General features: G+C 45.7%; 3 protein-coding genes, 2 long non-coding RNA genes and 1 pseudogene across 16 annotated transcripts; 3 read left to right on the forward strand and 3 right to left on the reverse strand.

Annotated features, from left to right (window-relative positions):
* The first annotated feature begins 53,417 nt into the window (after nucleotides 1-53,417).
* On the forward strand, nucleotides 53,418-107,072 carry TDRP (testis development related protein). The gene is made up of 3 exons (XM_061177463.1): nucleotides 53,418-53,694; nucleotides 102,533-102,636; nucleotides 104,352-107,072. Exons 1-3 carry the CDS (start codon nucleotides 53,572-53,574, stop codon nucleotides 104,695-104,697), a joined length of 573 nt encoding a protein of 190 aa, XP_061033446.1. The 5' UTR covers nucleotides 53,418-53,571; the 3' UTR covers nucleotides 104,698-107,072.
* A 10,930-nt stretch (nucleotides 107,073-118,002) lies between these two features.
* Nucleotides 118,003-168,010, reverse strand: FBXO25 (F-box protein 25). Of its 9 annotated transcripts, none has more exons than XM_061177460.1 (11): nucleotides 167,923-168,010; nucleotides 161,443-161,583; nucleotides 144,356-144,459; nucleotides 143,356-143,405; nucleotides 140,670-140,762; nucleotides 127,261-127,354; nucleotides 125,817-126,001; nucleotides 124,564-124,746; nucleotides 123,198-123,341; nucleotides 119,734-119,760; nucleotides 118,003-119,140 (listed from the first exon to the last, which is right to left on the reverse strand). In XM_061177460.1, the coding sequence occupies exons 2-11, from the start codon at nucleotides 161,574-161,576 to the stop codon at nucleotides 119,051-119,053; spliced, it is 1,104 nt and encodes a 367-aa protein (XP_061033443.1). In that variant the 5' UTR covers nucleotides 161,577-161,583; nucleotides 167,923-168,010; the 3' UTR covers nucleotides 118,003-119,050. The 9 variants fall into 9 exon arrangements, 6 of the variants coding, with proteins under 6 accessions (XP_061033443.1, XP_061033445.1, XP_061033444.1 ...); XR_009698796.1 differs by lacking the exon at nucleotides 119,734-119,760 and adding an exon at nucleotides 119,932-121,857 and having other exon boundaries at nucleotides 119,064-119,140; XR_009698797.1 differs by lacking the exon at nucleotides 119,734-119,760 and adding an exon at nucleotides 120,270-121,857 and having other exon boundaries at nucleotides 119,092-119,140.
* Nucleotides 168,011-169,712: 1,702 nt separating this feature from the next.
* Nucleotides 169,713-216,991, reverse strand: LOC133081356 (uncharacterized). Its single transcript, XR_009698788.1, has 3 exons — nucleotides 216,772-216,991; nucleotides 170,113-170,761; nucleotides 169,713-169,983 (listed from the first exon to the last, which is right to left on the reverse strand). It is a non-coding gene; the product is annotated as an uncharacterized LOC133081356 (long non-coding RNA).
* Nucleotides 216,992-221,760: 4,769 nt separating this feature from the next.
* LOC133081262 (ubiquitin carboxyl-terminal hydrolase 17-like protein 6) lies at nucleotides 221,761-222,706 on the forward strand (annotated as a pseudogene).
* A 12,440-nt stretch (nucleotides 222,707-235,146) lies between these two features.
* Nucleotides 235,147-258,242, forward strand: LOC133081355 (uncharacterized). 2 transcript variants are annotated; one of them, XR_009698786.1, is made up of 3 exons: nucleotides 235,147-235,343; nucleotides 256,911-257,042; nucleotides 258,013-258,242. It is a non-coding gene; the product is annotated as an uncharacterized LOC133081355 (long non-coding RNA). The 2 variants fall into 2 exon arrangements; XR_009698787.1 differs by having other exon boundaries at nucleotides 256,914-257,042.
* Nucleotides 258,243-261,991: 3,749 nt separating this feature from the next.
* On the reverse strand, nucleotides 261,992-276,211 carry ZNF596 (zinc finger protein 596). Of its 3 annotated transcripts, none has more exons than XM_061177301.1 (7): nucleotides 276,177-276,211; nucleotides 268,862-269,078; nucleotides 267,483-267,565; nucleotides 265,801-265,927; nucleotides 264,986-265,081; nucleotides 264,019-264,110; nucleotides 261,992-263,546 (listed from the first exon to the last, which is right to left on the reverse strand). In XM_061177301.1, exons 3-7 carry the CDS (start codon nucleotides 267,492-267,494, stop codon nucleotides 262,284-262,286), a joined length of 1,590 nt encoding a protein of 529 aa, XP_061033284.1. In that variant the 5' UTR covers nucleotides 267,495-267,565; nucleotides 268,862-269,078; nucleotides 276,177-276,211; the 3' UTR covers nucleotides 261,992-262,283. The 3 variants fall into 3 exon arrangements, with proteins under 3 accessions (XP_061033284.1, XP_061033282.1, XP_061033285.1); XM_061177299.1 differs by having other exon boundaries at nucleotides 261,992-263,549; XM_061177302.1 differs by lacking the exon at nucleotides 264,986-265,081 and having other exon boundaries at nucleotides 261,992-263,549.
* Nucleotides 276,212-288,358: the final 12,147 nt, after the last annotated feature.

The raw sequence follows: 288,358 nt of genomic DNA on the forward strand, positions 1-288,358 counted from the left end.
CCGCCGGTGTGACCCGGGCCGGCAGACGTGTCAAATCCACCTCGGAGATGAGAACGACCCAGGAGCAGAAACTAAAAGGAATCTGGGGCGTTTGTGGGGGGAGTGAGTGTTATTATTTCGGTTTTGTTTTTCTTTTCGAGGAGAAATACCAAATGAGAGTCCCTTTATTTCACATGCTGGCCTGATCCTGAACGGTATGAAAGGCGTGGGCGTTTCTGGTGCTTTTCCAGGCATTTCCCTCTCGCTGCACCGTCTTCCCACTTCTTCAGTGCATTTGTCACAAACGTAATTACCAGGGTGGAGATTTTGGAACTTTGAAAGAACTTCCAGAACTTTGGAACTGTAGACCTGCTCAAGCCATTTTGTGACACCCCCATGGCTGCAGAGTGGGAGTCGGCTCGGGGCGCTCGGCAAGTCTGCAGGGGGCAGGGGGAGGTGCCAGCTTTAACGCTCTGCCTGCCCCCCAAGTGACCGACCCTCAGCGCCCCAGAACCTGCCCTGGTGAAGCACGCTGTCTGCCCTGACCGGGGATGGATAAACAAGCTGTGCTCCATCCGTACCACGGAATGTCATTCAGCTTTAGAAAGAGAGGAAACTGGCACCTGCTACGACATGGATGAGCCCTGAGGACGGTCCACTTAGTGAAAGAAGCCAGAACGAAGGACAGACACTGTGTGATCCCACTTATGTGAGGCAACCAGGGGAATCAAACTGAGAGACACAAAGTGGATGGGGGGTCCAGGGACTGGGGTGGGGGTTGTGTTAAGTGGGGCAGAGTCAGTTTGGGAAGATGAGAAAGTTCTGGAGATGATGGTGGGGATGCCACCAAGCCGCACACCGAACAGTGGTTAAGGTGGTGGATTTTCTGTGATGCGTGTTTTCCCACAATTAAGAAACAGCCCCTTCCCAGATGTCTCCTCCACTGGCAGGCAACGTGTGCCTGGGTGTGTGTGTGTGCACGTCTGTGTAGTGTGTGCGTGTTGTATGTGGTGCGTGTTGTATGTGGTGTGTGTGGTATGTGTGTTGTGCGTGCTGTGTAGTGTGTGCGTTGTATGTGGTGTGTGGTATGTGGTGTGTGGTGCATGTGTGTGTATGTGGCATGTGTTATATGTGGTGTGTGTGTTGTGTGTGGTGTGTGTGTTGTGTGTGGTGTGTGTTGTATGTGGTGTATGTGGTGCGTGTTGTATGTGGTGTGTGTTGTATGTGGTGTGTGTGGTATGTGTGTTGTGCGTGCTGTGTAGTGTGTGTGTTGTATGTGGTGTGTGTGTTGTATGTGGTGTGTGTGTTGTATGTGGTGTGTGTGGTATGTGTGTTGTGCGTGCTGTGTAGTGTGTGTGTTGTATGTGGTGTGTGTGTTGTATGTGGTGTGTGGTGCATGTGTGTGTATGTGGCATGTGTTATATGTGGTGTGTGTGTTGTGTGTGGTGTGTGTGTTGTGTGTGGTGTGTGTGTTGTGTGTGGTGTGTGTTGTATGTGGTGTGTGTGGTGCGTGTGTTGTATGTGGTGCGTGTTGTATGTGGTATGTGTGGTATGTGTGTTGTGCGTGCTGTGTAGTGTGTGTGTTGTATGTGGTGTGTGTGTTGTATGTGGTGTGTGGTGCATGTGTGTGTATGTGGCATGTGTTATATGTGGTGTGTGTGGTGTGTGTGGTGTGTGTGGTGTGTGTTGTATGTGGTGTGTGTGGTGCGTGTGTTGTATGTGGTGTGTGTGTTGTATGTGGTGTGTGTGGTATGTGTGTTGTGCGTGCTGTGTAGTGTGTGTGTTGTATGTGGTGTGTGTGTTGTATGTGGTGTGTGGTGCATGTGTGTGTATGTGGCATGTGTTATATGTGGTGTGTGTGTTGTGTGTGGTGTGTGTGTTGTGTGTGGTGTGTGTGTGGTGTGTGGTGTGTGTTGTATGTGGTGTGTGTGGTGCGTGTGTTGTATGTGGTGCGTGTTGTATGTGGTGCGTGTTGTATGTGGTGTGTGTGGTATGTGTGTTGTGCGTGCTGTGTAGTGTGTGTGTTGTATGTGGTGTGTGTGTTGTCTGTGGTGTGTGGTGCGTGTGTTGTATGTGGTGCGTGTTGTATGTGGTGTGTGTGGTATGTGTGTTGTGCGTGCTGTGTAGTGTGTGTTGTATGTGGTGTGTGTGTTGTCTGTGGTGTGTGGTGCGTGTGTTGTATGTGGTGTGCGTGTGTTTTATGTAGTGTGTGTTGTATGTGGTGTGTGTGTTGTGCGTGCTGTGTAGTGTGTGTATTGTGTGCCATGTGGTATGTGATGAGGTCGGAGGGCTGGAATCATGAGTATAGGACCAGCCTTGGCGGCTGCTCCCCTGATCCCTCCCGGCTGTAGGAGGAGCTTGGACGGCTAAAGCCCCTGCACATCCCTCCCGGTCACGGTCAGGGTCAGTGTCTACCGTGCCCCCCACCCCGTCCCCTACCCCAGGCCAAGCCCAGCCGTCCAGGCTCTGGTCCCGTCCCCCGGCCTCTGTCTGCCCCCCCCGACCGCCTGAGTGGTCCCAACAACCCCGTGGGGTCCAGACATTTGGAGGTCACCGAGGACCCGCAGAGGCAGAGGTGACGGGGCGGCGGGGGAGGCACGGTCCGGCAGGGATCGGGTCCGTCTGTGTCCGTCAGCAGCAGGTCTGTGCGCAGCTCTGCTTCCGCCGCTGCTCCTGACCCCACGGGCTGTTCGCAGAGCAGTCGGTTGGCGTCCACACGCCTCCCTACCGCCCTGGCAAAGCCCGAGCGCAGCTGAGAGGACGGACCAGCGGGCATTACAGCCGCCATGCGGACAGAGACACGCTGGCTGGTGGAGGCTGGTCCGTGGCTCCGGGTGTCTTCCCGTCGTCCTGTCTGTCCCCGCCCACCTGTCTCTGCCCAGCGGGAGCGTGAGGCTCAGGAGTGCCCGGCCCACCTGGGCTGTCCCCTCAGTACTGCCCGACGGATTGTCACCTCGCCCGGCGGGCTCGCCGCTCGCTGACTGTCTCGGATGCAAATCTGGGCTTGGGGTCAAGTAACCCGAGTCTTGATCCCCACTTGCACGGACTTTGTGTGGCCTCGAGTCCTTGTGAGGGACGGGCAGCTGCCTGGGTGGAGCTCCGCGTCCACCTGGTCTGTCTCATTGGATCCTCCCATCCACCCTGCAGGGACGGGGCCTGGCTTTGTCCCCTGAGGCTCGGCCAAGGGCAGAACCAGGTCCTATCAGCACTAGGGAGTGTCCAGGGCGCCGTGGGGTCCCGGCCTGCCCTGCTGCACTGCCCACTGCCCCACCCCCAGCCGCTGGGACAGGGATGCTGGCCCTTCCTTTCTCCGATGAGGGGCCGGCAGTCGGCTGGTGTGGAGGCTGGCGTGGAGGCTGGCAGGGGTGAGGACCACGCTCCCAGGCCTGACGGGCAAGAGGGCTCCAGAAAGGCGGTGGAGGGTCTTTCGATCTGTGCTGAAATCCTCAGTATTTGGCTCTGGGGAGAATCTCAGAAAGTGGGCTTTTCTAAAATGTCACAATTTCTAAGCAGACTCAGACCTCCAGGTGTTTACACCTTGAACCCTGCAGACAACGCTGTGCAGGCCACCCTTATTCTTCATTAAAACAACTTTAAGACAGGCGGGCCACTCTCCTGGAGGACACTGCTGTCGGAACAGGGCCACAGTGGACGCAGGAACAACCACACATTTGACACGTGTGTGGAAGGGGCAATGAGGCAAGAGGTACGTCTCCATGTAGAAGGGACGCAAGTGGAATAAAAACAACTTTCCTCACTAGGTGGACGTGGACTTTTTTAAACCAACATGACTGTGATTTTATGGGACAGAAAAGTCTGGACCACTTTCTTGAAATGGCATTTGTGCCACAAACCTTGGAAGATCATGGCTTCGTAGCCCAAGTGAAAACGACATTTTGTAAGAGAAATCACACCTGGGGACACGTGCATCCCAAGGTGAAGAGAATACATAAGGCGCGGATCCTGGAGACCTTGGAAACAGGCTTAACGTCACGCGTCACACAGAAGTGGGCTGTACACACGCCTGCCAAGTGAGGGAGTCCCCATCTAAAGGCCTGGTCTGTATTACTTTTAACACGCCTGGTCTGTATTACTTTTAACACGTTTGTTGGAGACACAATTCAGAGGCTTTTTGTGCCGCTGTCACTATGGTGAACTTCAGAGCATTTTCACTTCCCCCAAGAGAAACCCCACACCTCTCAGCCCTCGCCGTCCACCACCCTGTGCTCTCAGCCCTGGCAACCCCTCATTCACTGTCGGTCTCTGGATACTTCACGTAAATGTGCTCACATATGTGTGGTCCTTTGTGACTGGCTGCTTTCACTCAGTGTGCTTTTGAGGTCCATCGTGCTGGGGCCTGTGTCAGTGCTTCATTCCTTCTATGGCTGAATCCTATTCCATTGTACGAATACCTGACGTTTTATTATCCATTCATCAGATGATAGCAATTTGGGTGTTTCCACTTTTGGCTGTTACGAATATTGCTGCCGTGAACATTCGTGCGCAAGTTGTGTGGTCATGTGCTTTCAGTTCTCTTGGGTGTACACCCAGGAGTAGAACGGCTGAGTCTAAAGTAACTTTATGTTTAACTTTTGGGGGACCTACTGCACTTTTCCAAAGTGGCTGCAGCATTTTATGTTCTCATCAGCAACATGTGTGATTTCTTTGAATTTCCGTCTCAGCGGCTTCTGCCAGCACTTGATGTTATGTCTCTTTGCTTATAACCACTTAGTGTATCTGAAGTGATACCTCATTGTGGTTTTGATTTGCATTTCCTGATGGCTAATGAAGTTGGTCATCTTTTCATGTGCTTATTGGCCCTTTGTGTGTCTTCTTTGGAGACTCATCCATTCAAATCCTTCCCTAATTTTTATTTGGGTTATTTGTCTTATTGTTGAGTTGTCAGAGTTCTTTATATATTTTGGATACCAGTCCCTTATCAGATACATGATTTGCAAAAATCTTCAATTCTGTAAGTCGTCTTCTTTCTTTGTTGATGGTGTCATTCACAGCAACAAAGGTTTTCATTTTAATGTCATCTAATTTATCTATTTTTTGGTTGCTTGTGCTTTTGGCGTCATATCTAAGAAACCATTGCCACATCCAAGGTCATGTGAATTTACTCCTATGTTTTCTTCTGAGAGTTTTGGCTCTTACAATTAGGTATGTGGTCCCTTTTTACTCGATTTTGGGTATAATGTGAGGAAGGGATCCAACTTTATTTTTTTATATGTGAATATCCGCTTGTGCTGGTACCATTTGTTTAAAAGACCATTCTTTCCCCTTTGAATTGTCTTGGCACCCTTGTCAAAAATCAATTGACCATAAATATAAGGGTCAGGCTGAGGAAGTCTTCTTCTACTCCTGGTTTGGTAAGTGTTTTCTAATTGTCAAAGGATGTTGGATTTTGTCAAATGTTTTTTCTGCATCTATTGAAATACTCACGTGGTTTTGTCCTTAGTCTATGAATTATATGGTGTATTATATTGATCGCTATTAAACCAATCTTGCATTCCTGGGGTAAATCCCATTTAGTCATGTTGCATAATCCTCTTTATATGTTGCTTTAATCTGTTAGCTAGTGTTTGGTTAAGGACTTTTGCATCTATACTAATAAGGGACATTAGTCTGTAGTTTTCTTTTCTTGTGGTGTCTTTGCCTGGGTTTGGTATCAGGATAATACTGTCCTATGGAATGAGTTGGGAAGTGTTCACTCCTCTCCTATTTTTTGGTAGAGTTTGTAAAGCATTGGTATTAATACTTCTTTAAATGATTGATAGAATTTTCCAGTGAAGCTCTCTGGTCTAGACTTTGGTAGAAAGTTTGTACATTGTTAATTTAATCATTTTACTTACTTTAAATCTATTCAGATTTTCTATTTCTACTTGAGTCAGTTTTTGTAGTTTGTGTTTTTCTAGGAATTTGACATTTTATTAAATTTTATTGACATATAATTGTTGATAATGTTCACTTATAATTCTTTTCTATTTTTATAGTATCATTATTTTTATAAGATGTTACCTCTTTCATTTCTGGTTTTGGTAATTTAGTCTTTCTTTTTTATTCCCTTAGTTAGGCTAGCTAAAGGATTGAATTTTTTTTTTATCTTTTCAAAGCAGCAACTTCTAGTTTTGTTGATTTCTCTAATGTTTTTCTACTCTCTATTTCATTTATTTCTGCTCTAATCTTACTTATTTCCTTCCTTCTGCTGTACCTGGGCTTAGTTTGCTCTTCTTTTTCTGTTTTTTTAAGGTGAAAATGTTAGGTTATTAATTTGAGATCTTTTTTAATATAGGCATTTATAGCTATAAATTTTCCCCTGGGCACTGCTTTAGCTGCATCCCATAAATTTTGTGTTTTCATTTTCATTCATTGCAAGACTTTTTAAATTTCCCTTGTGATTTATTCTTTGTCCCATTGGTTATTTTGGAGCATGTTGTTTAATTTCCACATGTTTATGAATTTCCCAAATTTCCTTCTATTATTGATATCTAATTTAATGCCATTGTGCTCAGACAACATATTATGTATTTCAATCCCTTCAAATGTACTGAAGTTTATTTTATGGTGCATCATATGGTCAATCCTGGAGAATGTTTCATGTATACTTGAGAAGAATGTATATTCTGCCATTTTGGGTGGAGTTCTGTAGGTATCAGTTAAGTCTAGTTGGTTTAAAGTGTTATTCAAGTCTTCCATTTCCTTCTTGAGCTTCTGCATATTTGTTCTATTATTGAATGTGGAGTTCCGGAGTCTCTAACAATTATTGTTGAATTGTCTGTTTCTCCCTTCAATTCTGTCAGTTTGTTTCATGTATTTTGAGGTTCCACTGTTAAGTGTATATAGGTTGATAATTGTTTTATCTTCCTTATGAATTGACCCTTTTATCATTACAAAATGTCCCTCCTTATCTCTAGTAACATTTCTGTTTTAAAGTCTATTTTTTCCCTGATGTTAATATAGTCTCTCCAGCTCTCTCATGGTTTGTTTGCATGGTACATCTTTTTCCACTCTTTTACTTTCAGGCAATTTGTACTTTTTAAATCTACACTGGCTCTCCTATAGATAGTATATATTTATGTAACAGCATACAGTGTAGATTCATATAAATATATGTAAATGTCTTTATCATATTTTTTCTATCTCCCATCTGATAATATCTGAAAATAAATCTTTTATTATTTTCCAATTGTATTGAGATATTATTGACACTCTGACTCTTGATTGAATTATTCAGTTGATTCACATTTAATGTTATTATTGGTATAAGTGGATTTACATCTGCCATTATGCTCACCATTTTCTATATGTCTTTTTTGTTCCTTCATTTCTCCTTTACTGCCTTCTTTTGTATTAAGTAGATACTTCATGGTACAACAGGTTTTTTGTCTGTTTGTTTTGTTTTGTTTTACTATATTTTCGAGTTATTTTCTTGGTGGTTGTTCTACAGCTTATAATACACATCTTAACGTCAAAATCTGCTTCATATTTATACTAACCTAATACCACTGAAATACAGAAATGTTACCCCAATAACATGATAGCTCCATTCCATAGACTTCTTTTTTGTGCTATTATTACCTCTGTCACAAGCCCAACAATATAGTATTAAAATTATTATCTTATATAAACTTAATTTCTTAAAGAAGCTGAGAGAAGAAAAGAAAGCATATGTAAATAAATGGAGTGTGTTATATTAAACTTCTTACCATTTCTGATTCTCTTCATTTCCTCCCGTGGATGTGGGCATGGGTTACCACCTCTGTCACGCCTTTTCTCTGATACAGCTTTGTCCCTACCCACCTGCTGTGTACTGCTATTTCCAAATATGTTACATTTCTATATGTTAAAATCCAAATAATACAATTCTTCACATATTGTTTTATGCAGTTATTTTCTAAATTAGTTACGAGACGAAAGGGGGAGAACTATGCCATTATACCATCCTTTACAGTTACCTCTACTGGCCTCTTTCTTTCATCGTGTGGATTGGAACTACTGTCTGGTGTCACCTGCTGTCAGCTTGAAGAACTTCCTAGTACACCTTGGAACCTGATTCTGCCAGCAACAAGTTCTCTTACTTTTGCTTATCACTTTTGTTTATCTGGGAATGTCTCCACTCCACCTTCATTTTGCTTGCCGCAAAATCCTTGACTGACAGCTTCTGCTCTCCGCATGTTTCATGGGTCATCCCACTGCCCCTGGCCTCCGTTGTTTTTGTAGCTCTGCCATTAATCTTACTGGGGCTCCCTTGTGCGTGATGTCATTGTTCCCTTGCTGCTTTCAGGAGTTTTCTCTTCTTTGGCTTTCAACATTTTAACTGTGATGTGTCTGCCTCTCAGTCTCTTTGCTTTTATCCTGCTTATTGTCCTGCTTAGCTTCTTGGGTGTGTAGATTAATCTTTTTAATAACATTTGGGAAGTTTTCAGCCATTATTTTTTAAAATGTTTTTTCTGCCCCCTTTTCTCTCTTCTATCCAGGTAGTACCATTACGTGTTTCTTGGTGGGCTTAAATGGTGTCCCACATTTCTCTGAGGCTCTGTTCATTTTCCTCTGTCTTTTCTCTCTGCTTCAGCTTGGATGATCTCTCTTGCTCTGCCTTCCACCATCCCACATCTACTGTTGAGCCCATCTAGTGAATTTCCACTTCAATTAATGTACCTTTTAACCCTATAATTTCCATTTTTATGATTTCTATCTCTTGATTGATATCCTCTATTTGATGAGATGCTTCCTTTAATTCTTTAGACATGGTCTCCTTCAGTTCATTGAACATACTTATGACAGCTTCTTTGAAGTCTTTGTGTGCAAAGTCCAACACCTCAGCCCCTTCCAAAGCTTTTTCTGTGGCCTGCTTTCCTGTGTATGGACCACACTTTTCTGCTTCATCAGATCTTGACATTTTCTTGTTGAAAGCTGGACATTTAAATACTATATTGTAGCAACTCTCAATAATAAACCCCGCCCCCTCACCTGCCCTAGTGGTTGTTGTTGGTGTGTTTGTTGATTTATTTGTCTAGTGACTTGGCTGGACTAACTCTATGAATTCTATTCCCCTGTGGTGAGCAGCCTCCGATGTCCCTGCTCAGTCTTCTTTTTCTTGTTTTCACCTTTTAGCCTGGCTACCTAGGGGTCACCCTGGGCCAGCATAAGTGACTTATCTGTCAAAGGTTGTGCTTAAGGCCCTGTGGCCAGTGAGATTTTCGGTCTTTACCTTTGGATGTCTGTGCGACGTGAAGGCTGCTGTCCCAGTTTACATTTTTTTGCCCCACATGAGGGAGACCAGTAATGTGAATTCCCTGTCGACCCCCTAGTCTGCACCTTTAGGAAAACAACCGTCAAGTCGTCTGGAAAACCTTAGCTTGGTCATTTGAGAGGATCATTTTCTTTACGTGAGACTGCAGCATATTCATTGAAGAGAAAAACTAAATATTGACAGAAAACAGGGATCGTTCTAGCAGAAGATGGGATGTTCTCTGTCTCGTGCAGGCTGTTAGCACAGCTCTGCGGGCGCCCCCGTCACTCGGGGCAGTGGGAGGTGTGATCCTTCCTAAGTGGCATCGCCGCGACAGGCTTCTAGCTGTTTCCGGCAGCCACGGTCGGTGGGACCCACGCGCCGCCTCTGGCCCCGTGGGGCGTGGCTCCCACGTGTGATAGCAGCTGGCCCGAGCCCTCACCTGAAAGCCACGGGGGCCGGGTGTGTGCACCGGCCTTTCCAGGAATAGCGCCATCTCGCCCCGCCCCTGCAGACAGCAGCCACTGATGCTATTGTGATCGCTGGTCTTGTCATTTTCCTCTTGTCTATGGGGGAGAAAGTGCCGCTGTGCGGGCTCGGGCTAGCTGTCACCTACCCCCGTGGCTGGCACCCGTCTGCGGGCCCATAAACATCAAGTTCCAGCCGAAGAGGCTGCTCTCCCTTCCCCCGCCGTTTCCAGGAGCCCGAGCAGACCCAAGAGAGGAAGGGTAAAGGTGCCCGTGCTGACTCATGGGCTGGCTTCGGCGCTTCAGGTCAAAAGTGACTTTGTCTTCCGTCGCCTTTCGCTTGGTATGAGGAAGCTAGGAAAGACGGGCCACAGGCTCCGTGAGGCCGCTGGTTCACCAGGTGCAGAAGGGCAGGATCTCCAGTGACCGGAACCCCGGAGGGCGGAATCCCTTACGTTTGTCCACCCCGGATGCGGGGCGACGGGCACTGCCCCTGCCCCTCTGGCTGGCGGTGCGGGCCCACAGCTCAGTCCCGCCCCCCTTGCCCAGTGGGGCCGGGCGCCTGGCCCAGCTTCAGGCCGCGGGTGACCTCCACAGCGCCGTCCGCCGTCCGAAGGACGCCCTGTTCAGGTGAACCCGCCTCAACGTCGGGCGCAGAGCCGGTCAGGAGCACGTGTCGGTTACTAACGCAAGCAGGCGTGGCCTGAACACCTGTCCACGCCTCCCGCTCAGTCCTACCTGAAACCCTAGGGGAAGCGAGTCGTGGTCTCTATCCACGAAGGGCGCGGACTCAGACGGGGACACACACCCGCACAACCGTCACTGCTGTGGACACTGCCCCTACCTGCCCCCCGGCGAATCCAGTAGAAGGCGCATGCGGAGCCCTGCACCTGCCCGCACGGATGCACACGGGTTGCAGTAAGTCTGCGGTCGCGAGAATGGGATGTGCATGTCAACGGGTCCCCGACTGAAGAGAGAAATACCCGCAAACAGGAAACCTCACCGGGCGGCGATGCTTAGGGAAGATGGGCGTCCGTGCTCCTCTTTTCACTTCTGAGAGGCCTGGGCCCGAGTCCCAGCGGACAGCGGATCCTTGAACAACACGGGTTTGAGCTGCCGGGTCCACTTAAACGCGGGTTTTCCTCCCGAGTAAATTCTGCAGGACTGCACGCTCTGCGGATGTGGAACCGCGGATACTGAGGGCCGACTGTAAAGTCACTCGTGGACTTCCGACTGCGCTGGGGAGGGGTGGTAGGTGCCCCAACCCCGCGTTGTCCAAGGGTCACTGGTACCCAGATCCCAGAGTCTGAGCCTCGGGCGTCCCCCCTCGTCCCTCGGGTCAGCCGGGAGGCCGTGTGCAGGTCAGGGCATCCGGTCACCACAGGGAAACACAAGATCCCGTCCTCGGGTTTCCAAGTAAACAGCCTATTGTTTTCAGGTGACTTGGATGCAGGGATGAACTGGTTTTCAAAATTGACTGAGCAGCCTGGAAAGGTTTCGGTGCTGTCACTTCAGTTACTGTTGTGCTCATTCGGTTCCCTGTGTTAGGGTAACACCAGTGCCGCCTGGAAACCCGCTTGAGTCTGTTGGGCTTGATGGTTCTGGAGGGATGCCCTTCCTCTGAGGATACACCTGCTACCCCCTCGTTAGCCTGAACTTCTGCCTTTGACTTAGGCCTGCAGCCCGCAGCTGAGTCAAAACTAACACCGCAGGGAACCAGGAGCCAGTGAAGGAGACCCAAAATTCTCCTCTGTGATGCGACCCAGAGTAAAAGTTCTAAGTTTAACACCTCTGGGTGTTTGCTTTGAGAACTTGGAGGAGAGATGGCCTCTCTGGGCCTTGTTTCCATCTGCAAATGGAAATGACAATTCAGTTGTTCTAAATTCCTGGCGAGCATAGGAGAAAAATAAACATGGTTTGGCTTGTAGGATCGGGCTTTAGTGCATTGGTCATTTAGCCCCCACCATGAGTAACAAGGCTTTGAAAGGGAGCCCTGATTGACTGTCTTATCATCAGAGGAAAAGAAATGAACAAGTAAGTGGATTTGGGCGTGGGAAAATCAAATACCATAAGCATCTTTATAACCAACATTGTGCATGCAGTAATGTACTTGATAACTATTTCCCAAAAGAACGAATAACGAATAAATCAACTCAATATACATTTAAAATTTTTTAAACCAGTTGGGGCTTTAGTCCACTTTGATGGCCTCTCACAGATAAAGAAACAAAGGCCCAGAGAAATGAAGGCATTGGAGGATTTTGGAGATATTATTGGCCAAATATTTTATGATCTTTTTATTCATCAGTTTTAACTAGGATTTTATCATTTAACTTTGTATATTTTTTTCCTTTTTATGCGTTTCCTAGATTGCGTCTCATGAATGTTTAATTTCTGTTTAAAAAATTTGTTGTAGCTACATATATAAAATTCAACAAATTAGGCATTCTTGCAACTTAAACAAATTTTCTCACATAAGACTAATACATTTAAAATATACCTTTGGTGCAACATTTTGCCTTTACCTAATGAAAAATGCTCTATTTCACATTTGGAGTATTTTCAGTTTCGTGGATATTTTATCTGTATAATGAAATTCATAATTCATTCTTTAAATAACAGTTTCATTTTGTGCATTCTATAGATTTTATGCAAGCATACATGCAAACCTTTATTGGTCCACAGATTCCATTCACTGTCATCTCATTTTAAATAAAAATTGGAAATTATATGAATATAAATCTTTTGACTTAGGTGAGTGAACATTAATAAAAGATACAACAAATTTGCAAAGATTTTAATCGTCCATGGAACTAGGCCCTGAATAGCTGGGTAACATCTTTCAAACTCTGCAGTTATTTTGTTAGACAAACAGCTGATTCAAATTCAAGTACCTTGTACTCTCAGTACCTCCACCCGCACGTCTTAGGGGTGAGCATTGGATTGTGCTGCTTTGTGTTGTTAAGTCTATATTAAAAGTAACTTTGAAAGTACCTTGGAGCCCTTTTGTTTAGAACAAAAAGCTTGTACTTAACACTGACTGGAAAGATCAAACCTGGCTTATCCACATGATCTCCATTGATTTTAATGTTTTCATTCTTCCCTCTTCTGATTGTAAGAAACTGAGTTGAAAGAGAAAAAATAATGATAAAACAGAAAGCATTTTCTTCTGTTTTTTGAGAGTGAATGTCTTTGTGCTGCAGATAAAATTATTCATTTTGTACACCTATTGGGATTAACTATTTAAATGGAGCACGAAAGTTTCATTCCCGTGACTTTCAGTCACAGAATGGAAGTTTGTGGGTGTAGACGGCCTTACTCCTGACCATCCCTGCGGTCAGCTGGAACCCTTCACGCCCTTAACAGCAAACTTCACCCAGGCTGCTTGGAGGAAAAATCTGCAGCAATAAAGACTTCCCCCAAATTCTCACCCAGCAAGTGAGTGCCTACTCATCACTCAGCCCCTCGGAGTTCTGTGGGACCACTTGGGTTGTACGGCTGTGTCTTAGTCCCTTCTGGCTGCTATGACGAGAATCCTGTGGCCTGGGTGCCTATAAACCAAAGGCATCTATGTCCCACAGCTCTGGAGGCTGGATGTCCAGGATCAAGGCACTGGCAGATTCAGTGTCGGGTGAGGCCCCTTCCTGGTTCACAGACGGCGTCTTCTCCCTGTGTCCTCACGTCGGGGAAGGGCTAGGGACTCTCTGGGTCTCTGTTTTAAGGGCACTAATTCCATCATGGGAGCCCCACACTCATGACCTACTCACCTCCCAAAGGCCATGGGGGTTAGGTTTTGTCAACTGAAAAAAAATTGCACAACCTAAAAGTTGAGAGTTATGTTTTATTTGGTGGACATACTGAGGACTTCAAGCCTAGAAGGCAGCATCTCAAGTGGCCCTGAGAAACTGCTCCAAGGCGGCCAGGGTATATAGGAGTTTTTGCAACAAAAGGCAGGTAGTCGGAAAGTCAACAGATTATTGTTAATTAAAGAAAACCAGATATTCAAGTTAAGGAATTTAGTGCTTTTCTATGTATGGGAAGAGGCAAGAGTCTGGCTGGGCTCACTGAAGTCATTCCTTTGATGTGCACCTCAGCTGTCTGGGGCCAGTGTCCTGTGCTTTCTCATCTGGAGTCTCCTCAGGGCTCACTGTCGGGGTGCCTGCAGTCTGATGGCTGCTAGATGGCTGGCATTCCTTGTTTCCATCCTGAGTTCCCTCAGGACTCACCGTCGGGGTGGGTGGGGCTGCATTCGCTGATGACTGCGACATCCTTCATTTTCTGAAAGGGCAGCAGCATTCTTAGTCCACAGTTTCAACATATGGATTTGGGGGGGACACACACATTCACTCCGTGGTCCTCACTGTCCAGGACTGTGGCATGAGGCGGCCGGATGGGGGTCTGTGGTATGGTGGCCTCGCGGTTACTCTGTCCGTTCAGGAGCAGCAGCGGCCGGGAGCCCCCAGTCTGTGGCTCCAGAGGTTGAGGTCAGTCAGGCAGGAGCTGGACTGCTGTCACCTTCAAAGTTGCCCTATGGGCTGTGGCTGATTTTCCACACTTTTCAGATGAGAAAATTTATCAGCTGATTTGAATCATCATCATCTTCTTTTCCTTCTTCCTTTTTAACAAACTGGAAGGAATAAGTAAAGAAGGAAGCTGGTGGGAAATGTGAAAATCTAGAGGCAAAACCACACATTTCCTGGTCTCCCCCTGGGTCATGACTCTTAGGTCATCCAGGGCTGGTGACAGGGTCTTGCTCAAGGCAGCCATTACTTGGGATCCTTGTGCTGAAAAAATAGAGTCCCTGGAATAACATTTGTGCAGAAAATCTGAGATTCTCCCCACAGGCTGTCTCCCTCGGGCCCTGCAGTAATTGCCTGTGTTTCTCTGGCAATGTGCTTGTCTACCAGAAACTGCATTTTAGAATAAAGGAGGTAGGGTAATTCGTAGCATTATTCTAGTCTCCAAATGGTCATTCTTAGGTCTGAGTTATATAAAAAGAAATTAAAATAAAATAAATAGCAATTGAAACGTAGTCTAGCTGGCCCACAGAAAACAAACAAATCGTTTGTCCCTCAGGTTAATGTAAGTCTGTGTCACCCTATCAGAGCTCTATTTTTCTCACTTTCTCTATGTCCCCAACTTAAGATTAATTTTCTTGTGACTTTTTGATTCAAACCAAAATGTCTTTTGTAACATTTGTAGACAATGTCTAGAATTTTGCCCTTAGCTGGTATGAATCTTCATAAATGAGAGAGTCAAACACAGAGACATCCCTAAGTCAGAAGAGAGAATGCCAGTGGCTTTTCAAATTAGGAACAAAAGGGCAGAAAAATAGTATCCAGAGGTTAATGTGTGGAATATAATGACACATTGTTCCGAGGTGAATTAGCATATTAACCTTCTTTTAAAAATTCATTTGAAGGTAAAATAAATGGAATTGGTTTTCACAACAGTTAATCGACTCCAATCTATTTGGTTCTGGACTCTCAACATGAAAATCTAATCGCAATAGTTGAATATATACTTAATTGCAAGGCCTTTTATTTTAGGAAGTGAAAGCCATGCTTAGCTCTTTTCTATTGGGGAAAAAAAGAGACATTATGATATTTTGGTAGTCGGATAATTTTTGGAGAAAGGTTTTACGTTATTTTTAAAGCATTTTCCAAAAAGATGCTAATTTTACCCAAACACAAATCAACCAGGAAGTTACATAAATTAGATGATCAACTTCTGTTTTGTTGACAGGAACTGACCTCTTAATTTGCCATCTGCAGACAGATGTGATTCTGAGTATTTGTTACATCCCATTAGATATCAAATCATTAGTTAAGCTAAGACAGCACAAATAAATTTTAATACGATTATCTCCTGGTGCAGCCTCTTTCACCTACTCATGGATTTACGTGTTCTGGAAACCAGGCCGCTCTACAGTCAAGGAATTCAAAAAACATAACTTGAAAGACGGGCCTTCCCCCTTGACCGCCCGCCACGCTGGACTCTCGGCTCTGTTTAAGGGGCTACAGTGAATCTCCACGAGCACCCGGTGGAGGAACAGCGCCGTCCCTGCCAGGCACGTGGGTGCTGAATGCACAGGTCCGCGTGACATCGAGGGCAGAGGGCGGGTGCACGGCCCAGCCTCTAACCACAGCTCAAGGCTCTGGCCAAACCCACCAGCCTTTGAAGCCAACCAGCTTTGGATGCTCAAGTCCCTCCCCTGAGACTCACCTGAACCACCAGTTTCCGTATCTCTAAGGACAGACAACGATGAATCTTCACACGAGCCATTCACACAGCCTCTCCGTGTGCCTTTGTGCTACAGGTTTTCCCCAGCGAGGTGACCCATGTTAATATTTTACTGACTTTACGAAGAACTTGGTTTCCTGATGCTGTTTCACTGGACAAGCAACAGAAGCCCCTTCTGGCTGATATAAGCGAAGAAAGGACTTAGTGGAAAGATACTGGGAGGGTGTGTGGAGCAGCCAGAACCCGAACCGCACCGAGGGGGCCACAGGAGGCATTGGTGAGCACTGGAGCCCTGGACGCTGGGCGACAGCCAGGGCAAGAGTGTCGCCGTGCCCTCTGCCGCACTGGCCAGGACCCCCCCAGGCCCTCCATGTCACTCACTGCAGATCAAGTCCCAGAGGGGCCCGGTCACGCCTAAGCCACCTGCACGCACCGCACTGGGGGTCAGCTCTGTCGCAGGTGCGGGTGTGCTGGATGTGGCGATTCTGCTGCTCTGAGTTAAAGCACAAGTGAGTGTCGGTGCTCCGTGCCCAAGAGAACTAAGCAACCAGGATGTCTGCAGTCAGTGATTATTTTTATATTGAAAGGCACCAGAAAAAGTGAAGGCTCTAGTACTTATTTTGTATTTGCCGTGTACCAGATGCGATAAACAAGCCACTTCAGAAAATCCTCAGAACAACCACGTAAACAGATCACAGGGCAAGTTGTACAGCCAGGTCTCTGGGCCCCCAGAACTTGTGTCCCCATCAGCAAATTTATGGGAATTTGCTCACGTGTGGGAGCTGGAACATGGGTGTTTACGTCCACATCTTCAGAAACTCCACTAAAACCAGTCACAGAATTGTCTGCACAGAGGTGTGGCGGGGGGAGGGGTGGGGGAGGACTTACAGTTTCTGGTCCAGCCCGTAAGGAGCTCAAAAGTCATTACTCCTGTCCTGAAAACAACACAAGAGCTGAGCAAGCTGAAAATCCACAGCTCTTCTGAGATCCATCAGAAAATTGAGGGCAAACTGCTGCCCCGAAATTGGAGAGACAGCAGCGGATAGACTTAAAACGTGATTGAGAACTGTTGGCAACTCAGCGTGGATAAGTTTGAGAGTTTAAAACTCCAGGGGGGGACCAGTCTAGGGTCCCCCATACTCTTTTTCATGAGCTCTACCACCAGGAACCCTACCAGGTTCTCACAGTAAAGATCAGAGAAAATTCCCCTCCTGCTTCCAGTAGGGGGAGGAGAAAGTAGCCCTGTTGAAATATACGCAGAACATTGTTTCATTTGGGTTTGTTTGTGTTTTGTTTTTAAAGAGAAATTATTTTACCAGAGCCTAACCAACCTAACCCACTCTAGCCGCTTCTAGCCTTCCACCAAATACCAACCCCTCTAGCCATTCTGTCTCACCTGAATTGGAGAGGGAACTGAACGCATTCGTCACAGCGCAGGGCACAGGCTCACTGAAAGACAGACCTAATCACAGGACTAGAGAAGATTCCCATCCCCCCACACACCTTACCTCCACATCAGCAGGGCTCCTGTGTAATAACAGGAATAAAACTGAAAGAATTAAATGTCTCAGCACTTACGTAAGAAGTGTCTAAGGAAACCCAAAGACAACGGGGAGATGAAAACAAGGACACACAGATGAAAACAGGACACAAGGACACAAACAGCTGCAGCAAATGGTAAACACAGCCCAGCCCCTGGCAGATAAAAAGAAAACCTCACATGAAAGAACTATTTACTTCAGTTCCTTTACCCAGTACATCATGTCTGATGTGCAACAAGAAATTACAAGGCATACTAAAAGTCAAAACAAAACACAGTTTGAAGAGACAGAGCCAGACTCAGATATGGCAGAGATGTTGGAATTATCAGACCAGGAATTTAAGACTATGATGAACATGCTCAGAGCCTGAATGAAGAAAGAGGACAACATGCACAAACAGATGGTAATGTAAGCAGAGCAGGAAACACTAAGAAAGAATGAAAAAGAAATGCTGAAATCAAAAACACCATAGCAAAAATGAAGAGTGCCTTTGATGGGCTCAGCAATAGACTGGACACAGCTGAGGAAAGAATCAGTGAGCTTGAAGAAATGTCAGTAGAAACTTCGAAAACCAAAGTGCAAAAAACTTACCAAGAAAAGCCCTGAAAACTGAAAATCAGTTAATGTAATCCATCACATCAACAGGCTAAAGAAGAAAAATCGTACGATCAATAGATGCAGAAAGAGCGTTAACAAAACCCAACATTCATGCTAAAACCCCTCAGCAAACTAGGAATAGATGGGAACTTTCTCTACCTACAAAATGTCTACAGCTGCCATCACACTTTTTTTTTTTTAATAAATTTATTTATTTTTTATTTATTCATTTTTGGCTGCATTGGGTCTTCGTTGCTGTGCGCGGGCTTTCTCTAGTTGCCGCAAGCTGGGGCTTCTCTTTGTTGCAGTGCGTGGGCTTCTCATTACAGTGGCTTCTCTTGTTGCAGAGCACAGACTCTAGGCGCGTGGGCTTCAATAGTTGTGGCATGCGGACTCAGTAGTTGTGGCTCGTGGGCTCTAGAGCACAGGCTCAGTAGTTGTGGCGCATGGGCTTGGTTGCTCTGCGGCATGTGGGATCTTCCCGGACCAGGGCTTGAACCCGTGTCCCCTGCATTGGCAGGTGGATTCTTAACCACTGCACCACCAGGGAAGTCCCTGCCATCACACTTAATGGTGAGAAACTGGATGTCTTTCAGCTAAGATCAGGAGCAAGACAAGGATGCCCCATCTTGCCACTGCTTTTCAACATCATACTGGAAGTCCTAGCCAATGCAATAAGAAAAGAAAAGGAAATAAGCCATATGCAGATAGGGAGGGAAGACATAACACTGTCTGTTCACAGATGAAATGATCGTCTATGTAGAAAATCCCAAAGAATAATTTTTAAAAACTCATGGAACTAATAAGTGATTATAGCAAGGTTGCAGGATGCAAAGTTAACATAAAAAACTAAATTGTTTTCCATATATCAGCAATGAACAAGTAGAATTTGAAATTAAATACACAATACGATTCATGTACATTTTCACCCCCAAAATGAAATACTTAAGGAATAAATCTAACTAAATATGTGCAAGATGTATATGAGGAAAAGTACAAAATTCTAATGAAAGAAATCAAGAAAAAATAAATGGAGAGATAATTTATGTACATGGATAGGAAGATTTAATAGTGTCAAGATGTCAATTCTTCAGAATTTGATCTATAGATTCAATGCAATCCCAATCAAAATCCTGTTATTTTGTGGATATTGATGGACTGGCTCTAAGGTTTATAGAGAGAAGCAAGCAAACAAACAAAAACCCAGCCAAACAAACAAAAAATAGCCAGAACCCAGAACAGCCAACACAACATTGAAGAACAAAATTAAACGACTAACACTCCCTGAATTCAAGACTTCCTATAGCACTACAGTAATCAAGACAGTGTGGTATTGACAAAAGAGTAGGCAAATAGATCAATGGGACAGAATAATATCCCAGAAATAGACCCACACAAATATAGTCAACAGATTTTTGACAAAGAAGAAAAACAATTCAATGGAGAAAGGATAGTCATTTCAACAAATGGTGCTGACACAACTGGACTTCCACATGCAATAAAAGTAATCTGGACACAGACTTTACACCCTTTACAAAAATTAACTCAAAATAGATCAGAGATCTAAATGTAAAGTGCAAAACTATAAAACTCCTAGAAGATAACATAGGAGATAATCCAGGCGACCTTGGGTTTGGTGGTGACTATTTAGATATACCAAAAGCATGATCCATGAAAGAAAAATTTGACAAGTTTAATTAAAAATTACTCTATGAAATATACTGTTAAGAGAATGAAAAGACAAGCCACAGACTGGAAGAATATCTTTGCAAAACATATATCTGATAAAGGGCTTGTATCTAAGATGTACAAAGAACTCTTAAAACTCCACAATAAGAAAACAAGCAACCCAATTAAAAAATGAACAAAAGATCTGAACAGACACCTCATCAAAGAAGATATTCAGATGGCAAATGAGCATATGAAAAGATGTTTACCCATCCTAAGTCATTAGGGAATGGCAAATTGAAAAAAAAAGAGCTACCACTACACACCTATCAGCCTGGCTAAAATTGAAAACACTGACAACACCAAATGCTGGTGAGGATGCGGAGCAACAGGAACTCTCTTCATTGCTGGTGGGAATGCAAATGGTGCATCCACTTTGGGAGATAGTTTGGTTTTTTATGAAACTAAACATACTCTTACCCTATCATTCAGTAATCACATTTCCTGGTTTTTACTCAAAAGAATTGAAAACTTATGCCCAACACAACACCGTGCACACAGATGTTTAAAGCAACTTTATCCATAATTGCCAAAACTTGGAAGCAACCAAAATGTCCTTCAGTAGATGAATGAATAAATAAACTGTGGTGCAGCCAGACAATGGACTATTATTCAGCTAAAAAGAAATGAGCCTTCAAGCCATGAAAAGACACGGAAGAACCTTAAATGCATATTACTAAGTGAAAGAAGCCAATCTGAAAAGGCTACAGACTGTGTGATTCCAACTATAAGACATTCTGGAAAACGCAAAAGTATGGAGACAGGAAAAAGATCAGTGGTTTCCAGGGCCTGGGGAGAAGGAGGGATGAATAAGTGGAGCACAGAAGATTCTTAGGGCAGTGAAACTACTCTGTATGATATTGTAATTATGGATACATGTTATTGTATGTTTGTCCAGACCCACATAATATACAACACCAAGAGGGAGCCCTAATGTAAACTATGCACTTTAGTTAATAATGATGCATCAGTATTGGTTCATCAATAGCAACAGATAACCAACCATACTAATAAAAGGTGTAAATAATAGGGAAAACTGCGGAGGGAGAGAGGGAGTATGTGGGAACTTTCTGGTCCATTTTTCTGCGAACCTGAAACTGGTCTATAAAATAAAATAGTCTATTAAAATTTAAACAAACTATTTAAAAAAAAACTATTGCATACCTACAGTATGACTCCAATTATATGTATAAACATTGGAAAAATATACCAAACTGTTAATTATGGTTGCCTCTGAATAGTGGATTATGGATTGTTTTGATTTTCTTCTTTATTTATACTTTATTGAATTTTCTTATTTTTATGCAATGAGAATATGACTCTTTAATCATTAAAAAAACAATAAAAGTGGTTCATTATGTTTTGTTTAAATAAGATACATAGTTTCACAAGTATAAGTGTACTTTGGGGACAATAGAAAAGAATGTTTGAAGTTGTTACTGTCCCAGAAAATCCAGGGACCGTGTTTCCTGTTATTACATAGAACACCAAGACACATGCCCCAAAGAGCTGACACTAAAATGAGAACAGATGTTGGACAGATTCATGTGTGTGTCTCTAGTTCAAGGGAGTCATTACACAGGTAACAGTGTGGTGTTACCTGAGAAAAGGACACAAGAAAACACCCCATTGTTTTGGCTCCACTGCTGTAGAATAAGCTCCAGGGAACCAGCCATGAGGACGTGCTTGGCTCTCTTGGATTCTGTGGACCGTGGGGTGTGTTTCCGGGGTAGAGAATCGATGCTGCTTGTCTGCCTGCAAGTTCACAGATTCTCTTGTCTGCATGGAGCGGTGTTCTGTACACTCACTTCTCCTCAGCATTTTGAGAGGGTTAAGTGGTTGTTGTTTTTCATTGTTTGGGGTGAGGTTGGAGGGTCTTAGGCAATAGTCATCTTTTGTTTTTTGCTTTGGGGCTTATTATGTCCTTTGTTTTCGCAAGTCCGTCACATCTGCTTCAGAAGCCTTGACATGAGGGCGAGAGGGGCTGCTGCTCTGAGCCCCCAGGGCTGTGTAATTGCGTGACTGTCACTGCCGGGTGACCATGCTGCGTGGGTGGGGAGCTCTTGTCTCAGGACGGTTGGAGTTCGGGATGACATCGGGTAGCAAGCAGGCCCTCACAGCGATCCAGGTGGACCGATTTTAGGCGTACACTGTGTTAGGCGGAGTGGGTGACGGTGGAGCTGGGGGGGGGGGAGTCCACATGGCATCTAAGGTCTAATCATAGCGGGGGCACCGGTACAGGGACAGCTGTGGCACGAGGTTAACCACTTCATCAACTAGTCCTGGCCCCACCAGACCCCTCCCTCTGCGACCTTGAGTAAACCACTTCCCCTTTTGCAGCCTCAAGCAAAAGGAGGGGTTGGATTAGCTCAGTGGTTTTCAAACTATTTTTGGCCCCAGACCCCTATGTTTAAATGAAACTTAATTATACAGAAACCAGCCTAGAAAGGAGATAAAGGAGGAACAGCTCTGTTCTAAGCAGGAGTGGTGACATGGGCACCCGCAGCCCCTCAAGGGCACATGGAGAGCAGAGGTTAAGCTCGTTGGGATCACACGATGTCTAATCTCCTTGAAGCCGTAACACACCGTGTGGGAGGATGTCTTGTCAGATGTCAGTCTGGGATCTCCTGAATCTAGCCGACCACACACTACTCTTTTCACACCCACCGGATACTAAGAGAAGCAGCTAGAACGGAGGTGAAATGGTACCTAGGGTCAAAGCAGGTGGGTTAGTCCTAACCCACCCTGACTCGGTCCTGACGTGGGACAGAGCCCCAGCTCTCTGGCTCTGTGAAGAGCACACGGTGTCTTGCTGACCTTACAGAGGGTGGAGGGGTGCAAATCAACGGCCAAATTGGTGGTGTTTGCAAATCAACTCAGCATCAGCGGGGCATTGGTTATGAGAGGTACAGAAGAGAATGCAGAGATAATTAAGAAATGGTCTGATCTGATGTCACCATTACAAAATCTATACAGATGTAAGGTACTGTCTTTATTTACAAATCAAAATGCACAATGAAAGAAACTTTTTTTTATTAACCACTCTTACCATGGTGTACATTACACCCCATGGTTTATTTATTTTACAACTGGAAGTTTGTACTTTTTGACCCCCTTCACCCATCCCCCCCAACCCCCCAACTCCCACCTCTGGCAACTGCCAATCTGTTCTCTGTATACATGAGCTCAGTTTTTTTTTTGTTTATTTGTTTTGTTTGTTTTGTTTTTAATTTCACATATGAAATCCTACAGTATTTGTCTTTCTCTGTCTGACTTATTTAATTTAGCATGACACCCTCAAGGTCATCCATGTTGTTGCAAATGGCAAGATTTCCCTCTTTTTTATGACTGAATAATATTCCATTGTGTATGTATACCACATCTTCTTTATCCATTCATCCTCAATGGACACTTTGGTTATTTCCATATCTTGGCTATTGTAAGAATGCTGCAATGAACATGGGGGTACAGATATCTGAGTTAGTGTTCTCATTTTCTTTGGATAAAGGCCCAGAAGTGGAATTGCTGGATTATATGATAGTTCTAGTTTTAATTTTTTGAGGATAAACTTCATTGCGTGAGTTTAAACTGAAATCTTACAGGACATAGAAGAAAAATTCAGGAACATTTGTAAAGCTGCTTCCTGGAAAGGATCTCGTCCAAGATAAAGATTATAATGCAAAAAAACCAAAAATGAAATATTTACCCTTCCTGAAAGATTTAACTGTCCTTTATCCTTATTTGTGAATAAGGGGACACAGCTCTAATTTCTTTCCTCAGAAATGAATTACTAGGATTCTGCTCATGGGAATATGTACTTTTCCCTATTCCTTGCGCTAAGTTCAACTAAAAACCCTACACTGTGTATAAAGGAAACAAAAGACAACTCTGAAAGATGGAGAGAAGAGATGGAATAAGGACTCCAGGAGCTGAGGAATGACAACTGGGTTGTCTCATAGGTCCCAGAAAAAGCCAGAGGCCTGGAGACACCAAGAGTGCAGACCGTCAATGCCCGACAAAGGCTGCTCTCCTAACCAAAGATCAGGGAGGGGGGCTAGAAAGACAGAGAACTTTAGACAGTGACTCTCAAACACCACAGAAAAAACTGTGGCCACAGCCCCACCCACGCCCACGCCCAGCAAGGCCTGGAAGAGCAGAGACGCCCACCCTTGGAAATCCGCTAGGTGGTGCCATAACCTCTCCTCAGATGTGATAAAGCTGGTGACCTCTACCGAGACTGACAAAGAACCAGAGAAAAGACACAAGTGATGAACATTAGGAAGAAACAGGGACATCACTACAGACCCCACAGACATCAAAAGGACAGTAAGGAAACACTGTGAACACTGCAGACACATGAATTTGACAACTTCGATGAAAGGGACAAATTCTTCTAAAAACGTAAACTACCACAATTCACCCAATATGAAATAAACCATTTGAGTAGCCCTATAACTATTAAGGAAATTGAATTCATAATTTTAAAGCTCCCCTAAAAGAAGTCTCCAGGCCAGATGGTTTCACTGGAGAATTCTACCAAATATTTATAAAAAAATTAACACAGATCCTACAAAATCTCTTTCAGAAAATAGAAGAGGGACTACTTCCTGATTCATTTTATGAAGCTAGTGTTACCAGGATGCAAAAATCAGGCAGACAGTACACAGAAAGAAAACTACAGGCCAACATCCCTCATGAATATAGATGAAAAATTCTTAACAAAATATTAGCAAATAGAAGTCAGCAATATAGTAAAAGAATTATAAACTAATGACCAAGTAAGGTTCATTTCAAGATAAACATACAAAAATCAATTGTAGGGAATTCCCTGGCAGTCCGGTGGTTAGGACTCAGTGCTTCCACTGCTGAGGGCCTGGGTTCGATCCCTGGTCGGGGAACTAAGATCCCGCAAGCCACACTGTGCAGGGAAAAAAAAAAAAAAATCAATTGTATTCCTGTATACTAGCAATGAACACCAAAATTAAAATACAATACCATTTATAATAATTTAAAAATTGTGTGTAAATGTAACACATCATCTATAGGACTTGTATGCTGAAAACTACACAACACTGATAAAAGAAATCAAAGAAGATCTAAATAAACCAAGATGTTATTAATGGATTGGAAAACTGAACATAGTTAAGATGTCAGTTCTCCCCAAATTGATATACAGTTTTAACAAAATTTCTATCAAAATCCCAACAAGATTTTTTTGAGATATAGACAAGATTATTCTCAAATTTATATGGAAAGGCAAACTAGAATAGCTAAGACAATTTTGAAAAAAAAAAAGAATAAAGTGGGAGGAATCATTCTATCCAGTCTCAAGAACTTATTTGGTGACTACAGTAATCAGGACTGTGTGATATTTGCTGAGAGACAGACCCACGGATCAAGGGACCAGGATGGAGAACCCAGAAATAAACCCACACAAATACACCCTATTGATTTTTTTTAAATTTATTTATTTTTGGCTGTGTTGGGTCTTCGTTTCTGTGCGAGGGCTTTCTCTAGTTGTGGCAAGCAGGGGCCACTCTTCACTGCGGTGCGCGGGCCTCTTACTATCGTGGCCTCTCTTGTTGTGGAGCACAGGCTCCAGACGCGCAGGCTCAGTAGTTGTGGCTCACGGGCTTAGTTGCTCCGCGGCATGTGGGATCTTCCCAGACCAGGGCTCGAACCCGTGTCCCCTGCACTGGCAGGCAGATTCTCAACCACTGCGCCACCAGGGAAGCCCCCACCCAATTGATTTTTGACAAGGATGCAAAGATGGCCTTTTCAGCAAAAGCTGCTGGAACAACTGGACATGAACAGGCAAGAAAATGAACTTCAACCCAAGTGTCCCACCTCATTCAACAATTAACTCAAAGTGGATCATGGACTAAAATGTAAAACATGAAACTATAAAAAATTTTGGAAAAAAATACAGGAAAAAATCTTTGGGATCTAGGGTTAGGCAAAGAGTTCTTACACTTGACACCAAAATATAGAGGAAAAAATTTACAAATTGGATTTCATCAACATTTTAAAACTTTTGCTCTGTGAAAGCTCTTGCTAAGAAGATGGAAAAACAAGTTACAGAATGAGAGAAAATATTCCCAAACCATAGATCCAACAGAAGACTGATACCTAGAATATATAAAAATGCTCAAAGTTCAACAGGAAAAAAAAAAAGTCCAATTAGAAAATGAGCAAAAGATCTGAAGAGACATTTCGCCACAGAGGATCTGCAGATGTCAGGTCAGCCTGTGGGAAAATGTTCACCCCTGTTAGCCAGGAGGGAAATGCAAGGTGGAACCAGAGCAAGAAATCGCTGCACACCCATCAGAGGAGCTAAGTGAGCAGCGACAGCCCTGCACACGTGGGCCTGGGGGCCCTGGCTCACACTCATGCTGGCGGGGGTGTGACATGCTGCAGCCACTGTGGAATCATCCTGGCAGGTCCTTTAAAATCTAAACTTGTGATTACACTGGATGCAGCGGCCACAGTCCTGGGCACTCATCCCAGAGAAATGGAGGCTGGCGACTTCACAGAGCCTGCACACAGCAGTTTATAGCGGCTTCACTCACAGGGGCCGGGCACTGGGGACAACCCAGGAGCCCTTCAGTGGCTGAAGGGCTAACCAGAGCGTGCCACATCCTTCCACGGATTCCACGGGCTTCCACGCACAGCAAAGGGGACAGGCGTGGTACCCACAACAACCTGGCACATCTCCAGGGAGTCCTGCTGCTGGAAAGCGTTAGCCCAAAGGTTAGAGACGCAGGACTCCACTACGTCATGTTCTTGAGGTGACGAAATTGTGGAAATGGACGCCGGGGCGGGGGTGAGGGCAGCGCGGAGGTCTGCCCCTCCCAGAGTGGCCGCTCCAGATCCATCATGGATGGAGGCCCACGTCTGGGTGGACGGTGGGCTGTGGTTTCATGATGCTCCCGCTGGAAGAAGCCAGGTAGAGCGTACCCGGCCTCCCTGCATTCTTACGACCACCTGTGAATGTACTATTACCTCCAAAATCAAAAATTTAATTAAAAAGATAAATTGCTAAGTTCCTATCTACATAGCCTTCTCTCATCTAATTTTGAAAGGTATTAGATACAATGAAAATATTACATATACTTCCTCTAAAGCACATTGTTTCTTTAATCTGGAGATTCTAAAGTGCTCTCAAGAGTCATCTCTGGAACATCCGCTGTGGTTGCACCAGAAAAAAAACAAATCTTTTGAGCTTCGTGGAGCCTCAGCTGTTTGTAGGAAGTCCTGTTCCCATTTCCACAGAAGCCAGGAGAGACTGGTTTGTTTTTTCTGTGGTGTCATTTTTGCTGCCGTGAATCATAATGCATTGAAGTCTCATTAAACCCATGATGCGTGATGGCCTGGAATTTGGTGGAAGGCAGATCCATCTCAGAAGGGACATGACTGTCGCGAGTTCCTGGGGGGCTGTCACGGGAAAGAGGGGTGCCTTCCCCTAGCCTCAGAGGGCAGAGCTGGCCTGGGGGTGGCTGTCTTCTTCCCCAAACAAGGAAATTTCCCGAGGCCAGAGCAGCAGGAAGGAGGTCAGCTCACAGGACGTTTGCGATGGGCCAGCCCTGGGGGTGGAAGCTGGGGGCTCTGCAGCCCTGACCTCCCTCCATCCTCTGACCTGCACTGAGCCATCGGGTCTGGAGGCTGGGCCGCGTGGCCACTGCCCGCCTGGAGCTGTCACCAGAGCCGTGAAGGGGACAAGGGCCCGGCCCCGCAGCCCCACTGACATCTGAGTCGAGTTTCTCAGCCTCAGGACCCAGGGGTTCATTCCTGGGGCAGAGCTGTCTGGCCGAGGCCCCTTCCCAGCCCTGTGCTGTGTGTCTGAGGCCTGGATACCTGCGTGCGCTGCTCTGGTCGGGGGGACAGCATGGCAGGGGAGAGGGGAGAGAGTCGGCTTAGGCCCAAGGCGGGCGTCCACGTGGTTGCCCTGGAAAGAGTTCTGGGAGCGGGACAGTGTCTGCGGTCAGTGTGGGAAGGCCCAGGACGTCCGATGATACTGGGGGGTTAGTGGCCATCAGAAACCCCATTGGGGCCAGACTTGGGAAACGTGGGGCCCCTGTGAGGGGCGACTTGGTGCCGGTTGATGCAGGCAGACCCTCCTCTCTGCCCAGCCCCCCTGCTCCTCCCCTGGCCCCCCCCCACCCGCCCCTGGAACTCCCTGAGTCCCCTCCCCTCCCCCTGTCCCCAGGGCCTCCCTGAGTCCCCTCCCCCTCTCCCTGTCCCCAGGGCCTCCCTGAGTCTGTCCATCCCTTCTGAGGCTTTGCGGGTCTTGTGCTGTGTGGCGACCTGTGTTCTGGGAAGAGTCTGGATCTGGCAGAGGAGAGTTCGGTGTGAGGACCCACCGTGACCACAGTTTGCTGGGGGCCCAGAATTAATCTTTTAGATGCCCTGAGATTCAGTCTGTTGACCCACAAAGTGGACAAATGCCCATCATGTCATCATGTGAAGATAATATTTATGACAGTACTTTGTGAACTGTGAAAAGTACAAGCTTTTAAAAATTAATGTTTAAAACCTTTTTACCCAATCCTCGTGAGTCTGTAGCGTCAACACACTTTTCTAAAACTCTTATGTATTTGGCATCTTTTATCACGTCTGTGTTTCCACAAGTTTCTCTGCACCACTAATATGGAAGCAGGAAGTACCAGGGTGAAGAGTGAGCTCCTGGGAATAACGGATTTCATGCCGTGTCCATCCGACTTCGGACGACACCCTGGCACCCTTTGTGCTGGGTTTTCTGGCCGACGCTGGTTGGACGAGATGGAGGTGGTGAGCAAGCTCCCGCCTGGCGGGTCCTGGGCTGGAACAGACACCGTAATGCTCATCTCATGAGCCGCTGCTTCACCTGAGCACCAGCGTCTCACTCTGGACACGGAGGCTTCACTCTGTTCCTGGAGGACGGCGCTCAGAGCGGGACACAAACCACCCCTCAGCCCCCACCGTCCCTCCTGCCGCCTGATGGCACCTGTGCCCCCGCTCCTTCCCCTCCTCCCCGCCCCCTCCCCCTCCTCCTCCCCATTTCCCTGGATGAACAATGGGGCCTCATTCCCCCTGCTCCCCACCCTCCTGGGGCAGCAGTCACCAGCTCAGGTTATGCCAGGTTGGGCGGTCCGTGTCCACCTGGCTGTGGTCGTGGCTGTGGTCCTGCGGTGCTGCATCCGCTGAGCCGCAGAGAGCACCGTGGTCGCCCCTTCATGTGCATCCTGTTGCCCTTTGGAGCTCGTAACTGTTGCATTTTTGTTGTTATTTGCTCAGATTTCTATGAAGCCACCACCACGTTAGCCACACGCTTTCTGACTTGCTGTCAAGTTGAGAGCATCGGGTGACCCAGCGGTTCTGGCCTGCCCCACCCCCGTCTCCGCTGCGTGGCTGTCACCACCCGGTTCCACCCTTCCTTCCTTCCTTCCTTCCTTCCTTCGTCTCCTCCTTCCCTGGTGGGTATCCTGGTGCCCCAGCACCATCTAATTACGACTCTTTCCCCATCGGATGTTCTGGCACCCTAACGAAAATCCAGATACACAATTTTAGAGTCTGCAGATAATTTTATCTCCTCCTTCCTAATTTTTATACTGTGTTTTCTTTCTTTTATATCCAATTGCATGGACTGGTACCTCCAGTATAATGTTATACAGTAGTGCTAGTACTGGGTATGTTTGCTTTTTCTTGATTTCAGTGGAAGTACTCTCCTATTAATCATGAGAATGTATTTTATACTTGATATATTTCTTAATAGTAAGGAAATATTCACCTATTTCATTTTATTTGGCGTTATATTTTTTTAATTTATTTATTTATTTATGGCTGTGTTGGGTCTTCGTTTCTGTACGAGGGCCCTCTCTAGTTGCGGCAAGTGGGGGCCACTCTTCATCGCGGTGCGCAGGCCTCTCACTATCGCGGCCTCTCCTGTTGCGGAGCACAGGCTCCAGACGCGCAGGCTCAGTAATTATGGTTCACGGGCCTAGTTGCTCCGCGGCATGTGGGATCTTCCCAGACCAGGGCTCGAACCCGTGTCCCCTGCATTGGCAGGCAGATTCTCAACCACTGCGCCACCAGGGAAGCCCTTGGTGTTATTTTAAAGAATGTTTTTAGAAATACTTTTTTAGCAATTCTGAAGATGATCATAGAATTTCTTCTTCTTAATTATTAATATGATGGATTATATGAATAGATAACTGTTATAGACCCATCCTAGCATTCCTTGATCACCTTGCGTTATTACTTATGTGCTATTGACTTTGTTTCTATATTTTATTTACATTTTTATATTGATATTTATAGGCAGGTTGTTGAAAACCTGTATTTTCATTTGGTGCAGTCTTTTTAGGTTTTCATCACTAATGTTATATGCACTTTGTAGAAAACGTTGGAAGTTTACTTCCCTTCCCAGTGCTCTGGAAATGACTTCAAGTTGTTGGAGACGGGTCTGTTCTGCCACAGGAACAGAGCCATGAAAAGACAGTTCGTCATCTGATTCCAGGATGAAACTTCTCTGTACATTTAAACTATAATCTAGGGGGAAATTTTAATGATAAGCCAAGGCTACACCAGGACAGGAATTTATGACTTTTTGATTCCCCAAAAAGATTGAAGTAAAAATGAAAATTCTTCCTGTCCAAACGGCAGTAAAGGTTAACGATACATGGGAAACACAACTTCAGACCCACAGTCATTAGAAATGTGGTTCATTCTCGTCCCTCTGTGGTCCCTGCGTCCTGCGTCCACCTGTGGCGGCTGCTTTTGTTTGGGCCACCGGCCAGTGGTGCCCGTGGACTTGATGGGCTTCAAGGACCACAGGCAAGTTGTGTGTGAGCTCAGGGCACACCCAGCGTGTACGGTTTACCCATCAGGTCAGTGGGTAACGTTGTGTGGACTCAGCCACCTGGGCTGCGCACACGGGTGTGTCCGCCCGAGGAGGGATTCGGGCTCCTGTGTCCTGAGATCCGGGAAGAGTGTGGTCATGGCTTGAAGCAGACACCAAGGCTGTTTGGTTGTCTGTGGGGACTGAGTCAGCCTGCAGGCAGCCGGTGCACATGCACGGTCTGCCGTCAGGCCCGGGAAGCGCCAGCAGTGCAGGGGCGGGAGCCCCTGCTCAGACACCACCGGAGGGTGGGGTTCCCTCGGGCTCCAGGCTGTGTATTTTCTACCCTCATTTGTTCGTCTAGTCTCCGGAGCAGAGGGCTGCGCGCGGCGTTTCTGCCGCGGTCCCGGCTTCTCCCTCCCATGTTTCTCGATTCGTCCCCTTCACTCGGGGCCCCTGTCCATCTCCACTCATCACAGCTCCGCCTGCTGTGAGCTTGAAATCCGCCCTCAAACGTGTGTGTGGAGTGTGAGCTCCCAGGGGTGGGGATTTCCATCTGCCCCGTCGCCGGCGTCCTGAACACACTGTGCACCCCAGGAAATGTTTGCCGAGTGGCTCCGGGGCGCTCCATGTGTGTGTGTTAATTTCATGGATGGCGGGAATGGTTGACACTGTTCTTCTTTGACTCCTTTTTTGTCTCCACGTTTTAAACATCTGTCCATGCGCTGTGTGAACACCTGGGTTCCCTCCAGTGCGTCCGACCTGCGGGTGATATGTGTCCTTGGATGCGTCCCCTCTTGCACCTGGGCCGGCTGCCCTTGAGTCACCGCTGATGGCTGTGCCAGAACTTCCTCCGCCCCTACTGTTGTCACCAGCAGCCGACGGGGTCCAACTTTCCAAGCTTTTCAGAACCGATGGGTGTCGCGTGGCGTCTGGTTGCTAGTTAGTGCTGCGTTTCTCTTACCTCCCGGGACTTAGAGGAATTCTGCCCACGGATCATCCGTGCTCCCTCTTCTGTGCACCGGGTAGCAGTTGCCTGTGGCCACCATGACAAGTTCCCACAGACACGACACTCTTGTTCTGCTGCAGGTCTGAGGGCGGAGCCTAAACATGGGTTTCCCCTGGGGGCTCCGGGGAGAATCGGCTTCTCTGGCTTTTCCAGCTTCTAGAGGCGCCCACATTCCTGGGCGGTGGCCCTGAGTCTCTCTGCCTGTTCCGTCCTCACGGCTCCTTTTTGACCCCCACCCCCCTGTTAGAAGGACCCTCATGATTACACTGGACCCACCCAGACAATCCAGGGTGAATAACATCTGCAGCGTCCCTGTCGCCGCATGTGGTGACATAATCGTAGATTCTGGGCATAAGGACCTGAACTCCTCTGAGGGGGAGCTGTCCTCATTATGCCCACCACAATTGCCATTCCAAATCACTTGCAAATTTTTCTGTTGAGTTTATTGTCTTTTTCTGGATGATTTGCGGGAGCTCCTTGTATATTTTAATATAATATTATCCTGGTTGTGTGAAATATGCATGGCATGAGTCTAGGGTAAACTTCACTGAATATAAGTTGCTGAGGTTGACATAAGTTCTATCTTTCTTTTAACTTTATGGATTGTGTTTTGGGATTCTTGTTTAAAAAGCTTTCCCCACCTGTAAAGATCCTTTCTATGATTGTCCTACTTTCACTTTTTACATTTGAGAATTAGTCTGTCTGGAGCCTACCTTTGCATCAAGGTTGTAATGAGACACTAGTTCTACTTTTACCCATGCAGTCATTTTCTCCTCACACGGACTAAATAACCCACTATTCCCCACTTGCTTTGTGATGTCTCCTGGATCGTTTATCTGGGTCACTGTTTAAACTCTCCTTGTTCCATTCGTCTGTGAAAATGTTCCTGTGTCAGTACGATACTGAATTTTAAAAAAAGAGTTTCATCGTTGAAAATTTAAAACAATTACTAGAGAAGAGAGCAGTACAAATACCCCCATAGTCCCTGCCCGGCTTCCACAATGATGGGTCCTTGCTATTTGTACTGTGACTTATCATCTTCCCTCCTTTGTCCCCTTTTAATAGAAATCACATCTACTAACAGGCATTTCTGCTTTCATATTAGTTTAGAATAAATTGTTGAGGTCAACAAAAAATCCAGCCAGAAGAGGAAAATTCATAGCTTCAAACACTTGTAATAATAAAAAAGAATGACTGAGAATAGATTAATTAAGCATGTGACTCAAAAAGCTGGGGAAAGAACAAAAAGTAATCTGAAGGGAAGCAGAGGGAAGGAATTACTAAAGATAAAAGCAGAGTTTAATGAGAGGGAAAGGGAGTGACAAACAGATTCTTTGGAAAATAGAGTAGATAAATCATTAGATGGCATCATCCAGGCAACGTGGGGAGGCACAAATACACAAATAGCAAAGGCTGAGGCGAGAGTGACAACAGAAACACGAAATTTAAAGCACCCTAAGGGGTCAGGTGCTCCGTGCGGCTCAGATCTGCTTGGAACCCTCTCGGCTGCTCAGGGACACAGAGGCGGGGGCTGAGATTCCGTTCCTGGTGAGGCCTCTTCCTGGCCCGAGGACAGCGCCTGACCTCCTCCTCTTCTTACAAGGGCACTGATCCCACCTCGGGCGCCCCCCTCCACACTCCCACCCGGGGGTGCACTTGGGAGACATTAGGTCCAGAGTACCAGGGTTCCTGCGTCCACCACCTCCTCTCTGGGGTCCTGTCTGTGGAGGGGACGTGAGGGGCCAGCACTGCAGCCGGCAGCCCACCTGGGGACCCCAGAGCTAGGGGACCTGCGAGGGTTTCTGAGCCGCCCGTGGCCTCGGGTCAGGATGCTCCTGCACTGTGTTCAGCGAACGCCCCGTCGGGACACAAGGCACTTCTGGTCTCATCTGTGGGCCAGGGGCTACAGCCCGTCCATCTCCCTGCTGGCCCCGTTTTGTGGGAAAACGGCTGAGCTTGGGCTGTCTGCCCACCAGGCTGGGCGCCGAGGCCCTGCAGGGGTGGCGGCTGTGGCCCCTCAGCCTCTGTCACGGCCGGAGCCTCGCAGGGCTGGGTCCCTGCCGAGGTCGCACGTGGAGAAATGCGCTGGCCTGAGGGAGGGCCCGCGTTCCAGCATTAAGGTTTGCACGACACAGCTTTCCCTCGAGAAGAGCGACAGGGAGGGGTGGGAGCTTAGTAACCACAACCCAGACAGTCGTGTTCATCAGCTCGCGGCCTGCGTGCCGCCGTCTTAGCTGCCTGGGGGACACAGGTCCCAACGGTGCCTGGAAAAGCCTCCCTCTGTGCCTGGACAAAGAAACACTGTTTGAGGAGCCCAGCAGGGACAGAGCATGGCGACAGCCACCTCCCTGTGCCCCAGCTCACTGTCTGTCCATCCGCGGGGTGTCCAGGATGGGCTGTGGGCTAGCTGGGCATTTTAGGTGACATTTGCTGCAGATTATTTTCTACAAACAAGTAAAAGGCTGTCTCTGGCTGGTCCTCAGGGGGAAGCAGGGACAGAATTAGGGCAGCGGTCAGTGACGGTGCAGTCCTGGCCGCTTGGTGAACTGTCGTGGGCTTGGTGTTGGGCTTCCTGGACTGTTTGCTGGAGACACAGCCTGACATCAGCAGGGCCCTGGGCTGGTGAGCGCAGAGGGCGGGCTGGGCCCTGGGCTGGTAAGCGCAGAGGGTGGGCTGGCCTCTGGGCTGGTGAGTGCAGAGGACGGGATGGGCCCTGGGCTGGTGAGTGCAGAGGACGGGATGGGCCCTGGGCTGGTGAGTGCAGAGGACGGGATGGGCCCTGGGCTGGTGAGTGCAGAGGACGGGATGGGCCCTGGGCAGGTGAGTGCAGAGGACGGGCTGGGCCCTGGGCTGGTGAGTGCAGAGGACGGGATGGGCCCTGGGCAGGTGAGTGCAGAGGATGGGCTGGGCCCTGGGCTGGTGAGTGCAGAGGACGGGCTGAGCCCTGGGCAGGTGAGTGCAGAGGACAGGCTGGGCCCTGGGCTGGTGAGTGCAGAGGGCGGGCTGGCCTTTGGGCTGGTGAGTGCAGAGGGCGGCTGGTCTCAGGGCAGGTGACCACAGGTGAGGGGCTGGTTTCTAAACTGGTGATTGCAAAGGGCAGACTGGTTCCATGGGCTGGTTGCTGCAGGCTGTGGGTCAGGGTTCCACTTTTGCACCTGGTCTGGCCGTGTCCATGCGCACGGTCAGTCTCTCGTTCTGAAGTGACGAGGGCTCCCTGTCTCAGGCTTGGCTGGAGCACAGACCCAGGGCCTGAGGCCGTGCAATGGTCTGCTGTCTCCTTACCACCCTCGGAGCCCAGCTTTTTTCCCGAGCGCCCTTCCTGGGTGATGCACAGGGATTAGCCCCGCCCAGGAGAGACCGCTGGCCATTCTGGCTGTTTTGTTCTCCTCTGAGTGATCACTTTATCCGAGGGCTCGGCCCCGCCCGGCCAGCACTCTGATGTGGTCTTCATGGGGGGGGCCTTCAAACCTGCCAAAGGAGGGCCGTGTGAGGAGAGGCCCTCTCATTTCTCCCGTGAGGTTGGCCTCCATCCTCTAACCGGGAGAACGGGCCTGAGAAGACGCCAGTGCCTTGGAGCTAAAACGCGGAAAGAGCAACAGTCTTCTTCCTTGAGAACACCGCCTCCAGACTTTGTGATAGGAGAGCAAAACCCCTGCTATTTGCGGCAAAGAGAGTCCGAAGGCTCCGCCTGATGGGGACCACATGCTCCTCTTCCCAGAAAGGCCGGACGCTGGGTATTTACTGATGGGAATTTGTACCGAGTCCATCTTGGGGAAATGTTCAAGCCCAGCGCTGGAACAGAAGATGTTCCAGGGAAGCTTGCTGTCACCTCGTGGCAGCGCATGGCATGTGACAGGTGCACAGCTGGGGGTGTGCGGGGGTATCACGGCCCCAGGCGAGGCCCTGACTTTTCAGCCTTTGACGTCAGAGAGCTGAACGCTGGCTGTCTTCCCACGTAACTACTGCACTTGGAGGAAAGTAAGAGCAAGTGGGTTTGCAGTTTACAGCTGGTATTCTGAACATTCCCTTTGTGAGTAAAAAATCCACCCATAGGTTTATAAAACAACCGCAGTCCTGTTACAGAGCAAACAGCCCTGCTTCCTGTAATCTGAAGGGAAGGCACGCTGGGAATTTTCCTTGAGGAGCCGACGGCGGGGAAGGGCCGGGTGGGACCAGAGGGAACTCAGGGTCCAGAGCCGCCTCCGTGCGGAGTGTTGCGCAGGAGTTGATGTGCTGTGTTCTCCGCCCAGAGAAATGTCTCATTCGTTTTGGTTGTAAAGCAGACCATTTGAAAACTTATAAAAAGCACTAATGTTTCACACTAAGTCAGCAATTCAGATAATTGTTTAAAACTCTTCAAAATTATGCCCATAGATTTCACACTCCCTCTGAGGATACAGAAATGTTTTCCAAAGGCTCAGAACTCACCGTGCTGTGGAAGCAGGTCACACAAGGCAACAAAAGGTCAGAGCAGCAGCAGTGGAGGGGGACGGGGCCTGGCCTGGAGGGGGTCGCACAGGCGCTGCCGGTGGCCATCCGCAACGGGTGGACCGTCCATGCGGGAGCCTGAGGGGAGGGACAGGCAGGGCAGGGCCTCTGCCACTCTGCCCAGTTCCCCCAGAGTGCAAGAGGCGTGGGTCCTCCAAGACCCCTCAGAGGCACGTCCTAGGGAAAAGGTGTCCAAGACACAAAATAAAGGGAAGCTTGTATGCTGCCATTACAAGGACCTTCTCACCTGCGGGCACTCACCCCTAAGAGACTCGGCCATTTTCTCAAGCTGTCACGTGTCACTGGGAGAGATGCATGAAAGCATCAAATGACAGCAAACCTGTGACAACGTTTGAAATCTCCTGCCCTCAGAGGACCGCAGGCAGCAGTTGGCAAGGTGATTTTGGCCCATCCATTCACAAAAGACCCCCTTCCTCATGTTTTGCTATGTAATGTATAAAATATTGATTATTGCCACAGACTATCTTTTTTAAAGGAAAAGATCGCCAGTGTGTTTGTATTTGCGTGTTTAGGATTTGCAGTCTAATTAACCGTAAAATGGATCTGTGAGTTCACACAATTAAAACAACACACAGCAAAACCAAGTGAAGCGAGCAGAGATTCCACCCCGGGGCACCTGCCACTGCGCACGATGGCCTCATTCTGAATTAGGTGTGGCTCTCCCCTTGGAAGCCTGGCAGGGACACCGAACGGCTGGCTTTTGGAACTAGGGCAAAGCACCTTAATTTCCGACTAAAATTATTAAAACCAAGTGTGTTTAGCTGTTTAGCTCATTTACGTGAGAGGAACTGAAAGAAGGAGTTCTCAGGAAAAGGTAGAAACTTTCCACATTCACGGGATGTGCCAGGAGCTGCAGGAAGGAAGACGCCTCAGGCGCCTCCGTGGGTGCCCATGACGGAGTCTGGGGCTGGAAACCACTCACGCTGCTCCCAAGCTGGCAACGTTAGAAGCCAAGTAGAAAAACAGAGGCATTCCGAGCATTTAGAGGCAAACTGGTAACTGGGGAGAGCGACAGGGACCCCAGGTGCTGGCCCTCCTGTGTCCGGGGGGTCCTGGGTCTTCCTTCTTCAGGGAATTGGGACGATTCCAACTGGGGAGGGGCCAGATGGCAAGTTTCCAGTTGAAGGAAATGCAGTTATTACTAAACTCTTTAATGCCTAGAATCCCCAGACAAAATGCTCTAGAAGAAGGAGACAGAGAAGGAGAAGGAGAAGGAGAAGAGGAGGGAGAAGGGGGTTCACTCTCTGCACACAGAGAATCTTTGCCTGGGAACAGCAACATTCCGAGAGTCGTTGTACTGAGAACCAGAGGGCAGGGGTCCTCTCAGGCCGTCTGTTTCCTCATCTGAGGGCAACTGGGTTCTCCTTACAGGGCTCCTTCAGCTCCCACTTCCTGAATAAACACTCCTCTCAGCCCAGGCTGGGGTCGCAGGGTCTGTGAAAAACAGCTGAACTCTAGCAACTTGTTTAAAGACAGGAGCAGAGATTTAGGGAAAATTCAGATACGGCTCAGTAGACTCAGTAACCTATTCTCTGAAGGAAAAGGGTACTTTCACAGGACGAGACAGCAAAGATGAATATGTTAAAGCTTGATAGTTCGTTGCCCACGTGGTATCCCTGCGAAGACTGGTTTCTTTTATTTTCAAATAGGAACGTCTTCTGCATCACCCCCAGATGTTTCTCTTTTACCTCAATAGGTAACTTTTACCTCCAAAAGGTCAAATATTGTTTCTACTTCCTGTCCTCATGTAAAAATCAAGAACTCTTTCTAACACGTGTTTCCAATTATACTTCATGCTCCTCTTCCTCTAATCACGTTCAGTATACAATTGTGACAAAAGTGACATTTTTTTCCCTTTCTCTTGGGCCAAGGATGCTGCCACAGAAAAATAATTCCTGCCTATTTTGAACTCTGTGGCACCAATTTGAAATAATGCCTAATCACTGAGCTCATCATTTGGAACCGCTGGTTAATCTACCCAGCAGTGTGGGAGCAGGGCTACGGCTGCCCCGCGGAAGGTCCTGCAGGACGACCCAGGAAAATGAGGGCAGAAATGAGAGAGAGGGGAGAGGGAGACAGACAGACAGAGCACAGGAGCTACTGCCTCTGATTAGAAATTGCTTTAAAATTGCATATAAACGGTGACAGCCAAGTGGTCTGCCTGTTCCGTGCTGTACTCTCTGTGAGTCAATTGACTCGTTTTCTCCCAGGACATTAATAAGACTTTCTCAAGGCTTTTTTTAAATCTAGGAAATACTAAGTACCTCTTAAAGCTCTTAGTAGAACAGAACCCTTTCTACCAACTTATGTCTCTATAGTAGGAAGGGAAAAGTTATGTTCTCATCTTACCCACTAGAGCTGCCTATAGGTAAAGAAATCTCAGAATCTTGTTCCACTGGGGAGATGAGTATGAATATTATTTTGAAAGAAATTGTACCCAAGTTAGACCCCGTGAATATGGGATTGAAAAGTGGGAATTCGTGTGGTCCCTACTGAAACATGAGGCATGCAGGTCTGCAGCGCCATCAATTCAAAAGCCAGTTTTTAAGAGTTAGGTTCTTAACACATATGATCGTCCCCCGGCTCCTCGGGGAAGTGTTCCAGGACCCCCAGTGGATGCCTGAGGCCGCAGATAGTACCGGACCCTCCATACACGATGTGTTTCCTGTCCACACACCCCAGTGACAGAGTTTAGTTTATAAGCTAGGCACAGTGTGCTGAATTCCCAGCATCACTCCTCCTGAGCTTTGGGGTCATTACTAAGTAAAGTAAGGGTCGCTTGAAAACAAGCTGTGACACCTCGGCAGTTGATCTGATAACCAGGACGGCTACTAAGTGACTGACGAGCAGGATGTACTGGGCGAAGGGATGCTTCATGCCCCGGGCAGGACGGAACAAGATTTCATCACAATGCTCAGACGGTGCACAATTTAAAATTTATCAAGTGTTTACTTCTGGAATTTTCCATTTAATATTTTCAGATCACAGTTGACCACAGGTAATTGAAATTGCGGAAAGAGAAACCATGGATGGGTGGGGGCTACCGTATTTCAACGAACAATGGCCAGAACATACAAAAAGTAGAGCCCTGGCCCACACCTGCAGCAGGCAGCCCAGGGCCCAGCCCGTCCTCTGCAGTCACGGCCCAGGGCCCAGCCTGCGGAGCTCACACATGGAGGGGGTCCTGCAGCCAGTCCAGGAAGCCCAACAACAACCCGGTGACAGTCGACCAAGCGGCCAGGACTGGATCGTCACTGACCGCTGCCCTGAGTCTGTCCCCGCTTCCCCCGAGGACCAGCCAGAGACGCCAATCCTGAGGAAGCCCTTCTAGTGGGCGCACTGCAGCTGCTCCACCTCACCCTCCGTCGGGGGCCCCCAAATACCCTCCCTTCTCCCCCTGGAGAGCTGCCCCACGGCCCTGCCTGCCTTTCAGCCTCTCCCAAAGGCTCCTGACCAAGGCCAGCCGCCCTCCCCAGCAGGCTCTGTGTGAACGGCCTCTGCCCGCTCTCATCTGGATGGTTTTCATTTATTTCCACAAGACTGAGAATATCCTGGCTTTTCTTGGTGTCCTGACATCTGCAGTCCTTAGGCACTGGTGTAGATCTGTTCGTTTTCCCTTCTCAAAGTATCATATATTCTTGGTATCAATAATCTGTAACATCTACAGATGAGCGGATTTGACTAGCATATACTACGTGCAGCTTTGAGGAAAGCCCCTTAATCCATCAACCCATGGAAACACTGGCTAGCTTGTAGCATTTCCATTATTTGAGCTGCAATTTCAAATCCTGCAGCAACATGCCATCAAATTACTCTGTGGGAAAGGATGGAAGGGGTACAATTCTGCCGGTGCGTTCTCCTTAACCTTCTCCCCATGTGCTGCATTTCAGATGGGACGTATTTTTCTCTGCTCCTAGACCCACTCATCTTCACCAAAGACGTTCATTCACTTTGCAGAATGAATACACGTCTTTAGGACCTATCTTCCCTAAAGCCCTTCTTATCAGCAAAATTACTGTCTATCTGTGTCAGCCATGCCTTCCTCCTGCAAGGGAATTCCACAGGTGTCACACCCGTGAATGCCACTTCCTTGATGAGTTCCAGACCCTGGATTTTCCAGGAGAATCTCATTTTTAATGAACAAGGATCCTTCAGAAAGACTCAGGGAAGTGACAGGCAGAATTGCTTTGTGGGTTGATTCATTTAAATTTATTCAATCAACCAATAGTGATTAAGTACCTATTCTGTGAGAGGTTCTGAACGCACATGAGTAAGACGGCGTGCACTGTCCCCAGGGGCTCTCAGTCCAGCTGGACACACGGTCACGAGGCCACAGCCGCGGTGAGAGGTGTGATCAGGCTCTCCCAGCACAGATAAGCACTTACCTCTCTGGACATTTTATTTCTCGTGGCTCATGTACCGTATTTCATTCTTATGAAGACAGTGGAAGCACTGCGCAAAGCTCACTCCCTCCTATTTCTCATTTCTCAGCATCTGGTACTTATGCCCAATACGTGCTTGTTGAATGAATGAAGGAAGGAATGAATGAAGGCTAGCTTGAGGAGCCCAGCTGTGCCTCCAAGTCCTTCTCTGTCCCTGTGGGGCCAGGACTCAGGCCAAACAGTGGGGCTGGGACTCCCCCCAGCAGCCGAGCAGACACGGAGGCAGACACCTCACCGCTTGGTGCCCCGGACGTTCCTGCTGCTGCATGTCTGCAAGATGTTATGTTTATGCCGAAGCTACCAGCGCCGACTGGCACCTTCAGTGGAGCTACTCCCGGTCCACGGGTAACCTGACCCCGCAGGATCCTATCTGGAGATTTTTATTGTGTTTAGAGATTTGGCTGGGAACATTCCCACAGATCAGATAGACAGATTTACATTCTTGAGAATTTTTAATGTCATTGGAAAATTCTTACTACATGACATTTAACGAAAAAGGATGGATGAAAAATTTGAATTGAGGGTATAATTTTTTTAAAAGGCAGAGAAAAGAGTGAACAGAAAAACGCTTACACACTTAAACAGAAATTCGAAATGAGGCTTCCCCAAATGCAGTGAATGTTTTGTGTGTGTGTCGGTTTCCTATCGCCTCTGTGACAAATTACCACAAACAGTGTCTTATGAGGACACAGTTATCTTACCGTCTGGAGTCAGGGGTCTGGAGTGGGTCTCCCTGGCCTAAAATCAAGGCGTTGGCAGGGCTGTGTTCCTTCAGGAGGCCAGGGTGGGGTCTGTTCCTGCCTTTCCCAGCTTCCAGAGCTGCTGCTCTGCCCGGCCCGGGCCCCTCTGTCTTCAGCCGGTGCTTCCCTCTCTCTGGTTTAAGGTCCCTTGTGATCACGCTGGGCCCACCCACATTATCTAGAATAATCTTCTCATTTTAAGGTCAGCTGTTAACAAATGAAGTTTCAGGGACTTCCCTCGTGGTCCAGTGGTAAAGAATCTGCCTTACAATGCAGGGGACGCGGGTTCGATCCCTCGTCAGGGAACGGCGATCCTTCATGCCGCGGGGCAACTAAGCCCCACACCATAACTACTGAGCTTGTGTGCACCCCAACTAGAGAGCCCACGTGCCGCAAACTACAGAGCCCACGTGCTCTGGAACCTGCGCGCCACAACTGCAGAGCCCACGCACCCTGGAGCCTGTGCACCACAACTAGAGAGAAGTCCGAGCGCTGCAATGAAAGATCCTGCATGCCTCAGCGAAGATCCTGCGTGCCGCAACTAAGAAGCAACACAGCCAAAAGTAAATAAATTAAATAATAAATAAATCTTAAAAAACAAACAAACAAAAAAACCCCCGCAATTTCAACTGCAACCTGAATTCTCCTTTGACCTAACATATTCGTAGGTTCTGGGGATCAGGATGTGGACATCTTTGGGGGCCATCATTCTGCCAACCACATGGCGAGTGTTGGGACTCAATATTAGTTTTACTTTATTTTGGTTTTTCCCAGTGTTGTTTAGATTCTTCTTTTTTTTAATGAACATATATAATTTTTAGAATAAAGATGTTTGTTTTACTTTTCTTATAATTTTTGGAAAAAAATCTTTGTATGAACTGGATTTAAATGTCTGCATCACATTTCAGTATACGGATGTCCATTTGAGGATTTTATGAATGGTATTCAGGTAGGAAGGTCTTCTCACGTGTGTAGTTCAGCCTTGTCCCTGCAGTGAAGTTCTGGAGAAGGACGTTGATGTCGCTACTCAGCTCTGCACTGTCACCACGAAGCAGCACGGTGGGTCACAGCCCCTTAGGGGCACCTTGTCACTTCCACACCTGCTGTTGTTAAGGGGGGGGCAGCGAGGAGGTCTCGCTAAGTCCCAACTCTCAACTTTCTCATTGAGACACTGAACTGGGTGCCGTGCACCCCGCCAACGTTTGGCCTCTGCCTTGGGTGGGCCCCAGGCTATGGCGCCCATCCTGGAGGGGGTCCCTGCTGGGGTTGTGACGTGGACTAGATTTAGGGGCTGGGGGTGAACACGAGCTCGCTCCCCCAGTTGTCTGGGCTCTGGACCGTCCTCCTCAGCCTCTTCAGACTGCCCTTCGGCCCTCAGTGAGCACGGGGCTGGGCCGCCATGTGACACACCCTGCTCCCCGCTCACGTGCTAGTCTCTGTGGTCCCTGGGTCTCCACGAAGGGTTCAGAACACGCTCCACCCCCCCACTCCCACCAAACACACCACGTTGGCATCTTGATTGCTCTGGGCCAAGGTACCTGAGAAGCAGCAGTTACAGAAGTGGCTCTCTGGCTTCTCTCTACCTGAAAGCAGGGCATGAACTTCCCCGTGGGGAAGGAGGCCCCCCCCCGCACCAGGGAGAGCAGAACGTTCTTATCACTGGAGAAGGGGGTCGACGCAGAAAGGGATCTGGGCGAGCCCAGTAACATGACCCTGATCTCCTGTTGGGGCCTGTATGTTTCCTAGTCTCTGTGCCACAGTTTACCTCGTCACAGCGCCAGGACTTATCATATCTTTGTTTAAGAAGTGTACAAGCTCTGGATCCTAACTGCTTCTTCAGTCTCCATTTTCCTTATGAAGACTCCTCTGTGTACACAAAAATACTAAATAAAATCTATATGTGCTTTTCTCCTGCTAATCTGTCTTATGTTGGTTTAATTCTCAGGCCCCATCACAGAACCTAAGAGGGTGGAGGGAAGTTTTTCCTCCCTACAAAACCTTGAAACCTAATTTGTGTAATGGAAACTGTGATTGGCTTAGTTAGGACGGGTTATCCACTTGTCCGCTGAGTAAAATCAGCCATGAGCAGGAGCCTGCGGTGTCAGGGACACCCTGTCATCAGCAATGGAGGTGATGGAGAGTTCTCGGGGAAGGGACTGACCCGAAGAGGCCTCCTTGAGGGTGTCTGCCTGGCCTTTGCTGGGAACCCATATACACCAGGCCCTAGGGGGCAGCTGAGTATAAGCTGGGCTGATCCAGTTCACTTCTTGGGAAGGAAGGACAGATCACAATTCATCGCACCACAGCACGCTGCCAGCTCTGCCATGGTTCCTCCTGGTCTGTGGAGGGACGAGAAAGAAGGGAGTGGAAGGAGGCCGACATTTGGGAGGTGAGAGAGTTCCAGGACTATGAGGGTCTCGTCAGCTCAGCCTGGTCCAAGACGACTCCTGTGGCTGGTGAGCTGTGTAGCTGGGGGTCGGCCCCAGAGTCACGTTACAGTTTTAAACCCTAAAGCCCTGCGTGAGGACAGCACTGCACGTTCCATGCATTTCGTGAAGGGCCAGGCTGCTTGGCTGGATGATGAAGTTATTGCAAATTGGATAATTCCTAGTTTCTTTGTGCTCTTCATTATTTACCAGGTGGCCTATTGTGAATGTGCATTATCCTTGTAGCAGAAAAAAACACAGTGAACATTTTAAAAGATATTGACTATTTTAACACCAGTATAAGAAATATGTTGCTATTAAACGGAATGAAAAGGGACAGGCATATTGCATAAGCAAAAGCCTTTACACATCCAATTATTGAAAAGAAAGGAGGAGGAGGAGGAAAGAAGAGGGAAAGATGGCTGCATCCTGACGGAGTGGAAGGTGCCAACACCGGGACCCCGTGCTGCCTAGGCACCGAGGCTCACTGGGCTCACTGGGCTCATTGGGTCGCGCTCCGCTCCTCCAGGTCCGCAGCCCCTGCGTGTGAATGCTGTGCAGTCGTTGACGTGCTGTGTTGCTTTTTTTCCATTTGACACCTTAAAAAAGGACTGATTCAATGGTGAGATGGAATTTACTGTGGCTCCGTGAAAGCCTGTGATTCTGCACAGCTGGCGGCCACTGAAGGTCACTGTGCTGGGCTCTGCCCTGCGGCGCTGGAGCCTGTGCCCGTGCATGTGTGTGTGTCGTGTGTATGTATGTGTGTATGTGTGTGTGGTGTGTGTGTATGGGGGTGTGTGTGTGTGGTGTGTGTGTATGTGTGTGTGGTGTCATGTGTATATGTGTGTGCTGTGTGTGTATCTGGTGTGGTGTGGGGGGGGTGAGGGGTATGTTGGGGTGTGTGTGTATGTGTGTGTGATGTGTGTCTGTGATGTGTGTGTGGTGTGTATGTGTGTGTGTGGTTTGTGTAGTGTGGTGTGTGTGGTGTGTGTGTGTGTGGTGTGTGTGGTTTGTGTAGTGTGTGGTGTGTGTATGTGTGTGGTGTGTATAGTGTGTGGTGTGTGGTGTGTGTGGTGTGTAGTGTGTGGTGTGTGTGTGTGGTGTGTGTGGTGTGTGTGGTTTGTGTAGTGTGTGGTGTGTGTGTGTGTGTGATGTGTATAGTGTGTGGTGTGTGTGGTTTGTGTAGTGTGTAGTGTGTGGTGTGTGTGTATGGTGTGTGTGGTGTGTGTGGTTTGTGTAGTGTGTGGTGTGTGTATGTGTGTGGTGTGTGTAGTGTGTGGTGTGTGTAGTGTGTGGTGTGTGTAGTGTGTGGTGTGTGTGGTGTGTAGTGTGTGGTGTGTGTGTGTGGTGTGTGTGGTTTGTGTAGTGTGTGGTGTGTGTGTGTATGTGTGTGTGGTGTGTAGTGTGGTGTGTGTAGTGTGTGGTGTGTGTGGTGTGTATAGTGTGTGGTGTGTGTGTGGTGTGTGTGGTTTGTGTAGTGTGTGGTGTGTGTGGTGTGTGTGGTGTGTGTAGTGTGTGGTGTGTGTGTGTGTATGTGTGTGTGGTGTGTATAGTGTGTGGTGTGTGTAGTGTGTGGTGTGTGTGGTGTGTAGTGTGTGGTGTGTATAGTGTGTGGTGTGTGTGTGGTGTGTGTGGTGTGTGTGGTTTGTGTAGTGTGTGGTGTGTGTGTGTGTATGTGTGTGTGGTGTGTATAGTGTGTGGTGTGTGTAGTGTGTGGTGTGTGTAGTGTGTGGTGTGTGTGGTGTGTGTGGTTTGTGTAGCGTGTGGTGTGTGTGTGTGTATGTGTGTGGTGTGTATAGTGTGTGGTGTGTGTAGTGTGGTGTGTGTAATGTGTGGTGTGTAGTGTGTGGTGTGTGTAGTGTGTGGTGTGTTTGTGTGGTGTGTGTAGTGTGGTGTGTGTGTATGTGTGTGGTGTGTGGTGTGTGTGTGTATGTGTGTGTGGTGTGTATAGTGTGTGGTGTGTATAGTGTGTGGTGTGTAGTGTGTGGTGTGTGTAGTGTGGTGTGTGGTGTGTGGTGTGTGTGTGTGTGTGGTGTATGTGGTGTGTATGTGTGTGTGTATGTGTGTGGTGTGTGTATGTGGTGTGTGGTGTGTGTATGTGGTGTGTGGTGTGTGTGTGTGTGTGTGTGTGGTGTGTGTATGTGGTGTATGTGGTGTGTATGTGTGTGTGTATGTGTGTGGTGTGTGTATGTGGTGTGTATGTGTGTGTGGTGTGTATGTGTGTGTGGTGTGTGTGGTTTGTGTACTGTGGTGTGTGTGTGTGTGGTGTATGCAGTGTGTATAGGCGGTACGTGTGTGGCGCGTGTGCTGAGTGCAGGGCGGGGGTGGGGGGTGTAGATGGACACGGGCAGACGGCTCCCCCCGTGGCCCCCCCCCCGTAACTGCCGAGGCGTCGCATCCCCGGGTGGGGGGCGCCCTGCAGGACCAAGGCCCACCAAGTCCCTGCCACACACCCCCCCTCAGCGCCTCCCACACATGACCCGGGGCTCGGCGGCTCCGCCGGTGTCCTGGAGGATGGACAGGCTCGCCCAGCGCCTGCCCCATGCACAGACCCCAGAGTTGGAAGCAAAGTCAAATGGGGAAGCCACGGGTCTCCCCTCCCTCTGGCGGACCCCCCAATCTCCACGCTCCTGGGAAGGAGGGGCCGCCCCCAGAGAAGGCCGGCGGCGCCGCTGTGAGGCTCCTGGTTGGGGGGAGGGTCAGATGCCGAGCGGGTTCTGGCTGGGCTGGGACACGGGGGCACCTCCGGCGCGCCGCCCGGCCCCATTTAGTCCGACCTGGCTGTCGGGTTGCCCAGCAGATCCCGTGGGCTCGGGTCCCCTGACCCTGGTCCCCTCGGGCAGCCACCGCAGGAGGGGAGGAGCGGGGGAGAAGTCACAGAGCTTGCAGCTGGTGGGGCCTGCGTCCCGGAGGGTGGGGGGCCTTAGGTCTGCTGGGTGGCCTATGATCACGGCTTACAGGTTTTAAAAATGCACGTTTATGACTTTCCGTTTCCACATTTTTTAAGCATGTAAAATAACTATTTAAATAGAGTACAACCTCTTAACATGATTATAATTTTAAAAAGAAATACACAAACTTGTATACAGAAAATAGATAAGCTACAAGGATTTACTGTAGAGCACAGGGAATTATACCCAATGTCTTGTAATAACCTCTAGTGGAACATAATCTGCAAAAAACCGAATCACTGTGATGTACACCTGCCTGAAACTAACACAGTGTTGTAAATCTGCTACACTTCAATAAAAAACAAAAAAAAGGGAATAAATATTACGCTTGTTAATTAAGACGTTGGGAATGATTCAAATGAGACAGCAGATATAAAAGTGCTTTAAAAATAAAGGTGCTGGGGGTGGGCAGCAAGTGTATTCATTGTTCCTCTCAGTATTTTATCGTATTACTTACCCTATTATCTCCTTGGAGAAAACAGGTTTAATTAAAAGGCACAGGCCTTTGGTTTGGTGACAAAGAGGATGGCTAGTAACTGGTGACCACCAGCCCTCAGAAACTGAGCGTCCTGGATGGAGATGGCTGAGGGGGGACTCGGGTGGGAGGGTTTTGATTCTTCTGTGCTTTCATCGTTTCAGAGTGTGAGGGGGACGAAGGCTGAGCCCTGATCCCTGGGCGGCCACAGCACCTCTAAGAAAGGTATCCGGACGGTCGCTAAAGATGGTCCGGCTTTACTCCAGCGGGGCTCTCCCTGGGGCGCTGCAGCTGGGCCTGGGCGGGCGGGGCTTCCAGCCCAGGAGTGGGGCGGGGTCATGATGGAAAACATCAGGGGCCAGGGGATTCTTTCTGGAGGCAGGCTAGGGGGTCAGGCTGCCCTGGGTGGTCAGCACGAGCTCCGGCTAAGCTGACCCAGCAGGGGTCTTGCTGAGACTGGGCGACGCAGGCCAGCTGGACCGACGCTGACGGTCAGACGCTGGAGGTCGAGCCTGGAGGGGCTGAGTGTGGGCCCGGAGGGTTTGTGCGCCTCACAGAGGGCTTGTTGTGGAAGGGGGAAGGGAGCTCGGACCCAGGTCACGGAAGCAGGTGCTTCACGCACCGCGTTTATCCAGAGATGCGGTCTGGCTGTGGTTAGAAGCCGTGCTGGTCGGGCTCTGCAAGTGGAAGAGGAATCCCGCTCAGGTTAAAGACCTGGAACACTGAGGCTCAGATAGGGCAAGGAACTCTTGCAAAGCTTCACAGTGAACGCACATTGCGTCTTTATGCTGAAGACGAGCCCTACCATCCTCACCTCATCTGTGAAGCCTTCCCATCACTAGCTGACCAGAGAATAATAGCTCAAGATGCTAAAATGACTTTCCAGAGTCACAGAGTTAGTAAGTCAAAGAGCTGAACTATTTATATTTCCCAAGGAACCTTTTAATTAGAAAAATACAGAAGAGTACAAAAACAGAAAACAAAGTTCCCAGAAACAGACATGTGATTGTTAGTAACATGCTGTATATTACGTTTAATTGCAGGAATGTGAGCTTTTATGTTTTCACCATCATTATGTATACATTTGGATATAGTCACTGAGGTTATCATAGGGTTTTAACATGCAAAATAAGATAAATTAGAACAAATCAATCATTTAAGTTTGTTGTAAATTCCCTATCTGTTGCAATGTGTAGATTGTTTATATTTTAGAGTAGCAAATTTCTTAAAAATTCAAAACAGCAAATACTTTTTGATCACCTTGCTTACATACTAGATACATAATATATATGACCTATACATAATTTGTTGTCTATATGTGTCAAAATTCATATATATAACTACATATACCAAAGTGGAATTTTCTTACTCTGATTCTCAAGCTTACTTCCCACAGGTAACCAGTACTGAAGTTTGGTGCAAATCCTTTCAGGCTCCATTTTTTTTAAAGTAGAGCTAAAATTGTAATCCAGGTCAATGTGCTCCAAATTCTGTGTTCTTTCCATTAAGTGAGATAATGTGTGTAAAGTACCAGCAAATGCCTGGTGTGTAGTAAGCACTCAGTAAGCTGTAGTTTTGTTTCACTTCTGTTAACACTGCTGAATGGAATTAGTGATCAGATCAGTGAATTCTTGGTGCAAGTTTTGTTCTCAGTACCACACTGGGTATAGGATGTACTTGAGAAGGTGTGAAGGGTACAGAATGTCATTTTAATAATACCTACAGGTAAGGGAGTCCAGACAGAAGCCTGGCCGGGAGGATACTAGGTAACCTGGTAACAGAGCAGGGCGTGAAGGCTGACCTTCAAGGCCACAGTGATCGTACCCCTTAATCCTCCAGGTGTTGTCAATGACCGTTCCCTCGCTTTTGATAAAAACGCATTGCAGGCGTATGGCAGTTTCCATGTGGGCCTTCGATGTGGCGAATGTAACTGTAAGCAGATAGGTTAGGGGGTCCCCAGAGAGAGAGAACTAGGAATGGCTTTCTTGACATAAGAGAACCCGTTTTGTGATCTAAGCTTGGCCACAGTGCTTGCCCTTGAACAGGTCTCAGTCATTAATCTTAAGGGAACAAAGGAATGCAGGAACAGAGAAGAGGCAGTCAAAAGTAGTGCAGTGATAAGCAGAGTCCTAGCTCCTCTTCAAGGGATAGGCCTAATAATACATCCTTGAGCTCTGAGGGCACTAAGGCCCCCTCCCCAGTGGAGGTTGGAACAATGACGGTGACCCTCCTGACTTCAATCAACTAGAGCTTGGACTCTGTCGACCTTTGCCCCAATTCTATGCTGAGTTCTCCTCTGCTCAAGCCCCTCATGAATATGCGTGTACCCTAGCTTAAAACTTCCTCAGTTTTGCTGTCGGGGAGACACTGCCTTGAGATCCCCGGTGTCCTCCTTACTTGCTGCAAGTAATAGTAAATCCCTCCTTCTCTCCATCTTCGGCTTGGTTGTTGACTTGCCAGCCACCAAGAGGCGAACCCAGGTTTTGGGTAACAAAACCACCAGCCTGTGGAGGCTCGAACTCCATCGGATATGCCTGGCTTCATGGCCCACGTAACTGGAATAACGACTTCAAATGCAGCTGCCTTTGCTGCTCAGATCCGCCTCTGCACCAACCCCTCCCGGGGTGCGGACCTGTCTCTGGAGGCCGCTTAGTTCACTCAAGTTCTGGTTGCTAGAAGCTTCTGTGTGGTGCCCCAGACAGCACTCTCCTTTAAAACTAATTTTGCCAGGGTAAAATCTCACTGAGTTGAGCCTTCAAACAGGGATGGCACACTTGATCTTTGTTAACAGAGTTCCTACACCAGTGAATTTTCAGGACTCTATTAGCCGGTAAGAGCAATTCAGGCTAAAATTAGTAGCTTCCTCCAAGGAGAGCTCAGTAAATGAAAGGTTCTGTAACCATGTCTTTCTAGATCTAGAAATGGATTCTTATGTGTAAGCGTTGTACTTTTTAAAAATTAATTAATTAATTAATTTTTGGCTGCGTTGGGTCTTTGTTGCTGCACGCGGGCTTTCTCTAGTTGTGGCGAGCGGGGGCTACTCTTCATTGCGGTGCACGGGCTTCTCATTGCAGTGGCTTCTCTTGTTGCGGAGCACGGGCTCTAGGCACGCGGGCTTCGGTAGTTGTGGCATGTGGGCTCAGTAGTTGTGGCGCACGGGCTTAGTTGCTCCGCGGCATGTGGGATCTTCCCGGACCAGGGCTTGAACCCGTGTCCCCTGCATTGGCAGGTGGATTCTCAACCACTGCGCCACCAGGGAAGCCCCATAAGCGCTGTATTTTTGTGACACTGGATTGTGTCAAGCACACCTCTTATGGAACTTTAACAATAGCATGACTTAATTTTATAAAACTCATAAATGAGTAAATGAATGACTAGGGCCAAATTCCAAGAACTCCCGAGAAGTGCTCAGAATTCCAGGATGCCTAAAGCTCAGTCACCAGCCCCCTCCTGCTCGCCTCAGGCGCTGTGCTTTGGGTTGCAGGTCTTCCCTCCTGAGCGCTCCTAGAAATAATGCAAAACGTTGTTTAAATATACTGGAATTTAGCTTTTTTATTTAGTTACCCTGGCCTTCTTATTCCAGATCGGCCTGGATTTGCAGGAGGTTACAGATTAATTTATAAAGAAAAATTTCAAAGCAGAGAAATGCAGATATGCCAGACAAAGGAAGCCAGTGGTCCGGCACAGGCACCGTGCTCTCTTGGTGAGAATAAAGGCATCCGTGTTATTTGTTTAAGTGTTCTGAGTTAGTGTTCTGTTTTGTTTGTAGTGACCTTGAAGGGGCTGTGTTTGGATCCTGACTTTGTTTTGTAACCTCTACTTTATTGTTTCTGATTTTTATCAATGTTTGTGCTTGCAGCATGTTTATTTTGACAGAACCCTGTGGGCCCCAGGTACAAATTCATCTTGTGTAGGTAGCACATCTTAGAACCATCACCATGTCTACGTTCAGTATTTCCATCCTGAAGTCTTTCCAGTCCAGAAGACCAAGATTATTTGACCTGGTTTGAAAAGGTGTGTAGATATATAATTTTATCATTCTTATATATTCCCATGAAGAAGGAGTTCTTTAATTTCTACTGGGTAGATTATTCTTCAGTGGGTGTGCTGGGGTTTCACATCAGTTTGTAATATTTGTGCCTGGTGGGCCCAGAGATATTTGTCTGCCTGTGTGTTTATCTCCTGACCCTCGCGACTCACTGAGAAGGGAACGTGGGGACCACTGGGCTTCTTGCCACGGCCTTGCTTTCCAGGTAGCTGGTTGGTATGTAAAATTCGGCTTTCCCCCTCCATGCCCTAACCATTAACCCTGACAGGGCCCCTGTGCCTGTCACCACTGGGTCTGTTCTCGGGGCTCCTGCAGGCCTCTTCCAAAGACAGACTCAGAGCCTCTTTTCATTTTAAAAATTTTGCTGCTAATCATTTCTGGAAAAACCCAACAGGTACAGTTGATTTTTTTTCTTTTTCAGAGTAGTAAAGATACAAAGCTTAAGAAAATGTTTATAGACGCCTACAGTTCTGGATTCTTTCTATAAAACGTACTTTTAAATCCCTCAAGTAATACACGTTTGGTGTGAAAACATAAGCAATACTGACGTATACCGAGTAAAAAGTTTCTCTATGGATGGTAATTTGCTGGGCAGAGCGTTTGCACATTAAAATTGTGATGGATACTAACAAATGGATGCCTTCCGAAAGCGTTGTACTGTTTACACGCCACAAGCAGCTTATTTCCCTGCACAGCTACCAGTTTCCCTAGGTGCTTCCCAACACTGGGTACAGCTTTGCAAATGTTTACCACTTTGATAGGCGGAAAAGGGCATTTCATGTTTATTTGCATTTCCCTCATTACAATGGAGTTGAATATCTTTTTATATTTTATTGTTTGGCTCTTTTGTGAGACATGAAATCAAAGTCATCTTGTACTTGGGAATGTGTGAGGTACCTCTCCTGCTTCTGAGTTTTGGTGAGAGGCCAGAGGACGCTTCGGGCCGGTCCTCCTCTGCCCCAGCCTGGGGTTAGGGCGGGGGCCCTGCCACGTTCGCCATGACTGTGGCGGTAACCTATCTTACCTACAAAAAGTAACAATTTTCGGCTGTCATAATTGGCCGTCAAAGTCCCTTCAACTGCCTGTGAACTACACCACGTGTGCCACATCTTACTTGCTCGTCAACGTGAGGCTCCCCGAATGCGAGGGACCAGCGAGCACCACGGCGGGTTCCAAGGTGGCCTGGCCAGCGCAGCTGCCCACTTTTCCCTCGGCCCCTGGGCTCCTGACGTGGAGACGTTGGAAGCTCGCGTCCCTCCCCCTGCCTATGGCTGAACACGGTCCCTGCACCCGCCCCGGCCGAGCCCACCGCCTGCTGCCCATCCCGGGGCTCGGCCGCACCCTCCCCCCGGCAGGTCCACGTGCCCAGCGCCTCCGCCCTCGGGGGTCCCTGCCACCATTCGCGAAGTTTCCCACCCGAACGGCGGGACTGGTCCGCAGCCCCGGCACCACCAGGCGCGGGGGCGGGGCGCCCTGGCGGGAACTGGAACCGCTTCCACTCCCGCCCACCGCGCCCTTGAGCCGCCGACCCAGGGGTGTGCGCATGCGCACTATGCCCGCTTCGCGTCCGGCGGCTGTCGCCATGGTGACCGGAGCCCCAGCCGCCCCGCCCCCCGCGCCGCTGCCCCGCAGACCTGGCCGCGCCCCCCCGCGGGGTGAGGGGTGAGGGGGTCAGCTCGGGGTGGGGGGGAATCCCGGGGTGAGGGGTGAGGAGGTCCGCCCGGGTTGCGGGGCCCTCGGCCTGAGGGGTGAGCGGGGGCGGTTCGAGATGAGTGGGGGCCAGGTGAAGGGGGCCCGGGTGAGAGGTGATCCCGGGTGGAGAGTGAGGGGGGGTCGGCCGGGGGTTTGGGAATCATCCCGGGGTGTTGGGGGGCCCGTGGTGGGGGTGAGGTGTGAGGGGGGGTCAGCTTGGGGTGGCGACCCGAGGTTACGACCTCGTGGAGTGATGTGGGGGGCGGGGACCTCGCTGAAAGGAGGAGGAGCCTCGTTGGAGGTGTGGGAGCGTCGGTCGGGGTCAGGGCCTGGCCGGAGGGGCGGTGACTTGGGTGGGGGGGACCGCAAGCAGGGGAAATGGGGGCCCGGGGGGTGTGGCCCGACCCGGAGGTGGGCCCGGTCCCGGGCGTACGGTGGGTCTCGTTCCGTGCGGGGACCGGGTCCGGTCCGGGAGGGGCTGGGGCGGGGCGGGGCGGGGGTGGGGAGGTCCCGGTCCTGGAGGTGGGCCCGCCCCACAGGCCGGCCCCGCCCGGCCCCACTGGCCGCGTCCGGTCCTGCAGGAGCCGCAGCCGGTGCGTCCGCGCTGCGGGCCGACCGAGGAGGGGCGCGCACGGACGCACGGACGCACGGACGCCGGCGCCCGCCCGGGAGCATGTGGAAGCTGGGCCGGAGCCGGGTGCTCCTGGACGAGCCCCCCGAGGAGGAGGATGGCCTGCGGGCGGGGCCGCCACCCTCCGTCGCCCCCGCCGCCGCCGCCGCCGCCGCCGCCGCGCAGGTGAGGGGGCGCGGGTGGGGGGGGGCGCGGGTGGGGGGGGGGCGCAGGTGAGGCCTGCGCTGCGAGGTTGGAGAGGCGCACAGGTGGGGTGCGCAGGTGAGGCCCGCGCCGCGCGGCCCGTTAGGATCCCGAGGCTGGTCTGGGGGCCACCGCATGGCTCGTGGTGACCCCCCACGTTAGGAGTGACTGAACCCCGCGCCCTGCCACCCCACTCGCGCGGGTTCGGGACCGCGGGCGCAGTCCCCGGAGGTGGGAGGGCGCAGGGCGCGCACCCAGAAACCTCGGGCCGTGGCCTTGCTGCGGACGGGGACCTGCCTGCCGGGTGGATGGTGCCCGGGCCGTCCTCTCCGCGGCGATTCCGGGACCGCGCCACGCCGGGGCGGACTCACGGGCAAGGCCTGGACCGGTGGGGGCCAAAGCACCGCGCTAAGTGTGCTAAATACTTGTTTCGATAACCAGCAGACCTTCACCTGTGTTTAAACCTTTGGCTGGAGGAAGAAGGCAGATGTCCTTTATACAGAAAGACTCTACTGGCCTTACAAGTTCAGAGATGTGCCTGGAATGTTTAGAATTTTTTAATTAAAAAGGATCCCAGGTGGATCCTGTCTGCGCTACAAATGCTTCCCTCCACCTCACCCCCAACGCAGCGTTCCTTTCCATGTGCAGTGAAATTCAGCTCTTTATTTTATTTTTAAAATGACGGTGGTCATACAGTTTCTTGTTTGTTAAATGTTTGGAAACTCTCCTGTTGCTTGTGGCCTATAACGGAAGTTAATGGGGATCTGTATCTTTCTTCTCAGGACTTGTAAATAGTTCACCAGATTGTTTCTTTCCCAGTTGGTTCTAAATAACTTCCCTTGGAACTGAAGTTGTCTCATCTTGATAAGACATTTTTTTATAGGAGTTAAATGCCCTTGATTAAGCATTTAAATATGGTCCCTATCTGAAGTGTCTTTCAGAAATCAAGTTTTGGTGGTATTAGTGCTCACCCTACTATTTATTTATTTATTTATTTATTTTTTATTTTTTTAAATGTATATGTACCCTTCTGTTGAGAGAGTTTTTTTTTTTAATTATTTATTTATTTATTTATTTATTTAATTTTTGACTGCGTTGGGTCTTTGTTTCTGTGCGAGGGCTTTCTCTAGTTGTGGCAAGTGGGGGGCCACTCTTCATCGCAGTGCGCGGGCCTCTCACCATCGCGGCCTCTCCTGTTGCGGAGCACAGGCTCCAGACGTGCAGGCTCAGTAGTTGTGGCTCACAGGCCCAGTTGCTCCACGGCATGTGGGATCTTCCCAGACCAGGGCTCGAACCCGTGTCCCCTGCATTGGCAGGCAGATTCTCAACCACTGCGCCACCAGGGAAGCCCCTATTTATTTTTTAAATCTCAAAATTTTATGGTTACTTTATAAATTTATTTATTTATTTATTTTTGGCTGCGTTGGGTCTTCATTGCTGCACGCAGGCTTTCTCTAGTTGCGGCGAGCGGGGGCTACTCATCGCGGTGGCTTCCCTTGTTGCGGAGCGCGGGCTCAGTAGTTGTGGCTCACAGGCTCTAGAGCGCAGGCTCAGTAGTTGTGGTGCACGGGCTTAGCTGCTCCGGGGCATGTGGGGTCTTCCCGGACCAGGGCTGCAACCCGAGTCCCCTGCATTGGCAGGTGGATTCTTAACCACTGTGCCATCAGGGAAGCCCTTTATGGTTACTTTAAACAGCAGCTCTCTCAAATATAATGTTGAGAATTTATATGCATTTTAAGTGTGGTTACAGGGTTACTTAATTTTGTAAATAACTATTATTGGTCAAAGATAAGCAATATTTGTTGTTTCTGAACAAACTCTTAAAATTTTTAAATTGATTCTTCCTATGTTCTGCTTCTATTTCTCCTAATGAATCCTAAAACACCTTTTTTCCTCTTAAGTTAAATTACTAACAGGGAATAGTTGGAAGGATAGGAGATTGAACACCCACATATATACTTCCTAGACTCAACCATTAGTGACACATTTATTAAAACTTTTTTCCCGATATTCAAGTTTACAGAATTACGATCTATACCTTTTTTTCTCACTGTGTATTTGTGTGTGTGTTTTAATAGACTTTATTTTTAGGTACCCAGCAATTGAGTGGAAAATGCAGAGTTCCCATATACCCCCTGTCCCCATACAGACACAGCCTTCCCCTGATACTAGCAAAATCCCATTTGTTACAACCAGTGAACCTCCACGGACACATCATTATCGCCCAGAGTTCACAATTTACATTAGGGTTCCCTCTTGGTGTTGTTCGTTCTGTGGGTCTGAACAAATGTGTAATGACATGAACTCACCATTATAGTGCCATACATAGGAGGTTCACTGCCCGAAAAACCCTCTGTGCTCTGCCCGTTCACCCCTTCCTACAGCCCCACAGCCACTGATCTTTTTAGTCTCCGTAGTTTTGTCTTCTCCAGAATGTCAGAGTTGAATCATAAAATGTGCAGCTTTTATGGATTGGTTTCTCTTACTCACTGAGCAGTATATTTAAGGGTCCTCCCTGTCTTTTCACGGCTTGGTAATTCATTTCTTTTTAACGCTGAGTAATATTCCATCGTCTGCAAGTACCAGTTTACCTGTTCACCTACAGAAGGGCATCTTGGTTGCTTCCAAGTTTTGGCAGTTGTATATAAAGCTGCTATAAAACATCATGTGCAGGGTTTTGTGTGGACATTAGTTGTTTTTGTTTTGTTTTTTTGTTTTTTAACAGTTTTTAAAAAATTTATTTATTTTTGGCTGTGTTGGGTCCTCGTTTCTGTGCGAGGGCTCTCTCCAGTTGCGGCGAGCGGGGGCCACTCTTCATCGCGGTGCGCGGGCCTCTCACTATCGTGGCCTCTCTTGTTGCGGAGCACAGGCTCCAGACGCGCAGGCTCAGTAGTTGTGGCTCACGGGCCCAGCTGCTCCGCGGCACGTGGGATCTTCCCAGACCAGGGCTCGAACCCGTGTCCCCTGCATCGGCAGGCAGATTCTCAACCACTGCGCCACCAGGGAAGCCATGGACATTAGTTTTTAACTCACTTGGATAAATACCAAGGAGTGTGATTCCTGGATCATAGGCTAAGAGTATGTTTTGTTTTGTAAGAAACCAGACTCTCCAAAGTGACTGTACCAATCTGCGTGCCAACCAGCAATAAACGAGAGTTCCTCTTGCTTCCTGTTCTTGCATTCCAGCATTCGATATCAGTGTTCTGGATTTTGGTCATTCTATAGGTGTGTAGTGGTATCTCATTTAATTTGCATTTCCCTGATGACATGTGATGTGGAGCATCTCTTTATATTGCTCATTTGCCATCTGTATGTCTTCTTTGGTGAGATGTCTGGTCAGATTTTTTTGCCCCATTTTTTAATTGAGTTGCTTTTTCTCCTTATTGTTGAGTTTTAAGAGTTCTTTGTGTATTTTGGATAACAGTCCTTTATCAGATGTGTCTTTTCCAAATATTTTCTCCCAGTCTGTGGCTTGTCTTTTCATTTTCTTAACATTATATTTCACAGAGCAGAAGTTTTTAATTTTAATGAAGTCCAGGTTATCAGTTATTTCTTTCATAGATCATGTCTTTGGTGGTGTTTCCCCAAAGCCATCAGCACACCCAAAGTCATCTGGATTTTATCCTGCGTTATCTTCTAGGAGTGAGATTTGACTGCAGCTTCTGTGTTACTTTATTAAGGGTATCTATAGTTTGATGTGTTGAAAACTTTGCTATAGAAAAGCAGACTTTTTGTGGCAAGTCAGTCATACTCTAAATTTAGTTCATTTCATCAGGTAGATTGATCTTTATCCCAAAGCCAGCTTCTCTTAGCATTAAACTTTAAAATTCACGACAAGTCTACCATAAAACTTCTGCTGGCAAAATTTTATTTTAAAGTTGAAAGAGGTAGGAATTAATACGAGAAGAATTTAATGGATCTGTTAAATTGTGTCTCATTAGAAAGATGGTCTCATTCTGTTTCATTTTCAGTCTCCAGCGGCCCGCCACCACCCCTCCACCCCTGTCAGCCCGTTCATATTAAACATGTAGGCTCAGAGTACACTTTGTCTTATTCTAGAAAGGCATTTAGTTTGTATTCAAATCTGGTCTGTTCGACCTACTTGAAAACCAGGTCACATGGCTGTAATCTGTGTTGTTTTTTAAAAAAGAAAAAAATAGCTTAGTGTTAGGTTCTAATAAGTTTGAAATGTGAGGCATTCAGTCATTACTTGGATTTAAGGAGCACTTGACTGTTACTAAAATAGCTTTAACATTATAGAAAATAAATTTCTCTGAGCATTTCTTTAGGCAGTTGGCCTTTTTTGTCATGAATACACATCTATTTTGTGTTAAAGTATAACAGTGGGGTTTTTAAGGTGAGTCATTTATTGTAATCATTTAAAAAAGAGAGACTTACAAGTTTTAATGAGTCTAATTTAAAAAAAAAAACAAATCTGCTGTGCATATGGTAAAAGATTTCTGGATATTAAATGCTGGGTCTTAACTTCTTCCTCTTTCCAGTGGGAAGTATTGTTACCTTTTTTTATATAGCTATCCATGAAACATTTATGCATATACATAAATGTATGTTTAAAATCATGCATTTGTTTTCCCACTACAAACATTTTTCTGCACTTTGAATTGTTCCCTCGATAAATAATATGTGTATCATGGAGCACTTCCTGTCTTAGCACTGCAGCTGAAAAAAAATCATCTTTAAGCCCGTGTATTATTAAATCTAACTGGGCTCCTTCCGGTGGATATGGAGTTGCTGAGTCTTCTTTAGGCCCTGCTCCGGGGTCTGTGAGCGGTGAGAAGGAAATGGGGGTCTGCGATGAGATCCGCATGCTGAGGTTTGGGCCGGCCTTCACTTGCTTTGAGCTGCACTGCACTGGGAGTTAGCTAGCTGTACTTTAATGTCCTTAAAAACAAAACTCACGGCATTTTTGGCATATTTTCATGTTAAAATTTTAAAAGGCTTAGACATATTCTGTAGGCATTCCAAAAAAAAATTCAGGGAACATTTCAGGTGCTTTTTACTCTGCTCTGAAGATAGGAAGAACCAAGGGGTAGTAAGTCTTAGTTGAGATGACACCAAATCTTTCTTGTGGGGTACTGTGAGAGCTCTGTTTAAGTTTGCTTTATGGTGATGGGAAGAAAGGAGTGAAGTAGATGCTTGAAGGTTTATGGGAGCGCTTTAGTTGAGAAAGTAAATGCTCTAAGGCCTCACACTCTTTCTTGGGGGTGATATACTGGGAGGAGCATGGGCTTTGAGGATAGACTGGACTTTAATTAACAACTTTAAGACACTTACCCCTTGCTTTTTCCACTTAGCAATACATTTTGGATCCGACTGTTATGTGAAGAGCTGCTTTATTCTTTCCAGTGTTTGTGTGTGTTTCAGTGTTGTATGGTATTTCCTGGTATGGATATATAGACTTTAAATGCCAGACCTCTATTGGTGACCTTTAGGAGGTTATTTCTAGTCTCTTTCTATTACAAACATGAGCATAAATCATTTCATATATCTGACGATAGATGTCTAGAAGTGGAGCTGCTGAGTCCAAGGGCACCTCCCTTTGTAATTTTTTTTTAATCAAACATTTATCATTTATTAGCTTTTCTTTTTTTTCTTATTAGTTATCTATTTTATACATATTAGTGTGTACATGTCAATCCCAATCTCCCAATTCATACACCCCCCGCCCTGGCTTTCCCCCCTTGGTGTCCATGCATTTGTTCTCTACATCTATGTCTCTATTTCTGCCTTGCAAACCAGTTCATCTGTACCATTTTTCTAGATTCCACATATATGTGTTAATATACGATATTTGTTTTTCTCTTTCTGACTTATTTCACTCTGTATGACAGCCTCTAAGTCCATCCATGTCTCTACAAATGACCCAATTTCATTCCTTTTTATGGCTGAGTAATATTCCATTGTATATATGTACCACATCTTTATCCATTCATCTGTCGATGGGCATTTAGGTTGCTTCCATGACCTGGCTATTGTAAATAGTGCTGCAGTGAACATTGGGGTACGTGTGTCTTTTTTTTCTTTTAAAGCTTTTTTTTAAAATTAATTAATTTTATTTTATTTATTTTTGGCTGTGTTGGGTCTTTGTTGCTGTGCGGGGGGCTTTCTCTAGTTGCAGCGAGTGGGGACTACTCTTCATTGTGGCGCACGGGCTTCAGTAGTTGTGGCTCACGGGCTTAGTTGCTCCGTGGCATGTGGGATCTTCCCAGACCAGGGCTCGAACCCATGTCCCCTGCATTGGCAGGCAGATTCTTAACCACTGTGCCACCAGGGAAGCCCCATGTGTCTTTTAGAATTATGGTTTTCTCTGGGTATATGCCCAGTAGTGGGATTGCTGGGTCATATGGTAATTCTACTTTAGTTTTTTAAGGAACCTCCATACTGTTCTCCATAGTGGCTGTATCAATTTACATTCCCACCAACAGTGCAAGAGGGTTCCCTTTTCTCCACACCCTCTCCAGCATTTGTATGGAGACACAAAAGACCCCGAATAGCCAAAGAAGTTTTGAGGAAAAAAAAAACGGAGCTGGAGGAATCAGACTCCCTGACTTCAGACTATACTACAAAGCTACAGTAATCAAGACAATATGGTACTGGCACAAAAACAGAAATGTAGATCAATGGAAGAGGATAGAAAGCCCAGAGATAAACCCACACACCTATGGTCAACTAATCTATGACAAAGGAGGCAAGGACATACAATGGAGAAAAGACAGTCTCTTCAATAAGTGATGCTGGGAAAACGGGACAGCTATGTGTAGAAGAATGAAATTAGAACGCTCCCCAACACCATAAACAAAAATAAACTCAAAATGGGTGAAAGAACTAAATGTAAGACCAATTATAAAACTCTTAGAGGAAAACATAGCAAAAACACTCTTTGACATAAATCACAGCAAGATCTTTTTTGACCTACCTCCTAGAGTAATGGAAATAAAAACAAAAATAAACAAATGGGACCTAATGAAACTTAAGAGCTTTTGTACAGCAAAGGAAACTATAAACAAGACAAAAAGACAACCCTCAGAATGGGAGAAAATATTTGCAAACAAATCAACGGACAAAGGATTAATCTCCAAAATATATAAACAGCTCATAGAGCTCAATATCAAAAACACAAACAACCCAATCAAAAAATGGGCAGAAGACCTAAATAGACATTTCTCCAAAGAAGACCTGCAGTTGGCCAAGAGGCACATGAAAAGCTACTCAACATCACTAATTATTAGAGAAATGCAAATCAAAACTACAATGAGGTATCACCTCACACTGGTTAGAATGGGCATCATCAGAAAATCTCCCTTTGTAATTTTGATAGATGTCTCGAAACTGCACTCCCAAAGAGGTTGCATGAATGTATGCATCAACCAGCCATGTATGCAACTGGCTTTCAGGATGGGCTGGCCAATATGATACGATGCAGTATGTCTGCAGAGTTTTAGATCTGATGGGTGAAAAGTACTACCTTAATGTGGTTTTAATTTGTGTTTCCCTCGTGGATGATATTAAATAGCTTTTCCTATGTTTATAAGCCTAAATGAAGACTTCTAAAATCTTCCCCATCAGTCCTGTTACCGTGTCACTAGATGGATTAAACTGGAGTCAAAATAACTGCATTTATGTGCAGATACAGCCTGGTGGTTCAGATATGGACTTTGTCACTGGTGTCCATATCCATATGCCTTGGTTGAGTCCCACCCCTGCTACTTGTTAGCCAGATGCCCTTGTGCAGGCCCCCTGATCCAGACAAGCTTCAGGTTTGTTTTTCATCTGTGAAATTGGGATAAGGTGAAGCTACTCTACCGTGTATTGTCTGTTGTCCTTAGACACTGTTACAAGCCCTTGACTGGGTTAGTGCCACCATGTGCCAGATGTGTAAACCAGTCACAAAGCAGGAGGGTGACAGCTACTGCTAGGTGGTGACAGAGACTCTCTACTTGACCAGAATGGAGTCAGGCTCCTTTGTGCCCTGTTTCTGATCAATGTCAATGAGTCTTGACCCTGAGAATCTTTGTCAGCAGCTCTGGAATCTTCTTGCTGCCCATGTGGCCCGGCCGGGGTGGGGGTGGGAGGCTGCAGATTGACAGGAGCTTTGAGGGTGGCGGTGACAGTGGTCCCAGCGTCAGCCCAGCTGCGGTCCTACCAGTGACACCGACCTCCTGCATCTTACTGATTTCATAGCATTTAGAGAGCACTTAACTCTCTTCCTGAGAGTCATCTAGATTCTAGTCCAGAGGCTCCACAGAGAAGGATTTTATGTCCACTGCTGTGACCCTCACGCTGAGAAAGGGCTGGAGGTGCTGTCCGTGCTTGTGGAGTGAAGGGACTGGGCGCAGGGTTGTCGGCACCACCAGGTGTGGGAACTGGGGTTGTGTGTAAAGTGCTGAGGGGGTCAGTGCAGGTCGTCAGGGAAGGAATTGCAGCGTCTGTTTTCTTTTCACCGGCCTGGAAGGATGAGTGGGAGTCATCTAGCCTAGAAGATCTGATTTCTTCCTGGATACAGGTTCATTTGGGACTAGGCAGATACTTCTTTGTGGGGTTAGTCTTATTGGACATTCCCATGATAAATCTGATGTTTAGTCCGCAGAACTCCTTTCATCAAATAAAAGCAGACAGTTAGTTGAGGGAAGGGGAGGAAGAGGAGGAGAAGATAAAAGATCAGAGGTAAAATACTCCTTCCCTCTAGATTCACTTAAGGCATCTCAAAGGAGGCCTGAAGTTTCTCCTGTTTATGAGACAGAGTAGCACAGTCCAATAGAAATACAGTGCAAAAATTTTCTGGTAGCCACATTAAAAATGTTTTTTAAAAAGGTGACATTAATTTCAATGCAATATTCTAAATTAAATATATCCAAAATATTAATTATATCAATATGTAGCGAATATAAAAATTTGTTAAGGAGTTACTTTACTTTCACTTTTTTTCATACTAAGTCTTTAAAATCTGGTGTGTATTTTACATTTACTAGCACATCTCAATTTGTATACTCACTTTTCCTCAGAAATACGTGGTCAGTATTTAGATTTTATAAAATTTGCAGTTGAAAAAGTAGATTGTTTTACCCAAGTTGTTCTGAACATACATAAAAGTTTTCTAATAACTGAATTGAGTGTCTTTTTTTTGAATTGATACATAAATAATTTAAAATGCATTTCCTCAGTCTTGCTAGCCCTGTTCCAGCTCCCTGGCAACTGTGTTTAGCTGCTGGTTAGTGAATTGGATGGCATAGTTCCGGACTTTTCCCCCAGATTCAGATCAGCTCATCTCAGGTTTGCGGATGCTTGTACGTGCCTGGGCCTGAACCTCTCTAGGCATGAGCTGGTCGAATTCCAAGGTCCCCCGCCCTGTCCTGTTAGCACAGTGGCCACTTGAGGATGGAAATGGTTAAGGCTTGGTGTCTGTCTCAGGCCCCAGGCCCCAGCACACTACTCTGTATAACGTTCACCCGTCAATGCTAATATTAAGCATTTAGATTGAAATTGTTATTCCTAAGAGTTTAAAATCCTAGTTCATAAGATTCGCTTTTACTGATTTTACTAGAGCTTAAGGTCGTACGACTTAGAATATTCTTTAAAAATTGCTACTCATTAAAAATTGCATCACAGAAGATTGTGATGTACCTTAAGGAGAAGATGCATGTTAGGTAAGCTTTGTTCAGGCGTGAGGTCAACGTTAATGATTATACAATACATATTAAATAAAGTGTCTTTATACAGAAACACACACAAAACAAGGTTATGTATTGAATGATTGATGAAAATGTGACAGAGGCTCACAGGAACCTGACCCAGTATTTCCTGTAAGAGCAGTGATTCAGTATTTGCTGATTCATTGTCCGTGGCAACTTTTACAGCCGCAGCTGCCTTGAGTGATGATAATCAACTGTATTTTACATATGACTTAAGGAAGCTAAAAAACTTGTGTAGAGTTATGTAGCCACTAATAGGAATTTGAATCCGGGTTTCTCTTGAGGTTTTTGTTTGTTTGTTTGTTTGTTTTGCTACCCTCTTTCTCTTACCTTACAGGTTATCATAAATTTGTGATATTTTTCTTCACTTTCCAAACATTCATATTTTACATTCAAAAAATTGTAGGGCTTCAACAATTAGTGCCTTAAAAAGCATTGATAAAATTGTGTCTTGGCTCAAATTTCAACAAAACAAACACCCTGGGGCTTCCCTGGTGGCGCAGTGGTTGAGAATCTGTCTGCCAATGCTGGGGACATGGGTTCGAGCCCTGGTCTGGGAAGATCCCACATGCCGCAGAGCGACTAGGCCCGTGAGCCACAGTTGCTGAGCCTGCGCGTCTGGAGCCTGTGCTCCGCAACAAGAGAGGCCGCGATAGTGAGAGGCCCGCGCACCGCGATGAAGAGTGGCCCCCAATTGCCACAACTAGAGAAAACCCTCGCACAGAAACGAAGACCCAACACAGCCATAAATAAATTTAAAAAAAACAAAAACAAAAACCAAACACCCTAGGATGCTTTTACTTTTTGCTATGCTTAAGTATTGTAATAATGAGTGTATTTATCGAAGTCTTACTATGGGAGGTAGATGGTTCTCTGGTGAATTAGCAAGTGAAAAGTACTAGAACACTGTGAGAAAAGCAGAGCTGTCACACATACACGCACCCTTTTCTTTATTCACCTCCTTTTCAACTTAATTATTGGAGGAGGAGCAGGTAGACTTTAAGCTGGTTCTTGAGGAAAGACAGTGAGAAAGGGGGGAAATGGCGTAGCTTTGGATCCAAAAGAGGTTTGGGAGACAGAGAACAAACGAATTTAACTGGCACGGGAGGTTGGGAAGCCCCATTAAGGGTTTCAGACTTCACCTTTTAGACAAATATTGAAGGCCTTTGAGTCAGGGCTTCATGCTACTTGACAGGGAATACTTGTCTGAGGAGGAGGAGGGGTTAGAGGCAAGGTGCATTGAAAACAGGATTCTGGTGTAGGAGTTCGGACATGAAATAAGAGCCTGAATTCTAGATGGATTAGTATCAGGACAAGCGGGAAGAAGTGAGCTTGCCAAAGCCGATGGAAGAGAGCTGTTGCCTTTCGAGGTGAAGGTCAAAGGCTGAAGGGCAGTCGGAGTGATCAGGACGAAGATGTCACCTCTGAGCAGCAGGGAAGCCCAGGGCGCTGTGGCTTTGGGAGCAGCTTAGCGAGTTGACTATGGACGTGTGACTTGGGGACGGCGTTGCACATCCTGATGGACGAGCCGCGCAAGTGCGCTGCTGGGGGAGGAGCTGAAGGGCTCATCATTTGTGAAAAACCACAAGGACCTGGCTCTCCATTTCAGAACTTACAGGGCAGCTGATGAATGAACTGGGACCAGGGGAAAGGGAGTAGGTAGCCCGGTGTCAGCAGGCAGACCTGGGCCCACCTGTCACTAATTGTGTGACTAGGGGCAGATGAGTCAGTTATTCCCTCTCCAGAATCCCTGTTCTCAGTGAGAGGTTTAGAGCAGGAATTGGGCTGTGCGGGCTATACAGTCTCCATCACAGCTGCCCAACTTTGCAGCTGTCCTGTGCAAACAGCTATGACGTGTGTAAGTGAACAAGTGTGGCTGCGTTCCAATAGAACTGTATTTACACAAACAGGGCTGGGCCATTCTTTGCTGACCCCTGGTTTAGACTAAAGGATCTTTGAAGTCTCTTCTAATTCTAAGGCAACTTGATTCATTAGAGGTTTGCAGTGTGGAATTTGTTGTGATTTCGGGTACAAGTAGGAAGTCTTAATTGCTAAACTTGGAAATAAATGGCAGGGTGCTAGAGCTCATTTATATTCTTCCTGGGCTTACATTTTATTAATTAACAAGTGTGCATTTGTATAGCTTTCCATGCTTTCACATAAATTAATTGTCTAGTTTGGTCCTTTATCTCATTCCATGATGAAATGAGTCATGCTTTAATGATCAAGGAGACGACATTAAGAACAGCATGTGATCGTCCGCATCATCTTAACCCAGATGGAGCGTGGAGGCCAAAGGAACCGGGAGGTGTTTTGTAGACAGTAAGAACTGTGTGTGTAATGGTGTTCATCTTAGTTCTGTGGAGCCTGGGGGCCAGCAGGTGCCCTTCTGGGGAGACTGCTGACTTTCCCCTAGTAGCACGTGTTCATTGGGTGTACAGCTCCCTAACCAGAGAGCATCGTTTGCACCAGCAGGGGCTCTTTGTCCAGGTTCTGGCCTGTCATTTGAGAGGAAGCCGTTTGTGCACCTACCTTGCTTCCTCTCTTTGCCTCGTCACATAGGTCAGTGGTGGCGGGCTGTCTTCCACCCCAGAGGTGGTGTTGTGTTGTGTTGTGTTGTGCTGTGTTACAGCAGCAAATTTTATTACAACCAAGAGGCTTTATTACACAATTCCCCCCCAGTGACCTACTGTAAGTCACGTACCAGTTACTTCATTCTCTCTCTTCTGTATCAGTTAAACTTTAAAATAATACCTGGTGTGATTTAGTGCTTCCTTGTAACTATTTATATCTCTTTTTAGATCTTCTTTGCCAGGTATTTGGCTATAGCTAAATACTAAGCTTGTTGACTGAAGACCAATAATACTTTTTAAAAACAAAGTTTTATAGTGATGGTGTTTTAAACAATAAATGGAGAAGTTTTGCCCCAAGATGTAATTATAGACATTGATCGATGTGGCAAGAAAGTGTGCTAAGAAATTTTAGAGAAAAGACAGTCTGTAACTATAATTAAGACTGATCATCTCCACACCTTTCCATTTTTATCATAAGGAATATATATATCTCCATGTTGTTTTTTCCTGATACCAAACAGTTCTCCAATTTTCTGACACCAAGTGGGTGTTCTGCGATTCATTTCAGTTCTGACACTACCTGAAGTTAGCACAGACCCCACAAGTGAAGGGGCTCAGTCCCACGGGACTGCCGCCATGTCAGAAGTCAATCACAAATTGGGTGCCCAGGCAAACATAAGATGAGTGATGCCAGCAAGATGGTGGAAAGGAAGCCCCAAACCTATTTCCCCTCGGAGACACTGCCTTAACCATATATGGTCCAAAAAAACCTTTATGACTCCAGAAACCAGTTAAGAAGTTGCAGTAAGCCAGGCAAGCACAAAGCTGAGAACAGCTGCATTGAAATGGGTAAGGAGGCTGCTTCATTTCACTCACAATAGCCATTCCCACAAGTGTACCTTAGCACAATTGGTAGTAAATGCCAAACTCATGACTTCTTCGTCAGGAAGGTAATAGAAGAGTGGAGCATGTGCCCTACGTTCTGGCTTTTTGAGAAGCTGCCCAAGGGACTAGTTTGTCTCACCTGACTGGCATACTTGGCACACCTGGGGCCACTGAGAACAGACAAGAGTTCAGCTACTTGTTGCAGTGCCAGAGAACCTACAGTCCCACAGACAGATGCCAGAGGGAAAAGGAGGTTACAAGCTCTGGAAAGAGAAACTGAGAAAATTCTCTAATTGGGAAATTACATGCACAACCTCAGAGGAGACACATCCCCAGAAAAGATTTAGAGGCTCCCAGAATCTCTAGCCAGCATGATTGGTGAAGGTCTTTCCCTGTATGAAGCCAGTCCATAAAGACTGGGAGAGGTGGCAGTTTTTTCAAATGCCCAAATCTCAGCAAAAAATAATGAGGCATATGAAGAAACAGGTAAATATGGCCTAGTCATAGGAACAAAATAAATATCCAGAAACTGACCCTAAATAAGTTGAGATCTGTGAATTACCTAAAAATTCAAATTAATTGTCTTAAACTCAGTATGCTACAAGAGAGCATAGAGAACTAACTGCAATTGTGAAAATGATGCATGAACAAAATGTAAATGTCAACAAAGAGGAAGTATAAAAAAGACCAAATTCTGGAGCTGAAGAATACAATAGCTAAATTGAAATTTTCTCTAGGGGGTTCAACAACAGAATCGACCAAGTAGAAGAAAGAATCAGTGAGTTTGAAGACAAGTCACTTGAAATTACCGAGTCAGGAACAAAAAGGAAAAAGAATGACAAAGAGTGTAGAAGGCCTAAGAGACTTATGGGACATGAATAAGTGGACCAATACATGCAGTGTCAGAGAACTAGGAGAAAAGGGCAGGAAGCTTCCCAAACCTGAGGAAGGAGATAAATATCCAAATTCAAGTTGCTCAAAAGAGGCCCAAACCAAGACATATTATAATAAAACTGTCACAAGGCAAAGCCAAAGAGAGAATCTTAAAAACAGCAAGAAAAAAGCGAGTTGTCACATACAAGGGAGCACCCATAAGATTCTCAGTGAATATCTTAGCAGTAACGTTACAGGCCAGGAGGAAGTGGGATGATACAGTCAAAGTGCTGAAAGAAAATAAAAATGCCAACCAGGAAAACTATCTGGCAAAACCGTCCTTCAAAAATGAAGGAGAAATAAGACCTTCCCAGAGAAATAAAAGCTGAGGGAGTAATTACATTGTCACTAGACTTGCTTTACCAGAAATACTAAAGGGAGTTCCTTCACGTTGAAATGAAAGGATGCTTGATGTAACATAAAAGCACATGAAAACAATGCTTTTTGTTAAAGGTGAATATATAGACAGGTGTAAAATCTGTAATACTGTGATGGTGGTACGTAAATCACTTTTAATTTGAGTATGGAACTTAAAAGATAAAAGCATAAATATAGTAACTATAAATAAATGTAAAAAGATGTAATTTGTGATATTGATAACAAGTGGAGGGGAGATGTAAAGAAGTAGAGTTTTTGTATGTGATTGAAGTTGTTATTAGTTTAAAAGATTGTTGTAACTATAAAATATATTATGTAACCCCCACAAAAAAATACCCATAGAATATACACAAAAGAAAATGAGAAAGGCATCAAAGCATGTCCCTACAGAAAACCAGTGAAACAAAGGAAGGAAGCAAGAACAGAAAAGAGGAAGAAATAAACTGTAAGACATACAAAAAACAATCAACAAAATGGAAATAGTAAGTGCTTCCCTATCAGTAATTACTTTCAATGTAAATGTATTAAACTCCCCAATCAAAAGATACAGAGTAGCTGAATAGATTTTTAAAAATAAGTATGCAAGTACATCAGATAAAAAATAAGTCAAAAATTTGTCACAAGAGACAAAGTGGGTCATCATATAATTATATATATTATATATTATATATGTAATACATATATCACAGCTCCCAAATATATGAAGCAAACATTGACAGAATTAAGAACAGAAATAGACAGCAACATAATAATAGTAGGAAACTTGAATACCCCACTTCCAGTAATGAGTAGAACAACATACAGAAGATCAGTAAGCAAACAGCAGATTTGAACAACACTATAGACCAAATGGACCTAACCAGACTATATAGAACATTCCCAACAACAGCGGAATACATGTTCTTCTCAGATTTACAAAGAACATTCTCCAAGGGAAATCATGTTAGGCCACAAAACAAGTCTTAATAAATTTAGTAAGATTGAAATCATACTGAGGATCTTTTGATCCACAATGGAATGAAACTAGAAATCAATAGCTAAAGGAAAACTGGAAATTCATAGGTATGTAGAAAGTAAGACATTCTTGAACAACCAGTGGGCTAAAATCACCAGAGAAATTAGAAAATATCTTGAGACAAATGAAAACAAAAACACAAGACACCCAAATTTATGGGATGTAGCAAAGCAGTACCAAGAAGGAGTTTATAGTGGCAGATGCTTACATTAAAAATTAGACCTCAAGTCAATATATTTACACTTTAAGGAACTAGAAAAAGAACAAACTAAACTCAAAGTTAGCAGAAAGAGGGAAATCATAAAGAATAGAGCAGAGAGAAATGATTAGATAGTAGAAAAACAATAGAAAAAAAGTCAGTGAAACTAAAAGTTGGTTTTTTGAAAAGATTAACAAAATTGACAAACTCTCAGAGGAAAAAAAAGAAAAATCAGTAATGAAAGGTGGTATTAAAACTGATGTCATAGAAATACAAAGGATTACAAGAGATTGCTATGAACAATTATACACTAACAAATTTGATAAACTGGAAGATATGAATAGATTTCTAGAAGCATACAACCAACCAAGACTGAACATGAAGAAATAAAAATCTGAACAGATATATAACTAGTAAGGAGTTTGAATCAGTAATCAAAAACCTCCCAACAAAGAAAAACCTAGGACCAGATGGCTTCACTGGAAAATTCTTTTGAACATTTAAAGAAAATTAACACCAGTCCTTCTTAAACTCTTCCCAAAAATTGAAGAGGAAGAAACATTTCCAAACTCATTTTATGAGGCCAGCATTACTCTAATAGCAAAACCAGAAAAAGATACTACAAGCAGACTTCCCTGGCGGTCCTGTGGTTAAGACTTCATGCTCCCACTGCAAGGGGCGTGGGTTCGATCCCTGGTTGGGCGACTAAGATCCCACATGCTGCGTGGCGTGGCCAAAAAAAAAGAAAAAGATGCTACAAGAAAAGTATAGAACAGTATCTTTGATGAATATTGATACAAAAATCCTCAACAAAATACTAGCAAACCAAATTCAGCAACACATTAAAAGGATAATACACTATGACCAAGTGGGATTTATTCCTGGAACCCAAGGATGGTTCAAGATTCGAAAATCTATGTGTAACATGCCACATTAACATATTGAAGGAGAAAAGCCACATAATTATCTCAATTGATATAGAAAAAGCATTTCATAAAATTCAGCACCTTATCATGACAAAGCATTTAACTAATTATTAACAGAGGGAAAATACCACAACATAATTAAGACCATATATGAAAAGCCCACAGCTAACATCCTACTCAGTGGTGAAAAATTGAAAGCTTTTTCTCGAAGATCAGTAATAATGCAAGGATGCCCATTCTTGCCACTTCTGTTCCATGTAGTACTGGAAGTCCTAGCCAGAGCAGATTAGGCAAGAAAAAGAAATAAAAGGCATCCAAATTGGAAAGAAAGAAGTAAAATTATCTCTTTTTGCAGATGACACGATCTTATACATAGAAAACTTAGAGATTCCACAAAAAAGCTTGTTATAACTAATGAGCAAATTTAGAAAAGTTGCTGGATACATAATCAGGTTTGTTTCTATACACTACAGTGAAAATTCCAAAAAGGAGATTAAGAAAAAAATCCCATTTACAGTAGCATCATAAAGAATAAAAAACTTGGAATAAATTTAACCACGGGGACAAAAATGCTATGCACTCAAACTAGAAAACATTGCTGAAAGAAATTAAAGAAGACACAAATAAGTAGAAAGACATCCTATGTTCATGGAGTGGAAGACTTGATATTGTTAAAATATCCACACTACCCAAAGTGATCTATGGATTTGCTGCAATCCCTACCAGATTCAGTGGCAGTTTTTGCAGAAATAGAAAAATCCATCTTAAAATTCATATGGAATCCTAAAGAACTATGAATAGCCAAAATACTTTCTGACTAGCCCCCAATTTCTTTCTGGAGAAAGAAAAGGCTGGAGACCTCACACTTTCTGACCTCAAAGCATATTACAGACTACAGTAATATAAACAGTATGGCACTAGCATAAAGACAGACATACAGACCTGTGAAACAGACTAGAGAGCCCAGAAATAAACTCTCACTTATATGGTCAAATGGTCTATGACAAGGGTGACAAGAACACATGATGGGGAAAGAACAGTCTGTTCAGCAAATGAAATGTAGAAAACTGGTTATCCACATGCAAAAAAATGAAGTTGAACCCTGACATTATACCATATACGAAAGATAACTTAAAATGAATTAAAGACCTAAACATAAGACCTGAAAGCATAAGACTCCTAGAAGAAAACAGGCAAAAATCTTCTTCATATTGGTCTTGGCAATGATTTCTTGGATATGCCACCAGAACACAGCCAATAAAAGCAAAAATTGACAAGTGAGGCTACATGAAACTTAAAAACTTCTGTGCAGCGAAGGAAACAACAGTAAAAAGGGCAGCCTATGGAATGTGCGAAAATATTTGCAAACCTCATACGTGAGGTTTGGGGTTAATATCCAGAATATAGAAATGAACTCCTACAGCTCAACACCAAAAACAAACAAGGAAACAAACCTGATTTTAAAAATGGGCAAAGAACTTGAGTATACATTTTTCCAAAGAACTGTGCAAATTTACTATATTCTGTTTGCATGGAAATGCAAATCAAAACCACAGTATCAGCTCACACATGTTAGGATGGCCACTATCAAAAAACCCCCAGAAAATAACAAGTGTTGGTAAAGATGAAATTGAAATTGAAGAAATTGAAACCCTGTGCACTGTTGGTGGGAATGTAAAATGGTGCAGCCACTATGGAAAACAGCCTGGAGTTTCCGAAAATGTTTTAAATATAGAGAAGTACCATATGATTCAGCAGTCCCACTCCTTCCTTCCATAAAGAAAATGTGGTCCATGCACAGAATGGAATAATGCTTAGCCTTTAAAAAGAGGGAAATCCTGTCATGCTCCAACATTGATGAACCTTGGGGATATTATGCTAAGTGAAACAAGCTAACCACAAAAAGATAAATATATATGAGTCCACTTATATGAGGTCTTGAAATAATCAAAGTCTCAGACACAGGACGTAGAATTGGAGTGCCCAGGGCTAGGGAAGGCAGAAAACAGGGAGCTACTGTTTGGTGGTTAGGAGTTACAGTTTTGCAGGATGAAAAAAATCCTAGAGCTCTCTTGCACAACAATGTGCATATAGTTAGTACTGTACTTGCTATAGACCGAATGTTTGTGTCTCCTCAGAAATTCATATGTTGAAACCTAATCCCCAAGGTGATGGTGTTAGGAGGTGGGGCCTTTGGGAGGTCATAGGTCATGAGGATGGAACCCTCATGAATGGGATTAGTGCCCTTAGAAAGGAAGCACCAGAGAGCTCCCTTCCCTCTGCTGCCATCTGAGGACATAGGGGAAAAAGTGCCATTGTGAACCAGGAAATGGGTCTCACCATACACTGAATCTGCAGGCCCCTTCATCTTATATTTCCAGCCTCCAGAACTATGAGAAATAAATTTCTGTTGTTTATAAGACACCTAGTCTGTTGTATTGTGTATGGTAATCCCAAACTGACTAGGACAGTACTATATACTTAGAAATGATTAAAATGGTAAATTTTGTGTTATGTGTTTTTTATCATAATAAAAAAGTGGGGTGCCCAGGCTACCCACACTTCTCTCTAGCTGACTACAAGTCAGGGGTTCCATGATCTCCCATTGGTTTCAGTAATTAACTAGGAAAGCTTACAGAAATTCAAGAAAGCACTTTACTTAGAATTACAGGTATATTGTAAAGGATAAAACTCAGGAACAACCAGATGGAAGAGATGCATGGAGCCAGGTGCGTGGGGAGGGGCCTCCTCGACCTCTGTGGACCTGCTGTCTTCCCCGCATGTGCCCTCACCAGCCTGGAGGCTCCTGAACCTGTTATCTGGAGGTTCTGTTTCCTCTTATCAGGCAGGATAGATTAAATCAGTGGCATTGGTCACTGAGTCAATTTTAGCCTTTCCCAGAGGTCAAGGGAGGGGGTGGTGGTAGGACGGACGGACGGACAGACGGACAGACGGACAGACGGAAAGTTCTAACTATAGGAGTTTGCTTTTCTGGTGACCAGCCCCCATCCTGAAGTTCTCTAGCCCCCGCCCCAAGACCCCCCGTGTGTCATCTTATTAGCATACAAAAGACTGTAAATTCCAAGGCTTTAGGGGGCTTTGTGCCAGGAAGCAGAGACAAAGACCAAATATTTATCTTTACCAAATCCCCAATATTTGATTTGTTGTAAATGTATATGGATTTCAAACTAGACTTTTTATTAAAATATGTAAATGTTTTCTTAAAAAACTTTAAAAAATGATAAAATCTCTCAGTTTTTCTCTGTGTTTTTCCTCTTGCTTTTATGCTGAGAAAGGCATTTCCTTCCTTGAGATCAGATTCTCCTTAGTTCCTTTATGGCTTCATTTAAAAGGAAAAACTCTTTCATCTGTGTGGAATTTATTTTGCTGTCTGTTGTGAAAATAAGAACTTAAGTTTTTTTCTCTCAAAGTAAATAACCAGTTGTTCTAAATCTTTTTTTTTTTTTTAATCATTGTTCTTTTACCCTCTTTGACACATCACTCTTATTAAAATTGCTGTGTGTTACGGTTTGTTGGGTTTTTCCATTCTGTTCTCTTGAATTCTGCCTATTCTTGTTACATTTTCACAGTTTACTTGCTGACGTTTTATAATATGTTTAATAACTGGTGGCACAAATTGCCTTTTAGTAGACTTTTTAAAATGTCTTCCTTTTTGTGAATGAAAAATGTTGCCTGCCACATCCTGAAAAAAGCATGTTGCAGCCATCAAACCACTACAGCCGCTCCTGATGGTGAGCCCTGAGGGGACTCAGGCTGGAGACAGATGGGCTGACTCAGCCACTGCAGCCCTTCCCCCCCCCACCCGCTCCCCCCAAACTGTGCACCCTGAGGGGACTCAGGGTGGGAAAGCACAGGATGCTGGCCCCGGAGAGCTGAGGTGCATAGCAAAGGAATGATTTCAGTGAGTTCAGACTCTTGCATCTTGCCATGCATAGAAAAGCACTAAATTCCTTAACTTGGTTTTCTTTAATTAACAGTACTCTTTGGATGTTCCCACTACCTGGTCTTTGTTGGAAAAACTTCTGTGTATCCTAGCTCCTCCCTTACCTCTTCAGAGCAGTCCCTCAGAGCCATCTAAGAGGCTGCATCCCAGGCTTGAAGTCCGCAGAAATAAAACAATTGTCAACTTTTAGGTTGTGGTTTTTTTTTTTTTTCAGTCGACACTTTCCTGTTTACTTTTTGTATGTATGTGTCTTATTGAGCTAGGTTATTATCTTCTTTTTTTGTTTTTAATACAACTTTATGTTTTAGAGCAGTTTTAGGGTCACAGCAAAATTGCGGGTGGGGCACAGAGATTTCCCATGTACCCCCTCCCCCCACCCCTCCTCCAGCCCACTGTCACCATCCTCACCAGATGGGACATTCGTTACAATCCATGAACCTGCACTGATACATCATGACCACCCAGAGTCCCTGGCTTACATCAGGGCTCACTCTTGGCGTTGAACATTCTGTGGGTTTGACAAATGTTTAATGACAGGCGTCCACCATTATAGAGTCATAGAGAGTAGTTTCACTGCCCTAAAAGACCTCGGTGATCCACCTGTTCCTCCCTTCCCCAAACCCTGATCTTTTTACTGTCCCCACAGTTTTGCCTTTTCCAGAATGTCATAGAGTTGAATCACACAGTCTGTAGCCTTCTCAGATGGGCTTCTTTCACTCAGTTAAATGCATTTAATGTTTTGTCATGTCTTTTCATGACTTGATAGCTCATTTCTTTTTAGCTGAATAATATCCCCATTGTCTGGATGGACCAAGTTTATTTATCCATTCAACTGCTGAAGGACATCTTGGTTGCTTCCAAGATTTGGATATTATGAATGAAGCTTCTGTATAAACATCCACATGCAGGTTTATGTGTGATCATAGCTTTTTGACTCCTTTGGGTAAATACTAAGGCGTGTGATTGCTGGACCTTATGGTTAGAGTATGTTTATTCGTATAAGAAACTGCCAACCTGTCCTCCAAAGTGATTTTTCCGTTTTGTATTCCTGCCGGTAGTGATGAGGGTTCTGTTGGTCCACATCCTCACTGGCACTTGGTGTTGTCAGTGTTTTGCATTTTGGCCATTTTCATAGTTGCATAGTGGTATCTAACTGTTGTTTTAATTTGCAATTTCCTGATGACATATGTTGTTTGTCACCTTTTCATATGCTTAGTCACTGTCTGTCTATACATGTTTTAGTTAATACGTAATTGTTTTCCGTGAAATAAATGTGCTGTGGACCCCCTGATATTTAATGAGTGTACACAGGTTCACTCTGGCTGGGACACCAGTTACAGCTGACATCTTTGATTATTCACTTTTGCATGTGAAAGTGGAAAACAGGTTTGTTTTTGTATGAGAAAATAGGAATTCACCTTTTTGGTTTCACCCTGTATATCTTCTTTGGTGAGGAGTATGTTCAGGTCTTTTGCCCATTTTTATATTGGGTTTTCATTTTCTTGTTGTTGAGATTTAAGAGTTCTTTTTATGTTTTGGACAATAGCCAAATACCTGATAGGTATGTCTTTTGCAAATATTTTCTTCAGGTCTATGGATTTTCTTCTCACTCTCTTGAACTTTCACCTTGTTGTATTCCACATTCCTAAGGACCATGATTTGATGCCGATGGGGGCAGCAGCTCACTGTTTGGAGGGACTTGGGGAGAAGCAAGGGGCTTAGACCTGCATCTTCTGAGGCCCATAGGACTTAGAGCTGCCACATATTCTACCCCCATCCCAGGTAGAAATCATACTACCAGACCAGTAATTTGAGAAGAAATTATATTTCCTAATATTTATTCTTGTCATTCAGGTAATGATTTTTTTATCTTCATTTATTCAAGTTATTTTTTAAATATAATTGTCAAGGTAACGTAACTTTTTTCTGGACATCTTAAATGTTCTTGTCTTGAGAATAGCATTTTTTCTATTGTCTTTAACTGCAATAAACCTATTTAGTTTTATACGTTTATTTTATATTTAGCCATTTCATTAGGTCTAATGGTTCTTCATTTGATGCTTTTCCATTTTCTAGTTATATGGTCTTTGCCTAAATCATAATAATTGTATTTTCCTTTCCAGTTGTTTTAACTCATTTCTGTTTTATGCCTTGTACTGATTAGAACTTACAGAATAATACTGAGTAATAATGTGGGAGGGCTGCCATATCTTTTTCCTGACTTTATTTTGGGCTGTGCCGGCTAGAATATCGTTTATTTTGATAGTACTTTAGGCATGCTCATGTACACAATATTTTGAATGCCTGTATTTGTAGTTTTAATCAGAGAGGGAGATTTCATAGTTTCATAGATATAGTTTTTTTGGCTGGCCAAGAGATTAGTGAGAATTTAAAAATCATAGAAAATGTAGAGCAGAAAATATATTTAAAGTGAGGGTGGAGGAGGAACCTGTCAGATTCAGTCCCACCGCTGTCTCAGTATGCAGAGTCCAGTGTTGTCCGAATTTAATGAAGTTCAGGCTGAGTAGGCACTAGGTCATTTCCACTAGGTTGCAGATGGTAAGTGGGGACCTGACCTGACCTGCATTCCCAGTATTTGTGGTATCTTTATTCAGAGATATTAGCTGAAGTGCAATAAAGTCTGAATTGTAAAACTTTTCCTTTTCTAGATTTTTCTTCAGGATAAATTCCATCAATATCCAGTTCATTCGACATACAAAATGAGAATCTTTATTTTAGGTAGCCCTTCAAGGCCAGAAGCAAATACTCTCAACCTGTTGGTGCCAGCCTCTGGGGGCGAGGGTAGGATGGCACGTGGGAGCTGCACATCGGCTCATTCAGCATGTGTCCCCACGGTCTTTGGGTGGGACTCCTTCCCCGGAGCTTCCCCAGTGTCAGTGGGGACTACCCTTCCCTGTAGCCACTTACAGAAAACAGTCCAGTGTGCCGATGTGGACCTTCTGGTCACCAAGGGGCTTTGTAACCAAAGGGTTCCTTGTATTTACACGTGTGAGCTAAGGAGTAGCAGGTCAGGCTGAGGCATCCTGGACCCTGGATTGTTGCAGAGAATGTTGATCCAGAGACGCGTGGAGGACGGCGGCCTCCCCACCCCCGTGTTGTGGTTGTGAATCCGTGGCTGTTCCCTGGCAGGTCAGCTCTGGTGCCGTTTTCTGGGGGTCATTCCTGCAGGCTCAGTGTGGAGCCCCATCCTTCAGTCTTTCAGCAGCTGTTATTTTTCTGTATTAAATCTCTGTATGTGTGTTAAATAGTGGCTGCTGTTAATTGTCTGTACCAAGCTCTGTAGGCCCTGGGTGGGCTGCTCCCAGGATTGGAACACGTGAAGATCAGTCATGGCAGTTGGCATCTGCGCTCAGGCATCTTTACACAGGAGTGAAAAGGGTAGTGCATACCATGCCTTTGCTATGAACTGTTTCAGCTGTAACACTACTATTAAGAGTCTACTTTTGTGATGTGACCAGATATTTCAGGCATTTTCCTCCATTGTTGGGCCAAGGCTGGTAAGAGGTGGTAGGAATAAGCTCTCTCTGGGCTTCTGAGTGTGATCTGCGCCCCTTCCACACTATTTTCAAATATAACCACCTACCTTTTTCTCTTTAAACAGCTTTATTGAGACGTCATTCATAAAACAGTGAATTCATTCACTTAAATGGTACAATTAAATGGTTTTTAGTGTATTCACAGATATGTGCAACTGCCAATTTTAGGACATTTTCAGGACCTCAGAAAGAAACCCTGTGCCCTGTAGCTCTCCACCCCCCCCATTTTCCCTCCCCAGCAACTGCTGATCTACTTTGTATTACTACAGATTTCACTATTTTGGACTTTCACAGATCATGTAATGTGTGGACTTTTGTGACTGGCCGCTTTCACTGAGCATAATATTTTAAAAGGTTCATCTATGTTATAGCATGTGTCACTATTTTGTTACTTTTTATGGCTGAATAATATTCCATTTTATCAATTTACCACAAACGTTTGGGTTGTTTCCACTTTTTGGCTATTATGAATGCTGCTATAAACAGTTGTGGAAAAGATTTTGTGTGGACCTATTTTTCATTTCCGATGGGTATATATCTAGGAGTGGAATTTCTAGGTGCCTCAGACTGAATGTTTATGCCCCCCAAATTCATATGTTAAATCCTAACCCCCAGTGTGAATTAGGTCAGGTGCCAGAAGCCTAATGAATGGGATTAGTGCTCCTATAAAAGGGACCCCCGAGAGTTCGCTGCCTCTTCCATCACGTGGGAGTGCGCTGAGCTTAGCCATCAGTGAGCCAAGAAGTGGGCCCTCATCAGACACCGACTCTGCTGGCACCTTGGTCTTGAACTTCCCACCCTCCAGACTGTGAGCAATAAATTTCCATTGTTTATAAGCCACCCCAGTCCATGGTGTTCTGTTACAGCAGCTCACATGGAGAAGACACTGGATCACATGGTTTCTCTGTGTGAAATCGTTTTACAGACCTGCTGACTGTTTCCTACAAGTGACATCATTTTTCATTCCCACCAGTAGTGTTTGAGGGTTTGATCTCTACAATTCCGCACATACACGTATTATTACCTGACTTTTTGATTCTAGCCATCCTTGTGGGAGTGAAGTAGTATTTCATTGTGGTTTTGATTTGTATCAGTATTTCTCTGATGACTGATGTATTGAGCATCTTTTCGTGCACTTATTGGCTATTTGTATCACTTTCTTGATAGTGTACTTTGAAGCACAAAAGTTTTAAATTTTGATGTTCAGTTGCTTCATGGTTTGATAACACATCAGCTTATCAATGTCTACAAAGAAGTCAGATAGGATTACATTGCATTGAATCTGTAACCATGTTATGTATTCTGATCCATGAACATTGTATGATTTTTCCATTTATCCAGATCTTTTAAAAGTTTATTTCAACAATATTTTGTGGTTTTCAGAGAAGAAATTTTGAACTTTTGTAAAATGTATCCCTAAGTATTCTTTTTGATGTGTTTGTATGTGGCATTGTTATTTTTTTGATTGCTCATTGCTGGTGTATAGGAACACAACTGATTTTTGTATACTGATCGTGTATTGTGTCACCACATTGAACTGGTTTATTCTAATAGGTTTTTAGGGGATTCCTTAGGATTTTCTATGTAAAATATGATGTCATCTGCAAATAGAAGTATTGTACTTTTTCCTTTCCAATCTGGATGCTTTTTATTTCTTCTTCTTGTCTAATTGCCTTGCTGGCACCTCAACACAGTGTTGAAAAGCGATAGGCATCCTTGACTCATTCCTGATCTTAGGGGGAAAGCTTTCAGTATTTTACCATTTAGTCTGATGTTAGCTGTGAGTTTTTCATAGATGCTCATTATCAGATTGAGGAAGTTCTCTTTTTATAAAAAAAAAATCATTGATTTTTTAAATAGCATAACAAGCAAAACAAACATTTAAAACTTATTGCTACCATGCTTAGAACATACAGTGACAGTTCTATTATAACTATACAATATATGTAAATTATACTTGAAACCTGAATGTTGTGTCTTGACTTTAATTCATTTCAAACTATTTCTCATTTCCCTTTTGAGTGCTTGTTTGATTCATTGGTTATTTAGGCATGTGTTGTTTAATTTCCACCTCGTTGTGAGTTTTTCCTGATATGGATTTTTAATTTCATTCCTCTGTTGTCAGAGGCTCTAATGTGAATAATTTTATCCTATTAAATGTACTGAGGTTTATTTTATGGCCTAGCATATGGTCTATGCTCCACGTGAACTTGAGAAGGATGTGTATTCTATTGTCGGACAGAGTGTTATATTGAGATCTATTAGGTCTAGTTAGTTTGTAGTGTTTTTCACGTGTTGTTTATTTTCTGTCTAGTTCTATCCATTATTGGTAGTGGCATACTGAAGTCTCTTTTATTGTTGGATTGTCTAGTTCTCTCTTTATTTCTCTACATTTTTGCTTCTTGTATTTTTTTCTGTTATTATGTGCCTATATGTTTTTAATTGTTATATCTTCCTGATGGTGAGCCATTTATCATTATGAAATAATCTCTTTATCTTTATTAACTTTAAATTTTTTAATGTTTATCTTATTCATTAATATAGCCACTCCAGCTTTTTTTGTGGTTGCTGTTTGCATGATTTATCTTTTCCTTTCCTTTTACTTTCAGTCTGTTTTTATCTTTGAATCTAAAGTATGTCTCCTGTAGGCAGCATTTAGTTGCATCACTTTTTAAAATCCAGTATGACAATCTCTGCCTTTGATTGGATTGTTTAATCAGTTTACATTTAATAGTATTATTGCTTAGTTGAATTTACATCTGCCATTTTTTGTTTTCTTCATGTCTTTTTTGTTCCACTGTTCCTCCTTTACTACTTTCTTTTGTGTTAAGTGTATACTTTCTAATGTAACATCTTAATATCTTATTATTTTACCATCTGTAGTCATCTTCACAGTCCAGTACAGTTTTACCCGCACCCGCCTTTTTTATGCTATTATTGGCAAATGTATTACACTTGTGTTACATAAGCCCAATATTACATTAGATACATGTTATTGTATACACTTTTTAAGTTAGTTATAAGAAGTAAAAAAATAAGCATTTATACTGTGTTTTATAATTACATAATTACTTTTACCAGTACTCTTTGTTTTTTCATGTGGATTTGAATTACCGTTTGGAGTTACTTTTAGTCCGAAGACCTTCCTTTAGTGTTTCTTGTAAGACACGTCTGCTAGCAACAAATTCTTTCAGATTTGCTTATCTGGGGAAGTCTTTATTTCCTCTTCATTTATGAGAGACAGCTTGTTGGATACAGGATTTGTGTTTGTCAGTTTTTTCATGGAGTACTTTGAGTATGTTATTCCACTGCCTCTGGCCTTCATTGTTTCTTCTGAGAGTCAGCTCCTAATCTTACTTGGGTGGGGAGGTCCCTTGGTAAGTGACTGGTTGTTTTTCCCTTCTAGTTTTCAAGACTTCCTCCTTGTCTTTGTGTGGTGTAATAAAGAAAATGTCTCATCTTTCCCATCCCCACCCCCCCATTCCTAGCACAGGGGTTCCAAACCCTTGGGATTCCTGAGGGTCAGGAGTCATTGTTACGCTAAGACATGAACTCACGGTGTGCCCCTCCACAGCATCAGGATGGGGCTTGGTTACCAGAAAGACCAGGCATAGGAATAGAGGTTTGGGATTTTCAGCCATGTCACCCCCAGGGAATGGAGAGGGCTAGAGACTGAGTTCTATCACATGGTCAGTGATTTAATCAATGAATCATGCCAACAGATTGAAATTCCAGTAAAGACTCAGTGGAGCTTCATGGTTGGTAAACACATTGGGGGTGTGTGTGTGTGTGTGTGTGTGTGTGTGTGTGTTTGAGAGAGAGAGAGAGAGAGAGAAGCTGGCTCTGAATCCACGGGCAGAGGGCAGGGAAGCTCTGCATTCCCCCCAGCCTCTGAATTTATACCTATTTGATTGCTTGGGGCCACTGAAATGAGGCTGGTGTCTTCAGTAAAGACAGTCTTGAGGAGGACTGAGCCTTGAACTTGTTGAGTCTGAGACTAACTCCAGGTAGTTAGCCTCAGAATTGTATTACAGTAAAACAGCTGATGTTGACTCTGACTTTGTTTAACTATGATGTATGTGTTTGTGGGTCTCTGTGTTCATCCTACTTGGAGTTTCTAGAGCTTCCTGAATGTATGGATTTTTGTTTTTCAGTGAATTTAGGAAATGTTCTGTTATTTCTTTGAATTTTTTTGGTTGTTGTTGTTGCTAATTTCTCTCTTCTTCTTGTACTCCATTTTGCATATGTTGATGTGCTTAATGGTATCACACATTTCTCTGAGGTTCTTCATTTTTTTTTCATCTTTTTTTCTCTCTGGTTTTTGGCTTCAAGTTCAATAATTCTTTATTCTCCAAATTAAGACCTACTGTTGAGCCCCTGTAGTGAATTTTTAATTTTGTTTATTGTACTTTCCAACTTTAGAATTCCACTTGGTTCTTTTTGGTCATTTCTGCCTCTTTACTCCTGTTTTCTCCTTGGTGCAGCAGTGCCAGCATGCCTTCATTTACTTCTTTAATGGTGTTTCCTTCAGTCCTGTGAACATGTTTATGATGGCTATTTTCTAGTGTTTTTCTGTTAAGTCAAACATCTGGTTTGCTCTCACAGTCAGTTTGTATTGCCCACTGTTTTTTGTGGGGAGGGTCTATGGGTCGTACTTTCCCCCTTTCTTGGCTGCTTCAGAATTTTTCGTTAGAAAATGGACATTTTATTTTATTTAAATTTTTAAAAATTGAGGTATAACTAAGATACAACATTACATTAGTTTCAGGTGTACAGCATAATGATTTGATATGTGTACTGCAGATGATCAGCACAGTAAGTCTAGTTAATACCCATCACCACACATAGTTAAAATTTTTTCTCTTGTGATGAGAACTAAGATCTACTCTCTTGGCAGCTTTCAAAAGTACAGCACAGTGTTATTAGCTATGGTCACCGTGCTGGACATCACACCCGCACAACTTATTATAACTGTGAGTTTGTACCTCTGACCCTGTTCACCCACTCCCTCCATCCCTCCTCTGCCTTGGGCAGCCACCAATCTGTCTCTGTCTCTCTGAACTGGGTTCTTTTTTGTTTTGCTTTGTTTTGTTCTTGATTCCAAATATAAGTGAGATCATACAGTATTTGTCTTTCTCTGTCTGACTTATTTCATTGAACATAATGTCCCCAAGGTCCATCCATGTTGTTGCAAACGGCAAGATTTCATTCTTTTTTATGGCTGAATAATAGTCCATTGTGTGTTTGTGTGTGTGTGTGTGTAGGTTGTTGCTATGTCTTAGCTATTGTGAATAGTGCTGCACTGAACATGGGGTACATATATCTTTTTGAGTTAGTGTTTTCACAGAAGTAGAATTGCTGGATCATACGGTAGTTCTATTTAATTTTTTTTGTGGAATCTCTATACTGTTTTCCATAGTGGCTGCACCAATTTACATTCCCACCAACCGTGCAACACTTGTTACTGATATTTTTTGTCTTTTGGTAATAGCCATTCTCATAGGTGTGAGGTGATATCTTACTGTGGTTTTAATTTGCATTTCCCTGATGATTAGTGATGTTGAGTATCTTTTCACATACCTGTTGGCCATCTGTATGTCTTCTTTGAAAAAGTGTTGGGATCCTCTGCCCATTTTTTAATTGGAATGTTTTTTTCTATTGAGCTATATGAGTTTTTCATGTATTTTGGATATTAACCCTTTATCAGATATATGATTTGCGAATATTTTCACCCATTCAGTAGATTACCTTTTTGTTTTGTTGATGGTTTCCTTTGCTGTGCAGAAGCTTTTTTGTCTGATTTAGTCTGGCTTGTTTATTTTTGCTTTTGTTGTCTGCGCTTTTGGTAGAAAATCCAATAAGTCATCACTAAGACTGATGTCAAGTGCTTACCCAGCTGTGTTTTCTTCTGTGGTTTCCAGTCTCACACTCAAGTCTTTAATCCATTTTTAGTTAATTTTTGTGTACAGTGTAAGGTAGTGGTCCAGTTTCATTCTTTTGCACGTATATGCTGTCCAGTTTTCCTAACACCATTTATGGAAGAGACTGTCCTATCCCCATTGTATATTCTTGGCTCTTTTGTTGTAAATTAACTGATCATGCGTGCATGGATTTATTTCTGGCTTCTCTATTCTGTTCCATTGACCCATGTGTCTGTTTTTATGTCAGTAACATGCTATTTTAATTACTGTAGCTTTATAATATAGTCTGAAATCAGGGAGCATGTTGCCTTCAGCTTTGTTCTTCTTCTCAAGATTGTTTTGGCTATTTGGGATCTTTTGTGGTTCCATACAAATTTTAGGATTGTTTGTTCTATATGTAAGTAAATCTGGGCACTACCCCCCCATTCCTGTTGCTTACTTCGTAACTTACTTACTTGTTGCCTCCTTGTTTCGTGTCCCGCTGGATTATCTTAGTGAGGTCTGCCCCATGCCCCCCAATGTTGAGTGTTGGGCGTTGCCCCTCAGGGAAACCCTCCTCTGGGCGCACCCACATCGCCTGGGCTGCGATGGGTTTGGCAGGCCTGCCTTCCTCTTGCCCTGACAGCATCCAGCTGTTAAACTCCACTGACTGCCAGCTGGTTACTCTATTATTTCCAGTAATACTCGGGGGCATAAATTGCTCTGCAGATGCATGCACTCTGACTGGCTCCTTTGAGGGAGGCATTTCTGAGGCCCCTGTTGATCATCGCTCTGACCTCAAGGGGCCCCTTCTGGCTTCTCCTCCCCGCTTCTCTCCTGCAAGTTCGCTGCTCAGCTTAGCTGCACCTCAAGTCTTCTCTTGACTACCTTTCTCCACCACCCCCTGCTCTTGAGAGCACCCTCCCCTGTGCTGTGTCACAAATGAAGTCGGTGCCTTTGGGAGGAGTCCTTCCATGGCTCCAAAGCTCTTGCTGGCTCACAGCATCTCGTGTCCTGCTTTCCTCTGGCAGGGTCTCTGAGCCAGGGCTCTGGAGCTGGGGTGGAGACCACGACAAGCTTCTCTCTGAGTGGCACCCCACTCTAGGAGCTGAGCGCTAGTGGGGGTGGGGAGCAGCCTGGGGTCTCCTGGTGTGTAGTAGCTGCCACTGCGTGAGCTGAACCAGGAGACCAGGGTCCAGGGTTTCCAGTGTTCCATACCCAGGGTGAGCCTCTGTCTGTTGAGTGGGGGCTGGATGGAAGGAGGGAGCCCTCACCTCTGGGGCCCACTCCTCGGGAGCCTCGGGATGAGAAATGCAGAAGCCCTGAACCCTGCCTGGGACCTGGGGGAGAGCAGGCTCAGTGTTGCCGGCTGCAGCTGGGGGGCCCAGGGCCGTGGTCAGGTTCAAATGCCACCGATGCTTGCTTGCCTTTTGTACATTTTCTTAATTTCTGGATTTTCAAATATTCGTCGATTTTCTTGAGTAGATATTTCTTCATTTACTCTTCACCCTAAGGAGCACTTCCAGAGGCTTTTAATGGTTGTGGTTTTGTTTGTTTACACATTTCAGTAGTTTCACTGGGGAGTGGGTCCTGGTATCTTCAGGCCGTCGTGGTGGAGGATGATACTTGCTTTAATTTTTAAAGCCCCACTTAAGGAGGTGTTGCGTTGTGCGGGGGCAGGGTCAGCATGACCCACCCACCCCCGGTGCTGTCTCCGTTTCTCGTTTTGCTCATTTCTTGGCGGAAGTCAAATCCTCCACCTCCTCTTCCTTCTAATAGGAAGTATTTGGTACAGAAGTGAATGGAGGGTAGGAGTGCACGAGGTAAAAGTCCTGTGTTACCTTTGCTGTTTCTGGCGTTCTCCAGGCCTGTGTAGAGAGGACACAGCAGCCGCCACGCTACAGCAACGTGGTGATTGCGGGCGCAGCTCTGCTCCGAGGCTGGACCCGTCGTTTACCATCAGTTCAGGAGCCACTGTTTAAAATCAGTGTTTAGGATCAGTGCCATTTAGTGAGTTATATGTCTCAAATAATTTTCAAAAGGAATGAGGGATTGAGTTAAGATGAGAGTTTTTTTCTTTTATCTATTGATTCTTATATCTGGTTCTTACATATACGTGTCTACCTTTAAGTTTATTTTTGCAGTAGTAACTTAGAATACTGCCGTGACTTATAAACACTAGCTACCTTTGGTCTGATTTTTACATGTGTTTATTGGCATCTTTATGCAATTTGTAATTGCTCTGTTTTGACACTTAGAACAAGTTAGGTTCTTACTACTATTTTTAGTAGTATGATTGTAAATACCTAAAATTTTAGAATAGCTGATGATTATGTGATTGTTATACAGTTAACGATGGTTAGCTTCTCATCCCGCTGTGGGAGTGGAGAACTGAATCTAAATTTCTGGTAGGATTATGGGCTGTTCTGTCACTTCTGCCCTGGAAACCACGCATATCACCCACACGGGAGCCTGGGAGGAAGAGGGGAACCGGGCCCTCCATCAGCCTTCCCTTCCTGCTCTGCCCGCTGCTGGTGGCTCACTGGCACCCCTCTCTGGCGGTGAGAGCTGAACGGCCTCGAGGAGGTGGCCAAGCTCGCCTTTCCTAGGACAGAGGCCCACGGCGGCAGAGCAGGAAGGGCCGGGACAGCAGTGGTGGTGATGCTATCAGGGGCTGGAGGGAAGTGCAAATAGCCTGGTGCCCGCGTGTGAAGGGGGGGCAGCGGCCTCGCCACACGAGGGTGAAGCGTGGGAACGGCTACCCTCTGGGCCAAGGAGACCTGGAGCTGAGACCACGTGCATTGGAGCCTGCCCCTCCTCCTGGGACCGTGGGCAGGGGGAGCGGGGCTGGCAGGAAGGCCAGCTGCAGAGGGAGCAGGAGGGCAGCATCCCCACTTGGGGCCTGGTTTCAGGTTTCTAGCTCTCCTGGCCCCGCTGCTCCCTGGCGAGGCCTTCTCCTTCCAGGCCTCTTCACTGGAGGGTGTGCACACTTCCTTGCATGATTTCTGTGCTGCTATGCAGAAAGCTGGGCTTTGTGAATAATGATTTTTATTTTTTCTCAACCTAAGCCTCGTTGATGTATTGGTTATCTGATGATACTGGATTTGGCAGCTTTTTTATTCCCATTGCTGTGATTGAAGAGGATATTCAAAGGTTGTTGGAAGTGGGTGGGAGTAGATGGAATTTTCCTTTGGCTTCTGGCAACAGGTTAAGTTCATCCGTCTGAAATATTTCTAGCAAAAAAAATCCCCGTATTTTGGATCTTGGTTGGCAAAGTGATGGATTATGTTTCTTCACTGGGATTGCTTTTTCCAGTTTCTTTTAAGCGTCTTTGTCTTAGTGTGATCAGGCTGCTATAACTAAACACCACAGACTGGGTGGCTTAAACAACAGAAATTCGTTTCTCACAGCTCTGGTGAGGACCCCTTCCTGGCTATAGGCTTCTTGCTGTGGAGGAAGGGCTGAGGAAGCTCTCGGGGTCTCTTTTCTAAGGGCACTAATCCCATCACGAGGGCTCCACCCTCAGGACCTGGTCACCTCCCAAAGACCCCCCTCCTAATACTATCACGTCAGGGTTTAGGATTACAACATGTGAATTTTGGGGGGAAACATACATTTAGACCATGGCCTTCCATGTGCTGACAAACAGCATTTCTCCCTCCTGAAGGCCCTTCGGCCCCGGAGTCTTACCAGAAGAGGGTCTGCATAATGAGCCTGTTATTAAAGCCGATTAGCACTTAGCGCCTGGGGTGCGTGGATTTGTATGGAACAGTTAACGCTCCTACTGGATTAGTCCTTTTCAGCACTTGGCAAACCTGTTGCACAGTTTGTACCAAGGAAGGTTGTAGTGGGCAGTGTGTATGGGTTTTGATTTTCCAGTTACATAAGTACTCCACATGTATTAATTAAAGTTTGTTTTCATCAGGCCTACAAGATTATATGAAGGTTATAATTTATATTGGTTACATAAATTGAGTATTTAAGTCATCATTTAAGGTTAATTTTTATTTTGGGTAAATACTTTGTTAAAAAATTTGGTGTGGCAAGGAAAAATTCCCTTTTCCCCACTCTCTAAATCCTGCTCCAAATAAGTAATTAGCACTATTAACATACAATTAGCCAGTTAGTTTTCAAATAGCTCTTTTTAAAAGGACATAAGGTAGAAGTTTTTCAGAATGGGAAATGATTAAAGATGCAGCTTAAAAGCTCTGAATGAATTTATTACATTTGGTTCCGAAACGTGCAAAAGCCAAGAGCAGAGTTCTTTTGTCTTAACCATTGTCTGTGTTTGAATAGTTTTTGGTGTGTTAGAACTTAAACATTCCAAGATCTCTGTGTTCACTTCCTGAGATAGTAGAGCACAAAGTCAGTGAACCGGGAGTGTGAACGGGTAGTGTTTGCAGGAGGGCCGAGTGCTGAGCTTCTCCTCCTGAGACGCTTTGGGTGATAATAAGGTGGTGGCCAAGCGTGTGCAGATCCAGGGCAGGCGCAGAGACCCGGGCCGCCTCTGTGGGGACAGCGTCCACGGTCCTGTGCCTCCTGAAGAGATCTCATTTCGCACCTCATTTGGGGACTTGTTTCTAGCTTCAGGACTTTTAATAACACTTCATGGCTGCACCCCAAGGCTAAACGAGCGAAAGAAAACCGAAGGAAAAGAAGGGCATGTTACGCAGAAGACAGCGTCTCGGGCGTCAGGAAAGGCCGAGGGCTGCCGGCGGCGGGGGGCACAGAGCTGCTGGGAGCTGTTTAATGACAGAAGATCGGAGTCCTTTCAGGCCACGAGTCCTCCCCTTCTCTCTGGCTGTAGAACAGAAGGCTCGCCTGACCGGGTCCTGTGTCTCCTGAGCTGAAGACCTGGTCACGTGACCAAGCTTCTCCCATATACTCGGCCTTCCCTAGTCAGAGAAGATCCTGTTTTCTTTTCGTTTTGCCCATTTTCCTACTAGGTTGTTTTGATTTTTTTTTTTTTATTGTTTTATAAAACTCTTTATATTGAGGACTTTGGATTTTTATCATTAAAAATCCAAAAACTTTTGCAATCTTTCCTAGAAAAATAGCTTGTTTTTTTGTTTCTCAAATTCAGAAAAAACTGTAAAGTTTATAATTAAATAAAAGAAGCAGTACTCATTTCTCCCCTCCCCACCATGAGTTCTGGTCTCAGAAGTTACCTCTTTTAATGTTGAAGCTCTCTCTCAAGATACCTGCCTGCAGGTTACCAAGCTCAGTGCTTATCTTACGTTGCAGAGAGATTCTGTAGAAAGCGGCCTCTGTAGAGACGGGCCCCTGTGTGTATAAACTGTTTGCTCTTTGCTTCTGGGTTTCAGAGGGAAGCACTTTTCAGAGCAGCCTTTTCTGCAGCATTAGGGAGACGTGTCCCACGGGCACGGGGTTGAGATGTGTTTTATTTGACCTGTTACCTACGGGGCAGAATCCCACATGCCCTCAGTGGCCTCTGTTGCGGATCAGACGTTTTCCGACACCTGGGAATGCACTGCTGCACATGTTCCTATCCACAGCGTCTGGGAGGCGTGGTCCCCCCAGCAGGGAGCTCTGTTCTAACTGGGGGCTGCTGCTGTGGCCACTGCATGTCTGTCTTTGATTCTGGAAAACCCTCAGCCGTGCTCTTGCTTTTCCTCATGAAACCCATCTTAGCTGCGTAGCACCCTGACTCTGGCTGAGCTCTGCCCTGCGTCAGTTTCTATCTGGCGACTTGCCCTGTCGCACTGAGGTCTCCTCCTCCCAGAAGACTCAGTAGCTGCTCGGTAACACCTCGCACCCTTTCTGTCCACCGTCTGCCTTTTAGTTTCCTGGGGCCTCCTCCCGCCTTGGCCCCCGCCAGCCAGCCCTTCAGGGATGCCCTGTTCCCTGCTCTCTCCGACTAGGACACATGGTCTGCAACTGTAGCTGTACTAAAGGGGACACGTTGCGTCTCATGTCTACCTGCCACCCAGTTCTCCAGTTCACAGTTTTTGCTCTTCCCTCTAGAGATCCTGTCTGCATGTAACACATATAAACACAGAAGGACATGTCAGTACACACATGCATGCCCAGATGTCCTAAGTACACAGAGTGTGTGTGTCCCCAGATCTGTACGGGCAGCTGGTAGCACCGCTGGCGTCTTGCTGGGGGGTTGGTGTTATTCCCTGCAGCCCCTTCTTCCCCCAGGTGTGGATGCACCGTGTCTGCCTAAGGAGGCCTCAGCAGACAGGCGTTCGGGTCGCCCCCCTCGGGACTCTGCAGTGTATTTTCCTGCTCATGCTTTCGGCACAAAGATGCACTTTGCTTTGAATCACGAACCTCTCTCTTTTCTTCCATGAGCATGAATAATTTAGTTGACTGTCAAATGATTAGGGTATTTAAAAGATTTAAACATTGTTGAACAAGTGACCAAACAAACCAAGTAACCAAAGTTTATTGGTGGTTGATCAGGAACATTTTTCATATTTTAGAAACTACTACATGTGTTTGTTACTATCGGCGAACGCAGTGTAACATTGCACACTCCAGAACGAGTGCATGTCCCCACCAAGGAGCATTTCCACAGCAGACCAATGTACAGAATGTAGTTTTCAGAGCAAGCCACGTGAAGCCTTAGCTGTTTCTCCACTTAGTCCAAGGAGTTTGTGTAGAGTTCTTTGGTGAGTGCCATCCCGACAGATTAAGACTGTCAGCCGGATGGATACAGAGCCTCCGGCTGCGGAGTGGCTGCCTCTGGTCGGGTTCAGTCCAGGGAACGGAAGGTCCTCGGCTCACCCCAGCCGTCCCTAAAGCTCAGTGCACTAGTGGGGGAACCGCTGTGTCCCTGCGTTGGGCAGAGGGAAAGCACAGGGACACGGTCAAGCCAGCACGCCTGCCTCACTCTACCAGGGACGGGGACGGGGACGGGGAGGGCACAGGTGCCTCTGTTACCCCCAGGTCCTCAGCAGGTGTCGTCCTGCCTCAGGTCTGAAGAGTGTGCCTGAAGTGTGTGTGTGTGTCATCTGAAGGGTTTTCTAAATTGAGATACAGGTGATGTACGATATTATATGCGTTACAGGTGTGCAACACAGTGACCCAGTTTTTAAAGGTTATACTCCAGGTATAGTCATCATAAAATGCTGGCTGCATTCCCTGTGCTGCACAGTGCCTGATGGGCAGGGCTGAGGGCCGGGCGCCCCCTCGGCCTCACGCCGGCCCCGGTCCCCCTGGTCCCCCTTCACACCAGTGGCCGCTCCCATGCCCTCCCTCCCGTTTCTGTCTCTGCCAGCAGCGGCGGGACCGCCTTCCTCTCAGACCTCTTCACCTCGTGCGTCTGTGAGCCTGTGAAGGCCCCGTAGCAGTTTTCCCGGAGCCGGAGAGCTCTAGTCTGGCGACGGGGCCTGGGATTTGGTTTCACAGCTTGACCTAGAGGCCTGGACTGGGTTGTGAAATCAGTTTCCTCCAGGATTACCAGTTTCTCAATAAATTCAGTGTTTAAACAGAAAGTGGTTGTGAGTTCTAAAATTTAGAAGGGTTAGGAAATTAGGCTTTTTTAATTACATTTTAATCGGAACCTTGGCCGTCGCTGTCCTTTGGGACACACCAGACTGAGCCCCTTCCCGTGCGGGGTACTGAGGGCAGGGCCTCGGCCCCGGTTTGTGGCTTGGAAGTCATGCCCACAGCACCCACTGCCTCCAGAGTCCCCGGGCAGAGTTGGGGTGCTGAGGGGGGGCTCTGAGGAGGCTCCCGCCCGGCCCCAAGCCACCCCACACTGCCCAACCTGAGTACTTTTCACTCCGAAACAGCTTCCCGACACGGATCCGAGCCCTTCCTGGGGCAGTGATGGCCCTCAGCCCGCCGACAGCATGACTCTGGAGTTGGGCTCTGCCCTGACACCGCGCGTGGCCTCTGGCTTCAGGCGGCCGGCCCTATGCGTTCACCTCTTTGATCCACGCAAGGAAACGCACTCCCGGGCAGATGACTGTGGGGTGACAGCACTGCAGTAACGTCACCTGGTGCAGACGACCATGACACCGAAGCTGAACTCCACCCCTGCGGGGTGTCAGCAGTGTTTTCCTGCTAAAAGATTGGGATGCCTGACCTAAGGAAGAGTAACAATTTTTTCCTGATGTTTGACCTTAAATACCTTTAAAAAATAATTGCTTTTATTAAAGCATTCACATGCCATGGGATCTGGACTGGACCAGTACCCTCAGGTTACGTGGCATCCACAGAACCCACCAGAGCACTGTGTTGTATTCTTCCTCATCGTCCCTTGCATTAGTTTCTGATTTTCAGAGATATTTTGGCATAATGTTTCCTTCGCCCCCATCATTGAAATGGCGCATCTCATTTATCACCATGCAGTTTTCATGTAATTTTTCTTGCTCGGGTAAAATTTGTGTTTTGATCCTCTTTTGGACCAAGAGTTGCCCTGGCAGCCTGGGGGCAGATAGCTCCTGCTTTCTCACAGTGCACGTATAATCAGACACTTCTAATAACTCGGTTACACACTTTGCCAGAAAAATTTGAGATGAGAAACCTGCATCTGTCGCATTTGGATAATTAAAGCACTTAAAGCTAGAGCTTTATATTTGAGGAAAAACAAGAGTAAATGCAAATGATACTATATTTTGGTCTTTAACTTTGGGACACTTTGTTCAATATTTTAAGATTACAAACTGTGAGACCGAGTTGGAGGGATGGCAGCTTAGAGTGTTTAACTTGGTCAGATAAGGCTCTATTTTCCAGATCCAAAGAGATGAAGTTCACAGGTCTAGTTAGTTCGCTTTTTTCCAGTTTTAGGAGATATAACTGACACACAGTGCTGAATAACTTTCAGATGTACAGCACAGTGACGACTTATATATATTTCGAAATGAGGACAACAATAAATTTAGTTTGAGGACAACAATAAATTTAGTTAACATCCATGGTCTCATAGATACAGAAAAAGGGAACATTATTTTCCTTGTGATGAGCTCTTAACAGCTTTCTCTTGACAGCTTTCGAATGCACATTACAGCATTGCCGACCGTGTCATCACGCTGCACATGGCCAGTACTTGTTTATCTTATAACTGGAAGTTTGTGCCATTTGACCACCTTCCCCCAATTCCACCCACTCTCCTTTGGTAACCACAAATTAATTTTTTTTCAAGATTCCATTGATAGCTGAGATCATATGGCATTTGTCTTTCTCTGTCTCACTTATTTTCCATAGCGTAATGTCCTCAGGTCCATCCATGTTGTCACAAAAGGCAGGATTTTATTTTATTTTTTTATGGCTGAGTAATGTTCCATTGTATATATGCCACATTTTATCCATTCATCTGCCAACGGACACTTAGGTTGTTTCCATATCTTGGCTGTTGTAAATAGTGCTGCTGTGAACATGGGGGTACATATATCTTTTTGAGTTAGTATTTTTGTTTCCTTTAGATCAATACCCAGAAGTGGAACCTGCTGGGTCATATGGTAGTTTTTATTTTTAATATTTTTGAGGAACCTCCACACTGTTCTCCACAGTGGCTGCACCAGTCTACATTCCCACCAACAGTGCACGAGGGCTCCCTTTTCTCCACACCCTCTCCAGCATTTGTTACTTCTTGTCTGTCTGATGATGGCCATTATGACAGGTGTGAGGTGGTATCTCCTTATGGTTCTGATTTGCATTTCCCTGATGATTAGAGATGTTGAGGACCTTTTCATGTTCCTGTTGGCTACCTGTATGTCTTCTTTTGAAAATTTTCTAGTCAGATCCTCTGCCCATTTCTATACCATATTGTTTGCTTTTTGTTGTTGTTGTTGTTGTTATTGAGTCGTATGAGTTCTTCAGATATTTTGGATATTATCAGGTATATAGTTTGCAAATATTTTTTCTCATTCTGTAGGTTGTCTTTTCACTTCGTTGATGGTTTCTTTTGCTGTGCAGAAGCTTATTTGTCTGATGTCATCCCACTTATTTTTTATTTTGTTGCTTGTGCTTTAGTGGCGATTTCCCCAAAAAATCATTGCCAAGACCTATGCCAAAGAGCTTTATTTTCTTATGTTTTCTTTTAGGAGTTTTATAGTTTCCAGTCTTACATTTAAGTCTTTAATCTATTTCAAGTTAATTTCTGTGAATGGTGTAAGATAGGGGTCCAATTTCATTCTTCTGCATGTATTTGGCTGTGTGGCTTTCCCATGACCATTTATTGAAGAGACTGTCTTTTCTCCATTGAACATTCTTGGCTCCCTTGTCAAGTATTAGTTAACTGTATATGCATGGGTATACTTCTGGGCTCTCAGTTCTGTTCCATTGATCTATGTGTCGGTTTTTATGCCAGTACCATACTGTTTTGATGACTATAGCTTTATAGTATAGCTTGAAATCAGGACGTGTGATGCCTTTTGCTTTGTTCTTCTTTCTCAGATTACTTTAGCTATTCAGGGTCTTTTATGGTTCCATACACATTTTAGGATTGTTTCTGTTTTTACCACTTCTGTAAAAAATGCCATTAGAATCTCAATAGGGATTGCACTGAATCTAGAGATGGCTTTGGGTAGTATGGACATTTTAACAATATTAATTCTTCCAACCCATGAACATGGGATAACTTTCCATTTATTTGTATCTTTTTCAGTTTCTTTCATCAACGTCTTATAGTTTTCAGTGATCTTTGACTTCCTTGGTTAAATTTGTTCCTAAGTATTTTATGTTTTAGATGCCGTTGTAAATGGTATCATTTTATTTCTTTTTCACATAATTTATTGTTAGCTTGTAGAAATGGTACCTATTTTTGAATATTAATGTTTTAAATTTATTTATTTATTTATTTCTATTTTTGGCTGCTTTGGGTCTTTGTTGCTGTGCGCAGGCATTCTCTAGTTGAGGTGAGCGGGGGCTACTCTTCGCTGCGGTGTGTGGGCTTCTCATTGCAGTGGCTTCTCTTGTTGCAGAGCACGGGCTCTAGGCATGCAGCTTTGGTAGTTGTGGCATGAGAGCTCAGTAGTTATAGCTCACAGGCTCTAGAGCACAGGCTCAGTAGTTGTGGCTTATGGGCTTAGTTGCTCCGTGGCATGTGGGATCTTCCCGGACCAGGGCTCAAACCCGTGTCCCCTGCATTGGCAGGCAGATTATTAACCACTGCGCCATGAGGGAAGTCCTGAACGTTAATTTTGTAACCTGCAGCTTTATTGAATTTATTGATTAGTTTTAACAGGTTTTTTTTGGTGGAGTCATTAGGATTTTCTGTATATAAAATCATGGATTCTGCAAATAGAAACAGTTTTCCTTCTTCCTTTCCAATTCTGATACCCTCTATTTATTTCTCTGGCCTGACCGCTCTGGCTAGGACTTCCAGTAAGTACTGTGTTGAATAGGAGTGGTGAGAGTGGACATCCTTGTCTTGTTCCTGATCTTAGGGGAAAAGTTTTTGACCTTTCATCATTGAGTATGATGTTAGCTGTGGGCTTTTCATCTGTAGTCTTTATTATGCTGAGGTATGTTCCTTCCATACTTAAGAGTTTTTATCATGAATGTTGAAAATTTTGTCAAGTGCCTTTTCTGCATCTACTGAGATGATATTTCTTTTCTTTCGTTCTATTAATGTGCTGTATCACATTTATTTGATTTGTGTGTTTCAACCATCTTTGCATCCCAGGGAAATCCCACTTGATCATGGTGAATGATCCTTTTAATGTGCTGCTGAATTTGGTTTGCTAGTATTGAGAATTTTTGCATCTGTGTTCATCAGGAAAATTGGCCTGCCTATAATTTTTCTTTTCTTGCACTGTTCTTTTCTGACGTTGGTATCAGGGTAATTCTGGCCTTGAAAAATGAGTTTACAAGCGTTCCTTCCTCTCCGATTTTCTGTTAGAGTTTGAGAAGAATTAATGTTAATTCTTCTTTAAATGTTTGATAAAATTCACCAGTGAAGCTATCTGGTCCTGGACTTCTCTTCATTGGGAGATTTTTTTAAATTACTGATTCAATTTCCTTACTAGTGAATGGTCTGTTCAGATTTTATATTCCTAATCAGTCTCAGTAGGTTATATGTTTCTGAGAATCTTTCCATTTCATCTTGGTAGTCCAGTTTGTTGGCATGTAACTGTTCATAGTATTCTCTTATGGTTGTTTGTTTTTCTGTGATATGAGTTGTAATTTCGTAGTAGCTTCTTATGATCCTTATATTTACATGGTATCAGTTGTAATGTTTCTTTCATTTAGAATTTTGATTTTGGTTGTTTTCCTTGTTGAGTCTAGCTAAAGGTTTGTCAATTTTGTTTATGTTTTCAAAGAACCAACTCTTAGTTTTGTAAATCTTTCTATCATTTTCTTGTTCTCTATTTCATTTATTTCTTCTCTTTATCATTTTCTTTCTACTAACTTTGGGCTCAGTTCATTCTTTTTTTTCTACTTCCCTGAAGCACAGAGTTATGTTATTTGGGATCTTCCTTGTTTCTGTGTGAACTTGTCTCTTAGAACTGCTTTCATTGCATCTGTAAGTTTTAGTATGCTGTGTTTCCATTTTTGTTTGTCTCAAGACAAGTTTTATTTCCCCTTTAATATCTTCTTTGACCTGTGGGTTGTTCAGGAGAGCCTTGTTTAGTCTTCATGTATTCATGCAGTTTCCAGTTTTCCTCCTCTTACTGATGGTATATGTTGTGGTCAGAGAAGATACTTACCATGCTTTCAGCCTTCTTGAATTTGCTCAGACTTGTTTTGTGGCCTAACATATGGTCTGTCATAGAAAACGTTCCATGTGTGCTTGAAAGAACGTGTATTTTGCTGTCATGCTATAGAATGTTCTGCATGTGTCTGTTAGGTTCATTTCATCTATAGTGTTGTTCAGACTCACTGTTTCCATATTGATTCTCTGTCTGATCTATATCCATTGTTGAGAGTGGGGTATTAAATTCCCCAGCTATTACTGTATTGCAGTTTATTTCTCTTTTTAGCTCTGTTAGTTTTGTTTTGCTTTTTTGGTCACACTGCGTGACTTGTGGGGTCTTAGTTCCCCAACCAGGGATCAAACCCAGGCCCTTAGCAGTGAAAGAGCTGAGTCCTAACCACTGGACCGCCAGGGAATTCCCTTAGGTCTGTTAGTTTTTACTTTATACATTTATGTGCTCCAATGTTGGGTGCATAAATATTAATTGTATCTTCTTGATGGATTGACCCCTTTATCATTATATAATGGCTTTCTTTGTCTCTCTTTACCATTTGTAAAGTCTATTTTGTCTTGAAGTATCTTTTTCCATCCATTCACTCTCAGCCTTTGTGTGTCTTTAAGGCTAAAGTGAGTCTCTTTGTAGGAAGCACATTGTTGGGTCTTGTTTTTTTAATCCATTCAGTCATTTTGTGTCTTTTGATTGGAAACTTTAGTGCATTTATATTTAATTATTGATAGGCAAGACACTTTGTTAATTTATTTCTGGCTATGTGATAGATCCATTGTTCCTTGCTTTTTATCCTGCTCTCTTTTATTGTGGTTTTTGTTTGTTTTTTGGCTGCTTTGGGTCTTCGTTGCTGCGTGCGGGCTTTCTCTAGTTGCGGCGAGTGGGGACTACTCTTCATTGCAGTGCGCGGGCTTCTCATTGCGGTGGCTTCTCGTTGCGGAGCATGGGCCCTAGGCGCATGGGCTTCAGTAGTTGTGGCATGCAGGCCCTAAAGCGTGCAGCGTTCAGTAGTTGTGGCACACGGGCTTCAGCAGTTGTGGCTCGTGTGCTCTAGAGCACAGTAGTTGTGGTGCACGGGTTTAGTTGCTCCGTGGCATGTGGGATCTTCCTGGACCAGGGATCGAACCTGTGTCCCCTGCATTGGCAGGCGGTATTTAACTTCTGTTTCTTCTCCCCCTCACATTTTAGGTTACTGATATTATAGTTTACGTATTTTTTACGTTGTATGTCCAAGGACAGATTATTGTAGTTATGATTATTTTTAGTACTTTTTTTCTACTTTTAAACTAGAGTTGTGATTTATGCACCACCATTATTACCATATTACAGACTCTAACTCTGACTATAAATTTACCTGTACTAGTGAGTTTTACACTCCCTTCATATGTCTTTATGATGTTAATTAGAGTCCTTATATTTTGCTGATGAGCTCCCTCAGCTTTTGTTTGTTTGGCAGAGTCTTTATCTCTCCTTATTTCTGAAGGACAGTTTTGCTGGTATAGAAATCTTGGTTGACAGTTTTTTCTTTTAATATTTTATAACATTTTATAATATTGTATGTTAATTATAATTCAATAAAGTAAAAATTTTAATAATTAAAAAAATATTTTGAATATCATCCCATCCTCTCCTGGCCTGAAAAGTTTCTCTTAGAAATCTCTCCATAGTTTTATTGGGGGAGGGTAGCGGGTTCCCTTGTATGTAACTTGTCTCTTTTCTCTTGCTGCTCTCAAAATTGTTTGTCTTTGACTTTTAACAATTTAATTGTGTGTCTCAATGTAGATGTATTTGGGTTCAACCTATTTGGGGCCTTTTGGGTTTCATGGATCTGGATATCCATTTCTCTCCCCAGGCTTGAGACATTTTCAGCCATTATTGCTTTAAATATACTTTCTGTCCCTTTATCTTCTCCTGGAATTCCTGTAATGTAGATACTGTTGCTTCTGACTGTGTTCCACAAGTCCCTCTGGCTTTCTTCATTCTTTCTTTTTTTTTTGCTCCTCTGACTGGATAATTTCAGCTGTCTTCCAGGTCACTGATCGTTTCAATTGTTTCTCTGTATTGTGAAGGCTAGTTTTGAAGCTCTCTATTGAAATTTTTCAGTTCAGTGACTGTGTTTTTCAATTCCAAGATTTCTGGTGTGTGGTTTTCTGTGTTTTTGTTTTTGATGGTGTCTACTTCTTTGTTGAACTTCCTGTTTTGTTCATGTGTTGTTTCCCTAATTTCATTTAGTTGTCTTTGTGTTATTGTGGTTCACTAAACTTCTTTAATAGGGTGATTCTGAATTCTTTGATAGTTCATAGATATCACATTTCTTTAGGGTCAGTTATTGGAGCTTTATTAGTTCCCTTTGGTGGTGTGACATTTACCTGCTGTTGTGATGCTTGATTCCTTACGTTGTTTTCTGCACTTTTGAGTGAGTGGGTTCCTCTTCCAGACCTTATAGATTCTTTGCTAGAGACAGTTCTTGACCAGCTTAGTTTGCGTTTCTGGACCTGTCAGCTGCTAACGTGCTTGGGCCGATGGGGCTATGTGTGTTTACTTTGGGGCAAGGCCACTGTCTGAGCCCTGGGCCCTGAGGTCGTGTTGGGTGGGGGGGTTGCTGCTGGCTGACAGTGTTCAGACAGGTTGGCTGGCTTGGTTCTCTGCCCAAGTGAGACTGTAAGAGGGACTGCAGGGGCCTGGGTTCTCTGGTTAGGCTTCACAAACAGCCAGGATGGGACGCTATCCTCAGCAGTAGAGGGGGCTGTGCATTAGCTTCCGTGCCCTGGTGAGGCAGCAGGGTGGGCCTCAGGGTCTGCCCGGCTCAATGTTTGGGATCCCAAATCAGACTGGACTGTGCCTGAATTCCCTGGCTAGACGGGGCCACCGGTTTTGCTCTGCAGAAGGGAAAAACCTCAGGCTGTGCCCTCCACTCAGCTGCCACTGTACGCAGGGCTGCTGGATAGACAGCACGGCCTCCTGTGTGCTCTGCTCAGGGCCCCTGGTCAGGTGGGCTGAAGGCTGTACTCAGCTGTGGGCAGGCCGTGGATTAGTTTCCCCTCCCAGGAGCAGCAGATGGTAAGGCTCTTTGTGGTCTTGACTCAAGCTGACCCACGCCCCAAGTTCCCTTGTCAGATGGTGCTGCTGGCTTTGCTTTGTGGGTGATCAGCTCTGCCTGTTGGACTCTGGTTGGCAAGGCTGGGAGCTTTACTCAGCCGTGGGCAGTGCTGTGAATTCACTTTCTGCCCAGGCAGAGCGGGAGGCCCGGAGATCCCACTTGGGCTTTGTGCTCACGTGGGGCAGTAGACGAGGTGTGACAAAACCCTCCCGCTAAATTGCTCCAACAGAACGAGTTTTGGTAAGTTATGGATGATAACTTTCTTTCTAGGATTTCATAGATTTTCTTCCCATGGGGCATGAAGTACTTTTTTCAACTGAGTTATGGGCACAGGGAAAAGTAATTCTTCCTTGTTCGGAGCTGAAATTCACCTTCTCATCTCTTTTGGACAGCTTCTTGGGTACCGCTCAGAGTTTCATAGCGTATCATGTTTGTTTTCATTTTGGGGCCGTCCCTTTCTCCCTGGCTCTCATCTCACTTATAAAGAATTTTTTACCCCTGGCCCTTCTGACTGCAGGAAGCATTTGAGTTTGTCACCTCTGCCCTCTGAGGATGGAAACTTCCTCACCCCACACTGCGAACGGCACTTGCACTCCACACAGCCCACGGTTCCAGTTGAGCTCAGGCGTGCTTCCGTGTCCATGGGCACCCTTCATGTGGCGCTTGTGGAGGGCAGCCTCCCTGAGATCAGGGGCAGAGCCCTTGGGCTGGGACCTGCTGGGTGGCTGCAGTCATGTCTGTGGGTGACATCCCCGTGTCCCTCTCGGGGTACAGTTCAGGTGTAAACATGGGCACTGCAGGCAGAGCAGGTTTGTCAGTGAAGGAGCGGTCTGGCTTTGACACATTCTTTTGGGATCGTTAAGCCTAGTGTGACGGCCACGCTCCTGTAGGATGTGCCTGGCCCAGGGTGGGTCTCCCTCAGGCTGCCAGCCGGCCGTTTGCCCCACGCTGTACGTGAGCACTCACCACTCAGAACGCCTACTGCTCTGTCTGTAGATGTGCCATCACTTGTCACTTCGTAGTTATCTGCCAGCAGAGAGAGGTTTTCGCACCTGGTCTCTCTGATTTCTTCCGGGTGCTGTGTCAGCTGTGACCTGGGACGTCTGCTCATTGGGGACGTGGAGCCTCGCTCTTACGTCACCTGGAAGGTATTGCCAGCCCTTGAGTGACGTGTGGCAGTGGGACAGGTGTCCTGAGTCCCCACAACCAGAGGCCTGGATTCACACGCCGGGGACAGATGTGGCATCCGAGGGGGTGGGGTCACCTACAGGTTCTGAGCCCGGCCGGACTAGGGGCACCAAGGCCAGCCCGTGGAAGGAGAGGTGGGAAGAAGGCTGCCCTTCTTGAGGGGCAGCGAGGTGGAGGCAAGCCTGGTGGGCAGTGTCCAGTGGGAGGTGTGGGTCTGAGGTTTGTTAGAGCTCAGGGTCTGGCATGGGCCCTTATGCTCTCCACGGAAAGGTGGTGGGTGACACCCAGAGAGCTCTTCGCCTCACGTGCATCCCTGCACCTGCCCAGAGGGCGAGCGCATCTGTGTTTCCCAATTCAGGTGAGAAGAAGCTGGGAAGGGAGGGTTTAGAGGCAAAGGAGAGGGGAGAAGGGGGAGAATGCCCTAAGCCGGTGACACGTTCCTGCAGTGTGGGCCTCCCGGACTGAAGGGCACAGGTGGTTTGTGTTGAGGTTTTTATTATTTTAAACGTTTTTAGATGCTCCTTTTGGTGGTGGTTTTATCTCTAGTTTCCCCCAAGCTCTGGGGCCCACATCTAAGACTTACCATTTCATTTAGATCATCTCAACGATTTGTAGTACCATCTCATTTAGATCATCTCAGTGATTTGTAGTAAGTTTCTCCTGTAGGCTACAGAGTGGTTGCCCTAGAACTCTTTTTCTTCCCCCAGTTTTATTGAGAAGTAACTGACACGCCTCACTGTATAAATTCCACACGTGTAGTACGATGCTGTGACTGACGTACGTCAGGAAGTGATGACCACGCTAGGGTTAGTTACCACCCATCATCTCGTGTAGATACAGGAAAAAGAAGGAAATAGGTTTTTCTCCTTGTGATGACAACGTAGGATGTACTCTCTTAACAACCTTGCTGCACAGGCAGAGAGTGGGTTCCGTCCAGATCACTGCAATAAAGCAAGTCATGCCAAGTTTTTGATTTCCCAGCGTGTATTAAAGTTGTGTTTACACTAGATTGTAGTCTGTTAAATGTGCAGTAGTATTATGTCTTTAAAAACGTAGACACCTTAATTAAAAAATGCTTAATTGCTAAAAAACATGCCAACCATCATCTGAGCCCTCAGCGAGACATAATCAGCCCTAGAGGGGCGAGCACGGCAGGGTCGCAAGCTGTTTGTTTCCTGTTCTGTGGATGGTCTCACACCAGTGCTCGCTTGTGGTCTCCTGGTTCAGGTTTCAGTGCTGCTGCATTTTTAACATTTCAAAGCATTTAAAGCCAGGTCTGCCCTATGGGAGATGCCCTCCTCCATCCCCTTCAAAGAAAACCAGCTGCAGTTGGTGTGATTTTGGGCTCCAGGGACATCAGAGTGGCTCACGGTAAAGGCACTTGACACGAGACTTCTGGAGATGTACTTCCTTTTCTCCATTCCTCCCTTATTACTGTATCTCTTTGAATCTAAGATGCCAGGCGTTAATTACATCCTGATTTCAGAAATGAAAAAGTACAAAATCATTTGTCTTAGAATAAACAAAAACGCGTGGTTTCTTCTCAAAGTCCACCTGGAGGTTGGTGCAGCCCCCCACTTCGTGTCAGGAGCCCCACCATCCCGACCTGGTTTGGCTGAAGTGTGGTCACTGATCGTCCGTTATTAAACGTGGGTGGGTTTACCTACTGTCCTCACTGGGTAACGGAGATTACCTGCAACTGATGGGAGAACTTACCTGCAACTGATGGGAAAAGTCGGTGTGCGGACACGGCAGGTAAGGGAATCGGTGCCAGCTTCTGTGCTGAATGTCAGCCCCGCAGTTACTGCAGAATACAGCTCTGATCTGTTTATTTACTATGTCAGATGTGATCTTTTCTTAACCTTTTATTAGGTTCAGGGAGCGAGTTTCCGAGGCTGGAAAGAAGTGACTTCGCTGTTTAACAAGGATGACGAGCAGCACCTGCTGGAAAGATGTAAATCCCCCAAGTCCAGAGGGTGAGTAGCTGCTGTCTGGACGGCGGCCGTTCCAGAGGCGGCGGAGAGCAGGGCCGTGTGCGGGGACGCTGAGGGCTTCCTTCCCCGTGTGAGGAGACAGAAATGAGTTGTACTGATTTTGACAGTAAGCGCTTAGAAAGATTATGGAAAAGTGGAAAAAAAGCTTCTCTGACCAGCTCTCAAACTTAACAGTAAATAGAACTTATGAGTCTTAAAGCAGCTTGTAGTCATGCTTAAGGTGTGTAGTAGTTTCAGAAAATCAAGTAAAAAAACCAGTTAAAAATGCAAAGATTGATTGTAAACTGTAAAAGATTTTAGAAAATTGGGGCTTCCCTGGTGGCGCAGTGGTTGAGAATCTGCCTGCCAATGCAGGGGACATGGGTTCGAGCCCTGGTCCGGGAAGATCCCACATGCCGCGGAGCAACTAAGCCCGTGCGCCACAACTACTGAGCCTGTGCTCTAGAGCCTGCAAGCCACAACTACTGAGCCCGTGAGCCACAACTACTGAAGCCCACGCACCTAGAGCCCATGCTCTGCAACAAGAGAAGCCACCGTAATGAGAAGCCTGCGTGCCACAACGAGAGAAAGCCTGCACACAGCAACAAAAACCCAACACAGCCAAAAATAAATAAATTTTTTAAAAAAAGATTTTAGAAAATTGAATATATTTAAGCTGACAGTGCTGCTAGTTTATTATAAATATTTTGAAAGTTTAAAAAATGTATTTAGGGAGTTCCCTGGCGGTCCACTGGTTAGGACTCTGCACTTTCACTGCCGTGGGCCCGGGTTTGATCCCTGGTTGGGAAACTAAGACCCCACAAGCTGTGCGGCATGGCCAACAACAACAAAAAAATGTTTTTAAAGATGAAAATATAAATTCAGTGATGACCTAGTGGAATTGCCAGCGGCAGGTGACTCCTGGTTGAGTCTGACTGTAGAGAGGCTTCTCCTCCGAGGACCGGGTGCCTCGGCAGCACTCATGACCCGCCAACGCTGTCTGGCCCTCCCCTGCCTCTGACCCTGTGGTCGTGACCTCATGTGCCCTCTCTGCAGGGACTGTTTAAGTCGGTCCTCTTGGATGTCAGGGTGGCAGCTCACGGGGGGCCTGAAAACACGCCTGTGTCCTGGCCCCTCAGTCCAATTAAATGAGACTCTGAAGGGGTCGGGCCTGGACGCCGGCGTTTTTACCCGTGTCCTGGGGATGCTCCCGGCAGCCAGGCTAGGGGACTGCGGCCAGAGCCCTGAGTCGTGCGTGAGCATCTGCCTCCACAGTCGGCCGTGTTTTCCTCAGAGTGCACAGCGCTCTGAACGTCTGAGGCTGCAGCTCTGAATAAACCTGTGGAAAACTGACGTGGTAAATGGAGTCACCCCCCATTTCTGAATCTGGACCTGGGGCTTCTTTTCTCAGGTTTGTTCAGAGACAAGCTCAGCCTTCCGTGTGGCCTTGAGACAGTCCACTTTTTTCTCTTCTGTCTGAGAGTGACTTTGCATTTTGCCAAGTGTGGTACCTTAAATACAGCGTTCACAAGTTTCCCTAATCATGTGTAGTGACTGATTTTTCCTTGTTAATATTAATATTTCAAGTTTTACATATAAATCTGTGTGAGCTTTCCAAACAACTTTTTTTAAAAAGAACCTTTTATTTTATAAAATAAACACAATTTGAGGCTCTGAGATGACGGATCACCAACACTTAACTCTTTCGTCTCCTGTAGAGCTAACTTACGATTAAAAGAAGACTTGAAGACGGAGAAGAAGTCTGGATTTTGGGACAATTTAGTTTTGAAACAGAATACACAGTCTAAGAAACCAGACGAGATCGAAGGTTGGGAGCCTCCAAAACTTGCTCTTGAAGACGTGGCAGCCGACTCGGGCGACCCCATGAGTGACCGTCTGTCTGGGCCGGGCTGGGAGGAGGACGCCAGGGGCTCCACCAAGTACACCAGCCTGGCCGGCGCCGGGAACAGCTCGCGCTGGAGCCTCAGGTCAGCGGGGAAGCTGGTCAGCATCCGTCGGCAGAGCAGAGGCCACCTGACGGACGACTGGGAGGAGCTGGAGTGACGGCCCCCACTCCCGCGTGTTCGCAAACCAAAACCTGCCTAATTTTGCACCTTCGTATCTCATTTCATTCAGATTCCTAGAGTTTGCTGTATCATGGTGTTTTTTCAGTAGAGTATCAAGTTTGGTCTTTCCCAGATGAAAAGCGCAGAGAATCTGCCCTGTGCCGTTTTATTTGGACTCTCCTCTTCAAATGCTTACTTAGGAAATTCCTCGGTGGACACAAACAGGGACCGCACGTCGACTGCCTTATGTGGAGACGTCCTCCTGTCGTCCACGTGTTGCTGAGACTGGAGGCGTGAGGTTTGCTGCTGTCCGGGAGGAGCGCAGTGGTAATTGGCATTTTGCCACAAAACCGTCTTCCTTTGTCCTCGGTTGCAGTTCTTTGTTCCGTGACTTGATCCCTTTCTCTGCATGTAGCACATACATGTAGTCTATGACACAAGAATGTAGCAGCTGCGCAATTCTCTTCTGTTGCCAGAAACCTGCAATCCAGGTGTAAAATGAATCTTCCAAAGGTGGTGTTACATTGTGTTAACTCTTTTGTACTAAATTTTAAAATATGCAAGCAGAATAAACCCTGGAGAAGCGAAGGCTGTATCTGATCAGCGTGAACGCACTGTCTGCAAACGCATCTTCATCTCCAGCCTCCCGTGAGTGCATTAGATGGTGACAGTGGTTCTTACCTTGAGGTTTTATTTTTACTTCTCCTGAACTTTTAAATATTGATCTTATTTTCTTCTAAAACTTTGTTCTCCGTTTTTGATTGCAGATTAAAGAATGCTATAAAGCATGGATCAGTTTTAGTAACTTGACACAATTTTGTTTGGAAAATAATAACTCGCTCGTTAAGAGTTAAAACTGTATGTAAAATGATGAAAGTGCCTCTCTTCTTTAACACCCAGGGTTTTGTTTTCCCAAATGAGAGACTGGCTGGTTTGGGCACGTCACTGAGGCGTCTCGTGTGTCTCCAGACTTGCTTTCTGTCTCCCTGATAGACTGGCCCCTTGGTCGGGTACCCGTGCACGTGTGTCCTCAGCAGGACAGCTCCGATCCCCAGGAGTACGTGTCTATCTCAGGTCACGGTGGCTTCACAGAGAAGGTATAGGGGTTTTTTGGTTAAAAACAAAAACCTCCAGTTACACTGTGCATTCCTATCTTTAAAAGCCACTGTCCTCAGTGTTCAGTGAGCAGTTCTGTGCTGTTCCACGTAAGGGGGTGTCATTTAGCATTTCTGTGGACTCCGGGGGGTGACACTGTCTGCCTGTCATCTGTCATTTCTCAATCAGTCATCTGTCTACACTCTGTCATCTCCAGCCATCTATGTACAATGTATACCTGTACTCTAACCATCTCTCTCTATCTACGTAGCGTCCATCAGTCATCTATGTCCATCTTTTTCTAAGAGACAAGAAGTTTACTTCACTGAGCCTTGAAAGGGGGACATGTAAGTGGTGGTAAAATCCAGTTTGCGTTAGAACCTTGAAATGGTTAATACTGGAACTGAAAACCGCGTTTCCTCAGGTAAACAGTTCAGTACATAGACTGTAGTCCTTCTCCCTAAAGAGACGCTTGCTGCCCTTCTCCCTAAAGAGACGCTTGCTGTGGCTGCAGACGAGCTCCAGACCGTCATTTACGCGAGGATTTTAAAGCAGGAGCCGCGGGCTTGCCTTGGGCTAATCCTGTGTTGAGGTGCAGGGACGCAGACCTCGTGTCCGAGGCTCTGGGCAGGGAGCTCGATGCGGGGGTGGGGACAGCGTCCCCACTGTGGGGAGCCTGTGCCCATGTGCTGCGATGCTCAGTGCCTGTGACACACCCATGGTGCACAGCTGGCAGGACAGCCCTTCATACCATTGTTCCTCAAAACCAGACCGGGGTTGGAACATGCACATAAATCACACTGACCTACAAAGATTAACGTAAAAATGAATTTTTCTTCTGTTGCATCTGATTAAACGAAAATAACTGTGGGTTTTAATATAAATATTTATTGGTATGCTTTGGGGGAAAGATATTTTTTCTTGATAGAATTTACCGAAGCATCTTTGTTTTGTTCACTGGCTGATGAGAGAACAGGTTTGTTTGAATTCTGTAAAAACATAGCTTCTCTGTGTGAAGAGTGAAGTGTCTGCTCTTTCGACTGTCGTTTTTAACAGGAAAGTGACTGGCTTCAAAGAAGGTTGAATTCATCCTTAATGCTGAGGTTTTTTAAAATAAAAACATGCTTTATATACTCTGTTAGTTTGCACGGTTACTGGCATCTGCTTCCGGTGACTCAGTCACTCAGAGCTGATGGCACCTGTCTCGACACCTTCAACCTCATTTAAGATGCCAACAAAATGTGTAGACTCATAAATAAACGACCAACTTCAACCTCAGCTGTCGGGATGTATCTTTTGTGTATTTGAATGGACGCTGTTTGGGAACAACAGGCGCTGCGCCTGCCCTGCCCTGGGCCCCGCTTCCAATTTTACTGCAGTGACTTCACGAGTTAGAGCCTGAAGCAAGCCTCCCCTCAGCACCCAGCTGATAGGAGTACGTTCTTTACTTAATCATCTTCGTCTTGTAAAAAGGTTTCCATCTGTTTTTCCTAAACAGTGGCCTCTTCTGGAGAGAAACCCTGACCTCCCTTAGGGACTGGGTGACCGCGATGCCGTCTCAAGCCAGGTGACACGTCCGAGTCCCACCGCCTTCCTTTCCCGTGGTGTGCGTGTTTCTGCCTTTCCCTCGCTGGTCTCCTGGCCTGTCCCTGCCCTCGTCCCCTCTTCTTCCCCCCCCCCCCAATCACCCACTCCTGCTCCCGTCCTGCTCTACACCTGCCTCTGGGGGCGTGTGGTTCTGCTGGTGGTTTCAGACCCTGAACCTCAGATGCTCACTCACGGATGTACGTCACCAGATATTTTCCGACTGTTGTCACAGGCCAGGGGACTTTCTCTTCTTTCTCCCCGTTTACTTCTAGCCTTTTATCTACTTTCTAGTTTTTATGGTTCTCAGTTGATATTTGATTGAAGAAGGGCAGAACACTATTTAATAAGCTTTAAAGAAATGAATTGGCTAAAAATTTTTTAACTTTGTGATAAAATAGTCCAAAGGGGGTACAGATGGTGCTGAATGACTAACCAAGGGACCTGCTGCTGCCACTGCTTTCTTTTGGCAGAAGAGTGGTTCTGGGTGATGAACGCGGGGCAGGAACACCCTCCGAGGGGGTTTCCCAGCGCCTGTGCCCTGAGGACAGGCACCGTCACTTCCTAGTAGTTGCCGCTTCACCACAAGGGTCTGATGGGGCTGCGACCCGCACGTGACGCTGTCATGGTGAGTGCGTGTCCTCACGGCTGTGTTCTGTCGTTTGTAATCGTGGATACAGGACCCGGCCTGGTCCAGAACTGTCTGCAGGGCACCTCCTGGGTCGCAGGGTCCCTCAGGGCTCCTGGGGCAGGGGGTGGGGTGGGGTGGTGGACGGCCACATCCTGTCCCAGCCTGGTCCACTCGGTGCCGGCCAGCTGTTACGTTCAGCCAGCTGAATGCACCTGTTTTCAGAAAAAAGCACTACTTTGTAATCTAAATGGCTTTCGAAAGCCACGAAGAGTCACGTTGCAATGAAAAATTACCAGTCTTCACTAATAGCAGAACAAAGTGATGAACTATTGATAGATTTTGCCCGCTGTTGAAAAATGTAAAATTTCTACTGAAAGAAGCCATCTCAGGATTTGGAAAATATTTGAGCTGTGTCTTTTAGTAACAGGCTGACAAACGCAAAGGTGACCCCCCAGGGTGTGAGGTGTTGCAATGGGTCTAGAAGGAAAGCCCTGCGTAGCTGGGTAGCACCCCGGATTTGGTGCCCCTGACGAGGTCATCGTGTTACCCCGGAGATAGTGGCCCAGCACCCCACTTTCCTCAAACCCACGGGGAGAATGACGTGGCAGACGAGACCTTTTAACGGTTGCGTTCGGGTGAGGGATTACAGGTGACTTTCACCTCTCTGTTTTTCATGCCTTCTGGGGGGGTATTTTGAAAAATCAGTTAGACAAGCATACAGACCATATTAACAAGCAAACCAGCTCCGCTCTGGGTTTTTCTATCCATGTCGTCTCCCTGCTGTGTTCACACAAGGACAGGTCAGGGCACTGCGGCTGGTCCTGAGGCTGTGGGAAGGTGAGGTGTGGCCGGGCCAGCCCCGCAGGGGGCCCTGACCCACTCGGTTGTTGGGGCCACGCCCAAGGCTACCGTGGCCTGGGCACGGCTCCCAAGTCCTCCCGAGAGTGGGGATGTGGCCTGGAGGGATGACCCACCTGGGCCTGTGGCCCCCGAGTCCCCCCACCTGCACAGATGAGACGGGGACTTGGCAGTGAAGCCACAGGGGGGATAAACCGAAAATCGGCTTCCTCCCCATGAGGAAGAGGCCGCCTTTTTTGACCGAGTGCCTGTGTTCCAGTTCCCAAGTGGCGACTCCAGCCTTCATGCAGAAATTCTGAATTTAGAAATGGTGGCTTTAAACAGAACAGCAAGGGAGCGATGGCACGTGGCTGTGGTGCGTGCGTCTGCCTCGCAGAGGGAGGACAGGGAGGAGACCTCAGACCCTGGCGTCGGGCGAGGGTCTCAGGCGCCGTCCACTCCACTCCCTGGTGCTGCCCGGCCTCCTGCGGGGCACCTGGCCCATCGGGGCTTCCGGAAGCGGTGCCGCTGCGCCCGTTTCGCAGATGATCAGAGTGAGGCTCTGAGGGTGTTTGTGCCCAGGCACTCGTTGGACCAGGAGCTGAGATCCAGGTGGGCACAGGTGGGGAAGCCGGAGGCACCTGCTGTTCCTAGAGGTCTGATGTGTCCCCGGTTGGGGACTGGTTGGGGGCGCAGGGCCTGGCTTCAGACTCACAGGGACGGGGTCTAAATGCTGGCTTAGACCCCGGAAGGCCACACAGTTTGTCCCTCATCGCAGAAGGCGTGGCTGGACAGGGCGTGGCTGGCGTGGGACACGGTGGTGAGGGCCAGGCGAGGCTGCGGGGCGTCTGGGCAGGTGTCCCCACCTGGTGGTCCCTCCCGGATGGGTGGAGCCCCCTGCCCATATGCACCGGGCAAACGTTTTCATGAAGCAGACGGAGCATGGGATTCAGTGGGGTGAGGAGGCTGTGTAGCTGGCGGACGGGAAGCTGAGAGGCTGGCAGGGTTTGGGAGACGTTCCTGGGGCAGCAGGGGTGCCAGGGCCTCGGAGCAGGAACTTACCCCAGGTCTGCAGGCTCTGTGAGGCTGGTTCAAGGAAAGGGGCTCCTCCTGGACTCTGCTTTTCGCACCTGTCAGCCACCCAGGGTCCCGATGGTGAGGAAGCCAGCGCCCAGCTTCTGTGCATTCACAGCTCATACAGGAGAAGAACCATCCCCAGTGAAACAGTCGTTCTCCTTTTAACAACAGGAAAGGCCATGCTCGGCTATGAACAAGAGTCCCCACACCTCGGTCACTCTGTGGGTCCTGAGGAGTTGGGGTCCCCCGGGTCTCAGTGTCTGTGGGAGTGTTAAGAGTTGTGCTTTTTCTGTACAGCGTGTGCCACTCCTGAGCCCGGTAGCAGCAGGCATGTGCAAGGGAGGCCAGATTACACCTAAACCTCTAAGTGGTGGTGATTTTTCATAATTAACCTGGCACATTTCAATTTGGCTTATTTTTGGAAGTGACAAGCATTTCAGTTTTTAAAAACTGTATTATGGAAAATATCTATGCAAAAGTAAAAAGAGTGCAGTGGGCAACTCAGCCACTGATATTCCACAGTTGCTGAATGTGTCACATTTGCTTCACATGTGTGTTTACCTGATAAACGATTTCAAGGCTGAGATATATATTTACCATTTAAAAGTAAATTACAGACATCATGACGTTTCACTCACTCCTGAATGCGTACAGCATGCATTTCTAAAAACGAATCTATTCCCCCTGCATAACTAACTACTACGTCAATGGCACACCTCACAAAACTAACCATTCCCTAACAAACATCATCCAATACCCATAGATACAGTCAGGTTTTCCCAACTGTCTGCAAAATGTCTTTTTAGCTGCTTTTAATTTTGTCCTCAAGACCACGACATGGTGTATGGATTGTGCCTGGCCTGCTGCAGGGGCTCAGCCAATACTGAGGTAGGTGTGAAATGTGGGCATGGGGATGACAAGTTCCCTCCCTCCTCACCTGCCTGCAATCGCCTCTCTCCTCCTGCAGGAATGTGTGTCTGGGGACTCTCTTCTGTACAAATCCACCGCTTTGTGCTGGGTTCCGATACTCAGAGTCCTTTCTCTGGGTATCAGCCAAGTTTCTGATTCTGTCCCAGGCCTCTGTCATCTGTCTTCTGGTCGCCATCCTCCCTCCAGGGTCTTTGGCCTCAGTGAAGTGGTAGGCAAGTTTATGTAATTAGAAGTTAATGTCTCAGCATGACTTTTCAGAATTGCAGAATTTAGTGATAAAGGCGGGGTAGAATTTTAGCTTTCAAGAGAGTTGAATATATCTGGAAGGGGGTGGTGATGGGAAAAATACCATTTGCTTTGAGTTTTTGGGGAAGTATTTTTTTTCTTTAGAGGCTAGGGTTTCAAAATTCTCTTCTCCCTAGAAACTTAGAACTGGCTCAGTAAGCTAGCAGCAGGATGCCAAGAATTTTTGTTCTGTAAGAAAGAAATCTCCAAAGCTCAACATTCAGAAGCGCCTGGAAGACCCGTTTCCCTTGGGAACCAGTGAGCAGGACCCAGATGAGGGCATTGCTCTCCCCCAGGAGATCCGCAGCTCTATTCTAGTACTTCGCTGTTTCTCTCACTTTGTAATTTGGGTGCTTACAGGTCTTCAAAAGGCAATGTGAGATAAAATACTGGAAAGATATCAAAATTTAAGTAATTACCTTGAAGTAGAATTATGGGTAGCATTTTCATTTTTTTTGTATATTGGCTTTTTTTTTTTTTTTTTAAATTAATTAATTAATTAATTAATTTATGGCTGTGTTGGGTCTTCGTTTCTGTGCGAGGGCTTTCTCCAGTTGTGGCAAGCGGGGGCCACTCTTCATCGCGGTGCGCGGGCCTCTCACTATCGCAGCCTCTCTTGTTGCGGAGCACAGGCTCCAGACGCACAGGCTCAGCAATTGTGGCTCACGGGCCTAGTCGCTCCGTGGCATGTGGGATCTTCCCAGACCAGGGCTCGAACCCGTGTCCCCTGCATTGGCAGGCAGATTCTCAACCACTGCGCCACCAGGGAAGCCCCTGTATATTGGCTTTTTAACAAAACTTTTTACAGTGAATATACATTACTTTTGTGATCAAAAAACAGGGTGACAAATGTTGAAAAAGTAACATCTCATTTTTTAAATGGAAAATATCAAACATATCCAAAAGAAGAAACAAAATTATATAAATCATGGGTTGGCACACTACAGCCTGGTGGACAAATGTGGCCGTCCCCCTGTACTTACTTATATGGCGTACAAGTTAAGAATGGTTTTTATATTTTCAAATGGTAGAACAACTTAAAAGAATAATATACTGTGACACATGAAATCCCGCAGAGTTTAATTGGAACACTCGCTATCAATGTCCCCCATGCAGTCCAAGTCTGAGTTACGTATAGATTGTCTATGGCCGCAAGAGAGAATGTGGGCCCTGAAAAGCCAAAAATATTTAACACCTGCCTCCTCACAGAAAATCTGCTGAACCCTGGTGAAAACTCCTTCATGTACACATCCTTCCCCTCTACCGTTTTCAGCTCCTGGCCAATCTTGTTTTATCTTTAGTCACCCCCTAGCCTCAACCAAGAGACTTATGTTAAAGTAAATCCCATAATCCTGTAATTTCATCATCTTCATGTTGTTTAAATTAAAAAGTTGAGAATTTACCAAAAGATGTAATAATCGTAAACATACGTGAACAAACATTAGAGCTTCTAAACATATGAAGCAAACACTGAAGGAAAGAAGAGCAAGCTCTATATTATAGTAGGAGACCCCAATACCCCACTTTCAAGAAGAGACAATATCCACCATTAGATCAATCAATTTAATACACGTTATTATACACAGAACAAAGGAAAAACATCATTTCAATTGATGCAGAAAAAGCAGTTGACAAAATTCAACACCCTTTCACGATGGAAATACTCAACTAATTCTGAACAGAAGGAAACTGCCCCAACATTATACAGCCACATAAAAAGTCCCAGCTGACATCCTCTCAATGCTGAAAGACTGAAAGCTTTTCCTCTAAGATCAGGAACAAGACAAAATGCCCACTCTCACTACTTGTGTTCCACACAGACTGGAAGTCTGCACCAGACAGAGCCATCTGGGCAAGAAAAAGAAATAAAAAAGCATCCAAATTGGAAAGGAAGTATTAAAATTTTCTCTTTGCAGGTGGCATGATCTTACATGTAGAAAATCCTAAAGACAACAACAAAAAATCAACATACAAACATCAGTTGCATTTCTATACAATAACAATGAAAAATCCAAAGAGGAAATTAAGAAAATTCTATTTGTAATGGCAACAAAAAGAATAAAACACTTAGGAATGAACTGAGTGAAAAAGGCTGAAAGAAAAAGACACAAATAAATGGAAGACATCCCATGTTCATGGATTGGAAAACTTCCACCCAAAGCAATCTACAGAGTCAATACAATCCCCACCCAAGTCATAACGGCATATTTGGTCAAATGATTTTCAACAAGGGTGCCAAAACAATTCAGTAGGGAAAGGACAGTCAACAAATGTTGCTGGGAAAACCACATATCTACATGCAAACGAATGAAGTTGGAGCCTTACCTTATTATGCCATGTGCAAAAATTAAAACTATAAAACTCTTAGAAGAAAACATAGGGAGAAAGCTTCATGACATTGGATTTGGCAATGAATTCCTGGATATGACACAAAATGTGCAGGCACCAAAAAAAAAGAATAGAGAAATTGGACATCAAAATTAAAAACCTCTGTACATCCAAGGACACAATCAACAGAGTGAAAAGGCAACCTAGGGAATCGGAGAGAACATTTTCAAGTCGTCTAGCTGATAAGGACTTAGTGTCCAGAGTTGTAGTAGTTCTTTCTATATTCAACAACAAAGCCACATACAACTCAATTAAAAAGAGGGCAAAGGACCTGAATAGACATTTCCCCAAGTAAGACATATAAACGGCCAGCAAGCACAGGAGAAGATGCTCAACATCACTTCTCATCAGGGAAATGAAAATCAAAGCCATGATTAAATATCACCACCCAACCATGTGGACGACTACTATAAAAAACAAACAAAAAAACCCAACCCCACAAGATAACAAGTGTTGGTGAGGATGTAGAGAAATTGGAGCCCCTGGGCACTGTTAGAGGCTGCACCATTTTACATTCCCACCATGGAAAACAGTATGGTGGTTCCTCAAAATATTAACTATATAATTACCACATGATCCAGCAATTCCACTTCTGGGTATATATTCAAAGGAAACAAAACCTTTAGAAGAGAGATTTGTACACCACGTTCACAGCAGCCCAAAGGTGGAAGCAACCCAAGTGCCCATCAACAGATGGAGAAACAGAATGTGGTCCAACCACACAATGGAACACTATTCTGCTCACAAGTGAAGGAAATCCTGAGCGATGCTACAACACGGATGAAAAGGCAACTACTTTATGATTCCAGTTACATGGTGTGTCTACAGTAGTCAGATCCATAGAGACAAAGTAGATGGTGGGGGCCAGGGGCTGGAGGATGGGGACAGGGAATTAGTGTTTAAGGGGACAATTTCTGTTTTCAGAGATAAAAAGTGTTCTGCAGATGATGGTGGTGGTGTTTGCACAACAATGTGAATGTACCTAATGCCACTGGACTGTACACTGAAAAATGGTTAAGATGGCAAATTTTATGTGTATTTTACTGTAATTAAAAATTTTTAATGACATTTGAATTTTCTATGTAGATTAAATAGTAAAAAGCTACTTGCATTTGTCTGTGCAAATTTCTCAAATGACTATCAAAGAAAAGTGAAAATTTTACCCCAATAATAAAAACAACACAGTTGAGGTGTCTCTCCCGTCTGACACAGAAGAACACTGTGTGTGGAGGATCTCGCCATCCTGAGCGAGAGGCACGTGAAAAGCCCTCTCGCGTCCTCAGGTGGCTGTGCTCTGAGCACCTCTGTTCTCCATGTGGGCCTGAGTCGGTGCTGGGGGCGGGGAGGGCAGCAGGCCCCCCCCAGGAATACGCCTGAGAGACGCATGTGCCGATGACACCCAGAAGGTGCTGGCGAGGGGGCACTGCAGTCACACCTGTGCGGTGGGAAGGAGCAGGCCACACCAGCCATAGCAGGGGTCGGGAAGGTGCACGTGGCACGTCCCTGCTGGGATTCTGGGGGGCGCCCAGGGGACACTGCTCTCCAAAAGTGAGGGTCTGCTCCCTCTGCAAAAAGGGACAAAAAGCAGAGCTCGTCTGGAGTGAGGTCAGAAGAGGCGACCACACCCAGACAGAAGCAGGGAGCGCGAGCTGAGAAGCAAGTGGATGTCGGGCCAGGAAGTCACTGGGTCCCTCAGGGTTTTCCCTCCCAGGTTTGCAGATCCTTGGGCATCTCACCGGGTGGGGGTGATGCTGCGTTTGGTGGGGAATACAGGAAAGGGAGAGGAGTGAAGCATATGCATTTTCTCACACCGTTAATGAAAGAAATAAATTTCATAAGCCAAGACAGCTTCTGCCTTTTCATCTATGGTTTTCAGCACACTTCCTTCTGTAACTATGGAGGAAAGCAGCAGATTAAGTTTACAGCCCGTTTATTGCTAGGTTAGGCCCCATGATGAAGAAAATGAGCTCTAACCAAGATACGTCTCAGCTAAGACAAAACTACCCTATTCCGTTAAAGGCAAAGGGTTTTCCAAAAGGGAGCATGTGACTAAACTGAAAACAGATGCTTCTCCTCAGTAACTTCAGTTTCCAAGGAATTATCCTAATGCTTAAAGGAGAACTCGCACCAATTCTTCACAAACCCTTCCCAGAAAATGGGAGGGAATGCTCCCAAGGCAAGCCCCTTCTAGGAGGCTGTTTTTCACCCTGATACCAAAACCAGACAAAGACTCACCAGAAAAGCACAGCTAATCTCTCTTGTGAAAATGCTCAGTAAAACCAGCAAACTAAACTCACCAACCGTGTATGGAAACCACATGGGAAGTGGGCCTGAAAATGCAAGGTTGGTTCAACATACAAAAGTCAACACATGACCACCTCTGTAGACGTAGAAAGAGCACTCGACAAAATCTAACACCCTTTCATGATAAAAAAAAAACATGTCAACAAAGCGAGGCTGGAAGGGAGCACCTCACCCTGATACAGGCACCCACAGAGATGCCCAGCATGCACCACACCCACAGGCAAAGGGCGGAGAGCCTCCCAGGAACATGCTAGGATGTGTGTGCACTGCCGTCCACGTGCATGGGGGTCTGGCCGGAAAGCTCGGAAGGAGAGGAGAGAGGGAAGGAGGACAGGAGGGAGGGAGGGAGGGAGGGACGGAAGAAGGAAAGGTGAAAAGCCACCTCTATTTGCAGAGGACACGATGTATATCCACGTCCTAAGGAATCTACAAAAAATACCACTAGATTTAATTAGTGATTTCAGCAAAGTTACAAGATACAAAATCAGTATACAAACACCTTACGTGGGCATTTTGTTTGATTCTGTATGTTTGTTAGAATCTATATGATTCTAAAAGCAGCATTTACAGCGGAAATAACATCAAATCCTTCAATACTGTCCCCTAAAGGAGACATGGTTCTCCATGGACAGCCCTGAGCAAACGCACAACAGATGCCATGAAACTCCCAGACTAGCACCTGGACCTGCTGCAGAACCTACTGTGGCTCCTCCTGACCCATGAGTCACAACCCGGGTGAGAAAATGTACCTCAAGGCAAAGGAAGACGCCACAGACTTCCAGATGCCACTTCCTGGGGGTGGCAGTTCCCGCAGGCGCGGCTCTGGGCCGGGCCTGGGCCCACTCCTGGCCGTCCTGAGAGGGTAGAGGGCGTGCAGATGACACATCGCGGGGAGTGACGCCGTGCAGCCCGAGTCTGGCGAGCCCTCTGATGGAACCACACTCAGAAATGCCACACGAACCTGCAGCTCAGGACGATCCCTCTCTTCCTGTTCACATCATCAGATCTTCCGTAAATGACTGATCAGGGCCCAGGAACTGTGTGCCTGGAACTCTCTGCCTGCCGCCAAATGTATCCCGCTTACGCCCCCTCCCAGCGCTGCGGGCCTCAGGCACACCTGCTATAGGTTTTGCCAATGCCTGTGTGCAGTTTTGGGTCCAAGCACGTCTGCTGCCTCTGGAAACGGGCTAATTAGTAGGGGGAACAGCTGGACTCTTCTCCCAAGACTTTTAATGTTATCTGGGGAAAAGACTCACTTCAAGAGGTTAATGTCCTCTTAAGAAGAAACTAATACAAAAAAAGACCAACTCCCCAAAAGTAAAACAGGCAAAGAACACAATTAGGTAATTTGCCAAAGCAAAACAAAATACAGGGTTTCCCTAGTGGCGCAGTGGTTAAGAACCCGCCTGCCAACGCAGGGGATATGGGTTCGAGCTCTGGTCGGGGAAGATCCCACATTCCACAGAGCAGCTAAGCCCATGCGCCGCAACTACGGAGCCTGCACTCTAGAGCCTGTGAGCCACAACTACTGAGCCTGCGTGCCACAACTACTGAAGCCCGTGTGCCACAACTACGGAAGCCCACGCGCCTAGAGCCCATGCTCCGCAACAAGAGAAGCCACCAGAATGAGCACATGCACTGCAACAAAGAGTAGCCCCCGCTCACCTCAACTAGAGAAAGCCCGCGCACAGCAACGAAGACCCAGTGCAGCCAAAAATAAATAAATAAATTTATGTATTAAAAAAAATACAGAAACAACTCGCCAATAAGCTTTCAGAAGACATGTCCTACCTCACAGCCTCTTCACATCCATCTTCGGGGGAGAAAGACGCCACCTTCCATCCTCGCCAGGGCTCTGGAAACATCCTTACAAACCACTGACTCGGTTCCCCTGGTTCTGCTTCCCGCTTATCGTAAGGAGATCATCAGATGCACAGAAGTGCGTACGTGGTGATGCTGACCAAAAAGTGATCTGTTCCAGGTGTGTGGTACCACGTCACCAGTAAAAACCGTATTTTCACAAACACTTTTGAAAAAAAGGCTGGTTATAAAATGAAAACAGTATATGTGATGTTTACGGTTTTATGAAAAGCTTCCACCCAATACACACAGAGGGAAACTATCATTTGACAATTAAGCATAGTCTTGGCTGTGTCAGTTCAGCACAGAATGTAGTGAAAATACAGACTCTTTATTTACAAATATGCAAAACAGCAAATTTCCATGTGCTAAGAAGGAAGTAGAAATGATTTTGCTTGGGTCTTGACCCTGTTCAGTCTCCCCTACACCTGCCGGGGCCATTCCCGCATTCCTTCTGGCAAGCACAGCTATCTCTGGGTGGCAGGGTTATATGCAAGTTTTATTCTTTTATAAACCTTTATTTTCAAAATTTTCTAAAATGTACATGCAATATTTTTAAAATAAAACAATCTTTGAAAGGTTTCAATAAATGATATCAAAATCATTGATACTACTTCCTTCAGTAAGATGCAAAACTGATGAAGTTAAAAATCGGTAGATAAACATGATTTATTACTTTGCCTGCAAAAGGGGATTCAGAGCAGTACAGTGCAGGTCACACCGGGCTGGCCCCCAAGTCAGGGCCCCTGCCTGCCAGCATCGGGCCATGAGCCCAGGACCATAGCCCCAGACTCACGCCTTTGTGGGTCTCGGATGTCTGCACAATTCACAACCCAACGCTGAGCACCCAGAAGACATGCACATACTTCCCTGGGTTCCTTCTGCATCCAAGAGGATTCATATGGACACGACCAATGCAGTTAAAATACATCTCAAGAAAAATAAATATTCTGCACAATGTCCTTACAAGGATCAATGATCTATCCCCACCCCCAATCACTACAAAATCAGGAAACTATCATTTGACAATTAAGAAGCATATGCTTGGCTGTTAGTGTCAGTTCAGCACAGAATGTGGTGCTGAAAATACAGACTCTTTTTGAACCACATTCACAAACATGCAAAGTTGCACATTTTAATGCGCTTAGAGGAAAAGAATTTTTTAAAGAAAGAAGTAGAAATGATTTTCCTTGGGTTCCATGACCCTGCTTCAAAGGTGGAAACAACAGGTGCTCCTGCCCGCAGCTGCCAGGGCAGTTTTCCACGTCCCTCCACACCCTCCAGCCTGGGCACCAGGTCACGGCTCAGTCACGGAGGACACGTCCTACCACACTGCTCAGGCCACGGCGTGGCGGGGCCCTTAGAACTTGAAGAGGTCGATGAAGTGCTGCGGGGACACGGGCGTGAAGCAGCTGTCGGGGTCGGTGGCCGTGCAGGGGTGGCCCGAGTCCTGTGGGAGGAGTGGGTCGTTACCATACGGGGCGTGTTTCTGGAGGGAACGCAGCTCAGAAGTCGCCAGCTGCTTGTTTAAACGCGCCCCGGACCCCACCACAAAGGTGCGTGGACAGCAAGCGATGAGAACTACGAAAATGAAGGCAGCCACGTGGCTCCTCGGGGGAGACTTCCCGAAGGAATTCCTGCTCCAGTGGATGGGGAGACGGGCCGCCCTGAGTTAGGGCCCCAGAGGGAGCCCTGGGCTCTGCGCCCCCATCCTGGCCGCGCTCCTCCCCTCCCGCCATGGGTCAGGGTCCACCCCGCGACCTGCTCTCAGCACCGCCCACCCCACTCACCCGAGGGCCCAGCACCGCGTCCCGCAGCAGAAACAGGGCTCAGGTCAGGAGACAGAGCAGCCTCGGGACTGGGGGCCAGTTAGGCCGGGGACCCGGCGGCCAAGTCTACACCCTCCCTCTGGTCTACAGGGCAGCTCATGGGACCCCTGGTCATGGCGAAGCAAGCAGGCCAGTCGCACATCAGCAGAGGGTGCGGCCTGAGGGGCACCGGCCTCCTGGGGACGCGCGCAGATGCGGGCAGAGCAGGAGGTACCTCGAGTAATAAAGCAAGGCGGCAGTCCTTGGAGACGGCGGAGAAAGGGTCAGGAAGGAGTGCAGAGAAGGGAGGAAAAAAGGGAAAACAGGGTTATTAGGAAGAGCCAGACTGTACTTAGCATTTAGGCTGGATGTGTATTATTTACGAAAATGGCTAAAATCATCGGGTAGCTGAATCAGAGGCACCGTCCGGCACCTGAAGGGCCACAGCACCCGCAGGCCATCTGGGACACTGCCACAGTTTCCACTTCCTCGAGTCTCGGACTGACAACTGATGAGGCTGCAGAGCTAAATAATCGTCGAAACTGTTCACTGAAAGTGCGCAGAGCGACACTGACACACACGGTTTACACCGCAAATATTTACGGCAGGTTTCTCGGAAGCTCCCTCACTCCCTCTTTACTGTCTGAGAGTCAACTCCGTGGAATCAAGTGCACGAACCAGACCCCACCTGAGCCCCGGCGCCCCGGAGCGCGGCTCCTGCGCGGACTCCCCCCGCTCATCCGTGGTTTTCAGCTCGAGGTCAGCACCAACCTGCCGCTCTCGCCTCTTGCTGGCCCGGCCACCTGGCCCGGCTTCCCCACCCTCGCTGGAGACGGGGGCTGGCCATCAGCGCGGGCTGGGGCCAGCAGCCTCCCTGCTCCGGCCAGACCCGCAGTGTGGACCTGGCAGTGGACACGCTGAGACAAAAAAGAACGCGGGGTCCTGATTCCCAGCCTTTAACTGGACTCATTCTGTCCGGCTTCCAACTCACCCAACCCCCAGTGTTGACCGAAGTTCCATGAAGTCGAGAAACTCGGCTGGAGGACAGTCAGGCGGAAGGAACACAGTGGTCTCGCGTCACTACTCAGCGACCCGGGAGGGCCGCCCCACGGAAGCCAGACAGACCCCGAGCCGGGCACCTGCGCTCGCCTGGGTGACTCGGCTCAGTGACTCCAAGACCGTCGTGCTCAGTTCTTAAGCCCAGTATTTCCCCTCCTTTCACTTTGGAGGAGTTCCCACAAAGGCAGGTAGAAAACTAACCCCCAGACTCCAGAGAGTGAAGCCAGAACAGACAGGATGGCTGGGGCAGCTGAGAGGTCAGAGCCCAGGCCCACGTGGGCGGAAGAGGACGAGTCTGGCAGCATGCGGGAGCCGGACCATGGCGGGTCCCTACCAGCACCCGGTGGCATCTGACGGTGTCACGCTGCTGTCTCCCCATCAGCAGAAAGTGCTGGCAAAGGTGAGTCACAGCGCAGGGGCCACTTCCGAGCACCAGCCCCGTGCAGGGCAGGGCACTGCTTAACCTTCACGACTCCACGCGGCAGGTCTGCCCCACAGAGGCTCCACGAGGACAGGAGGCTCCACGAGGCTGGGAACTGGGGTGAGGCCGCAGGATGGTGCGCGACGAGCCGGGGGGAGAGTCCGGTCAGCTGGGGCAACGCAGGGGGCCTTCCTCGGGAGCTGACACTGCAAGCAGTTTCCACCAGAAATTCCAGAGACTCATCGTTGTGTTTTTTTTTTAAATTTCCACCCACAGATTCAGAATAAAGTTGGAAGGGCCTCTAGGAGAAAAAGCTGCAATGTGACCCCATGGGTGGACCGAGCCAGGCCCTGAGGCCTGAGGCTGCACCGACATCGAGGTGCTCAGCCTTCAAGGCAAGACTGAACATTTCAAAGCCAAAAGACCAGCAGGAGACACTTGTTCTGAATTTTCATAAACAGAAGAATCTGCAGACCAATTCTTCTGGAAACCTACAAAATCACCTCTCAATTTTAAAAAATCCAGAACTTCCGTGCTTCTCGAGGCCTCAGCAGCACATTCTTGCACCAGCAGCAGGGAGACTGAGGAGGGTGCTTCTCTGTTCACTACTTCAGAGACAGGGCTCCCACACTCTGCAACGGCACTCTTAGAGAAACGCCCATCACGTGCAAGGGCGGAGACTTGCGCCCCAGGAGGAAACACCACTGCTCCTGGTCTCTCTCTGGAAGAAAGCAGTCTGCGCAGAACAGAAAACCCCGGGGAGGAGCACCAGTTCACAGCAGCAACCAGACGGTCTCATTGCTCTGACTCGGCCGTGAAGACGCCTCCGCACGCGTTTTCCACGGGCACCTGCCCGCGTGTGCGTTTCTATCCCTGTGACTGGGACCAAGGGCGCACAGTAAGGGCTCCGCTCTACGTACTGTCATCCCGCTGACTGATTCGCCCGCGTCCCCGCAGTACGCAGCCGGCACGCCGGCGAGAATGAGCGCGAGGTGCCCCTGCCCCAGAGGAACAAGGTTCCACAGAACAGCCACTGCAGCCACGTAACACATTTCTTCTTTTTAATTGTGTGGGAAAAGCCACACTAGAATACAAAACAACAGATTACCCATAACGTGACCTCCTGTTGGTCATGAGTGGGGACAGCAGGACCTGCTCGCCTGCAGCACAGGAGGTAAAGCTCTGTTGACACAGGGACTCTCACCCCACAACCACGGGTTATAGTTAAAAAAGAGCCACATTACCACGGATATAATCTGAAATGAAAACAGTTTAAAGCAGTCATTTCTCTTCCAACAGTTTAGAGTCTGCCATGTAATCCATGCAACAAATTACAGATAAAGGAAGAGCAAAAGAAATACACAAACAGCCAAGGTGTTGACCAGGAGTAAGGCCTGCGGCCCTACAGCCACGCCCGAGGACACGGAGGGGCAGGCGCAGGCGCAGACCACCTGCCAGGTTCGCCACTTTTCTCCCTAGTGAAATTTCACGTTAGTAAGCAAATTCAAACTCAAGGCAAACTATGGAAATGATTTTACTGAGAGGAGGTGCACGGAAGCACCCCACTCCCCCACCCTGGAAACTTGTTTTTATCAGAGTCTGGACAGGAGAGTAAGGGAGCCAGAGAGGGAGGGGATGGGCCCAGACAACTGCGAACATGGCTCAGTCTCCACCGAGGACCAGACTTGCTAAGTGTGGCTCAAACACATGAGAAACCCAGGCACCTTCGTGGGCCTCGCCTCTGCTCCAGGCACAGGGCTGTGAGGAGAAGCCCCCTGGAGGTGGCGTCTTCGGAGGTCCCGACAGTGGAGGCTGAGGCCGAGTGTGGAGGACAGGTGAGGGGCCCCCCTCGGCTTCCAGAAGAGGGTGGGGGATCCTAAGCCTCATCTCAGGCTGAGCCTCGACAACAGCAGAAAGCAGCCCCGCCAGGACTCGGGCCGAGGCGTCAGCCAGCGCGCTCACCGCCCTCGGGGACAGGCCCCCACCTGCTACCACAGTGTAAGGGGACGGGGTGGGTGGCCCGATGTTCAGGTCCAACTGCAAGTTGTTCTACTTTTGTGAACCTGTTCCCCTGCCCCAGTCCTTGGTGATGCATCATTATCTTATCACAAATACAACATGCCTTTTTTTTTTTTTTTTTTTACCATTACCATTAGGTGAATAGTTTGTTTCTCCAAATTTTAATCCTCAAACTCCAAGAGTACATCTGAAATTTTTACCTTCCAAAAGAGGATGCTGCAGTGCCGACAAAAGTGCAGTGTGTCTCCGTACTGTTCCTTAGTGGGGTAATGTTTCTGAAGCGCAAAATACATCAACTTCCATTCGATATGACCTTTTTCTGAAAGGATCAAGTGTCTACAAAACTAGACAAACAAAATTCTGTTCAGAATCAGATGGTTTTCATAGCATAACAATTTTAAAAGCAATATACTGCATGAAACATTCAATTATTTGAAATTAAATTTCAAATATAATTCAATCTATACAATGGAATACCATGCAGCTGTTAAACAGACGTAAAGGTTCTGATCTGGAATGATGTCCACGACATACTATTAAGCTAAAAATAAGTTACATACATCGTGTATCTGACAGGGACTTGTAACTAGAACACAAAAAGAACACAACTCAGTAACAGAAAGACAATCCAAATACAAAATGGGCAAAGGACTTGAAAAGACATACAAATGGGCAACAAGCACATGGAAAGATGCTCAGCACCTCAGGCATCAGGGACGGGAGGAGGCAGCACGTCACATCCCCCGTGAGGCTGTGACCAAACACTCAGAGCAACAGGCGGGGACGAGGACGTGGAGCAGTCGGGGGCTGCCCGACGGGGCGGCGACTTTGAGAAACAGCTTCTCGGTTCCTCGGAACATTAGACTCCACTCCGGGGCGCCCCCCACCCCGAGAAGGGGGACCATGGCGGCCCCGTGGCCTGGCCGTGCCCAGCCTCACCCCCTCCAGCGTGCGCTTCTCCGTTTCAGGGCCTGAACCTGCTCATCGCCAGGACGCCCCTGCCCGCCATGCCCTCCGCAGTGGCCTTGTCCACCTGGGGGACGGGCACGTGACCCCACACGTCCCCCGAGCCCGTGTCTGAAGAGACACGTGACGTCTGTCCCCTCGGCAAGGACCCCCTGGGGCAGGACCGCGTCCTGCCTCGTCCGAGACTGTCCCCTGCCCTTCACGCTGCCGTGCGTGTCGTGGATGCCCAGCTGTCAGTGCTTCACTCCAGAAACAACACGGGGCAGGGGGCGAGGAGGGGGGCAACGATGAGGGGGACACACAGGAGTCCGCCGGATCCCGTGGCTAGTCCCGGTCCTGGGAGGGCAGGGGTGCGGGGAGCGGATGGCCACCCATGATCTCAGAGGTGACACGCCCCCCGGAGAAAGGCCTCGAGTTACAGGAAAGACGAGGGGCCCGTCCTCAACAGGAAGAACCTGCTCTTGTACTGCTTCTCCGTTCTGGGCTGTGTTTAGAATCACAGCTCTTTCTCAACATGAAGAACAAGCTTTCCCGTAAGTGATTCTCGTCCATTCCCCGAAGTGGCCAGGCCTGGACGCTGGGGCCGGAGCCCACGCTCACCTGCTTCTCGCCGAAGTGGTACTGGCAGAGCTTCTTCCACAGCCGCCGGTCCTCGCTAAGCGCGGACAGCGTCGGGGTCACCTGACCCAGAGTGACGATGTCCCACCCATCCGAGAACCTGTACAGGATGTTGCTGAGCATGTGCACGGGAAGGTCGCTGAGCGTCAGGCCGCTGTCCACCTGCTGGGAGGACCCGCACGCTTACTCCAGTGAGAAGGCGCAGGAGCGCGGCACTCACGCTGACGTCTGAGGCCCAGGCGACGGGAAGGCCGCCCGCCCCTCCTTCCTCCCCACTTCTCTCCAGATAACGCCCAGCAGCGGCCCTGCCTGGACCTGTGCGACAAGCATTCCCTTCCCTGGGGATCCCGACCACTGACACCCACGCTCCCGGAGTTCGCCAGCTGACGAGGCGTCACCACGCATCAGCTACTAGGGGACAGTGGCACCTGGCCACGTCTATCAAGGCCTGGGTAGCAGACACGTCCCAGGTGCATGTGTCTTCAGGCAGGTGGCCCTCACAGCACAAGCCCCTGCCCGTGGGAACGAGGTGGGGTCTGTGCGGCGCTCACACCAAGGCCGCCTGGACACTGGATGTTAGATCGTCCTTTGTAACTGCAGGGCCTTAATTAGGGAATCATTGCTCTTTGTAAATCCCACATTTAGATAGCAAATAAATGGCCCAAAGTTACGGTGTTCCAAGGCCACCTTTGAAAGCAACCAGAGATAAATAAAACACAACCTAAAACACTTACTTTAGTCAACAGGGTCAACATTTTTCTTGATGAAACTAGTTACCAGAATAAACAAAAAACATCAGAACAACTGGAGTGACCTGCACGCTCCTTTTGAACTATAAACACATGTACGCACACCAAGCAACGTACAACACATCAACCCTAGAGAAGCAACAGCAGATGAACAGAGTCACTACTATACCATTCAGCCTTAATTCACTGAACGTTATTTTAGCCTGAAATACCTAATCTCCTGTAAAGGTAATTAATTCACCTCATCACCCACAGGATCAGTTCCTTTTAATAATTACCATCCCCACCGTCTTTCCAATGACACCTATAACCCATTAAAGGGTCTTCTGGTCTGAACCCATCTTACAACAGTTTGATATTTATGAAACATAAAGGAAAAAAACCTTTGGAAAAGCTGTAACAGTCTTTCACATATGCTTAGAAGTAACAACGGTGTTTGTAATAGAAAAACAGAGCGTACTCACTTGTAGACCAAGAAATGCATACCTCAGTCATCTGAAGATTCTGCAGCTGCTGTTGCCAGTTGAGAATAGTTTCTAACCGGCAAACCCAAATGTTGATATTTCCCACCAGAACGGACTTCCCCACTCCTCTAATTAGAATGCAAAGGGTAGAGCTTAGGTCTTGGAGAAGATCTTTGATTAGGCGAGGGTTTTGGTGGTCATCGAGAACTGGAACAAACAAAAACAAAAACAATGCACTGATACAGTCAACCCCTGCTGTTAAGAATGACCTGCTTTCACAGCCCAAGGGCCCATTAACAGATAACACAGATATACAGAGTGTGATATATACACACAATGGAATATTACTCAGCCTTAAACAGGAAGGAAATTCTGACATGTGCTACGACGTGGATGAAACTTGAAGACCTTATGATAAGAGCCAGCCACAAATGAACAAGTATTGTGTGATTCTCCTTACATGAGGTCCTTAGAATAGTCAAATTCATAGAGACAGAAAGTAGACAGTGGGCGCCAGGGCCTGGGCAGTGGGGGGGAGGGTTGTGCTGGTTGGTGTGTGTGGGGACAGAGTGTCAGCTCTGCAAGGTGAGCTCTGCAGATGATGGTGGCGATCGTTGCACAATGATGTGAATGTACTTAACGCCACTGAGCTGTGCACTTAAGAGTGGTTAAGATGGTAAATTTTATGTATATTTAACCACAATAAAAAATTATGATCTAATTTCACTGCAACTCCAAAGTGGCATCATTTCTGAGATATCACAAGTATGATGAGATTTTAAAACTTCAAAATATTGTCTGATAGTGTATTTTTGGTTGAGTCTACAGTTTTGCCTTTAAAACTGTCAGTCTCTGTTTTCTTTTATACTTAATCATGAGAAGGGATATTTAAAATGGCATATATATGCATAAACTCAAAGTTCCATTTATTACTGGCCACTAACTAATCAGGACAAACATTAAGTTAAAATTACAGGCTTATCTGATGCCTAAGAACTAAGTCACAACCTTGCTAATTATAGAAACACTATACAGCTAAGGTGAGCTGTTGACTAGTTACCCATGAAACAGTAAGTGTCTTTTTAAAACTTAGGGATTAATTACCTTTCTCTGGGACTTCCCTGGTGGTCCAGCAGTTAAGACGCCGCGCTTCCACTGCAGGGGGCACAGGTCTGATCCCTAACTGGGGAACTAAGATTCCACATGCCACGCAGTGTGGCCCCAAAACAAAAAAAATTATCTTTCTCATTACAATATGTTCTTCTGTATGCAAAAGCACCTTTTAAAGAACAACAATAACAACATCAAGAACTGAGCAGCCAACCCGAGCCCTTGCCCTTGCCCTGACACCATCACATTATTTGACACCATTAATATTGGGGGGAAATAAAAGAAAAATCCAATCTCCTTGCACCGAATTTCTAAATAAAGATTTAGATTATTAAAAATATCAGTCATCACCTTACCTTTTCGAACGATTTTATCCAGAACGTTGAAGTAGTTCTTCTGGGCCACACCGCTCAGCGAGGTCAGCTGGGACTTTGCGATCAGCTGCAACAGCTGTGGGGGGGGGGAGTTACAGGTGAGCATCACCTCTGAAGGAAAACGCCCCCGAGCGACAGGGAAGGAGAGCGCAGGCCGCAGGCCGTAGGCCGTGACACCCTCCCGACGACGGCTCGGCTCGGCTCGTGTTCTTGGACCTCTTTGGGGGTCCACCCAGCGCCCTGCTGTGCCCTCTCCTCTGAACGTCCCAGCCTCACACGAGCCGAGCCGGACCTTCCCCGACGGCCTCACGTCACATCTGTCCCCCCAGCCTCCCACCTCCCGCAGCTGCTGCCCATCGTGCCTCCCAGGCTCCTGCTCCGTCAGGGGCTCGGCCACTCTCAGCACACGATGCCGGCACAGCGGCCGGCGGGGAAGGCCTGGGAAGGACGGGACAGCCTTCCCGCTTCTCTGCCCCAGTGCTGTCCCCTCCCCTCTGCTGCTCCAGGGAGAGCTGGTTGTCACAAACACGGCTCATCCCTATCAGTCTTCGGTGAACCCACGGCCCACCTCTCTGTACAACCTGGGTCTCAGGAGTCCTGTGTCAGCCCCTTCCCCGCGTCCCCTCAGGTCCTGTAACTTCCGCCACCCACGCCGGGCCTCGCCCTGGACCACGCGTGTCTGTGGTGTGGTCCAGACCTGCCTCTGCCAAGTCCTCGCCACCCGGACACATCCATTCACTTCTTCCCATACTGTTTCTGCCCAATCTGAGCCACTTTGAGTAAGCCTTAAACAGATTTTAGAATCTGTGAATTACATCTGCCCATTTCTCTGAAAAAGGAATTTTTCATCCCTCCTTTCCAATCCTCCTAGCTGCCTCTATGAGTTTCCAGAGGGAGAAAAGAAAATGCTAACTCACATACTCACATTGCCATGTTGACCATGGAAGTTAAAAAAAAATTACAAATATGACAATCACATGATGATTGTTGGGAAAAAAATCATTCTGCAACTTCCAGTATATTTACATAAAAGTGTCCTATACTGCAGTGATTACAGAAACAACACTCCTGGGCCCTGGCCAGAGAACACCTGAGAAGCCCAAGGCTACAAGGTCAGTCCGGCTCCTCAATCTTTTTTTTTTTTTTAACATCTTTATTGAAGTATAATTGCTTTACAATGGTGTGTTAGTTTCTGCTGTATAACAAAGTGAATCAGCTATACATATACATACATCCCCATATCCCCTCCCTCTTGCGTCTCCCTCCCACCCTCCCTGTCCCACCCCTCTAGGTGGTCACATAGCAAAATGTTAGCGACTTCCGTGTCTTCCTTGTTCCACCAGCATCACAATCAGCACCACTTTAACGCTGACTCAGACCCCTCCCCCACCCCCCCACCCCACCCGCACCCCACCCCCACCCCCGCCTGCGTTTACAACCAAATTAGAGACCTGAGGCCAGCTTCACTGCTAACAACAGCCGCAAGGGGTGGGGCTCCCAGCGCTGACCCGACAGACCGAGCCACCGGCCCTGGGCAGTGAGTAACAACCAACCTTCCCTGACAGGCTCCCTGCTCTCAAGACCCTCAGGACCTGAGAGAAACAGACCAGAATATGCAAATACATGCCTCTCCTGCGCCGCAAAGAAAAATGAGAGCGCGGAGCCCGTGGGCCGCGGCCCTCAGAGAGCCGTCCAGGGAGCCCCCGGGACCCCAGATCTAAGCTACTTCCCTGGCACCACTGCCGCCTCGCTCGTGTGCAGTGCAGGGTCCCGGGGCCCCACGAGGATGCTGAACACGCTGAATCCAGCCCTGAGAACGCGCCATCTTCCACCATCGCAGACGCTGCGAAGATGGGCACAGGAGGACACAGGCACTCTTTATTTTTAAATAGAGAAATTTTTCTAAAACTTATTTTAACTTCCATATGGTAAATATTAATAGACAAAACCCACATAAGCAAATCTCTTTGGGGTCCTCAGTAGTTTCAAAGTGAGGAGGACCCCTGAGACCAGGTCTTAGTCTGAGAATGGATATTCTGTCACAAAAGGGAATAAGTATTCCAACTACCCCCTCCTATCATCAACAAAAACTACAGTTTTCTAATACCACGTAAAAAAATCCTTTCGAAAAAGGCTGAACTCACTAGCAGAAGGCGTGGGGTTGGCACGGTGGGTTAGCTAGTTATCCACAGGGCACCCACCAGAAAAACCACCACAGTGGGATGTGCAAACACAAGAGTGGCCATGTTAATAGATGACAGTGAAATCTCAGGTTAAAATGGTAATTAACAAAAAAAAAAATTGTCTTCTGCACTTTTGTAATTTATTTTTTGGCTGCTTTGGGTCTTCGTTGCTGTGCGCAGGCTTTCTCTAGTTGTGGCGAGCGGGGGCTCCTCTTCGTTGCAGTGCGCGGGCTTCTCATTGTGGTGGCTTCTCTTTGTTGCGGAGCACGGGCTCTAGGTGCGTGGGTTTCAGTAGTTGTGGCACATGGGCTCAGTAGTTGTAGCTCATGGGCTCTAGCGCAGGCTCACTAGTTGTGGTGCACGGGCTTAGTTGCTCCGCGGCATGTGGGATCTTCCCGGACCAGGGCTTGAACCCGTGTCCCCTGCATTGGCAGGTGGGTTCTTAACCACTGCACCACCAGGGAAGCCCCCAGAAGACAATTTACAAAGAAAATATAACCACGCATTAGCCGCTATTCAGCTAGATATATAAGACAAAATCTGCTGGAAACTTAAAGAGAATTTGTTAAAAATACAAATATTGTGGGAGATTTTTATACGTCTCTTCAAATTTAACAATTCTAAACAAGTAAGGATGTGGAAGAATTAAATAATATAACCACCAAACCTTGTTTAATAAATAAGCAGAAAAACTTACATCCTTCAAATAGAGAATCTGCATTTTTCTTATGTGTCAATAGAATATTTACAAAAATCAACTATGAAAATGGCCACAAAGGAAAATTTAATGCATTCAAAAAAGCAGAGATCGTACAGGCCGAACTCTCTGATGATAATATACTAAAGCTAGAATTAAATAAAAGTACAGAAAACCTCAGCTATCTGAGCTCCCAGGCATGTCCGGAATGCCCGAGCGCACGCGTTACGTGGTCAGGATGACGGCGTGGGTGTGCATGCGGGAAGGACAGAGGGTGACGGTTTCGTGTTCAGGTCGCTCTCCCGTGCAGCACAGGGCACCCTCAGTGGGCAGAGGCCTGGGGCCGTGCCGTCTTCACTCCTGGCTTCACGCAGATTTCCACACTGACTCGTTATTACCAAGGCGCTATTGGAAGGGCTGGACGTGACTGCCTAATTCTTACAACACCCCTAGGAGATGTACTGTATTATCACGCTGCACAGCGACAACTGAGGCCCAGAGATGAGGAAAATGACCCCAAAGTCACACAGTAACAGGGACCGGATTCAGGACTGAAACACTGCAAACTCTTGCCACACTGCATCCCGTGCACCTCACGCGTGTCAGGACACAGCGAACAGCTTCCACAGGCTTCGGCGATGTGCAATTTGATTACCTGATTTTAAAAGGTCTTCTCAGTTTTACTGTAGTTAATGAAAAAGGAATGAGACCTAAACTCTGCAATAGCAGATTCTCACCTAGATGTTCACGAAGCCGGAGCAGTGCCAGCACCCAGGTTTGTTGGCAGACTCTGCGTCCATGTTGTCATCACTCTCTGGGGAGTGTCAGGAGCTTTCAACAGGTTCTCCCAAGGTCCGCGGCCCCGTTCCTCCCCCAGGGATGAGGGTATCTCACGCAGAGCGAACGCAGGCTGCGCCGAGAACAAGGGTCCCGTCTGGGGGACCAGCTCGGGCAGGTGGCCTGTGAGAAGTGACCTCTTTTCGGACTGTCCCTCTTGTCCACCCTCCGTGGGAATTAACACCTCATTTGACTCGCATCCTAGTCACTGACTTCTAATACTGGCAGAAGGAAAAACCGTTGTCTTCTATGAACTGAATTGTTACACGATTTATAATTTGTTTTGTTAGAAGAATTCTTAGTTCTTGCGTTTGGTCACATTCTACAAGTTACATTGTTGGCAGCATAAATATGCGGGAAGTTAAAGAAAAATGAAGATGGTACTGGACACTTGCAGACTCTGTGCTAGTGACATTACAAATTTCCGGAGGACATGCCATCTAATCAGCGCACTCCCGCTGGCTGGACACACACATCCCATAAAACGTCAGAGCTACAACATCAAATTTAATTCTCTTGAGGTCAAACTGTCCAGTTAGCATCCAGTAGTGTTTCCTTCGACTGGAAGCAGGCATCCCTGGGAGGTCCCACGTGGTCTCTTCTCCTTCATGAATCTTGTTCTTAGGAGCAGTTACATATTTTGCTAGCTCACTTTAATCCAACACTTTTTAAGGGGAAAAATTAGAGGAAACTCCTGGAGTAAGCAGCCTATAGCCAATTCTTGAATCGACAAGAAGGATGTTTTTAAAAAAATAAAATGTAAACATATCTTTTTGTGCTAAGGAACTCAGAGGGCATTCCTTTTGTGAAGAATCTGTTTTCTAATCAGGAACTTCCTCCATTTCTAAATACCAGCTTTCCTGAAAAGAGGAGGTGCCTATAGGTTCAGGAGAACGACTGGCAAATTAATTACTTTAGAGTCTCTTACGAGCCAGTTCGTATTCAGGTAGAATCTGCGCAGAATGTTTACCATGGAGAAAACAACCAGAACAACTCACAGAGCAGCCTGCTCCACCGTCCCCTCACTGCGAGTGGAGCAGCTCCTGGTCTGTGCCGGGTGCTGGGGGCATGTGTGGGGGAGTGGCCAGGGAGTGGGCACGTGACAGGGACCAAGCTGGGCTGTGACCCAAGACACTGCCACGTGGCACACAAAGGCTCAGGTCAGAGGTTCTACGGACAGTCCCTCTCAACAGTCGCCCTGAACTCAAAAGGCCACTGTTTTAAAATGTCTCCACGCATGTCAGGAAGTCACTGCTTTCCACGAGAGGAGAAGGCTATAGGATCAAGACAACGAAGACCTTTAACACTGGCACCTGTGCGGTCAGGACCGCCCGTGACCTGAGGCACACCTCGCCCGCTTCTCCTCCCTGAATCCGGGGACGGGGCTGGACCTGCATGGCTGTCCCTCCATCTAGGCCGCGCTCAAAAGACCAGCCAAGCGCAGCAGCGCTCCTGAGCTGAGCACATTCAAGGGCTCGCTACGACCCCACCACGAGCTCGTCATGGCGGCCTCGCGGCAGGTACAAACCCGTCAGGTGTCGTGGAAGAGGAGATCCCCGGTCAGTAAACTGAGAAAACAAGACAGAACCCAACACAGAGGTCTGGCCCCTCCACCCCCCGGCCCTGCTGCTGCCTCGCGGGTCCCTGGAAGCTCGTCCACGACCATGGTCTCCTCACTCCTGTCTCCTCGTGAACTGTTCACGCCACGTGGTCCTCGGCAGAGATCAGGAAGAAGCTAAACATCTTCACATAACCAGACGGTCCAGCCGGAGACGTCCTTTCCCTTGTTTTCATGATTCCACTATTTAAAGGACCCAGGAAGCACGTGGGGAACTGGAGTTCACGTCCAAAAATTGAGGAGTGTTGGGAAACAAACTCCTGGGGCCAAAGTCCCAGGACCTAAGAAGGCGTGTAAAGATGAGCAGAGCAGCTCCCCAGCTCAAGGGCAGAGGTCACATGAACACCCGAGTGGCCTCGGCCCTGCACGCACTGCACCTGGTGCCCCGCGGTGAGGAGGCCCAACCTCCCAGAGGGGCTGATGGACAGCTAAGGGGCCCAAATGACATCCCCCCACCACCAATCCCTTACCTCGAACAGAAGGAAAGGGCGTCACTAACGTGTAGGAGGTGCATCAGGTACATTTTTCACCCAGAGTCGCTATGAGGGGCACCTCCTGGGGGACCTCAGTGGCACAGGGACGGCCCTCCCCGTGGAGCCTTCCGATGCTGCCTGGGTTCCGGGCATGCAGGCCAGCGGCAAGTCTGCAGGAGACCCACGTGCACGACAACCGTCTGCTGAGGCCCCCTGCTCTTTTCACCGTCAGTCGGTTTCAACGATTCATCAGCAAAATGTGTTCTCATACGCACTCCGGTGGCAGCAGGGTCTCCTTCCAACCTGTGCCAGAAAACCGAAGGCCTCCCGGGTTCTGCTCCTTGTAATTTTTTCCACTGACTAGTTTGCAATCATGTCATCTCACCCACCATTAACACAGGCTCATTTTCCACACGTTCAAAGTGAGGTGGTGTGAGAACATCTGATCATCGTGTAAAGAAGTATGCTTGGTCCTTCGCAGAAGACAAACCAGGAACAAGCACGACCGCTCCTCTCAAGGAGAAAAGCACACGGCGCCCCAGGGGAGAAGTAACGGCCCTTCTGCACGGTCTCCGCGGCTGCCATGAGGCAGCCCCACGCCGCGTGGGGGACGTCAGCGGCCACCACTCTCAGGGTTCTGAGGTCGCAGGTCCAGGCCCCGGTGTCGGCAGGGCCCTGTTACGTTCTGGCCCAGGGAGGGGACCTCCTCGCCTCACTCAGCTCCTACTGTTGTGGAGTCCCTGGGCCAATCTCTTCACATGGCTTCTCCCTGTGACTGTGTCTCTGTTTCCTCTTCTCTTAAGGACACAGTCATCGGTTTAGGGCCCCTCCCACTCCAGCAGGACCTCATCCTAACTGATTACACGTGCAAAGACCCTGCTTCCAAATAAGGTCACGTTCTGAGGCTCCAGGTGGACGTGAACCTTGGGGGATACTGTTCAGGCCCGCAGACTCGCTATTTAGAAGTAATTCCTCAAAAACATGATAATTCCTCTAATATAGGAATGGGGAACAGTGAAAAGACTTAAGCAAAACTCTACAACTAAACTTTTCATGCAGGCAACCTGTGCGCAAGACGTTAACCCCTCTGTGGCTCAGGTCAGCATCTGCCACGCACGGTGACCCAGCCCATCAAGCTGGCAGAGGATCAGAAGTGAAGAAGCAGGGAGGGTGCTTTGTGAGCCGTCGAGTCTCCTGGGATGGCCTGTGTGCACCTGGAGCAGGGCCGGGCCCACCACTCAGCTGCCCGACTCCTCAGCCCGAGGCCGGGTCCCGTTCTGACCACAACCTCCCGCAGTTAATCCTGACACAGGACAAAAATGGAAAGAGGTGTGCCATCTCGAAGGACAGTGAGAACTCAGGGTCTGTCCACCGAGATCAAGTGGCACATCCACACTCGTCCCCTTTGCCTCCTGTCGCCAGACCTTTTCACTGCCCCTCCTCCGGCTCACACCGACACCCTCGTCTCTGGCTCTTCGGGGTGGGATCCTGCACGTACACGTCTGTGACAAAACGCGGGCAGTCCTTGGGGGCCAGGCTGAGCGGCAGAGGGGCTGCACTCGCTGTGGCCTTTCAGAGCTCCCCTGGCGCCCATGGGGCCTCCAAGCCCGACCATTGGTCCCTGGCGCCCTTCACTTAAGAGCCACAGCGCAAAACCAGGAAATCGGCCCTGCTGCATTCTCCTGGCCAAGCCACTCAACAATCCTTTTATTTTATTCATTTGTGTAAGTTTCAGGTGCACAACACAGTGACTGGCAATTTTAAAGCTTATACTCCATTTACAGTTATTATAAACTATTGGCTGCATTCCTTGTGCTGCACAATATATCCTTGTAGCCTGTTTATTTTATACATAGTAGTTTGTTCCTCTTAATCCCCTACCCCTACCCAACAATCCCTCTTAGAAATCTGGTTTCCACTGCCAAACTTCCTTCTAAGTCATAAAGTTGTTGAAATATCCTTTCAGAATATCGTATGCGCTTCTGGAAAGTCCTACCCCTTTAGTGAAATGTTCTGAATGGAGAAATACTATTCTGCGTGATCCCACCTTGTATAAACATGAGTCTTCCATGACCGACTTCTCGTAAGCACCCTAATAAGTACATCTGTTACACCCTAAGCACACCCTGTATTTATTAATATTTCCTGATCCCCTACTGTGACTAGGGGGTTAGTAGATTCCTTCTGTACAACCCCGAGTACAAGAAGGGACTTAAATACGTCACAGACGACAGGTTCACCAGCACCGCTGGAAAGGCCTGATCAATAATTAAACCTCACAGATCCTGCCCTGCCAGGCAGCACCTATTCTCTAAACAGGCCGTGAATGCTAGCAGCGAGTATTAACGTCTATTAAAATGTTTCTCAACAAATATTTTAATAATTAAGCTACAGAGCTCGACTCTCCTAATGCTACGAATATGACGGTGCAGCACACACAGCCAGCATCCGACACCTCGCGCTGCTCCCTGGGCGACGCGCAGGACGGCCCACAGGACGGCCCGGGCAGCTTCCTGAGCCGAGAGCCGCCGGGCACGGCTTCCCCGGGCTCAGGGCGGAGCCTCGGGCGAGCTGGAAGGGCCGTCAAGAGGCTGAGTTACTGTCACAGATAAAACCTGATGCTCCTGTGACGAGGCTTCAAATAAAGCTCAGAGAAACCAAACTGTCAGTGAGTAACACATTCCAATTATAGGGAAGTTAATGTGAGGAAGTTTTAAGGTAACCAAGGTAAAAAAAAGTCACTATTTACAAGCCAAATAAAGTGAATAATGTGTCACAGACGGCAGCAAAGTCTCATTGACCACAAGCAGGGAATGAAGTATAAACTCATTTTCCAAATAACCCAAACAAAGGTACATAAACGTAACGATTCTGAGAGTTTCTCCCCTAACAGGAACCTACTTTAGGAAGCACAGCACACCTGGCATCTTTATACATGTCAACTGCTACCCTGCACTGCTCTCAGGGAGTTTCCTGGCAGCCTCTCTGGCCACCGCCCCCCGACGCAGACCCTCCCAGCCCATGCCCTCCTTGTGCCCGCCCCGTCTCTCCCAGGGGACCTGCAGCTGCTGCCCGCACAGTGCTGGGGGCCTCGGACTCCAGGGAGCCACCATGCACGACCTACACGCCCCGCAGAGAGACACAACCCAACTCTCCCCCAGGAAGGGCTGGCATTGAGGGGCTGCCCGGTTTCCGGGTGTGCACTGACACCACGGACAGACGCCGCCTCTCTGCACTGCTGAACTTCAGTGTATATCGCTGACAGACGGGACGAGGTCTATGGCTGGAATGTGAATTAGAAGGTTCCCTGACACTGTTTGGAAAGACAAGTCAACCTCACAGGATGTGACCGCGCACCTCTCCTAAGGGTGCTCAGCAATATGGGCACCAACGTTCTCACCCCTCCCACCTCAGACCAGGGGACACCGAGTACTAGACAGGAGGTAAAGATGCTGACACTCAGTCTCCAACCATGACACCGAGCTGAAAGCCCACTTCAAAGGCCTTCTAAAATACCAACTCTGACTGCTATGCATCTCCCCCTTTGCAGTGAAATAACTACCTATGTGCTAATAATTCCACGTCTTTGGTTAATTTTTCTACTTAAAATTTTCAAAATTCCACCAAATTTAAGTCTTTGATTTATCTTAATGAAAGTAAGGTCCTAAAACTGACCAAAAATGCTTTTAATTTACTTATACATTACATAGAAATGGGATGAATGAGAAGTAAGCTCAATTACGGACCAGATATTAAGAACTGTCCACTCACCAGGGCCAAATCTAAACTGCATCTTGACTGTCATTTTTTTTCCCCCAATAAGAAAGTTTCTCAGCACATATTATAAAATAATAACTGCAAATAATCAGTTAAGGAGAGAAAAATTACTAGTGAGTAAAGACCAGTTTTTATTGATTTTCTGGAAATAAATTTAATAGTTCAATAAATTATGCTAAGGGCTTTTCAGCAGCCGGCCAAGACAACATTCTCAATCTATAAATAAGCATTTTTTTGTGTAAATTACAAGATAGTTTTAACAGCAGTTTAACATAATAGCCATATCACTGACAACCAACTAGTCTGAAACTAAATATACAGCATTACATTTGTAACACAAATTCTGCTGAATGGTGGCGAAGAACACGATTGTTTACAAGTGCGCCAACGAAGCTCAGCAGCGGAGGCGGTGTGTGTGTTTACGCACATGTTAGCCCAGAGCAAGAAGTGGTGTTTGGACTTATCCGTGGCCAGATGGACAAAATGTAACGTGAATGAGGTTTAAGAACAGGTCGAATGCACGAGGAGCGTGTGAGAGACCACCCACTCATCCCACCACAGTGCTGAGGGGGCAGCTCACAACCTCATGTTTACAGGTTTCCTTACGATTCCCACCAGCGTCGGCAGGCACTGCCTATGTGATTCAACAGTGACCCTAAATTAGGTGCCATGTTCTGAGGAACATGGCACATGAAATTAGTTCTCTATTCTCCTTTAAAAAGCTGAGTGAATGCAGCTTGGAAAAACAATGCTTATTCCTCAAAATCAGACTAAAATTTTGAAAAATTGTAAAAGTAACCTAGGTATGAAGATGTTTCAAATATTTTGTAACAGACAATACCAAAAGTGGTTTATTTCATATACAGGATGTGGAAGAGACAATTTAATTTAGATTTGTGTAATTAGAAGACGTCAAATTTCCATTCCTGCCAAAGTATAGGAGAATAAAGACTAAACTTCCATTCCAAACTACTTATTTTTATTTTGACAACTAAAACAATTTATACTCAACACTAAACTCTAATACTAATTTTTATTCTGAAACTATGTAGTAATTATAGATTAGCCTCAGTTTAAAATGCAAATTTTAGATAAACAAAGGGATTTCATATAAAATGTTAATTAAAAGATGCATTCTACTAATTTTTTTCATATAAATTCTTAGGGGAAATATTACCGCATGCCATCCGAAATGTAAGGACACTCTTTCATCAGTCACTTCAAAACCACCGTGTGTACATCTATGACTCTTCTAATATTAAGGAGTGGCCATCTGGACAACACAGCACAAGTTATGGGAAATTGTCTTGTTGAGAAGAACTGCAAGAGACCCTCACTGTCCTGGTAAGTGTGGTGTAAACATGAAAGCAGCAGAGGGGTGCCAAGGACACCACTCCAGCCACTGAGGCCAACTACGATTCAGTGGGATTCAGGGGTACTGACCGCACGATGACACACTAACAGACTCGCAAAGCAGTGCTTCCGCCCTAGTGGCGGGGTGCCGAGGGAGAGGGGATCCCACCCCCACAGACAAGGTGGCATCAAGTGCAGGGGGACATGTCACCCAGAGGTGAGGCACAGAGCACGATCAAAAGAAAGCAAGTGGGGGCATCAGGCCTGCTGGGGAGGCAACAGGAGGAAAGGGAAGGGAGAAGAGTACAGCACGTGGACCCGATCACAGAGAGTCACTAGGGCCAGGGGACGGTGCGTCATGGCCACGGCACGTGGACCCGATCACAGAGAGTCACTAGGGCCAGGGGACGGCGCGCCATGGCCACAGCATGTGGACCCGATCACAGAGAGTCACTAGGGCCAGGGGACAGCACACCATGGCCATGGCACGTGGACCCGATCAGAGAGTCACTAGGGCCAGGGGACAGCGCGCCATGGCCACGGCACGTGGACCCGATCACAGAGTCACTAGGGCCAGGGGACAGTGCGCCATGGCCACGGCACGTGGACCCCATCACAGAGTCACTGACAGCTGGCTTCATTTGTCTTTGTCTTTCGGAGAAGGCAGGCATAAGCAGATCAGTTTGGGAAGGTAACTGGCCTCGGGAAGGGTTTGAAGGAGCAGGAAGCAGGGGCAGGAGGAGGGTGAGGAGGTGAGGATCCCTGATGGGGAGGCCCCACTTGGCGGGAGCACTCGGCCATCATGGAAGTGCCACAGAGAGAGGCCAGCCATGTGGGAGGGCCCAGTGGTGCGGCGGGCATCGCATAGTGGCCTCAGCAGCTGCCAAAGCCACCAGCCCCGGCGGCCATTTCTAGAGGCGATGCAGAGAAACGCCACTTCACGCGTTAGCACGTGGACACACCACGCATTTTACTTTTTAGTTACGTATTTTTTTACACGTACTACAAAAGAACCAGTAGAGAAAGTCTACGATCTGCCAGGTACTACTGTCTAGGATGAGGACAACATCTGAAGAAAGGCTCCTCAGTGAAAAAGAGATCGGCATGCGGACAAAACAAAGATCCCAAGGCTGTTCAGGTGACCAGGTTCAGTAGGACAAAGAGCACAGAACGCTCAGACCTTCTCTGGTCAGCAAACCAAGGGCCTGGACCAGCAAGACGAGCAGAAAGCCCGGCATTGAAACCAGGAGGCTCGGTTCTCCCTCCTGCGTCTCCGTCCTCCCTCCTGCGTCTCCGTCCTCCCTCCCGCGTCTCCGTCCTCCCTCCTGCGTCTCCGTCCTCCCTCCCGCGTCTCCGTCCTGCCCCAGAGTCTCTCTCACGCCCCCACGAGTAAAATCCCTTGTGTGGATCACGGTCCAGAGCGGCTGGTATTAGACAACTAACCATGATCTGAACTATCAAAAAGCATGTGGGTAAACGCTTACTGTATAACAGACCTCTCTGCTGACACACTTTTTCCTGGATACTCAAATCTTGGCATTTCTACAAAGTGGAGTCAAATCCCGGTTCGGTCACCTGGAGGGAAGAGGTAGCTGGTGGAGGCCCCTGTCTGGTGCGCAGGCACCTGGGAGAACTCGAACCCTCGGAGGGGCTACAGCCTCCACAGAGCCCCCACCTGGCGAGGCTGCAGGGAGCATGTGGCTAGGAATCCCAGGTGCTGGTCACATGGATGCCAGGCAAACTCTGACCGGGACCAAACCAAACACTTGGGCTTAAAATCATTTAACCACCCAGTTTTCTGTCCTTCCAGTAGCACTTCCAAATGCCTAGCAGCCATTACAAGGAATACCTTTCCAGAGTCTCACAGCACCATTAAAAATCAAAAATTAACAGCTTCGTGACCCACCACTTACTCTTTCCCTATAATAGTAAGAAGGTGAATAAATTTGTTAGGCAAATAAAAGCAGACAGTAAATGGAATATATGGCAAGATCCTTTCTTTTCTGAATGTAGGCCAAGATAAAAATTTCCTCTAAAAACATGTTATTAACACAATAAGGCTTCTGTGGAGTTCCATTCGGTATAAATTTCCTTCTTTCTGTTAGCCCACTGTCCCTCTATTAAGCAGGGATCATACTCCGTGAAAAACACAAAGTAGAAGATGCATGTGAAACCACCGGGTAAGGATTCCCAGGATAACTTCTGCCTCCTCTTTGCATCTCCGACAGCGCGACGGGCGGGGAGCGTGCCCCTGCCCCGGCGGGAGCCTGCAGAAGCCCCAGCGCCAGCCCAGAGCCTCGCCCGACCGCCTGCCCCCGGGGGTTCTCTACCAGCGAACAAGCACAACTGTACGCAGCCGTCAAAAGCATCTTAAATATTTCACATGATAATCCTCAAAACGCAGCCGCTCCAAAGTGTCATCAAGTGTCTCTGAAATATTTCAAAATACTCACTCTGGCCACGTAAGTGAACCTCCGGGCGTCCTGGACCGCACTGAAGAAGTCTAAGCGGTTAAAAGCTTCTCCCAAAGTGCAGTAGCCGTGTCTCTGGAAAAACAGACACAAGTGGAAATCTGTCAAATGAGTCATGGGTCAAAATGAGCTAACAGTTAACGTGAATTAGTCTGCGCAATTTCTTTTTTAATATTGGCAAAGGATATTCATTTTTAGTATGATCTATTCCATATTTAGCTGAAAGTAGAGTAAAATTAAAACAATGCTAAATTTAAGTAATTTATGTACAATCAAGACACTATGCATTGACATTTCTACACCACTTAATGACAAGGATAAATATTGATTAAATATTTGTCCATTTCCTTTGTTGGCATGCATTTGGGGGAGGACAAAATTAAGCCTAAAATCATAAAATAACTGGATGTATTCTAGGTTGTGCAACTACAAATACATAAATCATGCTTGGCCACTATGAAGAAGCATCTGCTATAAACTACACGTTGGAATTCGATTCCTCTGCGGGGAGTCCTGTGTGCCCGCAGGCCTGGACGTACGCCCAGACGCTCAGGATCAAGGCCGAGAGGCACCTGAGCTGGGTGGGGTTCTGAATACCAGCGTGTGGGTGCAAAGGGCTAGAGGTGACGGGACGTGACCGTGGGCAGTGATATGCCCTATATTCCATACTGGTTTGTACAGATCTCTACCCTAGGTTTCAGAAGACATTTTAAACTCGATCTTCTGTATTGGAATACTTAGAACATAAAGAGATCTTCAATGCAGAGTTGTGGGTATAGATAAAGTGGGGAATAATCACAGAAAACATGAGGTGACAAATACGCCTCACATTTCAAACAGGACAGGAGAGGGGCCAGAGGGAGAGATGGAGGGGAAATCCTTAGTCTCTGACAGAAGACGCACCGTGAGGGCTGATTTGGTTTTACACCCAAATCCCAACAACACTCTCAATGTATGCACAAGCCAACAAAATACACTTATTTAAAACATTCATTATGTATTTTTACTGAATATCCACTAAGTACAAAATATTTTCCTGGGAGCTGTGGAGGAAGCCAAGATTTACTGGATATCGATCATAACCTGAAATCAATCACAGCCGGTAACTATTTTCTTTCTCAGTGAACAGAATTCCAAACACTGGTGTTCCTCCCAGGCAGCCACCCATCTCACAACAGCCTCTTCTTTGGGGGAAAATAAAATCACACGTTTGAAGCACACGAGCAGCAAACACCTGGCGGGCCCCAGGTGAAGACCAAAGGCGTGATGTGATGCGGAGAGAGATGGGACCAGCTCCGAGTCCTGGCCCCTTCCTGTGCCTGCCTGTGCTGGTTCCCACGACCCATGCAACACCCCGCAGACTCACAGCAAGTTCCCCCTCTGCCGCGTGTGCAGCCGAAGCTGGACCTCTGTTCTGTAACCAGTGTGGTGACACCCAGCAAATGAAATGTCTAACGGTCTTTCTTTTTTTTTTTTTTTTAAATAAATTTATTTATTTTGTTTATTTATTTTTGGTTGCATTGGGTCTTCATTGCTGCGCGCGGTCTCTCTCTAGTTGCGGCGAGCGGGGGCTACTCTTTGTTGCAGTGCAAGGGCTTCTCATTGCGGTGGCTTCTCTTGATGCAGAGCACAGGCTCTAGGCGCACAGGCTTCAGTAGTTGTGGCATGCAGGCTCAGTAGTTGTGGCTCGCGGGCTCTACAGTACAGGCTCAGTAGTTGTGGTGCACGGGCTTAGTTGCTCCGCGGCATGTGGGATCTTCCCGGACCAGGGCTCGAACCTGTGTCCCCTGCATTGCCAGGTGGATTCTTAACCACTGCACCACCAGGGAAGTCCAAATGTCTAACAGTCTTTCATAAGCTCAAACTAGGTCAGATTCGCCAAACACCTTCCAATGGTGTACTGGAGTGTATGTTATGGGTTAGAGTGGTTTCCATACCCATTTAACAATGTTAACCATCGCCAAATAGGTCGGATAAATTTTCTATCTCAGAATCTAATCCTTAAGCTTCTAGGAAGCTGGGCTGGTTTCAGAACACCCACTATGAACACTTCTGGAACCCTTAACGTACGCTAACATAGTACATGCTAAACAACTGCTCCCGGAATATTTTCCCCCATTGTTGCAAAATAAGGCAAATGCAGAGTTTCTCAGACAACAGATGGAAGCAAGCTTCCCCAGATACCAAGAGAAAAAGGAAACATGCAGAGTGGAGGTGAACAGACCTTTTGCAAAAGGAAGGCGGGCAGGGCTCGAACTGCTCTTTGCAGATTCCAGCTTAACTACCAACATCACCTTAGCTACTACTCTACAAAATAAATGAGGGGTTTACAAACTGTTCTCACCAACCCAAAACACAGGAGAGCCAAGACACAGCCCTACTAGTACCAGAGGCTCACTATGAACAGCTTTTGGGGAGGGCGGGGGAGAAAATATCAAAGTACCTGGGGGTCCATACTTCTTCTGAAACAGCCCTCTACTGATTCAGATTCCTACGGGGCATTGACATACACCACACACACGAAACACTGTCTCAAAGACCCTCTTATGCTTTCACCTCTTAGAATGTGGACACAGGTCTGATATTGCAAAAGAAACAGTTTAATGTAACATCACATATTCAACAGTAACAATACAAAATATACTCTTATTTATAATAGAATACTTACTTCTCTTGTGCTTTCTTTATGGACATAGATCCATTTTTCACGATAAAAACCTAGAATAAAAATTAACTTTGTTTTTAAAAGCTGGTGAATCATTACAAAATGAAGATTTTAAGGAACTTCAACAGTGGCACATGCTAACAAAATTATCTGACATCACATAGATAAGAGATGCTTTGACTTGGCTAAGTGCAACCAGAATTGCTTCGTTTCCTAATATCAGTTTAAGAGGTACTGAAACATCTTTACATGAAAGATGATTTATGACAGTACCACGTCTAGGTAACTTGGAAGAAAATAGTGTCACCAAGAGGCTGCAGTCATATCCAAACATAAATGGTTATAAAAGTGCATTTGGTATACACCCTAATAAAAGTTCTCTTCCCCTTTCATTGCCCCATATGGTGTTCCATTTAAACACACTTTCTAAGTAACTCATATCCCAAAGCTTCGAGGATCACGACTACATTGTCCTTGGGAGCCCCAGAGGGCGCACGACTGAATTCACTCACAGGGTCTCAGTGGCTCAAGTCTGGGCATCTGCACAGGGGCCCTTTCAGAGCCTCCTCATCCCCATCCCCATCCCCGTCCCCATCCCCATCCCGCCTGCATGGCTCCAGCTCTGACCATGTCTACCTTCTGCTCCGAACCAGCAGCGTCTCCTGCACCAAAGCCCAATGTCAAGGTCCCTAAGGTTCGGCCTCACTGCTTGGGAGTGAATGGACCTGAATTCAGGACTGCTATTCAACATTCAGACATAGAGGCTGTTTTGTAGGTTTTCCTGTCTTCGGTTTCATTGTAGCAAATCTCACTAATGACTTACTCAACTAAATGGTTGAGCTGCAAATATCTGACCACTAAGTCAGTGGGCAACTCTGGATACAGTGCTGCTACTTATATAACTGTATCAGCATTTACGTCATAAGACAGCACTGTCAATGCAATTCAATTTATCAACATATTCAACAAGTAAATATGAAATTATTAATGAAAATGATCTTACACTGAGTATTTTTGTCATTTCTAAAATGGTCCTTTTTCCTTTTTTTGGATGCATATTCATGCTCTTCATTATTGAATATTTCTTCATCTTCACTATTTAAGATACTGAAATAAAGATACATTTTATTAAAATATTTTTACAGGGGTTTCTTCATCTGGATTTTCTTTTGTTAAAAAGAAAAAAGAAATATTTGGTTTGCAATTCAGGAGCCCAAAATAAAAATCATGTTAAATTCTGAAAGCAATCCTTAATTTTCAAAGCAGCAAATCACAGGTTTGAAATTACAAGGCTAATGTCTACGTTTTTTGCTTGTTTTAAGAAACCTGAGATTTATCCTGGTTCTTATCAGAATGCTGTATCAGGAAGTGATGCACAAGTTTTAGAATCGCCTAAGGATTTTGAAATGCTCAACCAAGGTAGTTTCAGACTTTAAAACTTATACTTTTATAGTTTATACTCTGGAAAAAAGTTAACGTGACAACATGATACCTAGCACTAATGATTTGCTATATCCCTGACCCAGTGCTGAGTAAACTCAACATTTCTCTTTGTCCCCATACCTCCAAAGACTTAACTGGAACTACTACTGTATTTCCTTACTAAGCATCCAGCAAATAATGCTACCTGTTAAGGCGCTTAACTGAAGCCAGATGAAGTAAAACATTTCTTTTTTCCACTTAAATACATCTAATTAAAAGCTTTCCCATTTTTTTCTTTTTCTTTTTCTTTTGGATGAAATAAGAAAATAAAATCATAAGGTGATAACTAAACAACTTGAACACACTTTCTTTCTTAAAAAAATTTCTTCCTTGTAGTAAAAAATAAATAAGACTATGCAAAAAGCAGTTCATCCTCTCAAAACTAAAGATGCACACAATGTTTATTTTCAGCACACTGACAGCTGGATTGTTTTCAGTCTGAGACAAAGGAGGGGCTCTGTGCAGATGAGCTGGCTAGCCGAGGGCCAGGGACTGATACTCAAAGCCGAGGGAGTAACCCTGCTGGCTGCCTCATCGCCACTCTTTGACAAGAAAATTGTACACAAGCTCCTTCCACTAACCTGTATTCACTTTTAATCAAAACAGCTGATTTTCCCAAATGAATCCATTTATCACCATCAGAATAGACTTAAAGAACACTGGCAATAGTTGTAAATCATGAAAACAAGCAAAAGTGCATTTAGAAAAAACAAACAACTTAACATTCAGTGGCAGGCGTTAAATAACACCAATTCATAGAAATGGGTTGATCCTGGCTGTATCTCACACTGGTTTGTTGTCACTGATTCAAATACTGAAGGTAGAAGATTTCAAATGTGAACAGCTTTTCCAACTACAATCACAAAGGCATCAAGGGAAAGCAGAAGTACACTGCTCTCCAGAAACAGCATCACAGAAAGGAAACCAGGCACCAGGAGAGGAGGGAGCTGCCCATTATCTCCTGGCAGAGGGAGCCGTGCCCGGCTAGGCGCAGGCAAGCGAGGGGCACTGGGCAAGCGCCCACGTGTGCTCTGCCCTGACTCTGCCCTGGGAGGGCTGGGCCGTCTGAAGGGAGGCAACAGGCCCAGGGGACAGACATACAGGAAGGAAGCACAGACATCTATACATTTCAACCATGTTGACTTACGAAGGCGACACTCTCAGCCCTCCAGGCCCACCGCTCAGCACTCCACCAGCACCCCGTCACCCTCTCTCTCGGGAATGTTTTTCTGATAAACCCACCAAAGGTGCATGGCTTCCCCACACCCCACGTCCATTTCCAACCAAGACAAGGATGCGTGTGGAGAAGAACCATCAAAAACATCTCCTGACACACAGGTAAACAGCAAGGACCTGCTGTATAGCACAGGGAACTGTATTCACTGTCTTGTAATAACATATAGTGGAAAATAATTAGAAAAAGAACAGATACGTATGTATATACGCGTAACTGAATCACTCTGCTGTACACCTGAAACTAACACAATATTGTAAATCAACTATATTTCAATTAAAAAAAAAAAATCTCCTGACAGAAATAACCAAGGGCCGAGGAAAGAAGTTACTCTCTTCTCCTAATTCACTCCTTGAAGTCAGCCTGCAGCTTTTAACATTGTCCAAGTGTGACCTGACCTTTTCCCACCTTATGATCCTCACCCTAGTGATGACCCATTAGACAACTGGTGACATTTTCCTCAAGAGTCACATAACATGGTCTTAAGCTTCATCCCCAGACCTTTCTCGGGTCAGCACAGCCTTGAATGCAATACTCTGTGATGGGCTATCACCTTCCAATCATTTCCACCCGATTCTAGGAAATAAGACAAGGGAGGGTAAACCTCCGGTTTTGAAAATGGTTAATCGGCAGTTCGTAACTGTAATGTTGTAAGACAAGTCACAAAAGTTTTGTAATTAGTAAGAAAAATTACCAAGATTTGTGAATGATTTACATTTTAATATTTATAAAGGTAATTTGTACTAATAAAAAAAAAAAACCAACCAAGTATAAAATGAAAAGTCTCCATTGACAATCTCATGCATGAGAATTGGCTAAATTTTCATTATTTCTATCTTCACTTGTTCTGGTTGCTAATTTTATAATTCAAAACAAAACAAAACAAAAAACCCAGGCACATACCTCTGTTTTGAGTTGCCTGTAAGAGACAAGGAATTAACCTCATTACTACCCTCCTCTCCATTCTGGTTGGCAATTCATCATTCAACGATCATCGACTCATGACTCATCTTACCTCATCTCTCTCTCCACCCATTTCTTGGCCAGGGACCCACTTCAATTATTTTGACATAAATCCCAGACAGGCTATCATTTCAGGTGTAAACGTCTCAGGATGATACTTAGTCCTGCTGTGATTTGTGTAATTAGTGTTTCTTCATGGATGAGTTCTTCGGGGCATTCCCATCAGCATCTGATGTCTCTTAAAGGTGCCCAGAAGGCAGGGATTCCTGCTGGACTACCCCCTGGCTGGGGGATGGGCAGGCACTGCTGCCTGGGTGCCCCTGCCTGGCCCTCAGTGAGAGATGGGGAATAGGTGGGCTGTGCTATTGGCCCGTGTGTATACCAGGTCTGGAACTGCGGGCACCCCGGCCACCTATGGCGTTGCCCTGACCACATCACTGCTCAGTGCTGGCGTCAGATACCTCCACAGCCTGGGGGAGGGAGGGATGCCCAGCACGTGTTCTGTTGGTCGCTCCTACTGCATTTCTCAAGTAAATACCCCGAGGCTGCCCCTGGGAGGAGCCCCCTGCTGCAGCCACCTCCTTGGCGGTACCACCCCACACTCTCCCCGCCGGGAAGCCCTTCGGCTACAGACCATGCAAGCGTGTCTCACAGACTCCTTATCCTTTCGGGTGCACCAAGACACTGAAGAGTTGCGCCCCCCATTTTTTTCTCAAGTACAATATGTATTTACAGTATTTAAGATAATGTATACCTTTTTTATCATTTCTAGGATTTTGCATAGGAGGGGAAACTGCAGCATCCATCCCCACCCAATTGCTTGAAATTAGAATCTTAAAAACTGTACTAAACCAGAAATATTTATTGCTGCACTGGGTTAAATAGTGGCCCCTCAAATATGTCTTAAGTCCTAACCCCTGGAACTTGTGAATATGAGGGTCTTTGCAGATATAATTACATGAAGGATCTCAAGACAAAACCATCCTGGATTAACCAGATGGGCCCTAAACCTTATATGGGGAGAGGCCACACAGGACAGACAGGGGGGGATGGCGGGTGACAGCAGCCAAGGGACAACAGCCGAGTGACAGCAGAGGCAGAGACCGGAGCTGAAGGACGGTGAGCATTGCTGGCAACCCCAGAAGCTAGAAATTCTCCCAAAGAGCCTCCAGAAGGGACCACCCCTGTTGACACCTGCATTTAGGACTTCTGGCCTCCACACTGCAAGGAAAAAATTTCTGTTGTCTTATACCACTGGGTTTTCAGTATGGCAACCCTAGAAAACTAATACAATTCTCTACCTTCTTAAATTACTTCAGTTGGTATTGCTCTTGAAAGCACATATGGGCTATCAATTCTACCATTCAAATAGAGGAGACTCTAGGAAGAAAAACTCAGCGAAATGAAATATTTAACATACCAAAGTAAACATGACAAACAAAATGTGATCATTTTACCAAAAAACAAAATAGAGGAACCCCTCAGACACAGTCACCAGTAACTGACTGCCAAGCTGACTTCCACGGGAGTTTCTCTCAGTGAAAGAAACTTCTCTCCCAGCAGGGCCACGGTCTCTGCTCTAACAGTCCCAGGTTACTGTTTTCAGTTGTATGTCGGTCACCTATTAAACTTAGCTTTGTATCCTCACATTACCCACAAAGGGTCAGGGTTATATTACTTTCTCCTGCTGGCCAAATGTTCATGTTTGTTTTCCTGATATAAAGTCACTTGTGCACCAGTGTATTATTAGCCTCTCTTGCAAAAAAGATATTAAAAAAAGGTCCAATTTTTTTAAGTTAAAAAAAAAATGCAAAACCTGTTTGTTTTTAGCATTGGCACTTCTGTCCTAAACATCTCATGTGACATGCTTAAGGAATCTGATGCAGACATGATGCATGAAGGGAGCAGCAGGCAGATGGCAGGATGGGATACTGAAGACCAAGGTGGACAGTGGCCCAGGCAGCCCCAGGGCTCTGCCAGCGGGAGAAGCAGTGGACACCCCCATGCAACTTGGCGAGGGGAACACCGTCTTTCAGAGGTTCCAGAGGGAGCTCTCTTGGAGAAGGGCCGTGTAAGAAGTCCAACCACAGCAGCTGCAGACTCCATGAGAGAGAGCCGGGAAGGCACGAGGGCATAGCGGCCACCCTCTGCATTCCACCGACGCCCCGCAGGCGTGCTCTGACGGCTCACCTCCAACCTGCTGCCTCGCCTGAATGACAGACCCACCGAGCACCTCATGGCGGTCACACTCCCGCTTACTCTAAGAGTGCACGTCCATAACGTGAGAAAGACACAAAGACCTGACAGCAGTTCTGTAGGAGCAATCACAGGCCAGGAATGGAATGGGTTCAGGTGACATATTTAACATACTGAAGTGAGCCAAGGATTTATCATTTAGATAAACCCAGTCTTAAAGGTAAAGGTCACAACAAACGTTATGAATGTGCATGAACAGAGAAGTACTGCAACCAGGAAATTAGTGGAGAATTCACTACAGAATGAGCTCCAGAAGCCACCAGGACTAGAGGCGCAGAGGCAAGAAGGGCTGGTGTTAAACAAGTTAACATGTATGTACTTGTAGAATTACATGTTTCTACACGTACACGAAGGGTCCATGATGACAGAAAAGACACAGCAAGTGATGGCTATAAGACACATAGCAGAGAACAATGACTAACAAGGTAGGGGAGGGCAGGGGAGACAGGTCAGCAGCTAACTGCAATATTACACACTGTACAGAGCCAACAGTCAGTGTTCAAAAAGAAGAAACCAAGGATACTACACAAAGGTATTAGCATAAAGGTGAAAATAAGAGGTAAAAAACTTCCTAAATATCAAAAGAGTAAAAGCAAATAAAACAAAACACAAGGGGCCAGACTCTCTGTTGTGTGTATGAGAGAAGTGAACATAAATAAAGACAGACAGATACAAATGTGTACTGTACATCCAAAACATTAATTTCAGGGAACTGAGGCCAAACGGAGCAGTAAGTGTGAAGGGGCTTGGCTCACTTTTAAAGGATAAGTGTTTGGGGTTGGCTCACAAAGCAAAACAAACACCATACCGAATACGCACATGTATAAACGGATGGGGAAGTACACATCAGAATTTACAGGACCCAAGAAAGACAACTGTGACAGGAAACGTTATAGCATTAAATACATATATCGATAAAAAAGTAAATAATATAAACATATAACTTGAAAGCTAGAAAAAGAGTAAGTGAACAAAAAGACAGAATTGTTAAAGATAAAAACAGGTGGGGCCTTCCCTGGTGGTCCAGTGTCTAAGACTCCACGCTCCCAGGGCAGGGGGCCCGGGTTCGATCCCTGCTCAGGGAACTAGATCCTACATGCCGTAACTAAAAGATCCTGTGTGCCGTAACTAAAAGATCCTGTGTGCTCCAACTAAGACCCAGCGCAGCCAAATAAATTAAAAAAAAAAAAAAAAAAGACAAAACAGGTATTAATAAATAGTAAAAGAGTAGAACTGAAAAATAAGCCCCAAAGCTGGTTCACTGGACAAAACAAACCAGCAAGATAAACCACTAGATATCTTATCAGAAAAAATAGAGAAAGTACACTATATAAAATTAATGACAAGAAGAAAATTACAAATGCAGACAGGAAATTTAAAAAATTGTAAAAGGCTACTTTGTAAAACTCTTTGTAAATAAATGGGAAGAAATGAAACAAGTTTTTTAAAAATATAAATTTAACCAATATAAAAATATCAGATTTTTCCTTTAGAGCTAGTTAAATACAAAGTTCATTTAAGAAGAAAGAGAGGAAGAATTAGGAGACGATTCAGAACAAGAACAGCAGTGGGAGAAGTCTAGTCCTACCTGATATTAAAACAAATTATAAAGCCTCAAGAAAACTGCCTCTGGTCCAGTTCAAGATGGTGACAAAGGAGGACCCCAAACTCACCTCCTCACAGACACATGGAATTGACAGCTACATATGTAACAATTTTCCCTGGGGAAAAACCCCAAACCAGCAGAGCACCCCTACACATCAGCTGAACAAGAAAACAACATATTTAAGTGGGTAGGAGAGGCCCTGACACATCTCACCACAAACCTCAGCCCCGAGGGGCTGCCCACAGTTGGGAGGGAACTCCCAGCCTGGAGCTTCTCTCTGAGGAGTGAGGGACGTGAACCCACATCAGCACCCCAACTTTTAAGACCTGCACCTGAGAGACAAGCTCCCAGACATCCAGAGAGAGCTCTCCACCAGCTGCCTCCAGAACACAGTACAGAGACCTCAGCCCAAAACGCACCAGCCTCCCTGTGAAAGAGGCCTGTCAGTTTACCTTCAGCTATGGCTGGAGGGGCAGGGTGCTAATGAAATACTCATCTGGGTGCTGACTGCAACCCTCTCTAGAGACAGGAGCCTGGCAGGCGCCACATTCTTACTCTCTCCCTGCCCCACTGCGGGTCATCAGCATCTCTGAGTGAGGAGCAATGCACACATCTGGTGCATGGACTGTCATGGCTGCTGCCCAGAGACCCCAACCCTTGATAGCCTGGCTCTGGTGGCCAGTGGTGCTGTCTTCATGGGTTCAACAGGACAGTAGCAGAGAAGGAAACCATTCTTAACTGGCTACTCCAGGGCTCAACTCAGAGGAAACCGACAGAAAAGCCCACCTCCCAGTCTTCCCCTGAGAGGTATATGTGCATACTTCAAAAGCTGCTGCCTCAGGGTCTGGCTTCCAATCAGCTTGAATCTAGGTAACAACTGATATACTCCCCTTTGTGACACTGACAGGTCTTGGCACACCCTCAACTACTGAGAGAGACTAAAAATAAAGTAGTCTGATTGGACAATCACAGAGGTTTGAGAGACAACCAAGAGCTGGGGCAGGGTTGAACAGTAAGGTTCATCTCCTACACCAGGCCACTCCTTCAAGACTGGAGGAGGTAGCTGTTTTATCTAATGCACAGAAACCAACACAGAGAGTCAAGGAAAATGAAGAAACAGAGGACTATGTTCCAAATGAAAGAACGAGATAAAACCTCAGGGAAAAAAACCTTAATAAAATGGAAATAAGTAATTTACCTGATAAAGGGTTCAAAATAATGGTCATGATGATGCTCACTGAGCTCTGGAGAAGGATAAATGATGAACAAAATAAGAATTTCAACAAAGAGATAGAAAATATAAGAGTACCTAATAGATGTCACAAAGCAGAAGAATACAATAACTGAACTGAAAATACAACAGAGGGTTTTCAAAGCAGACTAAATGAAGCAGAAGAAAATATCAGTGACTCAAAGACAGGGAGTGGAACTCACCCGATCAGAGCAGCCAAAAGAAAAAAGAATGAAAAAGAATGAAGATACGTTAAGGCATTAAGGACAACATCAAGCAGACCAACATTCACATCATAGGGGTCCCAGAGGAGAAGAGAGAGAGAAAGAGGCAGAAAACTTACTTGAAGAAATAATGGCTGAAAACTTCCCTAACCTGAAGAAAGAAACACACATTCAGATCCAGGAAGCTCAGAGACTTCCATATAAGATGAACCCAAAGAAAGCCACACCAAGATACATTATAATTAAAGTGTCAAAACTTAAAAACAAGAGAAGAATCTTAAAAGCAGCAAGAGAAAAACAACTCCTTACATACAAGGGAATCTCCATAAGAATATCAGCGGATTTTTCAGTAGCAACTCTGTAGGCCAGAAGGGAGTGGAACAATATATTCAAAGTGTTGAAAAAAAGGAAAAAAAAAAACAACTGCCAACCAAGAATACTCTACTCAGTAAGCTGTCCTTCAGAATTGAGAAGAAATAAAGAATTTTCCAGAGAAGCAAAAGTTAAAGGAGTTCATCATGACTAGAACAGCCCTACAACAAGTATTAAAGGGATGCCTTTAAGCCGAAATGAAAGGGTGCTAAATACAAAGAGGGAAACATGAAAGTACAAATCTCATTTGTAAAGGTAAATATGCAGTAAAATTAAGAATAATCTAATGTAAAGGCAGTGGGTTAATCACTCATAAAGACAGTATGCAGGTTAAAAAACAAAAATAGTAGTAGTAAAAATAACTGTAACTACAATAATTTGTTAATGGATACACAACATAAAAAGATGTAAATCGACACCAAAAATATAAAACGTGGAGGGAGAGTAAAAATGTAGCTTTAGAATGCATTCAAAACATAAGATGTTATCAACTTAAAACAGACTATTACAAATACAAGTTGTTTTATGTAAGGCTTGTGGTAACCACGAAGCAAAAATCTATAGTAGATACACAAAAGATAAAGAGACAGGGAACTAAGCATACCACTAAAGAAAGTCATCAAACCACAAAGGAAGTAAACAAGAGAAGAAGAAAGGAACAAAGGAATTACAAAACAGCCAGAAATTAACAAAATGGCAATAAGTACATACCAATCAATAATTACATTAAATGTAAATGGACTAAATTCTCCAATTGAAAGACACAGAGTGGCTGCATGGATTAAAAAAACAAGACCAATATATATACTGCCTACAAGACACTCACTTCAGATGCAAGGACACACTAAGACTGAAAGTGAAGGAATGGAAAAAGATAGTCCAGGCAAATGCAAACCAAAAGAAAGCTGGTGTAGTTAAACTTACATCAGAAATAGACAAAATAGACTTTAAGACAAAGACTGTAATAAGAGACAAAGGAGGTCATTATATAATGATAAGTAGATCAACCCACAAGAGCATCTAAATAGATAAAGCAAATATTAACAGACCTAAAAGGAGAAATAGACACCAATACAATAGTAGGCAACTTAAATGACATATTAGACCACATGGACTTAACAGACATATACAGAACATTCCATCCAAAAACAAGAGAATACACATTCTTCTCAAGAGCACAGGAAACATTCTCCAGGATGGATCATATTATAAGGCCACAAAACAAGTCTCAATAAATTAAAAAAAGACAGAAATCATATCAAGCACATTTCTGACCTTGATGATATGAAACAAGAAAGCAATTACAAGACAAAGACTGGAAAATGCACAAATATGTGTAGATTAAACACATGCTAATGAACAACCAATGGGCCAAAGAAGAATTCAAAGGAGAAATCAAAAAAATACTTTGAGACAAATGAAAATGGAAATACAACATACCAAAACTTAGGGTATACAGCAAAAGCAATTCTCAGAGGAAAGTTCATAGTGATAAGTGCCTACACCAAGAAACAAGAGAAATCTTAAATAATGTAACTTTATATTTCAAGGAACTAGAAAAGAAGAACAAAGCCTAAAAACAATGGAAAAAAATAGTAGGAAGACAATGGAAAAGATCAATAAAACTAAGAGCTGGTTCTTTGAAAAGATCGTAGAAAAACAATGGAAAAGATCAATGAAGCTAAGAGCTGGTTCTCTGAAAAGATAAACAAAATTGACAAACATTTAGCAAGACTCACCAAGGAAAAAAGAGAGAGGACTCAGAGTCAGAGATGAAAGAGGAGACATCACAGCTCATACCACTGAAATAAAGGATCTTAAGAGACGACTATGAACAATTATATGCCAGCACATTGGACAACCCTGAAGAAATGGTTAAGTTCCCAGAAACTCACAACCTACCAAGACTAAATAATGAGGAAAGAGAAAATCTGAACAGACTGATTAATAATAAGGAGATTGAATCAGTAACCAAAAACCTCCCAACAAACAAAAGTCCAGGACCAGAGAGCTTCACTAGTGAATTCTAACATTTAAAGAAGAATTAATACCAATACTTTTCAAAGTCTTCCAAAAAAAATCAAAGAGGAGGGAACACTTCCCAATGTCATTTTGTGAGGCCAGCATTACCCTGATACCAAAACCACACAAGCAAACCACAAGAAAATTACAGGCCAATATCAATGATGAACACAGATGCAAAAATTCTCAACAAAACACTAGCAAACTGAATTCAACAATACATTAAAAGGGTCATATACCATAATCAAGTGAGATTTATTCTAGGGATGCAAGGACGGTTCAACATCTGCAAATTAACCAATGTAATACACCACATTAACAAAATGAAGTAAAAAAAAAAATCATATGATCACTCTATAGAAGCAAAAAAAGCATTTGTCAAAATTCAACATCCATTTACGATAAAACTCTCAATAAAGAGGGTATAGAAGGAACGTACCTTACCATAATAAAGGCCATATATGATAAGCCCACAGCTATCATCATACTCAATGGTGAAAAGCTGAAAGGGGGAGTTCCGTTTGCTCCACATCTGCATCACCGTTTGTTGTCAGCCTTTTTAATTTCAGCTATTCTGGTGGGTGGATAGTTCTACCTCACTGTGGCTTTTTTAAAAGGCTTTATTTTTTAGAGCAGTTTTAGGTTTACAACAAAACCAAGAAGAAGGTGCACATCACTGGGGTTTTAATTTAGTCTCCCTGATAACTAAAGATTTGAACTTTTATCATACTGGCTATTTGCATGTTTGTCCAAGTCATTCTCCCAGCTGCTAATTGAGTTGCTTGTCTCTTTACTAAGTTGACGAAATCCTGGAAGAAAAGCCTCTGTCCATATAACAGCTGGGTTCAATCAGGACACAGAAGACACATCAATTATTTTAACTGAGAAACTTAAAATGAAAATGTACAAATATGTACAAAACATTGTTAACTAGGTAACCTAAAAGCCGAAAAGAACACTGAAGCATTCCAGAGGTAGTGACTGCAAACAGCCGTCACCACACTGCACTGGGAGAGCGAAGGGCACAGGCTGGCACCAGCAGGAGGAAGCACTGTTGGCTGGTGCTGGAGTCTGAGCTCAGATGAGAAGCCCCGAGGGCCTGGGGTCCAGCTGCGGGGTGGGGTGGGGGCACCAGCATCTGGTGTTGAAGGGACACGATGAGCCAGGTCTGCAAATGTCAGAAAAGCTGGGAGGGAGAGTCCAGTGCTGCTGACCCTGGGGGACAAGTACAGAAAGGCCCCGGCAGCAGCTGCCCCAGTCCCACCCCACAGGCCCCGTAGCACCCTCCCCAGGCAGGGCCTAGCAGGGCCCACCGGCTGCAGCGTCACAGGGAGGTGTGAGCAGGTAGAACGGAGCCCAGAAAACAGCTTAGTGACAGCTTACGAAACACGATACTTTCTCCCAGTCACTGGCTTGCCTGTTGATGTTCTCAATGGTGACTTTTTAAAGCAACTTTCAAAGATCGGTTTAGACTTCAAGAAGAGTTGCAGCAACAGTACAAAGTCCCCTCCCCCAGCTTCCCCACCATCTCACATGAATGCAGGACGGCGACCAAAGCCAGGAGTGGATGCTGGCACAGTACCACTGACTCGCCCACAGACCTGTGTCTCGCCAGCCTCCCGCTGGTGCCCTTCGCTGTTCCAGGACCCCATCCGGGCCTATGCGATCGGGGTACACGCTGCCCCTGTGTCTTGCTCCTGGTCATGTCACCTGGATCACTCGCTTAAGGTGGGATCTGCCAGGGTTCTCAACTGTAAAGCTACTGTTTTCCCTTTGCGAATTCATAGATATTTTGGAGGACGCTTTGCAAATACTGTTTTTCCTTAACATCTCACCCACTAATCTCAGCATCTATCAGTGGACTCTGCCTGCAGCCATCATTACTGTGGTGTCCTAATGGTGACACTCTACTTCCCTATTCCTTCCACATTCACTAACTAGAATTATTCTGTCAGGAAGAGCTGTCCCTTCTTCCCCACTTATTCATGTATTATATCCCCATAAACTCAGGGGTATTTATCTTCTCCTTTGAGTTATAATCCAATACCACCATTATTTGCTTTTTGCTCAAATGGCTCCAGCTTTGGCCACTGGACTGCTTTCAGGTTGGCCTCTGCCCTTTTGACATCTGACATATTCCCATCCGCAGCCCCCCCTTTTCTTAAAGTATTTCCTTACTTTTGGACACCACAAGATGCTCTAGGCTCAGCTTATATTTCCCTACCCCAGCTCTGGAATCAACCACTTCCCCAGGAACTCTTCAAAACCAAGATCTTGGTGTTCAGTCTGCTCATTGCTACTGGGGCACCACCGCTCTTGGCCTCCCAGTAGACAGAACTGGGGAACATGTTATATTAACTCACCTACACACCGATCCCTATCTACCCACCCACCCACCCACAAGAGCAACAACCGCCTGAGTACACACGGACACCACCACCAACAATCCAGCACCACAAGGTATAGTCTAGCATGATTTTGTGACTTCCTTCTCCAAAGTGAGAGATCTGGCTGTCATTATCTGCATTTTACTTACTCACCCCGCTTAACCCTAGTATACATAATAAGTAGTTTCAGAATTGCTAACCCACACTCTGGGGCATGAGAAGCACATTTACCACCTACAGTGTCCGTCTATAGCCTGACAATATCCTGTAAACATGGTTTTCCCAAGTTCCCAGGTCAGCTCCTTTCTTCCACACCCACCTCAGTGTGGTTATGGGGTGCGTCTGTAACACAATCACATCCATCTGTCACAGTTTAGATCATTTGGGTGACCAGCTCCCCATCACACACATCCTGGTTGGTTTTTTTTTTTAGGATTTACACAGGGCAAAATTTGCTTTTCGTGCTGCACAACTCTATGGGTTTTGACGAATGCAGAGTCATAAAGGGACCGGCGCCTTCCCTACAGGGCAGCTCTACCACTCCCCAAAAAGCCTCCTGTCATCTGTGTAATCAACTCCTTCCCCTACCTCTAGACCCCTCGCATCCACTGGTCTGTTTTTCACCCCTTTGTCCCTAGAGTTTTTCTTTTTCCAGAAGGCCATATAAATGGAATCACACAATATGAAGCCTCTTGGGTTTAGTTTTTCTCACTAAGCAAGATGAAATTAAGATTCATCACGTTGTGTCAATCAACGGTTCGTTCCTTTCGCTCCTGAGTGGCCCTCCCCTGGAGAGCTGAAGAGCATGGGTGATGTCCAAGCTTTGGCAATTACTGGAAAAAAGCTGCTATTAACGTTCACATACAGGTATTGTGTAAACATAAACTTCCATTTTCCTTGGGTAAATAACTAGGACTGAGATGCTGGGTCATACGACAGCTATATGTTTAACTTAATAAGAAAGTACCAAACTAGTCAGCAAAGTGGCTGTGCCATTCTACACTCCCATCAAGCTTATGAGAGGACATTCTTGCCAGCGCTCGACACTGCCCTCACCAGCACCTGTAACGTTCTGTTGTTTGTTAATTGCAGCCGCTGTGGTAGGTGTGTCATGGCACCTTATCTGGAAGGTGAACACTTTCTCCACACTTTTGTCTAGGCCACCTCGGCTGTCTCACTCCCCTGGAACTTCCGTTACGCTTCTAGCTGGTCTGCTGCTGACCCCACACTGCACTGTGATCTCAGGCTCGCTGCGACGTGTGTCTTCCCAGATTGCCTGCACTTCCCTGCTGACTAATGATGTTGAGCTTATTCTTCTCTGCCCAGATTTACTTGCAAGGAATAAAAAATGGGAAAAAAGGACGAGCAGTGTGGTCAGATGAACAGGCACCGAGAGCAGGAGCAGAAACAGACACCACATCCCTGGAAAACGGAAGGTGGGCCTGCCCGCGACCCAGCAGCTCCTCTCCCGGGCACGAGCCCTGAGGCTCTCACGCGTGCGCAGGAAGCTACACGGTCAGACGCCACTGTCATCAGACGAACGGCCACCCTCCCAGCCGCGCAGGCCGAACACCTGCCTGCCTTCGCCGACGCCCCCCGCCACTGCCCACCCACTCCACCACTCAGCAACCTGCCAGCTCCACTGGCAAAACATCTGAATCTGAGCACTTCTCATCACCCGCCACCTCCATCCTCTCTGAGCCACGGTCATTCCTCACTTGGGTCGTTACACAGGCTCTTAGGAATGAGTCGATCTGCTCTGCCTCACCTCTCTGCAGCCTATTTCCAACACAAAAGCCAGAAGGAGCCTGTTAAAACATAAACCGGAACAAAACCCCCCTCTCTCTGCTCCAAACCGCTGACCCCCCAAAACACAAACTTGAACAAAACCCCCCTCTCTCTGCTCCAAACCGCTGACCCCCCAAAACACAAACCTGAACAAAACCCCCCTCTCTCTGCTCCAAACCGCTGACCCCCCGTCTAGCTCTGAGAAAACCCAGCTGGCCCTTCATGACCGGCCATGGCCACGCTGGCATCTGGTCCCCTGCTGCCCCTCATCCCACCCATCTCGCTGTCCCCGCTGCTCCCGAGTTCACGACACCTGCCTCGGGGTCTCTGCTCTCCCTTCCCCACCTGGGCCACCCTCTCGGTGCCCAAGGTGTCATTCAGCTGACCCTTCTCAGAGAGGCGCCCCCCCTCGACACTTCCACGCACCACCCCCACCCCAACGGTCTTCCCTCCCACCCCAGGTTTTTTCCTTCACAGCACTCATGACACGGAACAGACGACACGGAGCTCCTTTTGTCCTTTGTCTGACTGTCCCACCAGAATGCAAGCTCCTCCAGGCATGGGTTTCGCCTCTTTCTGTTTACTGCTGGATCCCAGGACTGGGATCACACAGTAAGTGCCTGACATACGGTACAGACTGAGCACACACAACAGCGCGGGTAATAACAAATCCAGAGGCCTCTCAGGTCGGGCTCATGGAGGGCTCTATCTACACACCAAAGGAGCACAGGCAGGACTCAGGCCCCTTCTGTTTCCAAGGAGCCCCCTCTGGAGGGGCGGGGACGGCCGCATCCTTTCTGTGGACAAGCAAAGCAAAGTCACCTTCTCCTGGTCCCTCACTGTGCAGGGTCTGGAGTAAGCACTGGGCTGGGAAGACCAACACACTTTCCCTTCACAGAAGGTAATTAATAAAAACATCTCTGATCCACACATCTTTGTGTGTTCTGGATGAAGCTGATCAAGATTCAGGATGAACTTAATAAAGATGAAAACTAAAAGTCCAACTGCAAGGGTCTGAGAACAATTCATTTACAACGGTCCCACCATGTTCTCTGGCAGGGAGTGAGTGAGTTGCCCACGGTCCCACCCTGTTTGTAAAGTTTATGTAAGGTTGGTAATTACATATACCATTAGTATAAAGAGAGGGCAGCCAGACTTGCGAGGCACCTGGATGGGAGCAAGGTGTCTTCACTCCACCCGTGGTGGAGAGTCCACAGCTGCTGTGACACAGCCTCTGTCCCTGTGAGGACACCCACACAGAAAGGCCTCTGCCAGCACCACTATATTTCAAAGGATTTTCAAATGAGTGTGAACAGGAGTGGGTGAGTGGGAGTGTCTGTGGGGAAGGTGGGAAGGGAGACAGGAGAACATGGAGTTTATCATGCAAAGAAAACAGTTCTTGATTGTATTTCTCTAATTCTATGCATATATGAGAAAAAAGTATTCTTCGATATTCACAACATGTTTGGAATGAGGGGAAATAAAGAATACATGAGGAAAAAAACACATGCAAATTCCTTAGTGTAGAAGTAGCAGTAACTTTCTATTTCATGCATTACAGCTTTTTTTAAACTGACATTTTAGAATTCAGAATGGCAGAGAAATGCCACAATATAAATTCAACGAACACTGTGTGTTATCCTTCCTATAATCTTAAATATAAAATTAATTTCTGCTTTAAATACTGCAAACCCCAATCTCCAGTCTAAAGGTACCAAATTCCTATCAGAAAAACAGATGACCTGTCAGTTTGAAATACACAATTGATAGTTACGCAAATGTGAGATAAACACATGCAGTAAAACGGATGTGTCACTAGACCCGTGACACTTTGGAGGAAGAGGTCTGCAGACCTCCCCAATCCTCCAAATGCTCAAATACACTTGTGACGGGGATTGCGGGTGAGCACACCACGGCCACGCTGGCCTGCTCCTGCATCCATGCAATCTCTCACTTTCCTCTGGAGAAAGAGCACAGCCCCCAGCCTGCCCTGCAGCTCCCACTCCAGCCGGTGAGGTTTGGCACAGGTACCCTCCTCCTCTACCCTGCCAAGCGGAACGCGGAGATGGGGGCAGAACTCCACCCTGAACCCCGCCGACGAGGCTACCCTCTGGGGATGGCAGAGCTAAAGGCCACCTCACCAACTCAGGCCTCTGACAGAGAAGACTATACTCCTGTCTCGCACAAGCTACTGTCACCATGGGCCTCTGACGCAGGCCGCCAAAACTACATCTTTTAATTCCTTCAGGTTCCTCAGCTGCAATGGGAGATTAATAAGAATAATACCTATCTCTCGGACTACTGTAAGGGTTAAACGTTTCAAATTAAAAAGAAGACGGCAGCATCTGTGCATGGGCACTAGGCGATCTACCAGGCTCAGACTTTGGCTAGTAACTTGTTTCCTTACACCAGCCTTGTGCAGGTGCGGGGGGGGATTCTCAGCCAAGCGGTAAGTCATGGGCTCCAACAGGTGAAGCCGTAAGAGTCAGGCGGGGACGGTGTGGCTCTGCTGAGCTGCGACTCACGTGCCGTGGCTGGCGCCACACCGGTTATTCTCTCCTTCAAGTCCCTCACTCCAGGGTTCACATCTTTTCCAGCCGTCTTCTGTTTTAATCCAGCTCCATCCAGGAGATCTCCAGTCCTGGCCCAAAAATGGCATAGCTCTCCTATAATTTAGGTTAAAAATGTATGTGTAATTGATGTAAGTTTCTTTTCATTTAGAACATTTATTCGTTAACTTTAATGAATACAATTCTTACTTAATATTTAAATGTCTGCACGTGCCTTACGTGCCAGCTAGACACTGAGATAAAACACTGAAGGTAACACAGGACTTCAGTTGTACTAAAATGATAACACGGATGAGGATTGGTGGATTTATTAGCCCAGCGCTGCACGTGTCATGAAAGGTCTCCCAGAGGTGACATCTCAGCTCATGCCTGAAGAACAAGCAGTCAGGGAGTGAGGAAGAAAAGGAGTATGACACCGAACAGAAAACTCATGCCAGAAATTAGAAGCAACAGAACATGAAACACGGATGCTCAGCCCTGTACACAGTCCAGTCGGCCTGAGGCTGACGATGTAAGGGGGGAGTGGGGAGTGGCTGGAAGTGAGAATGGAGAGGCCACTGGGGGCAAACAAAGTCAGAGGAGCTGGACTGCACTCTGAGGACACCAAGTGGCCAAGAAAGGAACCTCCACTCCGCAGGGAGACAATTCAACCAGATCTGAGCTTCACAAAGACCTCAGGGCTACTCGGTCTCTGCCAGCGCCTAGTGTCTTCCTAGTAATAAATGCTGTCTGAAATTACTTACATGGCTACAGTCTGCCTTCCTCAAGAAAATGCGATGTCTTGTTCAACTCTGTATCCCAACACTTGGAACGATGCCCGGCGCACAAGGGTAGCTCAACAATCACTGAATGAATGGCTCAGAGGGGAGGGTAAGGCTGGAGAGCAAGGCAGGAAAACCACCAGCATCTAGACTGTCCAGAGACCAGACAGAGACCAGACAGCGTGGGGGACAAAAGAAAGCCAAGGAGCCAGCTCCAAGGGTCGCTGACATTGAAGGGACAAGCAGGTGAAGACGAGCCGAGAAAGGACACCGAACAGGAAGAGCCACGGATGTAGGGGAAGTGGGAAGGCGAGAGAAGAATGGGTTTAAGAAAGAAATGATCAACAGAGAGGAAAGTGTTATAAAGAAACCAGTATGGTAAGAATGAAAAAGTATACATCGTATTTAGCTACAAAAAGGTAGTTGATAACTCAACAAAAAATTTCCATAGAGTAATGTGTTATATTAATCTCACGTCCGACGACGTAGATTTGGGATATTTCACTAAAGTGGAAGTATCATATCACATCATATCATAGAGTACACAAGAGATGAAAGTGTTCAAATACCATCTCCCAAATATATTTAATATAACTAACAAAAAATAGGCTATTAAATAGGCATTTATACTGGCTTAGAAGAGAAAAAAATTTCAGAGGGAAATTATAACTCTTCAACAATATTCCTGTGTCAACTACAAGTGCTCAACATGAAATGTATGATGAAGTAATTTTCCTTTGTACCAAGAGGATCTCAAAACCTTGCTAAACTAATAATCAGAACACATCTTTTTCAGTCATATATTGCTTAACTGAAATTCTTTCTTTAGAAGATAATTAAAAATAATTCCTTAAATTTCAACACTATTTTGATAAGCCTCATCTTACGCTCTTGTTTCACAACTACTGATCACCCTAAGATGCAAAAGCCACCACCCATGTCTAGTCCATCCAGATTATTTAAGGTTGTCTCCAATAGCAGGTGTCTGATACTTTTTCATGAAGCTTCAGACAGAAGCCAGAGAATACTTTTACAAAAGAAGGCAAGTACCATGATGTAGTAGATGATGCTTAAACGGCAAATTTAGTCTCATAAAACACAAACAAGAGAAGAATGTCTGTGAGGACCACCTCTGACAATTGCCAAAGTATCTCTCAATACCATATTTAAACTGCGTTTAAAAAAAATCAAGTGGCAACTGTGCAGAATATTGCTAATAGGTCAAATACAGTATTACTTCAATGACAAACATATAAACACAGACTAAATGTGTTATTACCTTATGTGTCCCTTCCCTAAGGGTATACCGGTAAACCCTTGAGGAACTAAAAAAACAAATGAAAACCCCCTCCACACACAATATATGTAAGTATATTTAAAATATATTAAAATATATGCATATGTGTAGTCAAAATGTACAAACCAACAGTCATAAAATAAATAAGCACTAAGGATATAATGTATAACACGATAATTAACACTGCTGCACATTATATTTGAAAGTTATTAAAACAGTAAATCTTAAGAGTTCTCATCATGAGGAAAAATATTTTTTCTTTTTCTTTAATGTTGTATCTATAGGAGATGATAGATGTTCACTAAACCTATTGTGGTAATCATTTCATGATGAATGTAAGTCAAATCATCAAGTTGTACACCTTAAACTTACATAGTGCTATATGTCAGTTATATCTCAATAAAACCGGAGCAGGGGGGATGTTATGTAGAAAACTGTCCCTTGAAGAATTCTTTGTTAACAGGAACAAACTGTAACAACTATAAACAATTAAAATATCTAAAAGAGGTTTTGTTAAATATTTGTTATTACACTGGGATTGTAAATGGCTATTAACAATAATTGTGCAAATATCTGTTAACATGAAAAGATATTCACAGTATATTAAGTGAAAGCAAAGCAAGTTTTAGGAAAATATATGTGATACTTCTGTGTATTTCTACATGCAGGCACAAGTTTATATGTGTGTGTATAGAAAAAAATCTGAAAGCAGATATAGCAAAATGTAAACAGTGAATATCTCTGCATGTTTGAATTTCAAGTGATTTTACATAATTTTTTATTTGAGGCATTTTTATTTTTAATACTTCTTTTATTAGATAAAAATGTATTACCTATGTGACAATTTTTATAGAACACGACTTGCTGATCTGAAAGGCAGAAATGGTGACATTGTTAACCTATATTATTTGATTCCTGATGCAGTTGAAGAATTGTCCCCAGTATGTTTCCTTTTTTCTTTTGTGATTTGTATGCTCACAGATTTTACAAATTTATTATTTTAGTTTTTTCCTTTCTTGTAGAATTTAGAAGTCTTCATACATTTAAATTAATAAAATTGGTTTCTCATTAAATATATACATATATATATAAATGTGCATACATGCAATCTTGTAATATGAGTACTAAATGAGTGGTAAAGAGAGAATAACTAAAAGAAACTCAGAGTAAAAAGCAAACCACCTGGGAAACCTCTGAAGAGAAACTAGGACATGAGCTTGGTCTTAAAACATGGTTAGATCTTAAGTGAATGAAGAAAGGAAAAAAATACCAATCACAGAAATGGTGGGTGAAAAAAATGAAGACAGGAATACATGTGACATGTTAGAGAATAAGCAGAATAGGCTGGCTGAAATAGAGAACAGATTGGAAAGGGGACTAGGAGAATGCAGAATATCAAAAGTGTTTGGACTTTATTCTCTAAATAATTAAAAGTTTTTGAGCAATCCAGCAACGTGAGCAGTGCTATTTTCAGAATAATTTGCCAGGGCGTGAAGGACAGACTGAAGTGGAGAACAGAGGCAGAAAGAACAACTACTTAAGCAACAGAAACTTCTTACCAACACCTCAGCTAACAAGATATTTTAAGACTTGATGACACACGTTGTACTTGCCTATTTAGACACCATGCCCACTCACCACTTAATGCACTTATATTCAGGCCTCACAAGCAATCCCTATAACATTTACACTAAGTTTCTGCTGTAAAATTAAGAGTCAGCTTGGGGTTTCCTGTAAGATAATTGATTCCTTTACAACTACCAAAACTCTACAGATCATTCATATTGACTTTAACAACTCTGTGAGAAACAAATATAGTTAGCCTGAATTTTTCAGTTGCTAAGTGTTTATATTTCCATGGGTTGGAAGGAGTGAAATGCAGCTAAATGGACCATGGAAATAAAAAGAGTACATTTCCAAGAGTTTTATTTTCAACACAGAGGAAAAGATTTGTTTCAAAATAAATGTGTGTATTCCATTCCATATAGCTGTATAATCTTTACACTTATGCTTTACACTTGCATATAACCTTTTTTTAAACTGAAGTATAGTTGATTTACAATGCTGTGTGAGCTTCAGGTGTACAGCAAAGTGATTCAATTATGTACATATTTTTTTTCATATTCTTTCCCCTCATAGGTTATTACAATATATAACCTTATATAATACTTATGTGTAATCTTTATACTTTATGCTTTAGTTCATGAACTAAAGCAGAGATTCTGGAAGCACAGTTATTACAAACAATAACAAAAAAGCCATCAGGGAAAAGAAAAAAAAGAAGAAAAAAAAAACACACAAGTTGCAATGTGAAAGGCTTAGGTCTCAAATTTTCAAAAATAGTCCCAGTCTGAAGCATCTAACAAGTTTGCAAATCGAAAAATACTGTTAAACTTTTGGAATGATGACAACCCATCATTTTTTATGGAAATGTATTTATCTGTTCTGCTAAACGATCTGAATTGCTATCATGTTATAAATTTAATTAAAATCACCTTTGTTTTGATAATTTCCAAATACAAAAATAAGAACTAGAAATTACTCCTGAAAATTATTAAATGTGTAAGAGCAACTACTCAAAAGTGGCTACTCTTGTAAAATAGCTGGTACAATCTGCAATTTTGTGCACATTTCATGCCAACTAATGTCAGAGAGCATATGGGGCCATCTACTGTAGATCTTCCCTCAATCTTTATTTTATATGGCAGGACATGAGGGTGAAGCACTGCAGGAGAACAGGGCTTCATGAAGTTCATTTGCCAGTGGAAACTCCTGCACAAGACAAGAAATGTCTTTCCTTCAACAAGCACACTTTCCGTTAACTAACGATAACAGCAGCAAACATTTACTAGATCTCAGCATGGGTTAGGCATCACCCTAGACAATTTACCTCTTATATCTCATTTAGTCCTCACACTACTGCATAAGGTAGGAAATGCTGTAATCCGCATTTAAAAGTTTTAAATCTCTATTTTATAGATGAAGAAACTGAGGCAAAAAGTTTGGTGGAGCTGGGATTTACAGTCATGGAATCTCAATCCACAATCCATGCTCTACCACTATATTTTTAAAACAGCAATTCCTGAACACCCTATTAGAAACAGATGTCATAAAAGTGCAGAAGTTTTTTTTTTCTTACATTTTTTAGCTTATATGTCATACATCATCAGATATGATCTAAGGTAATGATTGATCTAAATATAAAAACACTAAGACAAGGAAAACATGCCAGGAAACAGCTCTAAAAAATTTGAAAAGGTTACATGTATAACAGTACTTACTCTCCTCAGTAACTAAACTGATTTTCAGAACAATAAAGACTATACCTGTAGAGCAAGAGCTATGGCTATACACATTACTAACAGATAAGAAACAAACAAGTTACAGTGAAAATAAAAGGCACTTTCATATTCAGAGAAAAAAGCTGGCAAAGGAGTTTCTCTTCCAGTATTTCTTATACTGGAAATTTCATCATAAATTTTTAGAAAATAATTTTTATTGTTCTGCGATAAGAATGACTGATCCTCAATTTGATAAGCGTTTGGCTTTTTCTATTGCTTTCTCTTCCTTACAAGATTTCCAAATAATTGAGGGTCAAACATGAATATGGCTTATAAATGTGGAAGAATCTGATCCAGAAAGACCATCAAGAAATAATAAACCGAGGGCTGAGAATCAGAAATGGGGTTTACTGCAAGAAGGCCTGAGAGAGAATCACAGATGCCTCACGGAAACGTAAAACATTCCCGTAAGAGGGGAAAGTGGAACACGAAACAATAAGGGAAAGCGTGTCTTTTGTGATTAGGGCTGGAGGCAAGAATTTGGAAGAGGCAGGAAAGGAGGGCTCCGCAGGAAAAGGCACGATTCCCCACACTCCTTCAAGATGAGTCTGAGCAGGGCCAGGGCTGGGAGAAGGGTCCAAACGGAGCTTACCGCGAAGAGGAGGACGCAAAATTGAAACGCGTCCGCTCAAGAAAAATAAGAAAGGCAACCGAAGAGGGGCCGGAGCCGGAGCAGAACGGGAGCAGAGGACGGACGCCGGGAGGACGAAGACAGGCCCGGGCAAGTGCCCGCGCGGGAGGGGTGGTCCCGGAGGCCCCGGGCCGGGGGAGGAAGAGGCCGGAGGGCGGACGCCGGAGACGCCGGGCCAGGGAGGGGTGGTCCCGGAGGCCCCGAGCCGGGGGAGGAGGGGGGCCGACCCGGTGGGGGCGGGTTCAGGCGGGGGCGGGAGGGGAGCTGGGCTGCGGGACGCGGAGGGTGGGCGTGAGGTTGAGGACGGGTGGGCCGCGCCGTGTGGCGGGCAGACTGCCTCCGTCCCCACCCGACGCGCGGACGCCCATAGTCCCCACCTAGCGCGCGCCGCGTCCCAGTCCTTACCTGGCGCGCCGACTGTCCGGGCCCCACCTGGCGCACTGACAACCCCCAGCCGGCACCTGACGGCGGCCCGTCGGGATTTATTGCCGGAAATCGCCCACCGCCTACCCGGGAGCCGCCGCGGGGAAGCCCCGCCCCCGGCCGCGCTGATTGGCCAGCGCGGCTCCGCGCGGCCGTGTTGCTACGCTGATCCCTGAGTCGGCGGCGCGCGCGTGCGCAGTGGGCGTCGCTCCCGGCCCCCCCCCCACCCCGTGCCGCTGCCCGCGCGTGCGCAGTGGGTGCGGCCCTTGGGGCTGGTTGGGGAGCTGGAGGGGGCGTCCGGGCCCCGAGAGGCCCCAGGAGCTGAGGGAGCAGAGAAGGCGTGGGTCACCTGGGTCCTGACTGCCGGGCCGACTGCAGACAGATACTCCAAAACGCTCACCCCAACCTGCTCAGCTTTCCAACCCAACCTGAATTTCGGGAATGCAGCTTCGATTTGCCCCCAATCCCCCTGTGCACCTCATTACCTTGTATACTGAGTTTTAAGGCCCAAGTACTTTGTATTTATAAACGATTTAGTGGGGTTTTCCCAGTTAGGAGACAAGAATGTGGGGTTCCGGAGGGCAGGGTAGGAGCAGGGCCCCCGGTTCTGGCCAGTGCGAGCTCTCGGCCGGGTCGGAGCAGGACCGGCTGCCGAGAGGCGTGGGCATAAACTAAGGCCTGAACCTCTCTCTGCCTCACTTTCCCCGCAAGTAAAATGGAGCCGGCAGCGGGGCTTACCTCACAGGATCTTTATGAAAATTGAATTAACATGGTCAAACATTCAAAACAGTACCTGGGGTGTGGTGAGCAGGACATAAGTATTTGATCTTAGTATTTTTCTTTTTGTAAAATGTGTAAAATATAGTAGGTATTCATATTCTAGAAAAATATTTTTGTAAATTATTCCTCGTGCTTATTACAATAGTGTTCTTTGACTACATGCTTTTAAAATAGTGGAAAAGTGATTACGGACAGAGGTCAGCAGTGTTGCTTGCATATCCCCAATTTAAGAACCGCCCCCTTCTTTTCCTAGTTTTAGGTATCGTCCATGGATGAGCGTTCGGTTCTTTCCAATATTTTGCCGTTAAAAATAAATGAGTAGCTGTATGCGTGGGCGGTTTTGGTTTCTTTTTTTAAATTTGTGGGGTGGTGTGTTTGCGAGTAAATTACTATCATTGGAATTGCTGGGCCAAAGACAAGTGCAAGTGGAGTTGTGGTCGACATTGCCAGGGCGAGAGCCCCGCCGGCACCCCACGGGGCTTAGAGTAGTATGAAGTCTAGACTAATTGGCCAGCGTCCACATAGCTCCTTGTGAAGGAGTTCCACTGGCTGGATTGAGAGGAAGCAAAGTGACAGCCATCCGCAGAGAAACGCAGGGGCCCCCCACGTGGTTCAGGTCAATTCCGTCCAGCAAATATCCCTGAGAGCGCACTTAGCTTTCTGCTTGTAAAGAGGGGCATGTCCACGGCCCTCTAGAAACTTCACCAGTGGAGGAGGAGAAAGCAGCAGAGGGGCAGGAAGATGCTCCGCAAAGGCAGGGTGTGGCTGGGCGCTGTGGAGCCCCGGAAGTGAGGGGAGAGCCCCTGGGAGGGAGCTTGGAGGGGAGGGAGGAGCCGCCGTGGGGCGGGCGCAGCCTCAGGAACAGTGACCCAGAAGGAGGGGCCTACCTACCAGACTGTGCCGGCATCCATTTATCTAACAAGTCTATCAACTGGGATGAGGGAGAATTTCGAGTTCTTTATTTTCCTAAAAATAATCCAATTGTGATTCGATCCAAGGATTTGGGGACACTTAAACACATTGTTGCAGCCTCTCCCCAAAGTTGGGGTCCGCCGTAGCAGTGAGCTGGGGCAGTCACTGGTCACAGGCGTGCTGGTGCCTCCATGCCTCACCGGGGGCTTGGGGTGTGGCCAGCACGGGGCCTCCATGCGTCCTGAAGGCCGCTACACCGCTGGGGAGTGTGTCCCTGATCCTCTGGAGACAAGCTCAGCTTTGCTCCCTCCAGGCTCAAGGAATTGTCTCTTTTTCCATGCTCCACCCTGTCTGGAACACATAAGGTGTTTAATGGCATCTTTATACAACACATGAAGACTAATTCTGTTTTCTATGCAACGATAATACTGGGGTGCGAAATAAAAACCAAACCAAACCACCCAAACAAAACCCTGTCACCTTGGTGCAGACTTGGTAGAGCAGTAGGTACATTAGGGTGACCACACAGACCACATGCTGGGCACCATGGCAGGCGGTGAGGATGTGAAGCTGAAATCCCTGATTTTCAGGAGCTCACTGTTCAAGGCAGATACAGGACGGCAAATACACAGAAAATGGGGTGATGGCTATAAAGACGTACAAAATATGGAGAGGCCTGGGGCAAAAGCACGTCTCTGACAGATGCCTCCAGGCCAGCAAGCAGCGATGGCCAGGGCAGAGGAGGAGATAGCTTGTGTTTGCTGGCTTGTTTCAGATCTCCTCTTGGTCTTGGGCCTCCTTATCTTTCAAACAGGAATCGGAATAGAATCTTAGGATCCTAAGAGGTGGCCAGAAGCACGTGGTAAGCGTGGGATGGAGGGATGGGAAGGCTGACTGCACAGCCACCTGCAGGCACCTCATCCCTCCACTTTTGAAACTCTGTACTTGCCGGACAAGACGTGTCGTCATCAGGCTTCATCCTGAGAGCAGCCAGTTTGCAAGCCCACAACTCCTCACCCAGCTCCAAACCCTCTCTGTTCACCTGGCGCAGAGCTGAAGCCGAATCCGGCCTCTGTGGGCAGCATGCCATTAACCATTAACTTCTCCCACCTGGTGGGGGTCTCAGTACCTGCAAAACAGCTCAAAGACATTGTTCTGTGTATCCCTTGATGGGGAACCAGGACCCTGCCCCAAGGCTGCTCTATTGTTTCTCTTGACTCCTCCTCCCTTGTCTCACACCCCCTCCCTTCCCTAATTAACAACTGCTTGAATCTGCCCCATGGAACTCATGGAAGGTCATGGAGGCTGACTGAAGCCTGTTTCCTATAATCAAAGAAATGGGGACACAGGAAGGATTTTGTGCCCAGGAGCCCCACTGGGCCCTGCTCGGTATCAAGGCTGTCTCTAACTCCACTCATGGACATGTTTACATTAATACAGATGCCCCAGCACGTTCCACCCTAGGTATTTATCAAAGATAAATGAAAACATGGCCACGAGGAGCGCGTACAATAATGTTCGTAGCAGTTTATTCCTTGGAACAACCTAGATATCTGTCTGCAAGGAAGTGGACTAACATACTGGAATATTGAAGCCGTGGAAAGAGAATGAGCCGCTGATACGTGCGACAACGTGGACGCTTGTCAAGAATAGTATCTTAGTGAAGGAATGCAGACACGGAAGTATATGCCGTGTGACTCCATTCATGTGAAATGCGATAGAATCACGCCCGTGGTGGCTTTGCGGGGCCAGGGTAGGGACAGGGCAACCTTCTGGGGTGATGGGAGTGTCTGGTGTAGTTTGGGGTGAGACTATGCCTGTGTTAAATATCACCGAGCATTTCACTGGAAGTATGTTCAACCTCGATAAGCCAATACATATCCTTTCTTTGGGAGGAACATTTCTATCTGACATATTCCTAGTCAAATTTTATGCAACATATTGAATTAAAAAAATCAGACAACCAGCAAATATGTTGAGGGCTTACCCCACACCCAGAATCATATTAAGAGTTGTGGGAACTGCAGAAATGTAGAAACCTTCCCTGCCTGCTAGGAGCTTGTGCTCTGTGATTGAGGCAGGAAATACATGTAAGAAGTGGTAGCAATCGAACATTTAAATGAAAATTCAAAAGACCCCAAGGAAGGGCCAGGTCATTCACACAAGTGAACTTTGATGGGGGTCACAGGTGCAGGGAAATCACTTTAGCCCGAGCAGTCATAAGAAGATACTAAAATTCACTTTGGCAGGTGAGGGGGAAAAACATAGTTTCCTAACTTAATACGGACTCTAACGGGGCAGACGTTTTCGGTAACACCTCTTAGAGCCGTGCTCCCTTTCCTCTAATGTAAATCTCAGAAAGCAGGCACTTCAATCTAGAAACAAAAATGGTAAGTCTCTCGGTCTCTCCCGGTTCTGGTGTCTTGAAATTCCATCCATGGATTCAAGGGAGCATCTCCATGAAGTCCCGAGTTATTCTCAGCCTGCCCACATGACCCCGCTCCTCAAGGCTCAGACCAACCCTCTCTTTATATGCTGATAACAATGACAGCTTTGATAATGACAGTGATGGTGTAAATGGCTAACCTTTACTTACTCTTCACTGCGCACCAGGCTGTGCTCAAGCACTCTGCTTGCCTTATGCTCCGAATAACCCTAAAAGGTCAATCCTGTTATTACTGTGTCTTGAAGATGAGGCCCCGAGGCTTCGAGAAAGCTCAGTAGCCTTGCCGGGAGCCCACAAGTAGGCAGACGTGGATCCAGGGTGTGACTTGGCTTGTCTGACGCCATCACTGCGTGTCCACCTCCCTGGGAGGCGCCCCCCTGAGAGGCCTGGTTTAGGTGATCCTCCTTCCCCCAGCCCTCCAGTGCTTGAGTCTTTACCAGTCACTAGACAACCACAGTTTCCTGTAACTTCTTTCAGTTACTTAAATCCCAGCTCACCCTGCCCTCGACTTATAAAAACATCTCAGCTTTGCGTGAAGACCGTGAGCTCTCTGAAGGCAGGGACTAGGGTCTGACACTTTACAGAGCCCTGAAAGTAGAATTCTCGGTGGAGAGGGGAGGGAGAGGCTGGCTGCCCATCCAGCCAACATCGTTTGATCTACACACATGACCACAGCTGGAGCAGTGGGAACAAGTCCCCTTCAGAGTCACCTCAGATATGGTATTGAAGTTGGCTCGTCCTCTGCATGGTTATTTCCATGCTGGCATGTGCTTCTCTTGTTTCTATACTGCTTTCTGTGAGATCCAAGCAATGGGATAAACTTCGATAGATTGTTAGAACCAAGAGAGAACTCTGCGTGGAGCCTAATCCGTCCTTGTAGATAAGGCCACACCTTCAAGACTCAGCTGGTGGAGGAACAGCAGAGCTGGAGCCGAGCCTCCCATGCCAAACATGGTTTTCTTCCCCTAACACAGCAGATGGTCTCTGTGTCTGAGCCTGGAAGTCCCAGATCCCTCTCCCCACATCCACCAAATGTGAGACCACCATGGGTTGGGCGTGGGCGCTAAGGTGTCTGTAGCCTTTTATCAACAGCATTGCTGGGCTGCTCTCTGACTGGCCCAGACTTCCAGTCACCTTAGGTCACCCTGCTCTCCTGCCCATCATGACTCTGTCCCTCTGCTGAATGGGGGACGACTGACCATACCCTCCTGGGAGGAAGCACAGAGGTGCAGCCTCTGGGTGAGATGAGCAAAGTCTCTTAAGGGGACCCTTCTTCGAAAGGAGAGGCATGAGCAGATCCTCTCGTCCAGCCATGAGAATTTTCCGAGTTTCTGGTTAGGGTCACTAGTCGTACAAATGAAGGCCATGTGCCACAGATGCCCCGTCACCAGGGCTACAGTAAAAACCTAATAAATGGAAAACAGCAACACTGCCTGCTGAACAACTGGGTTTTTCCAAGCAATTTTGTCAGCAGAAGTTTACTGCTTTTTGATAGAATTGAAAATAGGGCTTCCCTGATATCGCAGTGGTTGAGAGTCTGCCTGCCAGTGCAGGAGACGCGGGTTCGGGCCCTGGTCCGGGAAGATCCCACATGCCGCGGAGCGGCTAGGCCTGTGCGCCACAGCTGCTGAGCCTGCGCTCTGGAGCCCGCGAGCCACAACTACTGAGCCCGCGCGCCACAACTGCTGAAGCCTGTGCGCCTAGAGAGCATGCTCTGCAGCGAAAGAAGCCACCGCAGTGAGGGGCCTGCGCACCATGGCGAGGAGTGGCCCCCGCTCGCCACAGCTAGAGAAAGCCTGCGCGCAGCAAGGAAGACCCGACGCAGCCAATACATACATACGTACATACATATATACAGAAATAAATAAAATTTATAAAAAAAAAAAAGAAAATAAACAGGGGCTTCCCTGGTGGCGCAGTGGTTAAGAGTCCGCCTGCCAATGCAGGGGACACGGGTTCCAGCCCTGGTCCGGGAAGATCCCACATGCCACGGAGCAGCTGGGCCCGTGCGCCACAACTACTGAGCCCACGTGCCACAACTACTGAAGCCCACGCACCTAGAGCCTGTGCTCCACAGCAAGAGAGGCCGCCACAATGAGAGGCCCATGCACGGCAACAAAGAGTAGCCCCTGCTGGCCGCAACTAGAGAAAGCCCACATGCAGCAACAAAGACCCAATGCAGCCAAAATAAATAAATAAATAAATAAAATGAAATAAAACATTTTAAAAAAGAAACAGAAACAATAGAAAGGCAGTATTTTAAATACACCTGGGTTTTAGTAAATCATTATGGTAATGTGCTACATAATTTTGGAAAATTAATTCTTGTTTGGCTATTAGCAATAAAATGATGAAATGGTTAATGGGCTCCATAATCATTCTTCCAATAATGTCTGGGAGAAAATGAAGTTAAAGCAAATCTAATTTAGAAAAGCAAGTGGAACTGAATGGTTGAAAATGTCAACAGAAATGATTCTCATCTGTTGGAAAAAAGTGTCTAATGCACACGTGGAACTATATAACCAGAACACAGAAATTTAGCTTCTGTGTTCAGATGAAAACCTCAGCTTCATCTGAAATGCTGAGGATGGCAGGACAGAAAGAGGATGAATTCGCGCCGTTAGGGAGTCTGCATCTGTGGGACCGAGTTGATAAAGGCAGCCACAGCCAGGAGAGTAGGTGTGTACGAGGGCCAGAATTTGTTTCTGTGCACACCAGGACCCACAGTCACAGAGATGTCTAAACAGAGGAGGCACTTCCTGGCCCCGTGACGGTTCACCTTTTTTCTATCTGCTGGCCCACAGAGCCTCATTCCAGGTGTCTCAATCCACCTCCAAGGACAGGGGAAGCAAAGAACAGCAAAAATACCAACAATTTTGCTCAGTCTTTCTACAAGTGCTCTTTGCTTTTACTGCAACATGAAACCCAGAGCAACGTAAGTGACGTGAGCCACTGGTGGGTGTAGCATCGCTGAAAGCCTAACATTTGAGGAGTACCTAAGTTATGGCACATAACTGCCTGCAACTTCTCTGCTGAAGTCATTCTTCTGAGAAGAACTTCTCTACTATGTCTGAGTGGGCAGAAGTAAAGAAAAGCAAATGCCTAAGCTAGGACCATGCTTAGGCAGGGAGCCCAATCCCAGGTGCATATTTTAGAGATATAATGGGAAAACCTTGAGGCACAACCAAACCGAGGAGGGAACTTACACATGTCCGGAGCTGTGGAGGGCAGTGGAGGGTTCCCAGTGTAGCTACTTGGTTGGGACTTGGTGAGGTTTTGTGCACAGCTGGGATCTCTCGTCTCTGTGACCCATGGGTCTGATGTGTAGGCAGCTGCTGATGGAAATCCCAAGGATTAGTGTGGCTGCTTAAGTGACCCTGTCAAGTTGCCCCAGTGATGCAGCAAAGTCTAGAGACAGGAGCTTACTTTCTGTTTCTTGGCTCCACTGCCTCATGTTGACTTGTTGCAGCAAAATAAATCAAACATTTATCCTTTCTTCTGCTTCTCATTCCAGCTCTAAAACTCCTACTTCTTTTCAAGGCAACGTGGATGTTCTAACTAGTGCAAAGTCACATACAAGGGAGTAGATAAACGGAAGTCAGGGAGATTCATATTTCAAGATATTATCCTTCCCTACCAGGAGGAAAAGTGTACTGATGGAAAATATTCAGCCAGCGTTCTAAGCCAGAGAGCCTCATAGGTCCATGGAAATTGCATGTATTTTAAAGAAAAATCTTGAGAGGAAAATAAGTAAGCTACTTTATATAGATGTTCCTCCTTTGACTGAAGGACAATTGTGCTGTCTACAATAGTTGTTAGAGCTATAAAACCTTAAAAGGGCATTTTTAAGAAGGAAACACAGATTTGCTGTGATTCCTGCTGTTACAAGTGAAGTGCCCCCTTGCTCTGCCTTGTCTTATCCTGGGATGGAAGGAAAATTGCCCGGTAGACAGTGTCTGCACAAGATCTTGCGAAAGCTGGGCCTTCAGGTGACTTGCAAGTATCATACGTTTACATATGATGGCTTCCTACCTTATAAAGGCTCCGCTCACAGGTTGCCTTCTCATTAGACCTACCTTTAGTATTTCAGTTAAAATTGCAACCTCCCCCAGACACTCAGAAACCCCCTCACACTGGTCTATTTTTCACCCTTATTAATGTATTAATTAATTTATTAATTTATTAATTACCCCAGGATGTAAGCTTCACCAGGGCAGAATTTTCTTTTTTCTCTTTTGTTCACCAATGCATTCCGGCTCCCAGGACAGTGCCTGGTACATACTAGGCACTTAGATACTTGCTGAATAAATAAATGAATGAACAAATCAATGAAACACATCCTTCGTATAAAAAATGTTAAATATGCATGTTCATGTTCTAGACCAGAAGATTCTATTGATCTCACAACAGAGTTGAAGGAATATACCAGGAGGGTTGGTAAATGGAGATATTTCCAGATTATGTTGCTTATTTACTTGATAAAGTTTGATGTTACTATGGCCTGAAAGTTTGTCCCCTCAAAATCCACAAGTTGAAATCCTAATGCCTGATGTGATGGCATTAGGAGGTGGGACCTTTGGGAGGTGCTTGAACCCCGAGGGCGGAGCTCTCATGAATGGGATTAGTGCCTTGTAAAGCTACCATTGTCTGTGCTTTGCCTGAAGCTTTTCCTGTATTAACTAGAGATTCAAGGTGGGGATGGCAGGAGAGGATGAGGAATAAGGGAAATATGAGCGCGAACAATAAGAGGCAGAAGAAAATAAAAAGACAATAGAAGACAAAAAAGGTGGAGCAGGACAACACAGCTTGCGGTTTATAAAGCAGACAGCACAGGTGAAAAGATCAAACACTACTCGGCATCAGCCAGACCGTCTGTCAGGGACAGAGCCCCTCCTGGGCCACCTGCTTGCACGCCCGCCAGTATGCTGTGTGCCCCTCTGTTCACCCTGGTAATTATTCACCCTCCCCTATGGGCCATCGCTGCAATGTCTCCTAGGGAAGAAAAACAAATGCAATGGAAATAAAGCAAAAGCAGATTTAAAAAAAAAAAAAGACCACCCTGAGGGCTGTCAGCAGCAGCTTCATAGGTCGGTTCACCGGACTCCAGAGGCAGCTTTTGGGCTTTGAACAATCCCCCTCGGCCCTGAGATGAGGTTAAGACACCCCCGCAGAAAGCACAAGGCTGGGGGAACAGTTCTTTCACCACAGACTCTTTCCTGCTAGTCTTCCTTCCAATCTCCAGTGGGAAGAGGGGGATAAAACCTAAAAGTGTGAGGTAGGCATTCCATCCTTTAAAATAAGCGGATAAATAAAAACCCAGACTTCACATGAGTTTGGAGCACTAATCCACCTTGCAAAGGATTCTTAAGAAGTCTTCAAGCAAATGGAGTTAAATCTAATTAGGCGCAGCTTTAAATATTACTGAAAGCAAAGGCCCACGTACGAGACTACAATAAATGACAGTGAGGCATCCGGCACTATTTAAAACACAGTAAGCGATTGTATTTAGCTGCACAATGGCCGAGGGCGGGGGTAGGGGCTGGGGTGGAGTTCAGGCTGGAATGCTCGGGAGGGCGCAGGGTGGCTTTAAATAAAGCTCTCGTGGTTGGGATTAACAGATACACACTACTACGTATAAAATAGATAACCAACAAGGACCTACTGTGTAGCACAGGGAACTCTACTCAATATTCTTTAATAACCTATAAGGGAAAATGTGGTGCTCCAAGGACAATGGTGCTTCAAGGACAAAGGACAACCCTGCCTGAAAAAGTTTGTGTTACACACCCGACCAGACTCTCTCGCCCTCCGCGCCTTGTTGCGATGGGAACGAAATTCTTGAGCCCACCTGGGCAACAGGACTGTTCCTCTCTCGTCCCAAATAGGGAAAGGCATCTGCCTTGTCCCACTCCCACCCTACAGAAGGAAGGTATATATATGTGCCTCGACCAATCGAGAAAAGAAATTTTCACCTCGGACCATTCTTTTGTTCTCTGGTTATAAAAACCGACTAATAGCACACGTTCAGGGTCTCGGCTCTCCCAGACTACTAGGAAGTCGGCCCGCTGTTCTGGCAGCAACCATTCCCTCTAATAAATTCCATAGTCTTTACATTCTGCCTTGTGTCCGGAAATTCTTTTCCAACCTGCGTTTGGACCACGACAGAAAAGAATCTAAAAGGAATATATATTCAGTTATATACATGTAACTGAATCACTGTGCTGTACAACTGAAATTAACACGGTATTATAAAGCAACTATACTTAAATAAAAAATACATAAATAAATAAAGTTCTCGTTCTGAAGGGCGCTCGAAGCTGAGAGCTTGCACACCAGGCTCAGCCGTAAACCACATTTTGGAGGCATGTGTCGTAAGGACCCTCTACTCAGCGTGGTCCAAGAATCAAATGTCTTTCACGTGTGGCCCCTTGTCTACGCATGTACCTAGATGTATTCGTGATAATAAAACACACATTTCTGAAATGTTACTGAATAGTACCTTTTTGTCATTATGCCCTTTCCCAATAAACAAAAATTCTGAGTACAATAATATCAAGTACGTATTCATGAGAAATTGTGAGGTAAAGTGGGTTTTCAAACCATCGTTTGGGAACCAGAGCTAAAACCACAGAAGGTGCATGAGGGAGGTGGCCCGCAGACTGGACAGCCGGCCAGTCTGGCGTGGCCACTGCTCCCAGGAGGAGCCCCAGCCGAGTGGGAAAGCCGAGGCCCAGGAGGGGAAGCTGCACCCTGGAAGCTGCCCCTCCAGTGCCTTCAGGTGTGTGGCTGGTAAAGTCCGTTTACCTGGCGGACGTCTCACCCACGGGAACGCTGTCCTGTGCCCCAGGCCATCCACCCGCTGTCCCGGGGCCCAGCCCGTTCCTGTTGGTGCCTCTGTGTGTCCCCTCTCAGGACCACCGTGTTTCCACAATTCCAGGTACCCGTGTTTTCACATTTTAACATTTCTGGAGGCAGAATGTATCTTTAGTTACACAGCTCATAATAGTTTAATTGGAAGTGTTTTCTCTCTCTTGGTTTAGAAAAATAAAGATAAGTCTTACCGTCAGGAACACCTTAGAGCTGGTGAAACAGATTGTGTGACCTGAGAAATGGGGGCCGGAGTGTGAAGGGTGGTCCTCGGCCTTTCTTAAGCAGCCACAGTTTATTCCCCTACAACACTGATCTTATTATTCTTCAGAAACTAGGTGAAAGCCCTTTTGTACTTTTATAAAACTAGTAATTTGTATAAGCACAATTTCATTAAAAAAAAATTGGAGGGGGAAAAAAACAACAAACCATAGTAAAGAAGTGATTATAAACTGTCATTCTTAGATCATATAATCTGACAACAACCAAACCAGTACAGACCCCGGTGTTGGTCCTGGGTCTCCAGTTTTTATACTAACACAGGTGCCAGGAGTTCTGCCCGCCCCACGACCTGGAAACAGCAAACGCTGAACATGTGTGTGTCATTTTGACATTTCTGGGAATATTTCATCTTGAATAAAAAGGAGAAACATGAAATAAGAGACGCTAAATCCTACATATCTTTATCCAAAACCCAAGAGAAAAGCAAAAATACATTTTTTAATATTTCTATTATAATCACTTTTTTAAACTGGAGGGTGTAAACACCAAGTTGGGCATTATTCAGAAACGTGCTTGGGCCTGACTGGCTGAAGGTTAGGTCAATCTTAGCTGCATTTTCACAGTCAAACCTATTGTTTCACACTCAAGTCAGTGTGGTAAACGAAATATTCAGGAAGAAAAATCATAGTACTCATATTAGTTTCCTACTGCTGCTAGAACAAATTACCACAAACTTAATGGTTTAAAACACTCAAATTTATCACTTTATGGTTCTGGAGCTCAGAAACGGAAAGGGGTCTCTCTGAGCTAAAATCAAGGTGTTGGCAGAGCCGTGTCCCACGGAAAACCCACTTCTTGCCTTTTCTTGCTTCTGGAGGCTGCCCACCTTCCTCGGCTCCCGGGACCCTCCCCCTTCAAAGCCAGCCCTGACCACCAAGAATTTCCCGCCCCCCTCTCCCTGGTTCCTCCACTCACTGATAAGGACCCTGATGACACTGGGCCCACCTGGGTGATCCCAGCTGACCGCCCACCTCACGGTCAGCTGATAAGCAACCTTTACCGCTTAGCCTAAGGTAGTCACTGTTTCTGGGGATTAGGACTTGGACATCTTTGGGGACTTACCCTGCTGCCCACAGATGGGTTACTGGTCTTCACAGAACAATGGTTCTGCACAGGCAGATGATCCTGTGCCTTTGTCCAGTGTGGGGACAAAGGCACAAGCGTTGCCACTGAGCCACCAACGCCTCCCACTGGAAGCGGGACTGTCCCGACTTGCGCCATCTGTGAATTCCACCCCACTGGTGCTCCAGGCTCCCACCAAGAGGACCCCTGCATCCCCACTGCCTCGCCACCATCTACTCAGCTCGCGCAGGCATTTCCTGCTGGTGCCCCTCGACCCTCCGAACTCTCAGTCCAGCCCCTCTGTCCCTCCGAGCCACTGTCGCGGTTACAACCTTTAATTTATTACCAAGTGACTTCAGGTGCGCCTCTCCGAGTTGGACTGTAATCTCCGTGGGGGAGTGCAGTTCTGTTCTGTTCCCCATCGGAGCTGTGACACAGTTCTAAGAACCCGCACTTAGATGGTGCTCCGGGAATGTTTGCTGAAGGAACGAGCCTCCCACTGAATGAAAACGAGATGGGAGGAGGTTTACAGAGGACGGTGAACAGCAGGGGACGCGGGTTTGATGACTGAAGCTGACGGGTTATCAGGATGCAGGATCCACCAACAGTGCCTCTGCTTTCATCAGTGGAAACTGTTCACGAGACGGTGGTGAAGGGGCCAGACCGACAGGCTCAGCCCCAGCTCGCCCACCCGCGGCAGGCCCTTAACCCCTGTGCCTCCTTATTTTCTCTTTTGCAAAACACGGTAGTGGTACCTGCCCCACCCTCCCCTCCCCCCCAGCAGTGTAGTGATGGCTGAGTGCACGGTGATCAGTCTTCTTCGGACTTGGGCAGAGCCCGGTGTATTGTGAGTGTCCCCGAGAGCCACACACTGTCCTCATCAACACAGCTGTCAGAAGTCCCCAGGCCGACGCCACAGCACAGCCGTCACCCATGGACCGGCCAGGAACTGGAGTTCACTCGGAAAAGAGGGATGGAAATGTTTTTTAAAGCACGTCAAGGTGGTTTATATAATGTCATTTAACTAACCCTTCAAAAAAGGACCTAACGTCAAGAGTCTCTAAATTGATCTCTAATGGTCACTAGTGAGCAAAGCGAAGGTGTGAGGACATCGTACCTAACACGTCCTCACTCCTTAACCTTCGTTTTGCTCACTAGTGACCATGAGAGGTTTAGGGATCCCTGACCCTAATTTAAGGTCCATTTCAATAATAATAACAAGTCGTCAAGAGCGAACAATCTATTAACTTCAAGAGAGGTGTTTGTAAATTTGCTGAGTGGAAATGAACTTACTAAAGCATCAGCCCTGGGGACGGAATGAACTGCCCGGGGGCAGGGGCACAGCAGCCGCAGGACTGTCCGCGCCTCGTGGTGGATCACAGAGGCCTTGGGAGGGAGCAGCAAAGAGCTCCCAACAGGTTCTCCATTTTATTGGAGAAGCATGAGGAGAGATGATTCCAATTAGAAAAGAACAAAATGCTGAAGGTCACACATATGATACAAGATACTGCATGTAGGGCTAATTAGCGCTTTAAAGAAGAAGTCACCTGTCTGAGCAGTAGACAGTGAGGGCTAACTCCACAATAATCATCTCTGACTCTAATTGGAGAGCTACCCTTTGGAAGCAGAGCTCAGAGAAACAATTTGCAGATAACATCAAAAGAGATTTAATCATATGCCTTCCTATTTGAAAATGTTAGCTGCCGCTGTGCAGACATATAATCACTAATCTACCATACGAAAGACAGAAAACTCAGCCCACCCACTATTTCTCCTTCTCTGCAAAAAATATTTTTTCTCTGATGGCTCATTTTCTAACCAAGAAACTTACTGCTTATGTGGTGGCTTATTTTCTGCTGCTAAAGTATTAACTGTTCAAATGTCTTGAGGTGAGAATATGGAAAAGCGGACTCCTGGGCTTTCTCAACGTCACTGTACAGGAAGCTGGGAAGTGGAACCTAGTTTTACAACTTTGGGAATCAGGGGCAGGAGGGGAAGGAGCTAAGGAAGCATGAACGCCCAGGGTCTCCCGCACCCCAGGGTCGCCTGCCCCTCACCCCATCCGAGTGTCCTGTCCCTGCCACACACCGAAGGCAAAGAGCAGGGCAGGAAAGAGAAAGCGGTGGAGTCTCGGGGACCCGTCATGCATCAAGGATGAGGGCCGGGGCAAATCCATGCATCGCTCGGCTGGGGATGCCTACCCCTATTTGATCTGGTCGTGGACCCTGGCTCTGTCCCAGAGGTAGGGGTGCAGGGGGGTTCCCTGGGCTGATGGGCCTAAGAAGGGGGAGCTGAGACCCCTCTCACATGGCGGGAGGTAAAACTGAAGGCCAGTCTGCGTGCTAGTTCTTTGGCCTATGACCCAGCCTTTTAGCTAAGAGTCGGCCAAGGGGATGTGGGCAGGGAGGGTGCGGCCACCGTCACCCTGTGTGAGTTACAGGATCCTGCAGGGGACGACAGCAAACCCAGGTGGTGTCGTGGTCTCTCTGCAGCTCAGCCCTGTCCCTGCCCCCACGGGCCTTCAGGACCAGGCTGGCTCAGCAGACCCGCTTCCCTCAAAGATGAATGCAGATTGCCCGGAGTCAGCCCGGGGCCAGGTGGAGACATGCTGCCCAGCTGGGCGGGGAGAAGATGTTAGGCCAATGGGGAACGTACAAGAGCCACGAACGTGAGGGACAGGCGCAACAGCCAGTTATCACTACTTTTCTCAACAGTGCACTGGAGAACAAGCCTTTGCAGTAAAATAAAAAATAAAAACCATGAGTTATAAGGGATGAGAGAAAGCAAAGCTATCATTTTCTTGCAGATGAAATGATTGTCTACCTATAAAATCCAAGAGAATCTATGAATAAACTACTCAGATTAATAAAAGTTTAGGGCTTCCCTGGTGGCGCAGTGGTTGAGAATCTGCCTGCTAATGCAGGGGACACGGGTTCGAGCCCTGGTCTGGGAAGATCCCACATGCCGCGGAGCAACTAGGCCCGTGAGCCACAACTACTGGGCCTGCGCATCTGGAGCCTGTGCTCTGCAACAAGAGAGGCCACGATGGTGAGAGGCCCGCGCACCGCGATGAAGAGTGGCCCCCGCTTGCCGCAACTGGAGAAAGCCCTCGCACAGAAACGAAGACCCAACACAGACAAAAATAAAAATAAATAAATAAATTAATTAATTAAAAAAAGAATCTGCCTGCCAATGCAGGGGACACGGGTTCGAGCCCTGGTCCAGGAAGATCCCACATGCCACGGAGCAACTAAGCCCGTGCACCACAGCTACTGAGCCTGCACTCTAGAGCCCGTGAGCCACAACTACTGAGCCCATGTGCCACAACTACTGAAGCCCACGCATCACAACTACTGAGCCTGAGCTCTAGAGCCCGCGAGCCACAACTATTGAGCCCGTGTGCCACAACTACTGAAGCCCGTGTGCCTAGAGCCCGTGCTCTGCAACAAGAGAAGCCACCGCAATGAGAAGCCCGCGCACTGCAACAAAGAGTAGCCCTCACTCGCCACAACTAGAGAAAGCCCGTGTGCAGCAACGAAGACCCAGCGCAGTCAAAAATAAATAAATTTATTAAAAAATAAAATAAAAAAATAAAAGTTTAGCAAGATTTGCAGAGGACAAGAGCAATGCACAAAATTCATACCATTTCTTTACAGTAGCAACAACCAAGTGGGAATTATAATTTAAACTGCGTCATTCATAGTCACAGCAAAATCTATAACATTCATAGTTGCAGCAAAATCTAACAAATGTGCAAGATCTTCACAGAGAAAACAACAAACGTGTTATTAAAAGATATAAAGGAAGAATTTAATAAATGGGGAAAAATTTCATGGTTAGAAATTTTATCCAATTTCATGGATAGAAAGATTCAATTTTGTAAGTGAATTCTCCAAAATCTTTAAATTCAATGAAAATTCAATCAAAACTCCATCAAAATATATGGGGAACTTAAAAAACTGATTTTAGAGAATATGTGTAAAGAAATAGCTTAAGAAATGCTTGGGGGCTTCCCTGGTGGTGCAGTGGTTAAGGATCCGCCTGCCAATACAGGGGACACGGGTGCGAGCCCTGGTCCGGGAAGATCCCACATGCCACGGAGCAACTAAGCCCGTGCGCCACAACTACTGAGCCCGAGAGCCACAGCTACTGAGGCTGCATGCCACAACTACTGAAGCCTGCACACCTAGAGCCCATGCTCTGCAACAAGAGAAGCGACCGCAATGAGAAGCCCGCACACCGCAACAAAGACCCAACGCAGCCAAAAATAAATAAATAAAATAAATTTAAAAAAAAAAAGAAAAAAAGAAAGAAAGAAATGCTTGGAATGATACACTACCTGGAATTGGCTTCAAAAGAATCTGGGGCAGGGGTGGGGGGACCAAGGGGGAGGCGTAGATGAAACCAGATTGGGCATGAATTGATTATCACTGCAGCTGGGATTGGGCTATCCTATTGGGTCTACTTTTGTATGTTTAAAATTTTCTATAATTTAAGGTTAAAAAAGTTTGAGAAGGAAAAATACCAAAAACTCTTTTTTTGAGAAAAAGCCAAATTGGGAGAATTTACAAGAAAATGAATACATCAAAGGTACAGTCATAAAGATTGTGACAACAGTACAGCAGTAGAAAAACAGACCAAGGGAAAAGAAGAGCTCAGAAGCAGTCTTGTGTGTATTTGGGAATTTGGTAATCTGATGGTGGTGGCGTCACAGGTCAGTAGGAAACATGGGCATTCAATATATAATGTGGGGAGACTGGGTCTCTCTATCGGGAAAACCTGTTAAACAAGATTCCTGCTTTACAAATAAGACAAATCAAAGCCTGAACGTGACCAACCAAAAACTAGTAGGATGAAATATAGGTAATATAGGATTTTGTGATCACGAACATAGTGTGAAAAGAGGAAGAGGCAGAATAATTAATACAGCATGGTGCCACTTAATGTAAAGTAACACTTTCAAAAATAAGTTTGTATAATGGACACATGTACATATGTAAATTTTTTAAAAAGGAATATAAAAATACAAACCACCAAACTGTTTACCACTGGGTGAGTGAGGACAGGCCTCTGTGTTGTTCATAAAGGATTCCTAAGCTATATCTATTATGTATTTTTTCTTTTAAAAGGATTAGAAACAAGTATGACAAAATATATAGTTAAATCTGGGTTATGGAAACACAATGCGTTTTGTAAAAATTCTTTATACTTTTCCTGTATCTTTAATTTTTTTTCAAAATTGCAAAAAGACAAAGAAATAAGAAATCATTCAAAGAAATAACATCACTAAACAAACTTGGAGTCAAGACAAGCTGTCCTAGGAGAAAAGCAGAAGGAAAAGCTGTAAGGGCTCCAAGGAGAGACTGCAGGACAAGGACAGAGGATCAGGAGTGGATGAAGGAGGAAGAGGCCAGGAGGTGAAAGCGCCAACGGAAGCCATCAGAAGTAGGAGAAGCAGGTGGGAAGTGCTGTCCTGGACACGGGGAGCAAACCTGAAGTCACTCAGGATGCTGGGCATGCACAGTGCAAAGCAGTTAAGTGACTCGGGGGCCAGGGAATGATGTGGAGACGATGGGAAAATAACGTGTGTATAATTGGTGCTCCTAAAGAAAAAAACCAGAAGAAATAAAAGAGAAAAAATTAAAGATATGAGTGCATAAAGGTATCTTTAAAAAATGAAAAATTTTTATCTTTTGGTCTTATGTCGCAGGAAAAAAAAGTGATACAAGAAGATGGATATAAAATATCTTAAGTAACTCAACTTCAAGGAGAGATAAAGATCCCTGGTTTCTAGAAGGGAAAGTATCAAAGGCAGGAAGAGGTCCAGAAGCCAGAGCCAGGGGAGGGGCCTGGGGGTGCCAGGCAGAGGGAGGGGGTCTGTCATAGCCGCTGGCCGGCTCACACAAGAGGGCGGAGTCCTTGTGGGCCTTGGGCAGGGACAGAGGTGATCCACACCCAAGGAACCAGCTGAAGGGAGCTTCTCGAATGCTTAATCATGGGTCTGCATGACCTGCATTGGATCAAACTCCGTAGGAAAGCTCAGGAAGGGCCCCTAAGGGGCACCAGCTAATCTTTCAATTACTGACAAGACTGGACCAGGGAGTTTAACTGATTTTTCCAATACTCCACAGCTGATTAGAGAGAGCCAGAACTCCTTCTAGCTTCTATTGGATTCTTAATCTGCTGCTCTTTGTTGGAAAGATCAAATGTATAATACTTGTAGTTTTCTCCATTTATTTTTTAAAATAATGTATTTAAAAAATATTTTATAGCCATATATTTACATTTAGATTATATATCATATAAAATATTTATATAATATATAACTATATAGAATACTATATACTATATATAGTATAGCTATATATTATAGTTATAACATATGTAACTATAATACTATATACTATTATACTATATATACTAAATATTTTATATTCAATATATTTTATATACAATATAGTATACATTATATTGTATATATAGTATTCTACATATTATATAGTATATATGGAATATTTAATACATTCTATATGTCATATACCATATGTAATATATAATTATAATTACATACTAAATACTAGATAATAATACAAATTGTTACATAATCTGCTACAGAAGTATACATACATACATAACTATACATATGATAACCTAAAATATATAACGCATGTCATACACACGCATAACTGAGAACAATGTCAGCAGCTCACCTGGTGGTGCCCTCCTTGCTGACTCAGCCAGAGGGCATTTCTGCGTCTGGATCTTCTTCCTTCTATTCTTCAGCCCTCTCAGTACCTCCGACCCCTCCCCAGGAGGCTCTTCTGCAGCCTCCTGTCTCCCAGGGTTACACTAGCTCCATCCGTGACAAGACCGCGTTTGTATTTTCTCATTTGTGGCACTTTCTCTTTCCTACGACGTTACAGTACATCAAGCTTGGAGCACTGTTTCCCCAGGGGTCACTCCCCCGTGGCCTCTGCGGGACATTCTGTGGCACTTGGCACTCGACCACATTGTGCGGATGAGGTGCAGACATTGCTTTTCTTCTGTGCCTTCGGAATTGTGCTTCACAGGTTGAGAAAAATCTTACTTAAATAAACCCTGTTGGGCTTCCCTGGTGGCGCAGTGGTTAAGAATCTGCCTGCCAATGCAGGGGACACGGGTTCGAGCCCTGGTCTGGGAAGATCCCACATGCCGCAGAGCGGCTAGGCCCGTGAGCCACGACTACTGAGCCTGCGCGTCTGGAGCCTGTGCTCCGCAACAAGAGAGGCCGCGACAGTGAGAGGCCCGCGCACCGCGATGAAGAGTGGCCCCCGCTCGCCGGAACTGGAGAAAGCCCTCGCACAGAAACGAAGACCCAACACACCCAAAAATAAATAAATAAATAAATTTTAAAAATAAAAATAAAAAAATAAACTCTGTGAGGCTGGGATTCAAAGCAGGAAGCAGCTGCGGCTGAAACTTCCTACTGGACGATCATCTGTTTAAACAGCAAGAAGTAGCCTGTGAAATCGAAAGTAAACACAAAGGTGCCTTTGGACAATGTATCAAAGGGACTGAAAACTAATCAAATATCACAAAACCATATGAAGCATTTTTTTAAATACGCATTTTACAGGTCAGGAAACAGAGGCTGGGGGATATTGGATAACTTGACTGGCCTAAATCATTTGTCAAAGCAGGTGATTCCCTCTAGGTTATTTCTTCTCCAATGTGGCCGGGAAGCAGAAGAGGCAGACGTGGAAGCATAAGCCTCTGTGATCACCAAGAGTCAAAGTGAAGTTCAGGGGCCAGAAGCCGGAAAGAACCTGGGCAGCATAGCTGAGGTCAGGGCCCAGTGTAAACCTGGGCGATGCTGACGCTGCCCTGGTGGCTGTTGTGGACAGAGGTGCACCCACAGCTTGACTTCACTGGTCTTTGCACACCTGGTGAGTTGGCTTGTCCCGCTTGCAGGAAGATCCAGTGTAATGTGAACAGGTATGATTCTGTTCCAATGTGTGTGGGTTTCCCCCATGCCTCCAAGCGATTCTCTGGGTGACCTACGAGTCAGTCAGTTCTGGCTTTTGTACCTGGAGGTAAGTGTCAGATTCCACAGGGGAGGGGCCCAGGACCCCAAGACTGCCCCCCACCCAGTGCCAAACACAAGTCCAGGTTGTCACCTGTGCTTCTGGCCAATTGGCTATAGTCTGGAGGTTCCCACGACTCCTCCTTGGGTTCAATTAATTTGCTAGAGTGGCTCACAGAACTCAGAAAGCATTTTACTTACTAAATGACCGGTTTATTATAAAAGGATGAACTCAGGAGCAGCCAGATGGGAGGCACGTGGGGCAGGGTGTGCAGAGGGGGTTTGGGGCCCCGCGATCCCTCCAGGTGCCCCTCTCCCAGCATCTCCATGTGTTCACCCACCTGGATGCTCTCCAAACCCCGTCTTCTGGGTTTTCATGGAGGCTTCATTAATTGAATTGCTGACCACTGTGGGTAGATTCCACCTCCAGCTCTCTTCCCCTCCCCAGAGGTGGGGAGTGGAGGTGCGACTGAGGGTTCCAACCCTCCTATCACTTGGTTGTGCTGCATTTCTATACACTAATAATGAGCTATCAGAAGATAAATTAAGAAAACAATCCCATTTACAATCTCATCAAAAACAATAACATACCTAGGAATAAATTTAACCAAGGAGGTGAAAGACCTGTACACTAAAAACTGTATACCACTGATGAAAGAAATTGAAGACACAAATAAATGGAAATGTATTTTGTGCTCATGGATTTGAAGAATTAGTATTGTTAAAAATGCCCATACTACCCAAAGCAATATACAGATTCAATGTCATCCCTATCAAAATTCCAATGGCACTTTCCACAGAAATATAACAAATATAAAATCTGTATGGAACCACAAAAGACCCTAAACAGCCAAAGCAATCTTGAGAAAGAAGAACAAAGCTGGAGTCATCATACTTCCTGATTTCAAATGATATTTCAAAGTTATAGTAATCAAAACAGTTTAACATTGGCATTAAAAAACAGACACACAGATCAATGGAAAAAATATAGAGCCCAAGAAATAAGCCCATGCACATGTAGTCAATTAATTAATGACAAAGGAGTCAAGAATATACAATTGGCAAAGGACAGTCCCTTTAATTAAATGGTGCTGGAAAAACTGGACAGCCACATGCAAAAGAATGAATCTGGACCACTATCTTACACCATACACAAAAATTAACTCAAAATAGGTTAAAGACTTGAATGTAATACCTAAAACCATAAAACTCTTAGAAGAAAACATAGGCAATAAGCTCCTTGACATCAGTCTTGGCAATAATTTATTGGACTTGACACCAAGAGCAAAGGCAACAAAAGCATAAACAAACAAGAGGGACCACGTGAAACTAAAAAGCTCTGCACAGCAAAGGAATCCATCAGCAAAATGAAAAAGCAGCCTACTAAATGAGAGAAAATACTTGCAAATTATATACCTGATAAGGGATCAATATCCAAAAGATATAAAGAACTCAAACAACACAATAGCAAAAAACAAACACCAAAAAACAATCTGATTAAAAAATGGGCAGAGGCTCTGAACAGACATTATTTCCCAAGAAGACATACAGGTGGCCAATAGGTACATGAAAAGATGCTCAACATCACTAACCATCAGGGAAAGTCAAATCAAAATCACAATAAGATATCAGCTCACACCTGTTAGAATGGCCATCATCAAAATGACAAGAAATAACAAGTGTTGGTGAGGATGTGGAGAAAAGGGAACCCTTGTGCACTGTTGGTTGGAATGTAAATTGGTCCAGCCACTATGGAGAACAGTATAAAAGTTCCTCAAAAAATTAAGAATAGAACTACCAAATGATCCAGCAATTCCACTTCTGGGTATTTATCCAAAGAAGACAAAAACACTAGCTGGAAAAGATACCTGCACCCCCATGTTCATTGCAGCATTATTTACAACAGCCAAAACATGGAAACAACCAGTGTGGCTTCTGGGGCATCACGATTTTCCTTCTTTCTTTTTTTTTTTTTAATAAATTTGTTTATTTATTTATTTTTGTCTGTGTTGGGTCTTCATTGCTGTGCGCGGGCTTTCTCTAGTTGGGGCGAGCGGGGGCTACTCTTGGTTGCGGTGAGCAGGCTTCTCATTGTGGTGGCTTCTCTTGTTGTGGAGCATAGGCTCCAGGCATGCAGACTTCAGTAGTGTGGCACACGGACTCCGTAGTTGTGGCTTGCAGGCTCTAGAGTGCAGGCTCAGTAGTTGTGGCATGTGGGCATCAGTAGTTGTGGCTCGTGGGCTAAGAGCACAGGCTCAGTAGTTGTGGTGCACGGGCTCAATAGTTGTGGCTCGTGGGCTCTAGAGCACAGGCTCAATAGTTGTGGCACATGGGCTTAGTTGCTCCGCAGCATGTGGGATCTTCCCGGACCAGGGTTCGAACCCGTGTCCCCTGCGTTGGCAGGCGGATTCTCAACCATTGCGCCACCAGGGAAGCCCGAGGGGCATCACTATTTTCTTGGCTGTGCTTCTCTTGGGAAACTGTTATCAGGGTCCCTTTGAACCATGGTAGCTGGCACAGACTGCCCGGTTTATGGCACACTGACCACAGCGCGGAGGGAGAAAGTTTTATATTGAAACAAAACCAAGAAACACTACAGATCCAATGGTCATTCCGTCACAGTAACATAAGATTCCTCTCGTCAGGCTTCCGTTCGAGAAGTCCCAGCCCCACGGGGGATGCACCACGGAGCTGAGGAAGCGCCAGGGCCCTGTTTCCAAGGTGCCCACACCTTGTCGGTCACTTTGAATTCTTCTTTGTGAAGAGGCTCCCTGACCTGCCTAAGCTCAGACCCCACAGAGCCTGGACCTGCCCCGTTCCCACCACGGGACTGTCCTTAGGCGGTCAAGTCCCCAGAGCCTGCTCTGACTGCTGCTGCCCCACCAGCAAACCCCTTCCCCTCTGAGTCCCATGAACAGCCCCGCGTCTTCCAAGAGGGAGTCACGGCACCACTTTGGAATCCACGCTTGGCTCTGCTCCCTCACCTGCTGCTGGGAACTCCCTCCAGGTGCCCAAGTCCTCCATGACCCGGTGTAACGTGAATCACATCTTCAATTTGATTTCACTTAATTTCTACCTAGACTGAAAGGCATCACCCTGATGCCAGCAGGAACAGGGAGAGTGTGAAACAGGTGACCTATTCAGAGGAGGGCATTCACGGCTAATCCAATCCCACCAGGGAAATAAAGATAAATCCACTTGCCTCGACCACTTTGTACCTGGCACACTGAAGGAGGATGGTTTGATTTGCAAAGACCTGAGCTGACTAAGGCTCCCCGGGTGGCTGACGGGAGGAGAGAAGGAGGACACACAAGCTGGTCTTTAAGGAGGGCTGTGTGGGTGGGCGTCTCGTGCTCCCTGCGGGGCACCCCGGCCCTGCTCCTCACGCATTCAGCATCACCCCACCCCCCAACCCCCGTCACCCTCTCCATAATGTCCCAGCCATCTCTTCCCAGGTCAGCCCCGCCTGGCAGACCCTAAGCCCTAGGTTCTCCCCTCGTGGTGCCCGTTTGTAGACAATCCACACTTTCGGACTGAACCTGTGGCCACTGAGACGGTCTGAGTTCCCATTACGGCCCCGTAGTGGGTGTCCGTAGGGGCTGGTAAGTTTCTTGCATTTGTTTTTGATAATATCCTCCTCCGTCCACATTCTTTCCATTGTCCTTTCTCTCCTATTAACCATCACTTTGTCTTCCTGGTCCACGCTCTTCAGCTTTGTCGCCTGGCCCTTCCACTGCATTTTTACTTTAGCTACCCTGGGTTTAATGCACAGCTTACTGAATGTGGCCTGCTACGCACACCTCCCCTGGATGCGGACCTCCCTTTCCAGGGTACCTTCACCCTGGCGCTGCCCGATGGCCAGTCAGAGCCTCGCCCACACCCATGCTCAGCGATGCAGTCCCGTCCTGCTGTCACCATCAGGGACACCACATCTCGGTGTCTCACTATTTCTCTGCATCTGAGGGACCCTGGGGCAGTCGAGCTCCTCCTCAGAGTGGTTAATAGTTCACAGGGTTGGTCTTGGAACTGAGAGGTGCACGGACATGTCTGACCAATGAGGGACACTTGAAATGCGTATGGATCAGGAAAGGTCTGCACTTGTGATCTTTCACCTGGCGACACACAGGCCAGGGGTTCAGAAGGGAATCAGAATGCTCAGCAGCAGCTGCCAAAGCCAGAAAACAGTCCCCCAGCTATGATTCTCCCTCAAACTGAAATGTTAATACAAATCATTACTTGTATTTAACTTATTCGTTTTATGTAGCGCACACACATACAGCACTCGCCCTGGGCTGAGCTAGAGTCTTCCTGAGTATAACTCAATCCCCATTTTACAGGCAAGGAAACCGAGTCAGAGACATTGAATCATCGCCATAGCTCAGGTGACCAGAGAGTGGCCAGCGGGCAGACAGGCAGCTGCCCCTTCTGCACCTCGAGGCTGTGCCGCCCTCCTGGTTCGCAAGCGGGAGTTCTCAGGAGAGTAACGCCCGCTTCGGACCTGCCTTTGGGAGGAAGGGATTCCCAGGAGCAGATGCAGCCCCGAGGCCGAAGGCCAGGCAGGAAGGAGTCTGCGGAGCCTGGGGAGAAGGAGGGTGAGGCAAGGGCCTCAGGCGGCCGTTCACACACCCAAGGGTTTGGGTTCATCCCAAGGGCCACAGGAGGCACTGGAGCATTTCAAGCAGCCAAGTTATACAGTGTACATCTTGAAACGATGCCCTGTTATTTGAAGGGTGGATTTAGGGTGGGGGCAGGCAGGCCCCTCCAGCAGGCAGTGGAGACGGGAGAAGTGGGATATTCAAACATATCTGGAGGGAGGTCACCTAGGGATGGACGGACGAGCGTGTTCGGAGGAGATGGGGAACCAGTCACGGGATGTGGGAAGTTCCGGGCCTAGTCTCAGCCGTGCTATAAATTCGCTCTGTGACTTCAGGCCAGTTACCTAACTCCTCGGGACCTGTTTTCTCCTGTGTTAAATAACCAAGTAGGCAACGTGGTGGTTGTTAGGAGATCTTGTGTATGTTCCATAAAAAGGGAACATTTCGACCCATTTCATGTGATGCTGCATTGACTTCCCTAATTAGGCAGCTGATGAAAGCTTCCTTAATCAGTACCTGCAAAGAACAATTAATCTTTCGTTTCCCAATGTGGTGCGGCTGTGGAAGTCTTTGCATTCCTCCTTTACTGGTTGTTTCAGCAGGAAAGTAGGAGACCTTGAGCCAGAGTTAGTGTCCGCTCACCTCCTCATCCAACACGGGTGGAACCTGCCATGTCCCAGGGGGCTGGCACTTGCTTCCCTCTGTCTGACCCGCACGTGCCCCTTCTTCTAAGAATTATTGTTTAGCAGTCAATCTGGTCCCTGCTTTAGTCATCTGCAATTTCAGCATCTTTCAGTCTGCTGCAACTTCTTAAAAGGTTTGGGTTTTTAACTTTTTTCCCTGAAAATTTCAAATATTAAAAACATTTGTTCTTTTTCTGATTGTAAAGTGAGATATGGTTGTTGCAGAAAATTTGAAACGTGTCATTGTGACTTAAGCGATGAGTTGTCTGAGACCGACTGATGTACAGGGAGCCGTGGGGGAGGGTGGACGGAGGTGCCGCCCGCAGAATCAACGCTAGAGACGGCCCTGGAGGCCCCTGCTTCCCCCTCTAAGGAAGAGTCCAAGGTCACACGGCACAGGGGCTGCCGCGGGCTGAGAGACCCCACGCTCTCCTGCTCCAAACACCTGGATGCCAGTGAAGACAGCCCGTGACTCGTGGTCACTGTGACCAGGGGACCGGCGAGGAGGAGACACCTGGATGCAGGTAAGAGTCTCACACAATCTGGGATTTTCCTCTTTGTCTAAATCTTTCATCTTTTGATATGACTCCCATGGACAACTCACTCCTCCTCAGGACGCATGAGGGTTTCCACTTGAAGGAAACTCAGTGGCAGAGATTTATCTGCTGTAGCTCAGGCGGGGAGGGAGGAGGGGGGCGTTCCACGACCCCAGTGACACCACTCCTCCTGTCATTGGGATCGACTTGGCTGTGGTGTCTGGGGCCCAGGAATAAAGTGCTGACAACTGTCATTATTTCTACTCTCCCTAGAGGACGCAGAACATTAAGTGTAACTTGCTGATGGCTTTCAATGACAGGAGAGAGATTAGTGTGAAGAATCCTGCTCAGCGAGAGGGATGGACTGGTGACCTGTTCTAATTTCTTCTGTCGTAAATAAACAGGGGGCATTATGGCTTCCACAGCGGATGGAATTATGTACAGAGCTATTCCAGGTCTGGGGCCGTTGAAACACAGAACTCCAGAGACAATGCCCAGTTCACGTGTGCTGCGCTCACCTTCCCTGCGCACCTGTGCTTTCCCATTGCTGTGCCCTCACCTTAAGCCATTCTCCCAAGGCGGGAGGGAGAGTGTTATTTTCCCTCAAAGACTCCCTGGTTCAGTGGAGTGGCTGGGATGGGCGGCCAGCCGACCAAAGCTCTCGGGCTAGAGGTTCACCCACAAGCTAGCCTGGTGATCACGACTGACTCACCTTCCTGGGTCTCAGAATCGCCCCCCAACACTCCCCTTCTCATCTCAGCACTTCTGCTATTAATGGGTTTGGTGACCTCGGCCAACTGACATTCTGATACCCATTTTCCTACGTTCTTTTATTTCTATGGGGCAAGGAGTCAGGTCACTGGTACTAAGGATAAATGTACTTATAGTTTGGATATATCTTGCCACGCTTTCAAAAGACAAAAATTTGTATTTTCACAAGGACTGTGGGAGAACTCCCTTCTCCCTTCATGTCTTGCAGTTTATGGTAGAACGCTTCTAATATTTCTCAAACCAATAGGTATTATTTTACCTGTAATTTCCCCTAAATTCTAGGAAGGAGGAAACTCTGTTCCCATGTTTTTGAAGAGTTTTTAGTTACATGTATTTTCCTTCTGTAAATAACCTATTTTATGCTTTATACATTTTCCTCTTGCCTGTCTCTTCACAATTTCAGTTTCCTTGTCATTTTAAGGCATCTTTATATTGTATTGATATTAACCACTATGGGTTATCAAAATTGCACTTAGTTTTTCAAAGTATCAGTTTGTCAGTTGACTTGTATTTAATGTGACATCTGCACCCTTCTTTAAAACCTTTATTATTCATATTAGAGCCACTATGTGACAGAGCAGTGTTAAGAGACAGGGGGTTTTCTGTCTTCAGATTCCCCTCCCTTTGCTCGCTGGTGCAGCCCTCTCTCTGCACCTCATTTGTGTGCTTCTATCTGTCGTACACGTAGACCCCACCCCACCTGTCACTGTCTGTGGGCGTGTCTGAACCGTAGCATAGTAAGTGTCCAGAACGACCGCAGAGTTGTGTGCACAGTATCACGAGGCCCCAGAGGAGGGGCCAGGACATCTCTCTGGTTGGGGGGAAACGTGTCACACACACGCTGGTGACCTTCACAGCTAATGGTTCTCCAATGATGCTTAGTGGACAAACACTAAATCTACCGACTTCGGGGGAAAGTTGGTATGTGGGACACAGCATGTCCCCGAAGCACATCTCTGTCCTTGATACAGTTTAGAAGTTGATACACAGTCCTGTTAGTTTGATGAAATGGCATCTGGAGGGTGCAGGGTCACTGAACAAATTTTTGGCGTTATCATTCACTCAAGTCTACATCAAAATTAATCTGACAACCACACATAAAGAGTGTTAAGAGTCCTGCTCTGTCTAAAAGTACTGGTCAGCATTGGAGATGATTTAGGAATTTGGTACATTTAACGGAAGCAAATGACTGAAGACTGAAGCCAAGAATGGAAGGCCTGGGCTCAGCTGAACACTGTTTGTCTCCAAGGTAGAAGAATCCCCCACAGAGTCGGGCCCTTGTTGGCAACAACCTCAATGGGAGGATTCCCCCAAAGGCAGTTCTCACAGGGCTGCCTTCCCTTCCTCGCCTGGGCAATACCCCCCCTCACCCCCGCAGCAGGCCAGGTGCCTCCTGCCGGGACCGCGCTATGGCAGGTTGGGTGTTCTGGCTCTACTACCCAGACTGCTATGCTCATTTCCCAGCCTCTCTGCCTGAAACAGACTGGAACAGACCGGACTTTGATTCAAAAACTTGTTAAAACAGACCTTCAAGCAAACCCCAAATCAAGGAGTCAACAAGAGCAAAAATCCTTTCTGAGGAGCATTGGGTTCAACCCTCTGGAAACTCCCATTAAAACCAGGATCTGGCCAAGGAAGGGAAAAGGGTGATAGGGAAAATTAATCCCTTTATTTTGGTTATCACATTTTGTAAAGATTAAATCTGGTTGAAAAACCACAGAGACAGTCCCAGACGGAACACGGCAGGTTTCTCCACACTTGGAGAGCCTGTGGAAGGAGGGCAGCTGTGGCTTGGTGACCAGTGCTGGTCCTGCCTGCGCTGCTTTGCTGAGGTTCATCTGAACAGCCCGGAGATCTGCCTTTCTCTTTCTCACCCACCCCTCACAGCCCACCCACTTCCCAAGTCTCTCTCCAAAGGCTCTGCTTCCCTCCCAGAAGCTCAGGATCTGGACAGTCACAGCACAAGCGCCTCTGACAGCTGATCCAGCGTGGAAGCTGCCTGTGGCCACCGGGTCCTAGTGGAGTCTCAGGAGCTTTAGAAAAATACCTATCCACTGTCTTGAAAATCAGAAGGACAGTGATTTCATCCTTGTTCTCCTTGTCTTGTGGATATTTCAAAATGGTACCCAGTACACAAAAGTTAACTCAAAATGGATTGAAGACTTGAACATAAAACCTAAAACCATAAAATTCCTAGAAGAAAACATAGGCGGTAAGTTCTGCGAATGGGTCCTGGTGATGATTTTTTTGGATGTGACACCAAAAACAAAGGCAACAAAAGCATAAACAAACAAGAGGGACTACATCAAACTAAAACGCTTCTGCACAGCAAAGGAATCCATCAACAAAATGAGAAGGGAACCTACCAAATGGGAGAAAACCTCTAACAAGGGGTTAATATCCAAAATATAATAAAGTCAAACAACTCAATTGGAAAAAAAAAACCCAATCTTATTTAAAAAATGAGCAGAAGATCCGAAGAGATGTTTCTCTAAAGAAGACATACAAATGCCGACAGGTACATGAAAAGATGCTCAACATCACTCATCACCAGGAAAATACAAATCAAAGCCACAATGAGATATCACCTGACACCTGTCAGAATGGCCATCATTAAAAAGACAAGAAATAACAAATGTTGGCGAAGATGTGAAGAAAAGGGAACCTTGTGCATTGTTGGTGGGAATGTAAATTGGTACAGCCACTATGGAGAACAGTCTGGAGATTCCTCAAAAAGTTAAAAATTAGGGACTTCCCGGGAGGGCCAGTGGTTAAGACTCTGTGCTCCCAATGCAGGGGGCCTGGGTTCCATTCCTGGTCAGGGAACTATATATCCTGCATGCCGCAACTAAAGGTCCCACGTGCCGCAACTAAGACCTGGCGCAGCCAAATAAATAAATAAATATTTTAAAAATTAAACTATGATATGACCCAGCAATTCCACTTCTGAAGAAAATGAAAACACTAACATGGAAAGATATATGCACCCCCATATTTACAGCAGCATTTAAATAGCCAAGATATGGAAGCAAACTGAGTGTCCATTGATGGATGAATCAATAAAGAAAAATGTAACACACACACGCACACACACACACACACACACACACACACACGAATACTCGTCAGCCATAGAAAAGGAAATCTTGCCATTTGTGACAACATGGATGGACCTAGAGGGTATTATGCCAAGTAAAATAAGTCAGAGAAAGACAAACACCGTATGATCTCATATGCAGAATTAAAAAAAAAAAAACACATGACAAAAACTGACGTCACGGTTACAGAAAACAGATTGGTGGTTACCAGAGGAGGGATTAGGGGTCGGTGAAATGGGTGCGGGTCCAAAGCTACAAATGTCCACTTATAAGTCCTGGGACGCACTATACCGCACGGTGAGTGTGGTCTCATTCCGAAGCAAAGGTGTCCAGTGATTTTGGTGAGTCTCACCCAGCTCTGCAGGTCAGTGGTGGCTCAATACAAATGGGATGAGAGGTGAGATCATGCTTGTAACCCTAGCATTGCAAAGGGAGCCTCTGAACAGAAGGGTCAGCTGGCAGATGTGGAGTACAGGTTTTCTCTATTTAATAGGTCGTTTTAAGAGGGATGCGTTGATTCCACGACATGCTAGTTTAAAGCCATCCAGGACTATGTATTCCTTTATTTAAGACGCGCATTTTCCCACTTGGGGCGTGAGAAAAAGTACGGTGTTCACTCATTGTACTTTCCCTCTGGTTTCTATTTCCCTTGTTTTTAAAGACGCTTTATCAGCTCCAAAAGATGAAACATCCTCAAATACGAAAGGTCTGCTCTCCTTTTGAAAAGACTAGCCCCAAGAAACACACCCACATTTCCACAGACTTCAAAACTGTTCATTAAAATGCACTGAAAGAGAAGAATGTTGAGGAGGGCTGGTGGGGGTCTTGGGGTGCCCACTCAGGGGGACACACACTGGAGAAGGGCTGTGGGGTCTTGTAAAGTATCCAACAAGATTGTCTATGGAGAGATTTCTTAGAAACAGAAGGTGTAATCAGGAGATGTGGATAACCAGGGGGAGTTAGCTGGAAGGAGTTTTAACCAGGTGATCACAGGAGTCAGGTCGTCACATTTCTATGGTTACGCACTGGGATATCTTGTTTAATTTTTTCAACTGGCAACCAATTTAAAAAATTAGTTCTGTTCCCTGCTAATCAATCATGCATTAACAAGCAATAAATATTTGAACCCTCTGCTAGGTACTATAGGTGTTAAAAGAGACAGAAGTGGATTTTAACCTAGTCTGGAAATCAAGATGTGTGCACAGCATGACCTGACTGGAACCAGGAATATACTGAGAATCAACAGCACAGAGAAAAGCACAGGGATTGGGAAATGAGGTGGCAGAGGAAACGGGCTGTAACCGGGAAAATAAAACGTGGGTGGTGGTCAATTCCCCGTTTGCTCGTCCAGAGCTCACCAGTCCTCGAAACCCGACTTTCAAGTAGTTCAGTGGTTTGGTGCATGTTCCCCTCCCCAGCATTCTCGAAAATGTTTAATGTGTGGGACCAGCCAGCTTATTGAAAAGTTACAATTTAATGAACCAAAAATATTGTGTAAGGCCTATATTCGACATTAAGCGGGCAGACTGCATAGAAAGACAGGCTTTCACCTTCATCTACAAAACCCATTCACAACCTGCACGTGTGCAAAGCCCGGGGGTGTGTGATTTGGCCCTGCGGCTCCACGCTTCAACCTCGAAGCTTCCTGCACACGCAGGCCCCCAGCCTCCTGGGCCGTGCTGTCAGAACCAAGACGGGGCAGTGCCAGCCGGCACCGCGGGTGAGCATGGGCCGTGGGCGTGGTGGCTGGCGTGGAGCTCAGCAAGCCTTGTTGAGGTAAGTGGGCCGTGGACTCATTGTCTCGGGCAACACTCTCCATCCCCTTGGCTGTGCCAACCCTCAGGGGAATTTGGTGGGTGAGGACGTGTCGGACTAGAGGCCAACTCCAGCACCTGTGTGCGTGCGTTTGTATGTTTCCGTATGTGTGGGTGCACGTGTGTGCACATGTGTAGTGTATGTGTATTTAAGTATGTGTGTACATGTGTGGGGGTATGTTGTGTATGTACGTATGCATGTGTGTACTGTGTGCGGGTGTGTTTCCTCTGTGTACTGTGTGCGGGTGTGTTTCCTTTGTGTGCACACATGTCCTCTGCATGGACGTGCATGTGTATACATGTGTGTGCGTGTGTATGTGTTTTGCACATGCGTGTGTGATTGTGCGCACGTTATGCATGTGTACGTGTGTTGTGTGCAAGCGTTGGTGGGATGAGGGGAGGTGGAGGCCGCTGAGCTGCCACAGAGACAGATATCGAGAGAGAACCAGCATCCAGACGGAACGGTGAGCGCAGGGGAGGCTCCGGCCTGGGGGCAGACCTGCCAGGCTCCTCCCCGTACCCGGTGGAGCCGCTCGCTGGAATCCTGCCTTCGGCTTCTCCCATCCTGTTCCAGTCTGTTCCAGTCCTGCCCCTTTGAGGGGCGTCTACGCAGGGACACAACAGCTGACGGCGTTTCCCAATCCTCTTGGGTGGACTCAAGCTTCTACTGGCGGGAGCGGTCAAAGGTCAAGGGTGCAGCCCCTCGGCGACAGGGCCGGTGGGGGCTCCTGACCCCCGTGTTCAGGAGGAACAAGCGGGCTGCGTGCACGCGTCCTGAGCGCAGAGACTCCACTCCTGTTCTTCCCGCAGGCCCTTCCTCCTCCTCCAGCCACTGCCCGCGAGTCCGGATCCGGAGCGCTCCGAAAGCGTTACAGCCCGGGGGCGGTTCCTTCCTCAGGGCCTCATTCCTGCTGAGCAAGAGGTTTCTTTGAACTGACCAAAGTCATATTTGCTTGATTCAGGTTCAACAGATTTCATGTCTGTCAACACAACTTAAAAATACCCCCGAACATACATGCCCTATTACAGACTTTCTTCCAGGTACATCTCCCTCACATACGAGTTAGCCTAATAATTTCTTCTCACTTCTGCAACAATAAACTTCTTTCCTGATCAGCTCTACCCAACAGTCACAATATCCCAAGTAGGCACTTGTAACGTAAAAGCTGATTACAGGAGGTGCCGAGGTTATACGAAAATACGACCTGTTCAATGAAAATCAGGAACCAGGGCTTAGAACTCCGCATACTTTCCTCAGCCGCAAAGGAAATCCTAGGAGCCCAGGGGCCGCAGCTGCGGTCTCTCATTACGAGGAAGACGGAGCAAAAGAGGAACAAACCTTAAAGAACAGGGAGGTAATAAATGGAATCATTTGTGGGCTGATGAGAATAACTACCAGGATAAGAGCCATGAAGCAAAGATTAATCGGCACGTCAGCGATTCGCAAGTTTCGAGGGGTTTAACCACAGGAGGAGGACGGCGCTCTAGTACACAGTCCTGCTGGGACCCGCGCGCAGACGGGGTGGGACGGCTGGCGCTTTTGAAGCCCTATCTCCCTCCGCCTCATGCCACCCGATTTTAGTTGTGACTGTGAGTGCCAGACTTGTGCCAAACTATGCATAAAAACAAAGGCAAGTTTAATTTTAAAACCACAGCTGTTTTTTGAAACTTGTGTATCAAGAAGATAGTCATTTGTGATCCTGTGGAGTGAGTCACGTCCCCCAAGGAGCGAGGGTCTTAATACGTCCCACTTGGAGGAGGATTTCCTTGTCTCCTTTGTAATTTATGCTAATTAGATTTCTTTTTTCTTAAGAGGATGCTTTCAGAATTGGGAAATAAATGAATAAGATATGACAATAGATATGAAGTCTGATTTTTTAAAAATATAGAAATATCTACATTCAAGTGATAACTCTGAAAATAGACCTACATATTAGTTCCAATGGTTTTGTTACTGTTTAATTTTTTTTCTTCAACTCTTTTTTTTAACCACCTCTACAGCCAAGGGTATATTCATTAAGATCTACTCTCTGGTGGCAAAACTTCATTATTTGAGGGTAAATTTTATTTTGGGAAAAGCTAAAATCATTCCAAGCTAAATATGGTAAATAAGGAGAGTGATCAAGGATAAGAATATTGTTTGGGGCTAAAAATTAAGTTTGAGGCTAAAAACCAAGGTTTGTTTTCTTACATTGTTCAGAAATGGACTCCAACAGCAATTTATGTAAAATATTTATTGAATATCCACTAAGTGCAAAAACTGTATAAGGCTTAGAGGTAGATGAAAGTGATGAAGACACGGTTTTCCACCAAAAATGTTACCAGCCTAGGGTTTCATCAGGTGAAGAGGGGGGAGAGGGGCACTGCGGGCAGTGGAAGGACCCAGGGAGGTTTGCATGGGAAGCGCCAGGTCTTCCACGCACCGGCCAGGCTGGCAGGAAGGGTGAGTCCTGCTGAGGAAAGGTGGGTGATGAGATTAGAAAGTAGTGAGAAGCAGCAAACGAAACAACATGAAAACACAACTCACGGAAAGGGAAGCGATATTAGCAAACCATATACCTGATAAGCGGCTAACATCCAAAAGGAACTCATATAACTCAACAGCAAAAAATCAAACAACTCCATTAAAAAATGGGCAAAGAACCTGAATAGACATTTCTTCAAAGAAGACATAACAAACTGCCAACAGGTACATGAAAATATGCTCAACATCACTAATCATCAGAAAATGCAAATCAAAACCACAAAGAGCTATTACCTCACACCTGTTGAATGGCCATCAACAAAAAGATGAATTAGCACGTGTTGGCGAGGATGTGGAGAAAAGGGAACCCTTGTGCACAGTTGGTGAGAATGGAATTTGGTTCAAGCACTATGGAAAGTATGGAGGTTCCTCAAAAAATTAAATGCAGAACTACCATACAATCCAGCAATTCCACTCCTGGATATTTATCCAAAGGAAATAAAATCCCTACATCGAAGAGATATCCACATACCTATCCATGTTCATTGCAGCATTATTCACAATAGCCAAGACAGGGGAACAACCTAAGTGTCTGCTGATGGATGAATGGATTAAGAGAATGTGATATATACACCATGGAATATTATTCAGCCTTAAAAAAAGAAGGGGATTCTGCTATTTGCAACAACATGGATGGACCTTGAGGGCATTACGCTTAGTGAAATAAGCAAGACACAGAAAGAAAATTACTGCATGATGTCACTTATATGAGGCATCTAAAAAAGTCAAGCTCATGGAAGCAGAGAGTAGCATGGCGGTTGCCAGGGGCTGGGGGTGGGGTGATGGGGAGACGTTGGTCAAAGGGCACAAACTTCCAGTTAGAAGGAGAGTAAGTTCTGGGATCTATGGTAACTATGTGAGGAAATTATATGTTAATTAGCTTAACTGTAGTAATTTCACTATGTATGCATGTCTCAAATCATGTACACCTCAAATATATACAACTTTTACCTAAAAATAAAATAAGAAAGTAGTGATAAGCCATGGAGATAAAACCTTCTAAAACACTGCCCGTCCGTCCAGTTTTAGGAGACCACATGCAACGACAGACAAGAAGGCTTGCCAAGCGGGGGGAGGGACGGGGCCCTGCTGCTTTTAGGCTGAACCTGGGACTGGCAGGCCACGTCGTGTGAGAGCCCAGGGTCGTGGTGCTGTCTTTAAACCCCTCCCAGAGCACGGGTGGGGGGAGACGGCCCCTTTGCGTGGGAGCTGCTCCCGCACAGGGTGTCCAGAGCAGGATCGGAGCTTCAGAGTGAAAACACAGAACTGCACGTTTCAAGGACATGGGACTGCTGACTCGATGTCACCGTCGTGTGAAGCGAGGTTGGGCAAGGACTGACGCTCATCCAATGCAACCTTCTTTTATCAGATGCGTGAACCAGAACAGGAAAAAAATAGGAAGAGGATGTTAAATTACTGTGTTAAGTTGAGGGTTAAGTTGAGGGTTTGAGTGGTTAAGTGACATGTCTGAGTAAAAAAAAAATTCTGATTAAAAAGTGATACGTTTTTATCATTAAAATTTCAGAAAATACAGCAAAGTACAAAGAGGAAAATTCAAAAAACCTGTACCCATAATGCTAAGATCTATGTAACTTAGAAATATATATAGTTGGTGTTTTGATGGATTCTTTTCTGATTTTTTCCTCTATGCAATATTCATGTACATCTACAGAAAGCAACTACTCTCATTTGCAATAGCTAAAATATTTTATGTGGAGTCCCATATTCCCCTTTCACTTAAAAGTCCTTTACAGGGGGCTTCCCTGGTGGCGCAGTGGTTAAGGATTCGCCTGCCGATGCAGGGAACACGGGTTCGAGCCCTGGTCTGGGAAGATCCCACGTGCCGCGGAGCAACTGGGCCTGTGGGCCACAACTACTGAGCCTGCGCTCTAGAGCCTGCGAGCCATAACTACTGAAGCCCGCACACCTAGAGCCCGTGCTCCACAACAAGAGAAGCCACTGCAATGAGAAGCCCGCACACCACAACGAAGAGTAGCCCCCGCTCGCTGCAACTAGAGAAAGCCCACGCACAGCAACGAAGACCCAACGAAGCCAAAAATAAGTAAAATTAAAAAAAAAAAATTCTTTACAGGACTTCCCTGGCAGTCCAGTGGTTAAGGATCCACCTTCCAATGCAGGGGACGTGGTTTCGATCCCTGGCCGGGGAACTAAGATCCTACATGCCTCGGGGCAACTAAGCCCACGCGCCTCAACTAGAGAGCCGGCGCACCGCAACTAAGACCCAATGCAGCCAAAAATAAATAAATAAATATTTTTTAAAAAAGTTCTTTACAAACATTTCACCATAGATAAAAAAATTTCAGAACAATTTTAATGACTAATAGCATTTCATTGCATTTATATTTAACCAGTTCATCATTTTGAACTCAGATACCTTCAATAATTTTTCTATGATAAGTAACACTGTTATGAACATCTTCAGATGTGAATATTTGTATTTCTAATTATTTTCTTAGCCTAGTTTCCTAAAAACTAAAATTTCTAGGTCAAAAAGTCAACACACATCTTGACTGACAAGTTGATCTACGCGAAGTGGCTATCCTCCCACTGCGTGGTATCTGCAATACCCTGTGGTCCACAGCTTCCACACGTGTCTAGGTTCTCCCGTGAAACTGCATCCTTGGTTTATTGGACATGCCTCCTCAAGCCTTTGAAACTACCTAGCAACTGCCTTAGTTTTCTAATCAGTTCTGATTTCTAGGATTACAGGGCTTTGGAGAGAAACACGGAGCTAGTTAGTCGTCCATGACAATCAGAAAGGCTCCTTCACGTGGAGAATAGCTGTGCTCCTCTGAGCCTTCTGAAATCTTTTGTCATTATAATGACTTGGGCTCTGATTCCCTCCAGCTCGGGCTGATTTCCTGGGCATTGTTTACCACAGAGGATTCAGAGTCTGGGAAGATGCATTCCTGCCTACAGCATCCCCCATGAGGCTAGAACCAGGAATCTGAAGGAGCCGGGGAAGGGTGCTCAGAGCCCTCATCACCTCCTTTTCACTGGATGCTGAGTCAGGAAAAGGGCAGTGGGCCCTGAGGACGTGCCCACCTGCCCTGTCCCAGCCCGGGCTGCCTACCTAACTCTCCCCCAACTCCCTAACTCCCCTCCCACCATCTCTCCACTCACCCAGCCAGAGGCCCTTCCTGCTGACACTTCATGGTGACATGAGCACTTCAGATGTAGTGCCTACTTCTCACTCCCCGAGCCCAGATTTCCACCGACATCTGTCCCCACTTGGTTGTGTCTGTGGTCAGTTCCCTCCCCTCAGCAGTGCTGACTATACAGTCTAGTTGGAAGGAACTGGTGCCCTTGCCCGTGTGGGATGCACCAAACCCTAAACACGCAACCAGAAACCATCTCTGCAGCAAATAAGCTCACTTCCATATTCTTTAAAACACTCTTGAACTTGGATTTTTAAAGTCTTTTTTCTCATCCCTCTGTAAGGACTTCTAATCTTTCTCTAGCACGAAATTTAATTATTTCCACTTGGGGTATCAGCCCTGGCTGATTTGATTTTAAAGTAATCTCTCATTTGCCAAGGAGAATTCATTAGAGCAAATAGCTGTTTTCTCTCTGTCACATCCCATTAAAACGTGGCAAGAATCAGACAGAGGGGCCAGCAGACCTGTGTTGAGGTCGCCAAGCAGCCACGCGGGCAGCCGAGCCCCTAGCCAGGAGAAGATCATGAGACAGGAAATTGCCTTTTGAGAGGCAGAGTCAGAGATGTAGGCTATGTATTACTATGTACACAAACATGCATACATGGACACATACGCATGTGTGTGATCCAGCTCTCAGCAATATTGTAACCTGGCGGCAGAAGACAAACGCTGGCCTGGGAGTGGTCGCTGTTCTGGAAACTGCACCTTCCAGCAAGTCCAAGTTGAAGAGCCGGTCAGTCTGTGAGGCAAAAGCAGAAGAGGAGCAGCACCCTGGGGCCCGGGGTCCTCTGCCCGGCATGGGTGCAGGCAGGGGCTCGGCGAGTGTTCTCCTGTGTCTGATACTGGGTGTTCTTCTCCCAGCCGTGGCTGGCCTGGAACGCTCTGACCACTGCTGCGTGCGGACATGCCCCTGCCTGGGTTCTAGGACCACAGCCTTCGGGAAGCTTACAATGACCCTCGGCAGGAATTCCCCCTTCTCCTCCCTGCATAGCATCTGCCATCACTACATTGCCACTGAGTCGGTTCTTCTCTGACAGGGAGATTCATCAGGGAATGGCCAGGACATCGTATATTGCAATGGACTGAAGCCAAATTCAAAATGGCTTAGGATACGTAGCTCTTGAAGTGCTCTTGACAAAGCCCCTGTCATCTTCCTGTTGGCAGATGTCGTCCTCATCTGCCTGCTCCTTGCAACAGTATTTGGACACTTTTGCTGACCTTTCAGAAACCAGGTTTTGAAGTGATTTTTCTGGGAACTTGCAGTTTTCCTGCTGTGCCCTTGGCCACCTGGCTGGATCCTCTTCTCTTCCTGGAAATAATGGAAATCCTTTCGTCTGTCGACGTACTCAGGGGGTCGCACCCTATCCCAAGAGTTTAAGCATGACCACAATGCTGACAGGTTCTCACATTTAGATGCTCAGCCCTGCTCTCCGGGCTCACATACCCAACCTCTGCCTGGACGTCTCACCTGGATCTCTGGCCGGCAGCTCAGACGGAAAGGTTCAGCGCAGGACCCCTGCCTGCCCTGCCCTGCTCTGCTCAGCGTGGCAGAGACCAGCACTGGCTCAGGCCCCAGGCTCAGGAACTTTCTATAAACCCGGTCTCCTTACATCGCAAGCCCAGTCCGTCAGCAAGTCCCGAGTCTGGCCAATTCCCAGGGTCCGAGCCTCCACGTGCCTCTGGGAGCCTGGAGCCCCGTTCCCTGCACCCGGCCCCGCACAGCAGCAGGCGTTCACCCTCCAGTAACCCGCGTGGCCAAGCTCAGAGCCCCCGCTGTGCCCAACAGGCCTAACTCCGTCCTTCCCGCCTTCTCCTGGTGCCGTTTGCCCAGTCATCAGCCTTTCCCCTTGGGACGAATATTCCGAGCTGGCCGCACGCTCTTCTCCAGGCTCACTGCAGTCGTCCACTCGAAGGCCGTGGATACTGGAGTTTTGGTGACCCTAAGCCCACCCTGTTACTTCGTCCCCTTGCCCTCCTGGGAGTCCTCACGGCCTGAGGGACCGCGTGTCTGAGCCGACTCCGCCTTCTGACCAAAGGAGCTGCAGGTGCCGTGAGCTCAGGGCTTCGGCTGGTGCCAACTTCTTGCCCTTCATCCAGGCATCTGAGGCAGCAGTGGGTGCTAAGGACATTCTGTGCGTGAATTATGGTAAATTGAAGCTGGGATGGGTTAAATAATGTAAGCAGTTTTAGTAAGTGGTCTGATGACAAAGCAGTGTAGAAGCTGTGCGCACATCGGGCAGGTAACCTTGTAGCGATCTTGAGGCACAGGCCCTATTTTAATTGTTGGAGAGAAAGAGGTTGGCATTCATGTTGGAGCAGCAAAAACAGATGCGCAGAGGCAGAAATAGACAAAACGTGTCGATGGAATTTAAAAGAGAGGAGTTTTATAGCATCAGAGAAGTTGGAAGAGAAATCGTGCAAAGTAAGTTGAGACTAATAAACGGAGGGCACCCAGCAATGGGCCACAGAGCCTGGGCTGCAGGGGACGCGGCAGAGGTTGTGAAGGCAAACGGGTGATGAGGTCCTAGGACTCACCGTGTGTCCAGTCCACAGGCTTAGTGGGGATTCAACAGAAACAATGGGTCTGCTCTATAAAATCTGTTGATTGGGAAAAAGAAAAAAACCCACGTTTTTGTGTCCATTAGCAAGAAAATATACTTCATTTCACATTTTAAACTGAAATGTGTGACATTTACCTTCTTTCTCTATAAAAAAAAATCTGCTTTCAAAAAAGTGAACATCATATAACAAGAAATGAGAAATTCTTACTGACTCAACATTCAATCAGCCTGGATCATTAGACCATACATTACACATGTCACCAAAAATCCTTCTAAACAAGCATTTGACACAAGAATTGAAATGCAGCATTGAACCAGTTTGAACAAATCTGGAGCAGTGGTGTCTGTGCTTTATATATATAGATATAGATATAGATATAGATAGATAGATATAGATATAGATATTTATAATTTAAATATCTATATCTATATATATTTCTACTTGTCAAGAGATGATCGGTTAAAGAAAGAGAACATTTTATTCAATACTCCAGGTCCGTCGTGGACAGACTTTACAGAAAGCCTCCTTCTGCATGAGGTTAAAACAACTGCACTCTATTTCTTTACACTAAAGGAGCCTCTCACTGTTAGCCAAGGTCAGAATACTTGAAGCTTAACGTGTTGTGTCTCCTTATGGAAACTCCTTCTGCAGATGTTTGTGGAGTTTTTATATCAATGTTTCAGAGGTAAAACCACCTGCCATATGAACACATATGTGTTACTTCTTCCATTTGCCAGAAAACTTTAACCAAAATCACCTTTTTTTCCCTCTATGAATTTTAGAAATTATATTAAAATTCATCAAGATGGCAGATAAGCATATGAAAAGATGCTCCTCGTCGTATGTCATTAGGGAAATAAAAATTAAAACAATGAGATCCCAACACACACATATTAGAATGGCCAAAATCCAGAGCACTAACACCAAATGCTGACAAGGATGTGGAGCAACAGGAACTCTCATCACTGCTGGTGGGAACGCAAAAGGGTACAGGCACCTTGGAAGACAGTCTGGTGATTACTTATAAAACTAAACATACCCTTACCATGTGATCCGGCAATCATGCTCCTTGGTATTTACTCAAAGGGATTGAAAATTTATGTCCACACAAATGTCTACAGCAGCTTTATCCATAACTGCCAAAACCTGGAAGCAACTGAGAATGTCCTTCAGCAGGTGAGTGGATAAATAAACTTGGTCCATCCAGACAGTGGGATATTAGAATGTCAAGTCCCAACAATCTCTGAGGTGATGCAAAAAGGGCAGTTGAGGAAAAAATCCTGCAGTCCTGGAAGGAAGCGCTTTGTTCAAGGGACAATCTTTCCAAGCCGCTCTGTTTCTAGGGGCGTCTAAACTCTGCCCTTCTGAATGGGGCAGAGTATCAGGAATTTTCCAATTTTCTTTGCCCAATAATCTCCAGCTCATCTCCAGAATTCACAGTGGAAAACAGTCTGCAGAGTTGCCTCCGTGGGTTCAATTCTTGGGGTCAAACCCAACATAAGACCCAATTTCTAATCAGCCCAGCCCAGAAGCTGGCGGCTTCCTGCTAAGGGCAGCCCACAGGCTGGTTCTTCTGTTCCCTTGGCCACTGTCCACCGCCAGGGAGCTGGGTCATGTCTCTTGTAGAACAACAAACCAGCCAAGGGCTACCTGTGAATCTCTACGAGCGGGAGATTCTGGAAAGTTAAAGTTAATGCATCATTGCGTGGATGGTCTGGGGCCGTGGGGTGGATTTACCCGATAGACCAACATTTTCTTTTTTTTTAATTAATTAATTTATTTATTTTGGCTGCATTGGGTCTTCGTTGCTGCGTGCGGGCTTTCTCTAGCTGCGGCGAGCGGGGCCCACTCTTTGTTGTGGTGTGTGGGCTTCTCATTGCGGTGGCTTCTCTTGTTGCGGAGCACGGGCTCTAGGTGCACGGGCTTCAGTAATTGCGGCACGTGGGCTCAGTAGTTGTGGCTCGCGGGCTCTAGAGTGCAGGCTCAGTAGTTGTGGTGCACAGGCTTAGTTGCTCCGCGGCTAGAGCGGAGCAACTAAGCCTGTGCACCACAACTACTGAGCCTGCGTGTGGAATCTTCTTGGACCAGGGCTTGAACCCGTGTCCCCTGCACTGGCAGGTGGATTCTTAACCACTGTGCCACCAGGGAAGCCCCAGACCAACATTTTCTGTAAAACTTTTCGACAAGTGGAAGACAGTGTGGTTGAAACGTAACAAGCAGGATTGCCCAGAAATGACCCCAGGGGCAACTTCCATTCTGAGGGCCATGGCGCTCAGACCACCCCTCAGCAGGAGGACCTCAGGAACCAGGTGCTGGGAGCTGCTGGCCCCACGTGCCGAGCAGGAGCTTGCCACCCAGAGCCCTCTCCTGCACACTCACCCCATGGGAGGGGCTCAGAGGGACGCTCACCCCTCGCAGAGCGGCCCCAGCACGCCACGGTCCCACCAGGACCAGGCACCCAGCCTCTTCTGCCGCGCCCCCCGTCCCCCCGCTGGCTAAGTCTGCCCCCACCTGAGTGTGAACCCATCTCAGCTGCCAGCGCTTCGATGGAAACAGTGGTTTCATTCTCTGCCTCTCAGTGATGGATCTTCCAAATAATGTCACACTCGGGTCCTGGGCCCTAGACTCAGAACTCACTGGAGGAGTTCGAGTGGCCAACGCAGGGGTGCGGGCTCGGGGGCAGCTGGCATGTGCTGACCCCTGGGCTCCTTTTCCCCACCCTCCTCCTGCACCAGAGCCCCCGCCGTGGCCAGAAGCTCCACACCTCCTTCCTCTGCCCAGGCCCTTTCTTCAGGTCTGAATTTCACCCATAAACTCCCTGCTGGTGGCTGAGGAGAAGGCAGGAGGGTCAGAGTCAGAGGAAGAAGATGTGAGAAGAAGCTGCCCGGAGGCCTTGAAGGTGGAGGAGGGGGCAGGAGCCTCGAGGAGCTGGAAGAAGACAGGGAAGAGGTTCCCCCAGGAGCCGCCAGAAGGAACTGCCTGTGCATTCACTTCAGGCTTCTGTCTCTACAACTGTAAGATCATAAATATGTGCTGTTTTAAGCCAGTGAATTTTTGGAAATGTTCTACAGCAGCAGCGGGAACCTAATTCATCACCATTTCCTTGTTTTCACTCTCCAGTTTTCTTACTGACTTCATGGTGTGTGGTGATCAGAACTGCATATACTACTCTGTGAGAGGGTAGGGGAATAACGGCCAGATTTGCTTGGTGGCCAGCAAAATTATTTCGTAACCTCAAGAGAAGAGTACAGACCAGAACCGTTGGAGACAGCCTTCTAGAGAATCCTGGGTACCAGGAAGCACACTGACTTTGAATTTTAGTGAATGATTATACTGTCCACAATAACAGTGATGTATTGTATTATTTTCTACAATTGACCCTGTCCTAAGTCTCATTAGAAAGTTGAAAGCCCATTTAAGGAGGAGTCTGGGAAGATGGTGGCAATTTAGTGTTTTTGTATTTTCCCCAAATTCTCCCAGAAATAGACACACTAGATTTGAAAGCAAAACTAAGAACCCAATGCCCACTCAATACCCAAGGATCCCACAGTTCTGGAACAGTCTGAACCCTATAAACTCAAAACTAACAGAGCTCCCCCAGCACCCAGATTCCTTCCCTCAGGAGGAACTCCTGAGAACTGAGTCTGACCACATTGAGCAGGACGCATGGTAGGGGCAGAGGAGACGACACCTCGCAGGTGGTCGGGGAGGGGAGACAAGCGGGTTGATTTCTGAACCGCCCAGGCTAAACTGCTCATCGCTTTGTGAAAACAACAAAAGAGGAAGCACCAGGGCTTCGAAGTTAAAAAGCTATGCCAGCCCATTGCTATCTCCTGGAGATTCAGGAAAAGTCTTTGTTTTGTTTTATTTTTAAAAATAAGCAGCATGAACAATCACAGGAAAATCTACACAAGCATTGTCAATTCCCTGCCAACAATAAAGGCGTGCCAGGAAAATACAGGCCTTCCTGCATATTGAAACACACCCATAATAGCAATAACTATAACAATAACAGAAGAAAACCACTAAGTTAAAAGCGGGAGCGGGCATGGGCATTGTTATTCTGAGACTAACATTTTTACGTTGAGGTCAGATTGAGTCATTCATTACTTTGATGTCACTGAGAATCAAAAAAAATGTGTGAGTGAAAGGAGACGGTCACACAATGGATGAGGTTAAGTAAAAACACTGTATTCCTAAATTCAAATGGGAATTATGGATATGAAATGACTAGCTTTGTACAGAAAAGGACTGAAAACAGTGACCAAACCCGATCAATAGTCACCCCCAGTGAGTAGATTTCTCACTAAAACCATCCGTGGCTTCTGGGAGAAATGGAAGATTTCATGTCTGAGTCGGGAAATGCACCATCTAAAACATCGTGTCCACCAGAAAACAAGAAAGCCACCAAAGGTCTCCAGGTCCACGTCAAAAGGATTCACTGAAGATGTGAGAATTACCGCATTGAAACACATCTAATGTTTAAATCCACGAGTTAACAAAGACATTAAAACAAAAAGCGCAAAATCTAAATTGAACCTCAAGGTACAAGTAGTTGATGAGGGAAAGCGTTTTTTGTTTTTTTAAAATAGAAGCTTGGAATTAAAATGTCATTGTTTCACAACTCAGAATACCTGAGTAAATCTAGGCAACCATTTTCAAAGGCTGCTAACATCACCGAGAGAGACAGCCAGGCACCCGGGTTCCCGTGATGGGATCCGCGTGGTGCCCAGAGGCCTCCAGCCGGCCCCAGAACACTCACCCTTCCACAGCCCTGCATCCTCCCGGCTAAAGGAGGCCACAGATTAACAGATACCACGCAGGGTGTTTTGTTTTGCTAAGCAATTATTGTCAACTTTTTGCTTAATGATAGAAACGCAATTACCTCCCATCTTTCAGAGGTCCTTAGGGTGGATGCAACAGTACCATATCTGGAATTGCCCCAACGCCCCTGGGGGAGAGGGGTAGGCAGGGCAAAGATGGAACCAGATCGCCCAGCTGTGTAACTTATTCTCTCTACTGGCAAATTTCCACAATAAGAAAAAAAACAAGACAAACACACACAAAGCCACACATACTCATTTAGATGAGAACCTGAATGGATTTGGTCCTACAGGGCTTGTGGAGCCACTGCAGGTGGAAATTAGAACCAGGAGACGTTTTTGTTCTACGGCACCTCCTGAGCAGTTTTGCAGCATTAAGAGCATTTTAAGTTGTACCCAAACTCTCACCAAAAAGAGATCTCCCTGATCCATTCTTATGCAAGGAGCTCTGATGTCAGCTTTGTTGATTTAAACTTTAAGCAGAGGGTAGATGGAGGTGACCAGGGGCCGGGAGGCGGGGGAGGTGAGGAGGAGCTGGTCACAGGGACAAAGCTGCAGGGACGCAGGGTGAGCAGTCCCGAGACTACTGTCCAGCATGGTGACTGCAGGTGATAACGCTGGGTCAGGTCCTGGAAATTCGCTCAGGGAGTAGATCTCAAGTGCTCTGACCACACACAGTGGTCACTACGTGAGCCGGACGTGCTAACTAGCTTGACTGTAGTAACCGTTTCACTGTGTGTACGTGTTTCAAACCAGCATGCTGGGCACCCTAAAAAATTTAAATTCTTATTTAAATTAAAAAAATTTAAATGCTAAAGAGCTGTGAAAGTGCACTTCTGCTAAATGCCGCCTTCCCGTTGCTTCTGGTGTGAGTGCCGCCCTCGAAGGCCATGGCTGTTCCTCGTTCGCCTCTGCAGTCCTAGAAGTAGGTGGTACCGTAACCAAATTGGAGTTGAGATGCACGGGTCACGCGGCCCTGGGAGCAGGTGCCCCAGAGAGCTGCCCTAACGTCTCTGCCCAGGCCTTCCTCTTCCCTCTGAGCTTCACGTTTACCCCAAGGGAGGGCTAAATCCCTGGGGGTCTTGCAGACCAGGAGCAGGCGGGGAGCAAGGCTGAGAGCCTCGCACCCTCCTCACAGCCCCACCTGCTCCTGGTACGTGCACTGCAGGCCTCTGCCCACATCAGCCCCTGGAGCCCGGCAAGGAGGGGAGGGCTGGCAGGCGCCGTGCTCCTCCCACAAAGCTGGTCCCACTCGCCTCTCTGCAACTTCCTTTTTCTCTTTCCCAAATCTCCAGTCCCGGAGCGTGTCCCGTGGTTAGTGGGCACCTGTGCTGTCTGCCAGGGTCTCCTGACGGGGCTCCACAGCTGCCCGCCACTCGACACCCTCCATGTGAAGACAGGCTGGTCCTCTGGGGGTGAATCAGGTGGTCACGTCCATGCTCAAAAAACTCCAAACTTGTTCTCAGCCTGTGAGGCTCTGCAAATCCAACCCTGCCTTTTCTCTCCAAACTCAGGTCCCGAGCCAGCCCCTCAATCTTGTGGCTCCAGCCTCTGTGGGCTTCTCTCTGAGCTGCAAGGGGAGAGGCCCATTCCCCTCGTAGGACCCTCACTCTCCCCATCCCGTGTGCCGATCTTCACATCTGTCTGTGCGGCTGTGATTCAGATCTGGTGAACTGACATGGCTTCCGGGGGATCTTTATCCCACTGATTTGATCACAGACCTAACACTGTGTTTTCTTGACTGTGTTTTAGCGAGGCCTCTTTCTGCCCGGCTGGTGCACACTATCCTGGAACAGCCCCGTCTTGCTGGTCCTGCTCACCCTCCTCCTCTGGGTCCTGCCGCAGTGCTGGGCCCGGAGTGAGTGCTCAGTGAAGGAATTTCTGCCCCTGCTGTCTCCCCAGAGCAAGTTTTGTCAGTCCCCCTCCCAATGCGTTTTTCCATTTTCTTGGAAGGAAAAGGGTGCAGATCCTCCCTAAGCCAAGGTCAGCTCCCTTGCAGGGACTTCCTGCAGATGCTGCCGTTGGAGGTGCACCTGGGGCCAGGCACCTTCCCTGAGCACTGGGTCCTCTGTCTGGAAGGGGCAGGGTGGGCCGTGGGGGACGAAGTCAGACCAGAGATGAGGCCCCATGGCTCTGAGGAGCAGATGCCCAGGTTCCCGGGGGTCATTTCATTCCTGTCTCCCCCCCCCCGACCCTGCTGCCCCCTCAGGAATCATGAGCGGTCCCGACTCCTGTCTCTCCTAGATCCTTGGACGCTGGAGCCCAAGGGAGCCTCACTCGGGAACGTGTTTGTCGTTGATGGGTTTCCGTTTGTGGACCAGGCTCAGCAGCTGCAGGAATCAAGCTCTCCTCCTACAGAAACACCAAACCCCCAAAGGGGCCTTCAGTTACCCCTTCCAGTTGCTCCAAGTTAATTTAAAAAAAAGTGCTCACTGGTTCAGGTGTCTGCTATTTGCTTTGACAAGAGCTGACTGTCTCTCTAGGAAGAGGCAGCTATGGACCAGCTCCCTGGCATGGCCAGCTGCGTCTCAGCTCAGATTGGGACCGAGGCCACTGGCAGAAACTTTGTTCTCCTGACCTTGAGAGGATGACAGTCAGGAGCCCCTTTGGACTGAATAATCCTATAAAGTGCTCAGTGGCCTGGAAAAAATGATTTTTTTCAGCTTTAATCTGTTATGCTATGTTATTTGAAAATGTAATCTGCCGTGCAAACAAGCAGCACACTGGCCTCCTTTGCTGGCCTGATGTCCCCGTCTGGGCCGACAGTGTCTCTTCAAAGCCGTCCTCTGGTCGTGTCTGCAGGCTGTGAACTACTTGCATATTGGGGAACCTCGAGCCGGCGTGAAAAGTGAATTCAGTCCTTAGTAACCAGGTGGCCTTGTCCCTGGGACCCCGGCTAACAGATAGGAAGCACCAGGCTCTGCAAGGGAACTGAACACAAACGTCCACGTCCTCCAAGGACTGAGTACATCTAAACCCTCTAATCCTTTCTGAGAACCTGTCTCGCTTGTTTGGATTACACCAGTCCAAGGGGGGCTTCGGGGTCATGCACCTAACTGGACCTGGGAGGAGCTGGGGGCTCCCACGGCTGCCCCATGCCCCCTCTTCTCTGCCCAGCAGGGCCCTGCCCTCAGCCCCTGGTCACAGGCCCAGCCATGGGGAGGGAGTGTAAGGACGAACCACTGGACACATGCTCTGGGGAACGCCAGGCACAGCCCAAGGGGACGTGTCTGATCGAGGGACCCCCACCGCATCTTCAGGATCCAGTCCCTGGGCTCCGTGGGGCAGAGTAAAAGGATTTCAGGGTTGTGGAAGGAACATGGGCTTGGGTGAAAGAGGGTCTGGGTTTGATCCTGCCTCTGTCACTCAGGGCCTTTGGGAAGACATACTCAGTTCCCGCACAGAGGTGCAGGACGATGTTGGCTTCCTCCCTCCGACAAGGAGGTGAGGGTACACCCAGCCTGGCTGGGCAGCAGCTGCTCACATTGGCGCTTCCACCCTCTGCCTTATTTGTGCATTATACACTGATCTCTGCTGTGGAGGAAAGGCCCTCCTCCCTCCTGGGACGGCATCAGGCACGGCACTCGTGTGAGAGGTGGGGTGCTGGGACCCTGCCTCACGGCCTGCCCCCATCATCTGCAGGAAGGACTGTGGTGCCCAGTCACATACGGACACACAGCAGGAGCGACGGCACCCACCCCCTCAAGCTCCCTTCCCACCACACGGGGCTCCGCCCCACACCCTGCCCCGCAAACAAGACACACAGGCCGGTCTGTCCTCAGGAGCAAGGATGGTCCGCGCCCGTCGGAGCAGGAAGAGGCGGCAGCAAGCTTACCTGCAGCATGGACAGATGGGGTTACTCCAAGCCCTTGGGGACTTTGGCAAAGTTGTGTTGGAGAGGAGCTACTGCCATCTGGTGGATAACGCTGGAGATGCTGCCCAAGGTCCCACGGGCAGGACACCCCACATGGAGGACTCTCTGCTCCCAAAGCAGGAACTGACTCGGCTCTGGACCCACGCTGTCCAACAGGATCACGTGTAATGTTAAGTGTGCTGGTAGCTACAAGAAAAAGTAAAAGAAATTAATTTTCATAACATTTTATTTAACCCAATAGATCCAAAATACGATTCTTTAACCATGTACTCAATCTAAACATTACTAGTGAGGTATTTTACACTTTTCTCCCCCCCAGCACGTCTGGGTTCCAGTGTGAATTTCACACCGACTGCACCTCTTGGTGCAGACAGGCCGATTTCCAGGCCCAGGAGCCTCTGTCATTTCGGGACAGTGGTGGCCTGCCGGAGTCTGGTGTCCCCTTTCTAAAAAGTGGAAGAGTCTCAACTACCCTCTAAATTCAGCCTCCAGTACTTACTGGCTGGTATTGTTCCCACCAGGGTCAAAGGTTTTCTAAGACAGGGTTTTGCACTTCATTTGTATCTGTGAAGCTCCTCAGCCACGGGGCAGAGTAGATGCTCAACTTCTGAGTCCCTTCGGCTGCTGAAGTACTGCAGATGGGCGTGAAACCAGACGTCTGTTCCTCAAGGTTGGAGGCTGGAGTCCAAGGTCAAGGTGCCGGGGACCTGGGGTCGGGTGAGGACCCGCTTCCTGGTCTGCAGATCCTGTTTTCCCTGAGTCCCCATGAGCACCGAGAAGCTGTTTAAAGCTTCGAGGATGCTGTAGTCACAGGCCTCAGGGGCTGGGGGAGGGAGCAGACCTGTGAGCCTGGGCAGGAGGGCCAAGTCCACTGCCTTAACCTTGATATGTGTTGACCCCAGTCAAGGCAGTGAAGAAGGGACATCCTGCACCAGATCCTTGGTCTTTAGTCTGCCTGGGGGTGGGGGGAGAGCGCTCTCTCTCTCTCTCTGCCTCTTGACCTACCTACCATAAGGGACTTGGGTAGTCACCCCAAAAAACAGAATAAAGCAGACTGAATTGTAATTAAGATGAAGGAAGAAAAAAAGGTGGGCACTAATTAACCAAGGAAAGGAATGACACTTCAATGGAGACGATGACACAGATGAATGAGTTTGTTGCGAATTTGGTTCCCACCTTCCTAGAACGATCTGCCAAAAGGGAGGCATCCTCAGCCATGGTTTCATCAACATCCAGGAGGTAAACTAACCATTATCCAGGGAATTTGTTGCTCTTCCTCGTATGAAGTCAGTGGGAAGGGATTTCTCCTGGGAGGTCTATGAAGGTCACTGTCTCCAACTTTCTGTCCTTGGATGACGTGAGAGAACTCACCCTGGAGGAAGATCATATGGATGCCATCTGTGCGGGGTCGCCTCTGTCAAAGCTCTCACTCTGGATGACATGAGTGCTCGAATTATAGATGTGACGAGTGTGGAAGAGTCTTCACCACAGCTCTAACCTAACACACCAGAGAGCGCACACGGGGTGAAAATCTACGTCTCTGTAACCCGTAAGTTATCTTTTTTTTTAATTTTATTTTACTTATTTATTTATTTTTGGCTGCGTTGGGTCTTCGTTGCTCTGCGCGGGCTTTCTCTAGTTGAGGCGAGCGGGGGCTACTCTTTTGTTGTGGTGCGCGGGCTTCTCACTGCGGTGGCTTCTCTTGTTGTGGAGCACGGGCTCTAGGCACGTGGGCTGCAGTAGTTGTGGCACACGGGCTCAGTAGTTGTAGCGCATGGGCTTAGTTGCTCTGCGGTATGTGGGATCTTCCTGGACCAGGGCTCGAATCCGTGTCCCCTGCATTGGCAGGCAGATTCTTAACCACTGCGCCACCAGGGAAGCCCCCGTAAGTTATCCTTAAACAACACGAGTGACCTCCATTTGGAAGGAAGCCTCTCTCTGTTCCCACTGCAGCAGGGACTTCATCTAAGCTTCAGCGTTAGTGTGCACAAGAAAATTCAGGGTAGGAAGAACTATAAAAACAGGAAAATCTTTAGAAATTAGACTAGTCTTTACTGGAGAAGCAAGTTGGAAGTGAAATAACACATAACTCATGCTGGAGAAGTTACTAAATGAAAGAAATGTAAAAAGCCCTTTACTTATAGAATATGTGAGACTGCACACTGTATAAAACACTCAGTGTAATGAATTAAAGGAAAGCCTTCAGTGATTTCCAACCCCTTAGGTAATATTAAAGTTCCCATACTGAGGAGATACCAATCCTAAAATCAAAGTGAAAAAGCCTTCAGCGGAAATTCATGTTAGAAGTCTCAGAGTTGGAGAAACCTCTAACATAAATGTTTTACAACACAATTCATCCATAAATTCAAACTTCTGCCTAATGACTTATTATTGAAAATAAAATAAAATAAAATAAAATGTAGGAACATGGAACAATTTGGGAATGTTGAGTGCAGAATTTTGTGAAGATTATTACATTACATTTTAAAATGTAATATATAAATATATAGGTTAAAAGTTGCAGCTGAAAAGCTATTATGTTGGTCACTTTCTAGTTTTTTTACGTAGCTCTAAATATAATTAAGATGACTGGGGTCAGTTAGAAAATAAATTTCTGTGTTAAGGGAAATATGTAGAATATGAGTGTTAACTATACTCTGCATAGCTATAGTCCAGCTTTCTTTGCTTATTTTTAACAAATGTATCTTTCTCCATCCTTTTACTTCTAATATATCCATATCTTTGTATTTAATGTGGGTTTCTTTTACATAAAGTATAGTTGAGTCTTTTTTTTTTTTTTTTAAATCCCCTCTGACAGTCTTTTTTTTGGCTGTGCCCCACAGGCTTGTGGCATCTTAGCTCCCTGACCAGGGACTGCACCAGGCCCTCGGCAGTGAGAGCGCACAGTCCTAACCATTGGACTGCCAGGGAATTCTGAGTCTTTCTTTTAATTGATGTATTTAAATGTCTGATGCTTAAAGTGGTTACTGTTACTACTGGATTGGTATCTATCATATTTGTAACTGTTTTCTATTCATTGCCCTTGTCCTTTATTATTTTTTTTTGTCTTCCAATTTTTTCTCCCTTACCTGGTTTTAACTGAGCATTTTATATAATTTATATAATGCCATTCTTTGTTCTTACTGTATCAATTAATCAATCATACTTCTAGAAAATGTTTTAGTCACTGTCCTTGAGTTTGCAATATGCATTTACAACTAATCTAAGTCTACTTTAAAGTGACACCATGCCACTTGCAAGTACCTTACAACAGAATACAGGCTTCCCTGCTATCCACTTTCTTACATGTTAGCAATGAACAACTGGAATTTGAAATAAATTATTTATATTCGCACCCCAAAAATGAAATCCTTAGGCATAAATCTAATAAAAGATATATAAGACTTATATGAAGAAAAGTACAAAACTCAGTGAAATCAATAAATATGTAAATAAAAGTAAAGCTAGTCCATGTACATGGTTAGGAAGACACAATTCTGTCAAGATGTCAGATCTTCCTGATTTTGACCTGCACATTCAATAGAATGCCAGTCAAAATCCCAGCAAATTATTTTGGGGGTATCAACAAATTGATTTTAAAGTTTATATGAAAAGACAAAAGACCAAAAACTAACCTAACATTGAAGGAGAAAAACAAAGTTGGAACAATGACACCACCCAACTTTAATACTTAAAGTTACCATAAAGCTACAGTGATCAAGACACTGTGGTATTAACAAAAGAATAGACAAATAGTTTAATAGAACAGAATAGAAAGCACAGAGAGTCATACAAATATACTGGACTGATCTCTGACAAAGGCACACAGGCAATTCAATGAGGAAACAACAGTCTTTTGAACAAATGGTGTTGGAAAAACTGGACAGCCACAAGCAAAATAATGAATTTAGATGCAGATATTACACCCTTCATAAAAATCAACTGAAAGTGTATCATAGACTTAAATGTAAAATATAAAACTATAAAACTCCTAGAAGACAACATAAGAGAAAGTCTAGATGACTCTGGATTTGGAGATGACATTTTAGGTACAGTGCCAAAGGCATGATCCATGTCAGAAAAAAATTGATAAATTGGACTTCATTAAAATTTAAGGGACTTCCCTGGTGGTCCAATGGTACAGAATCCGCCTTACAATGCAGGGGACTCAGGTTCGATCCCTGGTCAGGGAACTAAGATCCCACATGCCACAACTAAGCCCCTCGGGCCACAACTACTGAGCCTGCGCGTCTCAACTAGCGAGCCTGTGTGCTGTAAACTACAGAGCCCACACGCACTGGAGCTTGCACGCCACAACTAGAGAAGAGAAAACCCGCATGCCACAACTAGAGAGAAGCCCACGCACCACAACGAAGAGCCCGCGTGCCGCAACAAAAGATCCTGCACGCCTCAACAAAGATCCTGCGTGCTGCAACTAAGACCCGACACAGCCAAAAATAAATAAATAATAATAATAAATCTTAAAAGATATTTTAAAAGTTCAACCCAATTAAAAATGCACAAACTATCTGAGCAGACACCTGACCAAAGACATACAGATGGCAAAGACCCAACATGTTATAAGGGAACTGCAAATTAAAAGACCTGTTAGCATGGCTAAAACACAGAACGCTGACAACGCCAAATGTAAACAAGGATATGGAGCAACAGGTGCTCTCACTCACTCTTGCTGGGAATGTAAAATGGTACAGCCAGTTTGAGACACTGAAGCTCCTTTTCTCCACTGGGGAGGTGAGACTCAGTTCATTATCTTTCCAAAACGCAAACCTGCTCAGGCACCCACAGCTGGTGTTGAAGTCCACTGGGGTCTCACTCTAGCAGAAAAACCATCACAATCACCACAGACACCATAACCTGCATGATGGTTTTGCTTCTGTGGCAACAGTGCTCACTCCTTCAGAGAAACTTGTCTGACTTAAAAGAGACTTTATGGGACTCTGGAATATGGGGACCGCCTGCTACATGAATGCAGCGCTGCAAAATCTGACATATACGCCATCCCTTGCCAACCCTACACCGACTCAGGGGTACTCTCAGATTTGTTGCCGTTAAGGATTCTGCATTCTATGTACTAGGCAAGCCATCACCGTTGTGATGTTATCAAGCCATCACACCCGTGAGTTGCTGGCTTCCATACACACAAGCAGGAAGATGCCCATGAATTTCTGATGTTCACTGTCAATGCCATGCAGAAGGTACGTTTGCAAGGGGACAAGTAGTTACAGTGTCACTTCAAGGGCACCACCCTAACACGACCAATATTTGGAGGGTGCTGGAGACCTTAAATCAAGTGTCTCCATTGCAAGGGCATTTTAAACACCTTTGACACTTACCTGGACATTAAGCTGGATATCAAGGTAGCTCAGAGTGAGAGCCAAGCTTTAGGATAGTCGATGAAGCCCAAAGAGCTGGACCGCGAAAACTCCTGTCATTGTAGTGTTTGTCTAAAGAAGGCGCCTACTGCCAAGATGTTTACTTTGCACACTCCCTCTAAGGTCCTCATCCTTGTATTGAAACAGTTCACAGGTGACCAAATTGCTGAGTAACCATATCCCGAGTGTCTTGACGTGCAAATCTTCCTGTCTCAGCAGAACGCAGGACCACTTGTCTATTTACTCTAAGCTGTGCTGGTCTATGCCGCTTTGAGTTGTCTCAATGGACATTATTTCTGATATGTAAAAACTGGGAAAAAAAAGAGTGGGATGATGGATGATCTAAGGTAGCCACCTGTGACATGACTTCTTTCCTGAGCCAAACTGCCTATGTCCTCTTTAACACTCAGAAGAGCGAACTGGAAAGAAAGAGTGGGAGTTTGGCAATAGGTAGGGAACCAACAGCCCTGGGGCTGATGACACAGCCATGGGAGCAGATGTAGGAAGCCCTGAAGGAGACGCCTACATCCAAGTTCCTAAGTCACAGGAGAATTTGGAAGTAACACCAACCAAAGGAGTCACCTTAGACCAGTGGAAATTTCTCCAAGAACAAAACTGACCAAAGCCTCAATTCAACCTCAGGAAAACAGAATTCACCCTGGGGTGCTGCAGTGCAGTTGTGATTCAGCAGTCAAAATAAAGAGGTGGGATGAGAAGAAACTCCAGAGCAGGAAAACTACCTGCTGAATGTTTCATTCAGGGACATCCCAGCTCAGGTGGAGGAGAACAGTAGCGAACTCCCTTGTCTGGGGCCGAGTGCCAGAGGCACCAAGAGAAAAGACAGGAAGGGTGAGGAGGCTGTGCATGTATTCCAGTTATCCTGGTACAAGTGTTGAGGGCACACGTGTGCAATGAGCACACACACAGTCACTCTGGGGTGAAGAAACAAAGGTGAGGCTCGGTGATGTGTACACTGGTGCCACTGCGTAACGGTGACGGATCCAGGGCCGAGGCCTTACAAGGGAAACTGTGTCTCCATGCCCTGAAACGTATCCCATGCCCATGTGTGGGATACGTGTGAATCCCCTTAACAACTTTGCATATTTGAGTTTGGAGGTTTTCTAGTGGGATTGGGTGTTGTACATATGCTGATAGGTTGTCAAAAGAGGTCTCAGGGTGAGTTCTCAGGGAGCACCGGGCTGAGCAATTAAGTATTTGGAGGGATTCTTAGTATAGATTTTGTGGTTTGGGGGTGGCATAGATGGGATAAGTGTATGAGAGCTAAGTATGAGAACAGAGGTATTTTTTGCATATCACCTTGCCTTGGTCAGATACGGGATTTTGTATTTGAGCTTATGTTTTATAAAATTCAGAGGTGTGGGGAATGTGTGTTGGCGTTCTATGTGTGAAGATTCATAAACTTTTGGGGTTATAGAGACAGCAGGGAAAGTTTTATTTGACAATGGGGGCAGAAGGCACTTTGGCCTTAATGGTGGAGCTTTTTATGGAGACATGTAAATGCTTTAGGAATAGTTTTTTTTCCTTTATTTTGGCTGCATAGTATTAATATCTTATGGAGTTCTCCTGGTTGCCACCTCTATCTTTAAAAGTTATCTATCCTCTTTCCCTAAAACAATGATCTTTCCATGCAATAAAGAGAAAGCTCGTATGAAATTGAAACTAAATTATAAATAGCAAATGTCCAAATCCATAAAGATATAAATACAGGAAAAACTAACTAAATGCTATATGCTATGTTTACTTGCTTCAGTTCATTAAAATAGAAGTTATTTAAGAACTTCCTGAAAACTCAATTAATTTTTATATACATAGTGGGGTACAGAGGAATTCAGAAACATTTACAGCAAAAAATGTCACCAGTTTTCAACATTTCCTAACAGATACACTTACATGTTAGAACATGCTGGCTTGGGAAAACTGAGTATTTAAAAAAATGGGGTATTGGAAAAACAGCGACAAACATCCAAAAGAGCAAAAAGGAACAGAGTAAAAATTACAAGCATACAAGCGATATATATAGAACAAAAAAGAGGATGTCACAGAAGCTGTTCTTGAAAAGATTTATAACCTGAATTCACATGGGGCACATCATGTGAAAGAGTAATACTAGAAACAAACAAAACACAGACGAAAAAAGGGGCAAATAATTATGGACAAAGCAGATATGGGAATTACTTTCAATTATATGAATAATTCCAAGACAATGACACTAAAAAACACAAATTCTGAGCCTGTTCCCCAGTGTTTGTGGGAACTGACTTTATAAAGATAAGCCCGCTGTCATTGAAAGGCAGCATCTACCCAAAGAAACCCTCCTAAACACACAGGCCCGGCCGTGTGCGTTAGTGTGCATGTGAGAGGGGAGCCAAGTGTCAGATAGTAAACTTCCACACGGGGACCGTATTTGTTAGATGTACAGTGGCTTTTTTCTTATGGTTCATACTTGTACGCATTACTTGCATCTTATCTGAGAGCATCAAATAAACAATAAAAGTGATGTCATTTTGAGAAATCATTTTGAAAATATAGATGATGTCACAAAGGACACTATATTAGTTTCCTAGGGTTCCCGTAACAAATTACCACAAACTTGGGAGCTTAAAACAAGAGTAATTTATTCTCTCAAAGCCCCCAAAAATGTGCTGGCAGGGCCACACCCCCTCCACAGACTCTGGGGACCCCCCCCGCCCCCCACCCTCCAGCTTCTGGCAGCTCCTGGCCTCTGCTGGCTCATCTCAGCCTCCCTCACCACGTGACCTCTTTCCCTGCGGCTCACACTCCCTCTCATCTCTGACAAAGATACCATTCACTGGACTTAGGGTCCACAATAAATTAAGGAAACTCAACTTGAGATTTTTTTTCAACATCTTTATTGGAGTATAACTGCTTTACAATGGTGTGTTAGTTTCTGCTGTATAACAAAGTGAATCAGCTATACATATACATATATCCCCATATCTCCTCCCTCTTGCGTCTCCCTCCCACCCCCCCCATCCCACCCCTCTAGGTGGTCACAAAGCACTGAGCTGATCTCCCTGTGCTATGCGGCTGCTTCCCACTAGCCATCTATTTTACATTTGGTAGTGTATATATGTCCATGCCACTCTCTCACTTCGTCCCAGCTTACCCTTCCCCCTCCCCGTGTCCTCAAGTCCATTCTCTACATCTGCGTCTTTATTCCTGTCCTGCCCCTAGGTTCTTCATAACCTTTTTTTTTTTTTTAGATTCCATATATATGTTAGCATATGGTATTTGTTTTTCTCTTTCTGACTGACTTCACTCTGTATAGACTCTAGGTCCATCCACCTCAGTACAAATAACTCAATTTCGTTTCTTTTCATGGCTGAGTAATATTCCATTGTATATATGTGCCACATCTTCTTTATCCATTCATCTGTCAATGGACACTTAGGTTGCGTCCATGTCCTGGCTATTGTAAATAGTCTTGCAATGAACATTGTGGTACATGACTCTATTTGAATTATGGTTTTCTCAGGGTATATGCCCAGTAGTGGGATTGCTGGGTCATATGGTAGTTCTATTTTTAGTTTTTAAGGAACCTCCATACTGTTCTCCATAGTGGCTGTGTCAGTTTACATTCCCAACAACAGTGCAAGAGGGTTCCCTTTTCTCCACACCCTCTCCAGCATTTATTGTTTGTAGATTTTTTGATGATGGCCATTCTGACTGGTGTGAGGTGATACCTCATTGTTCAACTTGAGATCTTTAACTGTATCTGCAGACACTCTATTTCCAAATAAGTTCACATTCACAGATCCCTGGGGTTACGACTTGGGCTTATCTTTTTGGGGTCACAGATTCAACCCACAACAGACGTCATTCCAGCCTCCGTTGCAGGTGAGTGGTGTCTGAAACGGCTCAGAAGCACAGTCAGTGACCAAGGCATGGAGAATGCGAATGTATTTTTTGGCCTCTGTGTGTTTAGCAGGACAGACAGAGATTTTAGGTCTTTCCTTCCTAAACTTTATGTGCTTTCAGAAACCTTATTCAATACAAATTGCAGTGTTACCAACATGCCTCTTTCTCTAATATGGAATAATAATCACATCAAGTATAAAATAGTTCCCAGCTTCCTTCAAAAATGTTACTTCAGAGCCTGCCTGTTTTGAAACTTGGTCTCTGAATGCTGGCCCCTTAAGCCATGCACAGGATTTCAGGTTAAATGTGGATTTCCACAATCCAGGCTAGTGCTGTGCATAAACGGCACGCTTGTGAAGAAAACACTCCCTGAAGCAAGAAAAACTGAATGTTCGTCTATACTGTGGCATAATTTAGTCATCTCTTACCGGGGTGGGATCTTAAGAAAAAAAGAGTTTTACAAAGAAATGTGAGACCTCCCACATATACATGGTTTACAATGTAAACTGTGCAGTTTAAACTGTTACAGTGTATGAACCCACATTTTGGTAGGTGTACACACATCTAATTAACACCTCCACATGGATTCAGAAAATTACAGAGGCTCTGGGGGTCAGGGGCTACCCCGCCAGCCTTTCTTGCCAGGCACGAGCAGTTGCTGTTCCTCACTTAGGACACGTTCCAGGGTCTCAGGCCGAACGAGCATGTCCTCCCACCGCCAACCCTGCTCACATGGACTGTTTCCAGCCTCTGACAATTCCCAGATGCTCTTCCCTAGAAGTTACTGGGAGGTACTGTGGGGACCCTCTGTCAGCCTCTTTAGTAAATCAGAAGTTCTCTGGGGGCAGAGAATTTCATGCAATGTTTTATAACAAGAATGATAAATAATAATAGTGGTAATAACTTCAATACTGATGATTAACAAGAACAATGACAGTGAGGTTGAGGATGATAATTAGTCCAAGGAGATGGCAGAAAGATAAAGACTTCTAAGAGTCACTGACCATGTGACCATATCAGCAATCACGGGGAGGACTGGAGTCACACCAAGGTCTGTACGGTGAGGCATGTGCCCTGAGGACGAGAACAAGCAGAAGGATGGAAAAGAGAACTACCTGGAAGAGGTCCTGGATACACACGGGGCTCCCGCGCTGACCAGCAGTGGAGGACTCTACGGTGGAGAGGAGGAGATCTAGCTCCTTCTATGGGCCTCACAGCCTCCTCTCCTCTGAGCCTGGACACGTGCTCTACTCACCCAACATACCATCCGCCTCCCAGTCCTCCTGGAAGCCTAGACAGGGAAATTCCAAGCCTGTACCCTTGTAGCTTGCATTTCCAGACCTTAGTCTCTCCAGGCTTTTATGGGGATCTGGAGCTGATGACAGTCAAGCAGCCCCTATTCCCCCATACAGTGTACCCCAGAATTCTCTGAGGTGACACACTTCTCTTCAGCCAGGACACTGGTTACAGGATTCTCCGACTGCTAAATAGAGGAAACCAAGGGGTGGCTTGGAGAGGGCTTCATGGCCAACTTTATGCCAAATGCACAGCACACTAAGAAAGCACAGCGTGCCTGCTGTGTACAGAGTCAACACGCCCTCCCGCACCCCACCGACCACCCCGCCACAACGCAGCCCCTTCTCCATTCCTCGTCCGTATCCCTGTTCATGTCTCAATTGTGAGCAATTCTGAACCTCTTCTGGGGTATAGGGACCAGAGGGTCAAGGAACAGTTATCCTTCAGGAACGACATCTGAGGCCCAGGTCCTCTCTCTCCGTCGCTCCAGATTGTGCTGGGTCTGGGACGTCCAGAGGAGCTCACATGACCAGGCACCACTTCCCCAGGCTTGGAAATGATTTCATATGAAACATGCCTGCCTGAGCTGTCTCATAACAAGTGCTCAACCAGTGTCGGCAGCTGTTCTTCCTACTGAATCCACACAACCTCCATGGGCATCTTCGTCACTCATGTGACCACCGTCATCCTGGAGGGCAGGGGCCCCCAAGGCCAGAAGAATACTGAACCCAGATGGCTCAGGAGTCAAGGGCCCAAAGTCTGGACTCAGCCTGCCTGGATTCCAGCCAGGATCCCCACATGCTGGGCGATGCAGAAACGGAGATGGCCCTTGTCCTCACAGGGTTGTTAAGGAGTGGAAATGGTTTCGTGAGTGTAAAGTGCTGAAACCTGGAAAATTATGAGTCATGGCTGTTCTTATTTACATATGGAGCAACAAGGGCAGTTTGCAGGTGACAAGTGAGCAGAAGGGCAAGAGTTCAAGGTGAACCCATCTCCACAGATCCCTAAGACCATTTCGTTGCCCCTGTTGCCTTCTGGGGGGCGGTCTCTCCATTTGAACCTGTCTTAAGTTGCCTGACTAGATGTATCACCTATAGAAGCTGTGCCAGAAAATAACACCAAACTGTTAAGGTAAAGAAAGCAAAGCAAATAAAAAATTGCCTTACATTTTACAAAAAATGTGCTGAGAATTCCATGCTACAATCTCTTGGGCACAATTAAAGTAGCCAGAACACAACTGAAAGGGAGACAAGAAGATCCCAACAATAGCCCCAGACTTCGGGGCTCTTGACTCACACCAACCATAATCCCCACAGGTTAGGAATCCTTGGGAAATGTGGAAATGAGAAATATCACCCAGCAGTCACTCCCGTCTGGTCTGGGGTGGATACCAGCAGTCTGCATATTTTCAAGAAGTTGCTTTAGGCCAGAACTGCCCCCAGGATACCACCCCTCATGTTACTCTCATGATTACGGTATGTTACAAGGCAAAAGAGATCTGGCAGATGTAATTAAGGTCACTATTGGTTGAACTTGAAAGATTATGCAGTTAGATCTAATCTAATTACAAGAGCCCTTAAAAGAAGCTTTCTCTGGGCTTCCCTGGTGGCGCAGTGGTTAAGAATCCGCCTGCCAATGCAGGGGACACGGGTTCGAGCCCTGGTCCGGGAAGAACCCACATGCCACGGAGCAACTAAGCCCGTGCACCACAACTACTGAGCCTGTACTCTAGAGCCCGCAAGCCACAACTACTGAAGCCCGCGCGCCTAGAGCCCGTGCTCTGCAACGAGAAGCCACCGCAATGAGAAGCCCGTGCACCACAACTACAGAAAGCCCACGCGCAGCAACAAAGACCCAACACAGCCATAAATAAAATTAATTAATTAAAAAAAAAAAAAGCAGCTTTCTCTGGATGGAAGTAGAAGGGGAAGAAAGGGAGATTCCAAGTGAGAGATGGACACGTCCTTAGATAGAATGTTAAACCAAGACATACCCAGGTGAAAAGTCTAGGCAAGTAAAAGCAACTTTCTCAGCTTGGAATGGTCAAGGAAGACTCTTGTAAGGGTGTATTTTTTATTATAACATGATGGAAGGAGTAAAGGAAGTTAGGAACACAAAGGTTTTTTTGTTTTTGTTTTTTTTGCAACAATTAGTGTATTTTACTGTATTTAAATTATACCTCAATAAAGTGCTACTAGCATAAAACCAAAAACCTGTATTTATTTACTTATTTTTAATTTTTATTTAAAAAAAAATTTTATTGGAGTATAGTTGATTTACAATGTTGTGTTAGTTTCAGGTGTACAGCAAAGTGAATCAGTTATACAGATACATACATCCACTCTTTTTAGACTCTTTTCCCATATAAGCCATTACAGAGTATTGAGTTCCCTGTGCTATATAGTAGGTCCTTATTAGTTACCTATTTTATATATAGTAGTGTGTATATGTCAATTCCAATCTCCCAATTTATCCCTCCCTCCCCTTACCCCCTGGTAACCATAAGTTTGTTTTCTATATCTGTGACTCTATTTCTGTCTTGTAGATAAATTCATTTGTACCATTTTTAGATTCCACATATAAGCGATATCATATGGTATCTGTCTTTCTCTGTCTGACTTACCTCACTCAGTATGACAATCTCTAGGTCCATCCATGTTGCTGCAAATGACATTATTTCATTCTTTTTTATGGCTGAGTAAATATTCCATTGAATAGATGTACCACAAGGGATTTTTTTTAATATTTGGTGATGAAAACTTCCAAAGAGATGGGCTTTAATTTCTTTATGAAGTGGGGTCCAGCACATCTATTGAGTGAGTTAGGGCAGAAGTTGGGTGAAGTGGAGAATATGTGAAATAATGTTGTTAGGGATGAAAGAGTTGGATATGCAAACAATGATGCAAGTCAGGGGTCCTAGAACTACAGACCATGTGCGAATCTTACTTGCTGCACCGTAACAGTAACACCTAGGTAAGAGGTGTCTTCAGGTTCTTCGAGTTTGAAAAATACCAAAAGAAGCACATTCATGATGTGTAAAAATTATATATGAAATTCTAATCCTTTTCCAATGTCCTTGTCCACTGGAATACAACCACACTCATTTGTTTATGTTTGGTTGATGGCTGCTTTTGTACAGCTATGGAAAAACTGAGAACTTGTCACAGAGACACCTGCAAAGCATAAAATATTTAATATCTGACCACTTATAGAAAAAGTTTGACTATAGAAAAGATCTGGGTGTTAGCTCCAAAAAGCAAGGAACTCTATTTTTCACACTGATGTATTCTAACAGTACAAAGACACTTAGGGCTTCTCTGGTGGCACAGTGGTTAAGAATCCGCCTGCCAATGCAGGGGACACGGGTTTGAGCCCTGGTCCGGGAAGATCCCACATGCCATGGAGCAACTAAGTCCGTGTGCCACAACTACTGAGCCTGTGCTCTAGAGCCCACAAGCCACAACTACTGAGCCCACATGCCTAGAGCCCGTGCTCCACAACAAAGAGAAGCCACCACAATGAGAAGCCTGCGCACTGCAATGAACAGTAGCCCCCGCTCGCTGCAACTAGAGAAAGCCTGCGCACAGCAACGAAGACCCAGCGCAGCCAAAAATAAAATAAATAAAATAAATAAATTAAAAAAAAACAAAAAAACAAAAAACAAAGAAGACACTTAGCATGTTTATGTGGAATTAGTGAATGATTTCTATGCAGTTTGGGGGATGACCATTAGTAGGTGTTATTTTACCCAGTAGAGTTCAATCACTTACTAGAAAGAGGTCTCAGAGACAGAAAATAACGATTTCTCCAGGAAGAGCGGATGAAAGGTGAATGGGGTACATATATATGAGGGTGGTTAAGTGATGGTGTGGGAAGACATAAGTCCAGAGTTTGCTAATGGACAAAGACCAGCCCGTGTCTCACCTGCTGGCTTTGGATCACCGAGATCAAAGCCCTCCAATGGCCCAGGGCTCGGGGATTTGCACACAGTGATGTCTGGACCTCCTGGGCCTGGGAAGAGCAGAGGGCAGAGGGCAGTGTGGTGGTGAGGATCACATGCTGCTGGGGGCTTAATGTTCACAGTAGGCAGGGCTGCTACGCTGCAGGAATGTGGGCGTGGCTCAGGAGTCCTGCCTTCCTGGCAGGGAGCTGCGCCCCATCAGCTAGCTGGCTGCTCTCCAGAAAGCAGATGGGTTTAGGGCAGTGGGTGAGTGCCTAATATCCCCCCTAGGGTCCCCCAGGAATCCCCCAATTACACCTCTGCCTGACTTCTGATGGTTTGCTTTTCCCTTCTGGCCTTGTCTTCCACCTTCAAGGAACATGTTTCAAGGTACAGAACTACGTACGACTGCGACTCAAACCACCCCATAAGTACTGATTTGGGCACTCTGTCACTCATTCAGGGTAGTCTATACTCAATTCTCCCATTTCCTGACATTATTATTTACCATTGTTGTTGTTGTTGTTATAAGACATTAAATAACATTTCTCTATCCAGTCACAGTCTGATTTACTGGCTAGGATGACTATTTCCAATATATACACACACACACAGGTGTTCCTGCTCTACCACACTACCTCCTGATGGCATTTTCCCCGACGAGTGCCTGGAAATTTTCAAGTCCCCTTCCAGATGCTCAGACCTGCCATTTCTACAGGGGAAGCTAGAAAAGGGCATCCTGTCCTGCCTGAGCCCCTGGAAAATATTCTAAGTTATCTGGGGTCCAGCAAGGGCCCGTGGCTGCCTGAAGTTACTTGGAGGCCATCTTTGGGCCACAAGAGTCACTTCAAATTTCCTGAGACCTCTCAGGGCCAACAAACCACCAAGGCAAGTTCAGAAGTCTTGAGAGAAGTCCTCACCTGTGCAGAAATTTCTAAGTATACCCTAGAACCAGGGAACCATTAATGCCATACCAGGTCACAGCCTCAGAGCCAGGAAACTCTGAGGATGCTGAGGGATCAATCCCATGGCCCATGAACAGCTCTAAACAAGAAGTACAAGCCCAGATGTCCAACCTGAAGGTGGCCAGCAGAAAGTGCAGCAAGGCGGTCAGCAATGAGAGAGTGCTGCGGCCTTAACATTTGGTGTAGGTGAGGCTTTGGAGGGAAGTAAAGATGGATCCTGAGTCCAGCTTCCCTGGAGGAAACATACACACAAATATATTTAAATGAACCAAAAATAAGAGTTGTCTCTGAACGACAAATTGTTTTCCAAATGAATTTTCATGGCCTATCATTTTTGCTAATTTCTATTTCAGTATTTTTTTAAAAGAAAGAAGAAAAATGAGTACTGCTCCTATGAGTTGGATTACACAAAAAAATCAATATGACCATCTATTCTAGAACATCCTTCATATAAGCAAAACTTATAATAAATATATAACGTACCATTTGGAAACCATACCTCAATTAAATAAAATCCATACAAGTAGTTTTCTACATTTAATTTGCTAGTTTCCATGTATCACTTGGCCTAGTTGACAGAAACCATGAGCTCTATGAAAGTGAGTTCCTGCTGCCCCTAAATGCATCTCTTTCTAAGTCTGCTGCCAAATAAGGTATGACTATTGTCTACCAAGATGTTCAGGACTCCTTACACAGTATGAACTTCGATTCTTTAGGCCAACTGTTGCTCTTTTGTAATTTCAAACAAAATATTACGCAATTCATAGATACCATTTCTTGAAGAGAAGCCTTATAAATTTCACATTTTAATTTTAATTCTAAAAATATCGAAACAAGCTCAGTGAAACTACCATATGAAAAACATTTGAAGAGGAAAAATGGACACTGCATATCTCTAGCAAAAATTAAACACCAAAATATGGTATTTACTCACTCTCTTTCACTCTTACTGTCTTTCCAAGTGCATCAGACCACCCCCCTCCTCTATTTAAACCTCTTTTTCCAGTGGGACATGGGAAAAGTAAAAACACCAGGCAGGGCATTTTGGCCCATAAGAGCCACCGGAAAAAAAAAAAAGTTTGTCAAGCCAGGAACTGCTTTTGTTAACATGGAACATCAGTGAACTTCATCTATCTCCTGCCTGGCACTCTTAAGATTTTCTAAGTGGCCCTGAGGACCCAAGAGCCACTAGTGTCTGCCTGGAAAGAATGGAGAGGGTGCCTATGCCAGTTAATCCTGCTGCAGAATTTTCTAGGTCAGTTCAGGAGCCTGGGAAACGCCACTACCCAAATGCAGTCCCATGGAAAGCTTTCTAGGCCTGCCTGGAAATGTTCTAAGTCCCCTCAGATATCCAGGAAAGGCTGGTGCTGGACCAGAAGGCACTAAGGGAGGCACACACTGAGAAATGACAAATTCTTTAAGTTCTCAGGGGACCCAGGGAAAGACTTGTACCTGTCCCCCTTGGTGGCTAGGAGCGGCAAGGATGACTGGATCCTTGAACATTTGTAGAGAAAAGACAAAAGGAACCTGAAGAGAACATACACTTAGTTGGAAACCTTAGCTCACGACCAACTAAGTCAAAAGATCATATAAGCAAAGAAGGGAAGCCGTTATATACTAGAATGATTAACTAGGTTTGACTGTTAATAAAAACATTACCAACATCCTTACCAAGAACACGTTAAAATAGTGTAAAGTACCAAATAATATTCTCAATATGTAATAAAGACTGGAAAAGCATTGAGGCCGCTAACCAAACCTGAGATGATACATTTCAAAAGGAAAGTAATGTGGAAACTAGAAAGCCATCTAATGAATGGGATGGGATCCACCCTCCTGTTGCCCCTACTGTTGCTTCTGATCAAGGCCCTCTCCTCCTATTCTGCCCTCCTCCATCTCTCTGATTCCATTGTTGTCTATTTTCATTGATCGCACTGCTTCTGCTTAGCTCACTCTCTCCCACTCTTACTGTTTTGCCAAGTCCACAGGATCCACCCACTCTCCATCCTCTACTTTGCAGTCTTTTTCCTCACTCTCCCTTGCTGGCTGTCTCCCTGGCTCTCCCTCTTTGTCCCTTTTTCCTCAACCCCCCGCCCACTCTACATCCACAGGGGTGGAACAAAAATGCTCTGCCCAGAAGAGCACACTTTCCCGTGAGACATCGGGAATGTGGACACACGTTGGCCGGTATCGCCAGCGGATACGATTTGGGGCAGAAGGACACGGGGTGTCACTGGACAGGACTGGTCCCCTGCCCCCAGCCCGGGGCTCTAGGGCCTTTCTGAGGCGGTGACCACGAAGGGCAGCGAGCGGCAGGGCCCGGCCGCAGGAGGCCCAGGATGGGCAGCTGGTCTCAGGAGAACACTGGGGTCTGTGGAGTCCCAGGGCCGCGGGAGGGCGCGGCGTCCCGGGCTACCGTGACGGGCCGAGAGGGGCGATGCGGGGCGCGAAGGGCGAAGAGTCCACGTCGCGAGTGGGGACCTGACACGGCGCGGGTCGGGCCGGGAGACGGTGAAGAGACCGAAGGCAGAAAGGCCTGACGGGGACGGCCTCGGAGCGATTTTGACCGGAAACGGACGCGGACCCGGACCCGGACTCGGACCCGGACCCGGACCCGGACCCGGCAGCCGAGCGCCCGGCATCCCGAGTCTCAGGGCGACGCGGGCCGGAGGGGCGAGAACGGGGACCCCCGGAACCTGCGTGTGAAGGATGCGGTCGGGAGGGGGCTGTGGAGCGCAACTCTGATTCTCAGAGCCGACGGGCCCACTCACCCGAGGGAACCTTCACTCCCGAAATCCGCTTCCGCGTCGGCAGGAAATTACACAAGCGGGGCGGGGCCTTAGTCAGGGAGAGCCGGGGCGGAGCAGCGTGGGCGAGGCCTGAGCCTTCCCGCCCCGCGCCCGGCCGTTTCCGGGTCGGCTCCTACCCCGGCCAGACACATCTCCAGTCTCAGCGTTTGGGTGCGTTTGGTTCGTCTGGTGTCCGGGGAGCCGGGCTGCTTCCTCGGGGCTTCAAGTTAAATGTTTCGGACAACTCCAGGTACGAGCTTAGAGCTGTGAGGCCTTCCGTAGTGAATGCTGGTATGTTTCCCTGTTAACTTGTTGAAAACGGTTTAGGTCGAAATCCCTTTTCGCGCCTGGAGACTCGTGTCCTGCGAGTGCTCTGGGCGCGACTCGGCTTCGGGCGGGGACCTCGCTGGGTCCAAGTGGGCCGTGGTGGGATCCCGAACAACGTCTGTGGTTCCTGCGCTTGGAATGGGTTATTCAGTTTAGCAAGGGCTGGAATTGTCTGTGCTGGCGATGGAAACCAGAGCGAACGTTATTTCCATTTCTGCTCCCTGTTCACTAGAGACGCAGCCCTGGGCTCAGTATCGGGGACTTCATGGGGCCAGGACCTGGGCTGCGAGGCTGAGGGGCTGAGGCATTGCTTTACAAGAGTAAAATGTACTGCGTGTGTAGATGTAAATTCTTTTCTCCTTACATTTGACTTGTTCAGTTTCACTCATCTTGAGGTGATATATGAATGCAAGACCTTTGGGACAAGCGTGGATGCTTGTCATTAATTTCTAAATATATTGTAATTTCACATTTTTCTTTTTCTGTATCACAGAGCTATCTGAAAGTTTTTAATTTAAAAAATGTGAGATATTTTAATCTCTTTGTTTTCTGTTTCTCAATGTTTTATGTCAAGTTAGGATGAGGCTTACAAAAGAGTCAAGTGATATATATCTGCATGTGTAACTCATCCAGCCTCCAAATCACCTTCTCCACCAAGTCTTCTGCATTTAGGTTTATACATAATATGTGCTTGGGAGTCTCCATATCGACTGTAGTGATTCCTCTTGGGTCCATATGGGATACATATCTCCCTAGGAGAAGCTGAGTCCATGAGATGGGTACCTTATGAGTAAACCAGTCTTTACACCACATCTCTGAGTCTGTTTCCTTGGCTGGGGATTAGATCTAATGAAAGCTGAGAAGGTAAAAGAAGTGACATTGCATTGAAGAATAATTTCTTCAGTTTATGTTTTCATTGTCATTATTAATATTTAAAGAAGAGTTTCCAGGGATTCCTTAGAAAAACTACCTCGCTAAAGAACTAGTCCCTTTTTTCAGGAGGAAATACAGTCCTATGTTAGCAGTGTTTATTTTAATGGAGATTATTCCTAAACCACTCTCCTAGAGTTTATACACTATTGCAACATAATCATGTGAATTTTTATTTGTACATGGGCTGTTTTTGTGAGTGAATCTTTGAACATCACCTAAAAGATTGTATGAGTGATACATTATTTTTGCCCACCACCTCCAATGGTTCTCAAACTTTGCTGCACATTAACATTATCTGGAGAGTGTTAAGCCTTATGCCAGCCTCACCAATATATGTATCTATGGAGGTAAGACTCAGGCATTAGAAAAGCAGCCTTGGAGCATGCATGGCACGGACTTCTTCCTCTCCCCCTGATAATCATCAGTCTAACCAACTTATCAATAAGGGTTGTTCCTTCTATGGAGAACGTTCTCTGTCTCCCTCCTCTGTTACCCAGCACCGGTTTCCAGGCTAATTCCTACTCTTCATCAATCTGGTAATTTTTAGATAATTCTTCCTCAGACAGGCTTTTCTATGCCGTCCTCAACAAAATATAAAGTATCATCTAGTAACTTATACTTTAAGGTATACTTCATATACTAACGCAGTTTATAATTTAATAGTAATTTATTTAGATTTTAAATATAATTTTCCAAAACAAACAATTCTTATGTTTATTGGAACTTTTACTACATTTGTTAATCAACGCACCAATCCTGGTGACTCCAAATTCCTCACTACTCAGTGGCTGCATCTGGCAAACACATGACTAGGATATTGATACTGGTTTAAATACAGCCAACTCCCAGAAACTTTCATATATATCTGGAAATCCTGCCAACAAAAGTATCCTTCCAGCTCCATAAGCACTTCAAACCTTATTCATCACACACACACACTCACACACACACTCATACACACACACTTACTTTTACTAGTCTCCACAGAAGGGATTGCCCCCTACTACACTGATGAATTAGATCGTTTGACAAACTGTAAGTCAAACCTCAGATGACTGCCCAGAAGTCTACAGTTATCCCTGCATTCATACCCATCCATTACTACTGCTCTCCTGTAAATTGAAGTGTCCTCTCTACCCTGGGACATTCCAATTTCTCCAATTAAGTCCTTGTCTCTCTTGCTATCTTAGGAACTTTATGCTATTGCTTCTATATTAAATCTACTTTACCAGACATATGTCCTATTCTCCTTGATCTCTCTACTCAATATTAAACTATTAAGATTCTACCATTTTGAAACAAAATCTTCATCTGAACCTATCTTCTCTCTAGTTTCTGCTCTGCTGTTCCTTCCCAATCAAACTGAAAGTTGAAAGTGTTGTTACCATTTCCTTACATTTCCTCATGCTTTGACTTACTAAAATCACCAACGATAACCCCATAAATTTATCTTGCTGGCACCATGCATGTTATTCCCATCTAACAGATGTATCTCAAGCTTTCTGAAACCATGTTCATGTCATTTGTTAGATAGGTAAATGTCTTGGTCATCCCGGGCTGCTATTACAAAATACCACTCACTTGGTAGCTTAAACAACACACATTTATTTCTCATAGTTCACACATTTATTTCTCATAGTTCTGGAGGCTGAAAGGTCAAGGTGTCAGCAGATTTGGTTCCTGGTGATGGACCTGTTCTTGGTTTGCAGAAGGCTGCCTTGTCACTGTGTCTTGACATGGTAGAAAGAAAGAGCTGTGGTCCATTACGGAAAAACCCAAACAAACTTTTTGGCCAACCCAATGTTTGAAAGTATTGGTAAACTTGAAATTTTCACCAAAATTAAATGTGTTTCATGGAAAAATGATACATCACAAAAAAGTAGATTTAACACACCTCCTTATACCTAAAGTTCAGAAAATAAGGAAAACAGAAATTGTATTAAACATTACTTTCTGCTTAGAGATTTAAACATATTTGCTTAATTAATCCTCATAAAAACGCTGCTGATTTTGGTTTATTTACTATTATTGACTGAACGTCTGTGTCCCGCCCTCCCCCAAGCAAATTCATATGTTGAAGCCCTAATCCCCAATATAATGGTATTTGGAGGTGGGGCCTATAGGAGGTAATTAGGTTTATATGAGGTCATGAGAGTGGGTCTCCCACGAAGGGATTTGTGTCATTGTAAGAAAAAAGGACCAATGAAGTTTTCACTCACAACTGCACACTGACCCAAGATGTCTTAATTCATGCTGGAGAGAAACCTTTTAAATGTAATGAATGTGGGAAACACTTTAGCCAAAACTCTCATCTTCATTTTCACAAAATAACTCACACAGGAGAGAATCCATATGTCTGTAATCAGTGTGGAAGGGCCTTCAGTCATTCTTCATCTTTAAATAGACATAGGAGAATTCATACTGGAGAGAAGCCATATGAATGTCATCTATGTGGGAAAGCCTTTGTTCAGAGCACTTGCCTTAGGCGACATGAGAGAACTCACTCTAGAGAGAAGCCATTTGGATGCCATCTCTGTGGGAAAGTCTTTATTCAAAGCTGTTGTCTTAGAGAATATGAGAGAACTCATACTGGAGAAAAACCATTTGGATGTCATTTGTGTGAGAAAGTCTTTGTTACAAGCTCTTGCTTTAGAAGACATGAGAGAACTCACTCTGTAAATGTTATGAACACGGAAGAGTCTTCAGCCACAGCTCTAAACTGAAACAAATCAGAATGCTACACGGGAGAAATTCTATGACTATATTCATTATGGAACTACCTTCATTTATAATTTATCTTTAAACAACATGAGTGTACTCCACTTGGAGGAGCCCTATATTTATAATCAAGGTGGAAGAGACTTAAGCTGATTTCTAGTTGTGGGGTGCACAAAACTCACTATGAATAATATTCTAATTTCCCTAAAATGGGAAATTAGACAGGAAACTCTTTACCAGGAGGAGTGCATGCTAGGGTAATAACAGAAAATTAGTTCTGGAGAACATATTCAGTGTAATATGCCTTGAAGAAACTTTTACTTGAAGAGATACTATTGTAGATGTAAGATTCCACACTATGTAAAAAACACTTTCAGTGTAATGAATGAAGGGATGTCTTCAATGATTTTTAATTCCTTAGTTGACATTCAATTTCAAACACTGTATATACCAGTGCTAAAAATCAAATGAAAGATTGGAGTTTGCATCAGAAATCCCTGACTGGGAAAAACACCTATCAATATTTTTGCCATACAATTTAGACATTAATTTATAATATTGCCCAGTGGCCTATTATTTAAAAAATGTAGGATAAATATCCAGGATTGTGACATCATCTGGGAATTCTGAATGCAGAATTTTGTAACAATAAGCAATAATTTTTTTTAATGAATCAAAGTTGTTGCTGAAAAAACTACCATGTTGGTCAGTTTCAACTTTTCATGCAGCAGTAGTCATGATCATGATGAATAAGTTCAACCAGAAAGTAACTTTGAATATTAACTGGAAAATGTAGAACACAGGATGATGTGTTATTACTGTACTGTTAATATATACATACATCACAATGATGAATTAAAGGTCAATAAATAGATAATTTGTGAATGAAGTCTGCTGGTGCATAACATTTCTTTTAAAAATACCGTTATTGAGACAAAGAAAGGCATTACATTATGATAAAGGGGTCAATTCAAAAAGAGGATAGAACGGCTGTACATATTTATACACCCAACACAGGAGCACCTCAGTAATATAAAGCAAATATTAACAGACCTAAAGAGTGAAATACACATCAATATAATAACAGTAGGTGACTCTAATGCCCCACTTTCATCAATGGATAAATCATGTAGACAGAGTCAACAAGAAAATCGTGGCCTTAAATTAAACATTAGGCCAGGTGGATTTGATAGATTTGTACAGAACATTTCATCCAAATGCAACAGAATACACATTCTTCTAAAGGGCATATGGAACTTTCTCAAGAATAAACCATATTTTGGTACACAAGTTTCAATAAATTTAAGAAGACTGGAAAAGATGCTTGTTATAATTTCAATCACAATGGTATGAAACTCGAAATAAACTACCAGAAGAAAGCTGGAAAAGTCACAAATATGTGGAAACTGAACAATATGATACTGAACAGCTACTGGGTCAATGAAGAAACCAAAGGAGAAATCAAAAATTACTGGAAGACAAAAATGAAAATATGACATATCAAAATCTATGCAATGCAGCAAAAGCTATAGTAAGAGGGAAGTTTATAGCAATACAAACTAGAAAGGAATTAGGAAAAGAACAAATGAAACCCAAGGTTAGTAGAAGAAAAGAAATAAACATCAGAGGGAAAATAAATGAAATAGAGACTAAAAAGACAATAGAAAAGATCAATGAAACCAAGAGCTGGTTCTTTGAATAATATAAATAGTATAATAATATAAATAGTATTGATAAACCTGTAGCTAGATTCACCAAGAAAAAACGAGGTCTCAGTTGATACCACAGAAAAGACCATGAGAGATTGCTTTGAACAATTATACTCCATCAAATTGGACACCCTAGAAGAAATGGACAAATTTCTAGAAACATACAACCTACCATTACTGACTCGAAGAAACAAAATCTGAACAGATTGATTACTAGTAAGGAGACTGAATCAGTAATCAAAAACCTCCCAACAAACAAAAGTCCAGGACCAGAAGGTCCTAGTGAAGTCTACAAAACATTTAAAGGAGAATTAATACCAATCCTCAAACTCTACAAAAAAATAGAAGAGGAGGGAACACTTCTAAACTCATTTTACCAGCTAGCGCTACCCTGATAGCAAAAACCAGACAAGTACTGATTAATATAGATGCAAAAATCTTCAACAAAATATTAGCAAATCAATTTCATCAATACATTAAAAAGACATACACCATGATCAAGTGGGATTTATTCCAGGGATGCAAGGATGTTTCAACATCCCAAAATCAATGTGATAGGCCACATTAACAAACTGAAGAATAAAACCCATATGATTAGTAGATGCAGAAAAGCATTTAACAAGATTGAACACCAATTTATGATAAAAACTCAAAATGGGTACAGAAAGAACACACCTCAACATAATAAAGGCCATATATAACAAGCCCACAGCTAATATCATACTCAATGGTGAAAAGCTGAAAGCTTTTAAGATCAGAAACAGACAAGAGTGCCCACTCTCACCACTTTTATTCAGTGTAGTATTGGAAGTCCTAGCCAGAGCAATTAAGCAAGAAAAAAGGCATCCAACATGGAAAAGAAGTCAAATGTCACTATTTGCAGATGACATATTATATATAGAAAACCCTGAGGACTCCAAAAAACTGTTAGAATAAATATATTCAGTAAAGTTGCAGGATACAAAAATCCACATACAAATATCTGTTCCATTTCCACACATTAACAAACAATAAAAAATAATCCCATTTACAACTGAATCAAAAAGAATGTCTAGAAATAAATTTAACCAAGGTGGTAAAGGACCTAGACAGTGAAAAACTAAGACATTGATGAAAGAAATTGAAAACAAATAAATGGAAATTATTCTGTGCTCAGGGATTGAGAGAATATTGTTCAAAAATGTCCATACAACCCAAAGTAATATGCAAATTCAACTGATTCCTATCAAAATCCCAATGGCTTTCTTTATAAAAACAGAAATAGAACAAACAAACTTAAAATTTATATGGAACCACAGAAGATCCTGAATAGCCAATGTAATCTTAAGCTGGAGGCTTGGAACTTGGAACTAGAAGTTTGTACCTTTTCTCCATTTTCCCACCCCAGCCCCCGGCAACCACCATTCTATCTCTGCTTCTGTGAGTTTGTCGTTTTCCGTTTAGAACACTATATGAAGGTTAAATTGTGCAACTAGTGGCAGGCCATGAAGAGGAAAAGGCCATAAAATGCAGACTTAGTTGAGCCACAAGCACTTTCCAGTAGGAAGTCTGTGTCTGGAGGGGGCTGTGCATGCCTGTCTCACAGGCCTTCATAACAATGGACTGTCTGCAGGTGACTTGGAGGAGCGCTGACAGCTGACCAGGACCACAGGACTTCCACCCTTCCATCCCTCACGATGCCCTGCAGTGCCCAAGGACATCCTACCTTGCACAGGACTCACTCCTCAGGCACCTGGAACAGGGGTTGAGGAGCTGATTCTTCCCTCAGCCTCCTCCCATCTTCCTCTCCTGCTTCTCCCTGGTCTCCTGGTTCTGCCCAGCAGTATTTCAGGCCCAGAAAGGCTGCCCTGGTGTGGGTGTCTACGTGGACATGGGCCCAGGTGGACCCATTGACACCCAGTCCTTTTCAGCTCATGGTAAATTTAGAGCCAGGTGTTTACACACTAACTCATCAGCAATGTATATGATTTTATGTTTCCAATTTATTTTAGGGGACACTATGGGTCAAAATACAAAGAGAGTTAAGTCCTACCTATTATGATTGTTTCATTAAGGGAAAAAGTCAAACATTTTTGGAGCCAATTCAAGTAAGCAACACAGTAAAAATGTTCTGCATTTCCTGACCAACTGTTTCCTTGCTTTAATTCAGCCATAAGAAAGAAGGAAGCCTTGCCATTTGTGACCACATGGATGGTTCTTTAGTGCATTATTCTAAGTGAAATAAGTCAGACAGAGGAAGATCTCACTTACATGAGGAATCTTTTAAAAATTTAGCTCATAGGGACTTCCCTGGTGGTGCAGTGGTTGGGAATCCACCTGCCAATGCAGGGGACATGGGCTCGAGCCCTGGTCCAGGAGGATCCCACATGCTGCGGAGCAACTAAGCCCATGCGCCACAACTAATGAGCCTGTGCTCTACAGCCCTCGAGCCACAACTACTGAGCCCGAGTGCCACAACTACTGAAGCCTGTGCGCCTAGAGCCCGTGCTCCGCAACAAGAGAAGCCACCACAATGAGAAGCCCACGCACCGTAAGGAAGAGTAGCCCCCGCTCGCCGCAACTAGAGAAAGCCCGCATGCAGCAATGAAGACCCAATGCAGCCATAAATAAATAAATAAGTTTAGCTCACAGATACCAAGAATAGTTGCAGTTGCCAGAGGTGGGGAGTGTGGGGTGCACAAAATGGGTGAAGAGGTTCAAAAGCTACAAACTGTCAGTTATAAAGTAAATAAGTCACGGGGATGTCATGCACAGCACGGTGACTATAGTTATTAAAACTGTGCTGCATCTTTGAAAGTTGCTAAGAGAGTAAGTCTTACAAGTTCTCATCACAAGAAACAAATCTGTGTCACTGTGTGTGGTGATGGATGTTAACTAGATTTATAGTGATCAGTTCACAAGATATACAAACACTGAATCATTATGTTGTACACCTGAAACTAATATCATGTTCTATGTCAGTTATACCTCAACGAAAAAGAAAAAGTAAAGCTGTGGCAGCATCCTCTGAAGCCTGCTCCTTAGTTTAACTCTAGAGAGATGTGAGGCCTGCATATGCTAAGGGCCCCACAGGGGACCTGACACCCCAGGTCAGAGACTCCACTTAAAAAAATAATAATAATAAAGTGCCATTATTGCTCTCAAAACTTAAAATCAAATTAAAGTTCACTGTATCTTAATATTAAAATGATGTGGTCACTCCTGAAGGTTTTGGTTACCTGGAGAGTAAACAACCCCAGAATCGTGGGTCAGGCAAAGGGTCATATTAAAAATCTTCTCCCACTGGCCTTTGACACAAAATGCAGAGCTCTCTCAGAGAATGAGGAGGTGGAAGATCACCGCAGATGTGAAGAGGGCCCAACTTTCAGAAAGCCTTGAATCATACGAGAGGGGTATGTGTATTCTAATTCTCACAATCACAAAGCACTACCCCTTTCTGATCCATTTTAAAAGATTTCTCCCGAAATTTCCACTCTTTGTATCAAATTACATCATCTCATAAAGACCTGGGAGAAAGACAGCTGACAGTAGTCTCATTTCAAAGTGTGATAAGTTATGGTTTTGGTATAAATAATGTATGGACTTAAAATAACGTGAGCGTTAGAAGACATACACTCTGCAACTGTCTGATATTGTTCAAGTACGTTACAGTTGTGGGAGAACTAACCGCTGAAAATTAACAGAAGCCCAGGGGTGGCCGCCCCACTTCCCTTTCTCTCACGGCCAGACCCGCACTGCCCGCACCCTCGTCCCCCCGGAAGGGCCCGACAGTTCGCATATTCCCGTCACGAGTGTCCACGTGTTTCCCTTTCTCCGAATCTGTGTAGGGGTTCCTCCCTCAAAACAAGCCTGAATCCATAGCAAACACCACAGTATTCTATGATTATCCATCCAAACTCTCAACGTCGGTTGTTCTTGGGTTTTGTTTTTGGAGAGTCAGTCCTGCTGAAATACTACCTGGGAAAGTAGAGAATAAACCACGCGGGATCGTCCAGGAAATCAAGGGGCTTTGCTGCAGTTTAAGGAAGTCGTCAGGGAGACGCGCCCACAGCCCCTTCAGCCCTTGGCGTGGACAGGGAGCATTCGCCTCAGGGCAACGCAGTCCCATGTCTTCCGGAAGCTGGCGGCGCGCTCTGGCGAGTCATCGGAGAAGGAAAAGCTTTCCTCACCCAGGACGCCGTGACGTCAGCAGGCAGAATGTGCACGCATGCCAGGAGGGTCCCCGCAGGAGGGTTTGCACCGCCTGCAGGCTGAAGGACCGGGGGGCAGTAGAAGACGCACGGAGCTCGCTGTTCGGTGCTTCCTGGCGCCCTCTCCTAGTCTCTGAGTAACTGAAATCCAGTGTTGGATTATTCAAGGCCACGATTTTGAAAGTTAACACCAAATGGAGCCTACCACACTGTGCTTTGATTGGAATGGACGGAGATAACAAGAAGCAAAGTATGTCAACTGCATTCCCATACACTAACACTTAATGATTGGAATTGGAAAGAAAAACAATGCAATTTTCAATGCATCCCCCCAAATAATCCTCAAGTATAACTCCAACAAAATATGTACAAGTCTGTGTGTAGAAAAAAAAATTGTTGGAAAAAAAAAAAGAAAATGTATATCAGGGGAGAGGTATCCCTTGATCATAATTGAAAGACACAATATTGTTATGATGTTAATTCTTCCCAACTTGATCTATAAATTCGGTGCAATCCCAATACAAATCAAGCTATTTTGAAGCTATCAGCTAACTCTATTAAAACTTGGAGTAGACTAAGTAATATTGAAGAACAAAGTTGATGAACCACACTTCCTAATCCAAACTTTATTATAAATCTTCAGTAAACAAGAGTGCCTGACATTGGAGAAATAATAGACGGATAAATAAAAAGAACAGAACAGAGAGTGTACAAACAGACCCAGGAAAATACAGTCAAATGATTGTAGTAAAAGAAGAAAAGGCAACTCAGTGGGAAATACAGTCTCTCAACAAAAGATGATGGCACAAATGGATGGCCATATGCAATGAAATGAACAAAGACACAAAACTTATATGTATGTTCACTCAAAATAGTTCATATACTTAAACGTAAAATTTAAAACAAAAAGTGACATAAGAAAACAGAATATACATGAATTTTAATATACATTAGTTTAATGTACAAAATCAAAACAACAATCTATGAGAAAAAAATTGATAATATGGACCTTATTAAATTAAAATTTTTCATTCTACAAAAGAAACAATTCAAGCAATGAAAACACAAGTCCCAGACTGGGAGAAAATATTTGCAAAACATAAATATTTAGAAGGACTTGTACCCAAAATATACAAGGCACTTGTAAAACTCAACATAGAGAAAACAAACTACCCAATTAAAAAATGGTTGAGTATCTGAACAGAAAGGTCATCATGCAAGATATACAGATAGGAAACAAACATACAAAAACATGCTCAATATTACTTGTCGTTAGGAAACAGCCAATTAAAAGAGCAACGAGATACCCTGCGCACCTATTACAATAGCTAACTGAAAAAACTGATAATGTGAGTCACAAAGGAGGATGGGGAACACCAGGAAATTTGATTCATTGCTGGTGGGAATGCATAATGTACAGCCACTTTGGAAAACATTTTGGTAGGTTCCTAGAAACATAAGCATGGTCTCAGCATACGATGCAACATTTGTGTCCCTGTATATTTGCCCAACTGGTTTGAAAATTTGTGTCCACAGAATAAACAGCATGCAATATATTCAGCAGCTTTATGCACAATGACCAAAATCTATGAGGACCCAAGATGCCCTTCAGTAGGCAAACTTATAACCAAACTATGGCACAGTGGGTAGAGATACTTGAGGACAGACATGGAAAGCAAGCAGAGGGGGTTGGAGACATGGGAAGCCTGGATAGATGGGCTATGGCAAGACATATTTCCCTCCACACCACACTGGTCACACAGTTGGCTTAAGCTCCTCCTAGTGCCCAACTTCCCCTTACCACTTACCCCCTTTACCATGTGAAAGAAAATCCTTTTTTTTGTTTGACTTTGAGATGCTTGCTGATCTCTGCAATCAGATAGTTCTCTCTATTGCGATAGCTTTTAATTCTTTCTTCCCTTTTTTGGGCCGTGCAGCACAGCTTGCGAGATCTTAGTGCCCCAACCAGGGATTGAACCTGAGGAGCCATGGCAGTGAAAGTGAGGGGTCCTAACCACTGGACCACCAGGGAATTCCTGCAATAACCTTTCTTTCTAATTAAAGTCTCTCCCTATGTAAGTCTGGATTTGATTTTACTTGACAATAATCAGAATGGTATAAATATAAATAATTATAATACTGATAATAAATAATAGGTATATGATATCAGTCTATATATATTTGTGATTGTTTTAAGTTGCTGATCTCTTAATTCCAAATGCATTTTTAAAATCCTTCATATATACTCTCCTCCCCTCACAATTACAGTTTTTGATATCATATCATAACTCCTAAAACAAAGGAAACAAAAGCAAAAGTAAACAAATGGGATCTAAGTAAACTTAAAAGCTTTTGCAAGCAAAGGAAACCATCGACAAAATGAAAAGACAACCTACTGAGTGGGAGAAAGCATTTGCAAATAATATGTCTGATAAGGGGTTAATATTCAACATATATGAACAGCTCATGCAACTCAACATCAAAAAAAAAAAAAACAACTTGATTAATAAGTGGGCAGAAGACCTGAATAGACATTTTCCCAAAGAAGACATACAGATAGCCATCAGGCACAAGAAAAGCTGCTCAACATCACTAATCATCAGGGAAATGCAAATCAAAACCACAATGAGATGTCACCTCACACCTGTCAACATGGTTTTTATCTAAAGGAACACAAATAAATGTTGGCGAGGATGTGGAGAAAAGGGAACCCTAGTACACTGTTGGTAGGAATGTAAATTTGTGCAGCCACTGTGGAAAACAGTATGGCAGTTTCTCAAAAAACTAAAAATACGACTACCGTATGACCCAGCAATTCCACTCTAGTGTATATGTCCAAAAAAACCAAAAGCACTAATTTGAAAAGATACATGCACACTAATGTTCATAGCAGCGCTATTTACAATAGCCAAGATATGGAAGCAACCTCAGTGTCCATCAACAGATGAATGGATAAATAAGATGTGGTACATATATGCAATGGAATAAAACTCAGCCATAAAAAAGAATGAAATATTGCAGTTTGCAGCTACATGGATGGACCTAGAGATTATCATACTAAATGAAGTAAGTCAGGTAGAAAAAGACAAATATTATATGATATCACTTATATGTGGAATCTAAAAAATAATGCAGATCAATTTATTTACAAAACAGAAACACCCTCAGACATAGAAAACAAACTTATGGTTACCAAAGGGGAAAGGGGAGGGGGAGTGATAAATTAAGAGTATGGGATTAAATTAGGAGTAGAGGACCCACACCACTACAGTATATGTAAAATAGATAAACAACAAGGATTTACTGTATAGCACAGGGAACTATATTCAATATCTTGTAATGACCTATAATGGAAAAGAATGTGAAGCTGTACACCTGAAACTAACACAATATTGTAAATCAAGTATAGTTAAATTAAGAAACAAGAAATTTTAAAGAAGAGAAAAGAGAAGACACTCCCTACACAGTCATCAGAGACTTATCCCCAAAGATTGGGTAGGGAATTGTACTGTTTGTGCAGATCCTGGGAGGATTGCTATGGGAAATCAAACCTAAAGTGCCTTTGGCTGGGTGTATTTGGAACAGGAGATCACAAATGGCTTATAGTCCTAGGAGGTCTGAAAAAGTCGTGCAATTATCCCCTGGAGCCAGATTCCTCTTGTTCACTCTCAGCACTGGTTGGACAGCCTCAGTGGAGAGAATGTCCCACATATATGGCTCAGGGTGGACTAGAGGATTCTATGTGCCCAGGGTGTGTCCAGTCACCTAACCTCCCTGTTTCCACAGGGTCGGGGTCCAAGACAGAGGAGGAAGAGAATTGAGGGGAACAGTTTGCACAAGATGGAGCACTGAGAGCTGTGGCAGGCATTTACCCAGGGTCTGTGTGGTTTAGATGGGACTCACAAGTTCATCTGAACTAGGAGAGAGGGTGAAAGGGGAAGGGTCGCCAGTACAAGCATCAAGAAGGCAAAGCTGAGGAAGGACAGAGAAGCCATGGGACCCCAGTTTTCCAATTTCCAGACCCACATCTCATAAACATCAGTCCTTCACGAGGATGTGGGCCTAATCACCGGGAACATGCAGTGTGCTCTAAGAGAAAGAAGGGGAGGGCTTTCCTTGCCTATGGTCACAAGGAAGACGACTATGACTATTATTGCTAATGAATAATATATGAACACCTCCATTTGGGAGATAAAAATGTGGAAAACACGGAGGTGTGTATGCTCATTAGCCCACAGTGATCAGAAGTTCAGTTCACTCCATAATTCCAAATCATGATTGCAAATCCAAGTCAAACCTCTGCATACACTCATCCTGAATCATTCTGACTCCCTCCTCCACATGGGGTCTCCAGCAATATCACTCCCTCAACTCTGACTTTTAGATGGAAAACTATTTTATTATCCCTTTACACAAACACAGCTAAATTACATGAACACACCGTAATTACACAGCTAATAAACCTACTCAGGACTGTTCTTCCCTGTGACACACTCTGTTCACCTTGATTGGACTTACAAGACAAAAAGTTAAATGTCTCAAAATGATGGAGAACAAAAAGATAAGACCATTTAGGAGGGTTATTTGAAAATAAGATTCTTCATTTATTCACTCATATATAATTGGATTTCATTTTAGTTCAGTTGTATAAATTGTAGTTTTTCATTAAACCTTGGTCCAAATGCCAGTTTGGGTTGGGGAGAAGAAAGTTATATCACTTAGGAAAAGTAACCATTATCTTTTCCCTAATCTTCAACAGACACAATACAACATGTATAGCTGCTGCAACATGGTACACATCCTATGTACTGGGAAAATGCTAAGATACAATTACACTTCTGAACACTTGGTCAAGGCTTTACATGCTATTATCTCCCTAAGTTTCTAAAACATTATAAATTTTTTGCCATCATCTGCAACATGACAGGAATTTTTAGGAAGTCTTTGTGCATGATTTTAATTTCTAATCCCTGGCTATTTAGACACGATGACAAAATATCAAAATCGCTAAAAATGATGGGACACTTGAAATCAAACAAGAGATCCTGGCTCAATTAATGTCCTGGGATGAAGGCTGTGCGACATCCACGGGCCCCCGGCAGTAGGGGCAGGTGAAGGACCTAGTCAACCACTCGTTGATGCAGTTCAGGTGATAGAAGTGCTCGCAGGGCAGAGATCTGATGGAGTCCCCACACATAAACTCCAACCAACAAATCACACACTCCTCCTGGATCTTTTCTTCAAATCCATCTGTTCCGTACACTCCTTGAGGCAGGTGCTCTTTAAGGCTGATTCTTTGAGCTAACCTCACTTGTTCCTCTTCCGTCAGCTGTGCTGCTTGGTGAAGTGGGCTGGGTGTTGGAAGATGGATGGGATTTGGAACTTGTTCCGGATGTGGTTCCTGATCCCAGCGTCTCCTCCCGCCTGGGCCCACCCAGCGGGATGGAGACTCAGGAACAGAGCTGTCATCCAAGATGCTGGATTTGAGGCAGTTCCCCATCTTTCAGGCCTGGGTGTGAGATCTGTGCACCCTTCTGATGGTCCTCTCTGCAGGAGTTTCAACACACCTCCTTGTTCCTATGTCTAGAGAAAAAAAAATTTTATTAAATGAGATCCCTGCTTGCAGAGTTCCATAGAGAGGCTTCATTGAGCCCCACGATAACCCTGCTGATTTTGAATCCTTTACTGAGGGAACCAGTGTTGTGAACAGGGGTTTAGAGAGCTTTAGTAACGTGACAAAATTGCACGGCTTGGAAACGGGTCATCTGGCCTTTCAATTTTGGTCTGTTTCCCAAACTCAAATTTCTCAGCAGGATTGTCGTGAGGGGTACACGCCACACCTAGGTTTCACCAGGAATCATCACCTCTCAGGGAAGGACTCAGAAGCCCCACCCTGGAATCCCAGCCTCTCCCCTTTCAGCTCATCTCACAGAATCACTCCCCACCCAGGTTCTCCTACCACCTGGGAACCTGCCGTCCACCAAACTTTGTGTTCAGCCCCACCTTCCTCGCTGTACCTGCCTGTTTAATCCACATTTACTCACTTCAGTAGAAAGACCAGGGATTCTCATGTCTGTCTGAACTTTTACCACCTCTGCTGATCAAGACACTAATCCTAGGGATTATGGAATCCTGACCTACCAACTCTAATTGCATAGTCATGTGCTACTAAAATTAAATATGTCTTAGGACATTACTTCCCCTACCAAAATGAAGATGTAAATCAGACTCCTCTATTTGGCATTGTTAATTAATGGTTCTACCAGACCTTTAGGGGTTGATCTTTTACATGCCCTCAGAGAACCACACAAATACAATTAGGTATTGCTCTCATCCCTACACGGAGACCTATTAGCATTCTTCATCCACACATACACTCTCACACCATACACAGTTTCTTTCGGTCTTGGTTTAAATGTTAACTCCTCAAAGATCCCTTTTCTAAATCTCAACTGCAGTTAGCCTTCCTCTTTCCCTCCCCTTTGTGTTAAATATAATTCTACTATTCATTTAGGCAACTCATTTATTTATTTACTGTGCTCTCCACTGGTATAACTGCAAAAAAATACTACCTGAATTCTAAGGTTAGGTACAATTCCCTGTGACCATGACGTAGAAATTATTAATCTAGAAAACTTCCATGTCCATAACAACCGAACCAACCCTCAAGGGGCCTACCCCAAATTCTTGTAGACAGATTATGTGATCATTTTTCAATTAAAATTCATTTTTAAAATAAATGACATTTGTTCCTTCTTGTGAAAATTATCTTCATTATTTACCAGAAATCAAATGGATGGAAAATCCAATGAAGCCAGGTCTTTCCTGAGGTTGCTGTCACCACACTCCAGAGCTCAGAACTTCTTTCTCTACACAAAGCACTGCTCTGATGTGCGTTCTCTTTTTATGCAGTTGATAACCTCATCAATCATATAACCTCATAAACTATAATCCCATCAACCATCTAACCTCTCTCACCATGTAACCCAAAGGACACATCCTAAGTAACTTGAGTGTCTGTCAAGATAAATCCAATCAAGCATTCCCAGTAACAAAATATGTCCCCCTGCTTAGGTAAATCATGTACATACAACTTTTAAAAACTGACCAAGTCCTCTAGTTCTGCACTTCTTCTAAAGGTCTCAGAAGCAAACTTCCTGTTCTTTCCCAGAGGTTTCACTGTTTTTGAGGTTTTTCATTGTTATCATTACTACAGCACAGAATCTGCAGCAAGAGGATCCATACTGTTCTCTATTTCCTTTTTTCCTTTTTTCAAACTATTTGTTCCAGCTTTATTGAGGTGTGATTGACAAACACTGTATATACTAAAAGTGTACAATGTGATGTTCTGATATACATTGTGAAATGATTCCCTCAATCAAGCTAATTAACCTATCCATCACCTCACAGATTACTGTGTTGTGCGTGTTGAGATCTACTCATTTAGCAAATTTCAAGTATACACTATTTTAAACTATAATCACTATGCTCTACATTAGACCTCCAAAAGTTATTCATCTTACAACTAAAAAAGCCCCACATTTCCTCCACCTCAAGCCCATGAAAACCATCATTTTACTCTGTGTTTCTGTAAGTTCCACTTTTTAAGATTCCACATGTAAGTGACATTATACAGTATTTGTCTTTCTGTGTCTGGCTTATTTCACTCAGCATAACATCAGCTATGTTCATCCACATTGTTGAAATGGCAATATTTCCTTCTTTTGAAAGGCTGAATAATATTGTGAATGTATGCATACATGTACACAACATCAGAATGTATACATCTCTAAATGAATGTTAACTCATTAGGAGACTAAACCACACTGAAAGTCAACAAATTGATTTTACTGTATCTATTAAATCCAGTGGTAACTGGTCAACTGAAATACCTAGCTGACCTTAAACTGTGTTAAGAAATCATTCCTTCCAAATATAAATCTCCTTAAAATGTATTTATGTTTGACACAAATTACGTTTTGGTAAATCAGTGAGGTTGGTGAGTGGGAAATTTGCTATATTTGGTAAATTGAGTTTTGACAAATTCATTTTCTGTGAACTTGTACACAATATAACATACAGTAGTTCTGATGGCAGATGTCTGCACCAATACACTTTTTAAAATAGAATCAAGTTATTAAAGGACTACTTTATTTATTCTTATCAAAATCATAATCTGTAACAATCAGAAACAAATAAACATAAAGATAGCAATGTATGTGATTTGATTTATTTGTTTGTGCTCTTCCCAATTCTGCTTGTAGCTCCCTAACCTGTTTTAAAGCAAGGCACCTTGCTCATGGTCATACTGCATTCCATCTAAATGTTGATTGTATTGATATTCTTCCATGGATAATGTCCTACTGTTACTCTAAAATTACCACAGACTTGGTGACTTAAAGTAACACAAAATTAGTCTCTTACAACTCTGTACCCGGAATCCTAAATCGCTTTTGCTACATCAAAACCAAGGTGTAAGTAGGCCCATGCTACATCTGGAGGTTCTATGACAGAAAGAGATCACTTGGGGGCAGCAGAACCCACTTTCATTGAGCTCATGGTTTCTGTCAAACAGGAGAAATAATGTAAGGAAACTGTCAAATTTAATGTAGATATTCGTTAATTGAGGTTTAAATTAAATTAAATTAATGGTTTGCCAATGGTGTATTTTTTGTTTATTGTAAATATTGCTTATTTCAAGAATGATGTTCTAGACTAGCTGGTCATGTTGATTTCTTGTGTAATCCAACTAAGCCATAGTAACAATATTAATTTTTCTTATTTAAAAAATGAAATGGACTATTATTTATATGTAGTCATTATTCTGAAATGCTGACTTTGAAATAAGTAAAAGCAAGATAGGGCATAAATATTCATCTGAAGAACAATCTCATTCGAGACAACTCTTATTTTTGTTCATTTAAATGTCTGTAATGTATATCGTGACAGTTGGTTTTTCTTTTTTGTAATACAAGTGCCTGAGTTAAGCTTTGATTGTTGAGGCATCCACTTCAAATAGGCAACCACTTCAAAGCTGGACCTACGGTGACTTAGAATATTTTCCAGGCGCTCAGACAGGCAAGATGCCCTCCCTGAGTTTCTCCTGAGGAAAAAAAAAAAAAAAAACACCAGTCCAAGCATCTGGCAGTGTACTTGGAAAGTTTCTGGAAGTTCCCTTGGGGAAGTGACTGTGGAGCTAACCTGGGAGCCAGAGAGTAGCGGTGTGTGCTTTGGGAACCCTCTTTCATCTTCAGGAAATCAGACAGTTCTTCACGGATCAAGAAACTTTATTCAATGTTTTATAACAACAACAATAAAGATAAGGAATTATTGTAATAATATTCAGGACATGGGCAATCTTGGGAACTCCCATGCCAACCCCAGGAAGAGATCCCTATAGGGCAGACATAGAGAGACCCTGTTTTAGAACCAACCAGCCACAGGAACCTCACGGAATTTCAGGGGTTGAGCCAATTTTCTGATGGCCTGAGTCCCTGCAAAGAAGGCAGGGCCCAGATCCACCTGCTGCTCAAAGGCCCCCTCTACTAGGCACTTTAAGTCCTCATGATGGCCTGGTTGCCTTTCTTGTTCTTTACCTAGCCTCTTCAGGTCCAGAAATTTCAGTTCACATATCTCAGCCGGTGCTCCTCATCCAGCAGGGGCGACAGTAGCAGCCTGAGCTGTTACTGAGTTCACTGAGTGATTTAGAAAATTTGATGGTAGGTCACATGACAGGTTGTCCCCTCCTTGCCATCCAGTCCAGCATCAGCCTTTCTTGGACACCGAAGGGGTTGTAGAACATTCCCAGAGGCTCAGGAGGGCCTAGGATGCCTCCCTTGAGCCTCAGTTGTTTTTAAAGCCAGATTTCCAGCCTCTCTGCTGACTTTTAGAATTCTGAGGAGGCTCATGTGGGCAAGGATGCCCTCTGCAGCTTTTCCAGGAAGGTAACAGCACCTCCTGTGCCTTTGAATTGTCTTAGAAAATTATGTGAAGGCTCTGGCTAGTCCAAGACAGCCTTCTGGGTCCTTAAGGCTAGCAAAACAGTTTGGGGGCCCTCAATAAGACTTGTAAAAATTTCCAGATGCCCAGGCAGGGTTTGCCTCTGGAAGGAGACTTCTAATATTTCAAAAGGCTCATCTGACAAACAGGCCTCAAGGGCTACTGCAGGGGGACTTCCCTGCTGACACAGTGGTTGGGAGTCCGCCTGCCAATGCAGGGGACATGTGTTCAATCCCTGGTCCAGGAAGATCCCACATGCCATGGAACAACTAAGCCCGTGCGCTACAACTGCTGAGCCTGTGCTCTGGAGCCCGTGAGCCACAACTACTGAGCCCGCGTGCCACAACTATGGAAGCCCGTGCACCTGGAGCCCCTGCTCCGCAACAAGAGAAGCCACCGCAATGAGAGGCCCGTGCACCGTGATGAAGAGTAGCCCCCGCTCGGTGCAACTAGAGAGAGCCCATTCACAGCAATGAAGACCCAATGCAACCAAAAATTAATTAATTAATTTTAAAAATATTATTAAAAAAAAAAACTGATGAAGGTGCTTTCACTTAAAAAAAAAAAAAAGGCTACTGCAGGAACCTGGGAGAACTGTGAATGTGTAGGTATGTTGAAGGACCTTCCCTTATCTTCAGTCAACCTGACACCTAGGTGAAAAGAGAAACTCTGCTCAGTGCTGTATAACTACCACCACAAAAATAATGCATAATAAAAAACCATAATACTAAAAATCATAATGAGTAACAACATTGATAATGATGATTATCCTAATTACAATAAAAGTAGTAACTATAAAAATGATAATAATTAGAAACCTAGGGAGATTGTAGAATAGAATACAGACTCTCCTACCTAAGTGACCAGATACTGTTATTGGACCTCATGGAATATTTTGGAGTTTGAACCCTAGGTCTGCACAATAAAATGTGTTTTGAAAGTCATGGATGAGAACAGGAGGGAAGTAAAACCCAAAGGAGGGGAATATGGGCCAATGAGGGATCTCCTGTACCAACCCTGGGAAGAGGGATCTCCCTAGCAGAGGTGGAGTATGCAGGTCTGGAGCCTACCAGTCATAGGATTCCCACCAGAGGGACTTCCCTGGTGGTCCAGGGGCTAAGACTCCACACTCCCAATGCAGGGGGCCTGGTTTCGATCCCTGGTCAGGGAACTAGATCCCACATGCCGCAACTAAGTGTCTGCATGCTGCAACTAAAAATCCTGCATGCCGCAACCAAAAGATCCCGCATGCCGCAACCAAAAGATCCCGCATGCCGCAACAAGGATCCCATGTGCCGCAACTAAGACCCACCACAGCCAAATATATAAATAAATAAATACTTTAAAAAAAAGTATTCCCACCAGATATCAGGATTCAGGTCAATGGGCTGACAAAGCTTGACCCCAGATTTACATCCAGGATACAGTAACCCCACCAGTAACATACATTAAGCCCCCAGTGCTATCTCAGTTCTCAGTGCCTAGCTTTCTTTCTGCCATCTGGTCAACCCAGGCCCCTTGAGGTCCAGACATCTGTGTTCATATATATCATTCTGGGGCTGTTGGAGGCTGTTACTGTTGGAGCTCCCAGCTGGCAAGGTGTGACACGAGCAGGCACTAGAGGTTCCTTGTAGCCAAATAGAACTTATAAAGTTCTTCAATTGATCGTTCTGGTGTGTTGCACTCTCCCTGCCTTCCATTTCAGCCCCTGGCTTTTCTGGGCACCCAAGAGGACTTAGAATATTTGCAGAGGCTCTGGCAGGTGTGGCTCATCCTCTGTGCTCCTCAGTTTTCAGCAATGGTACTTTGGACCTCCTAAAGTGACATAGAAAATTCTGACAATGCTCTGTCAGGTTGAGATACCTTCTACAACCTTTTCAGGAAGATAAGAATGGTTTCTGCATCCCTGAGTTGACTTACAAATCTTTGTGGTTTCTCTAGCAGGTCAAGGAATACTTCCCTGGGTCTCTTCAGATGGAAAAAGAGATTCCTGGTCCCTGAAGAGCTGTTGTAAAGTGAGCAGAGCCTCACTAAGATCAATGGAATCCTCATCTGGAACTCACCTACTCACAGGTTTGTCCCTGCTTCTGGAGTTGGAATTGAAAAATAAGGGTTTTGCTTATTGAAAGGATACCAAGTGGTATGGCAAGGAACCTGGGAGACTGTGAATGTGTGTCTGTTCGAGAACCCTTGGCAATCATCTTCTGAAAACCAGACATCTTTCTTAAGTAGAGAATCACTAGTCAATGCTGTGTAACTATAACCACACACGAAAATCCATAATAAGAAACTTAATAATAATAAATAACTATAGTGATTATTATCCTTATGACATTAATATGAGGAAGTATAATAATAATACACCTAAGGCGATAAAAGAATACAGACGTCTCTAACTGAATAACAAGATAATGACATTGGGCCCACTGGGTAGTCTGAAGTCTTAGTTCTAGGTTTGTGCTAGGAAACTTGTTCTGCAAGGCAAAGACAAACATCAGGAGGGAAAAGAAAACCAACCTGAGGAGAGCATGGGAAAACTTGGGAACTTGTGAGACACTTAGGAGAAGAGAACTACCAGAGAGAGGAAAAGAGGCCCTGGTCCAGGGTTTGCCCATCCCTGGACACTGGAGTTAGGCCAACCCCTACAAAGACAGGAACCAGATCCGTACCCAGCAAGAAGCCTCACCTACAACATACCTTATATGTCCAGCACAGTCTCAGCCCTTGCCATCTGGGTGCCCTTCTACCTTCTGCTCTGATCAGCTCCTTTGAGGTCTGACATCTTGGTTTTCATATCTCAGAGGGGCTGTTGGTAGATCCCATTTTCTATGTGCCCAGGCCAGCAGAGGGTAACACATGCCTATACGAACCCTGCAGGGCTTCCTGGAGGACTTAGAAAATTTTACATTTGTTCCTGCCGGTGTGTTGCTGTCTTCCTGCTTTCCATTCTAGCACCACCTTTTCCGGGACATCCTTGGGGATTTAGCTTAGAGTCAGGGGCTCAGAGCAGCCTAAGACAACCTTTTTGCATCTTCATTTCCAGCAGTGGCGATAGCGGTACTCCTGCCTCATCACTGTGTCATGAATTTTGAAACAACAACAACGACAGAAACAAGAGTGTCGTGGGTCTTAATTTCTGGCAATTGAAAGTCTAGAGAAGCACAGAAAAACTTCTCCTTTCTGGAATCCTCTGATGACCACAAGAGTCAAAGAATTTTAAGGTCTAATATAGATAGCAACCTGATATTTGAATCACCTGAGGGTTAATAAATGTTCTTTGATCTGCAAAAAAAGGGGTCATGAAGGTTTTGTTAAAATAGTATTGATCCTAGGCTCATCCTCAGAACAACTGAAATAATTTCTGGAGTGATGGTATTTCTTACAACTACCTAAGGTTTCCCAATGGGAAAGCAGTGTTGAGAATTATTTAAGTAAATATTGCTTTTTAAGCTCTAATGTACATGCAAATCTCTTAGAGATCAGGGGTTCAACACTAGGAAATTATGATTCAGGAAGTTTGGGAGGGACCGATGAAATTTTATTTTATTTTATAAATTTATTTATTTATTTATGGCTGCGTTAGGTCTTCGTTGCTGCATGAGGGCTTTCTCTAGTTGTGGCGAGCGGTGGCTACTCTTTGTTGCGGTGCCGGCTTCTCATTGTGGTGGCTTCTCTTGTTGTGGAGTACAGGCTCTAGGCGCATGGGCTTCAGTAGTTGTGGCACGTGGGCTCAGCAGTTGTGGCTCATGGGCTCTAGAGCGCAGGCTCAGTAGTTCTGCCATACGGGTTTGGTTGCTCTGCGGCATGTGGGATCTTCCTGGACCGGGGCTCGAACCCGTGTCCCCTGCATTGGCAGGCGGATTCTTAACCACTGTGCCACCAGGGAAGCCCCCGAAATTTTATTTTTAACTTAAAAATGGAAATGCTGGGACACAACATCATTTCTCAGCACAAATAGATTTGGTTCCAGCAATATCACCCATTGCCTCCCCCTCCCCGAAATTATATTATTTGTTGACCCTTGTCAAATTGAGAGAAGAATAGAGAAATCAGCAGTGTCTGAGCAAGACAGTATTTGAGAAACAACATGCATCAATTCACTAAAACAAGCTTTATTGAGCATCTCCTGTGTGCTCTCAGGTTTGTTAGGCTCCACTGTGTACAGGGGACCTCAATACATTATGTAATTTAATCCTCAATATCCTGGCAGTTAGTAATATTCATTGCATGCAAGGAAGGAAGAAGTGGAAATGGTGGGAGGCGGAAGGCAAGCAAGGACATCTAGGGGAAATTTCAGAGTTGGTGGAAGAATCATATTGTGCTACAAATTCTGCTGTGCTCTGAAACCTTGTCACTGGTCCAGGGGTCTAGAGTCTAGAGTCAGTGAAAGAACCAGGTTGCTGCTGCTAATTGTGCTAATTGCAGATCCTCCCCATGTGTGCAGCCTGTTGAGCAGGAACCTCAGTCAGACAGGTGCTGTGGGGAGCCTGTCTCTGGGGTAGCGTCTGGTTCTGTGGAAGCAAGTTGGTACCCTGTGCACAGGAGTGGGCACTGGAGGGACCTTGAGTAAAGGTGAGGTTACTAAAGACTCGGCTCTCAGGGCCTGTTGATCCCCACACCCCCAGCTTCCCTTAGTCCTCAGCACTCATCCTGACAGAAAGGCATCTTACGAGAAATAGTGGCCTAATATCCACAACAGGAGAGACTCAGAACCCAGTACATGTTTTTTGGAATCATGACACTTAAGATGACTCAAAAGCCATCTACCATTCTTTCCTTCATCTGCAAAACTCATTCTTCCTCCAGGAATAGTAGAAGGAAAGGGTTCCTGATTGAGTATGAAGGAGCCAACTTCAAATATTGACTGTGAACTTCCCTCACAAAGAACTGGACATTCTGATCCTTTCTCAGAGGCCCCTGGACAGATGTGGTGGTGGAGAACCACAGCAATATGGGGTATGTGGGTATTTCTGTGTTGCCCTGTTCACGAAGGTCTGTCTTTGGAAATGACTTGTGATTCCCTATGATGGGGGCTCTGGGACCTCTAAAGTGTGTATCTGAGGCTGGTTGTGAACGTTATCAGCCAACACTCATTGTGTTTATGTTCTTCATTCCCCACTTTCCACTCCTGGATGGCTGTGTTTTCTTCACTTCCAACATGGCATTGTTAGAATATTAAAATAAACGTACAATTCATCATGAAAAAAATGAGACAAGAGTTGCTGCACAAGCATCCTGATGATCTCAGCAGAATCTCAGTAGGACAAAAGCCTTGCAAACGTTTTCAACACTGGGAAACACCCAATTCACTAACTCCCCTAATGTGCTCATGTCCCCATGAAGGGGAATTGGAATCTCCCTTATTGTATCTGTCTAAACCAAACATATGAACTGCTTCATTTCACCAGGGTTCTGTACTTTAACTCACAGCAAACATCTCAAGCTGAGGGTCCCTTACATGTGAGTACCCTGAGGTCACTTGATGGTCACATGTACTAGGACCAGGGGTACCTTGAGGAGGAAAGTCCCCCCGCCACCCCAGGAATGTGGAAATAGGTTCCCTTATGTGCACTGCGTTATGTTTTAGAGAGGCCACATCTTTTTCAGGCCATCCGACTGACTCTCATCAAGATGTGTTAGGTATGGCTGAATCTCTCCCCCCAAAGGAGTAGTTCTTTAATGAGGGGGCTTTGCAAAGGAATACCTGGGAAAAAAATTTAATTCTAGTAATAGTAAAGAAAACCAATTAAATTATACTTCAAAGCACTGTCACTTCCTTTTACCCTTCAGCTTTCATTGGACTTAATTCCCACATAAGGAAATAGAGTCTCAGAGATGTGGTGGGGAGACACTGTCGTCACTCAGACACCCACTGCATGTAAACATGAACACAGAAGCTTTGACGTGGAAGGTGGGTTGGGGGAATGGACAGTTTGTAGAGGCAGAAGTATAGTGCTTGACTCCTATGACAAGAGGGCGTGTCTGAAGTGTCTAACCCCTGGGTCTGTGGGTCCCTGGAGTTGTCACAGGCACTGCACCCCCTTGTCCCGCCCTCAGGGAAAATGCCTCATCCTGAAACGCCCGGAGGCCAGGCAGCAGAGTTCGGGTCATTTCCTTTTCTGCTTAAAAGCACTCCGAGGTCCTTGCCGACCTTCCCGCATTTGGTCTCTTTACCGTCTCCTGCCTCGTGCTGTGCCAGGTCCTCACTCAGGACATGGACTCTCACCCTTCGCCTCCCATCACCGATCCTGGCCCTCAACGCAGCCCCAGGACGCCACGCCCTCCCTGGCCCTGGGATTCTGCAGACCTCAGTCCTCGGGAGAGGACTAACCTCCTCATCCTTGTCTTCATGGAGCTGGGCCCTGTACCTCCACAGGTCTCCCCTTCGCGGTCACTGCTTCTGGGAAGCCCCTGTCTACTGGAAAAAAAATGCACAAGGTGAGAGTTGTGAGCTGTGTTATTTGGGGCAAAATTAGGACAATAGCCCAGGAGACAGCACTTCAGATAGCTCTGAGAAACCGCTCCAGAGAAGTAGGGGAAGGTCAGTGTTATAAAGGATTGCAGTGAAGGGGGTGTGTGCAGTCAAGCACACCTTCTGGCAGAGGCTTGCTGCTCATCACAAGGAGCAGAACAGCTAACTATCTGAAGACCTGTTCTGCCAGTTTTCCCCAGAACACAGAGTGCCTCCTTCCTCATCTCCATCCTGATCTCCTTTCAGGGTTTGTTGAAGGTCAGCAGCTGTAGCGGTCTGTGACTTAGTCCTTATAGAGGCAGATGACATGTGCCAATTTTTAGTTGGCACCCCGAGCCCTGGCTAGGAAAGGTGACTGGCCCTGGCATTCCAGAAATGGGATATTCCAAATGTCTTCAATCTCCTTCATGTCCTAATTTGTTCCCACTTATTTCTTTTTTTAGCAGTTACCTGACACTGAATCCTCTCATGAATGCTAAGGGTGGTGCTAAGTTAAACGAGAGTGCACAGTGATTACAGGTCTAGAATTTCTCTCTTGTGCAGTTTACTTATTTATTTAAAGGATAACTTATAACTCAAGGCATTTCCACACTGATTACAGACATAGAATTTCTCTGACATGTGATTTATCCATTTAGTTTAACAGTTACAGCTGAGGATGAAGATTCTTCCCCATTCATTCCATTTGCAGTTTCAGTTCTCCCATCTGAGTCCACTGCTAAATGTTTTGTTATATAGGTGACATACATATGGATTCTGTCCACTTTGAATGAACTTTAGTTGAGTGGAGTAATAAGGACGAATAAAGGCTCTTATACACTGAATATAAACATAGTATTTCTTCACTGTGTGAGTCCACAATAGTGTTTATACTTTGAAGCTATGGGTGGTGGATCTTCCACATTTATTACCTTTACAGCATGAGTTCTCTCGTGTTGTCTAAGGTTAAAATATTTACTGAAGGCTTTCCCACATAGATAACATTTATGCGGTTTTTCTCCAGTGTGAATTCTCTTATGCAATCTAAAGTTATAACTTCTATTGAAGGCTTTCCCACATATATTGCATTCATATGGTTTCTCACCAGTGTGAGTTCTTTCGTGTCGTCTAAGGACAGAAGAGTGATTGAAGGCTTTCCCACATAGGTGACATTCATATGGTTTTTCTCCAGTGTGAGTTCTCTCATGTCGCTTAAGGACAGAGGAATCAGTGAAGGCTTTCCAACACAGATGACATTCATATGGTTTCTCTCCAGTGTGAGTTCTCTCATGTCGTCTAAGGACAGAAGACTCAGTGAAGGCTTTTCCACATAGATGACATTCATATGGTTTCTCTCCAGTGTGAGTTCTCTCATGTTTTCTAAGGTGAGAACAATGAGTGAAGGCCTTCCCACATAGAAGACATTCATATGGTTTCTCTCCATTGTGAGTTCTCTCATGTTGTCTAAGGTAAGAAGTTTTACTGAATGTCTTCCCACATAGATGGCATCCATATGGTTTCTCTCCAAAGTGAGTTCTCTCATGTTTTCTAAGGTCAGAACAATGAGTGAAGGCTTTCCCACACAGATGACATTCATTTGGTTTCTCTCTAGTGTGAATCATCTCATGTCGCCTAAGGTTATAACTTTTACTGAAGGCTTTCCCACACAGATGACATCCATATAATTTCTCTCCAGTGTGAATTCTTTCATGTTTTCTAAGGTCAGAACAATGAGTAAAGGATTTCCCACACAGATGACATCCATGTGGTTTCACTCCAGTGTGAATCATCTCATGTCGTCTAAGGTTAGAACTTTTACTGAAGGCTTTCCTACATACATGACATTCAAATGTTTTCTCTCCAGTTTGAGTATTATTGTGCTGCCTAAGGGCAGAACTTTGAATAAAGGCATTCGTACGTTGATGACATTCATATGATTTACTTCTAGCATGAATGTGCTTATGTATATTAAAGGATGACAAGTAACTGATGGCTTTTCCAAAATCTTGGCTGATAAAGGGTTTCTTTCCCACTTGAGGTATCACATATTGAGCCAATGTTAAGATTTCAGTAAACTTTTCTCTGAAATCATTGCATTCCAAAGGATCCTCTTGACTGTGAGATCTCTGCTTTTTGAAAGGAAATGAGAGACTGTTACAGTTTTGCCCACATTTATTCATTCCTTCATTCATTCCTCTACATATAAATTCTAGAGTAATCATTCAGTGACAGACTCCAGTTAAAATTGTCCCTATGTTATTTACATAAACATGGGACATTACTCTCTTGCAAGCATAGATTTTATCTTTTGTAGTAACCCAACTGCAGAGACATCTGTTTATACAGATGTTAAAGACATTATTATGTTTCAGTGATTAGGAATATAAGCCATGATTATATAATTGTCTGTTTATATAAGACCTCAAGTTATGGTTTTGACTACAGGTTAATGTTTCTTCCCTAAAACCAAACTAACTAAAATTTTCTCCTGTGGGAGCCCATGATCCCAACTTAAATCAGGTAAGTGTGCCAAATTCCCAACTTATTCAATTCCTAGGTCTTCATTTGGAAGAACACGTTTACACCCGTGAAGCTTACCATTGCACTGATTACAGATGTGTCCTTCTTGTAGATATGCTGCATGGATATCATTTCTTGTTTTCTCAGATCATCTTCTCTACCTGAAATGACTGGAAAAAATAAATCTCTATAGTGGTATTAGGAATTAAAATGGTGAAGAGACCCAATGCCCATTTGTGTATGTTTCAAATACTGACACACAGATGGGAAAGAATGTCAAATTAAGGAATAGTCTGAAGAGAAAAAACGAAAGAACATCAAATTAAGGAATATTCTAAAGAGAAGAAACACATTATAGGACTATAACAATTGTCATTCTCAGGACTGAAATATGAGAAAAATAAAATGAAGATGGTGGGGACTTCCCTGGTGGTCCAGTGGTTAAGAATCTGCCTTCCAACGCAGGGGATGCAGGTTTGATCCCTGGTCGGGGAAACTAAGATCCCACATGCCACAGGGCAACTAAGCCTGTGCACCACAACTACTGAGCCCACGCACTCTAGAGCCCGCACCACAACTAGAGAGACTGGGAGCCACAACTACTGAGCCCACATGCCACAACTAGAGAAGCCCGCATGCCACAACGAAGAACCCATGTGCCACAACGAAGACCTGGGGCAGCCAATAAACAAACATACACTTAAGAGGAAGAAAAAAAAAAGAAGACGGCAAGTTAAGGAGGAAAAGAGAAGATCTTATTCATAGAACAGGACCATGAAAAGGGATTTTTTGTGAATGTTTATTAACTCCAGTGAGTATATAAATTTCACCTTGCCTAAAGCCAAAGACAAAGGCAGAATGACACGTGAATAGAAACTTGATACCTGCAAGGTATGACATCATCTGAAAAATTTTTCTCCTATGATATTGTCTAAATTTTAAAAATATCACTAAACTTAGATATCTTCATGTGATATTTCTTAGGGCCTATTCACTCACTGACCAGGCTCCTCCTCCTATTGAAGCACAGCTTCTTGGATCTCACCTGGACTCTGGCCTTGCAGAAAACCTAACCCTTCTCTTGAAAGTTGCTCTCCTTGCTCCAAATGGGAAATCACATCTGATTTGTAGAGCTGATTGCCTGTTTGTAGGAGAAAGATATGTGGATTTTGAGTTTTGTGCTCATAACAGTGCATCAGTACAGGGCAGACTAATGAGGAAGAATACAATAACCTCTGAGGGTCAGCACAGAGAAGAGTACATTGAAAACAACATGTATACTCTTTGACCAGCAAAATGATAGCTCTTGAACTTGTTCCCAAGGACATTAAGGACCTATCACAGCTAATGCCCATGCCCAAGTTCAAAGACAGACTGTGGAATCTGCAATATTTTCATTCTACGGTGTTTTAATATTATATCCAAAAAGAATCCAAAAAATACAGCCTCCAAAAACAATCCAATGAATATAACTTCCAATAAATACACCACAAAAATCTAAGTTCTATGTGGAAAACAATATATCTGTTATTTTTAACACTGTGATCTGATCAAACCAGTCCTTGCTGAGAAATAAATTTAAAAAAATCAATACATTTACTCACCAATACAAAAATAGTTCCCACCACTGTTTGAGCATCAGAGACTGAGTAGCAAGAAAGACACAAAATTATGTCAAGAAGATTACACTGTAATGGGATTGACAAACTAAATGTAAGCAAGAAGTAAAGAAAACTGTGATAAGGTAGTTGTGAGAGTTATGAAAGGATCAAGACAGAGTTTGGAGTAAGAAATGGGCAAGTTTTTCTCCATACTTGTTGAATGAATGAATACATACATAATAAAGCGTAAGAGACTCACCAACTGAGACCAGATGACTGATGTTCTCTAGCATCACATCTCTGAATAGTTTCTTCTGGGATGTGTCCAGTAGGGCCCACTCTTCCTGGGTGAAGTCTACAGCTACATCCTTGAAGGTCACTGATTCCTAAAATATTATGGACATTGTTTCAGACAGGGCCATCTCTGCCAGGGGAGGATGGTACAGGTGTCAAGCACTAAGGAGGTGGGGGTCGAGTGTACAGAAATCTCAAACAGTATTTTGGGTCCAATCACATCATTCTCAGTGTTGACATGAACATCTGACTTCCAGATATACCTACAGAGACATACACACTCTAGATACATAAAACTTCATTATAAAGAGATATAACACATGAGGTGTGGTGTAATATACCCTGGAGATTTCCCAATAAATTTGTAATTATGACTTCCAGATCATGATTATAACATTTCCACTTGAAAACTTATATCGAAAACAGTCTTCTCAACCAATTTCAAGTAAATCTTTTAAAGACTTCTCACAAGGGGTGAAGTATCCATGATATGCCACTTTTAAAGCATGACTATGGTGGGATTTCCCTGGTGGCGCAGTGGTTAAGAATCTGCCTACCAATGCAGGGAATACGGGTTTGATTCCTGGTCTGGGAAGATCCCACATGCCGTGGAGCAACCAAGCCCGTGCGCCACAACTACTGAGCCTGTGCTCTACAGCCCGCGTGCCACAACTACTGAGCCTGCATGCCACAACTACTAAAGCCTGCGCACCTAGAACCCATGCTCTACAACAAGAGTAGTCACTGCAATGAGAAGCCCGCGCACCACAATGAAGAGTAGCCCCTGCTCGCCGCAACTAGAGAAAGCCCACGTGCAGCAACGAAGACCCAACGCAGCCAAAAATATATTAAAAAAAAAAAAAGTATGGCTATGGTTAGATTATTCCCCTTTATGGTCTCAGTTTCTTCATCAGTGAAAAGGTTTAATAATCTGTTATGAGTTCTGAAAGATCTAATGAGCTAATGTGTAAAGTACTAACTATCTAGCAAATATTTCTTAAATATAACTTTTAGGTTTATTATTCATGAAATGGCAGAGAATACTGAAGCAACATCCAGGATTCTGCACAACTGACTAGAATTCAAACAGGTCTTGGGATCAGAAGGTGTAGGCTTTCATCTCTACAAAACTGAGGTGTTCATTATGAAGGATAAATGATTCAGCAGCTCAAGCCAGAGGCTCTGAGACTCCCCCCAGCACCTGTAACACTGGATTGACGGACCTCACCTGTGGGAACATCTGCCTCTCTATTGGTTTGTAATGTTTTCCTCCTCACTCATCTTCATCACCAGTATTCACCTCAATCCTAAGCTCATTACAGTTAATAAAGTGGTTAATGACTATTTTTTTTTTTGCCAACTAGGCCATGGGCTAGATGAGAAAAAGAAAACCTCTCTCATCTCTTCTATGAATACACAGCATTAACAGAGACTGGAATATCTTAGTGTGATGTTGGGAAGGAGTTACCACTTGATGCGTCCTTGATCCAACATGACCATTCCAGAATTCTGGGGAAACTTAACTGAAGCTCAGATCCTTGAAAAATCTCTCGAGTGTGCTTAGAACATGTGTGCCTGTAGGAGAAATATGTCCATATACTGAAAATAGAGATGCAATTTCAGTAGAAAGAGTAATTTCCTACTTACCTGTGATTCCATTGTAACTAGCTCAGCTGCCAGCTGACTTCTGGGTTTTCACTTACACACAGTCCAAGCAACAGGAGGCAAAGCTGAGGAAGAAGAAAAAAGTCATTAGACTCTAGCTGTTCACAACCTCCATATTCACTTATCATGAAGCCCCAATGCTTCACCTGGAAGTAGCCCCCTGGACAACCAAAAGAAACATGCAGTGTGCTCTAAGAGAAATAGGGCTAGAGTTCTCCTCTACCAGGATCAAACGCAAGAAGGCTATGACTATTGTTGCTAGTAAAGAAGATACAAATACCTTCAATTTAGAGAGCAGAATGTGAAAAACCATTGAGTTTTGTATGCTAATTAACCCCTGGTGTTCAGAACTGTCCAATCCCCTCCTAAAATCTATAGGGATCCCCGATTCATGCCACATGTGTCCCCACCTCTAGTAACCACCGTGGAACTTCTCAGGTTGAATCATTCTTACTCCGTGCACTAGCAGTTTCTCCAGCTCCATTCCAGCCCTCTGGTGCCTCAATCCATCCCTACTTTTCCCTTCTTGCCTTTACAATCAAACTAAAAGATGAAGGTGCAGTTGCCGAATCCTCACATCCCAGTCACCACTTGACTTATCGTACTGATAATATCTGCATAAATAAATCCAACATATGTGCCTCAGGCTTTTACCTAGAGCTTAATAAAAAGTATAACATGACCTCTTTTTAGGAACATACTTTTTCATAGGTTTCTCTAACATCTCAGTCTACAGTCTTCAAAGGAATCTGGTCATTCTAACTCCTTATCACTTGCCAAGAACTTGCAAACAATATTGTTGGAAGATCTCAAGACTCCATCCTACTCCTTCATCCTTCTCTACTTATGTACACTGCCCAGGTATGCCCACATATTTATTCAATTGCTTCCATTTCTTCCATTGCTTTTTCTAAATTGAAAGTGACAAAACTCATATCTGAATTCCATTTCTGAGTTTGCTTTTTTTTTTTTTTTTTGAAACTAACATACACTAGAAAGGAAATAGATCTCAGGACATTATCTCCCCCTTTCCCCAAATATTACTCTTTATCTAGTCTCTAAACTTTTCAATGTCTCCACCAGACATCCAAGGGTTGACATTTTATATGCTCTCTCAGAACATCGCAAATACAATTTAGCATTGCTATTACTTCTACACTGTTCACTATTATCCTTCATGTCTACTCAAATCCACAAACACAATTTCCTACCCCATACTTATTTCCTTCAATCTGTTTGAATGTCAGTTCCTCAGAGATCCTGTCACTGAATTCCTACCAAAATGAACACTTCTCACAAAAAATCATTTACAAAATAAAGGAGGGCCATCCCTCCTGGTGAAAATGATCTCCAGTACTCACCAGAACCCAAACAGACGGAAAATCCAGTGAAACCAAATATTTATTGAGGATGCTGACACAACATTCCAGAGTTCAGAGCTTCTTTCTCTTTCTAGAAAATGCATCATTTTGATGGTGAACTCTCTTTTAATGCAGTTTTGTAATCCAAAGGACAAATCTGATTAACTTGGGTCCCAATCGAGATAAATGTATCAAGAAATGCCTCTTTAGGTAAACCCTGTAGATGAAATTAAGGACAACAAATTATATCCTTTAATTCTGCTTCTTCTAAAAGTCTCAAAAGCAAACTTCATGCCTTTTCTCAGAAACTTCAGTGTTTTATGGATTTTGGTTGTTCAGGGCAGTACTGAGAATCTGCAGCCAAGAGACCCCTTCCTGCTCTCTATTTTTATTTGTAGGAGGATTTGTAATCTACCAACATTTTCTCAGGCTGTGGACATAAGTGTGACTCTACAGAAGTGTAAGTGTTTGTGCTGAATAAATATCTACCGAAGGAAAATATCTTTCATTTTTACTGCCAAGTGAGAAAAAGCTCATCCAGTGTTAGGTCTCTTCAAGTCAGATCTAGCTCATGTCCTAAAAACTGCAAAACCCTACAATCCTCAAAATATTAAGGACTTCCAGAATAAATGATCAGTTTCAGGATTGATTTTATTGTAGACAGAATTTAATTTTTTTTATTGTGGTAAAATACACATAACATTTACCATCTTAGTCATTTTTAAGTATATAGCTCAGTGATGTTAAATACATTCATAATATTGTGCAACCATCACTGCCATCCATCTCCAACACTCTCTTCATTTTGTAAAACTGAAACTGTACCCATTAAACAACTACTCCCTATTCCCCCCTCCTCCCAATGCCTGGAAACCACCATTCTCTAAATAGGATTTTTTTTGGAGGGTGGGGCTGTGCCGTGGGGCTTGCAGGATCTCAGTTCCCCGACCAGGGATTGAACCCGAGCCATGGCAGTGACAGCCTGAATCCTAACCACTAGACCACCAGGGAATTCCCATCTAAGTAGCATATTTTTAAAAACTGATATTAAAAAGGAAATAAAACATTTAAAAATCTTAAGACATTACTTTATAGAAGGATATTATTTCTGAAGGAAAATCAAGCAATATATTTTCATATTAGGTATAGGCATAAGAAATACTTGATCCCATAAGAAATTCTTTGTAATTTTCTTTTTTAAAATTATACTCTTCTGACAGTAAAAAAAGGATTTAGTATGTATTACTTTTATAATAAACTATATCAACTATTTGATTTTCATGTATTTCTGAGATGGTCTATGTCTTTTCAGCCTATTTACTGCAACATATTTGAGGCAAGTGATGATCTCCTTTTGCCATAAATGAATATGTTTCATGTCAACTCAGGGCCAAGACTGTAGCAGGGAGTGAAATCATACTGATGAATAAAGCAGAGAGATCATTTGTCATTATGGAGTTAAATACGAGCTTAGAAGAGATGAAAGAAATAATGAAAAAAAACAAAAAAAACAAAAAAGAAATAATGACAAGGATACTCTGTGACCATATACTAAAGTATTTCATTTTTGGAGGTGGGGAAGCTCTCTAGAAACGCACACATTATTTATGACACCTTAAAAATTCAGTTGGGCAAAAAGTCTGAGGGAGTTTTGCAGAGACGGAAATAGGTTCAGAAGTTTGCTTTTTCTTTCTGATGAAGGAACAAGTATAAAATCATGGACACATCACAGAATGTGCTGTACCCCAGGAAATGAGAACACACTGGAAGGCAGTTGAGTGACAGGAAGACCTGGAGAGGGTGTCAGGCAAGTAGATTTCAGGGCCTAAAGGCCACTGTAATTGGATTGGTCCTTCTTCTAAAGCTAGTGGGAATTCACTGGAGAAATGAAAGCAAGAAAGTGACAGGAAGACTTGTGTTTGTACATGAGCCTTTTGTTGAAGAATGGAGTTAAGTAATTCAGAAAGGTTTAATGAGTTTTAAGAATTAGATGATGGTTGTCTGGCACAGGGTGTGGGTAGTGAAATTATGGTGGGGGAGGTGGAAGGATATGAGAGAAAAAGAAAAGGAAACATAAAACAATTTTTTGTTGTTTCTCAGTTACTGCTGGGCACCGATTACAAGTCAGACTTAGTGCTATGGGCTGGGCATACAGTAAAGCAAAACAATGACATGATTAGCTCCTCCCCTTAATGCATTTACAATTTAATAAACATAAATATTAAGTTACAATACGGTGTTACTATATAAACCTAAAGACAGGTTAGCAGAGAACTAAACTTATTTGGTTGGGCACAGGATAAAGATGGCCTGTCTGAGGTCTGTCTAATTTATTCAAAAATTATCAGAAGGAAATAGAAGTAGGAAATATCCTAGAAATCAGTGCACTGGGTGCTTGAATCAGAACCAAGAAAAGAGAGGAAAGGAGAGGAAATTCAAAAATAGCATCAAAGAGCTGAAACTGTATTGATTCTCAGAAGATATGATTTCAAACAAAAAAAAATAGGAGAATCCATTTTAACTATCATACCTAATATTTTTTAAAGAGAACAAATCCAATCTTAATATACTGAAATCAATATTTCCTATTTAGTAACAATAATTTACAAACTAAGTAAACACACAAAAGCCAGTCTCTATGTACAACAGCAAAATATTATGACTCACTTGAAATAAATTTGCAAACCCATGTAAAGAAATTTTAAAACTTTTTGAGGACATAAATACGACATGAACAAAGCCTGCCAAACCAAATTCTTAGAGGACATGGTGACAAAAATGTCTCAGTGACTGCAGAAATTTGGTGCGACTCAAATTTAAAAGTCATATGCAGAATCTAAAAAAGAATGTATAGGGCTTCCCTGGTGGCGCAGTGGTTGAGAGTCTGCCTGCTAATGCAGGGGACACGGGTTCGAGCCCTGGTCTGGGAGGATCCCACATGCCGCGGAGCAACTGGGCCCGTGAGCCACAACTGCTGAGCCTGCGCGTCTGGAGCCTGTGCCCCGCAATGGGAGGGGCCGCGATAGTGAGAGGCCCGCGCACCGCGATGAAGAGTGGCCCCCGCACCACGATGAAGAGTGGCCCCCGCTTGCCGCAACTAGAGAAAGCCCTCGCACGAAACGAAGACCCAACACAGCTAAAAATAAATATAAATAAATAAATAAATAGAGTAGCTATTAATTAAAAAAAAAACAACAACATAAAAAAGAATATATATGTGTAAATGTATAACTGAACCACTTTGCTGTACATCTGAAACACAACATTGTAAATCAAGTATACCCCACCCCCAAAGTCATATGTGATATTTCACATAAAAAATGAGAATTATCCTAAAAGTCAATTTTGTCTCAATTTTGATTTGGGATGAGGATACAGCCAAAATAATTGTGAAAAGGGAAAAAAAATAGGTCAAATTACATCTGAACCTATATTATGTGAAACTTTAAAATAATTCAAATTAAATAGTTGAAACAAACAATATATTATGACTAAATGAACATAATATTTTATACTATGAAATAGGTGACACCTTACAAAGGAAAGAAAAAAAAGCAAAGGCTATGAAGGAAGGATTTTGGTTTCACTTCACCAACGTTATCAGACCAAAGTGTGCACATATGTGTGTGTGTATAATTAAACTATAAACTATAAAATATAAGCAGAAAAATAAGTAGAAAAATTCATTTTACATATACATGTCTATAAAGAACAACATTCATTCAGTCTCTTAAGTAATTAGGAAAATGGAAATTAAAAACAGTTGTCATTTTATCCAAATCTACAACCACATATATATATAAATAAAATGAGGGGCTTCCCTTGTGGCGCAGTGGTTAAGAATCCGCCTGCCAATGCAGGGGACACGGGTTCAAGCCCTGGTCCGGGAAGATCCCACATGCCGCGGAGCAACTGAGCCCGTGCGCCACAACTACTAAGCCTGCGTCTAGAGCCCACGAGCCACAACTACTGAGCCCGCGTGCCGCAACTACTGAAGCCCGTGCTCCTAGAGCCTGTGCTCCACAACAAGAGAAGCCACCGCAATGAGAAGCCCGCGCACCGCAACGAAGAGTAGCCCCCGCTCGCCGCAACTAGAGAGCCCGCGCACAGCAACAAAGACCCAACGCAGCCAAAAATAAATAAATAAATAAATTTAAAATGAATCCTGGTTAAAGTATGGGGGAAACCTCAGGAGTTGATGATGGATGAGGATTTCTTTACAGTTGTGTATTATGTGTGTACGGGGGATCGTGCCAGAATCTATTACAAAATGAAACGTACCATCTCTTGGCCCAGCAATGAAACCCCAACATACCCAAAGAGGAGGAACCCTCAAATATCTGCAGAAACGTCAATTCTTTACAAATCCATGAACACCAAAGTCTCCCTGGGACGGATGTGATGTGAACAGTGTTAAAATCCTCTTACTGTTAGACATTTGGGTTGATTCTATTTTTAAACAATTACGGAATAAAATATACTACACGATGTGGATAAAATGCCACCTTAATTTGTCATGGCTAAGTTTCTAATCTCTCCCTTCTATTGCAAATCATTAATATTTTGAGGCCAAATACACAGATTCACTTTGTTAAGCTTCAAATGTATTACAAAATCAGGTAGAACAAATTTCCCCTTCTCCATGATTTTTTAGGTATTCCTGACATTAATTCAGTACTAATGTGTGCAATTTCTTTAATCTTGGTCTATAGTACATCCAGATCTGGTCACTATGCAATGCCTACTGGCAAATCTTACTGACACTGTGGTGCCCAGTCCTTGTCTCTAATCAATGTCCGGGCATGCAGCATTTCTCATAATGATCCCCCAAATGGAGCCACTTCACAAGTTCCATGTCACTGGTTGACAGTGAGATAGAATTGGTCTGGAGATAGGAGAGGCCATCAGTGAGTGAGGAAATGTGTTAGGCAGGATATCTGAGAGTCAGATTTTAGCACGTCCTAAAAACAGCATTTCAGGAAGGAGAGGACAGAACAATCAACAGATAATATGACCTTTTCCAGATAAAGATTTATTCCTGACTCCTCATCTTCTTCCTCCTCTGAGTGTCTTTCTCAGGCAAGAAGTCACTCTTGAGTGTTGGGAATATGCCATTCAGGTCTTCAAATAACTTATCCCCTTCCTGGCCACAACCACATATGCAGGGAGAAATTCAACATTTGGAAAAAATAGTCCTCTGCTGTCTGCTGAACTATCAGGGAGCAGGGACGATAAACTCCTACATGGAGACCAACAGCTAAGTTTCTCTGCCCTTTACTCCATACACCCTTCTATACTGTAAAGCCCACACATCACATGGCAGATATAGGAATGTGAGTTGGTGTGACCCTCCCTTTCAAGTCACCATCCTCACAGTGTCTTCTAGTACCTGCTGAGCACAGGATCCCCAAGTAAGGATGGGCAGAGGTCTCCTTTTCTCCTATTCCTGAGCTCCCCAGGCTCTCTTCCATTCCTTAACATCCAAACTGCATTGCCCTTTCTCCTCCAAGCTCCCTTCCCAGAGCCAAGTGTCATCTCCTCATTGGAGAAATACCTTTGCTCTGTGCTTAGTTTAAAAAATCTTGGTCTTTCCCTACCAGCTGCCTTTGTACTATGTGTGTGTGTTTGGGGGCAGGAAGAGATGTGATCAGGAGAGAGTAACCATTACTGGCCTCACAGGCATGGGGTGGTCTGGACTGGATAGTGGCAAGGCTTACCATTCTCACCCCTGCCCCTAAAGATTCCAGATCATATTTAATTCTCCCGAGCAAGGGCAAGTCCTCTGTCATGTTTTTAATCATACTGATTAAAATCATTTAATTTCTCTTTTCCATAATAAATATAAAAATATACATTTCCATGAATATATCAAAAAATATAATATTAAGAACACTTAATTATCGGCATTGGAAAACACAAAAGTTCAGCTGTGGAAATAGCTCTTAATAATGTATTCATCATGAACAAATGAGATCTGTGAGAACAAAGTTCTAGAACCATCCAGCCTATCATTCAATATTTGCAAAACAAACAAACAAAAAAACAAAGGGAATTTGAAAAGAGCATATACTTAGTTGGAAACTAGCTCACAGACCAATAAATTAAAAAGTCACATACAGAAGAAAGGATGCTGTTGAATACTGGACTACCTGCTTAAATTACCTGGTTTTGACTTTTAAGACAAAAATCATCAATATCCCTACCAACTGCACTGAAAAATAGTGTAAAACTTCTTTACTAAGCACTAAAGAATACTTTTAGTATACAATAAAGACAGGAAAAGCACTGAGGCCTCATGATCTGAATCTGACACAATACATTTAAAAAGAAAAGTAATTTCAAAATTAAAAAAAAAATCTAATGAATTTGTAATCTATCCTTCTATTTTCCCCAACCGCTACTGTTGGTGAAATTCCCCTCATCTACTCTGTCCTTGGCCATCTCCCTCTTGATCTCCTTTTTGTCTATTTTCATGTACCATACTGCTTCTTGCCCAGGTCACTTTCCTTTTCACCTGTATTTTGTCTTTCCAATTCCATTGCACCCACCTACCTCCCTCCTCTATTTTACTTTTCAAGTCCTCACTCTCCTTTACTCCATCGGTCTCCTTGTTCTGTCTCATCCTCCCCCGCCCACTCTACATCCACAGGGGTGGAACAAAGATGCTCTGCCCAGAAGAGCACACTTTCCCGTGAGACATCGGGAATGTGGACACACGTTGGCCGGTATCGCCAGCGGATACGATTTGGGGCAGAAGGACACGGGGTGTCACTGGACAGGACTGGTCCCCTGCCCCCAGCCCGGGGCTCTAGGGCCTTTCTGAGGCGGTGACCACGAAGGGCAGCGAGCGGCAGGGCCCGGCCGCAGGAGGCCCAGGATGGGCAGCTGGTCTCAGGAGAACACTGGGGTCTGTGGAGTCCCAGGGCCGCGGGAGGGCGCGGCGTCCCGGGCTACCCTGAGGGGCCGAGAGGGGCGATGCGGGGCGCGAAGGGCGAAGAGTCCACGTCGCGAGTGGGGACCTAACACGGCGCGGGTCGGCCCGGGAGATGGTGAAGAGACCGAAGGCAGAAAGGCCTGACGGGGACGGCCTCGGAGCGATTTTGACCGGAAACGGACGCGGACCCGGACCCGGACTCGGACCCGGACTCGGACCCGGACTCGGACCCGGCAGCCGAGCGCCCGGCATCCCGAGTCTCAAGGCGACGCGGGCCGGAGGGGCGAGAACGGGGACCCCCGGAACCTGCGTGTGAAGGATGCGGTCGGGAGGGGGCTGTGGAGCGCAGCTCTGATTCTCAAAGCCGAGGGGCTCACTCACCCGAGGGGACCTTCGCTCCCGAAATCCGCTTCCGCGTCGGCAGGAAATTACACAAGCGGGGCGGGGCCTTAGTCAGGGAGAGGCGGGGCGGAGCAGCGTGGGCGAGGCCTGAGCCTTCCCGCCCCGCCCCCGGCCGTTTCCAGGTCGGCCTCTACCCCGCCCAGACACACCTCCAGTCTCAGCGTTTGGGTGCGTTTGATTCGTCTGGTGTCCGGGGAGCCGGGCTGCTTCCTTGGGGCTTCAAGTTAAATGTTTCGGACAACTCCAGGTACGAGCTTAGAGCTGTGAGGCCTTTCGTAGTGAATGCTGGGATGTTTCCCTGTTAACTTGTTGAAAACGGTTTAGGTCGAAATCCCCTTTCGCGCCTGGAGACTCGTGTCCTGCGAGTGCTCTGGGCGCGACTCGGCCTCGGGCGGGGACCTCGCTGGGTCCAAGTGGGCCGTGGTGGGATCCCGAACAACGTCTGTGGTTCCTGCGCTTGGAATGGGTTATTCAGTTTAGCAAGGGCTGGAATTGTCTGTGCGGGCGATGGAAACCAGAGCGAACATGATTTCCATTTCTGCTCCCTGTTCACTAGAGACGCAGCCCTGGGCTCAGTATCGGGGACTTCATGGGGCCAAGCGTGGATGGCATCCCATAATTTGTCATTAATTTCTAAATATTTTCCCATTTTCCTTATCTATAGTCCCCCAGCTATCTGAAAGAATGTTAGTGTTGAAGAAAAAACTTCAGTGATACTTGTTAAAGCTGATGAAATAAATTTATATTTTAAGGCGGGACAAGAAAAAAATTAAACATAAAATTTTCTGTGTTTGGACCTCCTCCCTCCATAATGTGCTGTGTGCATCTGCATTACACGTTAACCAGAGCTCCTCAAAGATGGGGGTGCCTGCTCAACCATGAAGATCAATTTTTTTTTCTTTCTTCTTAAGCTAGCAATGTAACTTCTTTTTTTAAAAAATTTTTATTTATTTATTTATGGCTGTGTTGGGTCTTCGTTTCTGTGCGAGGGCTTTCTCTAGTTGCGGCAAGTGGGGGCCACTCTTCATCGCGGTGCACGGGCCTCTCATTATCGCGGCCTCTCTTGTTGCGGAGCACAGGCTCCAGACGCACAGGCTCAGTAATTGTGGCTCACGGGCCTAGTTGCTCCGCAGCATGTGGGATCTTCCTAGACCAGGGCTCGAACCTGTGTCCCCTGCATTGGCAGGCAGATTCTCAACCACTGTGCCACCAGGGAAGCCCGCAATGTAACTTCTTAAAAGAATAATGTTCTTTCCCAGCTCTGTAGGAGGTAATGATGACTTGCAGCTCGCTTTGTATGGGCTTCCCTGGACTATGTATCCTTGGTGAACTTCTGTAAAATATCAGTGTGTCATTTTGATGTATGATCCTTTGTCTCAAAAATGTATTTGACTATGTCCTAGGGTTCTAACAGGCAGAACAGTTCTCAGAGCCTTCTGAGAATCTGCTTCCCGGCTTATAATCCTCAGTTTGGTTCAAAAAAAATTCCCTTTTTTCTTCTTAATTCAATTAACTATCAAGTTTTCTTCTTAACTTGACAGTTAATTGAATGTTCCTCGACAAAACATCGTAAGGAAGATTTTATTCTGGGGGTGGGCTATCTCCACAACTGGTATAGGAACCACTGCAATGGGATTTTGTATTGGGTGAGAGAGATTGGGCTGCACTCCAAATACAGGATGAAGTGGGAATTTATAGCCAACGAGCAGGGACGGGGGGTCAGTGGATAGAAAATTACTAAGAGGAAACATCATGGGTAAGGGGAATTCTGGCTAAACTGATGAGCAGGTTTCTTTCAGAAGACACTCCATGGTGATCAGACATCACCTGTGGAATAGTAGAGAATGAGGAACCTGAGCAGATAGCGAGGGTGGTGGATTCTGGCTGAACTGACTTAGCAGTATTCTTGCTAAAACTGGATTTTACAAGGAAGTGCATAGATGGGCATAAGAGAAGCTTTAGGAGCCTAAAGTTTGGTCAAGCAAAGAATGTTTGTCTTCAACCCAATCAAAAAATGGCAGAAGACCTAAATAGACATTTCTCCAAAGAAGACATACAGATGGCCAAGAGGCACGTGAAAAGCTGCTCAACATCACTACTTATTAGAGAAATGCAAATCAAAACTATAATGAGGTATGACCTCACACCAGTTAGAATGGGCATCATCAGAAAATCTACAAACAACAAATGCTGGAGAGGGTGTGGAGAAAAGGGAACCCTCTTGCACTGTTGGTGGGAATGTAAATTGATACAGCCACTATGGAGAACAGCATGGATGTGTCTTAAAAAACTGAAAATAGAATTACCATATGACCCTGCAATCCCACTACTGGGCATATACCCAGAGAAAACAATAATTCAAAATGACACATGCACCCCAATGTTCATTGCAGCACTATTTACAATAGCCAGGTCATGGAAGCAGCCTAAATGCCCATCAACAGACAAATGGATAAAGCAGATGTGGTACATATATACAATGGAATATTAGCCATAAAAAGGAAGGAAATTGGGTCATTTGTAGAGACGTGGATGGACCTAGAGACTGTCATACAGAGTGAAGTAAGTCAGAAAGAGAAAAACAAACATCGTATATTAACACATATATGTGGAATCTAGAAAAATGGTACAGATGAACTGGTTTGCAAAGCAGAAATAGAGACACAGATGTAGAGAACAAACGTATGGACACCAAGGGGGGAAAGCGAGTGGGGGTGGTGGGTGGGCTGAATTGGGAGATTGGGATTGACATATATACACTAATACATATAAAATAGATAAATAATAGAAAAAGAATGTTTTAAGTTAATATCTATCTATTTATTTATTTTGGAAAATTTGAAGTTCATGCTGGCTAGAATTTGGCAAGATCAGATCCCAATTATTCATGCTACAGAGATTTTTCCAAAAGAAGACACACTTCTGATTTTCCCAGAACTGTGAAAGGAAAATCAAAATGGAGTCAGTATTGCTGAGAGAGTTCTCTAAAATGGAGCCTGGAGACCCTTAAGGAAGTGTGACCTAATGCATCTCTCAGCCTGGATGGAATCTGACCTTTTGACCTGATGAAGTCATCCAGAACATCTGCCAGAAACTCATGACAGCCTATCTACGTATTGCACCCCTACCCTAAAACAACTTGTGATTCCCAAGGACAAATACTTTCTGACTCGCATCAGCATTAATTACAATTCTCACCAGGCAAGTTTTAACAACCTTGTGGCTTTTTGTCTTTATAAGCCCCTGACTCTTGCTGTTCTCCTGAACACTCCTTTGGGGTTACCAAGTCTGTGTCTCCTGAATTGCAATTCTTAAGACCCCCCCCCCAAAATAAACTCTTTTGTTGTTTGCAGCCTCCTGCATTATTTTTTGGTTGATAGAACAAATACCATCTTCTCCAAGTTTAACATTTATTTCATATTAACATGTGAACCAAAATCAATTTAAATTTTGGAAGATATCTTTCTCTTAGGCAGTAGAACTGGAACTACCCTGGGTTTCATATAGAGGAGGGGGAGCAGCTCTGCTTACTGCTCCTCCAGGTCTCTAGGGCTGAGTTCATGTCCCTCGAGCTCAGCTTACCCCTCTAATTGCATTGAAGAGCTCTTTCTGTAAATGCCTCTGTACCTAAAACCAGAGCTCAAGAATTCCCAGGTTTAAGCAGTCATGAGCAGAGTTTCTCTCTTTTTCTCAGCATTCCCTCTTCTGCCCCGGGTAGTCTTTTCCCGTAATATGCACAGATGCACGTCCCCAAACCTAGGAGGCGGGAATCTCAGACTACGTAATATGGGAAAGGGGAGATACAGGGAGCTTGGAGGACTGGTAGTTAATCCCTGGACCCTAAGTGAGACACCTCTAAGCATCCCCTGATCACTCTCTGAGTGTCACTTAGTTGGACAGAGGCCTTGGGACAGTTCTGTGGATCCCAGGTAGCCTCATGCCCTTAAGTCTCTTAGGGTATTTCCCATAGAGGTTGGTGCTTACTTCACTTTGCAAGCCATACATTGAATTTAGAAAAAAAAAGTCTTTTTTTTTTTTTTTTTCTTCAGAAGGAGACTGCCTAAGTAAGCAGATTCCTGTAGAATGAGATAAAGTCCAGGAGGGCAAAGTTGGGAATGAACAGGAGGTTCCAGTAAAAAGGCCATGTGTGGACAAGTCAGTAAAGCAGACCAGCATGTGTCCCATAAAGGAAATGCTGGTGCTTCTGTTCAAGGGAAATATGAGTAACACTGAAATGACCCCTCTGGCCATACCTGATGAGATTTGAGCCATGTTAAGAACTGGTCCTTATCTTGTCAGCCATGCTTTCACAAGTTTCACTCATAAGGATCCCTGGTGCACTTGTCAAACATGCAGAGTCCTTGTGTCCATCGCTGACTAGAGAGGAAGGGCCACTGATTAATTCTCATTTCCACATTCTGTGGGGGATTAATAACCTTTGAGAACTGTGGCTGGTGTTTCTCAAGCCTCACAAATGCACGTGTGGTGTGCATGCAGTTTTTCCCACACCAACGACCAATATTCTGACACCAACTGGATGTCCTGCCTTATTCATTGGGCTGGAAAAAAATCTCTGGGTTTTGACAAACGCATAGTGGTGTGTATCAGTAAAGAATTGCATGGAATACTTCTACCCCACCCCCACCCCATGAACTGTTTACCATCTGTGTAGTTTTGCGTTTTCCAGAATGTTGTGTAAATTGGTCACACTGTGTAGCCTCTTCAGAGTGGATTCTTTCACTTGGCAATGCATACATAAAATTCATCCATGTCTTTGCATGGGTTGATGGTCCATTCCTTTCTATTGCTGCATAGTACTCAACTGCATGGGTAAGGATGAAAAATAATTTTCCCTATACCTTTCTAGGTTCTTGGCTTAGGCCCTCCTGTAATAAGTGAGAAAAAACAGAAGTTTAATAGCGTGTATACTTCTTGTATACTTGAGAGATACCCAGGAAAACTGAATCACTCTCTGAAATGGCCCAAGCCATCACCTTAAGTGCCATCTTCAGCTAAAAACAGAAGAAAGATGTTGGGAGAAGGGGGTACCCAGTTAAGGAAGGTTATTAGGCAAAGCACAAGGTGAGGCCCCAGAGTGGGGTCTGAACCCACCACCCGCCCAAGGTGACTGCCCACACCCGGCAGGTTCCACATGTCCCCTCTGAGGGGACCAGCTCACAGAGCCTCCTCTTAGGGGGATTCACTTTGCAAAACCTTCCCTTCAGCAGATTCACGTTACAAAACGTTTTAACAGGATTTGTCTCACAATCCTTTTTTTTGGCAGGGCAGTCACTCGGGAGGCTTGTCACCCTGAAGTGGGTTCAGCCTCACGTCACCAGGCCAGCTTTCCTGGGTCACACTCACCACCTGCTTGTCCACTCCCAGCTTAGACCCAGAAATGCCCCCTCGGTCCCCACCCCACGGCTCCACCTGGGCACCCACTCCTATCCTGCCTGGTCCTTCCCTTCTGTGTCCCCTGCAGGGTTACCAGGAGCTCCCACCTGCCCCAGGCAGGCTGTCTGTTCTGTCCGGGGGAGGCCTCCGTAGTGTCAGGTGGAAGAAACAAGAGGTACCCGTGGGGCTTCCCTCATGCAGCACAGAGGCCAGCACCCGCCTACTGACCTCATCACTCTGGATGGGCCCAGGCAGGGGCTCAGGGGGCCCGCAGTAGCTCTTGGCTCTCATCTCACCCCAGCACCACCCACGGGGGAGTTGCTAAGCAGCTGTGCTGCCTGCAAAGAGAGGACGCTCATTCACATGCCCCTCCCAGCCCACGGGGCTCTCGTGGGCAGGCCCTTCCCAGAATATGGAGCTCACCTGGGCAGGCACCCTGGCAGGGCTCGGTGCACAGGAACCGTGCCCATAGCCCTTGTTGCAGAGCACCCCCAGCCTGAGCACCTCAGAGCAGGATCCGAACTAACAAACAGCAGCTCCGGCAGGTCTGTGACCCTGGGCTTCACTCTGTGCGGCCTCCCTCCGCCGGGTCTTCCAGAGGCTTCCACTGCAGCCGGGGCACCAGGCCTCTGTCTCCACCCACCACCCCTCCTCTCCCTGACTTCCAGATTTCTCTTGTGTGGAGAGGGTCTTCTTGAAGTTGTTTCCTACTCATGGGCCAGTTAAAATGATTAGAAAACAAGCCAGAGCTGCAACCCCTTGTCTATCCTGACTGTCAGGACCCTACACTTGTTCCTTGGACCTGGCCGATTCAGCAAGGCCCATTTTCTGCAACTATGAGCCCCTAATGGGCGAGGATTGGCTGATCTGGGCAGCCTGACCCGGCTGGCCAGCCCTCCCCAGGTGTGCCTGGGTTGAGGTCAATATAACCCCCACCCCCGGCCCCCTCCAGGCATCAAGATCCCCTGCAGCTGTGCCTGACGCCATACTGTCTGCTCCATCAGCAGCCGCGGGGCTGGGCTGGGCTGGTGGGAGGGAGTGAGCGGCCACGGCCTTGTGGGTGTCCCGGCCTAAGTGGGCCTCTGCTGGACTGCCTATAGGAGTTGCCAGGCTGCCACCTGCTAAGGAAGAAGGTGTGTCTCCTGTACATGCTGTTGAAAGTTCTCCCCAGGCAGAGGTGAGGAAGCAAGAAAAAAAGAAGTAGGAGCCAGGACAGCAGGGGTAACTCAGGTAGGTAAATGGAAAGCTTTCCGAAGAGCCTCTGGGCCAGGACCATCCCACATGGCCTGCAGGAGCCAATTCAGCAAGCGTGTTGTCACTGGCGTGGCTCGAAGCCCTTTCCTCCAGCCTGTAAGGTCCTTGCATGTATTTAGGTCTGCTTCCCTGGGAAGGGTGGATAAAGCTCAGGAGCAGCTGGCCTGGGGTTCAGCTAATGTTTACTCAGAGACGCCTCCGCAGGGCCCACGAGCTTTCCAATGAGGACCCTCCTTGTGGGGACTGCTGGCTGCATGTGAGAAAATTCCCCACCTCCGACCATCTTCAGAATTGTTCATCGGTGTAGTAAGTGTCCTGATTGGGTTTTCATTTGTGTAACTGGCGGGTTCTTAATTAGCAACGTGAATGGTGACATTAAATAGCCTCAATCAGGATTGTGATACCTTCCCCCACATGTACAGGTGTAAGAACCTGGGGAGGCCGTGTGCAGCCAGCACCCTTAGGGATGGGCTTCCGACTGACCCCTCAACATTCTGGTGTCCAGCCACTGCTTTAGGGTTTCCGGGGGCCCAATGCTGACTCTAAGGGTTCTGCAATCCAGCCTCTGTCGGCCTTTAGTGAGACCCACACTTCCAGGATCCTACCGAGCAGGGTCTGTGTGACTGTTCTGCGGCTTCTGTAACAAATGGCCACAAGCTGGGTGGTTTAAATCAACGGGAATTCATCCTCCCCCAGTCCTGGAGACCAGACATCTGAGATCAAGGTGTTGTGGGGCTGAAGTCCCTCCAGAGACTCCAGGATAGGGTTCTTCCTGCCTTTTCCAGTCTCGGGGTTCCAGGCGTCTCCAGGCTTGCAGCTGCATCCCTCCCATCACTGCCTCCGTCTTCACGTGGCTTCTCCTCTGTGTCTGTCTCTCCTATTTTGTCTCTTGTAAGGACTTTGTCAATTGGATTGAGGGCCACCCTAAACCAAGATGACCTCACCTCGAGATCCTTAACTACATCTACAAAGACCGTTTTCCCAGATATGATCCTGTTCATATGTTCTTGGGGGCCACCATCTTTTGGGGCCACCATTCAACCCGTTATCTGTGTATAAAATAACCCTCATTTCAGGAGATTACTAAGGTCCCGTATAGACTGGCACAGACAGCAGCCATGTGGGTGGGGGTTTGGGGAGAATGAGAACCCTGGAATCACCTGGAAAGGATCAAGGCCTGGCTTCATCGGAAGGTGAGCTCTTCCACCACGGGGCCCGTGAAAGCAGCCACTCCATCCTGCCCGTGGAAAGGGACCTAGTGCCAAGTGCAGAAGTGGTTACCTTGCAAAGCTGGCTCTTCTGGGATTTCATCATCAGTAGGTTACAATCGTGTAACCAATAACTATGGGCTTGGAGGAATTGCTTTCTGGCACGTGATGATGGCACTGTCACTTTAGGCTCATCAAGCCTAGAATAGAAATGTTTGAAGGAGAAGAGTTCGGGAGATTGCGAAACTTTGTTGTCAAGGAAACCAAGCAGGTTTGTCAAGGTTGTCAAGGAACCTTCCCCTTTAAGCCAAGGCAGAGCTCGGGGAGCTGAACTCCAGGTATCTTTTAAAGGGGCTGCTCTGAAGCACCATTACCAGAGTGGTGGTCTCAGCCTGGGCTATGGTTTGAGAAAAGTGTGATAAAATTAAGCCTTAATTTCTGTTACAGTTGGGGAGGGCTTTGTAAAGCACTTCGGCTTTTAGGGCAAATGTTTGTTACTGGAACAAAGTGTCCCCCCAAAAATGGGCTGAAGCTCAAGGTGTCTCTGTCCCCTTCATGTGAAAGTTCAGGGCAGGTGGGTGCCAGGGCCCAGGCTGTGTCCACCTTGTTTCTCCTCCTTGCTTCTGGGTGAGGGGTCCAACCAGCAGGGTGGGGTGACCACGTGGGCACCATGCCCTCCATCCTAGGGTGCAGGCTGGCCAGGGCCCTTACCACCTCCACCCCTTCCCCTTGGTAACATGAGACACAGTGTCACAGACATTTTGGTGGTCCCAGCTGCAAGGAGTGGGATCGCTGGGAGGCGCAGGGTAGCCATGAGCAAGAAAAATGAAAACAGGTTTTGGTGAGCAGCTGGGCAGCTCTGCTGTGGCAGAGTTGCCAGGACACTAGCCCACAGTCCCTGTGGGCTAATGAAATGTGATTACACATCAGCATGAGCTCTTCGATGCTTTGTGGTTCTGGAAATCCTATAGGAGGTGGTTCACAGCAGGTGAAGCTAATGCTCTCAGTGGAGGTGGTGAAGCCAAAGGTCTGCAGTTCAGACTGAAGGTGCCAGTGTGGGTGTATATACAGGACAAAACCATCTTGTGTGAGTGTAGTTCAGGCACATTTAATGTGAATGCAGTCGTGTTATGCCTAAGGTCTTGTATCTTGTGCCTCTCCTCAGGGACCCCCCTCCTCAGTTCCTGAGGCTCCTGTAACTCATGTACGGGGGGAATGGAGAGTGGGCTCTGTCCAGTCTGAGCCCTGAGTTACCCTGTGTGTGAGTCTGCTCGGGGCTGCCGTAACAAACACCACAGACAGGGCAGCTTAAACAACAGACATCTCCCAGTCCTGGATGCTGTCTGAGATCAAGGTGTCTGCAGGCTGGTTTCTCCTGAGGCCTCTCTCTCCTTGGCGTGTAGACAGCCATCTTCTCCCTGTATCCTCACATGGTCTCCCCCGTGCCAATCTGTGTCCTAATCTCTTCTTGTAGGACACCAGTCCTATTGGACTAGGATCCACCATAGTGACTGCATTTTACCTTGATCACTTCTTTAAAAACTCCATCTCCAAATACAGCCACATCCTGGGGTCCTGGGGGTTAGGGATTAAGCATGTGAATTTTGGGGGACACGACTGAGCCCACACCGTCCTGCTTAGGAACTAACATGTGCCTCGGTCCCTCCTTTCCTCAAGTCCCACGGGGGTGATGTGATGGCCGAGGGAGAGACCACTCCTGCAGTGTTTGTGTCCCAGCTGGGGAAGCCTTCTCTGCTCCCTTCGATCAGGCAGCGGCAGTGCCGGCTCCCTCTTGAGGTGAGCAGTTCTGGGTCTGTGCCGGGAAGGCCCCATAGGGTCCTGCTTGGTTACACCAGGTGTCTGGGCTCGGCAAGCAGGGGAGGTGGGGGGCAGCGGGATCACAGTCCTCTGAGGGGCCTGTTGGCCCCCGGGGTCTTCTGGCCTGCTGAGGTGCTCGGTGTCAGGGAACCTAGGAACCGGCGGCCTGGTGGGGATGCCGGGGACTCTCAGGGCCATGGGGGACGCCTCCCCCACCAGACACTCCAGCAAATGAGGGAAAACCTTCGGGGGATCACACAAGGGAGAGAGTCAAGGTCTTGTTTGTGCTTCAGAAAGACCACATTGGGGTGGGATGTGAGAGGGGCTTTGGGGGCAGGGAGCTTTGTCAGGGCCTAGTGGAGGGATCGGGCTTGGGCCAGGGCTGTGGGTGTAGAAGGGAATTAGTGTGGGGACTGGCCACAGACTGTGGAGGAGGAGCTGACAGCCACTGGGGCACAAGGAGAGTGAGAACCTGGGAGACGCCAGTGTTATTGAACCAAACTTGGGTCCGCTTGCCCGAGTGCAGTAAAGCCAACCTACTGACACCGGTTGTGGTGAAGGAAAGTGCAGCGTTCGTTGTAAAAGTGCCAATACAAGGAGGACGGGTGGCTTGTGCTCTAAAACCCCCGAACTCCCTGAAGGGTTTCAGCAAAGCATTTTAAAGGCCTGGTGAGAGAGGAGGGGTTCGCAGGGTATGTGATCAGCTGGCACACAATTCTCTGATTGGTTGATGGAGAGGTAACAGGTGGTTAACATTATAAATTCTTAGGCACCAGTAGCTCTGGGGCTACATGTTCATGATCATCAAGTAGTTAATTTCTTCCACTTGGTGGTGGTTTTAGCATCTGTAAAACAACCCAGGAAGTGTGCATCAGATACTACTATCCAGGTACTTCAGAGAGGAGCTACAGCAGAGGATATGGGGGAGGGGTCTGTCCTGGGAAGGCCCCGTAGGGTCCTGCTCGGTTACACCTGGTGCCTGGGCTTGGCAACCTGGGAAGGTGGGGCTGCCCCTGGCTGTGGGGAGCTGCAGGATCACGGTCCTCTGAGGGCCCTGTTAGCCCCCAAGGTGAGATGGGGATGCGGTGGCTGGACAGATGCATCTGGCCTGGGAGAGGGGTCCAGGCTGGAAATATCACTGGAATCATCGCAGGGAGGGAGAGGAAAGGCCAGTGGGGGCAGGTAGGTCACAGCAGACTATGTGCAGGTGACTGCGGTCCTGTTGGAAGCAACTCAGAGCCAAAAAGGAGTGCCTGTCAGGGGCTCAGCCTCCTTCTCTTGTTCCTTTGCTTATCTGTAACTTCCCACTCCCACAGTGAGGAGCCTGGCTCCCACCATCTGCCACTTATCAATTCATTTCTCCTCTTCAGATTACATGTGCAAAGGTTTCAGAATTGTTAGCTACTACACTCTGGAAAGAACTTCATAAAATAAAGCCCACTGTTTATGTACGGTCCATTTTGCCTTTAGTCTACAGATTCTGTTCATTTCCAAAGGTAACTTAGGTCAGCACCTTATACCCCATCCCCTACAGTGAGTTTTTTCCCATGCATTTCTAATGCAGTTAGATGCTGTCACATTGTGTATTCCACCCTGTGGCACTCTTACACCCTAAATAACTAAATTTGAATAGATTATGATTGACCCTTTGGGCTATACAAATCTGTGGGCTTAGACAAATGCATAGTGCCACGTATCCATCCTAAAGTATCACTTCAAACCAGTGAAGTGATCTGCTTATTGCTTATGTAGCTTTGCCTTTCCCAGAATGTCATCAATGGGGTCATACTGTGTGCAGCCTCCTCAGACTGGACACTTTCACTTAGCAGTATATACTGAGGATTTATCCATGTCTTTCCATAGGTTGATGGTTCATTCCTTTCTGCTGTTGAGTAGTATTCCATTGCATATGTATGGGAGGAAAAACAATTTTCACTCTGCCCTTCTGGGTTCTTGGTTGAGACTCCCCCCACCCTTAATAAAAGACAGATTACCAGGAGAAAAACAGAAGTTTGATAACATGTATACCTTCTGAATACAGGGGAGATACCAAGGAAAACTGAGTCACTCCCTGAAATGACCAAAGCCATCACCTTATATACCATCTTCAGCTAAAAACAGAAGAAAGATTTTGGGGACGGGGGGAAGCCAGTTATGGCAGGTTATCATGCAAAGCACAGTAAACAAGGGTATGATTGTTTGCAGATTTAAGTCAGGACTTCTCCATTGATAAGAATTACTTGAGTTTTTTTTTTGTTTTTTTTGTTTTTTTTTTTTAACATCTTTATTGAAGTATAATTGCTTTACAATGGTGTGCTAGCTTCTGCTTTACAACAAAGTGAATCAGTTACACATATACATATGTTGCCATATCTCTTCCCTCTTGCATCTCCCTCCCTCCCACCCTCCCTATCCCACCCCTCTAGGTGGTCACAAAGCACCGAGCTGATCTCCCTGTGCTATGCGGCTGCTTCCCACTAGTTATCT

Source organism: Eubalaena glacialis, chromosome 20 (genome assembly GCF_028564815.1).
Source record: "Eubalaena glacialis isolate mEubGla1 chromosome 20, mEubGla1.1.hap2.+ XY, whole genome shotgun sequence".
NCBI lineage: Eukaryota > Metazoa > Chordata > Mammalia > Artiodactyla > Balaenidae > Eubalaena > Eubalaena glacialis.

Excerpts from the sequence above, each read along its gene's own strand:
- FBXO25 (XM_061177457.1), bottom strand. The coding sequence starts at position 161,576 with ATGCCATTTTTGGGCCAGGACTGGAGATCTCCTGGATGGAGCTGGATT. Across the intron at positions 144,460-161,442 it reads TGTGGCGCCAGCCACGGCAC|TATCTTAAATAGTGAAGATG; the intron begins GTGAGTCGCAGC and ends TCTTTATTTCAG. Across the intron at positions 122,063-123,197 it reads GCAGCATCCTCTTTTGGAAG|TGTGGCTTTTCCCACACAAT; the intron begins GTAAAAATTTCA and ends TTTGTATTCTAG.
- TDRP (XM_061177463.1), top strand. The coding sequence starts at position 53,572 with ATGTGGAAGCTGGGCCGGAGCCGGGTGCTCCTGGACGAGCCCCCCGAG. Across the intron at positions 53,695-102,532 it reads CCGCCGCCGCCGCCGCGCAG|GTTCAGGGAGCGAGTTTCCG; the intron begins GTGAGGGGGCGC and ends ACCTTTTATTAG. Across the intron at positions 102,637-104,351 it reads AAATCCCCCAAGTCCAGAGG|AGCTAACTTACGATTAAAAG; the intron begins GTGAGTAGCTGC and ends CGTCTCCTGTAG.
- ZNF596 (XM_061177299.1), bottom strand. Across the intron at positions 265,082-265,800 it reads CAGTCATCTGGTCTCAGTTG|GCAATCAGCTCTACAAATCA; the intron begins GTGAGTCTCTTA and ends TCCTACAAACAG. Across the intron at positions 264,111-264,985 it reads TCTGCAAGGCCAGAGTCCAG|TCATTTCAGGTAGAGAAGAT; the intron begins GTGAGATCCAAG and ends TATTTTTTCCAG.